The 207,252-nt window shown below is 46.5% G+C and overlaps 3 protein-coding genes and 2 long non-coding RNA genes across 6 annotated transcripts; 4 read left to right on the forward strand and 1 right to left on the reverse strand.

The window, feature by feature from the left end:
• Positions 1-224: 224 nt before the first annotated feature.
• LOC143828414 (maestro heat-like repeat family member 5) lies at positions 225-30,615 on the forward strand. The gene is made up of 21 exons (XM_077318838.1): positions 225-271; positions 1,667-2,073; positions 2,304-2,395; positions 4,007-4,156; positions 5,659-5,772; positions 6,233-6,312; positions 7,461-7,596; positions 9,440-9,535; positions 10,602-10,706; positions 11,203-11,338; positions 13,536-13,654; positions 15,081-15,230; positions 16,023-16,177; positions 16,523-16,670; positions 17,706-17,884; positions 18,522-18,881; positions 19,317-19,431; positions 21,066-21,209; positions 23,012-23,188; positions 23,479-23,574; positions 27,867-30,615. The coding sequence occupies exons 2-20, from the start codon at positions 1,668-1,670 to the stop codon at positions 23,557-23,559; spliced, it is 2,943 nt and encodes a 980-aa protein (XP_077174953.1). The 5' UTR covers positions 225-271; position 1,667; the 3' UTR covers positions 23,560-23,574; positions 27,867-30,615.
• A 13,676-nt stretch (positions 30,616-44,291) lies between these two features.
• Positions 44,292-125,883, forward strand: LOC143829132 (aldehyde oxidase 3-like). The gene is made up of 35 exons (XM_077319522.1): positions 44,292-44,424; positions 47,663-47,720; positions 50,176-50,272; positions 50,500-50,608; positions 51,380-51,506; positions 52,771-52,832; positions 55,601-55,708; positions 57,092-57,172; positions 62,105-62,249; positions 63,263-63,355; positions 65,739-65,890; positions 66,095-66,188; positions 69,268-69,377; positions 71,351-71,535; positions 74,370-74,532; positions 79,284-79,376; positions 80,765-80,934; positions 82,065-82,179; positions 83,362-83,481; positions 84,583-84,679; positions 86,114-86,238; positions 88,070-88,203; positions 88,946-89,033; positions 91,782-91,868; positions 93,866-94,057; positions 97,525-97,752; positions 99,811-99,906; positions 106,395-106,523; positions 107,848-107,922; positions 110,345-110,397; positions 111,262-111,376; positions 111,788-111,853; positions 113,972-114,160; positions 120,510-120,677; positions 122,432-125,883. Exons 1-35 carry the CDS (start codon positions 44,371-44,373, stop codon positions 122,483-122,485), a joined length of 4,032 nt encoding a protein of 1,343 aa, XP_077175637.1. The 5' UTR covers positions 44,292-44,370; the 3' UTR covers positions 122,486-125,883.
• LOC143829133 (uncharacterized) lies at positions 63,138-72,378 on the reverse strand. The gene is made up of 3 exons (XR_013228007.1): positions 72,190-72,378; positions 67,571-67,710; positions 63,138-63,368 (listed from the first exon to the last, which is right to left on the reverse strand). It is a non-coding gene; the product is annotated as an uncharacterized LOC143829133 (long non-coding RNA).
• A 2,803-nt stretch (positions 125,884-128,686) lies between the features above and the next one.
• On the forward strand, positions 128,687-189,483 carry LOC143828621 (aldehyde oxidase 3-like). The gene is made up of 35 exons (XM_077318909.1): positions 128,687-128,740; positions 133,001-133,058; positions 134,636-134,732; positions 137,079-137,187; positions 137,705-137,831; positions 138,534-138,595; positions 140,167-140,274; positions 141,452-141,532; positions 142,763-142,907; positions 143,939-144,031; positions 145,001-145,152; positions 146,451-146,544; positions 147,555-147,664; positions 149,205-149,389; positions 150,060-150,222; positions 153,023-153,115; positions 153,776-153,945; positions 154,992-155,106; positions 157,434-157,553; positions 157,890-157,986; positions 158,475-158,599; positions 159,294-159,427; positions 161,596-161,683; positions 165,751-165,837; positions 167,982-168,173; positions 174,920-175,147; positions 175,251-175,346; positions 175,598-175,726; positions 178,066-178,140; positions 180,550-180,602; positions 184,027-184,141; positions 185,222-185,287; positions 186,839-187,027; positions 188,506-188,673; positions 189,430-189,483. Exons 1-35 carry the CDS (start codon positions 128,687-128,689, stop codon positions 189,481-189,483), a joined length of 4,032 nt encoding a protein of 1,343 aa, XP_077175024.1.
• Positions 189,484-193,818: 4,335 nt separating this feature from the next.
• LOC143828622 (uncharacterized) lies at positions 193,819-201,454 on the forward strand. 2 transcript variants are annotated; one of them, XR_013227769.1, is made up of 4 exons: positions 193,819-193,984; positions 195,438-195,646; positions 197,844-197,955; positions 201,140-201,454. It is a non-coding gene; the product is annotated as an uncharacterized LOC143828622 (long non-coding RNA). The 2 variants fall into 2 exon arrangements; XR_013227770.1 differs by lacking the exon at positions 195,438-195,646.
• The last annotated feature ends 5,798 nt before the right edge of the window (positions 201,455-207,252 follow it).

The following is a 207,252-nucleotide window of genomic DNA, read 5'->3' on the forward strand; positions in this document are numbered from 1 at the left end:
GGGATCCTCCCGTTCAGTTTCAGTTCTCTGTAGGATCAGGAGGGGTCCCAATAAAGAGCTGAAGGGAACTCTCAGGGCCTGGTCTTTGAACCCACAGATTTCACAGCGGGGCTTGCAAGGGGGGAGGGGGAGGTGCCCCTGAGCCACAGCCCCTCCCCTCCCTCCTGACATCACCTCCACCTGATGATGCCACAAATAATGGTGTGATCTCATGAGTTTTCCCACAGCCCGTGGCAAGGGGAGGGCATTAGCTTTCGAGCTGAAATAAAAGGTGAGTGTTTTAACTCAGTAGTCCCCAAACTTTTTATCCTCGGGGACCGGTCAATGCTTGACAATTTTACTGAGGCCCGGGGAGGGGGTAGTCTTTTGCCACTTACAGGAAGGACTGATGAAAACACAGCCTGTGCTCCCAGGCCCTTTCCCTTCCCCCCAGATCCACAGAGTCTTTCTTAATAGGTTCCATGCTCTGCTGGGCAGTATTACTTGTTCCTCCATGGATAAGAAGGAAGGGGTAATGATCAGTGGGCTTGAGGAGCCTGTCCAGCCGTTCCGTCCCATCCTTAAAGCTTGCACCAGGGAGGCAGCAGGCCTCTCGAGACAACAAGTCAGGTCTACAGACTTCGGCCTCTACACCTCTTGGCAAGGAATCTTTATTTCCTGTTCTGCAGATTTCTTTCTCCTGTTCCTGGTTGATTTGATCTTACATTCCTTTAGGTCCAGCATAAAAATCTGAAGGGCAATATTCTTCTTCTTGGTGTTCTTGTTAAGAGCCAGCTTGGTGGTGTGGTTCAAAGCCGTGGCTTCTAATCTGGAGAGCCAGGCGTGACTCCCTGCTCCTCTGCATGCAGCTAGCTGGATGAGCTAGTCACAGTCCTGATTAGTCAGTTCTCACAAAGCACTTCTCTCAGAGCTCTCTCAGCATCACCTCACCCACAGGGGAAGAGAAGGCAACTATGAGCTGCTTTGAGACTCCATTGGGGAGAGAAACGTGGGGAATAAAAAGCAACTCTTCTTCTCCTTCTATTATTATTATTATTATTATTATTATTATTATTATTATTATTATTATTATTATTATTATTTTAAATCCACAGACAATTATTCTCGCCCCTTCTGTAGAATTTCCACATTAAGGACAAGAATCCCTGTCCCCTGCCCCCTCCCCCACCCCCACCCCCTCTCTTTACCTGCTGGCGTGTCGTATTGGGCTGGCCCCACCCCCGCCAGTCTCCTGAGGCTTCCCCCACTCTCCACAGGGTGGGAGCAGCCTCAGAGGACTGGCAGCGGCAGCCACGATCCCAGAGCAATGAGTGCACCTCAGTGTTCAGGCGCCACTGCCGCGGTCCTTCTACTGCCGAGGTCCCCGGGGGCAGGACTATGGACGTCATGTCCCTAGACTTCCCTTTCCATTAGATGTTCCACATCGCTCATAATAATCCCTTTTATGTGCTGCCCCTTCCTACAGCTCAGGGGAACTCACAGTATGCCAGGCATAAACTGATGTAAGATTGAATCAGCCTCTAGGGGGAGCAAACATGCCGAACGGAGGCAAAATCCTAAAGCAGCAGGCCAATCAAGAGAGGGAAACGAGGATGGAGTAAACTCCCGTGTCTCCTTGACTGTGTTTGGTTAGTTTGGAAAAAGTCCCTAAATGTCTCCATTGCAGGATGAGTTCCGTGTCTAGAAAGGACAAACTGCTCAAAAGGAGGAGCCTTGAGAACGATGCAAACACCTCGGGTGAGAAAACCGACCATCGGCAAGGCCGAAGCCTCCCTCACCAAGCCAGATCTCAAGAGCCAGCTGGCCGGAGGAATGCCGAGCACCTCCCGCCTCTGACCAAGCCGGCAGCGTCCTCCGAGGACCAGAAGCCGACACCGACGCCTCCTCTCATGCTGCCCCTCCTGCCGCAGCGCCGACTGCCCAAAACCACCGCTGGGACAAGCCAGGCAGATACGACCAAGGAGGCCACCCCATGGCCAAAGCTGCCTGTGACGGCCGTCAGGAACAGCACCACCGCCACCGCAGGGAGCAGGAGAGCCTCGCAAGCTCTGGGGATCTCTGCAGCGCTGCCAGGTACCGGCCGGGCCCAGGAGTCGCCAGCTGGTCTGGGGTGGTCTCAGGGCAGTGGCGTGCTTGGGCAGAGGCTGCCGAGAGCCAGCGTGGGGGTGCGGTCAAGGGCAGCGGCCTGTCATCTGGAGAAGCGGGTTTGATCCCCCGCTCCCCCTCCTCCTCCACAGGCAGCCAGCTGGGTGACCTCGGGCTAGTCGCCTCAAAGCGCTCTCTCGGCCTCCCTTCCCTCACAGGCCCCCTGAGAGAAATCCTGATGGTGCTCAGAGACGATGGGAATCAGATGCAAGCCAGGAGGTCTCTTACTCTGGAGAAGAAGACATTGGAGGTACAGTTGCAGAACCATTTCTTTCTCCGTTGATTTGTCTCGCTTGCCGGAGCTGACCCCCCACCGCTCGGCCTCCCTAAGTGCTGCCAAGTTCGAGCCTTAGGCATTACAGCCCCCAAATAGAGAACTGTGACACACGTCCAGCCAGAGCGAAGAGAAACGGGGAAAGGGAAGAGCGGCAAAGAAAAAGGTTCAGCGGGGAAGAGGGATCATGCGGCTGGCTGGAGTGGGGGAGCCAGCTTGGTGGAGCGCGTAAGACCAGCGGCTTCTAATCGGGTGAGCTGGGACTGAGCTGAGTGACCTGGGACTAGTTGCAGCTCTGATAGTGCTGTTCTCACCGATCAGTCTCTCCCAGAGCTCTCTCAGCCCCACCTCCCTCACAGGGGGCCTGTTTTGGGGAGAAGAGGGGAAAGAGATTGGAAGCTGCTCTGACACTCCTTTGCGGAGAGAAAAGCAGCATAGAAGGACCAACTCTTCTTCTTCATGGAGGGAAGAGCCCCAAAAAACAAAAGCCTTTCCCCAGCTGAATCTATTCTGAATTCAGCTGGAGCCCCAAAAGAACCCTAGGCTGAAGATATTTCTCAGTGGGCAGCATTGTATCAAAAAATATGGTCCCCGTCTCCTGTTTTTCTACATCTTTAAGCTTAATATGTGGATAAAAGAGTTGGTTCTTCTATGCCGCTTTTCTCTACCCGAAGGAGTCTCAAAGCGGCTTCCAGTCGCCTTCCCTTTCCTCTCCCCACAACAGACACCCTGTGAGGGAGGGGAGGCTGAGAGAGCCCTGAGATTCCTTAAGAAGAAGAAGAAGAGTTGGTTCTTCTATGCCGCTTTTCTCTACTCGAAGGATTCTCAAAGCGGCTAACAGTCGCCTTCCCTTTCCACTCCCCACAACAGACACCCTGTGAGGGAGGGGAGGCTGAGAGAGCCCTGAGATTACTTAAGAAGAAGAAGAAGAGTTGGTTCTTCTATGCCGCTTTTCTCTACCCGAAGGAGGCTCAAAGCGGCTTACAGTCACCTTCCCTTTCCTCTCCCCACAACAGACACCCTGTGAGGGAGGGGAGGCTGAGAGAGCCCTGAGATTACTTAAGAAGAAGAAGAAGAGTTGGTTCTTCTATGCCGCTTTTCTCTACCCGAAGGAGGCTCAAAGCGGCTTCCAGTCGCCTTCCCTTTCCTCTCCCCACAAGAGACACCCTGTGAGGGACATGAGGCTAAAAGAGCCCAAAGGAACACGAAGTCCACTGAGCCAATTAGTTGTGTCTCAACAGGGTCACCTGGCTAGGTCCGTCTGCTCAGATCTCAACAGCTAAGCCGGGCTGGCCTTGGTGAGTCCTTGGGTGGGCGACCTCCACGGACATTCAGGGCCGCTAGACATAGGCCAGCAATGGTCAGCCACCTCTCTCCCCCTCTTGCCTTGGCAGACCCTGGCCCTGGGTTGGCTGTGCTTTCCACCAGGCAGAAATCTGGCTCTTTTAAGGCCTTTCCTTGACATTTTCATCTTCTTGCCTTTCTCCTGAACACTCTCAGGAGCTGAGGGTGTCCAGAGGCTGATTCGAACTGTGCTGTGCTCGATATACGGCTGAATGGTTTCCCTTTCTTCCCCTTCACCTCCAGGATCTGCAGGGCCGTGTTCCCTTTCAGGATTGCATCGCATGGATCGAGTCCTACGGGCATGCGGCCGCTGGGGCCAATACAGAAGACCTGCTCCTGCTGATCGAGTTCCTCATCTCGGAGCTGCTTAGACAGTTCCGTGCGGGCTACAAGGTACTGGGAAACATCCGGAGAGCCCAGCTGGATCTGGCCAGGGGTCCCTCTATTCCAGAATCTTGTCATACCCAGAGGGCAGCCGGTTCTTCTGGAGGGCCAACCACAAGGCAGAGAGGCCAAGACCTTCCCCTCTTGTGACCTCCTCACTCTGTGCTCCAGAGATTGACTGCTTCTGACTGTGGAGGTTCCCCCAGTCACCAGGGTTACTGGCCACTGATATACTTCTCCTTCCCGAATCTCTTGAATCCCCTGGAGAAAATGGCTGCTTCAAAAGGCAGATTCAGTGACATTCTGGCCCCTCCCCTGCAACACCTGCCCTCCCCAGACTCCGCCCCCCAAATCTCCAGGAATTTCTCAACCTGGAGCTGGCAACCCTACCTTAACCCTTTCACATCATGCTGCGTTGCTAAGAATTCGGGTGCAAAAATAATGGGCCTTGTGGGTATATTATTTCCCCAAACACACACGCAAAGGTGGCCCCATAATTGTTTCTGACTCCATGGGAAAAAGAAACTGTGGAATGATATACCTGGAAGGGGGCCTAAAGACCACCCAGTCCACCCCCCTGCAGTATGCAGGATGACCTACAGGATCCCCGAGCGATAATCCGGTAATCTGCTTCCGTTTCCCTCCCAGGAGGGAGAGCCCACACGTCTGGAGAAGCGAATTCCCCATGAGCAGCCTGCGTTGCTCAGAAGCTCCTCCCAACATCCGGCTGATATTCCCGCCTCCATCCTAGGGAAGCTCCGCCCACATTGCCATGACGTCCCTCCATCCCTTCCGAGGTGACCCGGAAGAGTCCTGCAGCGATGGCAGGGCAACGCTCTGGTCTTTGGGCAAAGACTGTGTGGTCCATTTGACTTCTACCCTAAAGCTTTCGTCCGAAAGCCAGAGTGTCACCTCACCACCACTGACCTCATGGCGTCACTTCCGGGTCACAACGGGATGAGGTCTCTTTGGGTAGTGACATAGATGCACTGCTGCAATATTGACCGGACCCCAGTCTTTTCTGGGTAAGGTCCCCCTCCTAGTCAGATCATTGGTGTTGGCCAGTGGGGCCTGGTGGCGAGGGACCCCCCTTCCACTGGAGGGTCTGGCCATTCTAGCTGAGATTGGTCTCCGTATAAACTCTGGGTCGTTCCCCTGGTGAAGACTTTCCTGGTGGTCCTGGAAGGTTTTCCCAAATTGCTGGGGGTTCATTTTGTATATCTATTTTTTCAGTTGTTAAACTTTTATCAGGTGATACGACCAGAAATGGTCATGCCAACCCCCCCCCCACAAAAAAAATAAATAAATTTGGGAGTTTCTTGAAGCCTAAAGAATGTTTCAGGGGTTTCTCAATTGTAAAAAAGAGGGGAACGTCCCAGCCAGCTCCTGGGATTGCCTGCGTGAAGGACGCTGGGATTCCCGTCTCCCTCCAGCTGGGCGCCTCCCCCCAGCACCCACTCCTGGAAGGTGGTCTAACCTCTCTGCACCCTGCTTCTTTCTCCTCCGTCCAGAATCAACCACTTAAAACAGCATTCCTAAAATCTATCCACCTGATCAGCAGAGCCCTCCAGGGGAGCCGGAGGCAAGATTGCCCCCACAAATCTGAATTGCTCCAATGCATAATAGTAAGTCAAAGTGGAGGGGGAAAGCAGGGAGGGGGCTTCTGGGGGAGCGAGTCTCAAGCTTGGGACGTGCTTGGGGTGCGGCCTTGGGGTCCCGAGGCTGCCAGTGGAGGCTCCTGGGACCTCCGTTCCACTGGCCCGGACCCTCACAGACTTCTCTGCATCGTAGCGACTCAAGTGGAGTCCCCTGTGGAGTCCCCAAGTGGAGTCCCCTGCGGAAAGGGGCGGCCGTCGTCTGGCCAGGGCTGCCACCTCTGTGTGGAGAAATGGGAATGGGGCCTGCGGAGGGCAGGATCTGGGGAGTGGAGGGACTGGAGCGGAATCCCAGGCTTTGTCTGGCATCCTCTGAGGGAACCTTTCCAGAATTGTAGTCCATGGACATCTGGAGAGCCACAGTTGGGCCACCCCTGCCTAAAAGCATCACTTGGAAGTGACCCTCTGTCTGTGTGTTTTTCCACTGCAGGAAATGATCGAAGAAGAGCCCCAGGAGTCAGTGTGCTTCCCGATCCTCCACCTTGCTCTGACCACCATTGGCTCCCTTACGTATGTACCCAAGGTTTCCTCCTCCTTAGCTCTCCTGGCCAGGCTCCTGGTGCCTTGCAGCCGGAGAAATGCCAGGCATCCATTGTGAAGAGAAGGGGGGAGGAACAACCCAAAGGAGACTAAGGAAAGGATGTAGTTTGAGGGCAGAAGAGCTTCAAGCCAGACACTTCCTGTGATGGCAGCCCTTGTCCACCCAAGTGAGAAGTATCAGGTGCCCTCCGAGGCTGGCGGGCAGAAGCAAGACCCAAACCATGACCATTTCTGCATAGAGGGGGACAATTCGTGCCACCTCCTGCTTGTAAAAGTGCGATTGTAAACCGCACACTTGACCGCTTGCTGATGGGAGACCCCTCCCGCATTATTCTGCCATCTCATCATGGCTTTTCCCTTCCCGACAAGGTGGCGGAGAAGCCGGAAGTGTGTCCAACCTGCAGGTTTCTTCCTGCTCCTCAGGTTGTCAATCATTGTAAGCCACCAATCCCCTCTCAGTGGTGGTTTTGGGGATTCAAACATTCCCTTCTTCTTCTTCTTCTTCTTCAGAGTAGTTGCAAACAGTAGTTGCCTCTATGGCTGCCTCACATCAGCAGATCCTTCATGGATGCTCCTTGCTTGCTTCTGCAAAGCACGCTGACCTTCTCTTCCTCAAAAAGGAGGAAGTGGGTGGGGTAGCTCAGATTAAACAGAGCACATGGCTCAGAATTCCCTGCAACCTCACAGTGTTCATTAGATGTCACTAGTGAGCTGCTTACACTGCTGAACAACATCCCCACAGGGCTGACTTCCCCAAATTACTTGCTGATTGCCATTCCAACACAGTTCTCTTAGGGCTGTTTCCGCAGAGCAGTCCTGTCAGAGGACTCTCAGCCTCACCAACCTCCCAGGGTGTCTGTTGTGGGAGAGGAAGGGAACGGTCCCACTTCGGGACTCCTTGGGGTCGTGGATATTTAAAATCATCTCTACTTCTTCTTCTTCTTCTCTTTAACTGGGACCCCTCAGACTTGGCATCTGCTCTGCTGTTTGAGAATAAAACATTCAGAGCTGATCCTGTTGAATCGACTGTAGGGGGAAGGTGTGTGCATCCTTGGCGGGGTGGTGGGGTCCTAATGTTTCTCCACCCCCACCTCCACCACTGTCTGTTTTATTTGCAGTCTCCTGAAGCCTGTGCTGGACTGTGAGGTCAGATCCAACTTGGTGAGCAAGACCATCAAGAAGGTGTATTCTTTACCAGCTCTCAAAATGACCAAGCTGAAAGCAGGCAGCTCTACGTACCCAACGCAAACTCAGGTGCCTCCCCCTCCCTGTCCAGGGGTCAAAACTGAAAAACATGGTCTCTTGGCCAGGAACTAAGTTCAGATTCAGAGACAGGGCAGGTGGGATGGGACTCATCTCCTTGCAATTGGACACAAGGGATCGCCTGACCCATGCCTGTGGTTTCAGAGCACGCCCCCCCAGCGTGGTTTTTCCCCCTGGGAATTTGGTAGGTTGTGCAGACTTCTTAAAAAGTCGCTTCAGCAGCAACCTCCCCCTCAGCCCAAGATGCTGGTTGGCTTCTTCTTAGAGATGCCTAACCTCATTCCCTGCCTTTTTGTGCCTGGCTCCGCCCCCTGAGGCAGCCATGCTGTGGCTGAGCCCATACTCTTGGGTAAGGATTCCAGAGGGGCCCACGGGCTTAGGAAGGGCGAGGAGCCCTGCTTGATAGGGGGGCGCGTCGGCCTGCAGTCGAACATCTGGATCTGAGACTTGGTTGCTGGCAAAACGGCCTCAGGATTGCAGAAGAGAGAGTCACAGTCAAGTCTAGCGTTGCCAATTGATGGATTGGGAATTTTGTATAGGTTTGGAGGTAGAGCCTGGAGCGGGGGGGAGGGGGGGTGAGGTTTTGGAAGGGGATCCCCAGGACTTTCCCCCTCTGGAGTTGGCAACCATCAGCAGAGGGTCGCCACATTATCCTGGATTTTGTCCCTCAACTTTCTCCTGTCCTGCTGCATCTTCTTTCTACTCTTTTAGCTGCTGACTCGTCAAAACATGAGCAGAGCCCTCCTGGATCAGGCCAGTGGCCCATCCAGTCCAGCATCCTGGCTCACACAGCGGCCCACCAGCTCCTCCGGAGGGAGGGCCAGCGGCAAGGACCAGTCCTGCGCCTGAGTTTGCCTCCTGGCCCTGGAATTCAGAGGATTAGTGCCCCTGAATGGGGAGGATCCCTTTAGTCACAATAGCTCGCAGCCATTGACAGACTTCTCCTCCATGAATTGATCTCCTCCCCTTTGAAAGCTGCTTGTTCTTTTGGACATCATTGTTCCCCTCCTCGAATTTCACACCTCCCCCAAGCAAACATCCCAGCTGCTGTTTCTCGGTTCTCCCACCCTCTCCCTGCAATGGCTGGCCCCAAGGGGGACTGTTTTTGCAGCCTGGGGCCAATGGCCATTTGGCAGGAACTCATTCCCAGCCCGGTGGGACTGGTGGGAAAGGGCTCAGTCGAAGCTGCCAATCTGTCCCTGCACCCTTCTTCCCAATGCCAAGAACTCTCCCCTGACCAGGCCCCGAGGATCGGGGCCCCAGGGGGTGGCAAAGTGGACCCATCCCCTGCCCTCTCTCTGGAAAGAGGAACAGGGTCTTTCTCTCTGGTTTCTCAACGGTGTCTACGTAGCCATCTTCTTGGACCCCACACATTGTTGCCTGGTTATTCTCCTTTTATTGTCCCCTCCCCTCTCCTTTTCTCTCTCCCTTTAGGGCTAGCAGAGAGTATGCCAGCCTCCAGGTGGGGCCTGGGGATCCCCCAGAATTGCAGCTCATCTCCAGACGGCAGAGATCAGTGCCCCTGGAGGAAAGGGCGGCTTTGGAGGGGGAACTGGGTGGCCTTGGGCCCCACTGAGGTCCCTGTTCTCCCCACACTCCTCTTTCTGCAATGCCACCCGTTTGCTTTTTATAAACGCAGCCTCAGGAATGGCGGCCCTTTGGCACGTGAGAGCTGTGTCCCGGAGGCTCACCCTTGGGCCTGTCCTGCTTGCAAACGCGTCTGGATATTCCACTGGAATAGAAGCCCTGCTTTCAGCAGCCCTGGCCACGTCTGGCAGACTGATCTTCTCCGTGCCTTGGCTCATGCTAACGGCGTTGTCTTCTCTCCCTTTAGGACTTCTACGAGCAGACGATGAGCGCGTGCAATTCAGTGCTCACCAGCCTCCTGTCCGAGGTGCCCAACATGGATGGACTTCAAGAAATATTGATAGTGAGGGAACTAGTAACTCCTCTAAGGCCTAATAAAAGCATAGTATCATAGAGTGGGAAGGGGCCACCCAGGCCATATAGTCCAAGCCCCTGCTTAATCCAGGATCGAACCATAGAGTGGGAAGGGGCCGGACAAGCGTCTAGTCCAGCCCCCTGCTCAATGCAGGCCCAGCTTGAAGCATCTATTCCATGGCATAGAGCAGGCATGCATGGCCTTTAGGGAGCTGCTTAGGTGGCCGACTTGGGATTTCCCCGGGCAGAGCCCAAGGAGAGGAGCATCCATCAAGGCCACCGCCCAAAGTGGCTGTTTTCTTGGGGTGAGCTGTTCTCTGCTCCCTGGAGGTCAGGAGAGAAGCTCTAGATCAGCCGTTCTCTACTTTCTAACCCTGGACAAAGCCCTGAAACATCCTTGGGGCTTCGACCAACCCCAGGAGGGGTGCGATCGTGCAGAATACGGTTGGGAAGCAGAGCTGTGGACACGCCCACTCGGGGGCCCACCCCTCCCCGCCCCCTCCGGGCCCATCAATGGCCGTTTTGGGAGGGGGGAGCAGACTGGCATGACCCTCTGCGGTCATATCACTGGAGGAAATGTGTGTACAAGACCCATCCCCTCCCACCCCTGCAGAAAACCCTTCCAGGGCTGTTCCAGGAAACCCGGGCTGAGGAAGCCTTCTCTAGGGGGGAGGGCGCTCAGGGTCCCCCGCAGCAAGGCCTGCCCACAGCGAGGAACAAGCCAGCTCTCCAGTGGGGAGAGGACCAGCCCATCGAGAAAGGAAGGCCACTCCATGTGAGGGGAGAGCTGGGCAGGGCGGGGACCTCCGAGGGGTACGATGCCGTGGAGCCCACGCCAAACACCCGTTGTTTTTGCCAGGGGAATTCATCTCTGCTCTCTGGCGAGGAGCCATCCTTCCCCTTTAGACCCCCCGAATTCTCTCTGTGCGTCTTCAGGGTGCCACTGGGCTCAAACCTTGTCCTTTCCCAACGGGCCATTCTGGGAGTGGTCCTGGAACGGACACTTTGCTGGTTCTGGTTTTGCTCTCTGTCTCCAGTGTGCTCTTTCTTCACAGCACACCAACGGCTGGATGGAATCGGAGATGCCCCACGAGCGGGAAAGAGCCGTGAGGAGCACCAGCCATGTGCTGAAGTTTGCCGCCGAACACCTCGATTTTGACGTGAGCATCCTTGGGAGCGGAAGAGCCCGTCCCAAGGGGCACATCCCGTGACCGAAATGCCGGGCATCTTGTTGGATCCCCCGAAGCAGCTCCAGCAGGGCTCTCCTGATGTTCTTGTGGAGGCCACAGCCTCTGGGCTCTGTTGCGGGCCTGCCCCAGGAACTGGCGGCCCCGCGTGAGACAGGAGGCTGGACTAGAGGGACCCCCCCTGGTTGTGCGAGACCTCTGAACAAACAAGCAGCGTCTCATGGAACCTCCTGACCTGACAGCAACGCTGTTGAGTGTTTCAGGGGCTGCTGCAGCAGTGATGCCTCCCAGTGCAAATGCAGCCCGTCAGCTGCAGGGGAAGAAGTGGGGGTCCAGGGTGTTTCCCCTTCGAGGGGGAAGTGGGGGGGGCGAGTCTTCTCTCTGGGCCAGTGAGGCAGCCTGGGGCCCTGCAGAAGGAAAGCACGGCAGGCTTCCTGGGGGCCCCTTCCCACCTCCCTCTCCCTTTCAGGTCTCGCAGGAATTTTCCTTGCTTGGCCAGCTGGTGGCGGTGTTGGGCATGCGGACCATGGACAGCGTGAAGGAGATCGGCCTGCAGGCGGCCCAAGCGATGTACCACCTCCACCACCTGACCATGAGCCAAATGGGTGAGGGGCATGCTGGGAAATCTGAAAACCACCAGCTCAAAGCTCATCTTTATTTATTTGTTTACTGTTGAAATGCTGATGCCGTCCTCTCCTGGCAGACTCGGGGGCGGGGGGGATCGCAGCACTATTAAAATCCCATGAAGTCCTAAGGGGCCAGATGAAATGTAGTTTGAATTAACGTTTCCAGCAGCAGACAACTCATGGGCAACAAAACTACCCGACTCTTTTCTGTCTCCTGGTGAGACAAAACTGGCCTCATCCTGGCCAACAGATGCTTGTGGATTTTGTCCCTTATAGCAGGATCGGGCTGCACCCCCCCCAACAGAACCCTCCCTATGTGTGATGAAGCCCCCTCCCAATTCAGATATATACATATATGGCCTTTCAAGGCTTTTAATATATATTAAAAGATCTCCTTTTCCCAATTCCTCAGGGCAGCTAAGGAATTGTAATTGTAAAATCATTGCAGCGTAGTATCATAGAGTTTGATCAGCCCCAAGCATCCGGGATAAGGATCTGCCAGTCACTGCTTGAAGACAACCAGGGAGGGGGAGCTCCCCACCTCCTTAGGCAGCCCATCCCACTGCTGAACTAGACTCCTAGAATCCTAGAGTGGGAAGGGGCCATGCAGGCCATCTAGTCCCACCCCGCACTCAATGCAAGGCTGCCAGTGAGGGGAGCTCCCCACCTCCTTAGGCAGCCCATCCCACTGCTGAACTAGACTCCTAGAATCCTTGAGTGGGGAGGGGCCATGCAGGCCACCTAATCCCACCCCTTGCTCAGTGCAGGATCAGCCTTAAGCATCCAGGAGAAGGATCTGTCCAGCTGCTGCTTGAAGACTGCCAGTGAGGGGGAGCTCCCACCTCCTCAGGCAGCCCATCCCACTGCTGAAGTACTCAGACTGTACAGAAAGATTCCCTGATCTGTAGCCTGTACCTTTCTACCCATAGTTTAAATCTATGACTGTTGGTCCTATCCTCTGCCATCAACTGTTCCCTGCCCTCCTCCAAATGACAACCTTTGAGATACTTTAAGCGAGCCGTCCTGTCCCCTCTCCACCTCCTCTTCCCCAGACCTTTCCTCACTTGGCTTGGCCATCTCCTCTTCACCATCTCCATTTTGTCCATGTCCTTTCTGGAGTGGGGCCTCCAGAACTGGACATGGGATTCCAGGAGCAGTCTAAGCAATGTGGGATGTACGGTGGGACTCGGACATCTTGTGATTTTGATGGGATACCTCTTTTCATACAGCCCAAGGCTGCCTTTGCCTCCTTTACCGCCGCATCACCCTGTCTGCTCGCCTTTAGCTTCCCGTCCCCAAGTGCCCCAAGATCTCATTCACACACCCTGCTTCCCTGAAGTGTCTCTCCCACCCAGAGTGCTTGGCTCCCTTTTTGGGACCCAAAGGGAGAACTCTGCACTCCTCCGTTCTCCCTGGCCCTCTTTCCAGCGTGTTCCGATCTCACTGAATTCCATCTCTGCCTTCGGGGGTGTTCTTCACAACTGAAACCCAACCAAGTAAAGTCCCAAATCCCCAAATCCCTGCTATTTATATCCCATTAGCCCCCTCCCCGAGGAAATAAATTGGCCTTTCAGGGCTTCTTTTCTAAGGTAGCTGGATTCTTCGAAAGGGCATTGAAAGCGCATCATCTAGCGTAGTGGTCCCCAACCTGTGGTCCTTCGCCTAATTGCAGGTGGCCCCGGGGGACGCCTTCTCCCCGCCCCCGCCCTTCCCCCCCGGCCCTTTACAACACACTTCGGGTGTCCTTGTCTCCCATCACTCCCAGATGGGACTATCTCATTGCAGAGAAACAAGCTCAGGGTAACCATTGATTTGTCATTGTCATGAGTTAAGATTTCCATGAAAAGAAAATGTTCCTTATGTTCATTGTTGTGGCGTGTCTGTATCTTATTTTGAAGGGATGTTTAAACATTACCATAGCGATCAGAGAGCGTTAGGGCAGTGGTTGAGAGTAGAGGAGTAAACTACCCCCCCCCCACCGGGCCTCAGTAAAAGGCGTTGAGTGGTCCCCGGTGAGTGGTCCCCGGCGTTGAGTGGTCCCCGGTGATAAAAAGGTTGGGGACCACTGATCTAGCGTGTGCAGATGGGGCCCAGGCGGGCTGCCTGAAGTGGGGAACAGCCGGCGGATGGGGAAGAAACTAACGCTGACTTTTCCCTCCCGAAACATTCTGATTAGTTAAGGAGATGGACAAGAGACCCAAGAACAAGAAGGGGAATATTGTGAAATGGGAGCGAGAAGACCTTTTCATTTCCGGCCCTTCCGTCTTTCATAACGACGCCTCTAAAGTGGCCCAGGTACTTCCCGAGACCGCCGAAGGTCAGAGTCCTCTGTCCTCTCGGGCGAACCCTTGGTTTGATGACTGTGGGGTGGTAGGAGGGTCTTTTTAGCCACCTTGGGCTTTAATGTGGCTGGGCTTTTATGGGGTGTGATCATGTCATCCGCCTTGAGTCCCAGGAGGAAGGCAGACTATACATTTAATAATACTAACAGAATCATCCTAAAAATAATCTCCCTCCCAGGCCTTTTCTTCTCCCGCCATCTTTCCAGTTGACTCCCATGGGTGTCCCCCTAAAACCACACTCCAGAAGGCCACGTGGCAGGTTTCCCTTTGGGTTTGGAAACTTCCTGGGCTGCGTTTTTAGCAGGACACCCATGGGAAGCCATTCACACTGAGCATGTCTGGGAAAAGTCCATCTCTGGAAGAGAGTGCTAGAGGAACTTCCCCCAGACATGCGCAGTTTGAATGTCCAGGTGAATTCTTTGAAGGTGCAGTTTGTGTAGCCAGCTTTTGGCCCTCCACAGGATTTCCAGAGCCCAAAATTCACAGGTAGTTTCCCCGCCTCTGCTTCGCCACCCTGGAATTCTTCTTTGTGGCCTCCCATCCACGTGTTAGCCAAAGCGGACCCTCTTGAGTTTCCGAGGTCTCATGAGACCAGGCTAGCCGCGGCCGGGAATAACAAAAGAGAAGCCCTGGTTGGATCAGGCCAGGGGACGAGTCAGTCCAACACTCGGGGTCTCACAGGGGCCAGAGCCCAGGGGCCTTCGGGTGGTCCACCAGCAGGGCCAGAACTCCTGCCTACTATTACTATAGGAATTTTGGAGGTCATTCATTCCTAGGGACCTCCATGCTACAGCCCTGAAAAACCTTCAGATTTGGCTGTTCCGATCATTCCAGGAGCGTTGCCATGTTGTTCTGCTGTAGAAGAGGTCGATTCAAGTCCAGTAGTACCTTAGGAATGAACCAGATTTTCTGGGTCTATGGCGTGGCCAAACTGTGGCTCTCCAGATGTCCATGGACTGAAATTCCCTCGCAGGGGTTCATGGGGGTTGTAGTCCATGGACATCTGGAGAGCCAGTTTGGCCTTCCCTGGAGACTTCAAGAGTCACAGCTTATTGGATATGTGAGAGAGAGCCAGTTACTGGACTGGAATCTCAGATTCAGATCACATATTGAAGCTGCTATACTGGAGAGGCAACTATGTGAATCTGCCCCCCCCCTTTATCTGTGGGTGGCTCCTGCAAAAGGCCAGTGGGCCTCTGACAAAATCCTCCCTTGTCCAGGACGGCTGGACAAAAGTTGGTTCCCCCTCAGGGGGCTGCAGGGCTCCTGCTTGGTCTCGTTGCTCTTGCAGTTTTCCTTCCCGCTCGGTGTCGCCATGAACAGCCGGGGTGAGCAGCAGGTCCAAGGAAAACCCTCTTTCTGCTTTCTCTCTGTGTCAGGCTTTCGGGGAGCACCTCAGCCCCGGTCAGCTCACAGAACTAGTTCTCAAAACCACCAGCAACCTGGTTCACGGAGACAGACTCGTCTCTCAGGCTGCATCAGTGCTGCTGAGATCCTTCCTGGAAGAGTGCGGGACGGATGTGGAAGATGTGAGGAACAAGAGGAAATTGGGGGGGGGGGGGAGCTTGTCTGGTAGTTGTGGACATGGGGGCAGAAAGGGGGGGTCTTGCCTCCTTCCCATATCAGCCTGGGAAGCTGCCCTGTGCTGAATGTGGAGTCCCTATGAATAAGAAAGGAGAGTTATCGAGGAGGAGGAGGAGGAAGAGTTGGTTCTTATATGCCGCTTTTCTCTACACAAAGGGGTCTCAAAGCGGCTTCCACTCGCCTTCCCTTTCCTCTCCCCACAACAGACTCCCTGTGAGGGAGGCGAGGCTGAGAGAGCCCCGATATTACTGCTCCGTTAGAACCGCTGTATCAGTAAAGAAGAGCTGGATTTCTGAAACCCGCTTTTCACTACTCAAAGAAGTCCGAAAGTGGCTTACAAATACCTTTTCCTCCCTCTCCCCACCCCAGAGGTAGGTGGGGCTGAGAGAGCTCTAGGGGAAACTGCTGTGCGAGAACAGCCCCAAAAGAACTGGGACTAGCCCAAGGTCCCCCAGAGAGCTGCATGTGGAGGCGTGGATTCTAATAGGCTCCTCCAGATTGCAGTCCGCCACTCTCAGCCACGCTGGCTCTCTCAGGGAGCACAGTCCACAAATGCCTACCCATAAATAGGAGAATAGATGTCCTTGAAGGGGCCGCTAGGTGTTTGCAGGTTCCAGACGGTCTCTCTGGCCCCAAGGAATGGATCTTCCGACTCTAACTGAAAACTGGCTGGTGGGAAGGCAGGGGCGAGAGGGCAGGCAGGTTGTTGCCTTCATGCTCCCCTTTCCGTCCTGCAGCTGCCCTTGACTGTCAGGGAGATTTACAGCCGCCTCCCCATCATCCGGGATGCCTTCGCCAAGCAGGAGGCCAAGAGGGCCATCTGCTCCCTGGCGTGCAGGCGTGTCGGTGGAGTGGTGGACTGCCTGCTGGAAGTCTCCGTGGGCTGTGATGGGTAGGTGGGGCAGCTGTTGAGGGTGGGTTGTGGGGAGGTTTGGGTGATGTTTGGGGAGAAACACAGCAGAGCAGGGCTCCCCAATGCGGTGCCCACGCCCTGATCTTTGGCCTGACACCTGCCAAGTGCTTTCGGGAAGCGGGTGGGGCTAGAGGGGACTTCCCTGAGGGGCCGTGGGAGGTCCAGTCGGCTTGGCAGGGTGGGTGGGTAGATGGGGCTTTGGCGGCAGCTGCCCCCCTGACCCAGAGATCTCACCATGGGACGGAAGGCCTGCAGTTGGGGCCGCCAGTGGGAGTGTGAGCCAAAGCCTGAGTTTCCTTTCTTGCTCTGTTTTTAAAACTGCAGCAATGCCAAGGAGGTGTGGAAAGCCCTGGTTTCCGATCCCTATTCCAACACCAGGCTCCTGAGGCCGCTGCTGAAACGTCTGCAGGGCGAAGACCCCCGCTCGGAACACTCTGGGAGGCGCCACAGCAAGTCCCTCCTGCCTCTGGCGGTACAAAACCCCACCAGGACTGCTCTGGGTCCCTTCGGGTCGCCAGCTCCGGGTTGGGAAGAGCCTGGCCATCCAGGGCCGGGGAGGCTGGGCAGGAAATGTTTTGGAGGTGGGAGGAGGGATCTCAGAGGGGGGACATAATTCCCACACCACAGGAAAAGCTGTGTCTGAAACAGGACAGTTTGAGAAGCCGTAAGCCCACTTGCTTGCCGTCTTTTTCTTCATTGCCTTTTCCTTGCGGTGACACGCAAAACGGTCGTTTCTACCAGGCCGCTTCCATCAGCTGAGCAGAAAAGCGCTTTCCAGTATTTTACGAGTAACAGGGGGCTTATAAGTCATGATTCTAGTGTAAAAATGCATTCATCATACCATCTCCCTCGTGCTCCTTCAGACTGACACGGCTACGCACTTGAATGAATATGAATCCATAAGTATTAAAGAGTACATTTCGTTTTGTACAAGACATTTTGACACTTACTGTTATCTGTAAGTCAATGAACTCTTAAAGATTCTCAAAATTCTAAGAGGACGTTGTTCTCTTAACTGGAAAAAAGAGGCAAGCATCCATCCAGAAAAATAATTGATGCTGCAAAATCGATAAAGGCTTCCCAAGTGAAGGTGACATCAGCAGCCAAGGAGAATTGTTACCCGTAAGCCTTTGTTCCTGGAAATTGTAAAAAGAAATTTGCTTCGACCATAGCTGCTGAAAGCTTTTTGGCAGAAACCATTGTTTTGGGTGTCGCTACAGCCAAAACCAAATTCAGAAAAAGAGAGCAAGTTTGTTGATTGCATCTAAAATTGTCCTGTTTTAGACGCAGGTTTTCCCCTCCTGAGTCTTCTGCCTTGTAGTTGTGGTGGAGGGATGGTGCCTAATGCCAGACCTGCAGAGTAGCCCTTGTCTCCTGGGGAACTGGTCTCTGTGGTCTGGAACTCAGCCCCTGGTCTCTGCGCATGGTCCGCAGGAGGGGCTGCCTGGCAGGTTCTCTGGTTCTTGGTGGCCTCTATTGAAGCCATCCCTCCTTCTCTTCCCCCCAGGCCACCAATGCCTTGCGCTGGATCCTGACCCTGCCCAACGCGGCTGAAGTTGTCCAGGAAAAATTCCCACACCTGCTGATAGCGCTGGTGACTCAAATCAGTTACTCCCTGGGATCGAGCAGGAAAGGATCCAGGAGGTCCAATTATTCTGAGGCCTCAGAACCATCCGGAGTAGTGAGGTAAGAAGCCAAGATCGGAGATGGGCCCGATTCTGCTCTCCCATGAGACAGGGACGGATCTCACCTGTCCTTCAGCTACAAGCTACTCGCTTCCCCCCACAATGGCAGCTTACGTCTTTTCCCCTCCTCCATTTTATCCTCACAACAACCCTATGAGGTAGGCTAGGTGGAGAGCATGCAATGGGCCTATGGATATCCACTGAGGTTTCACAACATGGGATTCAGACTTTGTCCTCCTGGATCCTGTCTGCGCCGGAGGAGTGAAGTAGCACGTGTAGATTAGGAATGTCCTGGTCTTTTCCAAACACTCTGCCCGTGTCCTCATTGGCTCCTGCTCCTTTGAGCACACTTGCTCCCAATTGCTTTGGGAAGAAAACTATTAGTCAGTTAGGCTGTTAGGACCATCTCTCTCCTCTCTTCTTCACAAAGCTGCTTCTCTTCTCAATAAGCTATTTATTCTTCCAGCAGCCAGGGCATCTATAAACTCTGCCAACAGAAAGGATGACCACAAAAGGTCTGCAGAGGAAGGCAATGGCCACCCACCTCTGCCTTCCATTGGTCTTGGAAGCCCCTTCCGGGGGTCCCCATCAGTCACTTGCCCTTGGAGGGCTCTGAGGTGTGCCTGTGCCCTCCACAGTGGCCATACCCCTGATTTGGCCAGGCCAGGCCAGGCTAGCAGCAAAACCCAAGCAATAGACATGCAAAGTGTGGCTCTCCAGATGGCCATAGACAAAATGGCCAGATGGACTTGGACTACAGTTCCCATGAGCGCCTGCCAGCAGGGGCCACCCCTGTCCTTAGAGGCGGTCCGGCTGGGCAAAACGGCTTCTGGGGACACCTTCTCCTTTGCTCCGTTCAGCTCTGGCGTCCAGGCCCTGAAGAACCTCATCGCATGCATGGGCTTCTGCAGGGTGTACAACATACTGACGCTACAAGGCACCTGGGACAAACTGCAGCAGCCGGGTACTATCTTCGAAGGGGTTTTTGAGCTCGTCAGGTAAGAAGAGGCAGGCCAAGAGGGACGGGCCGGCCGGCCAGAAGGAGCCAGCTGCCTCACTAGAGAGCCTTTGGCGGTGGAGCAGAGAATCGGCGGGACTGGGGGCAGGGGGGACCTGAGTGGAGGAGAGGGCGAGGGAGTCCTCCCTCCCAGGCAGCCCTTTTCTCTAGGGGGACAGATCTCCGTCCCCTGGAGAGGAGCTGTGGAACGGGGGAGCCCCAGCTCCTACCTGGGGTCTGGCATCCCCGTTGTCCATTAGATGCTGCTTCCTAAAAGACAGCACTTTCGTTGGGGCTCCCTCTGCAGCCTCCTGAGACAGATTGGGGGATGCCGCATGCGCTGCAGCCGCCACAGGGGTAGCAGGGCCCAGCCGTTCCTGACTTTGAACCTTCGGAGTCGCTGACCCTTTGGGGATTTCGTGTTTTCCCCACACAGGGAGCTGTTTAAATTCAACAAAGCGCACATGGTGATGACCTTCAAACTGGCCAACGCATATTTGTACCATCACGAGCTGAAGGAGAGGACAGTCGGAATGGCTTTTTTCACCGAGGTGAGCCCTGGATGACCGTGACACATGCAGACACTTGTGCTGGGTCAATCCGTGGATCGTGGCCTACTGGACTCTTGACCTCCTTGAACCCGTTCCCAGCCAGCCAGGACCACAAGGAGCTCTCCCTGGGGGCACCAAGACTCTGTCCCATTCCCGGCTCTCTTGCTGCTTCTCCTCCGGGGTGTGTGGCGTAGCCAGCAGACCTGGGGGCTGTCTGGCAACCAGGCCAGGGGCGTGGGCAGGTGGTTGGCCCTTTCCTGGCTCTGCATCCTGACCCCTCGTGTTCCTGGGAGGAACTGCCCCCCCACCCCTTGGAGGCCTCCCCTCCAGAGACTGGCCAGGGCATTGGCTTGTCTCCGGAGATCGGATGGGATCGGGCTTGCTGGAGCTCCCTTCCCGGCGGTGGGGAGGGTGAGGGTTGTCGGGAGGATTGCCCAGAGATCCCTGGAGACCTTGGGGCAGAGGCTGGGGGGTGCTGCTGGGGGGAGAGTGTCCGGCCACCCCGCCGACCTTCCAGAGCGGCCCATTTCACCAGGGGAATGGGTCTCTGTGGCCTGGAGGGAAAGCAGGAGATCTCCCGCTCCCCCCCCCCCAGGAGGTGGAGGACTTCGGGGGTCGCTGAGGTCATTCCAAGGTCTGGGGCAAGGACCACGACGGTTTCCACGTGAGGAGGCCGACCTTGTCTGAGCCTCCCCTTGGATTTCCTTGGGAGGCTGAGAGTCGACTCTCGCCTCTCCGCATCTGGGATGTTCTCCCCTCCTTTCCCAGGCTGGAATTCAAGAGTCCCACGGAGGCAGCCTCCCATCATGCTTTGCTCCCTTCCCCTTTCCCCCAAAATGTGTTTTCTCCAACATGGAACAAAAACCAAAGGGGAGGGGGACCCGGAAGTGGAACCTTAAAAACCCAACGGGTGACAGTTAGGACCTTCAAGGGTTGAAGGACTGTATAGATGTCAAAATGATATTGCTTTCATATTACTTTTATTGTGCACAATTTTTTTACAAAGCCAAGGAACTAAAAACATCGATGCAGCGCAAAGGCTCTTGCAAAACAGTGTGCTGTGCATTCTATGAACCCCTGGAACGACCAAGACGCTCTAGGGGCCGATGTGCTCGAAGGGCTGGAGTGCCTCGGACGGGGGGGGGGGGGGGGCCTGGAAAGACCCCTCCTCTCCAGGCAGCAGAGTTCTGTCCCCCCAGCTTTGATGGGCAGACTCCATGGCCTTGTCCCCCAAACCACCCCCCATCCCCAGCCGTTTCCTCCCCCGTGGCAGGCAGCTGGAAGCCCTGGGGGCTGTTTCCTGGGCCTTCTCTCCCCTCGCCATTGTCGTCCCCCAAGCACTGCAGACACACAGTGCAACATCTGTCGTGAGCTTTCTAAGTGACCTCGCAATCCCGTGCATTTGACCATTGGGAGGATTGTTTTAATGAGCCGTGCTTTCCTGTTGTGACCTGTGGTCAAGTGCCCCGAGCCAGTATCGTGGAGGGGCCGTGATCTCAGTCCAAGGAGCCCACGTAATCCATAGAGAGTCCACCTCCTAGAGGGGAACGGATCTTCCTCTGTGGCCTGGGCATCAGGAGGTGGGGGTGGTGGTCCTGTTTGGCCTTGCTCAGGACGGGGGTCTTGTGCCTCAGCTCCTGTTCCACAGAGACATCGGACTGAAGTTTGTGAAGCAGGACATCCTGGACGTCCTCAGAGAATGGATGGACCAACCGTGTCCACAAATGCAGCTGTTCGGTATCCGAGGCCTGGGACACCTGCTGCGACACAACCTGGAAGTAAGCGGATACCCGCGGGGAGCGGTCCCATAGGATGGCCAGCTCTGGATCGAGAAGAGCCTGGAGCTCTGGGGGGGTGGAGCCTGGGGAGGAACAGATTTGGGAAAGGACTTCCTTGGGAAAGACTCCTTTGCGCAGAGAGAGAGAGAGAGATGGAAAGGGGGGGATTTGCTGCCAGAGGACGTTGGGATGGCCAAGGAACAGGCAGCTTGAAAAGGGGATTAGACCGATGAACGGAGGACAAGTCTCTCACTGGCTACTAGCCATGGGGACTGAGGGGAACCTCCACATCCAGAGACAGTCCACCTCTGAATCCCAGAGCCAGGAGGCAACCTTAGAGGAAGGCCTCAGGCTCTACTCCCTGTTGCTGGTCATCCTGAAGAACTGGTTGGCCCCTGTGTGAGACCGGATGGTGTGATAGAAGATAGAGACAGAGTTCAACGAGATCTGAACACAAAGGGGAAATGGGCAAATGAGAACAAGATGCAATTTAATAAAGATAAGTGTAAAGTTCTGCATCTGGGTCAGAAAAATGCAAAGCATGCCTGCTGGATGGGGGATACGCTTCTAAGTAACACTGTGTGTGAACGAGACCTTGGAGTACTTGTGGATTGTAAACTAAACATGAGCAGGCAGTGTGATGCAGCGGTAAAAAAGGCAAATGCCATTTTGGGCTGTATCAACAGGGGCATCACATCAAAATCACTAGATGTCATAGTCCCATTGTATACGGCACTGGTCAGAACACACCTTGAGTACTGTGTGCAGTTCTGGAGGCCTCACTTCAAGAAGGACGTAGATAAAATTGAAAGGGTACAGAGGAGAGCGACGAGGATGATCTGGGGCCAAGGGACCAAGCCCTATGAAGATAGGTTGAGGGACTTGGGAATGTTCAGCCTGGAGAAAAGGAGGTTGAGAGGGGACATGATAGCCCTCTTAAAGTATTTGAAAGGTTGTCACTTGGAGGAGGGCAGGATGCTGTTTCTGCTGGCTGCAGAGGAGAGGACACACAGTAATGGGTTTAAACTTCAAGTACAACGATATAGGCTAGGTGTCAGGAAAAAAGTTTTCACAGTCAGAGTAGTTCAGCAGTGGAATAGGCTGCCTAAGGAGGTGGTGAGCTCCCCCTCACTGGCAGTCTTCAAGCAAAGGCTGGATACACACTTTTCTTGGGTGCTTTAGGATGCTTAGGACTGATCCTGCGTTGAGCAGGGGGTTGGACTAGATGGCCTGTATGGCCCCCTCCAACTCTTCTATGATTCTATGATTCTATGATAGATGATCCAGCAGGGCTCTTCCGATGCTCTCAGGAAGGCCTCGCCCTCTCTGCCCTGTTCTTGGCCCTCCAGGGGGACTGTGTGAGGCAGGATGCTGGGCTAGATGGGCCACTGGACTGACCCAGCAGCGCCCTTCTTAGGTTTTTAGGAAGGCCTCGGGCCCTATGCCTTGTGGTTGGCTGTCCAAGCTCTTCCCTAACAAAGTGCCCTCCCCAAAGCTCCGGGAATTTCCCAGCCTGGGACTGGACAACCTTGCCTGGGAGGAAGGAAGAATTCCCGCCAGCTGATTGAAAGGAGGTCTCTCTGAGCTCACCATCAGCTGCATCCCTCCCTTGGTCACGCGCGCTCTCTTTGGACCGCGAGGGGGAACATTCTGTGAGGAGAGAAAAGTCAGAGGCAGAATGAGTCCTGCTCTCGGTTGGCGGCACAGGCCATGTGCCTGCGCAGGGAGCCCGGAAGAAAGGTCTGAGCGTGTCTCACCCTCGGTGTGGCCACCTGGTCTCATCCCTCATTTCCTCCCTTCAGGACGAGTCTCTGGAGGCCCTCCTGACTCCTCTCACGACTAGCGCTGTCAGCATGGACAAAAGGATAGTGAAGGAGACGATCAAAACCCTGCAGTCGGTGTTCGATAGAATCGAAATGAAAAAATACACCTCCCTTTGCGTCCAACTGATCCAAACAATGCTCCAGTATTTCCATGATGTAAGGCAGCAAGCAGGCAAGACCGTACCGTTGCCACCTCCGTACCGTTGTCCTATTGTATAAAAACCAACTCTTCTTGTTCTTCGCTCTTTCCTTCGGCCCCAAATTCATCTCCAGAGATTGTCAGAAGCCTGATGCGCTGAACTGAGGGGTCCCAAGAAGGAAGGGTGCATTTGCTCCAAAGCATTAGATGGCCACTTGATTGATTTAGCCACCACCTCCCCCCCCCCCACCTCCCATCAAGGCCCCCGGAATTTGGGATTGACTGACTGGGTTCCCATTCGTTTTAGGAGGATGACGAATTGAGAAGAATCTCCAAGGAGCTCGTTGAGACTTTAATGAATGGGGTGGCCGTGTCAGATGGCAACTGACACTCCGTCAAGGAGGTAATCTTCCGTAGCCAGGTGCCCCTGCTGATCCAGCTAGCAGATCCTGTCACCAGAGACGTGAGCAGGGGGACAGAAAGCCATTTTGGGACGGTCTGTGTGTTACGCAAATTGCTGAACACGTGTCCTAAAACACGTATCTTTGAGCTTGTGGGGAATATTAGCTCAAATGCTGCGAGAGGGGGGTAACTTAGCGTTATCGGATCGTTACCTATGTCTACGAGGGCTTATTACGCCTGTGGGAACTCAAGGCAAACACAGATTTAAAGGTAAAATATTAATATAAGCTTTTATTGAAAGGAAAATAACAAAAGTACACACAAATAGCTAACACACATACAAGCAGACATATAGAGAAGGGGGAGGAAGAGTGGAAGGCTTGATAGTTACCTGTCCGAGGAGTGGTGGGTCAGAGGAAGGAGCACGAACCAGCGTGGGAGGTCCCGGGTTGGAAGACACTCAGAGTGGCTGTGTGAAGCCACAGTTTTTATAGGATTTTGGGAAGGGGGCTATGTTACAAGGCTCAGGTAAGCATGTGCTGGAAGTTTCCAGGGTCCCCAGAGATTAGGACAATACCTGGCCAAGTGGGGGGGTGATGGCCGTAAATGGATTTGGATAAAGGTATTAATGGCTCTGAGGAAGAGAGCCATCAGGTCTAGCTGGCAGGATGTGGGGAGGAGATTTCCCCTGGCAGAGGGGCCAAGTGTGAAAAATGTTGCAAGACAAAGGATTTTCCTATGAGCCCTTAGGCAAACAGGAGGAAGCCAGTCCACTCGCTTAGAAATACAATGGGGAGGGGGGGTAAGCTGATGCAAGCTTGAGTCCAGAGGCACCTCTGGGTCAGGCAAAGGCTGTCATTCCAAACTTAAGGCAGAGATGGAGTCTGGCCTGGCTTGGCCGACCCTAGCAGTGTTGTCTTGGCTTTAGCTTAAGCCTAGACTAGTGTGTGGTGCCATTGGTTATAGAAGACAGTGTGCCTGTCAATGAGGCAGGGGGCCCTGCCACACTTAACATGTGTGCTTGGTCTGTTTCGCCTGGAGAGAAGACGATTACCAACTTCTAGTAACAGAATCAATGGGATGAAATGAATTCAAAAGCCTGTTCCACTGAGGAACCGCTCTCACTGTCAGAAACTTCTTCCGGATGTTTGGACGGAATTTCTTTTGAATTTATTTCATCCCATTGGTTCTGGTCTGCAACCCTGGATTTCCTCAGAGGTCTCCCATCCATGGACTAACCGGGGTTGACCCTCTTTAGCTTCCGGTGCTGGACAGAACTTGACTGGTTCCCCCTCCCCCGGTGAGCTAGGAGACCAGTGAGCCATTCTTCCATAGCAGGGCTGTAAAAGTATGTTGGCTTGCCCCCACCACCACGCCTTGTAGTCGGGGACCGCCTCCGAGGGTGGGAGAGAGCCGGCGGCCCGGCCACAGCAGCTACATGTAAACGCACATGCGCAGTTGCCGCGCATGTGCGTTTTCACCACTAGGTGGCGCTAACGCGCATGCGCAGAACAGCCACACGTGTGCATTTTCGGCAGCAGGGGCGCAAACACGCACGCGCGGCAGCTCCGCGCGTGCGCGTTTGCGTCGCTGCCGTGCCAGCGGCCGCGCCTGCCTCTTCCCCCCCTTTCGCTGCAGGGGGAGGGGAAGGCAGGCGCGGCCGCTGGCGGCCCGGTACCATGGCCTTAACGGCCCGGTACCGGGCCACGGACCGGGGGTCAGAGACCTCTGCCGTAAATATCATGAGTTCCTCTGAGACAGTTGTGGCTTCCCAAAAGAAGCAGCTTAGGTGGGAGGAACAACCCAAAGGAGACTAAGGAAAGGATGTAGTTTGAGGGCAGAAGAGCTTCAGGTAGGGTCCCCAGGTGCCCACTTCAAGCCAGACACTTCCTGTGATGGCAGCCCTTGTCCACCCAAGTGAGAAGTATCAGGTGCCCTCCAAGGCTGGCGGGCAGAAGCAAGACCCAAACCATGACCATTTCTGCATAGAGGTGGACAATTCATGCCACCTCCTGCTTGTAAAAGTGCGATTGTAAACTGCACACTTGACCGCTTGCTGATGGGAGACCCCTCCCGCATTATTCTGCCATCTCATCATGGCTTTTCCCTTCCCAACAAGGTGGCGGAGAAGTCGGAAGTGTGTCCAACCTGCAGGTTTCTTCCTGCTCCTCAGGTTGTCAATCATTGTAAGCCACCAATCCCCTCTCAGTGGTGGTTTTGGGGATTCAAACATTCCCTTCTTCTTCTTCTTCTTCTTCTTCTTCTTCTTCTTCTTCTTCTTCTTCTTAAGAGTAGTTGCAAACAGTAATTGCCTCTATGGGTGACTCACATCAGCAGATCCTTCATGGATGCTCCTTGCTTGCTTCTGCAAAGCACGCTGACCTTCTCTTCCTCAAAAAGGAGGAAGTGGGTGGGGTAGCTCAGATTAAACAGAGCACATGGCTCAGAATTCCCTGCAATCTCACAGTGATCATTAGGTGTCACTAGTGAGCTGCTTACACTGCTGAACAACAGCCCCACAGGGCTGACTTCACCAAATTGCTTGCTGATTGCCATTCCAACACAGTTCTCTTAGGGCTGTTTCCGCAGAGCAGTCCTGTCAGAGGTGTCTGTTGTGGGAGAGGAAGGGCACGGTCCCACTTCGGGACTCCTTGGGGTCGTGGATATTTAAAATATAGATATAAATTAAAAGATCTCCTTTTCCCAATTCCTCAGGGCAGCTAAGGAATTGTAATTGTAAAATTATTGCAGCGTAGTATCATAGAGTTGGATCAGCCCCAAGCATCTGGGATAAGGATCTGTCCAGTCACTGCTTGAAGACAACCAGGGACGGGGAGCTCCCCACCTCCTTAGGCAGCCCCTTCCACTACTGAACTAGACTCCTAGAATCCTAGAGTGGGAAGGGGCCATGCAGGCCACCTAATCCCACCCCGCACTCAATGCAAGGCTGCCAGTGAGGGGAGCTCCCCACCTCCTTAGGCAGCCCATCCCACTGCTGAACTAGACTCCTAGAATCCTAGAGGGGGAAGGGGCCATGCAGGCCACCTAATCCCACCCCCTGCTCAGTGCAGGATCAGCCTTAAGCATCCAGGAGAAGGATCTGTCCAGCCGCTGCTTGATGACGGCCAATGAGGGGGAGCTCCCACCTCCTCATGCAGCCCATCCCACTGCTGAAGTACTCAGACTGTAAAGAAAGATTCCCTGATCTGTAGCTGTACCTTTCTACCCATAGTTTAAATCTATGACTGTGGGTCCTATCCTCTGCCATCAACTGTTCCCTGCCCTCCTCCAAATGACAACCTTTGAGATACTTTAAGCGAGCCGTCCTGTCCCCTCTCCACCTCCTCTTCCCCAGACCTTTCCTCACTTGGCTTGGCCATCTCCTCTTCACCGTCTCCATTTTGTCCACGTCCTTTCTGGAGTGGGGCCTCCAGAACTGGACATGGGATTCCAGGAGCAGTCTAATCAATGTGGGATGTACGGTGGGACTCGGACATCTTGCGATTTTGATGGGATGCCTCTTTTCATACAGCCCAAGGCTGCCTTTGCCTCCTTTACCGCCGCATCACCCTGTCTGCTTGCCTTTAGCTTCCCGTCCCCAAGTGCCCCAAGATCTCATTCACACACCCTGCTTCCCTGAAGTGTCTTTCCAGCATGTTCCGATCTCACTGAATTCCATCTCTGCCTTCGGGGGTGTTCTTCACAACTGAAACCCAACCAAGTAAAGTCCCAAATCCCTAAATACCTGCTATTTATATCCCATTAGCCCCCTCCCCGAGGAAATAAATTGGCCTTTCAGGGCTTCCTAAACTTTTCTAAGGTAGGGTCTCCCCCCCCTCCTCAGGGCACCCACAGTGTGGAAACGGCAAGATATAATGCAAAAGCGGCAGTAGGGACCAGTGGCCCATTCTGCACACACTGGATAATGCACTTTCAATGCGCTTTTGCAGCTGGATTCTTTGAAAGGGCATTGAAAGCGCATCATCTAGCGTAGTGATCCCCAACCCGTGGGCTGCGGACCACACGTGGTCCTTCGACTAATTGGAGGTGGGCCCTGAAGGATACCTTCTCCCCCCCCCCCCGGCCCTTTACTTCATCCCCCCCCCAGGCCCTTTACATTACAACACACTTCGGGTGTCATTGTCTCCCATCACTCCCAGATGGGACTATCTCGTTGCAGAGAAGCAAGCTCAGGGTAACCATTGATTTGACATTGTCATGAGTTAAAATTTCCATGAAAAGAAAATGTTCCTTATGTTCATTGTTGTGGCATGTCTGTATCTTATTTTGAAGGGATGTTTAAACAGTACCAGGGCAGGGCATCCCTAGCCTAGCCACAACGGAGCCACGCTATAGCCTGCCCGCAGGCGAAGACAGCCGTCCACCAGAAGGAGCCGCCGAGGAGACGCCGCCGGCACCGCACACACCACCAAGCCGCCTGGGAGCCGCCGCCCGACCCGCCGAGGAGCCGCCGCCGCCGCACACACCGCCAAGCAGCCCGGGAGCCGCCGCCCGACCCGCCGAGGAGCCGCCGCCGCACACACCGCCAAGCCGCCCGGGAGCCGCCGCCCGACCCGCCTAAGAGCCGCTGCCGCCGCACACACCGCCAAGCCGCCTGGGAGCCACCGCCCGACCCGTCTAGGAGCCGCCGCCGCCGCACACACCGCCAAGCCGCCTGGGAGCCGCTGCCCGACCCGCCAAGGAGCCGCCGCCGCCGCACACACCGCCAAGCCGCCTGGGAGCCGCCGCCCGACCCGCCGAGGAGCCGCAAACTCAACAAATGCATACCAATAAATAGGAAGATAAATGTCCTTGAAGGTGCCGCTAGGTTTTTGCGGGTTCCAGACGGTCTCTCTTACCCCAAGCAATGGATCTTCCGACTATAACTAAAACCTGGCTGGTGGGAATGCAGGGGTGAGAGGGCAGGCAGGTTGCCTTCATGCTCCCCTTTCCATCCTGCAGCTGCCCTTGACTTTCCAGGAGATTTACAGCCGCCTCCCCATCATCCGGGATGCCTTCGCCAAGCAGGAGGCCAAGAGGGCCATCTGCTCCCTGGCGTGTAGGCGTGTCGGCGGAGTGGTGGACTGCCTTCTGGAAGTCCCCGTGGGCTGTGACGGGTAGACGGGGCAGCTGTTTAGTGTGGGTTGTGGGGTCGGGAGATTCCAGGAGGTTTGGGTGATGTTTGGGGAGAAACACAGGCAGGACACTCTCCCCCCAGCAGCACCCCCCAGCCTCTGCCCCCCCCTGGTCTCCAGGGATCTCTGGGGAATCCTCCCGACAACCCTCACCCTCCCCACCGCCGGGAAGGGAGCTCCAGCAAGCCCGATCCCATCCGATCTCCGGAGACAAGCCAATGCCCTGGCCAGTCTCTGGAGGGGAGGCCTCCAAGGGGTTGGGGGACAGTTCCTCCCAGGAACACGAGGGGTCAGGATGCAGAGCCAGGAAAGGGCCAACCACCTGCCCACGCCCCTGGCCTGGCTGCCAGACAGCCCCCAGGTCTGCTGGCTACGCCACACACCCCGGATGAGAAACAGCAAGAGAGCCGGGAATGGGACAGAGTCTTGGTGCCCCCAGGGAGATCTCCTTGTGGTCCTGCCTGGCTGGGAACGGGTTCAAGGATGTCTAGAGTCCAGTAGGCCACGATCCACGGATTGACCCAGCACAAGTGTCTGCATGTGTCACGGTCATCCAGGGCTCACCTCGGTGAAAAAAGCCATTCCAACTGTCCTCTCCTTCAGTTCGTGATGGTGCAAATACGCGTTGGCCAGTTTGAATGTCATCACCATGTGCACTTCATTGAATTTGAACAGCACCCTGTGTGAGGAAAACACGAAATCCCCAAAGGGTCAGCGACTCCGAAGGTTCAAAGTCAGGAACGACTGGGCCCTGCTACCCCTGTGGCGGCTGCAACGCATGCGGCCCGGTCATTCTGGCCACAGCAGCTGCATGTAAACGCACACGCGCAGTTGCCGTGCATGTGCGTTTTCGCCACTAGGTGGCGCTAACGCGCACGTGCAGAACAGCTGCACGTGTGCGTTTTCGCCAGCAGGTGGCGCAAACACGCACATGCGGCGCAAACATGGCCGCGCCTGCCTCTTCCCCCCCTCTCGCTGCGGGGGGAGGGGAAGGCAGGTGCGGCCGCTCGCGGCCCGTTACCATGGCCTTAACGGCCCAGTACCGGACCGCAGACCGGGGGTTGGTGACCTCTGCCGTAAATATCATGAGTTCCTCTGAGACAGTTGTGGCTTCCCAAAAGAAGCAGCTTAGGGTTTTTTTTACCCCAATTTCTCTACTCGAAGTAGTCTGAAAGAAGCTGACAACTGCTTTCCCTTCCTCTCCCGACAACCAGCAACTCAGGAAGCAGGTGGGGCTGGGAGAGCTCTGGCAGAACTGTACCTGGCCCAAGGTCACCCAGCTGGCTGTATGTGGAGAAGGAGTGGGGAATCAAAGTGGGAGAATTCACCATTCTCAACCACCCCACCACACTAGCTCTCCTTGTGAGGTCAGTGGGGCTGGGAGAGTTCCAGGAGTCACCCAACAGGCTGCATCTGGAGGAGCGGGGAATCAAACTCAGCTCTCCAAATTAGAGGCCTCCATACGTAACCACTACAAACACCCTGGCTCTCCAAGGTTTGGCCCCTGTTTCTTTTGGGTTTCACTTGGGCCCATTATGCACGGCCGCCGAAACGGCGAGTTCGGGTCACATGGTAAACGCGGAGGGGGAAGACACGAAGCAAACCGGTTATGCACGGGACGGGGCGCGGCGGCGGCAAAACCCGGAGCGGTGGGTGTCAAGGCGTCGATGCGGAGCCAAGGGGAAGCGAGGAATCCGGGGGCTGCTGGCTTCTCTGGGGACGTGCGGGGCGGTCCTGGTGCCCCTCGCGAGAGTCTGGCCCGGACGCCACGGGGCGTGGTAGGAAGGGGCGGTAACAGGGCTGGTCACTTGTGACCATGCTGCGCACCTGGGGAGAGCGGCGTGACGGGGCTCGCTGGCAGTGTCGGGCAGGGGAGCTATTTCTGCTCCACTGCCTCTCCATGGGCCACGCACGCCGCTTGATGACCAGCCAGCTGGTCAATTGCTTTGACGTCTTCCGGGGGGCGTCAGAGTCTCTCGAAGTGGCCGGGTACTCCCGGACGCCCCGGCAATGCCGGGAAAAGTTTCCCCGGCTCCGGGAGACTTTTTTCGCTGCCCTCCGTGCCATCCAGGCGGACACCCCGGGGCCGCCTCCACCGCACGGGGATCTCCTGGATCTAATGTGGGCGGAGGCAGGCGCGCCCACAGGGATGCTGCATCGGCAGGAGGGTGTGTGTGGCGGCATACAGCAGCTGCGCGATCCCGAGCCACTGGCCTGGGCGTGCGGCGGCGCCTTGCCGTCATGGCCCTCGAGGGAACCCAGCTCCAGCCATCGCTCTCACAGACATCCTGTCTTCCCCCCTTGCAGGGGATGCCTCGACGCACAGCGCGGATGCCGGGCCGTCGTCTTCAGCGCCCACGTGAGCTGCCGCCGCAGATGCTGCCTCCGCAAGGCTGGACTTTGGGGGGGATTTGTTTGACCCATGTTTCCCCTTCCCCTTCGTTTACTCCCCGTTCGCCTCTCCCCTTCTTTCCTGGCCCGGTTCCTCTGCCCCATAGGTTTCCCCTTTCTATTGACTTTGTTATAAAGTTTTTGCATTTCCTTAGAGACCTCTCCTCCGTTCTCGTTTGTGGTTGGGGGGGGTGTTTGGGAATGGGTGGGAGGTGGGTGGCCGGCCTCTCTGCCATCCTTAGCCGCGGCGATCCCCTCGCCCCCCTCCACTGTGAGCTGGTTGCAGCTGACTCTGTGCGTTATCGGTGATTTTAGTCGCCGCAATTCTACCCCGAATATGCGCTAAAACCCCCGTGCATAATGGGTCATCCAGAGCCCCCACCATAGGCTGGTCTAGAGCTGCAAATGCCAGACTCTCACGTACACACAGGTGGAAGGTCTGTGGTCCTTCCGTAGCGCCTCTTCCGTCTCCCAGGTTGAAACACGCCTGAAAGAAAGAGGCATCCACAGATACGGGGTGAGGGTGGCTTCTGCCCAAGGAAACAAGGGAGCTCCTTCACCTTCCTGTCGTCCTGTTTGCTCTTTCAGCTATGGAAAAACAAGAACAAGACACCGGAAATCCTTGCACAGACTGTCCAGTGTTTAAGGAGCAAACTCGCTCTGCAGCGAGAGGCGGCTGCAAAATTCATCGGTCATCAGGGGCCAGAACCTGGGCTCTGGGTTGTGCGCTTGTCCTGGGTCCCGAAGTGAAAAGCCAGAGAAAATGAGACGAGGATTTGAACCTGGGTCACGCTGGAGTCAGGCTCAAGAAGAAAAAGCAACTGAACTAGCAAGGGTGTGGGGAGACTGAAGGTCAATAACTGAGCGGAGGGTCCGAGGTCCGATCCCTGGCATCTCCAGGGGTTGGTTTTCTGAAGGACCAGGCGGTGGGTGACGTGAAAGACCTTGCAGGAGAGCTGCTGTCAGTCACAGGTGACTGGTTTGATGGGTGACTCGGTGTAAGGGAGGGTCCCCAACCTCTTTGAGCCTGCAGGCAGCTTTAGAACTCTGGGGCAGTAAGTAAGTAAGTAAATTAATTAATTAATATTTATATCTATAGCCCCGCCCTTCCTGGAAGTTCAGCCTGGAGAAAAGGAGGTTGAGAAGGGACATGATAGCCCTCTTTAAGTATTTGAAAGGTTGTCACTTGGAGGAGGGCACGATGCTGTTCTCGTTGGCTGCAGAGGGAAGGACGTGAAGTAAAATGCGGCTGGAGACTCACCGGAAGCTGCCATTGACGCGGCGGCGTGGTGGGAGGGAAGGAGGACGCTCCCAGGAGCATTGGGGCAGCGTGCGCGGCTCAGGGAGCCGTGTCATGTGGGAGGCACGGGCCTTAAAAGGCGCCACGTGCTCGGAGCCTGGCCTTTTCCCCCCCGGCAGCAGAGCAAGCAACAAGCTCGCTCCTGCTGCTGAGCACCGAGGGAGGCCGAGCGCGGGCCGGGAGCCTCGAGGGCGGCAAGTGGTCCCGAAAAGGGGCCGAGGCCACGCCCAGGATCTCGGGAGGGAGGGAGGGGGGAAAGGCATGGGCCCCAAAGGGGGGGGGAGCGGAGGCCGGAGATGAGCAGTGCCTCCCCTTCGGGAGAAGAGCTGCGCAGGAGGGGCGGCCTCAGGGCTAGTGCCCTGCGGGCCAGGGCCGTGTAGGCCGCAGCCGTACCTGGGGGCCGGGCTGGGGATGCAAGGGGTCCGCGGAGTGCGGAAGCCGGCCAGGGGCATGAGGCCTCAGGAGAGCCACGACGGGGGCGGCAGCGGGCAAGGACAGGCACGCAGCCTGAGGGAGGAGGTGCCAGGACCGCCCGTCATGGGGGCCAGTCCATTTCCCGAGGGGTGCGAAGGCAAGGGCCCCACGGTTCCCGCGGGCCCCAAACTCGATCCAGGACCAAGGCCAGTGGACCCCCACGGCGCAGGGGGGGTGGGGAGGGGGCCTCCATGGTGGCACGGTCCAGGAGCAGGCCCCAGCAGCAAGAGGCACCTGAGTCACGGGAGCGAGGAGCCTCTCCCCGGGGAAGGGCCCAGCAGGAGTCGCCGGATCGTGTGGGGGTGGATAGCCTATTGCAAGGCCTTGATGCCCCCAGGGGGGAGCAGGCCACCTTCTGGCAGGGCTATGCGAGAGCCATGTCTCGAATCTCGGGCTCTCACAGAGCAAAGAGTTCGCCCAGCAGCCTTAGCAGGTCGGCGGAGGAGACTGGGGGGGGCAGTTGGGGGTTAAGCAGTTCACCTGTGCCTGCTAGCAGATCCAGGGAGAGGTGCAGCAGGCGAAGGACAAAGGACAGCCATAGGAGACAGTGCAGGAGGCGTTGCACTCACTCCTCTGGGGAGTCCTCTTCTGGGGAGGACAGTGGGGATGCTAACAGTGATGGCAAGTATTGGTTAACGGGGGCCTTTATATCCGGGCTGCCAGCCTGGCTCCACAGCAGGCGGGCAGAGGCAAAGAGATTGTTGGAGTCCGGGGGGGGGGGTGACCGGCTCCCTCTTGGAACCTCCTGGGAAATACCGGGACACCGATGCGCCTCCGGGCATTCATTTGCCACAAAAACTGAGGGACAAGGCTCTAGATGGCTTTTTTCTTTCGTAAAGACAGGAAAAGGCGGGGACACAGGCAAGAAAAGGGACAGGAAGCGGGACGATGCCCCAAGATGCGAGAAAACTTTTGGGAACTGGCTAACGGGGTTTGCTGAATATATGGCACTTATAGCGGCAGCCTATCCGGAGAGGGGCTGGCATTTGGCCCGCTACCTCTGTCATGCCTTGGAAGCCCGTGAGTTCGGGGGGGAGGAAGCTGCCCTGGACTATGATAAAGAGTTTAGGGAGCTAGCTTCATAGAATCCAGATGCCCGCTGGGATCTTAAGCATCACGATTCTTGGATCGTGAAGGTTGGTCCCAGCATCTGGCAGAGGAAGGAGAGAGATAGACGGGCTGCCCTGCAGAAAAGAGGATTTCCCCTGGCCTGTTTGGGATTACAACAGGAAGGAATGTAAGCGCCAGCAGTGCAAATACGCCCACATCTGTGAGGTGTGTGGGGGCGCACACACAGGGCAGTCATGCATGAAAGGGGGTAGTGCCCTGCAGCCCTTTCGAGGGGCCCGATCCTCCTTGCGGAAGGATGGGGGATCGGGTTCAGGAGGGCCTTCAGCCACCGGCAAATCCGCCTGAGACACCATCAGCTGAGCTGCTGTGCCTCGTCCCGACCCCCTGTACGGGTCAGTGCTCTGGAGCGCATGCTAGCCACTTATCCCCATCGGCGGGCGGCAGCATACCTGCTGGAAGGGTTTTCCACGGGTTTTAGCATCCCATACACGGGAGGAAGGGTGGCAACGGACTGTGAAAACTTGAAGTCTGCCCGGGAAATGCCTGAGGTGGTGAGGAGCAAACTGGAGACGGAAATGGGGGCAGGCAGGATAGCGGGCCCTTAGAGTTCACCCCCCATGCCGAACCTGAGGATTTCGCTGTTGGGTGTGGTCCCAAAACGGGCAGAGGGACAATACAGGTTGATCCACCACCTGTCCTACCCAAGGGGGTCCTCTGTGAACGACCACATAGCTCCGGAGTTGTGTTCGGTGAGGTACGCCTCATTCGACCATGCGGTGGCCATTGTGCGCTCATGTGGGCCGGGAGCACTGATGGCGAAGTACAATGCTCAGTCAGCATTTCGCCTGCTGCCAGTGAACCCACGGGATTCTTGTTTGCTAGGATTTAAATTCCAGGGGAGCTGGTACGTCGATAAAGCGATGCCAATGGGGTGCTCCATTGCTTGCACTGTATTTGAAGCGTTCAGCACATCCTTGGAATGGGCCACTAAAGAAAAAGGGGGTTTCCATGCCGCGACCCATTAGCTAGATGATTTTCTTTTTGCGGGGAGTGTCAGGACCGGCTGCAGGTCTTCCAGGAAGTTGCCCACGAACTAGGGGTCCCATTGGCACCAGAAAAAAACAGAGGGCCCGGCTACGTCATTGTCCTTTCTGGGGATCCAATTGGATTCTGTGGCGGGCACGTCGCGGCTGCCGGATGATAAGCTGAGCGCACTCAGGGGCCTCTTGGAGGACATGCTGGGCAGGACTAAGAGCACTTTAAGGGAGGTGCAGGCTCTGTTGGGCCATCTCAACTTCGCCTGCAGGGTAGTGGCTCCGAGCCGGGCCTTTTGTGCTCGGCTAGCTAGGTCCACGGCCAGAATGCGGGGCCCCGGACACCATATCAGGGTAACACGGGCCATAAAGGAGGATCTTAGGGTGTGGCAGGTCTTCCTGCGACAGTACAACGGGCTTTCTATATTGCAGTCCCCATTGGCACTTGGCAAAGCACTCCAGGTGCATTCGGATGCGGCTGGCAGCCTGGGCTTTGGGGTGTTTTTTGACAACCGATGGTGTGCTGAAAAGTGGCCAGAGCATTGGGGCCCAGAAGTGAGGCGGGACCTCACCTTTCTGGAGTTATTTCCAATAGTGGTAGCAGTGGCATTGTGGAAAGGTCTTTTTTCCAACAGAAAGGTCCAATTTTGGTGCGACAACCAGGCGGTCGTGGCAGTGGTCAACAGGCAGTGCTCAACCTCTGCTAGAGTTATGGGGCTGGTTCGCCGCCGAGTCCTTGATTGCCTAGTGCATGACATTTCGTTTAAGGCTAAGCATGTGGCTGGGGTGCAGGATGAGCTGGCGGATGCCCTCTCCCGATTGCAGAAAGGAAAATCTTTCCAGCTGGCGCCGGAGGCCAGCCGTTACCCGGACGTGTTTCCCAAAGAGCTGTGTAAGCACTGGCTTACTTTGGGGCACTGCGCTCCAGTGAGTTCCTGGTGCCGACCAGGGCTCCCTCCTCGATGGCTTCCCCAGGGAGGGAAGACATGGCAGTGGGGAGGTGGGGTGCCCAGATTTGCATACGACGGTCAGAGACCGACCAGAGGGGTCGAGGGGCATGATTGTGGGGACCTAGGCGGGCAGGCACCGGGCTGTGCTCCGTGGCCTGCCTGGAGGCCTCCTTGGCGAGACGGCCTCCCGTGCCGGGATATTGGTTTAGCCACGCAGATGGGTCCTGCTTCTCGCGTTTCCAGTTGGTGGCCATCTTGCAAGCTAGCCGAGGAGGGTTCGGCAGGACCCGGGGTGGTATGGAATGCATTCCTTTCGCATTGGGGCAGCCACCCAGGCCTACACAGAGGGGGCATCCCCTGAGCAGGTCATGGGGCTAGGGAGATGGAAGTCCCGGGCATATCGTGGGTATGTGAGGCCGGGCACAGCAAAACATTACCCTGTGGCTTGTTTCAGGGAGCTGCCCAGCTACACGCCGAGTGCTGGTTCTGGGACACAGCTTCGTCCACTGGGCACACGCTTATGCAGCCAGTTCTGGTTGGGGCTCCAACCTGGGCCTGGGAGAGGATATTTCTGTCCAGTGGTCTGGACACAGAGGCATGCGCTGGTCGGCCCTCCTGGGAACGTTTGCTGCTGCAGCTGCCAAGTCAGGACCTCCAGACGCGCTGGTGATACACCTTGGGGGTCATGACCTACCTGCCGAAAGCCGAGTTCACTTGAAGCGGAGAGTGCCGAGTGATCTGGAGGCGTTGCGGCAGAAATGGCCTACGACAGTTCTGGTATGGTCCCAGATGGTGGAGCGGTGAGCCTGGCGCAGAGCAAGGAACGTGGACAGTGTGAAGTAAAATGCGGCTGGAGACTCACCGGAAGCCGCCATTGAGGCATCACCGAAAGCGCGCACTCCTGAGGCATCACCAGCATCCCCTCTATGGGTCAGAAACCCCACAGCAAGGAGCCCCGGAGATCCATGGGGATTCTGGTCGGGGTCTTCAGGCCGCTGTGGGGTGTGTGGGTTTAGATAGGCCAGAAAGGCCAGGGTCAGGCTCCCTCTCCCCTTGCTGGCCAACACAATGTTGGGAAATTTGTTTTGGTTAATAAAAGCTGTGGCCTGTTTTTGCCAATGATATGGTGTGTGTGTCTCCTTCCTGAACAAAATGCCCGCCTGCAAGTCAATGGGTTTAAACTACAAGTACAACGATATAGGCTAGATATCAAGAATTTTTTTCTTCACACTCATAGTTCAGCAGAGGAATAGGCTGCCTCCCCCTCACTGCCAGTCTTCAAGCAAAGGTTGGATACACACTTTTCTTAGATGCTTTAGGCATCTAAGCACTTTAAAAAAAATTTAATTGGAATTTGTATTGGCTTTTCTTAACTGCAAGCCATTTTAGGAGACTTTCATTCTAAGTGTAAAAAATAAACTGCTTTCTCAATACTGAATTGCTTACCCATTTTTTCCATACCTTGACTTTTCAAAAAACTAATTTTATTTTCCAAAGGCTCCGTGAGTTTCATCCAACTTCATGTTGCCTAATATAACCAAGAGCCAGTTTGCTGCTCTGTGCTGAAACCTTGTTCAACAAAGTTATGTTCTATCCCCTTATCTATTTAATCAATTTATACATACATGATATAGTTAAAGCAATTTATATCCTAAATAATTGAGAACTGCAAATTTGAATTTATCCTGATGACACAGCATTATTATCCCATTCAGCAATAGGCCTGAAATGTATGTTGATGAGTTGTGGTTATTATTGTATGACTGAGGCCTAACAATAAATGTTGATAAATCAAAAGTTGTAGTCTTCACAAGAGGTTGTATTCTGAAGGGAAAAGACTGGAAATTGGCAAATGCCAGTATTGAAGAAGTAACAGCCTTCAGATATTTGGGTACGTTATATACCCAACATTTATCTTGGATAAATCAATTCCAATCCATTTTGAATAAAATAAACCCATACCTAAATGCTCTGACATGATTTTTTCCATAGAGTCATAGAGTTGGAAGGGACCTCCTGGGTCATCTGGTCCAACCCCCTGCACTATGCAGGACACTCACAGCCCTATCGCTCATCCACTGTAACCTGCCACCTCCTTGGTGGAAGGAGGAAAATATTATCCCACACCCACACAAACTTTCTGGGTAAAATAAATCAAACATTACTTTATGGAGCAGGTGTGTGGACAGAAGGCATCTCAGAGAGCATTGATTCATTTCTTTGAAGATTTTTGAGGGAAATAACTAGATTATAATTAAAATGAGAATCTGAGATAGCCATCCACCAAAAATTCGCAATTCCCTCATTGGAATCAGCAGCTTGGCTAGATGCCTTTAGAATTAAGATTCTCTTTAACAACAGATCTAAACTCCCACTCAGATTAAAAGATGATCCATTTCAAAGTACATGGAGAATGTTGGTCAACCAGAGACTAAACCAGCTTGGTTTTTCTTCAATGAACAACAAACGAAAGCAATTCAGGAGATCAACAAAGAACTATTGATATTGGATTTTAAAAGTACAGTCCAAGAAGCAAGACAGAATTGACTTATAAATGTAAATCAAGGCCCAACTTTTTAATTACAGGATGTGGATCCATATACTAGCAGGTCTTGGCAACTTACAATTTGAAATTAATAAACTTATGATTCCCCCATGTGATAACTGACAATGGCTTAAGGCTTAAAACCAAAAAGCATTATAAATTCCCCCCCATCCCCCTGGAACCTTCTATTGCTCCGAGGGAGGGGGGGCTTACTGCCCATTTTTGTAGATTCAAATGAGTAGCCATGTTGGTCTGAAGTAGCACAATAAAATCAGAGTCCAGTAGCACCTTTAAGACCAACAAAGATTTAATCAAGGTGTGAGCTTTCGAGTGCAAGCTGACAAAGGGTGCTTGCACTCGAAAGCTCACGCCTTGAATAAATCTTTGTTGGTCTTAAAGGTGCCACTGGACTCTGATTTTATTGTGCCCATTTTGGAAACTCCTAGAATGCATTGTTTGATGATGTCACTTCCAGCTCACGTTGGAAAGTGACATACTCATGTTGCTGCAATGTCAGCTGAGCTTCCCTCCTGCTCGCGTTGAGTCCTGCCCCCCCCATTGCTTTAGGATACTTAGGGCTGATCCTGCGTAGAGCAGGGGTTGGACTAGATGGCCTGTATGGCCTCTTCCAACTCTATGATTCTATGATTCTATGATTCTAGCCCTAACCCTAACCGTAACCCTTATCCCCATTCTATGTAACAATATTACAGCAATTGGCCATTGTTATGTAGAACAGTGGTCCCCAACCTGCGGGCCACGGCCCGGTGCCGGGCCGCGAAGGCCATGGCGCCGGGCCGCGGCTCCCTCTCCCCGCCCCCCTCTCCCCGCCCCCCCCTGCAGTAAAAAACTTCCCAGGCCGCAAGCTTGCGGCCCGGAAAGCTTCTTACTGCGGGAGGGCGGGGAGAGGGAATCAGAGCCGGGCCGCGCATTTGCGCAGGTGCGGCCCGTGCGGGCACGGCTCGATGCGGGGCGCGGCCCGTGCGGGCGCGGCCCGATGCGCGGGCGTGGTCCGCGTGGGCACGGCCCACGGGCGCAGCCCACTATGTGGGCCCTGCCGGTCCCCAGCCTCCGAAAGGTTGGGGATCACTGATGTAGAGCAACAAGTGGGGAGCTAAAAAGAGGGGCCAATAAGCAACCTTGTCTAGCCCCCTTATTTTGGGGTATTTCAATCAAAAGTTAGTTTTACATCCATAAAAGCTGCAAAGAAATTTCCCCATTTTATATAGTGTATCCCAGGAGTTCTATAATTTTCTTCTCCTACTGTCCAGGCCAGGCTCAGTCAAAGAAACTTTTCCAGAATATCCCAGGAGGTTATTCCTGAAGTCTTTCTAGCACCTAATTCCTCCTGATCTCGTCCTCTGGATGCAGGGCTTGAACATCTCTCTGCCTTTTGCCAGACCTCCTGGCATTTCTAAAAGGATGGCTAAGGTGAAGTTGGAAAGCTATCAGATTTACTGCCTCTCCCCCACCCCGCTCCTGCCTGTTCTCTGCCCCAAAAGAAAAACATTTAAAAACTTATGTTCAGCATTTCCCCCAGCACATTTCTTCACACATGGTTTTAGAAAATAACAGGAGGAATTTGAACTGTAATAAAATACCCTTGGGATTACTTCAGAATACAGGATGGATAACATGATTGGATTGGAAGGACTTTCTTGTTCTAGCCTGCCTCATTCACACAATGAAAGGAGGTTAGTTATTTTTTGTGCTTATATAGGATTACTGCCACCTAGCTGTTCCTGTTCCTGCATATCTCAAAACAACCCAAGGACATTCAGTAGACAAAATGCACATATAGTTGAATGTCTACCATCATGTAGATACACGGTCTGGGCCCAGTGTACCTGAGAGACCGTCTCTCCGCCTATACCCCCAAAAGAGCATTACACTCCGCCACCGCCAACCGGCTGATGATCCCTGGCCCCAAACAAGCACACCGGTTCTCAATGACTTCCTGCTCCTTTGAGCACCCTCTCTGCTTGCATCTTGAATGAACTGAAGAATGAACAGAGCAGAATAGTTAGACTCTTTTCTCACCTCTATCTTTACAAAATTTACTTCTATATAAAACTATTCTCAAAGTCAAAGTCAAAGCACCTTTATTGGCATAACCATAACAAAAGCATTTATGTTAAAAAAATAAGGTATTTCAATTCCCCATTAGTTTGAAGAAAATCCTATGGAGGAATTTTGCAATAGCTTCAGTTACTTGAGAGTTTTGATCCACTAAGAGAAAGTGCACTATTGTTGAGGGATCGTGTATCTTATTCTCCCTCATGAGAGGATTTATGGAACATTCTCTAAGATGGTTGTGCTGCTCACAAAAGAGATGAACGTGTTCCACCGACTTGGGTTTCTTCAACGAGCACATACGGAATCTGTTGGCTTACAGAATTTTAATGTAGCGACCTTTGGTCACTGCCATTGATAGGTGGTTTAGTCTCGCAAGCATAAAAAAATCGTTTCAAGGAGGACGATTTTAAAGATGTAAAATACTCCGGGATCCTCCTTGACAGGGGATAGATTTTTTAAAAAGATAGGAGAGCATGTTCTGCGTGCTCCAGCAGCAGTGTTCTGATAACCAATATCCAAGATTCGTTTCCTGATATTATAAGCTTGTTTCTCTTCAAGGTTTTCCAAAAGCACAAGGCCTATAAACTTTAGTTTGTTGTTTATCTTCATGAACCAGAACGATAGAAAATTATCAGATGACATAAGGTAGACTAGGCTCCCTGCTTGGCCTCTAAAGTTCAGGCAAAGTCAGTATTTAAAGTTGCGAAGCCAGGCTAGAGAAGCCAGTTGGATGATGCTGATCTCCAAGTATATTGTATAGGCAGAGATGCATTTGGGAAGACCCAATAGTTGGTGAAGAAAGGAAAATTGCAGCTCTCTACCCCCATAGTGAGGTCTAGGTCTGTACACCATATTGGTAGGCCATATAAAAGTTTCAGAATTAGCATGGTTTTTAATTTTAATTTTAAATTTTAATAGCAGCTGGAAGGTTTTGATCTTTCTTGGAAAAGTAGAACCTGACTATTGCATTTGTCTTGATATTTGTGCAGATTGACATTTGCTTCCAATGTAGGGACCATTGAAAATGGACTCCTAAGTATTTAAAGTGGTGCACTTGCTCGATGTAATGTTTGTTTATTTTCCACTTGGTGGATTTGGAAAATACGACTATTTTAGATTTGGTGAAGTTAATCTTGATTGTTTTTGATCACAATAGCTTGAGAAAATTTGAAGAAGAACTTTTAGGCCAACCTGAGTACAGGAAAGGAGGACCGCATCATCCACATACAAAAGGAGGGGGACTGGAGAGCTTCCCAGCCTTGGAGCATGGCAGTGGATTCCCGTAAAGTTTTCAGCCAGATCAGATACATATAGGTTGAATAGATGTGGGGCTAAAATGCAGCCCTGTTTAATGCCTTTGTTGGCAGATGTTCTGTCAGAAAGCTTCCTATCCCTGTCACCGCGGATTCAGCAGAAATGTAAATGAGATGTAAAAGGCAGATTCCCATATCTAATATTTTTTTCCATAATTGAGTTCTTGGGATGGAATCAAAAGCAGTTTGAAGGTTGAGAATGGTGGCGTAGAGCTCGCCCTTTTTGGTTCAAGTGTATTTTGCTGCAAGGGGGTAGAGAGTTAGGGCATAATCAAGAGTGGACTTCCTCATTATAAAACCGATCTGTTTTGGCCCCACTTTAGTAGCTGACCACTCCACTAATCTGAATCTGCGATAGCTGGCATAGATTTTTCCAGGATTAGAGAGGAGGTTAATCGGTCTGTAGTTGGCTAAGCGGTTTGGGTCGCCTCTTTTGAAAATCGGTTTGACAACCGCTTCTCTCCAGGAGGCAGGGATGGTTCCACTGGAATTTATTTTGATGAAGAGAGAAGCAAAGAGAGGCGCCCAGTAGTTGGCAAATATTTGGAAGATTTCTGGTGGGAGACCATGAGGGCCAGGCGCCATGCCACATTTAAGTAGCCTGGTGCTCCACTTTCTCACATATTTAAACTCTGCCAACACCACTGACAATATTCTCATTTGAACATATTTTACTGGGTGTTGTGAAGGAACCAGAGAACCATTGGCATCACTCTTGACTTCTGGGATGAAGTGTGGGATAGAAATGTCATAGGAGAATGTGCGGAGATCAACTGGTCTGTTTGCAAGCCAAATTTCCTACTTCAAATTCTGGAAAGCCTTTGTAGGCTTACCAAACATATGGATGTTATGTGATCACCAGATTTGCAGGTTTAGGTAGATGTTCAATAAAAGGTTCCGTTCTACTTCAATAGCAACAAACATACCTGGGTGTCTTATTTCATAAGCTAGCTTCATGAAAGACATACTAAATTTCAATGGTTATTCTTTCTTTTATTTGCAACTGCCTACAAGTTATTTAACATGTAATTGGAAACTAGAGGTGTCAGGTCCTGCTGGCCAGCAGAGGGGGTGGGGGGGATAGGGTTGCCAGATCCAGGTTGGGAAATTCCTGGAGATTTGGGAATGGAGCCTGGAGAGGAGAGGGACCTCAGTGGGGTACAATGCCAGGGAGACCACCCTCCAAAGCATCCCTTTTCTCCAGGGGAACTGATATTTGTAGTCTGGAGATATAATTCTGGAGAATCCCAAGGTCCCATCTGGAAGCTGGCTTCTCTACTAAAAACAAGGGTTGCAGAGCTAACAGTGCCAGTGCAGGATTTAATAGATGACAGAGGAAGAGGTTTTTGTATCTTGCTTTTCACTGCCTAAAGGAGTCTCAAAGTGCCTTACAATCACCTTCCCTTCCTCTCCTCATAACAGAGACTCTGTGAGATAGATGAGGCTGAGACCGTTTCTGCACTGGGAACTTTGCTGCTCTGACTCTGTGTGAGAGCACAAATCTGGGGCAGATGAGGTACACTGGGCCAAATACTCCCCTGGGTGGGAGGTGTGGCAACCTGCCCTGGCTCAAACTCCAGCATGCAGCCTGGTGTGAAGCATCCAGTGTGGAAATGGTCTTGAGAGAGCTTTGACAGGACTGCTCGGTCAGAACAGCACTATCAGGGCTGTGACAAGCCCAAGGTCACCCAGCTGGCTGCATGTGGAAGAGCACCAAATCAAACCTGATTCTCCAAATTAGAGGCCACTGCTCTTAACCACTATACCAAGCTGGATCCCCAAAAGAAATTTATTTTTATTAGATTTATATGACCACTCCTCCCAACATGCTGGCTTGGAGAGGTTTATATCAGATTATTAATAATTGCATAGTTCCATAAGTTTCATAAATAACCTTTAAATAACCAATACACTCATCAATCATAACCCCAGCTGGGGTCAGCCACCATTTGCTTGAGGCATTTGCTTGAACAACAACATCCACTGGTCCCCCCCCCTCTTCAGGGCGTATAGAAATGACAAAGATACCAGTAGCACCATCATTTTTGAGCCTGTAAAAGTAGATCTTTGCCCCCCCAAAGGTCAGATTATGAGACGGAAGAACCAGAAGGCTGGCCAGGGACTGGGCAGGAAATACGAACGTTTGGGAGGAGGGTTGGAAAAATGACCAGCCATGGGAGGCTTGGGTGACAGGAGAGGGGACTGTGAATTTGCCATATGAATGTTAAGTGTTGAATATCTTGGAGGTAGGACTTTCAGCACCATCGGTACGGGCTTAAGCTCTTCCAGATCAGTTCCACATGTTTTAAGTGGAAATACTGCACCGATTTAGTGGCAGTTTTTTTTTGCTGATTGCATCCTGGCTCCTCCCTCCAGGTCTCATTTTTATCTTCATTCTGGAAATCACAAGAACGACTCTGGCGCTGGAAGCAACTGGTGAAAGCAACTGCCTTGCTGGTGCTTGACATCAGCTTTGGCCGCTTTCGTGCAGGGGGGCTGCTAGGCAGAATGGCTGGCTCCCCACAATCAGATGAGCTCATATTTTTTGTGAATGGAAAGAAGGTAAAGGATGTATTTATTTATTGGTATGCTACCATTTTAAAAAGTGGAAGGATCATGAGGACGACAAGTGATATATTTGTGGGGATCATCTCTTATTTATTTATTTTATTTACTAGATTAAAAGCCCATTTTATACTGTAATAAAATGGGCGTTAGATGGCTCCCCCGCCCCCGCCGACAGTGAAAGGCTTCAGCATGGGCGGGGATGGCGTGGAGCGGCTGTGAGAGGCAGGCCGCGGCATGGATGGGGCTGGAGAAGAATTTTGGTCCCCCCATCCCAACTCCGGTAGGCTTCTGCGGGGCTGGGGTTGAGGCTGGGTCTTACCTTGCGGCTCCTGAGGGCGCGCTGGCAGCGGGGACGGCGTAGTTCGGGTGTCTTGGCGAGTGGGCGTGGTCGGCAGGCAGCCATGTTGCGCGGCGTGGCGGCAGGCGGCCATGTTGTACGGCGCGGGTCATATTTATAACTCCTCCCCAACAGCCGTAACCCTTTTATTTAATCAGCTCCGCAGGCGCGGTTTAAAGATTATATTTATATACCGCCCTCCCTGGAAGCTTTTAAAAGGGACCTTCCAAATTGATTAAATCTGAATGAATTTCCAGTAGCCACTGGATGTTTTCGCATGTCATTTTCCACTAGAAAGTTTTGTAACCATAAGTGGGAAGAGGAAGTGGAGGAGTTGTCCAGTCTGTAAGGGCATGGGGTTGTCATGTGTGTTGTGTGGGAGGTTGTGGTGGCATGGTGGCAAATGAGGCCATGGGTGTGGAGATATGGGTGTCAAGAACCTGTGGTGTGGAATGTTCGTTGATTGTGGGAGAGGACTGAACTTTGGGAATTGTGGCATAGTGGTTACAGATGAGCTTTCCAGAGCCATGTCCTCAGATATGTGAAGGGAAAATCAGACTGGAGACTCTTCTTAGGGGAAGATTACATGACAACCAATTCCCCCCAGTTCTGCGTCATTTCCCTTCTTGTGTGAATTAGGCCACATTCACCGAAATGCCCCTCTGCCCTAATACACATAGGGTAGTCACAGTACACAGGTGTCCACCCTGTTCCTTCTGTCTCCCATATTTGCACTGTTGGTAAAATGTTATATGCCCACATGCTTCTTTCATGGTTGCTCCTTAGAAGAACGGATTTTCGTACCCTATTGCTTACTACCCAAAGGAGTCTCAAAGCGGTTTACAAACACCTTTTACATTTGTCTCTCCACAATAGTCAACCTGTGAGGTATGTAGGGTTGTGAGAGATCTGAGAGAACTGGGAATGGGCTTCAGTGACGCAGCAGGCCTCAGGTGTCTCAAAGCATTTTCCAATCGTCTTCCCCTTCTCTCCCCATAGCAGACTCCCCATGAGGGAGGTGGGGTAGCAAGTCTCACAGGGAAGCTGGCAAGAGGAAGACTGTCTGTGCACAGCAGTCTTGACCTTAGTAAGGTTTTTAATACTGTTTTTTTATTTGCCATGCCAAGGTTATTTGCCAGTTACTATTTCAGTTACGATGTGTCTCCAGACATTTACTTGTTCTCTATTTAGTTTCAGGCTGTAAATATTTATTTAGATCTTCCTGCACTTTCCAGACTCACATGACTGATGCTGGTCTGCCTGTCTGCGCCCCAGAATACAAATAGTTGCTGATAAGAGCTGGCCATAACCCATAGGCCAGGAGGGACACTCCTGCACCACTCCCTCCCAACTGCAGGCAAAAATGGCTCATTTGAAGGCTGGACTCTGAGGCATTGTACGATTTTGAAGTCCCACCTCCAAACCTCCAGGAATATTTCCAACCCAGGGGTAGCCAACCTACAGGTGTGGCCTGGAGAGCTCCTGGAATTACAGCTCACCAGCAGAGTATAAAGATCAGCTCCCCAGGCAGAAAGGGCTACTTTGGACAGGGTTGTGGTAGAGGAGAAACATTTAAGGCTTCCCACACAGGTTGTTGTTGAATTGAAAGACTTGAGGCCTAGTGCACAGGGTTGTTGTGCAGATGAAACAGGAGACAAAAGAGCCAGCTTCCTCTGCAGAATAACGCTGTGCAGTGGCCTCAAATCTGCAGAGAGTTGCAAAGATGAAAGACACATGGCTTGGCTGTGTCTAACCCCAGGCCAGAGCAGTATTTTAAGTGAGAAGGGGCTTTTCTGTGGCCTCCCTGTCAGGCAACTGTTTGGCAGAAGGGGAAAGTCCTCCCCCCTCAAAAGGAAGGCCCTCAGTCTCCCTTGCATTGCTCTTGGAAAGGCCTCCTCCCCTCAGTCAGGGCCTGTCAGAGGCTCCTTTGCAGGGGGGGAGGGGGAGCACTCTGCAGCCTCCTGCCAGCTCTGTCAGGGTTCTGAGGCAATTCACAGTTGGACATGGCAGTTAGGGCAGCCTTGGGGCGAAAAGGGCTGGCGCAGCCTCTGTTCTCATCCCCCTTGGCAGCCCTACTGAGCTCCTCTCCCTTTGGTGGTCAGGAGCAGACTGGCAGCCAGACTGGGCTGGGTGAATGGAATTTTGGTCTGTCCTGGTGAGGGGCCAATAGGAAGGCACTTTGCGCGCCTCCCCATTGGCTGCTTGGCCCTGTAAAAAGATCATAGTCTGACGAAGGGTGCTTGCACTCGAAAGCTCACGCCTTGAATAAACCTTTGTTGGTCTTAAAGGTGCTACTGAGCTCTCATTTTATAGTAGTTCATTTGGCTTCAGTGGGATCCTGCTCCTTGCTGCCATGGTTAAGAGTGACAGTCCTGCCCCTCCACATGCAGCCAGCTGGGTGACCTTGGGCTAGTCACAGTCCTGTTACAAGCTGTTCTTGCAGAGCAGTTTCTCCCAGTCTCACCTACCTGCGGGGAGAGGAAGAGAAGGCAATTTTAAGCTGCTTTGAGACTCCTTCGGGCAATGAAAAGCCGGGCATAACACCCGACTCTTCTTCTTTCAAAGCAAGCGGCTATCATAGTGTTTCAACAGGATTGTATTTTCTTCGTACGTCTTCCTCCTACATACTGCTCTTCTGACAATGAGCGGCTTATAGCTATTGCCAGCCAAGTTCACTTCTGTTTATCCTTCTCTATTAACAGATTACTTATGTCTATACTTCCTGATTTGGGATGGTTCTCCTTTGTCTGTATGACTTGATTGAGAAAGGAACATGGGAGCCGAAGCAAAAGCAATGGGAGCATTGTGGTATTAACCCATCCCTTATCCAAAGCACAGGTAATACTCTCTGGCAAGATGTATTATGATTCACTTCTTCTTTTATTTCTATTGCAGGTTATTGAAAGGTGTGCTGACCCTGGAGAACTGCTGCTTAATTACCTGAGAAAGAGGCGTATCCTTTGATCCTTTCTTTAAAACATTGCATAAGCATCCTAGTATTGATGGAAGAAGCAAAGGAAACCCAGTAGCTCAAATCTTTCTGAAAGCAGGGTAGGAGAATAGCCAGGAAAAGGCTAATTCCTTGGCAGCGATCTTTGCCAGGCCCACCAGCACAGCTTAGGAAGTCTCTCTTTATAAGACTTTTATTAAATTCTGCTTAGCTAAGGTCATACGGGGAAACTGTATTCTGCAATATGATTGGCTAATGCTGAACAAAAATCATACATAAAAAGAGCAGCTGTGTCTTTTTGGAATTTTGTGTGTTATTGTATGGTTGGAAGGATATCCAGGGGCATGAATCAAAAGTGTGGGTTGAAAAATTATACCCTCCAACTATTAAACACTTTAAACACATCTACTGTGTTTCCCTGAAAATAAGACAGGGTTTTATATTAATTTTAGGTTTAAAAAATGCACTAGGGCTTCTTTTTGGGTAGGTCTTATATTTATTGACATCCCCCCCAAATGTTACATTTATTCCAGCCCCGCCCCCCCGGAACCCCATTAAATCGTACCTTAAGTGCAGGACACAGCTTCTGACAAGCTGGGGAATTCTGGGATTGTAGGCAGGGCTGACAGAGGCTGAGTGAGCAGGGCTCTGAAGTGTGTATCGCTGCCGGCAGGGAGGTGAGCAGCACAGTGGCACAGCGTACACGTGCGCTGCAGATTTGAGGGCCATTCCGCACCGGGATCCATGTTGCAAATTGGTTGCGGAACGAAAAATCGCCATTTTAAATAGTGGAATTCATCGTTATGCATACCTGCCTTTGTAGTGGAATCCAGTTGCGTTTCTATCGTTTCCCACAGGTTTCCGGTCTTGGCAAAAATCGCTAGCCAGGAAGCGATATTGCCGAGCTGTGTCCCGCCCCTGGCCGTCAAGAAGCCAATGGGCGGCCGTTATCATGTTCCCAAACAGCCCCTTTCCCTTTAAGGAAGGTTTAAAAAAAAACCCACACGTTGCAACGAATCTGCGTTGATTCGTTGCAACGGAGAGACCCATCCAGCTAGCAGGTGGTGTTTGAGCTACCGTTTCATCGTTGCTACGCTCCCCCCGAGTGGAAAAAAAAATACTCCCCCTCAGGGGGCCGATTTTCGGCCAAAAATAGTGGAAAATAAAGGGAAAATAAACCAGAAACGGGCCTCTGTATTGCTGGTGCTTGGTGACTTTAAACAGAGGGACTGCAGCCGGGGAAGCCTCGCTGGGTAAACGAAGGCTTGCTGGTGCGTTGATCTCCGCTCGCTCAGAGAAAAAAAAATGGTGATCGCTTCGCCGGAAGATCAGAAGAGAGAGCCAGGGGAGGGACTTTGCAGAAACCGCAACAATGGTAACGCACAGAACTTTTCCACTAGTGTTGCAGATTGGTTGCAGGAGTGTAGCGCTTTCCAGAGGGTGAATCCACTTTTTGGGATTTCCCTGAAAGCGCTACAATGAAGCGCTTTTTGCGGATCGGTTTCAGGAGTGTTGCAGATTGTCAACGACGTTGTGCATAATGGCAAAACTGTAGCGATTTCAATTTGTAACCATTGTGCTATTTTGGACGAGTGCGAAATGGCCCTCAATGTTGGCTGGCCCGGCGCCCTGTATGACCACGAACACCCCTACAAGAACACCCCTAAGGCCGGCCCTGGCTCTAAGGACCAATTAGAGGTAGGTCTTATTTTCAGGGAAGGGCTTATACTAGTGGTGCATGAATAAGTACCGCTAGGTCTTACTTTCGGAATAAGTGGTGATTGCAGCCTAATCCCTTGTATGGAAGACATCTGGGTGAACCTGGGCTATCCACACTCTTAGCCTGAGCTACTTCATGGCTTTGTTTACAAATAAAATGAGGAAGGGAGAAGCATGAAAGTCCTTGGAGGAAGAGTGTGATAAATTGTCCTTATTGATAGATGCAAAAATGTTGATAACTGTTGGCATAAATTCTGAGTTTCTTGGTTAATGTTGCATATTTTCTACTTGACCGTATTGAGTTGCAATTCTAGGAATGTCTTTCTGGCAGTGAACTCCAGTGAATCGACCTGATCTAACCTGAAAGATGGCTCTTGTAGTTGCTTAGCATTTGGCATTTCTTTACATTGACCTGGTGGCCTGGAAGAAGACTGGGTTGAGGAACAGGGACGTGGGAGGCATGTGATGTTTGGTGACATCACCAATGCCACTACCTCACTTCCAGATATAACCTGGAAATGACAAGACATTGCTCTAGGAATTACTGGAGAGCAGATTTATGCAATGCTTTGTTATGCTTAGCAACAAGCTTGGTAAAGCGCTTTCTTTTGATTTACTTCCCATTTGTCTTTCCTTTGATACATGAAAGCAGGAATATAAATAATGTTCTGACCCAAAAAAAGCCCAAATGATGTCACAGGTTGCCTTTGTTTTCCTTAACTGCATTGTGCATAATCAGTCCATCTCACAGGAACCAAATATGGCTGTGGAACTGGAGGGTGTGGAGCCTGCACTGTCATGGTCTCCACGTACAACCCAGACTCCAAGAAGATACGGTATCCTTTAAAGAAGGGAAAGAAGGATATTGGGTAGCTCTACAGAGATTGTATTGGTTTTCACTGTAACAGGGGATACCTTTACCTTTACCTTGTAGCTGATATTCCATATATCCACTTGGACTAGATTTATTCTCAGAGCAACCAAACACTTTAAGATGGCACAAGTATATATTACAAACTAGGAATGAACACAGATATTGGGATGTCTCCTTAACATCCCAAAGTCATTTCCCAGCCAACTCTTGTCTGCTTCCATTGTGTTCATTGTATGGTGCTGCAGTAACCACCGTGGAAGGAGTGGGAAACACGAAAACCAAACTTCATCCCATTCAGGTGAGAGCTAAAGGTCAGGGAATCAACACTTATTCTATGGTGCTACTTCAGTCCCTGCCCCGGTCTACAAATCTAGCTGGTGAAGTTCTATATTTTATCGTATTTCTTTCTTTTACATCCCTCTTTTCTTCCATTAGAGCCTCTTGTGGTGCAGAGTGGTAAGGCAGCAGAAATGTTGTCTGAAAGCTCTGCCCATGAGGCTGGGAGTTCAATCCCAGCAGCCGGTTCAAGGTTGACTCAGCCTTCCATCCTTCCGAGGTCGGTAAAATGAGTACCCAGCTTGCTGGGGGGTAAACAGTAATGACTGGGGAAGGCACTGGCAAACCACCCCATATTGAGTCTGCCATGAAAACGCTGGAGGGCGTTACCCCAAGGGTCAGACATGACTCGGTGCTTGCACAGGGGGTACCTTTACCTTTACTTTTACCTTTCTTCCATTGATCACAAGACTGTGTGTGGGGTTCCCAGATAGTGAACATTCAATCCTACACTGACCAGCAAGGTGGCCATAACGTGTGCCTTCAGACCACAAAATTGATGGATATAGCAGCTTTTCATCCTTGGTTCTTCCATTGTTATTAAAGGCAGAATAGAAGGGTCAGGAAAGGAAAGGTGACAAAAAAGATTGCGCTGCAAGCAACATTGGTTGAGGTGGTACCATGAGGAAGATGCCGATACGCTTCTAGGACTGAGATTACTTCCAGAAGATAATCCTTCTGTGTGAACCATCCATGTAAATATGTTCATGAACAGAGCTTGTTTCCCTTTCAGAAAATGCTTGCTAAGTGTCATGGCTCCCAGTGTGGCTTCTGCACCCCTGGAATGGTGATGTCGATGTATTCTCTGCTAAGGAATCACCCGGAACCCACCATGGAGCAGATAGTGGCCGCGCTGGATGGTAGGCTTTCTTTTTCCAAAAAAGATTTGGGGAAAGCATCTGGCAAATGGAGAAAGAAATAAAAGAAATGGCTGGGTTTTTCTGAGTCTTGGTGAACAATTATCTAGTTCAGATTAATCTCCTCAAATTCATTTTCTGGTCCTGTTTTCCTACTCTATTCAGTTCTGATGGCACCTCTTAAGAACATAAAAACATATAAGAAGCCATGTTGGATCAGGCCAATAGCCCATCCAGCCCAACACACAGTGGCCAACCCCCCCCCCCAACATGAGGGGCAAGAGGGGGAGGATGTCTGGAGTTCTGGCCCCACTGGTGTAAGTCAATATGTTTATTTAATACAGCACTGTGGCCAGATGAGATATTTGGCAATATGCGATGTACAATAGAGAAATATAAACATTTTCTAAAAACAGAGTAAAGAAAGCAAAAGATTATTAAAATTTAAAAAGAAAGGTTAGAAATTTAAAATTTAATAACAAAATCCCTCTATTTAGCAACCTGTAGAACAATGAGGGTCGTTCCACTCCATATGAGGAAGGCCCCACTGGTGGACTTCCTGATGGCACCTGGGTTTTGGCCACTGTGTGACACAGAGTGTTGGACTGGACGGGCCATTGGCCTCATCCAACATGGCTTCTCACGTGTTCTTATGACTTACCTCCCCTACCTCCATTGTCATTTACTAAAGGTATCCTGACAAGTTGCCTTGTTGGGATTCATACTTACATAGCTACCAGGAAAACATGGTGCTCTATAACAGGGGTAGTCAACCTGTGGTCCTCCAGATGTTCATGGACTACAATTCCCATGAGCCCCTGCCAGCAAATGCTGGCAGGGGCTCATCGGAATTGTAGTCCATGGACATCTGGAGGACCACAGGTTGACTACCCCTGCTCTATAAGGGTTTGGATATGTTGCATTTCTTTGCAAATGGAGCTGTGAACATTCACAAGACCCACAAGAATAAGGCATCATTTCTGATATACTTGGACCAAGTATAATAATATACTTGGACCATTTGGAGGATGGGGCTTCCTTCCTGCTAAAATATCAGAAGCCCATCTGGAAATGAATCCAGCCCAAAGCTCTCTGAGCCTCAGGGGAGGGCAGTCTATAAATGTAAAATAAATAAAATAAAAATATATATTTAAGATCGTACGAAGACTGAACAGTCCAGAGGCGAAGGCTGCACGTGGATGGTTTGTGAAGTCATAACTTAAATATTGATCTCCTTGTTCTTCCTTTGTCTGTTCCTTTCTTCAAGGTAATTTATGCCGTTGCACTGGGTACAGACCCATCATTGACAGCTTCAGTGTTTTTTCTCCGGTAAGAGGGGGGACACTCTCTACTAAATAAGTTCTTTGAAACAATCAATTGTGTCGTCCTTTAATGGGGAATATGATGGTCAGATGACATTTGCAACAGTGCTCATGACCCCAAGGGTAGAGCTACTTTGAGAGGAATATATTGTGGTGGAAAGTGCCATCAAGTCATAGCTGACCTATAGTGACCCTGTGGAGTTTTTAAGGCAAGAGAGGTTCAGGGGTAGGTTTCTATGGCCTGCCTCCACAATCCACCCCGGGCAGTCCTTGGAGGTCTCCCATTCAAATACTTGCCAGGGCAAACTCTTCTTAGCTTCAGAGATCTGATGAGATTACACTAGCCTGGCCTATCCAGATCATCATATATACGACATCGGGAGAAAATAGCAAGGCTGTGTGTGTTGTGTACCACAAAAGGCTAAACTCTAGCACAATTCTGTACCACAGAATTCTGTGCCACAAAAGGCTAAAGGAGCCTTTCTCAGGCTTCGAGAAACCCCCAAAGTAGTACAATGGCGCAGAATATGGTTGGGAAGCACAACTATGTACATGCCCTTCCTAAGGCCCATCATTGGCCATTTTGGGATGGAGAGGGTGGGTCGACATGACCATATATGGTCATATTACCCAATAAATGTTTAACACACACACACGCAAACACATATATTAACTCCCACCCTTTCAGGAAACTCTTCCAGGGCTGTCAAGAAACCCCAGGGTTTCATGAAACTCTGCATGAGAAAACCTGGATTAAAGTCTGCTAAACTCTACTGTGCTCATCTTGAACTCGGTGGGCTTTGTGAATTCATCCGGGCTCACAGACACATCAGCACTTTCCGCTGTACGCTGAATACTTCCATGATTGACATGTCATCTTTTTAAACAGGTTTGACTAAAAGGACACTTTTTGCAGCCCCCAGGAGTACCAAGGCCCTGCCGATCTAGAAACAGGAGAGCACTAAAAGTGCAGTCACTGTAATATTTTACAACCAATTTTGAGTTCATTGGCACTTTTAAGACCAACAAAGTTATAAGCTTTTGTGTGCATAGCACATTTCATCACATAATGAAATGGAAATTACCAGACCACACATATAAGGAGAATGTCACTCATTGATTAGTACATAGCCTAATGAAGATGTTTGCCAGATACAGAGGTCTTACAGGAATAATAAACTAAGACAGGCTTTCTCAACAGGGCTTCTCACTCTCACTGAGATATGCCAAGGGACATACACAAATATGACCCAAAAGATCAGGCTTTCTCAACCCGGGTTTCATGACACCCTGGGGTTTTTTAATGGCCCTGGAAGGGTTTCCTGAATAGATGAATTATTTTTTATATATTTTTTAAATTTGTTAAACATTTATTACATGATATGAACATATATAGTTATATTGGCACTCCCCTCCCTCCTAAAATGATGGGCTTAGAGGGGGTGGGAAGGGGAGGGGCCCCGGGTGGGCATGTATGTAGCTGTGCTTCCCAACCATATTCTGCAGGATCACACCACTTCTGGGATTTCTCAAAGGCTGAAGAATGTTTCAGGGTTTTTTTCACCAGTAAAAAAGTTGATAAAGACGGAACTAAGGTTATAAGGCCATATTTTGTTTGGGTCCAACTCTGGGAGAAAGGAACATTGCAAGGGAATAAAATAAAATAAATTACGTTGGGGTCATTTGAAGACTAGGCATGAAGAACCACATGGGGTTATTGCTTTAGGATGCTTTGGGCTGATCCTGCGTTGAGCAGGGGGTTGGACTAGATGGCCTGTATGGCCCCTTCCAACTCTATGATTCTATGATTCTATGGTTCCCAGCCTCCTGGCTTGGAGTTCTCCCAGAGTTATTGCTGTCCTCCAGGGAAGGAGGATCAGTTTCCCTGCAGAAAATGGCTGCTTTGAAGGGCAGATCATAGTTTCTAGGTGAAAACCCTCACCAAACCCACCTTCCACAGGCACGACACACACATCTCCAGGCCAGAATTGGCAACCCTCTATGAGGAGGAATATTTATTTTAGTAAGGAGGCAGGGGCCAATAGAAGTCATCGTTTTTGTCCGCAATCTCACATACAGAGAGATCTAGGCCAAACGTAGCTTGGTACACAGCCACTGGCTCTGGAAATAAGGAAATTAAATACTTACATTGGTACATTGTAGGGGCAGGTAGCATGCTAGAATACGTGAAGTGAATAGAAGGAAAAGACTTTTAGGAGGCTAGTGGGCTTCTTGCACAGAGCTGTTTCACTGCCTTTAGGAAACCACAAAACTAAATATGTAGTTGAGAAAATGAAATGGGCCAGCCAAAGCAAGGCTGGAACTTCCTTCCCTCTGGGCAGGAAAAAGTGAGTGAAGGAAACAGAACACTGAGCAAGTAGGATTCGATTGTGAAAGCAGAATATTCCAGAAGCCTTATTTCATCTGAAGCCAAAGTCTGTTGACCCTAACTAAAAACAAAAACCCTTCTTTAGGGAATGGGTATAGAATGGACGTGGAATCCTGGCCAGAGCATGTCAGTTATTTCTTGAAGGACGCATCCTTATTCTGTCTCAGGCCTTAGTGAAATCTGAATGAAGGACCACCAGGGGATATATGGAAAGAAAAAATCAGCACAGTGATTTTTGTTATAAAGAATTGTGTGTGTGTGTGTGTGTGTGTGTGTACATGCATTTATGAGAGCGCGAGATAAAGGATCAGCCAAACATGTTCTTTAAATTATATTTCTTGTCAGCTATAACCATCATAATCTTTTTTTAAAAATGCTTTTCTCAGGAGTGCTGTCCCCTAGCAGGGAGTGGAAAGTGTTGCTTAGATCAAGATGGTGAAAAGGGGGAAGAAAGAGAAGAAGATTTAGCTACAGAGCCTAAAAGAGGAGATCGGGTAAGCTGATTTCCACATTTTTCATAAAGCTGCTGTAAACCCCAGTGAGTTTCAATGCGAATGTTCAGTTCTGGGCAGGGTATGGGATCCGGAGCTGCATCACCATCTTGTTTGGACTAAAGTGATCAAAATGGTTACCCGAAGAGTCAGTCTCTTAATTAGTTGGGGGAATTAGCCTAAGGAGTCAGAGTGAGAAAGGGTAACTTTAGCCTGCTTCATTATTTAGGGGAGATTTCCCCCTTAAGAATTCTTGAAATAAACCAGGTAGATGTTCAACCAGAAAGATTTTTATTTTAAAAAGAGAAAGAATAAAACAAAACACACACCTAAGAGCTTGCTAAGAGGACACACAGGGAGAAGGAAGAGAGATTTCAGAAATAGCAATAATTACCATTCTTGGAGAGGTCTGTGGAAGCAGCAAAATGATCAGTGTTTCATGAAGAGCTCAGCAATGTAGGAGTATATGCGGAGAATCCAAGACACAAATACACCGCTGGGAAGCAAAATGCCATCATATATACAGCAAGAACTGCTCTCTGGCAGGTATAGTGTGTTTGCCAGAAAAACAAAAATTGAATGGGCTCTCTGGAGGTGGATGAAAAGAGGTGGACTATAGGTGTGAATGGGGCTTTATGACTACCGGACAGGAAAAACTACTATATTTGATTAATAGAATTGTGTTGCTTAATTAAGGCAAAATGGGTGCAAGAAAGTGAGGCTGGGTGAGGATGGATGTTGATGAGATTAGTTCAAGGTGAGTCAGTAGGTTCTTGGTCAACCCATTATCCTAAATTATTAATTTCTCCAGGACATGGAGGGGGTCATTAGCTAGCCAGCCACTCTTAATTACACTTCTAAACTACATGTCCAATATTGTTTCTAACTGGCATCCATTTCATTTACTTACTTACTTACAGGACATTATTTACTTACTTACTTACAGGACTTACAGCCCTCCCCGAAGGCTCAGGGTAGTTCACATAAAAAAGGAACAGTACAGATAAGGTTGATTTACAATAATAAAGTGACAACACAAGCAACATGGAACAGTAGAGAAATATGGAAAACATTAAATTAATTAATACTGATAGCCCAGTGGATTGGATGGAATTATGGTGGGTGCCATAGGAGGGAGGCTCAGGGGGAGGGCCCGTGGGAAGCATTGGTTCAGGTCGACCTCAACCAAATGCCTGGTGAAGGAGCTCCCTTTTGCAGGCCCTGCACAATTGTTCAAGTTCCATCAAGGCCCTGATCTCCTTCTTTCCGTAAAGAAAGCTGTGGCCCTGGTTGAGGTCAAGCGAGCTTTTGTGTCATTTGAGGCCTGGCAGTGTCTCCATTTATGATTTTTCAGGTGATGTTGGGCTTTTCTTTCTTTTCCATAAGATGTGTTTGGGTCTCTGCCAGCCAGAAAAATTCCAAGCTCAGGATCCAACCCAGGACTATATATTTCCACCTGAACTTATGGTAAGACATAATCTTTTCACTTGTGCTTGCTGGGAATAATAGACATATGGGTTTGGAAAGAAAAAAAAACAAAAGCATGTTGCAGTCTGTCACTTACTATGCTGAGGAGTTTTTAGAAGTTTTTAAAATTGTATATAATTACAAAAATTGAATCCGAAAAATGAGGGGGGAGTTATATTCCTTAATAACCATTACAAGGAAATTGCGCAACCTATTTAAAATCAAGCTGAGCTTAACTATGTGATTCTGATTACTGAGCAACCCACAGACAATATTTTATAACGGTGGGATACATAGACATAAAATCTATATACCCCCAAAAGAGCCCTACGCTCCACCACCTCCAACTGGCTGCGGATCCCTGGCCCCAGAGAAGCACGTCGGTCCTCAACAAGGGCCAGAGCCTTCTCGGTCCTGGCCCCAACCTGGTGGAACGAGCTCCCTGAGGAGATCAGAGCCCTGCCCGAACTTCCACAGTTCCGCAGGGCCTGCAAGAGGGAGCTCTTCCACCAGGCGTTCGCTGGAGGCTGACGGACTTAGAACAGTTGCTGAACCCCCCAGACTAAAAGAACCAACCCATGAAAGAACCAACCCCCGATGTTACTGTTAATTGTTATTTATAACATGGTTTATGTTACATACTGTTTATGAAAGTTGATGTTACATATTGTTGGCACTATACATCGTTCCATGTAATTTGTATTATATAATGTTCAGTGTAAACCGCCCAGAGCTGCAAAGAAATGGGCGGTATAAAAATATAAATAAATATGTTTCAGCTTTCACAGATTCCTCTACTTTTAGCATATTCCATCCAGTAACTAATAAAATCCTCCATTATATTGGGGTATGTGTGTGTATATATATATAATATACCTTTCTTTAATTGTCCATCTGTGATTATACTTTACTGACACATCCTTAACCATACTTCTATGGGTTGTTGTGTCGATTGTGTCCAGTCATCTTGCTGCGACAACCACATTTCTCAATAGATGCCCATGTTCTTTTTCAGTCTCCCCCACCCCACCCCAATCTGTCCAAATAGCATCAGCAGTGGACTGCATACAGCTTCTCGCCATCTTACTTACTATCTTATAGAGCAGGGATTCCCAACCAGGGGTCCATAGACCATAGAGATTTCTCCAAATTGTTTCACAGTTGGGCAGCTCTACCATATATGTATGGTGGATACTTTCCCTTATTAAAAATGCTGACTTTGGTCATTGCAGGTCCTTTCTGAAGTGCAGCGCCATCTACAGAGAAATTTCAGAACATTTTTCTTATGCTGACATTAACTGCATGGCATAGATTTGTTCCCCAGCTTTGATTTGTGGTTTCTTTTGAATAATCTAATAGGCATTTCACTCAAGAGACAGCTTCTTTGGACTCTCTCCATTAATATTGCATATAATTTAGCCTACAAGACTTTTGATGTCATAGAGCAGTGGTCCCCAACCCCCGGGCTGCAGCCCGGTGCCGGGCCGCGAAGGCCTTGGCACCGGGCCGTAGCTCCCTTTTCCCGCCCCCCCTGCAGCGAGAAGCTCGCCAGGTTGCAAGCAAATCGGCCGCCGAAGTGGCCGATTAGCTTGCGGCCCGGCAAGCTTCTTGCTTTGGGAGGGGTGGGGGGGAGAGAAGCTTCTTGAAGTATTTGTGTTTCTTGATCCACCCAACTCAGCGGTATCACCTGATGGTTTCTGTATAGAGTATTTCTATCAGCCTTGCTGTCAGGGCCAAAAATGTCTCTTGGTTGATTCTTGCGTGCAGTCGCCTTTGATTAGGCTCTGTATACTTTATCAATCCGAATCTCTTCCCCCTCTATGTAGTGTTCAGGGCTTTTTGTGATTTCCTTCCTTAGATCTGTTTTCCCAAGTTCTTCTGGGACTTGATTTTTAAATTCAATTGATTTTTAAATTTAAGCTATGTACAAATCACTTTATCATGGATGATCCAGGTTAGACCGATCTCATCAGATCTTGGAAACTAAGTGGGGACCCCAACCACATCAGAGCCACTGTAATTCCAGGGGATCCCCAGGTACCCACCTGGAAGCTGGCATCCCTAGCCAAGAGCTACTACTTCTGGATCCAGTGCAAGGATTGTGCACAGCCTACACAATTATTTCTTACTTCCCAGATTTCCCTATGCCCTATCAGCCATTTCTCACCCAGGTAAAGCATATTTTCAGTTCCTGTTAGGATTGCCAACCTCCTGATGGTGCCTGGAGATCTCCCAAAGTTACAAGTGATCTCCAAATCACACAGATAATTTCTCCGGAAGAGCATTGTTGCTTTGTATGGTGGGGTTCATGACAGCTGGGATGAATGCTTCCTAGTTTTGCTCAGGCATTATTGCCCACACTCAGACTACTTATTTAACAAGCATGTTATTTTATGAATGATACCATGGAGATTGTAAACATATGACTTCCGAGGGCATGGCAGGGAGACACGGCCAGCTGGCATCACTTCCAGGATTATTGAAAGCTTGAAGAATATTTCAGAGATTGCATCATGATCAAAAGGTTGAAAAACTCCTTGGGTAATGTCGCTGTGTTGGGTTGGTTGATGTGTTATGTATTAGGATGGTTTTTATGTATTATGTATTAGGGTTTTTTATCGGGGTTTTTAATAAGCTGTTACCTGCCACGAGCCTTAGGGGGGTGGCAGGCTATAAATCTAAATCTAAATAATAATAATAATAATAATAATAATAATAATAATAATAACAACTAGGGGCAAAGCCCGTTGTTTCCAAGAATACAACGGGCGCTAGAGCTTGGCAGTGGGAAGAGGAAGGGGAGGAGTTGTCCAGTCTGTAAGGGCATGGGGTTGAATGTGTGTGCTGTGTGGGAGGTTGTGGTGGCAGGGTGGCAAATGAGGCCATGGGTGTGGAGATATGGGTGTCAAGAACCTGTGGTGTGGAATGTTCGTTGAGTGTGGGAGAAGACTGACCTTTGGGAATTGTGGCATAGTGGATACAGATGAGCTTTGCAGAGCCAGGTCCTCAGATATGTGAAGGGAAAATCAGACTGGAGACTCTTCTTAGGGGAAGATTACATGGCAACCAATTCCCCCCAGTTCTGCGTCATTTCCCTTCTTGTGTGAATTAGGCCACATTCACCGAAATGCCCCTCTGCCCTAATACACATAGGGTAGTCACAGTACACAGGTGTCCACCCTGTTCCTTCTGTCTCCCATATTTTCACAGTTGGTAAAATGTTAGGTGCCCCCATGCTTCTTTCATGGTTGTTCCTTAGAAGAACGGATTTTTGTACCCTATTGCTTACTACCCAAAGGAGTCTCAAAGCGGTTTACAAACATCTTTTCCATTTGTCTCTTCACAATAGTCAACCTGTGAGGTATGTAGGGTTGTGAGAGATCTGAGAGAACTGGGAATGGGCTACAGTGACGCAGCAGGCCTCAGGTGTCTCAAAGCATTTTCCAATCGTCTTCCCCTTCTCTCCCCATAGCAGACTCCACATGAGGGAGGTGGGGTAGCAAGTCTCACAGGGAAGCTGGCAACCCTAAGAGGAAGACTGTCTGTGCACAGCAGTCTTGACCTTAGTAAGGTTTTTAATACTGTTTTTTTATTTGTCAGGCCAAGGTTATTTGCCAGTTACTATTTCAGTTACGATGTGTCTCCAGACATTTACTTGTTCTCTATTTAGTTTCAGGCTGTAAATATTTATTTAGATCTTCCTGCACTTTCCAGACTCACAGGACTGATGCTGGTCTGCCTGTCTGCGCCCCAGAATACAAATAGTTGCTGATAAGAGCTGGCCATAATCCATAGGCCAGGAGGGACACTCCTGCACCACTCCCTCCCAACTGCAGGCAAAAATAGCTCATTTGAAGGCTGGACTCTGAGGCATTGTACGATTTTGAAGTCCCACCTCCAAACCTCCAGGAATATTTCCAACCCAGGAGTAGCAAAACCTCCAGGTGTGGCCTGGAGAGCTCCTGGAATTACAGCTCACCTGCAGAGTATAAAGATCAGCTCCCCAGGCAGAAAGGGCTACTTTGGACAGGGTTGTGGTAGAGAAGAAACATTTAAGGCCTCCCACACAGGTTGTTGAATTGAAAGACTTGAGGCCTACTGCACAGGGTTGTTGTGCAGATGAAACAGGAGACAAAAGAGCCAGCTTCCTCTGCAGAATAATGCTGTGCAGTGGCCTCAAATCTGCAGAGAGTTGCAAAGAAGAAAGACACATGGCTTGGCTGTGTCTAACCCCCGGCCAGAGCAGTATTTTAAGTAAGGGGCTTTTCAGTGGCCTCCCTGTCAGGCAACTGTTTGGCAGAAGGGGAAAGTCCTCCCCCCTCAAAAGGAAGGCCCTCAGGCTCCCTTGCATTGCTCTTGGAAAGGCCTCCTTCCCTCAGTCAGGGCCTGTCAGAGGCTCCTTCGCAGCAGGCCTGAAGGGGGGGGAGGGGGAGCACTCTGCAGCCTCCTGCCAGCTCTGTCAGGGTTTTGAGGCCATTTGCAGTTGGACATGGCAGTTAGGGCAGCCTTGGGGCGAAAAGGGCTGGCGCAGCCTCTGTTCTCATCCCCCTTGGCAGCCCTACTGAGCTCCTCTCCCTTTGGTGGTCAGGAGCAGACTGGCAGCCAGACTGGGCTGGGTGAATGGAATTTTGGTCTGTCCTGGTGAGGGGCCAATAGGAAGGCACTTTGCGCGCCTCCCCATTGGCTGCTTGGCCCTGGATGGACACTCAGAGGGCCCAATCTGAGTTTTTATCCTGGACAGGGCCCGCCCTAACTCCTCCCCAGGTGTCCTTACTCTTTTATTTAATAGGACCCTGTCCTATTTAAAGATAATAAATGCCTAGTGTCATTTTCTTTTCTGTCCCGAATCTATTGTTACCAAAGAGGGCTTGTCTTTGCTTTTAGATCAACATTATTCCCAGGGTAACATTTCCCATTTGTTTTCCCTCACAGAGAATGGGTGAACTGAAAAAAGAACAAACTCTGGTTTTCAACGGGAAAAAGACTACCTGGATTTCTCCCACAGCCCTACAAGAACTTCTGGGCCTGAAAGCCAAGTACCCAAATGCCCCTCTTGTTGTAGGAAACACGAGTATAGGTGCACAAAGAGTGAAATCCTCTTTTTATGGGTCAGCAAAGATTGTTCATGGCATGATGGGTGCAATACATGATTAGAATTCCAGTTCAGCCCAAGGATGGCTCATCTGGATTAACTGAATTAATTCATGAAGTTGCCTTCTGTGGAATCACAGCAGATGTCCTAGAAGGGCAATTATCCTGGTTAAGCGAAATGCCTTTATGTCAATGGTTACTGAGAACTGCTATTCAGGCATTTCTTATTCAGTGAGGTGTGGAGATAGTCAAATCTAGATCTTGGAAATATTTTGCTGTTCTGTTGTTTTGGGGAGGACTTGAGAAAGAAATCTGACAAATTTTATCTTCCTTTCCAGTTTAATTCAGATATTTTAATTAGATATGGATAACAGGATCTTGGTACTAGGTGCAAAATTTTTGTCAATGGTAATTAGAGGTAAAGGGGACAATAGAAGAAGAGTTTGTTTTATACCCCATTTCTTACTACCTGAAGGAGTCTCAAAGGGGCTTACAGTCGCCTTCCCTTCCTCTCCCTACAATATAGGTGAGCTAGGTGGGGTTGAGAGATCTCTGACAGGACTGTTCCATGAGAATAGCTCTATCAGAGCTGTGATTAGCCCAAGGTCACACAGCTGGCTGTCACTTCCTGTTCATGATGACACTTCCTGTTTTGAAGTGACTTCTAGATGTTGATTGATACTTATATCTCCTACCATTCCCTCCCACCACTTCCCCTGAGTGAGGGTGAGGGACAAGAAGCATTGTCAGAAGGTTCCCCACCAGAACTGGGTGAATTGCAACCCTACTTTCACCCTCAGAATCTCAGCTGAAGCCACACCCCCACCCTCCCATCACCTTTTTTCCAGCTGTTGAGACAACCCCTGAGCCGGCTTGCTGAGATGGTGGTATAGAAATTAAATAAATAAATAAAACCCACATTTGAAGACACTATTCTGCTACCATTTTGTTTAATACCACTCTAATTTTTCTAACATCTGGATATAAAATTCCCTTTAGGACTCGATATGAAAATGCTGGGTATTTGTCACCCAGTTGTTCTTTATCCTGCTAGAATTCCAGATCTTCATCTTGTCTCCTTGGCAGACAACGGTAGGTCTCCAATCTAGATGAGAAGACATGGGAAAATATCAGCTGTCCGTGTTTCAGTTTTTCAGTTGACAAATAAATTTACTTAAGAACAAATTAAAATAATACCGAAATCCATTTTTAGATGTGAGTCAGATTGGTAGATGTGTGTCTGTAGAGCATGATTTTCTCATCTGTGTTTCTTCTGTAACTTAAATATGCATTACTTGTAACATAGGTTGACATTTCATGCCTAGAATCAAAGAATCGTGGCAGAGTCCATGCAGGCCATCTAGTCCAATCTCCCGCTCAATGCAGGATCAGCCTAAGTATCCAGGATAAGTCCAAGGGACCAAGCCCTATGAAGATAGGTTGAGGGACTTGGGAATGTTCAGCCTGGAGAAAAGGAGGTTGAGAGGGGACATGATAGCCCTCTTTAAGTATTTGAAAGGTTGTCACTTGGAGGAGGGCAGGATGCTGTTTCCGTTGGCTGCAGAGGAGAGGACACGCAGTAATGGGTTTAAACTACAAGTACAACAATATAGGCTAGATATCAGGAAAACATTTTTCACAGTCAGAGTAGTTCAGCAGTGGAATAGGCTGCCTAAGGAGGTGGTGAGCTCCCCCTCACTGGCAGTCTTCAAGCAAAGGCTGGATACACACTTTTCTTGGATGCTTTAGGATGCTTAGGGCTGATCCTGTGTTGAGCAGGGGGTTGGACTAGATGGCCTGTATGGCCCCTTCCAACTCTATGATTCTATGATTCTATGATCTGTCCAGCCACTGTTTGAAGACTGCCAGTGAGTGGGCACTCCCCACCTCCTTAAGCAGTCAATTCCATTGCTGAACTACTCTAAATGTGAGCATTCTTTTCCTGATATCTAACCAATATCATTCCCCACATAATGTAAAGCTATTACTGTGGGTCTCCTCTGATGCCAACAGGAACCTTTCAAATACTTAGACAGCAATCGCGTCCCCTCTCAACCTCCTTTTTTCCAGGCTGAACATTCCCAGGTCCTCTCTAATACAAATTCTAACACCAGTGGTTAGTAATGTTAGAATTGTGCTATGTAACTTTGTTCCAATTAATACAAAATTTAGCAGCCTGTCAACAGTGGGCCGTATGGATGATATTAAACTTACTTTGCAATTCATGCATTAGTTTCTGGCAGCAGGGCAGCATGCCCTGCCACTTCCTGTGTACTGACGGGAGAATATTTTCCCTGCTGGACACGGTCCATCCCAGCTTTCCATGTGTGCTCTTGAAGTTAGGGCAGAAAGGTGTGGTGAGGTGTGGAGAGGCAGGGTTTTATTCACTTCACGAAGGTGAGATAGCGTCATAAATGCTCTGTTTGTTTCTGCAGCACTGCAAAGTACAGTGGAACTGAACAGGGCATTTTGTGTCCCTACTGGGACACCATAGGCAGGAGAGGAGCTGGGTCTTCTCTGTATGCATGGGCCTGGACCAGCATGGTCGCTAATGGTGCCTGCGTTACAGAAGGGAATATTGTTCCTTTAATGTGGGGCATCGGAGGCCCTAAATTGGGCCAGGAGGGGGCTGGGCTGATGGCAGGAATGTGCATCAGCCGGAATTTGCCCTGCTGCCATGCGAGTGCCGTCCCATCTTATCCCTCCCGTGCATAATCAGATTAGGTTTCTGACTTCAGTTCAAGTGCTGGAGTATATCTTTAACTGCTTTGACACTCTAGGGCTAGCATAACAGAAGGACCCCCTCTCCTGCTATGAGCCTGTACAGCAGCTTCGCTCAACCCAACAGTGCCTTTTGGTTCTACTGACCTCCCACAAGGATTCATTCCACTGTTGCCTGTTCACAGGCTTTTAAAATAGTAACTTGAATTCTACGGAAGAGCCTTCTAGAAGGGATCAGATGGGTCAATCTCTCACTTTGAATTTCAGAGTGTTTGAAAGACAGAGTACTTCCAAAGAGTCTTATGGAGTAACCATAAGCTGGTCTATGTACTCTCTTTCTCCTCTCTCTCTGATGAGGCTTGTTCCTAGGAAAGTGTTTTTAGGATTGCACTGTTTAATGTACAAGATAATTGTCTTGTTAAAGGTAAAGATAAAGGTATCCCCTGTGCAAGCACCAGGTCATGTCTGACCCTTGGGGTGACGCCCTCTAGCGTTTTCATGGCAGACTCAATACGGGGTGGTTTGCCAGTGCCTTCCCCAGTCATTACTGTTTACCCCCCAGCAAGCTGGGTACTCATTTTACCGACCTCGGAAGGATGGAAGGCTGAGTCAACCCTGAGCCGGCTGCTGGGATCGAACTCCCAACCTCATGGGCAGACAGCTTCAGACAGCTTATTAATGTTTTTGATAAAATATGCATGGTTTATGACTTACACTAAAAATGTAATGCCTGCTGAAAATTATGTGGTTCCAGGGATAGTGATCGGTGCGGCAACCCCCTTGGCCCAGCTCAGGGACATCCTGTTAAACATGGTCCCAGAACTCCCAGCAGAGAAGACGAAGATTTACCATACTCTGTTGAAGCAGCTGAGAAATCTTGCGGGAGAACAGATCAGAAATTTGGCTGTAGGTCTTCCTGTTACCTTGTTTGAAGTACAGATTACATCATGTTCCTTGGCCTTGCTTTCTAGATAGCAGGTGTGAGAAGGTGGGCTTTGAATGTTGGTCTTGAAACTTAGAGATGCTTTCATCTGACTAAGCTGTTCTCTGGGTACTGTGAGAGTGACAACCAATTTTACTAATGATAGTAAGCATGTCCTTGTTTGTCAGTCCTTAGGAGGGCACATTGTAAGTAGAGGGTCGACCTGGGATTTGAACCCTGTCCTAGCTGCTGGGAAAGCCATCCTCAATCTGGCATCAACAGGTAAAGGACTTACAGTTTGTTAGGAATAATAAAACTTGGTTTAGTGGGCGATTATCTATACATCCATAAGTGTTACCTGTGGCCATCAGGGTGGATCAGCACATCAGGACCATAAGGGACTATAGGAATAATATTATGAAAAACTTCACGAAAAAATAGTCAAGAATTGTGTCTGATGTTCTACCTCAAAATAGCACCAGACAGGGAGAGGAGACAACAAAGTCATACAGAACTGATGTTCTTTCTATCTTTGTGATGCTACATTGTGTAAAGTCTATGGTGAATTACACTGCTTAAACGGAACAACAGAAAGGATAATCAGCAGGCATGGGCAATTTGGTTTGGATAAGCTAAAAAATACCCAAATTAAAGCAAATTCAGGTACTTTTCACACCTATCTAATCCATACAGCTAAGATCCCCAGCACCATTTTTGGAGAGGGGCAGTTTAGAAATCATTAAAAAAAAATGAATCAATCAATCAATGAATTAATCAGTGGTGGCCCAATTGCAGTTTGGTGATTTGGCCATTTAAATGCATCCCTCCCACTTCCTCAGGCATTGCCTCTGAAAGCGGGGGAGGGAGAGTGCTTGCCAAAAATCTGATAATGACAAGCATGGTGCTCCCTTTGAATCCCTCCCCAAGATTTGCAAAGACAATCGGAAGTCATTTAAAGAGCGCCCTGTATAACAGCTGATAGTGACAGGTGCAGCAGTTTTTCATGCCTTCCAAGGCTGGCTGAAAAGTCTTTGGACGGCATTTAAAGAGCACTGGGTCTGGCAGTATCAGTTGTTACGTGGGGCAGGGGTCCGCAAAGGCCATCATACCGGGCCGCCAGCAGCCACGCCTGCCTCCCCCCAGTGAGAGGGGGGGAAAGAGGCCGGCGCGGCAGCTACGCAAACGCGCATGCGCGTTTGCGCCCCCTGGTGGTCAAACCACGCATGCACGGCAACTCTGTGCATGCATGTTAGCGCCACCTGGTGGCCAAAACGCGCATGCGCAGCAATTGGGCATGCACGTTTATGAGCAACTGCGGCAGCCGGGCCACTGGCTCTCCCCCACCCCCGGAGGCGGTCCCCGACCAGAAGAAGGTTGGGGACCACTGACGTGGGGTACTCTTTAAATGCCTCCCTATTCCTTTGCAGGCAGCAAAGACATAGGGAGGTATTCTTAAAGAGCGCTGAGCTAAACAGCTGTATTATGGGTGCTGTCTCCCCCACCCCGCTTCTCAGGCAACAAGAGAGACTCTCTGCTGCCTGGGGAGGGGATCATGTACAACAACAATAAAAACTTGTGGCAATTTTGCACAACGGACAATTTCGCTAAGTCTGAGCACTATAGAAAAGCGCTGGAAGCAAATGTGGCAGATGTCGGTAACTCACACAGCCGGTTCAATCGAAAAAAGGCTCTCCCACTAACGCTGCTCTCGTAACGCACAACAGTCGTAGCGGTCTCGCTCTCGTAACGGTCTCGCCGAAATCGAAACAAAGGAGGCGATATTTTTCCGCGCTTCCTCCTTCCCCTGGCCGTCAATCAAAGAGAGCAACCAATTTACTTGTGTTAGTGTTTCCCTTTAAAAACTGTTTTTTAAAAACATGAAAACACCAGTAGCGATGCATATTCGTTCATTCGATGTACCAGAAAGACCTTTTTCACTGGCTTAGGAGCTGGCATTTATTCGTTTACATGCTCTGAAAGTAAACCCCCCCCCCCCAGTGCTATTTCTGGCTGAAATTACGGACAGTGTCGAAGGGGGTCTGTATTGTGCTCGGAACTTTACGGACAATTGCTTGTGGAGGGATTTCAGTCAAAGCAGCATCGCTTATTCGTTGCTTTGGCCGGTTTAAGGGGAAAAAATGGCAATCACGACGCCGGATGCTCAGGTGCGAGAGATTAGGGAGGGACATGTTTGCTACTGCTGTATTGAGAACGCACATGTCTTTTTCGGATGTGTTGCAGGTTGTTCTCAAGACTCTAGCGGTTTTTTAAGGGGGAATCCACTTTTGTGGATTCCCTGAAAAATCGCTACAATGAAGCGATTTTTGCAGGAGTATTGCAGATTGTGTACGTCGTGAATAACGAAGAATTAATAGCGTTACACAATGGTAACACTTCAGCAACATTAACACTGTGCGGAATGGACCTTGACGTTTCTGGATTTGGCTGAATCCAAAAAAGGGAAGGGTGCTTTGCGTCCTTTGGATTTGGAGCAAATTATTTTGGGCTGAATCTGAAATGGTCTGGATATTTTTTTAATCAGTAAGACAAAATTCTGTAATATTGATTGAAACTTCCATTCTTAAAAAGCATGCCAAATTGAATGTACAAAGCTTGGAGCACATTACTTTAACCCCAGAAAGAAATTGAGGTTATGTACATTGCTATTCCATGCCGAGCATCAAAGAATTGAGGCTTTTGAACTCTGGTGCTGGAGAAGACTCTTGCGAGTCCCTTGGACTGCAAGGCGAACAAACTGGTCAGTCCTAGAGGAGATCAGCCCTGCCTGCTCCTTAGAAGGCCAGATCCTGAAGATGAAATTCAAATACTTTGGCCACCTCATGAGAAGGAAGGACTCCCTGGAGAAGAGCCTAATGCTGGGAGCGATTGAGGGCAAAAGAAGAAGGGGACAGCAGAGATTGAGGTGGCTGGATGGAGTCACTGAAGCAGTCGGTGCAAACTTAAATGGACTCCGGGGAATGGTAGAGGACAGGAAGGCCTGGAGGATCATTGTTCATGGGGTTGCGATGGGTCGGACACGACTTCGCACCTAACAACAACAACAATCCTATGCAGAGTTATATGTTTTAAATCCATGAATTTCAACCAACCATTCTAGATTAGCAGTCTTGAAAGATTACACCCTTCTAGCAATGCATTCCTAACCATTGATCTTTCTGTGTTAGGTTTGTTAGGTTTGCATCCCTAGAGAGCTATAGTTCTGCAAGTTTACTGACCTCAGCAGTTGATTTGGCCCACTGATGATCTCAGATATTTTGTGTGTAATACCTTTTTTGAATAGCACTGGGGGGCTGTGTAAGCAAAGAGTACATTATGTAAAGGCTTCACTTTTCTCCAACAGACGGAATACGACAGATTCCTCTGAATGGTGAATTCCTCGCACGAGTGCCAGAGGCAGACCTTTCACCAAAAGAGATCATAGTCTCAGTTCTGATTCCATTCTCAGAAGAAGTGAGTGTTTTGGAAGTTTTAGCCTGGGCTTTAATTAAAGCTGTTTGGTACTGTTCATCCTATGAACTGAGCATTCTTGCCTGACAGAACAATCCTGAGGTAGGGGGTGGTGAATGACAACAAGGAACTGGCTGAACCCAATGCTAGCTAGGGTTGCCAGGTCTACTGGTTTGGGTAGGGGTCCCCACTTTCTGGAGGCACCTCACTCCCCCGAATGCCCACCCAACTCACCCGAACCCAGAACCATGGTGAGACACGCTGATTGCACCTGGAAGTGACATCAGCATGCCAGGTATGTCGGGTTTTGAAGGAAGTTCTACCATAGAGTTCTGCCCAAAAGCCAGAGCATACCCCCCCCCAACATTTCCAGTATGCTGACATCACTTCCAGGTGATGTCAGCACATCATGGCACTCCTCCCCACTCTCAGAATGCTCCCCCCATCCCCCCCCCACTGGTAGCATCAAAGAACCTGGAAACCCTAATACCAACGTAAGTTGGAGATATACCAGTATGTGCCAATATAAGCGGGACGGCATGTGTGTAGAGTAGCACCACACAATCATGCTGGTGCCAGTTGACTGAGGGCTGAGCATCATGATCCCCTGCAGTGGTATAAATGTGGGTGTGCCAAAGGGGCAAGATGGCAGTCAATCAAAATTTTCAGCTGGGGAACACCAGCAGGGGCAAAGATGCACTGTCAAAAATTGAGCCAGTGAAGACTTCCTAGTAGAGACTTCTGGTGACATGTGACTTCTTGGATTGTGGCAGGAAGGTGTGGCCTGCTGACATAACTTCTGGAGGTTCTCTTGGTATTTTGGGGGGGTGGAGTTTCTGGGGGCAGGACCTGGGAAGGGGTTATCATGCCTTAGAGTACACTTCCCAAAGCAGCCAATTTCTCCGAGGGAGCTGATCTCTGTATCCTGAAGATCAGTTGTAATTCTCCAGCCTCCGCTTGTAGACTGGCAACCCCATCAATATCAGGGTCCACTGAAGTTTCCCACTCTTGTACCCCCTTCTACTAGGCTCTTTGGGACTGAGAACTCCTCGTTGAAGTTCAGGTTGCTGCTTAAGTTTGGGATCATTTAACGCAGTGGTCCCCAACCTTTTTTCGGCTGGGGACCGGCAGGGCAATGGCCACGCCCACGCAGCGCGCATGCGTGGCCGTGCCCGCGCATGCGCGGACACAGCCCTGATTCCCTCTCCCCCCCCTTCCAAGCTTGCGGCCTGGGAAGTTTTTTACTGAGGGGGGGCGGGGAGAGGGAACCGCGGCCCGGCACCGGGCCGCAGACCGCAGGTTGGGGACCACTGATTTAACGGCCCTTTGATGAAAAGAAACTTGAACAGAAAATAAATTCCTACATGGAAAACCTTTCTATGCAGGAAATAATTAACAAGTCTATTGTAGCGTTTCTCACCTTTTTTACTGTTGAGAACCCCCTGAAACATTTTTTCAGCCTTTGAGAAACCCCAGAAGTGGTACAATTGTACAGAATATGGTTAGGAATTAGAGCTGTGTACATGCCTACCTGGGGCTCCTCCCCTTCCCAGCCCCAAGTCCATCACTGGCCATTTTGGGAGGGAGGGGCACATCAATATAACTATATATGGTCATGTCATGTGATAATATTTAACATTTTTCAAAAATATATAATAATTAATTAATTCAGGAAACCCTTCCAGGGCTGTTAAGAAATTTCACAAAACTCTGGTTGAGAGAGCCTGATCTATTGGGTCACATACCTATATTTTTTTCCCTATGTGTGAAAAGAAGTAGTTATCAGTGAGAGGACAATGGCTGTGTATGTCATTTAACTGATTTTTTAATGTGAGCTACATATAATCTGCCTACACAGAAGGGACTCCAAGTTTAGACTTTCCTCATCTGTGAAATGGTCTTCATAAAGCTATTTGAATGAAAGCAAGGATCAGTTATAGAGGGGTAAATGACCAGATTATTCCTTGTCTCGGCAGGATGAATTTGTTTCCGCATTCCGACAGGCTGACCGGAGGAAGAATGCAATGTCAATCACCAATTCTGCAATGCAAGTCCGGTTCCAGCCGGGCACGGATGTCATTGAGGACTTGACTATTTTATATGGGGGCATTGACTGTACCACAGTGAGTGCCCCAAACACCTCTCGGAAGCTACGAGGAAGGTATGACTGTCCTCTGAGAATCTTCTCCGAATGGCCATTCTTACTCAGGCTCACCATAGCACTGATAAAGCTGTTCTGACCGAGCAGTGATATCAGGGCTCTCTCAGCCTCACCCACCCCACAGGGTGTCTGTTGTGGGGAGAGGAAAGGGAAGGCGACTGTAAGCCGCTTTGAGACTCCTTCAGGTAGAGAAAAGCGGCATATAAGAACCAACTCTTCTTCTTCTACTACTAATAGGGAAAATGGTTAATTCTAAAATGTGAATTTCCCTATTTATAGTTTGTGGAAGGTAGCCATATTGATCTGCAGTTGAAGAGCTAGATTCAAGTCTAGCAGCATCTTAGAGATCAACAAGATTTGGGGGTTATAAATTTCTGAGGTCAAAGATGCTACTGGACTTGAAACTACCCCTCCATATTTCCAGAACAAAGTTTGAATCCAGTGGCACCTTTAAGACCAATTGTGCTGCCCTAGCCAGGCACACGCAGGGTTAGTCCAGAGGAATGCACGCTTGCCGAGTCTCCCAAGTTCAAAGTGCATACCAGCGAGTCGTCAAAAGTCCAGTCCAGGTCTTATCTGAAGCCTTGACAGCCAACATTCAAAGGAGAACCAAAGGGGGAGTCATCATTCAGGAATAAATCAAGTCCACAATACCTATTCATAGTCGTGGTATCCAGGGTCGTCAAGCTGGGAATCAGTCAGGCAGAGCTTCGCTGAGGCGTAGGTAAACTGGATCCGGGTCAAGGTAACAGGCAGGCTTGTGCAAAAGTTGCATTCACGCTGAGAAGCACTTTTGCTGTGCTTAAATGCAAGCTGAGCTAACAGGCTAAGTGGTTGCACCTGGTACTCAGTCTTCGTCTGTTAAATCAGCCCCACCTGGGCCCCATCTAGCTTCCTCCCTTGCTCTAAGCTGAGCACTTTGATGGAGTGCTGTCAACGCTGCTCGTCTGCATTCCCTCCTGCGCTCTGGAGATGAGCCTGGACTGCGAAGGGGTATTGCTGCAGGCTGAGGTGCTGCTGGCGCAGAGAGCATGATGACGGCCTGGCTGGGACCTGGTTGTGTGTCCCTATCAGGGCTTGCCTCTTTAACCAGCATCCTGCTGCTTTGCTCCAGCTCCTCATCTTCCTTCTCCGAGGGATCTGGGAGAACAGGCTCTGGCATTGGTGCAGAGGCACCCTCTGGTGACGGGACCATTTCACCAACAAAGCTTTCATGTGCAGGCACCCAGAATTAGACTTCGTTGGTCTTAAAACTGCTACTGGACTCCAACTTTGTTCTGTTGCTTCAGACCAACATGGCTGTCCACTTGAAGGTATCTCCAAATTTCTGGAGAAGAAAGCTTATATATTTTGAATAAAACTTCATTGGTCTTAAAAGTGGCCACTGGAGTCAACTTTTCTTCCATATTTCTCATGCGTCTCTCCGATGTCAATGTTTCTCATCCTCTGTTTACTTCCCAGTTCCTGTCATCTTTTTTATTATTATTATTATTGTTATTGTTATTGTTGTTGTTGTTGTTGTTGTTGTTATTGTTATTTATTTATTTAGACTTTTAGCCTGCCACTCCCTATAAAGGCTCGTGGTGGGCTACAACAGTAAGAACCCCAATAAAAACCTCAATAAAACAATATATACTTAGAACATAACCCAAGTATCTGATGGCGGACTAAAGTGCCAATTCACCCACTCTCTGCCGAAGGGAAGGGGTGGTAACCAACAACCCGCCACAGATTGACCCAGGGGTCATCTTTCAGCAATTGATGACAGAGAGAAAAGACCACATCATTTTTGGTTAATAAAACCAATGTTCTCTATTGTGTCCTTTGAGCCTTAGACTAAGCCAGGCCTACTCAATCAGGGTTTAGTGAGACGCTGGGGTTTCGCAACAGCCCTGGAAGGGTTTCACCAGTTGGGTGGGAATTAATTAATATATATGTGTATATATACAATTCATTTATGTATTTAAGCATTTAACATTTATTGTGTAATATATGACCATATATGGTCATGTTGACCTGTTTTCCCCCTCCCAAAATGGCCAATGATGGATCTGGAGGGGCTAGGAAGTAGGGTTGGGCGCTTCAGCACCTGAAGCAGCCAGTCACTCCCAACGCAGCCAGTGCTGCGCCACAGGGGGGAGGCGCAGGCGTTAGTGCGCCAGTGGGCGTACACACACAGGTGCGGAGCTCCATGGCTACTTGTGTGCGCCCGCAAGCGCTCTGATGCCCACACCCCTCCCCTCCTGCCCCCGAGGGGCATTGTTGGCTGCGTTGGGAGCGACCGGCTGCTTTGGGCGCTGAAGCACCCAACCCTAATAGGAAGGGGAGGGGCCCCGGACATGCAAAAACTTGCTGGTTGAGACTCATCACATGTGGTGATGACTGGAGTCCAGAGTGGTAAGTACTTTCATTTTAACTCAGCTGCAGTGGTGGAGGCGACAGAGTGGCATAGGCCAGCCCCAACCCTCTTTCTGCAGGCTCCCTTTGGTAAAGAAGTGAAAACTAGTAGCCAGCCCAGAGTGTGGGTATGGTTCTATTCACAAATCACCTGAAAATATTTCTGTGCTGTCACTTCCTGTGCTGTGAGTATGGCCTGGGGATGTCACATCTGGTGGGAGTGTCTGGGTGATGTCACTTCTGGTGACTTCTGAGGGCAGGGCAGGAAGGTGTGGCCTGATGACATCACTTCTGGGTTTTTTTCAAAGCCTGAAGAATGTTTCAGGGGTTTCTCAATAGTAAAAAGGTTGAGAAAGTCTGGTCTATGCATTAAGGCTTTATCTAGACCTACAGATTAGTAAACAAGTAGATGTGTTTACTCATTATGTCTCCTCCAGAAACTGGAATGAGCAGATGTTGGATGACGCTTGCAGTCTCATTCTTGAAGAAATTCAGCTCTCTCCTTCGGCCCTAGGTGGGAACGTGGAATACAGACGAACTCTGCTTGTCAGCTTCTTTTTCAGATTCTATCTGGAAGTGCTGCAAGGTTTAAAGTACATGGTAAGTAGGAATCATATCTGTAGATTCAGGTGGGTAGCCATGTTGATCTGAAGTACCAGAACAAAATGTGAGTCCAAAGGCACCTTTAAGAACCACAAAGTCTTATTCAAGGTGTGAGCTTTCCTTTCTTTTTTTGAGAATTTATTCGTTTTATAAGATAAAATAAAAACAAAAAGACATGAAGATAGAGTACAGTTATATTGACCTCCATTGGTTATAGTTAGCCCTAATTCAACTAATACATTTGTTAACTACCTATGTTTATAGTCTATGTAATAATGCCATAGTTCTTCAAATTCTTCTTTTAGTGTGCTGTTCACTAAGCTGGTTAGCTTTGCCATTTTAGATAATTCTCCCAGTTTATCCAGCCATTACATTACTTGGGGTGAATCCTTTTTCCCCCCTGTTCTTAGTTATAATTATTCTTGCTGCTGTAGTTGCATGGAAAAAAAGTCTTCACCCATCTGAGGAATATTAACTGGCATTACACTTAATAGCGTGTAGTCAGGATACATCGAAAATTTAATATTAAACGACTTTTCTAAAGTAGTATGAATTTTTATCCCAAACTTCATAATTATTTTACATCAGGGGTAGTCAACCTGTGGTCCTCCAGATGTTCATGGACTATAATTCCCATGAGCCCCTGCCAGCAAATGCTGGAGGACCACAGGTTGACTACCCCTGTTTTATATGACTACCACATGTGATAAAAAGGTCCAACCTTATCCTTACATTTCCAACATTTATTATGACATTCTTTAGACATTTTGCTAATTAATTTGGGTGTGACATACCATCTATAATACAATTTGTACCAATTTTCTCTTAATAACTGAGATTTCATATGTTTTACCGTTTTGCCCCACAATAATTCCCACTCATCCAATGGAATGTTTCATTTAAAATTCTGCATCCATTTGATCATACAATTTTTACCTGTTCATCTGCAGTTTCATATTTTAACAACTGCTTATGAATTTGCCCTTGTAAATGAGGTTTAGCATGAAATATAATATTTTCACACTCGGTTAGGGCAGGAACACTGTCCATTTGCTCTTTAAATTCCGCCTTAAAGCTAGTTGTGCTCTGAAGGTATTCAAGTCATCGAATGTCTATCCCCTCTTTGTTGAGTGACTCATATGTTTTTAACTTTCCCATTGCCATCAGCAGATCTTTATATTTTAAAGAGCCTGTTATTTTCTGTTGTGCTTTGTCATAACGGGCCTCAACTGGAAATTTCAACAAAAATGAATTTCCGATTGTTCTTTGTTTATATTTATTCCAGACTAGTCAGAAAGCCCGCTGCATGGGTGAATGCAGCGGGCGCTGGGGGGGGGGGGACGGAGATGGTAGGCGGGGAGAGCTGGTCCGGTAGGATGAGATGGGCCTCCCATTGACAGGCTCACCTGTAGTCTGGAAGGTGGGTGGGGCGGAGGTCAAGAGTGGGTTTGTGGGTTTGCGCCTCCCCCCTGTGGCTCAGCGCTGGCTGCGTTGGGAGCAACCGGCTACTCCAGGCGCTGAAGCACCCAACCCTACTTCCTATCCCCTCCAGATCCATCATTGGCCATTTTGGGAGGGGGAAAACAGGTCAACATGACCATATATGGTCATATATTACACGTTAATGGTGACGTCGGTGTGAGGGACTGGCGGGGAGGCAGGGCAGCATGGCAAGGGCATGGTGGCATTTTGAGTGTCCCTCGTTGGCCTGGGAGCTGGGTGGGTGGCCATGGCAGTGCCACCGCCGAGCCGTATGCAGCACTTGGCCATCCCTGGTGCAGCTGGCACAGCAGCACGGCCTCCTGTGAGCAGCCTGGTGCGTGAGGAGCTTGTCGGTGACAGGACAGTATCCTCAGTGGCAGCATTGGTGCCACCTCCTCCCTCTCGCCACCCCCAGCACCTGGCACTGCCAGCTGGAGGGAGGGGGGCTGGATTGAGGGGCCAGGTGGATTTGAGTCCAGACAGTCTCTGGGGGTGCTTCACGGGTGGCTTCTGGAGGCGGGCACTCCAGGGGCCGGCCTAATCTGGTCTGGATTGGCCCATGTGGGCAGAAACGCAGCTTGGACATCCCAGACAGCACTCCGCCCACAGGGACTTTTCATAAATACTAATCGGAAAAATGGTTAGGATGTTTATTAAAATAAGGGCCCAAGGATTTAGGCCCATTTTTTCTTGACCTTTTGTGCGGGCCATAAAAGATTATGTAAATCAACTTCTAACCCACACTTCTCAAATAATAGGCTTCTTGAAGTTGGCTTAGTGATGTGTTAGCCCTGATAACATAGTCGAATGTAAGTAAAGTTTTAAATTTGAAAAAAATAGAAAGTGTAATTGTTGGCATTGCAGTGTCCTGGGCATTGGGAGACCATGAAGATCTGAGTCTAAACTGCCTCAGGTGATTGGTATTTCTGGACTCTGATGTCCCCAGGGATTATTTACTAAGACAACACAAATAAAGTTTACCCCCCTTATAAACAATTGTTCATAGTGTCTTTCTGATAATAACTATTGGTGGTAACTGAAAGTGAACTGATAAGACTGCTTAGAAAACACCTTTGTTGTTGTTATGTGCGAAGTCGTGTCCGACCCATCGCGACCCCATGGACAATGATCCTCCAGGCCTTCCTGTCCTCTACCATTCCCCGGAGTCCATTTAAGTTTGCACCTACTGCTTCAGTGACTCCATCCATCCACCTCATTCTCTGTCGTCCCCTTCTTCTTTTGCCCTCGATCGCTCCCAGCATTAGGCTCTTCTCCAGGGAGTCCTTCCTTCTCATGAGGTGGCCAAAATATTTGAGTTTCATCTTCAGGATCTGGCCTTCTAAAGAGCAGTCAGGGCTGATCTCCTCTAGGACTGACCGGTTTGTTCGCCTTGCAGTCCAAGGGACTCGCAAGAGTCTTCTCCAGCACCAGAGTTCAAAAGCCTCAATTCTTTGACGCTCGGCCTTCCTTATGGTCCAACTTTCACAGCCATACATTGCAACTGGGAAGACCATAGCCTTGACTAAACGCACTTTTGTTGGCAGGGTGATGTCTCTGCTTTTTAGGATGCTCTCTAGATTTGCCATAGCTTTCCTCCCCAGGAGCAAGCGTCTTATAATTTCTTTGCTGCAGTCCCCATCTGCAGTGATCTTGGAGCCCAGGAAAATAAAATCTGTCACTATCTCCATTTCTTCCCCTTCTATTTGCCAGGAATTGAGAGGGCCGGATGCCATGATCTTTGTTTTCTTGATGTTGAGTTTCAAGCCAACTTTTGCACTCTCCTCCTTCACCCGCATCAACAGGCTCTTTAGTTCCTCTTCACTTTCTGCCATTAGAGTGGTATCATCTGCATATCTGAGGTTGTTGATATTTCTCCCTGCAATCTTGATCCCAATTTGTGACTCCTCTAATCCTGCATTTCTCATGATGTGCTCTGCATACAAGTTAAATAGGCAAGGCGACAGTATACAGCCTTGCCGAACTCCTTTCTCAATTTTGAACCAGTCAGTGATTCCATGTTCAGTTCTCACTGTTGCTTCTTGACCTGCATATAAATTTCTCAAGAGACAAATAAGATGCTCTGGTATTCCCATCTCTTTAAGAACTTGCCACAATTTGTTGTGCTCCACACAATCAAAGGCTTTAGCATAGTCAATGAAGCAGAAGTAGACGTTCTTCTGGTACTCCCTAGCTTTCTCCATGATCCAGCGTATGTTGGCAATTTGATCTCTAGTTCCTCTGCCTCTTCGAAATCCTGCCTGTACTTCTGGAAGTTCTCGGTCCACATATTGCTGGAGCCTAGCTTGTAGGATTTTGAGCATAACTTTGCTAGCATGAGAAATTAGTGCAATGGTGCGGTAGTTTGAACATTCTTTGGCATTGCCCTTCTTTGGGATTGGAATGTAAACTGACCTTTTCCAATCCTGTGGCCATTGTTGAGTTTTCCAAATTTGCTGGCATATTGAGTGTAGCACTTTTACTGCATCGTCCTTCAAGATTTTGAATAGTTCAACTGGAATGCTGTCACCACCACTAGCTTTATTGTTGCTCAGACTTCCTAAGGCCCATTTGACTTCACATTCCAGGATGTCTGGCTCCAGGTCAGTAACTACCCCATTGTGGTCATCAGGGATGTTAAGCTCGCTCTTGTATAGTTCTTCTGTATAATTTTGCCACCTTTGTTTAATCTCTTCTGCTTCTGTGAGGTCCCTACCATTTTGGTCCCTTATCATACCCATCTTTGCATGAAACGTTCTCTTAATATCTCCAATTTTCTTGAAAAGATCTCTGGTCCTCCCGATTCTATTGTTTTCTTCTATTTGTTTGCACTGTTCATTTAAGAAGGCATTCTTATCTCTTCTAGCTTTTCTCTGGAATTCTGCATTCAATTGGGTGTATCTTTCTCTTTCTCCCTTGCCTTTCACTTCCCTTCTCTCCTTAGCTATTTGTAAAGCTTCCTCAGACAGCCATTTTGATTTCTTGCATTTCTTTTTCTTTGGGATGGTTTTAGTCGCTACCTCTTGTACAATGTTGCGAACCTCAGTCCATAGTTCTTCAGGCACTCTGTCTATCAGATCTAATTCCTTAAATCTATTTGTCACCTCCACTGTGTATTCGTCGGGGATATGATTTAGTTCATACCTGAGTGGCCTAGTGCTTTTCCCTACTTTCTTCAATTTAAGCCTAAACACCTTATTTCCCCTAAAAGCCAGCTTTGAAAATATTATCAATATACATTGTCTTCTGAATCTTATCCTTTTTTACAGCATCCATCCAAGTACCCTGGCTTGTCAAAGGAAAACTTGAGTGCCTTGGATGAGTTCCATGACCATCCTCCACGAGGTGTGCAAGAATATCAGGTCAGTGAACTTGTTCTCATAGCGATTTATGTTGTAAGTTGAAGTAAAGCCCGTTGTAGCTGATACAACAGGTGCTAGCATGGGTTGAGTTGGAGAAATAGCAAAGAGAGAGATTTGGAAAGAAAGAGAGTGACTAAGAAATAGAGAGAAAGAGGATAGAGAGAGAGAAGAAAAGAGAAAGGAAAAAGTGAGTGAGAACAAGAAGTATAGGTAGAAGAGAGAGAGAGAAATAGAAAAAAGAACAGAGATACAAACAGAGAAAGAGAGGGAGAAAAAGACAGAGATATAGAAGGAGAGATGCAGAAAGAGGTAGAAAAGAAAGAGAGAGTAGAGAGAGAGAAAGTGGGGTAGGGCTGGTGGGGAGTCTCCCAGGCTGGCCAGGGCTTTTCGTGCCCGGTGAGCTTAGGAGAGGTGGCGGCAGACAGCCTTCCCAGGTGCTCTTCCCGGCCCATGGGGGAGTGGAGCCAGCCCTCCCCCTGCAGTCCCTGGTGGGACAGGGGGCTTTCTGGCCCCGCCAGGCCTCCCCTCCTGCACTCACCAGCTCTCCAGCGGGCTGTCAACGCAGTGGACAGGAGCACAATGGCAGCCAATTCACCAGAGCGCTTCTGGCCAGGGTTGTGGGGGTGGGCAGTAGTGGGGCCAGGTCAATGAGGAAGCGCACAGTGAACATGCTCCGCCCAGGAGGGCTTAGCCCTTTTATATATATGGTTACAGATAAGTAATATCTGGTGTACAAAGAAGAAGAGAAGAAGAACCTGCAGAGCCCAGCAAGAAGTCAGCTAGATAGGATAATGAGGTTAGGACCTTCTCTCCTGTTAAGTGTCATTCCTTCCCTGTCTCCAGATTGCTATAGTCCTGTGAAAGCTGTTCTGACAGGGCTCGGTCATCCCCACCTACCTCCCAAAGTATCTGTGGTGGGGAGAGGAAGGAAAGGTGATTGTAAGCCACTTTGAGACACTTTCTGGTAGAGAAAAATGGCGTATAAGAAACAACTCTTCTTCTTCCAATAATTATAATAGTGTTCCTTAAGTTCTGGACCCAATAGTCAACCAGTAGTATCTGAAATTCAGCCTCCTCTTGAGTCCAATGTAGTAGATATCTCCAAAGAACACTACCTGGCATGACCTTATTTATTCATTTATTATTGCCTGATCCCATCAGATCTCAGAAGCTTAGCAGGGCCAACCATGGCTAGTTTTTGGATGGGAAACTTCCAAGCATTTGCGTGGTAATTACTCAAAGGCACACTAGGATTCACAGCACAGAGGCAGGTAATGGCAGACCACCTCCAAGCATCCCTTACCTGGCTGCCAGACAATCCTCGGTTCTCCTGGCTATACTACCCATGCCATACCATAAGTAAATAATTAATAAATCCTCACTGACAGGATGTCGACCCTCAGCAGCCTCCTCAAGACCCCGTGGGGCGGCCCATCATGCACGAGTCTGGGATTAAGCATGCCACTGGCGAGGCCGTCTTCTGCGATGACATTGGTCCAATTGATGGACAGCTCCACATGGCGGTGGTGACCAGCACAAGAGCCCATGCGAAGATTCTGTAAGTGGCAACATTAAGGGTGTCTGTGAGGAAACTGTGGCCAAATGGAAACACAGGTCAGGTGCTATCTACATTTGTTTGATTCAAGAATGGGCTAGATTACAGAGGTAGTCAACCTGTGGTCCTCCAGATGTCCATGGACTACAATTCCCATGAGCCCCTGCCAGTGTTTGGAATTGTAGTCCATAGACATCTGGAGGACCACAGGTTGACTACCCCTAGGCTAGAACATGGAGTGGGTAATGGCAAGTATAGAGCAGGTATAAAGACAATACACATTTTTTTACGTACAAACACAAGGGGAGGGGGATTTGACTGCATATGGACCATGCAGCTAAGCCCCTCAAGGCTTCCATGATCAAATCATGCTTACCTTATGCCTCCCTGTTCATCATTCAGGGGACATCTAGAGCTTTTCTCTTCTTTCAAATATTTGGTCAAATAATCCAGGATTTTAAAACTTAGATACTTTCCACCCCATTGGTTCTGGCCCCACACTGCTTTGGTTTATCTCCTGATTTTTCTGTGTATCTTTGTGCCTTTAGTCTTTGCTTTGGTTTCTGGACCACACCAATTTTTTTCCCTGTTCTTTTGAAACGAATTTTAATCTCAGTTTTTTTTAATGGAAGTCCTTTTCCTCAGACATAACATTTCTGCCAGTTTTCTTTGCCCTGCCCACTACTACATACCTCTAGCCCACTTTTCAATGACTGGACTGTCATCATCGTAAAGCTGCTGCCTCTCCTACCCTCCACTTTGAAGATGAGTGGTTTCGTTTTCGATTTTTTTAAGTCAGTAAAATACTGATTTATAAAAATAGCATAGTAATGACAGGTTTAGTATTGTAGCATCATCATCATCATCATCATCATCATCATCATTATTATTATTATTATTATTATTATTCAGGAAATTCAGGAGCGGAAGGTGTAGAAAAGCCTAAATTTGCTTCAGGCATGAGTGGTTTCTCTGTTCAGTTATGCATATGACATATAAGAAAAGTATATATTCATTTTAGCTCTTGAATGCTTTTGTTTGAATTATAAACAGCCTCCTGCATTCATGGGTTTAGTGCATTGTCTCTCCTGTGGACTGGGACATAGGACTTCATACTGCTTTCCTGTTTCCAGATCCATCGATATATCAGAAGCCTTAGAAGCACCAGGGGTGGTCACTGTGGTGTCAGCAGCTGATATTCCGGGGGAAAATGGCAATGAGCATGAGAAAGTGTTTGCTGAAGATGAGGTACTTCTTGGTGTTGACCACCTTCTACATATACTTTCCCAACCACCAAAGTTTCCAGTTTACAGATATCCTGCTTACATGAATACTCTTGAAAACATGAACACATTAAGATGCATGATCTGCTGCCAGAGGGGAAGGGGGAGCTCACCACCTCCTTAGATAGATGATTCCACTATCAAATTGACTGCAATCCCCCCCCAATATCAAATTAATAAATATTTGATTTCTTACCCACCGCCCCCAGAAATGCTGGCTCATGACGGGTTACAGTGATAAAACCCCCAAAATCAGCAATAAAAGTATAAAAACAATCCCCACCTTAAAAACCCCAATGGTAAATGCAAACCTCATCCTCTCCCCTCCCCTCCACCCCTCGTGTCTCAGGGGGATTAAAGGGGGATGACCTGCTGTCCTGGCTAAGTTGAGGAAGGCCCCCTGATCTTAATGACCTCAGCCTCAACCAAATGCTTGGTGGAAGAGCTCCATCTTGCAGATCCAGCAGAACTGCGAAAGCTCTTTCAGTGCCCTTAGCCCTTCCAGGAGCTCATCCCACCAGGACAGGGCCAGAACCAAAATGGCCAGGCATACTTCCCATGGGCCTGGGGCCATCAACAGATTAGCACCCACACAGCACAAGGCCCTGTGGGGTGCATAAGAAGATAGGTGGTCCTTCACGTGGGGCCCAGACTGTGTGGGGCCCAGACCATGGATGGCCTTGAAGGTTAATACCAGAACTTTGAACTTGATTCGGTATGCAGCTGGGAACCAGTTCAGCTGCCTCAGCACTGACTGGATATGGGCCCCCAAGGTGTTCCAGTGAGGCCCCTAGCAGCTGCATTCTGCACTAGCTGCAATTTCCGGGTCAGGGACAAGGGCAGGCCCATATACTGTGAGTTACAGAAGTCAGTCCTGGAGGTCACCGTGTAGTTTAAACCCATTACTGCAAGTCCTATCCTCTGCTGTCAACAGGAATTGCTCTCTGCCCTGCTCCAAGTGACCTTTCAAGTACTTAAAGAGGTCTTTCAGAGAAGCAAGGGACTTCAGGGTTGGGCACAACACTGTTTGGAAAATTGCCTTCTTAGACTGAACAAAGTTTTTTGGAGAAGATTAAAAAGTGTACTGTCACTGTAATAGTGTTAAATCTGTTTACCTTACTGTCTGTTGCTTGGTTATGTCATGCAGGTAATATACATTGGTCACATTATCTGTGGAGTGGTTGCAGAGACCTATGAGCTTGCCAAGGAGGCCACCAAAAAAGTGAAGATAGAGTACCAAGATCTAGAACTGAATCTGACAATTGAGGTAAAAATCACTGTTGTTTTATGGAATAGCATGATATTTTGCTTGTCCTGGCTTAACTGTTGGAACTTCCATCCAGTAGGGAGAGTTGTAGGACAACACCTCCAGGCATTAGCTGGTTGTCATAATCATTATGACTAGTCATAGAACTGAGGAAGGAGAGAGAGAACTGTAGTCTCAAATGTTCTTTATCTGAGGCACAATTAAAGCAAGGGTATACAGTGATCATGGTCTTCTGGTTGACCACCGAGCACTAGTTAATTAATAGGACTCTTATGAAGAACGCTGGGCTAAGTCAGCCTTGGTCTCTGATTTGATCAAGTATGTCCAAAAGTGGTCACTTAACGCAGGGGTAGTCAACCTGTGGTCCTCCAGATGTTCATGGACTACAATTCCCACGAGCCCCTGCCAGTGTTTGCTGGCAGGGGCTCATGGGAATTGTAGTCCATAAACATCTGGAGGACCACAGGTTGACTACCCCTGACTTAACGTGATGGTATTTACTTTGTGCCATATTTGTAGTTAAACCATCAACCTGAAGAGCCAGACTTCCTTCTCTTCCTGACATGATACCTCCAATTCAGGAAAGCTTGTAGCTTACCTGTTCCTTCAGTGGCAGATGTTTCAGGGTAGGACCCAACTGCCAACCACTAGCCCCATTGAACCATACTTATTCTTCTGAACCATGGGGCAAGAGCCATCTTCTCCATCTTTGAAAAATGTTAAGCAGAGGCTGGATAGCCATCTGATGGAGAGCCTGATTCTGTGAAGGTTCAAGGGGGTGGCAGGTTACAGTGGATGAGCGATTGGGATGTGGGTGTCCTGCATAGTGCGAGGGATTGGACTAGATGACCCTGGAGGTCCCTTCCAAATCTGTTATTCTATGATTCTGGGAAGAGAAGGCCATTGTAAGCTACTTCGAGACTCCATGTAGTGAAAAGCATGGTATAAAAACCAACTCTTCTTAGAGTAAGTTAAACGCAGTGCAGTTTTACTAGGAAAAAAGTCCACGTGTCTTGAAGAGCCACAAAATGGGGAGAGCAATGTGGTCATGCTTTTGATTATCTTCTGGGATGGAATGTCATATTTTTGCCATTCTCTCAGGATGCCATTCAGCATAATTCATATTTCTCAGAAGAAAAGAAAATTGAACAAGGAAATGTTGAAGACGCCTTTCAGACAGTTGACAGAATTATTGAAGGTAAAGCTCTGGGTGGGCCCCTAGTTGTGTTACTGATCTTCTAAGAGGGCAAGTCAATTCATATGAGTTATTTACTGCACATGAGCTTTTCTCTGGAAGATCAGTTGGCTTGCTGGTTATCATTGGATAACAACTCACGTTACCCAAAAACAATGCTTATGTGAACTCAACCTTGGTTGGTCTGTTCCAGAACCTTCTGGCTGTAGGTTTTCATTTTTTTTTAAATAATCAAAGTATTCTTTGCAAGTTTCCTCCCTCAGTCCCCCTATAAGAGCCAGTTTGGTGTAGTGGTTAGGACTTCTAATCTGGCATGCCGGGTTCGATTCTTCACTCCCCCACATGCAGCCAGCTGGGTGACCTTGGGCTCGCCACAGCACTGATAAAACTGTTCTGACCGAGCAATGATATCAGGACTCTCTCAGCCTCACCCGCCTCACAGGGTGTCTGTTGTGGGGAGAGGAAAGGGAAGAAGATTGTAAGCTGCTTTGAGACTCCTTTGGGTAGAGAAAAGCGGCACATAAGAATCCACTCTTCTTCTTCTTCTTCTTCTTCTTCTTCTTCTTCTTCTTCTTCTTCTTCTTCTTCTTCTTCTTCTTCTTCTATAAGGACTTCAGAAGAGCCCTGCTGAATCAGACCAATAGTCTCCCACAGTGGCCAATCAGCTCCTCTAGCAGGCCAATAAGAAGGCATATGGGTCAAGGCCTTCCTAAGAACATAAATAGAACCCTGCTATATGAGACCAAATATTTCTCTAGTCCAGCATCCTGACTCATGCAAGTGCCAACCAGTTTCTCTGGAGAGCCAACAACAGGGCACAGGGGCTGTGGCCTTCCTAAGAACATAAGAAGAACCCTGCTGCATCAGACCAATTCTAGTCCAGCCTCCTGTCTCACGCAGGGGCCATTGTGACCCCTCAGTCACAATGGCCAGTAGCCATAGATAGACTTCTAGAGCAGCAGCATTTTACTGGGAGATTGAGATGTTCTCCTATTGGCTCCTAATACTGCCATTTTTCAGATTCGTGACCAGTCATTCTTGGGGGGGGGACAACAATTGAACTCTTTGGTTGTGTAAAGAGCAAAGGGGAATGGTGGGCAGATAATGTCATATCAGGGGCAAGCAAGGTAATCCCGAGATCATATGGTAAAAAGTACCATCAAATTGCAGCCAATATGGTTTTCAAGGGAAGAGTTTTCAAGGCAAGAGAAGGTCAGAGGTGCCTCCAAGATCTGATGAGTGGAGCTAGCCTGGGTCATCCAGGTCACAGCCAGATGGTACATCCGAGATTAGGGTTCTATAGTAGCATTGCCCAAGTGTATATTAAGACAATGTATTCAGTTACAAATTGTATAAAAATCAACTTGGATAGGGAAATTACTTGGGGAAATGGTCAAAATGAACTTCAAGTGCTTCCCCTTCATTTGACCTTCACAGGTGAAAATCACATTGGAGGGCAAAAGCATTTTTACTTGGAAACCAACTCTACCGTTGTGATTCCAAGGAAAGAGGACAATGAAATGGATATCTACGTCTCAACCCAGGATGCTTCAAGTGTACAGGTTGCTCAAGGCTTTGATTCCCAACATCACTCTTTCAACAGTTATAATTGGATAGCTATGGCCCACCTACCCCACCAGCATAAAGAAAGTGTGTAATGAATCCCACCGACATGTAGAATTCATAGAATCATAGAGTTGGAAGGGGCCATACAGGCCATCTAGTCCAACCCCCTGCTCAACGCAGGATCAGCCCTAAGCATCCTAAAGCATCCAAGAAAAGTGTGTATCCAACCTTTGCTTGAAGACTGCCAGTGAGGGGGAGTTCACCACCTCCTTAGGCAGTCTATTCCACTGCTGAATTACTCTCACTGTGAAAATTTTTTTCCTGATATCTAGCCTATATCGTTGTACTTGAAGTTTAAACCCATTACTGCGCGTCCTCTCCTCTGCAGCCAATGGGAACAGCCTCCTGCCCTCCTCCAAGTGACAACCTTTCAAATACTTAAAGAGGGCTATCATGTCCCCTCTCAACCTCCTTTTGAGAGCCCACACAGCTGTATCCAATGAAAGAGAAGGACACAAACCATCAAAGTACTGTCAGGAACTATTGTTTTGCTGTCAGTTATCTTAAGATGTGACAAGTGGTCCGTCATTTCCAACAAAATAAAAAGCCCACCCATTCAAGTATATTGAGAGAACTGTTACAGGAGCCTTGTAATAAGCCCCGCCCCCCAATGTTAAGAGAGTTCATGGTGTGTTAACTCGTACTGATATTGTTTCTAGTTATTATTTCTCCCCAGTATTGTTTCTCCTTTAAACCCCAGAAAATATGCTTGACTATGAGCAACAGTAGGACACCGTGGGCTCTAATGTCTTTATATTTGTTTATATATAAACAATGCCCTAATAGACCTGCACGGTTGGTTATTATTATTATTATTATTATTAGATTAGATTAGATTTATTACCCGCCACTCCCAGGCAAGCTTGCTCGTGGCAGGTTACAGATTAAAACCCCACAATAAAACCCCACAAAACACAATAATCTTAACATTGTCATCTCTTCCCAGTGGTGAAAATACACAATGATCCTAAACCCACCCACTCCTTCCCTCCCACTCTTCATACCTCTGACCCATGCCTTGAGGGGAGATGTAATAAGGGTAGCCTGATGTTCCAGCTGTTCAGAGGAGCACCCACTGATATAAACTGCTCCAGCCTCAACCAAAAGCCTGGTAGAAGAGCTCCATCTTGCAGGCCCTGGGGAACCCAGAGAGCTCCGACAGGGCCCTCAGCTCATCTGGGAGCTCATTCCACCAGGTGGGGGCCAGGACCAAAAAGGCCCTGACCCTGGTCGAGGCCAGGCATACTTCCAGGGCACCCAGGATCCTCAACAGATTCAAACCCATAGAACATAATGTCCTGTGGGGGGCATAAAGAGATAAGTGGGCCCGCAGGTAGGCAGGACCCAGGCCACGTATAGCCTTAAAGGTCAAGACCAATACCTTGAACTTGATTTGGAAACTAACTGGCCATCTTTTCAGCCATCTTTGCTGTGCAGTTTTGATCTCCCTATTTTGTGCAAAATAAGCTTTTCGCTTCCCTTCATATAGATGTTTCTTGCCTAACTTCCTTTGGATTATTGGAACTTTTGCTATTTGGGGTTTGGTGCATTTGCATGAAAATTTGAGGACTAACAGGATGGAGTAAGGCAGGGGTAGTCAAACTGCGGCCCTCCAGATGTCCATGGACTACAATTCCCAGGAGCCCCTGCCAGCATTCGCTGGCAGGGGCTCCTGGGAATTGTAGTCCATGGACATCTGGAGGGCCGCAGTTTGACTACCCCTGGAGTAAGTCTGCATATCATATCCTGCCTTTTCTTCTCTTACAGCAATTAGTGGCTACAACGTTGGGTGTCCGGTCCAGCAGGATCAGGTGCCACACAACACGAGTGGGTGGAGCTTTTGGAGGGAAAACTTCCAAACCTCCGTTTTTTGCAGGTGCGGCAGCGGTGGCAGCACAGAAGTAAGAACTCTTGTCCATGTTCTTAAAAATCATCTGACACCTTCTTCCAACTTCTGGATTTAGGGAGTGAGGAACCACAGGGTTGTTTATATCTTCTCACATACACATCTCTCCATTGCCCCTCCTGTCTCTAATTTTGACCGTATGTGTGTCTCAAGATCCCCCATGGCCATAATAATTAAATGCGTGAGAGCTTGGTGTGAGAGCCAGCTTGGTGTAGTGCTTAGGAGTGCGGACTTCTAATCTGGCGAGCCGGGTTCGATTCTGCGCTTCCCCACATGCAACCAGCTGGGTGATCTTGGGCTCAACACAGCAATGAGAAAGCGGTTCAGACCGAGCAGTGATATCAGGGCTCTCTCAGCCTCACCCACCTCACAGGGTGTCTTTTGTGGGGAGAGGAAAGGGAAGGCGATTGGAAGCCACTTTGAGACTCCTTTGGGTAGAGAAAAGCAGCATATAATAACCAACTCTTCTTTTTCTATCTCACAGGGTGTCTGTTGTGGGGAGAGGAAAGAAAAGGTGATTGTAAGCCGCTTTGAGACTCCTTCAGGTAGAGAAAAGTGGCTTATAAGAACCAATTCTTCTTCTTTTCTTCTTCTTTCCTGTATTTTAACTTTACAAGAGGAGTTTTTTGTACATTGTAATTTTGGAGTAGAGTATGCGATTAGTACTGGATCTTTATCCTGCTAGCATTGTATCTTAAAGTTACCACGAGGCCATTTCTGTTTTGTTTCTTTTTCAGAACCGGCTGTCCAGTCCGCTTTACCCTGGAACGAGATACTGACATGATCGTATTTGGGGGTCGGCACCCTTTCGTGGGGAAGTATAAAGTAAGCAGAATGGCTTCTGATGTGTTCAGTTTGGTTCACTCATACAAGATGTAATTTTCACATCCTTGACATTTTATTTATTTTATTTATATATCGAATTTATAACCCACCCCTGTTGGCCCGGCCCAGCCATCTTTTTCTCACTATGCTTTCTCCCCAGAATGACTTGGCCCTAGAATCAAGTGGGTAGCCATGTAGATCTGAAGCATTAGAGCAAAAGATTGGGTCCAGTGATGCCTTTAAGACCAACAAAGCTTGTTCAGGGTGCAAGCTTTCCTGTGCATGCCCTTCCTGTGCATGCCCACTTATTTAGACCAAGTGAAATGGGAATTAACAGTTCATACCTATAGGTGCCACGTTACCAACCCATAAGTATGGGCTGTTAGTTCCCATTTCATTTTGTTTGAAGAGGTGTGCCTGCACACGAAAGAAGAAGAAGGAGAAGGAGAAGGAGAAGGAAGGAGAAGGAGAAGGAAGGAGAAGGAGAAGGAGAAGGAGAAGGAGAAGGAGAAGGAGAAGGAGAAGGAGAAGGAGAAGGAGAAGGAGAAGGAAGGAGAAGGAGAAGGAGAAGGAGAAAGAGAAGGAAGGAGAAGGAGAAGGAAGGAGAAGGAGAAGGAGGAGGAGGAGGAGGAGGAGGAGGAGGAGGAGGAGAAGGAGAAGGAGAAGAAGAGTTGGTTCTTATATGCTGCTTTTCCCTACCCGAAGGAGGCTCAAAGCGGCTTACAGTCGCCTTCCCATTCCTCTCCCCACAACAGACACCCTGTGAGGTGGGTGAGGCTGAGGGAGCCCTGATATCGCTGCTCGGTCAGAACAGCTTTATCAGTGCCATGGCGAGCCCTAGGTCACCCAGCTGGATGCATGTGGGGGAGTGCAGAATCGAACCCAGCATGCCAGATTAGAAGTCCACACTCCTAACCCCTACACCAAACTGGCACCAAAGCTGACACCATGAATAAAACTCCATTGAAAAAAGTGCCACGGGACTGAAATTCCGCCTTATAAGTAATTACATGCTGTATAAGCCTGTCGGCAACGAAAAGAAGAATATTATGTAGGCTGTGCTGAACAGAAGGAACGGTAGAATTAGAAACTAAGCATTTGGCCTGATTCTGTACCCTGTTACTAGCAACACTTCTCCAGGATACTTTAAACTACAAGTACAACGATATAGGCTAGATATCAGGAAAAACATTTTCACAGTCAGAGTAGTTCAGCAGTGGAATAAGCTGCCTAAGGAGGCGGTGAGCTCCCCCTCACTGGCAGTCTTCAAGCAGAGGTTGGATACACACTTTTCTTGGATGTTTTAGGATGCTTAGGGCTGATCCTGCGTAGAGCAGGGGGTTGGACTAGATGGCCTGTGTGGCCCCTTCCAACTCTATGATTCTTTGATTATAGGATTTTGTGGAAGCTTCTCGGAGCCTGATTACCTGAGTTCTCTTTGAATGGAGATGCCAGGGACTAGTACATCTCTCAATAAAGCACAGGGCAAAAGTGTGTCTCTCGTTTGGGTAATATATAGGGTTGCCAGCTCTGGGCTGGGAAATTCCTTGAGATTTGTAGTGGATCCTGGGGAAGGCAGGATTTGAGGAGTGGAAGGACCTCCATGAGCCATCATGCCACAGCAGTCTTCCCAAGCAGCCCTTTTCTTCAGTGGAAGTGGTCTCTGAAGTCCGGAGATCAGGTGTTGTTTCAGATCTCTAAGCCCCACCTGGAAGATGGCAGCTCTGGATATATTAGAATTATATGGTGCCCATCAGTTGTCCATTAATTGATATAATTTCATTCAATATATTATAAAATATAGAAAAGACCACTAAAAATATTGTCCCATCCTATATTACCAAACAATTCTCAACTGGTACGCTTGTCAAAACCTTTGGTTTTCTTTCTTTTTATTCCTTTTCAGACTTGGGTTTTGTTTTGCAGGTGAAGCAATATAGATCGGGATTGGGTGGGATACTAACTACTGTACTGATACTATATGCCCAAATAACTCTATGGCACAATGTATTTTCTTAAAACACAGCTCTGTTCTCTTTTCAATTTATAAAACCGGTAATAGAATTAATTACACGGAAGTTTAAAATGTAGCAAAGCCTCTTCTTTAAAGCATTGTAAACCTTGGAATCTCTTTTTGCTGCCTGTAGGGAAAAAATCCCACAAATTTCACAGAACACTTTTCTTCATGCTCATTTCCCCACTTTTGTAATCCCGTTGCTTTTTTGGGGGGCGGGAGGAGTTACCAGCTCTCCCCTTTAGTGGTCAGTTCAATATTACATTGCTTTATGTTCAAATTAAAAATCTGCCGTTTAAATTTGTAGGGATATATGCTAGAGTAGACATCAAGTGTTGTAATATTGAGTTGACCACTGGTGGGAACATGCGGAGCATCAAGCAAATGGAAGAAGAAGAATTGGTTCTTATATGATGCTTTTCTCTACCCGAAGGAGTCTCAAGTGGCGTACAGTCGCCTTTCCTTTCCTCTCCCCACAACAGACACCCTGTGAGGTGGGTGAGGCTGAGAGAGCCCTGATATTGCTGCCAGATTAGAAGTCCACACTCCTAACCACTACACCAAGCTGACTCTCACACCAAGCTCTCACACATTTACTTATTATGGCCATGGGGGATCTTGCAGGAAGACACAAACAAGGGAAATGAGAATGAGGGAAAACCCAGAGTGATGAGTTACACATTTGAGCCTACTAAAATATTTTATTTCTCACTTCTCTAACACTTTGCTTTTAGGTGGGATTTATGAATGATGGTAGAATCAGAGCTGTTGACCTTATGTACTATGTAAATGGAGGCTGTACGTTGGATGTTTCTGATATGGTAAGTTACGGTACTCATAATTCAGGAACACATTCACAATTAGAAAATTGAGATGAAATTGTTTGGTTCTGCCTCGCTGGATTCTTTCTGCGGCCCTTCAGGCCAAGTGTCATAAAACTATAAATCCTTCCCTGGTTCCTAGCCTCCTCTGCAGTCCACTGTAGTTCCCAGTGGGGTCCTGTTATCTATCTGATTCCAACAACCTTGTTGGGCTAGCAGAGACGAAACAGAATTGTAACTGTTTGGATCAAAGCGGAGCCATCTGGCTCGGCTGGGAAACTTTGCACCTCTTGGTATCTCTTCCTCTCCTGCCTAAACCTTAACCCCCCTCCCTTATAGGGCCACCTCTATAAGAATCCCCTAATGTTTACTGTGCCTTTGTATCTTCCAAGACCTATGCTCAATGGGTCTTGCCGTGCATCTGTTCTTCGTACTGTCTGTTTAATAAAGCTACTTTTGGATTTTCACCTACCTGGAAATCCTGGATGTTCCTTTATCACGGACTTTACTACCAGGGCTTGGCCTGATCCCTGACACTGCTTAGACTGGGCGGTGGAATTTTTTGGACTTTGCTTGTTGGAGTAGAAACACCCTTGTGGGACATGTAGAAACACCCTTTCTGGACATGTTGACCAAGTCTCATTCTGCTGTCTAGTCTAAGAAGTATACAAATTTGAGAACTTTTAGTTTAGTGGAATCTATATAGATTCCTTTAACTGGAAGGCTCTTGATTGGAGCTCCTTAATGCTTATGTTTGGAAAGAGGTCAAAGGTAGAGAAAGCACTTAGAGCTCATTCTTGTGATTCAGTCCTTACTATGGCGCATTAAGGAATGTTGAGAAACAATATGGTATGATGGTTAGAGTACTGGTCTAGGATCTGGGGCACCAGGTTTGAATCCCCAATCTACCATGGAAGAACTGGGTGGCCTTGGGCCAGTCATCTCAGCCTAACCCATCTCAGAGCCAAACTCAACATACATCCAGAGATTCCCCATCACAATTTGGGTCTTGTCTTCCCCCCCAATCTGTTTTTCCATGACTAAACAGCACTGGGGGGGGGGGGTTTGCTGCTCCACATACCAGGAATGCTCCATGTGGAGCTGCAGGAGGAGGGAAAACTCTCCCGGTGCAATTTCCAAGTGAGAAAATGGTGGTGGGGAAGGCAGGAGCCCTTCTTTCCTCCATAGTGGGGTTCCAAGCCCAAGCAGGCCATCCTTGATATTTTCACAGCCTTGGATCCATGGAACCTGGAACCAATTCTTTTTAAAAACCTGCAAGTCTCCTTTGCCCTTCACAGGACAGTTGTAAGTATAAAATGAATGAGGGGAGAAAGATGTTACAAGCCATTTTGTGCTTTCAATATCTATCTGAATAAATAGATACTTTGGTATTGCTATCTTCATAGTACACCCGAGACTGCAAGAGAAACAGCTTGCCTGTTGCAACCTAAGGATACCTGGGTTTTCTCAAGACACTTAAGCTTTGTTTTATGGGGTAGCCTAGAGCAGCGGTTCTCAACTTTCCTAATGCCACAACCCTTTAATACAGTTCCTCATGTTGCAGTGACCCCAAACCATAAAATTATGCAGGTGTTCTTTCGTGGAAATGAAAGCAAAACTGACCAATGGCATGGAGATCCATTGTTCATGATTGTATATAAATTGTTTTTTTTTCCTGGGGTTTTTCAGTTCAGCTCTGCCTCTTGTTCCACCTTGCCGATCTGACAGACGAACGCTCTATCGTGATCTACTCCGCAAGGCTGTTGTGTGGATGGTACCCCCCGGCCAAGCTGCTTGCCCTGCCATGACCCCTGTGAAAGGGTCGTTTGACCCCCAAAGGGGTCCCGACCCCCAGGTTGAGAACCACTGGCCTAGAGAAACTGTTCAGGCAGACTAGATAAATTTCAAGTCATCACACCTTTTAAAACTCTTCTTTGCAGTTTCCCTAAGACACAGAATTCATGCTTATATCTTTGTTCTCTATCCCCGGGCACTAGCTGATAGCCTATGTGGTGCTGAAAAGTTTTAATGCTTATGACATCCCCAACTTCCGATGTCGCGGACGTGCCTGCAAGACCAACCTGCCATCGAATACGGCATTTCGGGGATTCGGTTTCCCGCAGTCAGCCCTTTCTGCGGAGATGTGGGTTTCTGCGGTGGCGGATGAGCTTGGCTTGCCACATGAGAAGGTAAACAAGGGAATGATAAGTATAGGGAAGGACTCCTGTGTAAATGGGGGCGACACCATGGGTGCTTTCAAGCATGGTAAATGATACAGTTTTCAATCCAGTTTGCAAGCGGATCTTGTCATTTTCAATGTGTTTTTGGGGCTGGATTTTCCTGTGCGGAAAAGGAGTGCATCGAAAGAAGCGGAGTTGTTTTCTGTTGCCCCAAAGGGGCAACCAGAAGCAATGGGTTGAATTAATTCAAAAGAACTTTTGGCTAAACGAAAGAAGTTCCTGACAGAGCGGTTCCTTAGTGGAACAGGCTTCCTCGGGGTGTGGGTGTCTGTCTCCTTCTTTGGAAGTTTTTAAGCAGAGGCTAGAGAGTCATCTGGCAGAAATGCTGATCCCGTGAACTTGGGCAGATTGTGAGTGGGTGGGCAGAAGAGATTGTGCTGGTGCTTGGCTCTTGTGGCCCTTCCTTGCAGGCCCAGGGAAATGCTGATTGCTACTTTGGGATCAGAAGGCAAATTTCTACCAGGCCAGACTGGCCAGGGATTATGGGGTGTTGTTTTTTGGGGGGGCATCATCTGGGCATAGAATTGGGGTCATTGTGGGTGGCTGGGTAGTTGTGAATTTCCTGCATTCTGCAGGGGGTTGGACTAGATGACCCTGGAAGTCACTTCCAACTCTATGATTCTGTGTGTGGAATGAGCCATAGTAAAATCCAGTTGCCACATGGATTGAAAGCGCATTATTTAGTATGTGTGTGAAAGAGCCCTATATGTTTAGCAGATGCTTCTTCTCAGTCCCACGAATACAGAGGTGAATTGTAGAAGAGACTAAGAGGCAAAAGCTATGCTCGCCAAAGCAAGGAAATATTGGATAATGATTCATAATGAGACGCAAAAGAAATTGAAACTTACATTTGTATTAGATTCAAATGTATGTTATGAAATACGGTACAAAATAATATTAGACTGTATAGCAAACTTGTTAAGAATACGGTAATAACTGCAAAGTTTATATATACATCAACATGGAAAAAAGAAACTCACCAGAAAGTATATATATAAAAGCACCCTATATGCTTAGCAGATGCTTCTTCTCAGGCCCACAAATACAGAGGTGAGTTGCAGGGGAGAATAAGAGGCAAAACCTATGCCCACCAATTTCTGCATGCAGATTAGATGCCTCCCTGACCCGGAGAAAATTTCTCCTGTTAGGCTTCTTTGCAATTTCAGAACCCAACTGAAGTAAGAACGGCCTGGGAGGGATAGCTTTTGCTGGCATGAATCATGAACAGGGGATGTTCAGACTTCTTCTTCCTCACACCAGCTTTGTTTGGGAAATGTCCTATCTCTGTTTCCATATTAATAGAGGAAATAGGTATTGGGTTAAATGGAAAATAGCAACAACAACGTTTGCCTTGGAAGCACAGAAGCTTTACACAGTACCCCAATCAATCACACTTGTTGCAGATGAAAAAATTAAATCGCCCAAAATCAAAATGGAAATCGCCTTCAATGCAGATGGCACTGATTGAATCAACCTGAGATTGGAATAATAGCTCCATGCAGCTTCAACCCTGGTTAAGGGGAAAATAGTGCTCAAACAAATTACATAGATGATCTGACCCCAATGATAAGAAAAGAAAGAAATTTTACTGACAAAAATAGAAACGCATCTTACATGATATATTCAGGAAGGTACATTTAATTTATTGTGAACAAATTTCAAAGAGGTTAACCTTTTCCTCCCAGATTTTCTTCCATGCAGAGTTAATGGCCAATCAATTTTGAGTTCAATGACACCTTTAAGACCAATAAAGGTTTATTCAAGTTGTAAACTTAAATGGACTTTGAGAAATGGTAGAGGACAGGAAGGCCTGGAGGTTCATTGTCCATGGGGTAGCGATGGGTCGGACATGACTTTTCACCTAGCAACAACAAAGCTTTCATATGCACAGCACACTTCATCAGACATCATTATAAAGTTAGTGTGATCTTTCTACTAGATTCTCTGAATTGGCAGCTCTAACTTTTAAAACAAGCAACTGGCCACTTTTGTTGTGGAGATACAAGAGGAAAGGCATAGCTTTTTCAAGCTTTTTCAACCTTTTGAATGTGGAGGAAGCCCTGAAATAGGACCCCCAGAAGTGGCCCTTCGGAGAAGTGGGTACGGAATAAGATGCAGGAACCAGCCAATCAATCAGTTGATCATTTACTCCTTCCATTGTGAAGAAAGAGACTAGGGCTGTAGAACAATAGGGGCAGTGAGCCCCAGTGACATCCAGTGATGTCAGCAGGCATGCAAACATCTGGGGAAAGCCGCAGGACTCCTGCCTCATGTAACTCCAGGGTTTTCTGGAACCCTGGTGGGTAATCTCTGATCTAGAGACTTAAATGGATGCTGGGATTTCAAACAAACTAAAAAGTGGGTCATAACATTGTAACACTTTGTATGTCAATTCCCAATATAATAAAGATTCCAATTAAAGACCTCCCGTGGCAACAGTAAGGGTGCTAACAGGGATGGGGTCTGGAGAAGTGCTCACCTTCCCATTCACGAGGCACAAGGATATACTCTGTCTGTAACCTTTCCTTAAATGATTGGACCATATCAGGCTTGGGAAAGACTTAAGCAAAGCAGGGCTGAATCTGCATGGAGTTTTTATTCCAATCCCAGGTCAATTCAATCCCTGCCATCTACATTAAATGTGATTTCCATTTTGATTTGGGACAATTTAAATTTTCCCTCTGCAACAAGCATGATTGATCCGGAGTGACCCTATCTTTCCCTTGCGATATCCTGGAGTGGCTATAACCCTTGATATTTGAAAAATCGGCATGAGTAAAGGAGCAGTTCTCTGCTTGTCTCAAACTAACTTGCTGCCTCCAATGCTGTAGAAAAGCCCTGATTAGCCAGGGTGTCAGTTTAAGGGCTTCCTCGTTCCCAGGTTGCAAGGCTTCCCCTTAAAGGGGAAGCCCTAACTTCTCTCAGCAGAGATTTTTCTCTTGGATTTATTCCCCCTCCTCTGCTGTCTCCAATCCTCTCCCCCACCCCTTCAAGAAAAGAAAGAGGCTCTTGCTGTGCTTGGCTCATCCCTTTCTGAGCTTCCCTAATCACATGCAGAATGCTTTCTGTTTCAATGGGGAGGGGGGATAAAGGAAGAGTTCAAATCGATCTGAGTTCAGCAGGATCCACAATGGAATAAACAAAGTAAGTGCAGAATCAATCCAGAAGAAGCACAGAAGCAGAACATACCGAGGCCCATGTTATGTTGATGTTCTCCAGATCCTGCTGCTCTGTGGAGCGCAAAGAAGAACAAACCTCTGTGCAGAAGCAGTCTTAAACTTTCTTTTATGAAGGCAGAAAAATTGATGCCATCAGGAAACTGGGACAAGGTAACATGAGTAAATGTTTTCCAACATCAGTAAATGTTCAGAAGTACTTGGCACAAATGACGATCTCTTGCTTGTCTCCTTGTGAAGGTCCGGGAGATGAACCTGTTCAAAACAGCGGGTTTCACTCCCTTCAAACAAGAGGTTGATCCCAGGAATTTGAATGTGTGTTGGAAAGAATGCTTGGAGAGATCTGATTACTACAACCAGAGGAAAACCATAGAGGAATTTAACAAGCAGAACTACTGGAAGAAGAAAGGGATTGCCATCATTCCCATGTTGTTTTCAGTTGGATTCAATGCCACGTATTGCCACCAGGTAAGCCAGGATTTCTAAACCAGTTAATTAATTTTTAATATAATATATTTTTAAAATTTGTTAAACATTTATTGATTATTCTGTATCACCCCTCCCAGCTGACTTGGAAATATTTATCAGATGATATGACTATATAGGGTCGTCAACCCATCCACCCCCTCCCAAAATGGCCAATGATGGGTGTCATCAGAAGTTTTCATGTCTGGATTTAGAATCGGGAGGGGGGAGGGGTTTGGAAATATAGGGGTACTTGTGTAGCCATGCTTCAGTCTTAGCGAGAAACTGGAGATGTTCTGTTTCGCTTGTTCCTGAATAAAGAGATTTACTTCAACAAAGTCTTCTTATTGGGAATATTGACTGGAACCTCATAGAAGGTCCATTTGGCTTGGCTTGAAGCAGATCAGTTTCCAAAGAAAAACTCTCTAAACTCTTGCATCCTCTCCTGTCAGATAAAGGGCCAAGGGACTGTTTGATGCTGAGGGTGCCGGTAGCAGATGGTGCTGGCCACCTGGTTCTATGGCCTTGAAAGGTTTCACCTGCAGGTTGGAATTCACACCTGGAGTTCACATGACAATCAAGGCTTTCCTTTCTTGTAGAGAGTCAGATAGGAGCCAACCCACCTGATGAGGGATGAGATGAGGTAAAATGATGCTGAGGAGGTAGGGCATCCAGGCCTTCGGTTGAGGCCAGAACAAGCTAATAATATACAAGCTAATATACACGGGCCTTCCACTGTTCAGGCTAGCCCCTCCAACAAATTAGAATTAGAATCTGAAAACTTACATACTGTCCATAAAGTGGACTTGGTGGAGGGTCAAGCAACCAATAAGCGGAAACAATGGAGCACCACAGGGTTTTAATATTGTTTTAAATGTTTTAACTGTGATTTAATAATGATGTACATGTCCTGAACCTGCTTGGGGGGATATACAAGACCAATGAATGAATGAATGAATGAATGAATGAATGAATCAATGAACCAATGAATCAATGAATCAATGAATGAGGTATATTAATTCTGTACTGGAAATTGACTTCAGATTCAACAAAGCAGCTTCCTGGATTTTTATATTATTATTATTGTTGTTGTTGTTGTTGTTGTTACGATATATTTCCCGCCACTCCCCGCAGGCTCATGGCGGGTTACAGTGTCAGATAAAAAACCAGAAATCCCATTAAAACCCCTGACATAAAACCATGAAATATCAATATCCAAAAACTATACAACAAGATACGGTGGAAACATTGTCCCATCCCTAGTAAAACCCCATCAATATCTCAGGGGGGGAGGGGGAGGGGGGCGCAGATGAACTAACAAACCACCACTCCTATAGGGGGGCCATGATCTTCCTTGCTGCCCAGCCTCAACTATAGACCTGGCGGAAGAGCTCTGTTTTGCAGGTCCTGCGGAACATTGAAAGCTCCCCTCAGCTCCTCCAGGAGCTCATTCCACCAGGTCGGGACCAGGACCAAAAAGGCCTTGGCCCTGGTCAAGTCTAGACATGCTTCCCTGGGGCCTTTATTGTGCTTTCTTCAATAAATGCACGTCCTTATTCCACCAAGTGTTTTTTTTTTAGGAAAATAACAAGGTCATGACAGCAGGGAGGATTGGCTTTTGGCTTCCCTCCCACCCCGCTTTCACCAGTGGAAATGGCCATGGAGGCTTTGTGTGCCCCTTTCTCTGGTCCACCTAGTGGATAGCACCAATGTACTCTAATGCTACCAGTACTTAATAAGACCCCACGGACAGCAATTGACTCCAGTATTTCAAGCGGTTCTTTCTTGGCCCTACTACCTAAAGTCTTTTTTAATTAGCTCAGGACCTTGCATCTATAAAACATGGACTTTACCACTACTTCCTTTCCCTGCTGCCAATCTAGCAGTTGTTTTGTCCTTTTTGAATGAGGTTTAGTTTTTCTCCTGTTAAGATTTTGTACGTCAAATTGTTAAGCACTAGCCTAATGTTAGCAGTGTTGCTTTGAACCTCCGGGGAGGGCGGTATATAAGTATGATAAATAAATAAATAAATTCTGATGAAAGAAATCCTTTTCTCCTCAGGCTTCAGCTCTGGTGAATGTCTATTTAGATGGGTCAGTGCTGGTGTTTTGTGGTGGAGTTGAAATAGGACAAGGACTTTACACCAAGATGTTACAGGTAGGACCAACTCCCATATATGCTAAAGATATGGAACAAAAGCTGCCCAGTTCAGTTTTGGGCACATTTTGTGATTGGCTCTTGGTCCTTCTTACACAAGTCCCAACGTTCTGTATTTTTTGTGGGGCATGAGAAGTCCCTTAACACATTTGTTCCTCTGTATGCTGAATGTTATGTCCATTTTGAAACTGTTCTGTAACTGTAAGAGCCAGCTTCGTTGTAGGGGTTAGGAGTGCGGACTTCTGATCTGGCGAGCCAGGTTTGATTCCACGCTCCCCCACATGCAACCACCTGGGTGACCTTGGGCTCTCCACAGCACTGAGAAAGTTGTTCTGACCGAGCAGTGATATCAGGGCTCTCTCAGCCTCACCTCCCTCACAGGGTGTCTGTTGTGGGGAGGGGAAAGGGAATGCGAATGTAAGCCATTTTGAGACTCCTTCAGATAGAAAAAAGCGGCATATAAGAACAAACTCTTCTTCTTCTTCTTCTTCTTCTTCTTCTTCTTCTTCTTCTTCTTCTTCTTCTTCTTCTTCTTCTTCTTCTTCTTCTTCTTCTCCTTCTCCTTCTTCTTCTTCCAATAGCAAATCAGCATAAAACCTTGGCACATACAATACTAAGATGAGCACACATTTTAAAGGTGTCATCATAATCCTGTCTTGTTTAAGGACTTCGCCATCTGCTTTACCCATGCTGCGAGCCCTCATACAACATTTTGCAACGTTGTGTATTATTTCTGAAGAGAGATCAGAGAGAAACAGGGAGTTCCTTCTTGGGGAGTTTATTAACACGGGTGTGATATATTGCGAGTGAATGTCATTATAGCAGGAGGAGTGCAATAGGACCTATTCTAGAGTCTCCACATTTCCCATTTGGCAGGGACGCACCCATTGCAAATGAGGATCCCTGAGGTATCTGCCTTCCAGAAAGGCTGAGGGCGGGTCATTAAAGTGTGCTTTTGTATTTTGGTATTTAGGTGGTGTTAAAAAGTAAATGTGTTACTCCTTTCATCAGTGGAGCCCTACCACCTGAGGGCTGCATCTTACCCTAAGGAAATCACTTTCATGTAACATGCAGACAAGAACATGGGATCTTTTTTATCAATTATAGATTTTTCAAGCTCAGCCCATCGTCTGTGTCTGGGAACATATCAAAGGCAGCTTGAAAATCAACAAAGCAACATGTAGCGCCCCTTGTGCCCAAAGACTGACTGATGTATCTTGACTATCTCTTCCTATCTTGCTAATCTGCTTTATGCCAATAAAAGTAATGTGTGTGTGTATGTAGTTTCTTTTGTATTTGCAACGCAGGGGCATTGAACTAATTTTGCTCAGGCTATGTTGCTGAATTTGAGCAGTTTCACTGTTTTTTTGTGGGCGTTCTGAATCAAATCAGGGATTTGATTTGAATTTCCAGGGTGCCAGTACAATGAGATCTTTTGGATAGGAATCCTGTCCATCCATGGACTGCAAGAAAAAACAGAATCAATCTGTTCTTTTTAATTAAACCCAACAGTTCTCTTGAGACCATGAAAACTCTCCTACTTTGTTCACATAATGCCTGCAATTGATAGACTAGGAAAAAAAATGATTACGCTTGGTAAGATTGAGTGAATTAGAAAAAGAGGTAGACAAAGAACAAGATGGATGGATACAATCAAAGACATTGACCATACAATTGATGTGATAAGACCAGATCAAGATCCATTGTGTTGCCCTGGGGGGTATTTATGTCCAACTTGTCTCCTCCATGGAACATTGAGCTAGGTTTGGCTGGGGGATTTCTTCTGGAGTGTTGGTAATTGTGCCGGGCCTTTCAGGATCTAGCTGTTGCACTGAGATTTTTTGATTGAATTTGATGCAGTTATCAGGATCTGCAGCTCTGAAGGCTTGGCCTGAGCTGATGTTGAATATAGAAACATCTTGAACTTAAGACAGGTTATTTTCATCATTTGCTAGAGAGAATATCTATATTGCTAGAGAGAAAATATCTATTTCTCCCCTGGAGGAATTGGTCCAAAGAGCCAGCCATGGACCATGAGTTTTCCAGTGAACTCTTTAGGTCAGGGGCAGTCAACCTGTGGTCCTCCAGATGTCCATGGACTACAATTCCCATGAGCCTCTGCCAGCAAATGCTGGCAGGGGCTCATGGGAATTGTAGTTCATGGACATCTGGAGGACCACAGGTTGACTACCCCTGCTTTAGGTCATTTAAGGTGGGGTCCTTATTTATTCATTCCCCAGTCAGCAAGCGTCTTGACAGGTTAGAGAATTGTGGATCCATAACTGGGTTATTCGGTATTCTAGCAGCTGTTTGCAGCTTAGATGTGGCTCTGCCAGGACCATAAGATAAGGACAGTAGCTTATTGATGGGCCTCTACGAAGTTGCAGCCTCAAGTTCAGAGGAGACAGATACTCTGCCTCTTTTAGCAGTAATTAATGAGTAAATATGGTCATCGGCAAAACCTCTATGAAGATTTGAATTGTGGTGAGAAATCTTCACATATTAAGTAACACTGTTGGAATGGGGCAGCTGAAAGTCATGAGAATTTGCAGTCCATTTGGTGATTTTTTTTTGTAGATACATAACTCCAGAAAAGAGATCTGTTCAGAATCAGCAGAAAATGATTTTTTATAGAATGATGTAAAGAATTGATCTATTTGAAAAATCCAGAAAGCAGTATCAAAAATAAAAAAACTATCAATGAAATGTTCAAAAAAAGAAATATAATTTTTAAAGGAAAGAAAATGATATCTCTTTTCAAAATGATCCGTGAATTATTTAGCAACACTTGGGGCAATGCAACTGCCATTGAGACCTGAGAAATCTTCACGTAGTGCTGATGTTTGGCTCATTCATCTTTGGAGATGAACAGAGGGCACAAACACCATTTTGGATTTGTTGGATATAATTTTGGAGCATAATTATTTTTGGTTTGAACACCAACCCTAGGTGCAGATTTCTGGGATCTCTATGGGCCGTGCCATTGCCCCAAGTGTTGCTATATTGTTTTGGGAAACCATCAGCCCTTTTGAGAGGGTATCCCTTTTCTTTGTTTGGCTCATTAATATTATTATTACTACTACTATTGATAACAATAATCTTAATAAAATCAATAAATAAAATCAATATTTTATTTATTTATAAACCATAAAATCAATATTTTATTTATAAACCATCACATCCCTATAGCCGTGATTTACAACTTTTTAAAACCTTATAATAAAATGACAAATCCTGCGGGGATTAATTCATCTCTGGGGTGGGGGTGGATCGGAGGGATTTATATCAGTGGATGTTTTCAATGGTTGTTACCAGTGGGGAGGCCAGCATTTAATGGTACTATTGTCTGGCCCCTGCCATAGGCCTGCTGGACAAGCTCAGTGGAATTGCTTGAGATGTCTCTCTGGAATTGCTTGAGATCTCAGAGGGCCCTGATCTCTTCAGGTAGAGTATTCTCTCAGGCCAGGGCCAAAAAAGGCCCTGGCCCTTGTCAGTTTTATCACTCTGGAGCCAGGGTCTCTAAGGAAATCTAAACTGCCTGATCTTAAAGCTCTTTAGGGAGGAGGCAGTTTTGAAGATTGGGCTTCTGGATCCAAATCTAAAGCCTTGGGGTGGCAAAGCCAGAAAAGTCACTTACTGAATTTCCCTATGAAATCAGATCATCAATTTGCACCTGTTTAGCTGACTTTCTGGAGCAATTTGTGAGCCTGGGCTTGTTTTTGTGCTTTTTCTTTCCCGATTGAAGTATTTGCCAACAGCTGCAGGTAGTTTCTTCCTTGGGCTTCCAACTAACTGGAGAGAAACTATGAGCGGAATTGTCCTAAGGATTCAAACTGAGTGGTCCTGAGTTAATTAAGGTATATGAAAAACACATGCTGGTCTTTTATTTTTAAAATAGTTTTTATTGAAAATTATTGTGGAAAAAAGGATGAAAACGTCAATGCTAAGAGGAAAAGTAAAATGCGGATATATAAACAAGAGATTTCAATTTTCTCTATGATAAATACAAGTAAAATTACAAACTTATCACTTACTTTAGAATTAAAAGCTCCCTTTTTTCTTGCTCATTAATTCTTTCTTTTTCTTAACCATTAAAACTGCAAATCGTCAGTTCATTTTTTCCCCCTTTTCATGCAAAAAATCTATAAGGGCGTTCTAGTAAGTAATAAATATAGATATTGTCTTTAATCAAATAAGTAATTTTGCAAGTTCCCTAATCTTCACCAATCTTCATCAAACTTTCCCATTTTTGTAGCATGTAATAGTCTTGCTGACAATGGGAAGAACACAGTGATCTTAATAGGCAGAGACCATAATAAAAGTAGAGATAAAAGCACCTAAAAATGGAACTGAGTTTTCAAGCATCCTACAGAGTGGACCTCCACTCTCTTCTCTGTTGTAACTCTAATACAAGTAATATAAATAATGGCCCATCCAGTACAACACTGTGTCATACAGTAGCCAAAACCCAGGTGCCATCAGGAGGTCCACCAGTGGGCCCAGAAAAACAAATCATTTTTCCTTAGAAGAAGAAGAAGAGTTGGTTCTTATAGTAAAGTCTTTATTATCACGGTACTAGACCAGTAGTCAAATTACAAGGTTCTTATATGCCGCTTTTCCCTACCCGAAGGAGGCTCAAAGCGGCTTACAGTCGCCTTCCCGTTCCTCTCCCCACAACAGACACCCTGTGAGGTGGGTGAGGCTGAGAGAGCCCTGATATCGCTGCCCGGTCAGAACAGCTTGATCAGTGCTGTGGCGAGCCCAAGGTCACCCAGCTGGCTGCATGTGGGGGAGTGCAGAATCGAACCCGGCATGCCAGATTAGAAGTCCGTACTCCTAACCACTACACCAAAACTGGCTTTGCATTATGTGGTAAGTCATGCTAGTATTTGTTGTATCCTACTTCTCCTGTATCACCTTGGTGTGAACAGGTATAGTTTGTATTTTATTTATTTGCTCTGGTGTAAATCTGTAATAAATTTACTACTACTACTACTACTACTACTACTACTACTACTACTACAGTGGGCCCAGAACTCCAGAAGCCCTCCCACTCTTGCCCCCCAAGTAACAAGAATCCAGAGTAGACTGTGTTCCATCTATAAAGGTAGAGGTAACGGTATCCCCTGTGCAAGCACCGAGTCATGTCTGACCCTTGGGGTGACACCCTCCAGTGTTTTCATGGCAGACTCAATACGGGGTGGTTTGCCAGTGCCTTTCCCAGTCATTACCGTTTACCCCCCAGCAAGCTAGGTACTCATACCCCATAGCTAATAGCCACTGATGGAGCTCTGTTCTTAAGAACATAAGAAACCCCATGTTGGATCAGAAAGTGGATGGAGCCAGATGGAGCCTTTATACAATAGAGTTTCTGGCTAGTGATTTGATCAGCAATGAAGCTATGTTGGATCAGGCCAATGGTCTATTCAGTCGAACACCCAGCTACCATCAGGAGGTCCACCAGGATGGCCAGAACTCCAGAAGACCTCCCAAGCACCAAGAATGCAGTTCATCACTGTTCCAGACAGAATGTTACATCTGGATATACCTGAGTCATCCCTCTCCCTCAAATTAGCCATTTTGACTCAGCATGGGTGTATCTGATGGGAAAATATCCTGGAATTATGATATTAATGAATTGTTTGAGGTTTGAGAATATTTCGGGGAGCAGGGTGGTTGGAGGGATAGCACCCTAGTTTTTATAAACAGGAAGTCTGACTATCAGCTGATAGGCTGATTATAAATGTATAAATTGATGATAGTGGTGGTGGTGGTGCACCAGTTGAACTTTCTAGAGCAACTTCAAGGGTAGTTCTGCATAGAATGAGATACAGTAACACAGGCTAGAAGTGACCAGTGCATGGATCACAGTGGCTAGGTCAGATGACGACAGGTAAAGTGCTGCCAATTGTCATGCCTGGCGGAGGTGGTAGGATGCCTGACACATGATATTGGCGACCTGGGCCTCCATGGACAAAGAGGCATCCATGACTACCCTCCAGATTCCTGACAGACACTGAAGCTGTTAATTGGACCCTGTCAAGAGTCGGGAGCAGCACTGTCTCACCTGGTGCATACTAATCTATCTGTATCCCAAATAAGTCCTTCCCCTCCCCAAGCACCACTCCTCTCAGACTCCACCCCCCACCCCAAATCTCCAGGTATTTCCCAACCCAGAGCTGGCAATCCTAGCTGATAGGGGGGCTCCTAAGTTTTAAAATGGGGTTTGTGGGATGAACACAAAAGCACTTCAAAATTGTCCATTTTAATTGCAGATCAGTGTTTTTCCTTTCTTTTTTAAGGGCATGTTTTTCTGGAGGCAGAACTCAAAAGCTGCTGGAAAAGATTTCCTAAACCAAAACTCCCTCCCCTAAAATTTGGGCGCAACAAAAAGCACACACTGCAGAACAACCTGAAATGAAATCAAACTGGTAATTTTTGAGGTGCGCATCCTTAATAATGATATCTTTTCTTTCCTCAACAAAAAGGTTGCTAGCCATGAATTAAAGATACCCTCGTCATACATACATCTTTCCGAAAGAAGTACTGTTCCAATACCCAACGCGCTTCTCACAGCAGGATCGATCGGTACAGAAGTCAACGCTAAAGCTGTACAGGTTAGAATGTTCCCCTTTGCTTGTTATTATGTATGAACATTGGCATTTTTACAGTACGATAAAGTCAACTCATCTTGCATACTACCCAAACAGGTAAATGTTAGGTTTTCTGTACAAGGTTTTTGCTCTAGCTCTAGGCTTCTTAATTTTACTGGGTTTTGCCCTCCCTTAAAGAAGAATAAGATTTGGTTCTAATATGCCGCTTTTCTCTACCCGAAGGGGTCTCAAAACAGCTTACAATCACCTTTCCCTTTCCTCTCCCCACAACAGACACCCTGTGAGGTGGGTGAACCTGAGAGAGCCTTGATATTACTGAAGAAGAAGAAGAGTTGGTTCTTATATGCCGCTTTTCTCTACAGGAAGGAGTCTCAAAGCGGCTTATATTCACCTTCCCTTTCCTCTCCCCACAACTGACACCCTGTGAGGGAGGTGAGGCTGAGAGAGCCCTGATATTACTGCTTGGTCAGAACAGCTTTATCATTGCTGTGATGAGCCCAAGCTGGCTGCATGTGGGGGAGCACAGAATCAAACCCAGCTTGCCAGATTAGAAATCCTAGCAACTACACATAGTATGGCTTGTCAGTCTTTGCCTTCATTTTTTCCCTCATGCCTTAGTCCTATTTTTTTCAGACCCCTGTTTAAAGAAAGATGGTCATCCCAGAATCAGTCAACCTGCCAGTTTAAACACCAGTGTTTGGTCATGTCATATACTGAAAGCAATAGCCTGTTTCCTGTTGTGCCATCCAAGTGTTAAAAAACAACATGGGGAGAGTTCCTTATCATTTTTATTTTATTACAAATGGAGCAGATGATACAGATTAGTTCCCTTGGATAAAATGTCCACTTTGGAATGTGAACTCTATGGCATTATACCCCATTGAAATCCCTCCCCTCTCCAAACCCTGCCCTTCTATGGCTCCACCCCAAACTCTCCAGGTATTTCCCAACCTGGAGTTGGCAGCCCTATGAAGACAGCTGACATGCAAAAGTGGACTGAAATGGAGCCAGGCAGACTCCTCTTGGGAGGATATTCCACATTTGACACTGCCAAGAAGAAGCCCACCCATTTGCTACATTGAATCTCAGAGAATTGCCATAAATGACTTGTAAAGTGTCTTTTGCATCTATCACCTCTGAGCAAGGGAAACTTTAATGGTTGAATTGTTGACAGCCACACAGTCATTAAAGGCACAGGAGCCCCGCGAGGGAAAAGGGATAATGCATTTGATATTTGCAAATGCTATCAGGGGAACGTTAGGAGATGCAAACTTGGTCTTGTTGTAATGAACGAGTCCTGGGTATCCTTTGCCACTTGCTCCAACAGAATGCGTGCCAAATTCTCCGGGAACGTCTTAAACCAGTCATAAAGAAGAATCCACAAGGCAAATGGGAAGACTGGGTAAGTGCTATTGTATTCTTATAACGAAATCACTATCCTAATTAGATCATACATTCGTGTAGACACTCAAGCTCCTGTCCCAGTTCCTACTTCCGTAGACTGATTCCCAGAATTATCATGGAAGGCAAAGTTCTAAGCCCATCAGACAAAAGTACCACCTCTCTGTAGTGTAGTTCCACCCATGCTGCTATTCTCTTCTGATAGAAGGATTTAGGAAATTTTGAGGCCATGTCAAAAGTGGAAATCCGGGGCACGGTGGGGAGTAATTACCTTCTTGTTCCTGAACTTATTTCATGGCTTTATCAACATGCAATGCACCAGCAGTAGCTTAGTCAGCATGCACAATTGTACTGTCCCATTTATTTATGGAATGTAATGAACATGCTGCTGTACAAGGAACAATAATGAATTTGCCCAATGCTAGAGAGGAAGACTTGCAGACTACTGCACCGTATTCTATTTTAGTGCATTTTTCCCATCTGAGAGGTAGAAAAAACAAATTCAGGTGGGCAGCTGTGTTGGTTTGAAGCAGCAGACCAAAGTTGGAGTACTGCGGCCCCTTTAAGACCAACTAAGTTTTATTCTGGATATAATCTTTCATGTGCAGGCACACTTCTTATACTCAGGATAAAGGTTTGTTGGTTTTAGAGGCACCAACTCCATAAAAAAGTAAGCATTGGAAATAGGAAATCCGTATTTTGAAGTAAGCAAGTGAAAGCATTTCAGTTCAGTTTATTATAGCTGTCTAGCCAGTTTGAAAAGGAATACAATGCAATTAGTTCACCACACTATAATTAAGATTGCAGATAGTTTCAAGAAATTAAAATCCAATAACCACTTGTAAACAGAGGGAAAAAATGATAGCCCTAAAAAAAACTAGACATAGGACAAAACCTTTAAACAGATAAAGAAAAACAAATTGCTTTTAAAAAAACTGCAAAAATGTGAACCATCTGATTGGAGAATAATATTGAATTAAAATCAATACATTAATAGAATATAGTTAAATATGTTTTAAATCGTTTAAGATTTGCAAATGAAAGCACATTTTTTTGCAGGATCCAGCATATTTAAATATAGAGTACAATATGAAAAGATTGGACTTTTTGTTAATGTATTATCTTCATACAGAAGATAGAATATTAATTGTGGACAAATTCTGTGGTGGAAAGTGACACCGAGTCACAGCTGATCTATGACACCATGAGGCTTTTAAGGCAAGAAACGTTCAAAGTGCTTTCCTATTGCCTGCCTCTGCATAGTGACTCTGGATTTCCTTGGAGGTTTCCCATCCAAGAACTAACCAGGGCTGACCCTGCTTAGCTTCTGAGCTCTGGAAACAAAGAATGACACAATGGCTAACTATTCTTCTATGCATGCTGGTATGTCAAAGCTCAGAAGCTAGTAGTGAGATAAAATGCAAGCTGGTCCACAAAGTAAGGAAACGAAGAATGACCCATTTAATGGTGTGAAATCAAATCTTTTAAATAAACCAAATGCCAATTTCTTAATCCAATTTCTTTCCATTACGTTCATTCAAGAAAAAAATGGGTCAAGCCAAAACGGGGTCCAGATATTGAACTCCTGCTTTCAGGACCACCACCTTTCCTCAGTGGCTTGCCCCTAGGTACATATAAATATAAAAGCTTTAATCCACTATACCAAGAAATCAAGAAATAACCAACTATCAATAATACCAGTTCAAGATCCACCTCTTGTTCTGCTCTTCCAGCTCTCACAAACAATATTCTTCCCTCGTTTTATTCAAACATCCAAACTTGGATAAAACGAGGAAAGAATATTGTTTGTGAGACCTGGAAGAGCAGAACAAGAGATGGGACTTGAACTTCTATTGTGGATAGTTGATTTATCTTTTGATTTATTGATATAGTAGATTAAGTTATTCGTATATATTTGTGCATAAGGACAAGCCACTGAGGAAAATGGTGGTCTTGAAAAGGGGAGTTCAATTTCCGGATCTCGTTTTGGCTTGATCCATTTTTGGAATGAACATAGTGGAAAGAAATTGGATTAAGGAATTGGCATTTGGTTTATTAAAAAGCCTTAATTTTCATGCCGTTGAGTCGGTCATTCTTTGTTTCCTGACTTTGTGGATCACCTTGCCTTCAGTCTCACTACTAGCTTCTGAGCTCTGACATGCCAGCCTCCATAGCAGAAGAAGAATAAGTTCCAGCATAGACATCCCCTAAGACTTCATATATTTCTTAAGGAGCATGAAAAGTCTGCCCCCAGTTGTGTAGTTCTTCACCTCAACCTTGGAGAGTAACAAAAAATAAAAAAAATTCCCTCATGTTTTGGAGAGGAGGGAAGTTCAATTTTCTTGCTCCCCATTGTCTGTTTGTGTACATGTTTGTTTGTGCCTCTCGACCAGAAATGGCCCTTAATGGTCTCTCTCTTGCAGATTAAGAAAGCTTTTGAGGAAAGCATCTGCCTCTCAGCCACTGGCTTCTTCAAGTAAGGAATTCCTTATTATGTCCAAAATGGCTGCCTTTGTGAATCTCAGGTGGTGTTCAGATTGTGGATTGGGTGCTTCCACACACACTAAATAACCCATTTTCAGCCCACTTTTGATGTAATTTCAACTGGATTTTACTGTGTGGAATGACAAAATCCACTTGCAAACAGTCCCTGAAGTGTATTGAAGCTGTATTGTTTAGCATGTGTGAAAATGCAGATGACACATTGGAAATTCCATGGCAGAAGCTCCCAGGATTCATTTTCTCTCAGAATCAGGCTCATGGACCCAGTTCAAACAGGGACCACAAGGGGTGGTCCATGATACCATATTGATACCTGACAATACCAAATGTCCAAGGCAAGAACACGTGTGGGGCTCAAACCAGGTGGATCAGATGTTTTAGAGGATGTATTGGATTGCACAGCAGAGATACCAAGGCTTAGAATTTTAGGATTTAGTGAAAGTCCATAGTCAAAGTTAAAGAGGTGGAGAGTATAAATCCACAAGGGAAGTTCAATAGTGGATGTTGTGGTTCATTCCATGTTCATCAAGCATCAAGAGCACCAGGTCCCTGGTTCAGAAGCAGATCAGATGTGACTTCAGTGACTGTCAGGGAACAGCTGAACCTTTACATGGAGAATGACAACAAATGATCATGACCAAAGGGGAATCCAGGACACAATTTATCTCTTTCCCATTTCCAAGTTATGCTGGAGCAGCAGAGAACATACCCATAATCTGGAATTTTCACATGATTTTAAAGTCCACGTGGTGTTTTTGTGTATGTGTGTGTGTGTGTGTGTGTGTGAAAGTGAACTCGTAGTATTTAAACAGCTTGATTTCTTTCTTTCTCCTGTCAGAGGATACTTTGCTGATATGGACTGGGAGACAGGAGAAGGCCATGCTTTACCGTACTTTGTTTTTGGTGCTGCTTGCTCTGAAGTTGAGATTGACTGCCTGACGGGGGATCATAAGGTGTGCTTTATTGGTATTAACAATTCCAGGTGGGGAAATCCCTAGAGATTTGGGCATGAGCCTTGGGGAGGGCAGAGTTTGGGGCAGCAAGGGAGCTCACAGGGGATGTGATGCTTAGAGTGATTTAGTGCCCCCCCTAGTCCAGACATGTGGAGTCAGTCATTATCAGCCATGTTAAACATGGTAGACCAGGGGTAGTCAAACTGCGGCTCTCCAGATGTCCATGGAATTGTAGTCCATGGACATCTGGAGGGCTGCAGTTTGACTACCCCTGTACCTTTGAGTTTCCAACAAGAGATCAGAATCTGTGATGACGTTATGGGTATAGTTCATGTGGGTTTGGATGATAGTTGTCTTCAAATTTCTCCAAACAGTTCATTAAAAAGATTGTTCTTCTTACTTGTTTGACAGAATCTCCGAACAGACATTGTCATGGATGCTTGTTACAGCATCAATCCAGGAATTGATATAGGACAGGTTTGTACAAGGCCTTTCCCCACATTGTACTGAAGGCAATATAATATTATATCATGGACTGATCTTTATTTGTTCATTTTAATACTAGCAAGAAAGCCCATTGCAACCAGGAATACAATGGGCGCTAGGACCCAGGGGACACCGGCAGGTGCAGATCACTCTCCCTCTCTCTCTCTCTCTCTATTTCTTTCTCCCTCTTTGTCCCAGCAGGAGCCATAGGAGGTAATCAGGGCTGTTTGTAGCAGGGAATGAAGGCTCCTTTGGGTGGCTCTCTCTCTCTCTCTCTCTTCCACTTAAACAGCTCCTTAATAGCTCAGCAAAGAAACTATATGCACTTAGTCTTTCATTTTTATTTAAACCCTTTCGTTTAATTTCATTTATTGCCTTTGTCTGTCTGCCTTCCACTGAATGTAAGATACCAAATACAGTGAATGATCAAAAATACTAAAATTAACTGTAAATACACATATATGGAAAACAATTTAGACCAGTTTTTTTTTTTTAAACCATATAAATTGGAAGGAACGTGAGTGAAGGGATGCCAAATGAAACAGAAATGTCTTCCTCCACAGGAAGGAAGCACTGGTTGAGGGCGACAGTCAAAACTCCCTGGTGAGGGGATGTCCTAATTTTGGTGCCGCACCAAAGAAAGCTCTTTCTTTGGTTGCCAGCCATGTACCCTCAGATGGCAGGAGCATCCAAAACTGGACCTCCAAAGTAGATTGTGGTGTTCAAGTGCACATGAGAGCTGGCAGTTTTCACAGTATGCTTCGAATATAAATACCAGTACCTTGAATTGGGCCTGGAAGCAAATTGGGAGCCAATGCACATGGGAAAAGGCTGGAGTGACATGGACTCTACCACTCAGTCCGGTCAGCATTCTTTGCTGCTGTGTTCTGTACCTATTGCAGCTTCCATGTCCTTTAGATGTTTCCAGGACATAGGACAAAATGGCAAGATCCCAGCAGGGAGCTTTCTGAAAGAGGCACAATTCAGGCCTTGCTAATTAATGCATGTATTCCTGTAATGGTCTGCTTGCATATACTTGGAATGGAAGGCTAGGCTTTCTTTTCTGTATGCAGCTGTTTGTCCTTTCAAACAACAATGGATAGGTGTGTGCTCCAGTGTACAACTATAGAGATTTTTTTTAAGCTAGCCAAAAATGTAAATGCATTTGTGCAGAGAAAGGCAGGCCTGGCTGGTATGTACCACTTTTACAGTGAAGACGGACTGGGTCAATAAAGAAATCCAGTCTTCAAAGCATCAAAGGGTCGGATACAGAGAGAAACTAATTTCCGGAGTATGAGGCTGTAATGCCTCCTGTATTATGCTGGGTCAAAGGAAGAACTTCTTGATAGAGGGTTGCCATTAGGGGTATGAATGTGGCTAAATCTTAGACAAAAAGATTTTTTTTAAACCCACTTTATTGATATTTTCCAGCTATTTTTTTCAGCTGGATGTAGATTGAGGTACTTTTTTGGCTATCCAAAATGGCCAATCCTCCCCAAATCCCCCAAAATATTCAGGATTCTTTGGGGCTGCCATATAGAGAAAGTTAAAGGTTGTTTAAAGTTGCAGTCTCTTTAAACACCTTCCTAGTGAACTCACCGCTTGGGGAAGATGTTTAAAGAGACTGAAGTCTCTTTAATCACCTCCCCCATATTGAAGACAATGGAGGATAGGGGCACCTGGATATACTCTGTTGCATTAAACCCTGCTGATGTCCTTCCAAAACTTTGCCATCCCCAGGTTCCACCGCTCTAATCCCCTGGAATGTCCTAATCCAGAGATACAGAAGTCCCAAAATCACAACTGATCTCCAGGAAACAGAGGATAGTTTCCCAGAGCTACAATGAAATGGGCGGTATAGAAATACAAACAAACAAACAAACAAATAAACATACTCCCAAATTCTCCAGAACTTCTAAATCTGGAGCTGGCAAGCCCAACCATTACTGTATGTTCCCCATAGCGGAAGACTATATTACCTTTATAGTTAGCTATAGAGACAGGTTTAGCACATTGCGATGGGAACAAATTTTGAACCAAAAGACACATTCTCTTACAACTGTAACATTTCAAATAAACAAACAGAAATCACTTCTTTTATTCCTTCAGATCGAAGGTGGCTTTATGCAGGGACTTGGACTTTATACTCAAGAAGAAATCAAATTCTCTCCAGAAGGACAGCAGTACACCCTGGGTCCAGACACGTATAAAATCCCTGCAGTTTGCGACGTCCCTGAACAATTTAGAATCTACCTGCTGCCAAACACAAGAAACCCAGCTGCAATCTACTCTTCCAAGGTAAACAAATGAGAAATGCCAATTACATATTAATCAAAGAAAAGTCCATGTTGTTGTGTTACGCTTACACTGAAGCTACCGAAGGCACAATTGCAGCATTCATTTGACTTCTAATTAATCCTACAAATTAAGGAACTCTGCTGAAATCAGTACTATTAAATAAAGTTTTTAACTATTCCTTGTTTCAAGAGAAAAGGAGGACGTAAAGGCTGATTTAGGAATTGCCATAAATGATAGTGTAGAGCAGGGGTAGTCAACCTGCGGTCCTCCAGATGTCCATGGACTACAATTCCCATGAGCCCCTGCCAGTGTTTGCTGGCAGGGGCTCATGGGAATTGTAGTCCATGGACATCTGGAGGACCACAGGTTGACTACTCCTGGCTACATCGTAGAGGAGAGACAGAGATAGGAACTGACTAGATGACGGAAAGAGGGAGAGACTGATTCTGTGGCTTCCAAGAAGCAGAAAATTGCCCCTAAGAGTAGCAATCTGCAGACAGACAAAGAGAGACACTCAACAGGAGAGAAGGTCCTGACCTCACCATCCTATCTAATAGTCTTCTTATTGCCCTGCAGGGTCTTCTTCTCCTATTTGTTCACCAGACATTGTCTATTCCAACAGTTTCAGTGAGAATAGGCACCACAATATGATCCAGGACCAATGAAAGAGATGGTCCTTTATACTGCCCAAGCCCCTCAGGAAATGCAGTCTGAAACTCAGTAGTAACATTATTAAAGGGTGAATTGTTAACTTGACGGATGGCAATCTTTGTGATCCCCAGAGGCTCAAACTAAACTCAGCCCAAGGAGACTGGTACGGTGACCATAAACAACCAATGGCTATAACGCTCCAACTAAATGTATGATACTGCTTCACAGATCCCTTGTACCTTCACCTTATTTCCCTGATAATCAATTAACTGGATATGGAAAGAAACAATCTTATGATGAAAAATCTTGCGATGACTCTCTGATGAAATAATAGAGAACCCTGACCTAAAGCCCATTTCCATAACACATGGAGCACCCTGGATAGTGACAGTTGCTGTAAAAAAAATTGTACACATGGTCGAAAATGATTAACAGTATGCTCTGCTCCATCATATGACACTTGTACAGAGTGTGTAGTAGAATTATTCTGGGCTTCCTTTCTGCTGCTTTCCTGGAAATGGCTTGCTTTACTTTAGCCCTTCTGCCAGTCCCATTGAATTTCTCACAAACAGACTCTTTGGTGCAAAAGAAATCTCTTTATTAAGGAAATACATGAATGGACACAAGGAGTTTCCTTGCTGAAACTCAATTACTATTAAGTTTGCAAATCTAATTGCAGCGCTTTTTGATAGCGCTCAGATTTAGCTACATTGGTGGTTGTGAGGAATGACCCTTAGAGTGCAGGGGCTGCTTTGGACCTGCATTCGAATAGGTTGAAACACTTTCTGTTAGACTCTGGTTCTGCTTATAAAAAGCATTGCACTCAGATTCAGATTCAGAGACCTTGATTGGCATAAGACTTGATATACATAAAACAAAATTTAAAACAGAAACAAATTCCTGGCATAGACATATGGACAACAGTAATATGCACAACAGTAATAAGGCCTTATGTTGTACAGCCGATCTGCAGCAGAGATAGATTGGTTCTCGAGATAACTGACAGAATTTTTGCAAGGTCCACTATCTGAGAAGGTTCCTTTACCCTCAACAACATTTTCACTAGATGTTTCTCATCGATGCGCAGTTGAATAATAAGTGGCTAAGGGAATCTGGTACATTGCACCCGTGCAGACAGCTTCTCTCATTTTGAGGGATTTGAAGGAAGTGGCCTCTTGATAGGTTTGAAGGGAAGATATTTAGGTGCACAAGGAGAAAGGCCCTTTTTAGGGAATCATCATCTAACACTGATGATATGGGGGCATTGATTTGTAAGACCAGGGGATGTCCCAGTGGCCTGGTGAACAGATCCTGTGAGTTGATGTGCCTATTATCTGAATATCCTGGTCTTCTGGGCTATCTCAGAAGGCTGTGGTGAAAAACGTTCTCCCAAAACAGTCAAAATATCCCCATAAGACGCAGTAGACAGCTTGCCTTTTTGCTAGAAGAACCTAGGCTAAATTGAAGGCAGCTGCTCCACAGACACGAAGCACCACAGCGTGTTTCTCTTTTGGCTCTGTGATGCCCTTAGCTGCTAAACAAAACTATAGTCTAGCTGCATAATTTCCCCACCTGCTGAGACATGCCGGATTAAATTCTTCCGTGAAACTTTGGGTTGCCAAGCTCCTGGCATTGCCAACTGTCCTAAAGGTGTTCTCAAAATAGTTTACAGTCTCAGCAAGAACTTCAGCCCAAAATTGTATTCTCATTTTAAGAGGCAGCTTGGTGCAGGGGTAGTCAAACTGCGGCCCTCCAGATGTCCATGGACTACAATTCCCATGAGCCCCTGCCAGCAAATGCACCCGTGCAAATGCTGGCAGGGGCTCATGGGAATTGTAGTCCATGGACATCTGGAGGGCCACAGTCTGACTACCCCTGGTGGTTAAGCATGGCAGCTTCTGATTATCATCATAATTATAATTGTCATCATCATCATTATTACTATTATTATTATTTAATATATAGCCCACCACTCCCAGGCAAGCTGGCTCATGGCGGGTAACACCATCATAAAACCCCACAATAAAAATCTCAATAAAACAGAACACAGATTATCCACCCCGGTGGTGAAAAAAAGAACTAACCCCCACCGACCCCTGTTCAACGGACTTCCATCATCTCGTGCCTCGGGGGAATAGATAATAAGGGAGTAGGCTGTTGTTCTTACCACTTCGGAAGGGGCCCCAGAGAGCCAAGTTTGATTCCCCACTCCTCCACATGCAGCCAGCTGGGTGACCTTGGGCCAGTCATAGTCCTGTTGGAGCTGTTCTGTCAGAACTCTCTCAGCCCCACCTACCTCACAGGTTGTTTCTCGTGAGGAGAGGAAAGGAAACTTCTCTTCTCCAGGCTGAACATTCCTAAGTCCTTTAGTTACCTTAAGGATGTCCTCCATGAGGTTCTGGAAAATACCAAGAACCACACATTGAAAAATTAGGATTGAGGAGGTACCAGTTTATTTAAAAGGAACAAATAAAAACGGGTAGAGGAGTGGCAGTATATTTAAGGATGTGTATACTTGTGAGGAAGTACAAGTATATGAGCATGGAAGTTCAGCTGAGAGTCTTTGGATAAAAATAAAAGAAGTAGGAAATAATAGTGGGCCAGATGAATTAGATATGAGGGTACTAAAAGAACTTGCAGATGCAATTTCTGAACCTCTGTCCATTATTTTTCACAATTTTTGGAGGTGAAGTGCCAGAAGATTTGAGGCAGGCAAATGTTGTCCCCATCTTCAAGAAGGAGGAAAAGGAGGACCTGAGTAACTACTGATCTGTCAGCTTGACATCTATAGCTGGCAAAAGTTTAGAACAAATCATCAAACAGTCAGTCCTTGAGCAGCTAGAGCAGATGGCTGTGATTACTAAGAGTCAGTATGGCTTTCTCAAGAAAAAGTCATGTCAGACTAACCTTAACTGTTTTTCTGAGAAAGTTACTACCTTGCTAGAGCAGAGATATGCTGTGGATATAGTTTATCTGGATTTCAGTAAAACTTTTGATAAGGTTCCACATGATATTCTTGTAGACTAGTAAAGTGTGATAAAAGGTAAAGGTAAAGGTATCCCCTGTGCAAGCACCGAGTCATGTCTGACCCTTGGGGTGACGCCCTCTAGCGTTTTCATGGCAGACTCAATACAGGGTGGTTTGCCAGTGCCTTTCCCAGTCATGACCGTTTACCCCCCAGCAAGCTGGGTACTCATTTTACCGACCTCGGAAGGATGGAAGGCTGAGTCGACCTTGAGCCGGCTGCTGGGATCAAACTCCCAACCTCATGGGCAAAGCTTTCAGGCAGCTGCCTTACCACTCTGCGCCACAAGAGGCTCTTAAAGTGAATCAAAAGTGTGATAGGGGGTGCTTATTAAATTTACAGATGTTACTAAATTTGGAGGGGTAGCAAACACACTAGAAGACAGAATCAGGATATAGGATGATCTTGACAGGCTAGAAAACTAGGCTAAAATGAATTTCAATGTAAAGTTCTGTATTTAGATAGAAAAAATCAAATGCATCATTATAGGATGGGGAGACCTGTCTTGGCAATAGTATGACCATACACTCAACATGAGTGAGCAGTGTGACTCAGTGGTTAAAAAGGCAAATGGGATTTTGAGCTGTATCAAAAGAAGTATAGTGTCCAGATCACACAAGGAGATTGTACCACTTTACTCTGCTCTAATTAGACATCATTTAGAGTATTGTGCAGTTTTGGGCACCACAATTGCAGAAGGATATAGACAAACTGGAGTGAGATGACAGAGAGGTGATATGATAGCCATCTTCAAATATTTGAAGGACTGTCATATAGAGGATGGAGCAGAGTTGTTTCTGTTGCCCCAGGGGGTTGGACCAGAACCAGTGGGTTGAAATTAATTCAAAAGAATTTCCAGGTAAACATCTGGAACAAGTTCCTGACAGAGTGGTTCCTCAGGGGAACAGGCTTCCTTTGGAGGTGGTGGGTTCTTCTTCTTTGGGAGTTTTTAAGCAGAGGCTGGATAGCCATCTGGCAGAAATGCTGATTCTGTGAACTTAAGCAGATGGTAAGTGGGTGGGCAGAAGGGATTGTGCCTGAGCTTAGCTCTTGTGGCCCTTCCTTGCATGCCCAAGGAAATGCTGATAGCCACTTTGGGGTCAGAAGGCAGACGGGCCAGGGATTCTGTTTTTTCTTGGGGGAGGGCATCATCTGGACATGTAATTGGAGTCACTGTGGATGGGCCAGTAGGTGCAAATTTCCTGCATTCCATGGGGGATTGGACTAGATGACCCTGGAGATCCCTTCCAACTCTATGATTCTAGACTCATACGTTCAGTGGACTGTGATTCTATGATTCTAGACTCAAGCTGACTCATGGCAGGTAACATCATCATAAAAACCCACAATAAAAACCTCAATAAAACTGAAGACAAATTATCCACCCTGGTGGTGAAAAAAGAACACCCCCCCCCAGTTGAACAGACTTCCATCACCTCGTGCCTTGGGGAAATAGATAATAAGGGAATAATAAGGATAAAAAGGCTGTTGTTCTTACCACTTCAAGAGGGGCCCCAGAGAGCCAAGTTTGATTCCCCATTCCTCTGGGTGACCTTGGCCAGTCACAGTCCTGTTAGAGCTGTTCTGTCAGAACTCTCTCAACCCCACCTCTCTCACAGGTTGTTGTGAGGAGAGGAAAATTAGGACTGAAGGGTACGATTTATTTAAAAGGGACAAATAAGTTTTTTTCCTCTAGACCAGACTGGCCAGAGATTTTGTTTTCTTTTGAGGGGGAAGCATCACCTGGACATGGTTACTGTGGGTGGGCAGGTAGTTGTGAATTTCCTGCATTCTGAAGGGGGTTGGACTAGATGACCCTGGAGATCCCTTCCAACTCTATGATTCTAACTGAAGTTACGTTACTTTAAAAGCCTCACAATGAGTCATGATGTTTTGTGCATCAACTGTGCTTTTATTAACTTCGGGGAGTGAAAAGCAGGGTATAAAAACCAGCTCTTCTTCCACATGAGGGGGAAAAACTTTCCGTATCCCTCAAGCCATCTCATCCTTGCTGCCAGTGTTCTGTTCTCTGAAAGGAAGCCGCCAAGGAGATAAAATGACACCTTTATTAAATTCCAAAAGTAAGCACATTCTTCAAACAGCTGCAGCTGCTGGCAAGATAAAAGCTGAAATTGAGATCCAGGTTTAAAATAGAATCAGCCTAATTAAAAGGGCAGAGCGCCAACATCCTCTCGTCTGGCAAACCAAAGAGGTCAATTCACCACAGAAGGATTCCAGAGGACAGGGCTAGAAATTGGTGGAGAAGCCTAATTAAGAGAGCAACTGTGAGAGGCAATTCTACAGAATGCTGGTGTAGCCGAAAGTTAAGAAAAAACTGAGTAGGGTGGCGATGCTTCTCCCACTCAGGGCTTGTACAGTGACATCTCTGGAACAACTCCTTGACAAAGAGTGGCCAGAATTGTCTGTGTTTGGTAGGGCAGGTTGGCTGGCTCTGAACAGCTGCATGATGTTCCATATTTAGCTGCCACCAACAAAATCTAACGAATGAATGAATGAATGAATGAATGAATGAAGGAAGGAAGGAAGGAAGGAAGGAAGGAAGGAAGGAAGGAAGGAAGGAAGGAAGGAAGGAAGGAAGGAAGGAAATTGGCTTTTATTTCTATTCCAACTTCCTAAGCAATGTGTATGACTGCTTTTTGGTTTCACTTGCAGGGTATGGGAGAAGCTGGGCTGTTCTTGGGGTCATCTGTGTTTTTCGCTATCAAGGATGCAGTGGCTGCTGCCCGGAAGGAAAGAGGAATGAATGACATTTTTACACTGGACAGTCCACTGAACGTAGCAAGTATCCGCATGGCTTGTACCGATCATTTCACAGAGATGGTAAGGGCTTTCTGAATACCCCTTGCCCGGTCCTTTCCATACTGAGCCTGCAGACCATAGCCCAGGCTTTCCCTGGGGTTTCTTGACAGCCCTGCAAGGGTTTCCTGAATGGGTGGGTTAAATAATTTTTTATAAATTTGTTAAACATTTATTGGGTGATATGACCATATATGGTCATGTCAACCCATATCCCCCTACCCAAATGGCCAATGATGGGCTTTGTCATAGAGGAATAAGGCACAGACAGAAAAAGGCTTTGAGAAACCCCAGAATTGTTGAGATTGGGCAGACCATGGCTGGGAAGCATAGCTGTGTACATGCCCAACCGGGGCCCCTCCCCTTTCCTCCCCCTCCAGGCCCATCAGAACTGACAGAAATAAAGCAGTTCCACAGGGCCTGCAAAAGGGAGCTCCTCCACCAAGCATTTGGTTGAGGTCGACCTATCCATCGCTTCCAATTGGCCCCCAAGCCCTCCCCTCTTACAGTGACTGTTAACAAATCTACCCAACCCCTGGATCTCAGTACGAGTTGAGCAAAGGCTCTTGCAGTTTCACCTTCCTTTAATGTTATTATGTTAATGTTATTGTTGTTGTTACCACCTTACTGTTACCAGAATGTTGTTACCTGTACTATTTTGTCGTTTCATGTGAACCACCCTGAGCCTTCAGGGAGGGTGGTTGTCAGGGTCCGGGGTTTCTTGTTCCTTCTCCACCACGATGTCGGGAGCTGAAGACCAGGCCAGGAAAGATAGTTCTCAGGATAGGCAGCGTCTCAGAACGGAGTCCTGTTGAATTACTCGCATTCACGACTCCCGGGTTCAGAATAGTTTCCTCACTATGCTGAACCCCGCATCCTCACAGACGCCGACTGCCCCATTTAAATATCCTTCCTCTCCTCGTCCCCACCTCCCGAGCCCTCAAGAACCTCCCACCAGTTCTTCCGGGCACGCCTGTTCTGCATTATCTGTTCTGCCCTCACTTTGAGCCAGGCGCAACCAGTCTGTCGGTGTTCCTCGTTTCCTTTCTTTTCACTTTCCTCCTTCGTCTCTCCCGCGTATGGCTCTGTGGCCGCTGCTCCCTGTTCCTGAGAGACTGCTACTCTGCCTGTGGTGAGAGGGTCTTTGTCTGCAAGTCGGGCCATTCCTGACAGTGGTATATAAATACAATAAATTAATTAAATACCGTATTTGCCGGCGTATAAGACGACTGGGCGTATAAGACGACCCCCCAACATTTCCACTCAAAATATAGAGTTTGTTACATTACATTACAGTACTATGGGCCACTATGGGCAGCTATGTCTATCCCAACTGAAGTGCACCCGGCATATAGGACGACCCCACCACTTAGAGGCATGTTTTTCAGGGGGGGGAAAGTAGTGTTATATGCCAGCAAATACTGTAAATAAATAAATAAATCATTGGCTATTGGGGGGGTGGGGTGGGATCGACATGACCATAGATGGTCATATCACAGGAACATGTTTAATTATCTCCCAGCCATTTAGGAAATCCAGGGCCATCAAGAAACTAGGGCTCTATGAAAGTTTACCCCATTGAGACCCCAGTCCTTTCCCTAGTCTCTCCCCCCCCCCCCCCCCAATCTTCAGGAGTTTCACAAACTGGATTTAGAATGCCAACTCCTCATCCCCAGCTGGTGGCCAGGGGAAATCTGTCTCTGACTTGCAAGGAACTGGAAATGCAGCCCATGTATTCATACTTTAAACATCTCTCTCTCTCACTTTTTATTCTTTAGATTCCCAAGGATGAACGTGGGACCTATAAACCATGGGCTATTGACAGAAACTAAAATATTCTGTTTCCCTTTCATAATGTTGTGATTGTCTTCGTAAATTCCTCATTTTAGGAGTCCAAGCCTAATCCCAGGAACAGCCACATCTATTCCCTTGCCAAAAATTGTTCACTTGAGGACTACTGGATTGATTTAAACAAGATGGTTTAGAATCTGAAATATAACTGGAATTACTTGGGACTTTAATGGTTGGATGCCTGTGAAAACTGGACAACAGGTTACAAAAATATAAAGATTTATTGTGCGCAACTTTAAAAAACCCTTTAAGGTAAAAACACTGCTGCCTTCAGCTTTTCTGAGCCTTATTGACTTTGGTCTCTGGGAAAATGAGGGGCCATTCCGCACTCGTCCAAAACACACAATGGTTACAAATTGAAATCGCTATAGTTTTGCCATTATGCACAACGTCGTTGACAATCTGCAACACTCCTGAAACCGATCTGCAAAAAGCGCTTCGTTGTAGCGCTTTCAGGGAAATCCCAAAAAGTGGATTCACCCTCCGGAAAGCGCTACATTCTTGCAACCAATCAGCAACACTAGTGAAAAAGTTCTGTGCATTACCATTGTTGCGGTTTCTGCAAAGTCCCACCCCCTAGCTCTCTCCTCTGATCTTCCGGCGAAGCGATCGCCATTTATTTTCTCCGAGCGAGTGGAGATCAACGCACCGGCGAGCCTTCATTTACCCAGCGAGGCTTCCCTGGCTGCAGAGCTGTTTTAAGTCACCAAGCACGAAACACACAGCCCTGTTTGCTAGTTTATTTTCCCTTTATTTTTACTGTATTTTCAGCCGAAAATTGCGCCCGTGCCGGGGAGGGGGTATTTTTTTTTCACTCGGGGGGAGCGTGGCAACGATGAAACGGCAGCTCAAACACCACCTGCTACCTAGATGGGTCTCTCCGTTGCAACGAATCAACGCAGATTCGTTGCAACATGTATTTTTTTTTAACTTGCTTAAAGGGAAAGGGGCTTTTTGGGATCATGATAACGGCCGCCCATTGGCTGCTTGACGGCCAGGGGTGGGACGAGCTCGGCAATATCGCTTCCTGACTAGCGATTTTTGCCGAGACCGGAAACCTGTGGGAAACGATTGAAACACAACTGGATTCCACTACAAAGCCAGGTATGCATAACGACGAATTCCACTATTTAAAATGGCGTTTTTTTCCACTATTTAAAATGGCGCCGCGGGCGGTTTAAAGATGGAGAGCCAGTTTGGTGTAGTGGCTAGGAGTGCGGACTACTAATCTGGCAAGCCGGGTTCGATTCTGCACACCCCCACATGTGACCAGCTGGGTGGCCTTGGGTTCGCCACGGCACTGATGAAACTGTTCTGACCGAGCAGTGATATCAGGGCTCTCTCAGCCTCACCCACCTCACAGGGTGTCTGTTGTGAGGAGAGGAAAGAAGGTGAATGTAAGCCGCTTTGAGATTCCTTCAGGTAGAGAAAAGCGGCATATAAGAACCAACTCTTCTTCTTCTAAACCCATTTCCATGGTGACTGTTACAACCCATCCCTGGACAAAATGGCGGAAAAAGAATTATGTCAGCCACTTTGAGTCAGCATGCAAAAGAATTCAATAAATACACAAAATCCCACAATTCAATTTGAAGAACTGCAACTGTCTGTCCAATGGGATGAATTTAATTCAAAAGAAATTCCATCTAAACATTTGGAAGAAATTCCTGACAGAGCGGTTTCTTAGTGGAACAGGCTTTCTCGGGAGGTGGTGGGTTCTCCATCTTTGGAAATTTTTAAACAGAGGCTGGATAGCCATCTGATGGAGAGGCTGATTCTGTGAGGGCTTAAGGGGGTGGCAGGTTACACTGGATGAGCGATAGGGATGTGAGTGTCCTGCATAGTGCAGAGGGTTCGACTAGATGATCCATGAGGTACCTTCCAACTCTATGATTCTATGATCCCAGATCTTACCTATTAACTGTTGAGTGTCTTCAAGATCTGGTATGATGGAAGAAGGATCACAGGTTCTCCATCTCCACTTTCTCCAGCCTGTGCCTGATATCATAAACCTCTATTGTGTTGGATAGTTAATGGATTTGGATACTCCATGCAATCGTTGTAGTGGTTTTTGATCCTCCGTCATGCTTTGGGGGTAGTTCAGGCAATGGGCATGGTTAGCGCAGCAAAATGAAGAATCTACAGTGTCTGTCTACATTGTGCACTGCTGCATTGGAGGACTCATATCTGTGACATATTTCACAAATAAAGACTAAATAGGTCACAGGTTTTTTTTGCACTCGTCTTCATCTGCTTTGCATCAGCTTGTCAGATTTACAGAAACAATAACGCAGAGTGTTTGCAAACTCACCAAAATCTGCCCCTGCAGAGATACTGTGTCTCACCTGCCACTGTTCATCTCAATGTTTACTGAGGATAATAAACCGGGGCCCATTCCGCACACATAGGATAATGCCCTTTCAATGTGGTTTGGCAGCTGGATTTTCCTGTGCAGAACAGGAAAAGTGCATTATCTATTGTGTGCAGATTAGGCCCTGGGCTATGTTGACAAATGTCTTATCTCTGTTTCATATTCCCCACCTTGCAGTAGGAAAATGACTGTGGATTATACTGCAGGATCGGTATGAAGCACTCTCAACATTCATCTGACATTCTTGGGAATGTTCAGCCTGGAGAGAGGGAGATGGAGAGGGGACATGATTGCTCTCTTTTAGTATCTGAAAAGTTGTTACTTGGAGGAAAGCAGAGAGCAGTTACTGTTGGCAGCAGAGAATAGGACCTACAGTAGTGGGTTTAAACTATGTGTATAACTGTACTGGCTAGATATCAAGAAAAGATTTTTCACTGTCAGAGTAGTTCAGTGGTGGAATTGGATGTCTAAGGTGGTGGTGAGTAAGGAGGTGGGTCCAGTTCTATGGGCATGAAAAGAGGGTGCTCTCATCTGACCTCCATTGTAATTCTCTGGTCTTTTCCTTTTTCCCCACCATAAGAAACAATGGAGGTTGGGTGGAATTAGACTCCCTGGACCAGCTTTTTAAAAACATGGCCACCTGTCGCCTGCCACCTGCTACTGCTGCTGCTGTCACCCACTGCCACCAAACTGGCGACCCTGAGGAAGGCTCCAGGTGACCCCACTTGGGGTCAGGACCCCAAGGTTGAGAGTCAAAGGCTGATCCTGCACTGAGCAGGAGGTTGGACTAGATGGTCTGTATGACCCCTTCCAATTCTATGATTCTATTATTCTATACCATTCCACAAAAGGGGAGAATATTTCTCAGCCTCCTATCCCACCCGTCTGCTGTAATAATACCAAGCAGTTTACTTGTCCCCTTCTAAATTCTAAATTCTTTTCAATAGCTTTATGCACCCTGTTGCTCAACTGGTGCAGAGGTTTGGGCTGGGTTGCCACCAATATGCGGATGACACTCAGCTCTTCCGCCTGATGGATGGTCACCCTGACTCTCCCCCAGAAACATTAGCTGGCTGCCTGGAAACAGTGATGAGATGGCTCGAGCAGAGTCATCTGAAGCTCAACCCTTCGAAGACGGAGGTCCTGTGGCTGGGTAGGAAGGGCCCAAGCAAGGAAGCGTGCTTACGCACCCTAGATAGAGTGCAGCTATCAGTGGCCCACTCTACCAGGAACCTGGGCGTGATTCTTGATGCCTCCCTCTCAATAGAGGCTCAGGTCGCAACGGTAGCACGGCTGGCATTCTACCACCTTCGCCAAGCCAAACTCCTAGCGCCCTACTTGGCTCCGGAACACCTAGCCACAGTGATCTATGCAACAGTCACCTCTAGGCTAGACTTCTGCAACTCACCCTAAGCAGGTCTGCCCTTGACTTTGATCCAGAAACTGCAACTAGTCCAGAACACAGCAGCCAGGGTCCTCACAGCAATACCTCAGAGGTCCCACATTCAGCCCATCCTCCAGCAGCTGTGCTGGCTTCCGGTTGATTTCCGGATCAGACTTATTGTTCTGGTTATCACCTTCAAGGCCATACACAGTCTGGGCCCAGTGTACCTGAGGGATTGCCTCTCTGCTTACACCCCCCAAAGAGCCTTACGCTCTAGCAATCCCAATGTCCTGGTGATCCCTGGCCCCAGGGAAGCTCGCTTGGCCTCAACCAGGGCCAGCGCTTTCTCCATCCTGGCCCCCACCTGGTGGAACGAGCTCCCAGAGGAGATCAGGGCCCTAACGGAACTTGAGCAGTTCCGCAGGGCATGCAAAAGGGAGCTCCTCCACCAGGCATTTGTTTGAGGTCAACCTGTACCAACACTTCCCAAGGGCCTTCCTCCTGAACTCCCTCCTACAGCACCCACTGCAGTTCTGCCCAACCCACTGGGCTATCAGAATGAGTTACTTCAATGTTTAATTTTTCTATGGTTCCATGTTGGTCATTTCATTCATCATTGTTAATCCAAGTTATCTGTACTGTTTCTGTTCTGTTTCATGTGAACCGCCCTGAGCCTTCGGGGAGGGCAGTATACAAATATAATAAATAAACTAAATAAAATAAATAAAGAGGCAGCACTTGCAGGCCAATTTTTGTTTAAAAGGAAAAGTGCACATTATTCATATAAAGGTAAAGGTAAAGGTATCCCCTGTGCAAGCACCGAGTCATGTCTGACCCTTGGGGTGACGCCCTCCAGCGTTTTCATGGCAGACTCAATATTGGGTGGTTTGCCAGTGCCTTCCCCAGTCATTACCGTTTACCCCCCAGCAAGCTGGGGACTCATTTTACCGACCTCGGAAGGATGGAAGGCTGAGTCAACCTTGAGCCGGCTGATGGGATCGAACTCCCAGCCTCATGGAAAGAGCTTTCAGACTGCATGTCTGCTGCCTTACCACTCTGCGCCACAAGAGGCTCTTTTATTATTCATATACAAGGTGGGAAATTTCTGAACTACTTTCCTCCCCCTTCTGCTGGCGGAGGAAGGGTTTAAATTTAAAAATAATTTTATGTGCTACAGTCATGTTGGTCATTATAGACAGCATCTCTAGCAGGAACAAAATAAACAAACATTGCACCATCCTGAGCAAACAGCAGGAAGCAGAGTTGCCAGAATGAGAAACTCTTGGAGATTTGGAGGTGCAGTCTGGAAAGGACAGGAAACTCCTGTGGGGTACAGTACCTTAGAGCTCTCCAAAGGGCCTGTTTTCTCCAGGGGAACTGATCTATATAGTCTGGAGATTAATTAGAATTCCAGGAGATTCCCAGGTCCACCTGGAGGCTGACATCCCTAGTCAAGGAAGAGAAAGATTTTTAAAAGCATTAAAATATGCAAGAGCATTACAGTGGTGACTTCTCTTATTTTCAGTCACTTTCATAATAATTTCTAGCATAAATTTTAAAAACAAAAATCCAGCAGCCCATTAAAGATTAGCAAGAACTACAATGGCTGGTCTGGGAGAAAGACCACACGAGAGAGCTGCTGGAAAGATGTGGGTGTTTTTGTTATTTTGTCTCTCCTAAACTGTTACTAAACTCTTGGGGAACATTACTGAGGTTGCTTTGAGTATGAGCGTTTAGCCTGTTGGAGAGTGGTGGATTTGTCTGGGTTCATTTGGGTCTTGTGTCTGGTCTTTTGTCTGGTCTGTCACTCATTGAGCAAGGTTTATTTGCCTGGGACTGATTGCAGACCCCATTCCCCACTGTTGCTTCTGGGCTGTGGGGACTATGGACCACTGAACGGTAAGGCTCCTCCTAGGCAGATAAACAAGCCTTACAGGGGTAGTCAATCTGCGGCCCTCCAGATGTCCATGGACTACAATTCCCAGGAGCCCCTGCCAGCATTCGCTGGCAAGGGACTCCTGGGAATTGTAGTCCATGGACATCTGGAGGGCTGCAGTTTGACTACCCCTTAGCACAAGCCAAAGGATGAAAGTCAAAGGACAAACCAAAGGATGAGAACCAAAGGACTTTTGGTCTGTGGGCTTTCATTTAAAATTTATTTTTAATGCATCTCAGATATAGGAACATTAGTCACTTCCAACTAAGAATTCCCTCCAAGCCAAGTTTTTCTTTTTTCCCCATACCGTTGAAGTAAAATTGATGTCATTACGTAGAGGTGTCCTGGCTCATTCCACCTAGGCTCCTCCCCTCTGTTTTCATTTTTCATCATAGTTCTTTAAGAACAATAATTAAATTGTGCTGGGAACAGACTTTGACTTGCTTGAGAGCTTTTTGGACAGCTTTCCAGTGGGCTTTTTTTGTAACAGAATGGCTGGTTCCCGACCTTCAGATGAGTTCATCTTTTTTGTGAACGGCAGAAAGGTAAGGATTAACTGATTTTATCTTGTGGTTTGCTGTTTTCCCTTTTTTAGTGTGGAAGAATCGCTGCAAACTTTTTGTGAGGTCAACTAGTGATGCAGGGATAAGGGCTTAACTCTTAAGGCGGATATTTCAAACCAATTCCACGTGAACACATCTTCTGTAGCATTGGACACATTTGCGTGTCCTTTTTCACCAGCTGAGATTGCCGTGCAATTGAGCTGTTGTTATTCACAGGCAAATAAAGCCTGTGTTGTTATATATCTTGGCAAAAAAACCAAAAACCACTTCCTCACATGTTTGAACACCCAGGTCTCATAAAAAATGGATAAGAATAGAGTATCTAGTAATGTTAGACTGATTTTTTAAAACTCTGTTAGTTTTAAATACAGTTTATCTGATGTGCTAATCGATAAACATAAGACTCCATCAAAAATAATGTAGGAGTTTGCTATAAACTAAGGAGGGAATCCCCTAGATTTGCAGCTCATCTCCTGACTACAGAGATAAGCTTTCCTGGAGAAACTAGATGCTCTGAAAGATGGAATCGATCAGATTATAGCCCACCGAGGTCCCTGTCCTCCCCAGGCTCCATCCTCAAATCTCCAGGAGTTTTCCATCCTGGTGCTAGCCACCTACCCCTTGAACCCCTGACGGTGGCCACAGGGGAACTGGCAGCTCTATGGCTCAATGCCTTCAACTGGCAAATGATCAAGAGGGGAGAAAAAGTAATTAAATCCCAAACTCCTTTTTAAAAGGCAGGACACATGGGGGGGGGGCATCATCTTGGCCAGACAAGTGTGGGACAGGGCACAGTGGTAGGCAAGAAGTTGTGAATTTCTTACATTCTGGAGGGGGCTGGATTAGGTGACCCTGGAGGCACCTTCCAACTCTATGATTATATATGAAATCCAGATCTGACATGGCCGCTCAAGTATTTTTATCCTTTCACCCCTCTCTGGTGAAATAAAGGAATTTTCGGTTGTGAATGCTTAGACCAGAAGGAGGGGGAGTATGCACTGATTTTCCAGATTTGTGACTTTCCTGCATTCTGCAGGGGGTTGGACTGGAGGTACCTGGAGGTACCTTTCAACTCTATGATCCTATATGAAATCCAGAACTGACATGGCTGCTCATTTCTTTTCCCTTTTCCCCTCTCTTCTGGAATAAACAAATATTTGGTTGCGAAGGCTTAGACCAGAAGGGGGGAAAGTACGCACTCATTTTTTCAAATTTGATCTTCCTGAATGGGAACTTAGTTGAAAATGGCTATGTGAATCTGTTGTATTTTGGTTTGGGTCAGGGAATCTTTACACCGCTCCACGGGAGCAGTATAAATAAAATGCTAAGGGCTGTGGGGGAGGGCTTGGTCCGCAATTGGGAGAGCCAACGATTGGCCCCTGGGCCCTGGACTTACAAGCGAAGGGCCCAATCTGCTGGCGTGAAGCGCCAGCCAATTGGGCCCTCTGCTTGTCAGCCCGCCTCCCGACCCGCCCACCCCCAAGCCTGGCCTGCCTGGCCGCTGACAAGGCAGGTAGGTGCCCCCCGACCTACCATGCCATGCGGCCCATGGAGGATGGGGGTGGGTGGGGGGCTCAACCCGCCTACTGGACCCTTCGCCTTTGTCCCCCCAACCTCCTTTCCCCCTGGCCTGCACCTTCCAAGGCCCCCTCCCCAAACACAATCGCCGCCGCTTTCCTGCGCGATCTCCCAAGCCCCCCTATCCCCAAACGCCACCGCTTTCTCACCCAGTCACCCACCCTTCTCAACCCCACTCTTACCCACCCATCGCTACTTACCCCTCCCCCAGTGGGCCCTGCCCCCCTCCCTTCCACCCCTGCCCCGTCCACTTACATGGCACCTACCTGTCTGCTTTCCTGCCTGTCTTCCTCCCAGCATTCACTTCCTTCCTTCCTTCCTTCCTTCCTTCCTTCCTTCCTTCCTTCCTTCCTCTCTCTCTCCTATCTGCCTCTTTCTCTCCCTCTTCCCTGCTCATGCAGGTGTTCAGAGCCAGCCAACCTGCCCTACCAAACACAGACAATTCTGGCCACTCTTTGTCTAGGAGGTGTTCCATCCGTCCATCCACCCACCCCACTAGCGCCCGCTGTATTTTGCCTACAGCGGGCTTATTATCTAGTCTAGTATAATATAAAAAAAAACATTTGTAAGCCTTGTCAGCCTTTCCTCTGCCAATTGCTGGCACGATGAGTCATCATTTTATACAAACAGTAAAAGCCATTAATAACAAACCTGTGTGCTAAGGGCTATATTTCGGAAGAATTTCATTCAGCAAAAAATAGTGGAATAGAATGACCCCTTTTTCTTTTACTGTTTATTTTGAGACAGTTGTCAGTAATGTTGTGTTCACCACAATTTTATCTGTCTGGATTCAACAGACAATTCAACCAATTCAAACATCCTGGTATCTGAAGAAGTGTGCATTTACATGAAAGTTTATACCTTGAATAAAATTTGGTTGATCTTAAAGGTGCCACTGGACTCAAACTTTAATGTACAAACAGTAATTAGTAACTGGAAATAAGAGTTTAATTAGGTTCCTGACTACAGTCAAAAATAAACATAGATTATCGTTACGCAGAGCAAGGCTGCTTCTTAGCTGCTGGACGCTGAGTGATCTTTTGGTCTTTCCCAGAGTCATCTTTTGGTTTTATTCCAGAGTGAGTCATCTGTGGGAAATTCTTTTTTGCCCTCCCACATCTACCTTGTGCAAGCAGAATAGCCCTGGGGAAGAAGCTGGGTAACTGAGTTTATTTTTGTTTTAATTTACTGTAAAAAGCACTGATGGGGCAAAATTGAAAACCCTCCAAGAAGACTTGCCAGTGTTATTTTAATGAAAATTTGGATCTGCACAGTGGTACATGATTGGACACTTAACTTACAGCACTAACCAAACGCACCTGTGCAGTTTCCTTACTTGTACTTGTTTTCTGTTCTGTGACACTTTTGGTGACATTTAGAACTCTTCATAGAATGGAAGAAAATGGTCATACCTGGGAATTTAAAAGCACTGATGTGGAGAAGGATCATTAAAGCACACATAATTACAAATTTTATGCAACTGTTGCTTTACATTGCACTGCACCCCCCCCCATACATGTATTACACATTTTCTGTTCAGTTACTCATTGGGTTTTTTTTAAGTCCTGCACAGCTATTGTACAGCAGCAATTGCTACTCCATTTATTTTCTTAATAAAATAAAATAAAATAAAATAAAAGCAGCCTATTGGGTCAAACTTTATACAGTTCTCGTCACCATACTTCAAGAAAGATAGTATAGCATTGAAAACGGTGAAGAATAGAACAACTAAAATGATTGAGGGGATGGAACCCCTTCCCAATGAAGAAAGGTTAAAGAGGTTAGCACTCTTCAGCTTGGAGCAGCCTTTCTCAACGGAACCCCCTGAAACATTGAGAAACCCCCAAGTGGTGTGATCATGCAGAAAATGGTCAGGAAGCAGAGCTGGGTAAACCTGTGTTAGCCTTGACCCGGAAACTACAGCTGGTCCAAAATGCAGCGGCCAGGATCCTCACAGCGACACTGTGGAGATCCCACATTCGGCTCATACTACATCAATTGCAATGGTTGCCCGTTGAATTCCGGATCAGGTTAAAGATTCTGGCAGTTACCTTCAAGGCCATACACGGTCAGGGCCCAGTGTACCTGAGGGACCGCCTCCCTGCCTATGCCGCCAAAAGAGCTTTACACTCCGCCGCCACCAACCGGCTACTGGTCCGTGGCCCAAAAGAAGTTTGCCTGGCCTCAACCAGGGCCAGAGCATTCTCTGTCCCGGCCCCCACATGGTGGAACGAGCTCCCAGAGGAGATCAGGGCCCTGACGGAACTAAAACAGTCCCGCAGGGCCTGCAAAAGGGAGCTCTTCCACCAGGCATTTGGCTGAGGCCAGGCCAACCAACCAACATCTGCAGGGCCTCTGCCCCCCCTCCCCCAAAAAACCACTAAGACTCCTGGACCTGTTCGAGTTACCACTGTTTATGTCATGATATACTGTTACGTTATACTGTCACCGGTTTATCAATTAATAATATTAATGTTATTATATGTATGGTTTCATGTATAGTTTCAGTTATATGTAAGTCGCTCTGAGCCTTTGGGGAGGGCGGTATAGAAATCTGAATAAATAAATAAAATGAGCTGAAGAAAACTAGCATGTGATAGTTATTTGCCTTTCCCGTATAGTATGGTGTATTATGATTATCTATTGCTTTCATTTCTAACACAGGTAATTGAAAGATGTGCTGATCCTGAGGAACTATTGGTAAATTACCTGAGAAAGAACCGTATCCTTTGATATTTTTTCCCCTTTTGCATTGCATAAAAATCCATAATCGAAACAACAAAGTGAAATGTTTCGCTTTTAATTCATATAAAGGAAGTTCACTTCAACAGGGCCAATTTCAAAATTCATATGACTGGCCGACCACTGAGACCCAAGCCCAAAAGTGGACTCCTGGCTGGCCAGAGATACTTGTTCCAGTTGAACCCACTAAGAATGAGACATATCCCAAATAGGGATATGTCAACCTGGGAACTCAGCAGAGATGTGTTTCTGTAGAGTCTACCTTCTGAAATCATTCATTGATTCATTCATTCATTCATTTATTCATTCATTCATTCGATTTCTTACCTGCCACTCTCGGGAAACGTCTCATGGCAGGTTACGAAAAAGTAAAACCTCACTTCCATTAAAATGTTAAAAACACTAAACAACCTACGCTGGCAGTGAGAAATAAACCCCTTCCATATGTACCCTCCCTCTCCCTCAACCCCCTGCTCCTCAATGTCTCAGGACATAGGTACACAAGGGTGCCGACTATGTCCAATACAGATAGATCTTAAATCTGTTGATCTTGTATACAGTTCTTATATGTGGAGGGGCCCCTCGATCTTCTATGCCCCAGCCTCAACCAAAGAGTCTTTTGAACAGACCTCCCCAAACCTGAGAGCCAAAGGCCACATATATATATAATATAATTTAAAGAAGGACAACCACTGAGGAAAACAAAATTGAAAATGGTTTAATCTAGAGGCCGTTCTGGTTGTGCTTATACACATAAATATATAAGAAGAGATAAGAAACGTTTATTTGTATTTATTGTGGAATTGTTTAATATAGCCCGGGATAGGTTCTGTTTTCTGTTTCAACCAAAGACCTGGCAGAAGAGTTCCATCTTGCAGGCCCTGCAGAACCACGAAAGCTCTTGTAGAGCCATTAGATCTTCTGGGAGCTCATTCTACCATCAAAAAGGCCCTGGCTCTGGTTGAGACCAGGGCCTATTCTGCACACAATAGATAATGCACTTTCAATGCACTTTAGAAGTAGTGTTTCCTGTTCCGCACAGGAAAATCCAGCTGCCAAAGTACATGCAAAGTGCATTATCCTATGTATGCGGAATGGGCCTAGGCAAACTTCCCTGTGTGCCAGGAATCATCAACATATTAGTACCTGCAGAGGGCAAAGTCCTGTGGGGGGCATAAGGTAATAGGCAGTCCCGCAGGAATGTGGGTCCCAGTCCTCAAAGGTTAGCACCAAAACCTTGACTTTGATCTGGGCCACAACTGGCAACCAATGCAGCTTCCACACCACCAGCTGGATATGGGTTTCCCAAGGTGTTCCTATGAGGACCCTAGCTGTTGCATTCTGCATCAAGTACAATTTCTGGATCAAGGACAAAGAAAGGCTCCTATAGAGCCTTCCAGGGGAACTGATCACAGTTGGCTGGAGATCAGTTATAATTCCAGGAGAACTTCAAGCCCTACCTGGAGGATAGCAGCCCTACCAGAGGCCCCTATGCAGGTATCTTTGTGGTGCTCTTCTATTTCCTTTGTTTTCCTTAACGGTGTCATGCTTAATCAGTTCGCCTCACAGGAACCAAGTATGGCTGTGGAATCGGAGGCTGTGGAGCCTGCACTGTCATGGTCTCCACGTACAACCCAGACTCTAAGAAGATACGGTATCCTTTTAAACATGGGAAATAAAAATGCTGGGATTGTGTTGGTTTTGACTATTTTAATTGACATGGCTCATCTGCAAAGAATCCTGGGAACTGCACTTCTTCTGCAAGCTGAGAATAGGAATGGGAACAAATTGCATTTTTGCAGTTCAGTTTGTGGTTAGACCATGAACCAAACGATGAACCCATATGAACCAGTAGGTTGGTTTGTGAACTAACCCGATTCATATTGATTTGTCAGCCATTTAAAGTTTAAAATTATTTCTGCTCCCCACAGCTATTTGTGGGGAGCAGAAAGCAGGGTTTAAACGGCTGCAAGCCATTTAAATATCTTTATTTGTTTGTTTGTTTTTTTGTTTAGATTTTTATACCGCCATTCCCTACGGTTCATGCCGGTTGACATAAAATATCTTGGAACATTTACATAGAACACTATCAAAATCAATATAACAGTATAACAATAACAACAAAAAACCAACTAGAACAACTAGAACAGCACTTAAACAGTAGCTTTGACACTCCTTCAGCAGGTTCGATCTCTCAGTCTGGGGCGGGGGGGGGAGGGGAACCTGTAGATGTTATAGGTCAGTCGGCCCCACCAAATGCCTGGTGGAAGAGCTCCTTTCTGCAGGCCCTGTGGAATTGTGGAAGTTCCGGCAAGGCCCTGATCTCTTTGAGGAGCTCATTCTACCGAGTGAGAGCCAGGACTGAAAAGGCCCTGGCCCTTGTTGAGGTCCAACATGCCTTTTTAGGCCCATGGATCCGTAGCCAGTTGGAGGTGGCGGAGCGTAGAGTTTTTCTGGGGGTATCGGCAGGGAGGCGGTCTCTCAGATGCACTGGGCCCAGACCGCATATGGCCTTAAAGGTGATTAAACTTTAAGCTTAATCTGGAATTGAACTGGGAGCTGGGAGCCAACATCTGAGTGGCAAAAAGCCATGAGGAGCAGAAAGCAGGGGTAAACTGCTCCTTTTTATTCTTCACTAACCACCATGAACTAAATCAAAATTCATGGAAGTCCATGGTGGTACTGAAGCTTGTGAACATGAACCACAAACCAGCCAAGATTCATGATGAGCTTTAGTTCATCTGACCATTCATGTCCACCCATAGCTGAGAATTCACAGAAGGGCAAGAAAAGGTTTGCACCAAAATTGGAGGCTGTTGTCTTGTCTTTTGATTTGCTTTGACCTGCACAGCAGCACTGACCCCTTTATGGATGAGGGGAACATGAGATGAGGAGGGGCCAGAGTCCGAGGGTAAAATGGAGTTAGAAGTGTTACTGGCAGTGAAGAAGTTAAGGGATCTTTGTGAGGGCCAGGTTTTGCTGCGATGACCATAAGTGTTTGACTCAGACTCAATTTAAGTCCAGTAGCATCTTAAGGATCAGCAAGAATTTGGGAATATGAGCTTTCAAGAGTCAGTTTTCCCTTCATTAGATACTTCCTTGGAGTTGATTTTTATACCCTGCTTTTCACTCACCAAAGGAGTCTCAGAGCAGCTGGCAATCCCCTTCCTTTCTTCTTCTCACAAGAGACACCATGTGAGACAAGTCAGGCTCAGAGAATTCTGAGAGAACTGTGACAGACCCAAAGTCACCCAGCTGGCTGCACGTGGAGGAGGAGTGGGGAATCAAACCCGGTTCTCCAGATTAGAGTCTGCCGCTCTTTACCATTATACCACACTGGTTCTCCAAAAGCCCATACCCCAAAGTCCATACCCCAAAATTCTTGCTCCTGAACTCAAATTTGGCTGTTCTATTGCAGTCCAATGTTACAAACTCTGAAATTCTCTAAGTTATTACCTCAAGCAAAAAAATCAATTTTGCTTCCCAACCCACAACCTTGGCATTTTGATATAAGCAGGGGTAGTAGGTAGAGACTGGTTTCCAGGCAACATGGAAAAAATGAGTGCTTTGAAAGATGGACTCTACGGCATTATGCCCAACTGAAGTCCTTCCCCTCCCCAAACCTGCCATCCTCAGGCATTTCCCAACCCAGAGCTGGCAGCCCTAAGGGACAGGGCATGGCACTCTTTCCTTAGACTTTCCCCTTGATCCCAGTCCCCTTTCCTGGATCCACATGGGATGGAGGAAGTGTTATGACTGGGAAAGTCATGAGTACCTTCTTACAGCGCTTCACTGTTGTCACATGCTTCTGGGGGAACAACAACTGCATTTTGTCCTGGGGTTTTTCCAGCAGAACCTGGAGGGTTTTTTTGTATTCTGATGCTGTAGGGCTTGCCCTGTACTAGGCTGCTAGTGAGATCATCCAAACAGCTGTACTGAGCATGACAAAAAGGAATCAACAACCCAGTTAAGTATCATCCTCATCCTTAACGTCCCAAAGACATTTCCCAGCCAACTCTTGTCTGCTTCCATTGTGTTCGTTGTACGGTGCTGCAGTAACCACCGTGGAAGGAGTGGGGAACACGAAAACCAAACTTCATCCCATTCAGGTGAGAGCTAAAGGGAACCAATGCTTGTTCTGAAGTGACATCTGGTATCTAGCCAGAATGGCCTTGTCCCTGCTGCATAAATCTAGCTGGTGAAGTTTTATACCGTATTATATTTATTTCAATTACATCTCACCTTTCTTCTCAAGAGTGTGCATGTGGGCTCCCCAGATACCAAGCCTCCCATTCTGCACTTCCCGGCAAGGTGGCTATGGTTTTAGTCTGGATCCATCCAGATCTGGCTCTTCTCTATTTCAGCTAGGTGACTATGGCATGTGCCTTCAGACCATTCCCTGGAATGTTCATAAGGATGGAGATAAAATGATGGGAACAGGACCAGGAAAGAAAAGGTGGACACAAGGAACATGCTGCAAATTGGGCTGACATAGCGGGGGGCACAGGGACACAATAGGGAGGACTGAGCATGTCGTGGGGCTTGAACTTGCTTCTGGAAGATAACTCTTCTGTCTGGATGACCAGTCTGAAGACGATTTTTGAGCAGAGCTGATTTCTCTTCCAGAAAAGGTTGGCAAAATGCCATGGCTCCCAGTGCGGCTTCTGCACCCCCGGAATGGTGATGTCGATGTATTCTCTGCTAAGGAATCACCCGGAACCCACCATGGAGCAGATAATGGCTGCGCTGGATGGTAGGCCAGGTTTCTCCAAAAAGGCTTTTGGAAAAATGGTTGGCAAAGGAGCAAAATATTAAAAGATCATGTTACTTACATATCTCCATGGGGTTGTTGGAGGATGTGAAAACAACAGGGGAAGAGGCTACAATGGCTTCTCTGTCTATCGGCTGGATTGACCATTAAGTCTATTATGAAGAGTCCCACTTGGCTGATGACCAAGAGGTTGCCCCCTGCTGGAGTCACCCAACCCCCAGGAGCCTCCTTGCCAGCCAAGGCCATCCTAGTCCAAAGAGAGGGGTTCTCCATGGCAAGGGACATGCCTACCTGGCCCACACTTGTCTGGCACATCTTTTGAGGGGCAGGGCTGGGGCCGACTGGGGCAGGGACAATGCAGGCTAAGAGTATGACTTGTTTCCCGGCCACCTTCTCAGTTCTTCCCTGCCCTGTGTTCTGGGGTTGCAAACAGAAAGGAGCTGGTGTGCGTACTGGATTCACAAAATTTCAGTTGTGCATGTGATACAAATCCCTCAAATTCCTAAACAAATGTGAAGACTTTGTAATATGTAGATTGACCTTGAGGAGCAAATTTGGGTGATGAATTCAAATTTCAGAAATGTCCACAGATTGAACAGTCCAGAGATGAAGTCTGGCTCAGATGACTTATGTACCTTTAATATTTGTTTCTTTCCTTTTTCTCCACCTGATCCTTTCTTCCAGGCAATTTATGCCGTTGCACTGGGTACAGGCCTATAATTGACAGCTTCAGCGCTTTCTCTCCGGTAAGAGGGGGGGGACCCCTAATTGATCAGTTCATTGATACTGTCAAAAGTGGCCTTAAGTGGGAAATTCAGTAAGAGGATGACATTTGTAGAAGCGGTTATGACCCCAAGATTATGTGTTCACTAGAATTTAAGCCCACTGTAGCCAAAATACAGCGGGTCCTAGTGGGCAGTGGGTGGGTGCAGGACGCTTGGGCACCCCCTTGGCCCGGCCCCCCAAGGCCTGCGCTGAAGCCTGCCCAGGCGCCCCCCTTCCCCGCCGAGTCCCTGTCTTCAGCACGGGGCTCAGAGCAGGCCCGCCAAATCTGCAGGTCGCCCCCTCCCCCCCAAGTCCTGGAAGACTCATCTTTAACCTTTCTGTTGACCCTGGCTGTTTCCAACCTTAAATGTGTTATTATATTGTTAATAATTTGTACTGCATTGCTAATTGTTTATAGCTGTGAGCTATAAAACAATAAATCTGTCCTCCAAGAAGAGTTACAATTAGACTGTCCCTGGAACAAATCCAAATACAAGCATACTAGGCTGAAATATACATGAACCTGATACATTCTTAGAGAGTGGCACAAGTCATTGCTCTGACTGCCACCATCTTGCCGAAAATCAATCAATCTATCTATCTATCTATCTATCTATCTATCTATCTATCTATCTATCTATCTATCTATCTATCTATCTATCTATCTATCTATCTATCTATCTATCTATCTATCTATCTATCTATCTATCTATCTATCTATCTATCTATCTAAATGTATATAATGCCACTCTGGGAGGAACCGTCTTGTACTGGTTTACAATAAAGCAGTAAACCAAGCTAAAGGCCTTAGTGGGATTTGAGTGAAGAGGTGCCAGGTCTTACGGCAAGGACAGAAAATAAGCACATTGACAGTTATAAAATGGGATATTATTGCCTGAATTTCTTTACTCAGGATAAGGTGTTGGACAATTCAAGAAACCATCCATTCTTTCAGAATTATACTAATCTTTCCTTGTTATATAATCTGAATTTGTTTCATTTTGCAATAAATTAAATTGTGTATATTTTAAATAGAGAAAAACTTGTACAAGAATTCATAATTAGCAAGAGAGAATATCCAAACATGCACTTTAGCAGTCCTCAGCAAAGTTATACCCTTCTAAATCCACTGAAGGACTTTCTATACTCTCATTTTCCTCCCTTGTAAGTTTCTGTGTGTGTGTGTGTGTGTGTGTGTGTGTGTGTGTGTGTGTATCCCACATGTATTTTGCGCCCTCTTGGGGTAAATTTGATATGGGATTGGTTTATGTCCAGCCTAAAAACCAGGCAGTTTAAATCTGCAGGGAGAGATGCTGAACACAAACCTGTGTGATATTGAATTGACCACTAGAGGGAGCAAAACCGGTGTGGAACAGATCCCCTCCCCCTGAAAGAAACAGGAACTTATAGGTAAGGAAAATGAGAATGTGGAAAAGCCTGAAGTCAGTTGTTTAAAATAGTGTATCTTTATTTAGGACTGCACTGTAAATCACACCATACATTCCTTGCAATTTGTAACTATCATATTATGTTTTTTTAATGTTTTCCTCAGAAGGGCTGTCCCTTAGCAGGGAGTGGAAAGTGTTGCTTGGATCAAGAAGGTGAGAAGGAGGAAGAAAGAGAAGAAGATTTGGCTCCAGAGCCTAAAAGAGGAGATCAGGTAAGCTGTGGCCTCCTGATTTCCATATTTTTTCATCCGTAATCTTCTGTGGGGGATGTGGAATGGTGCAGTATAGGCCGATCTCATCAGATCTTGGAAGCTAAACAGAGTCAGTACGTGGATGGGAAACCACCAAGGAAGACTCTGCAGAGGAAGGTCGTGACAAACCACCACTACTTAATCGCTTGCCTTGAAAGTCCTTGCTGGGGTTGCCATACGTTTTCGAAGACAGGGCAGAACATAAATCCCCAAATAAATAAATAAGTCAGCTGGGGTTTGATGGCACATTACTCGCATACTTTTCTGTGAGTGCTGCTGAGTTTTTGAATGGATCTGAAGCTGTACTTCACCTACAGATCCTTTTCTCTTGGATTTGATAATCTTCTATGCCTGCAAAGGCCCTTTTCTCAGCTTCAGAAGCACTAGTTGGGGACAACAGCCTTTTTAGCTAGTAATTAATATATTTCTTTTGATACAAATTTTATTTGCTGTAGTTTGACCCTTGAGATGTTCTCAGTATATTTTGGGTTGAGTTTGTTTCCCACGTCTCCTTTGTTTGAGCTCTAACCTGTCATGAGTATGGATCCAGCCACTGTACTGTAACAATTGAGCAGAGCCAGTTTGCAAAATTTTCTAATAAGGCATGTTGTGACAGAGAGAGTATTTTTAGGCTTCGTAAGCTTGTTAATTGCTTGAGGAATTGTGGAAATGATTGGTTTAATTAAATTGTGTGTTTTATTTTGAAGACGCTATGCAAAATAGATTCCCCACACCCTAGTAGAAACTTGCCCAAATATTCATTTCTGCTCATTTTAATCTTGGCTGATTTTAATCTTGGCTGAAAAACCTTTGAATAGGCAAGTTTTGGTTACCATTTTTAAAAAAAATGTAGGATGGGTGATATGGTTTTAAGATATGAGCAAGAAAACGTTATCCAATATATTCAGGCTGGTTTTAAGATACAAGCAAGAAAACGGGATCCAATATATTTAGTAGTTGGTTGGACATATTGCATTCAAGTAATAAAACATAACTTACATTATCTGCACAATGTGATTCCCATTGACCTTTCTTCCCACTGAGACAAAAGGATGAGTCGGGTGATGTACGGCAAGAGATATTCATCTTTCCCATTGACCATGTATGCTAATTCTAGACTTTAATTTTTTCTCATTAGATGTGTTCAGGTCTCTGCCAACCAGAAGACTTCAAGCCCAGGGACCCAACCCAGGATTATATATTTCCACCTGAACTCATGGTAGGAAATGATCCTTTTATCTGGGCTTGTCAGGAATGATTCTTAAGAGGTATATAGAATTTCAGTCCAGATTTGGCCGTCTTAGATGGCGAGGCAGAATGGGCCTGTTCCAGCCTGCAGGCTTCCCACACCAAGGTGCTCCCAACACCTGGAGAGGCTTCTATTTCACGCTACCACCACATTACCTTTGTACAGAATTGCCTGCTAAGAGCCCAGCTTCCCTGCCAAGTTCTGAGGTCTTGCCTTTGTCCTTCCTACTACCCAGTGCCTGGTCACCATGATGACAGTTTACTTTCTCGTGCAACCCTGGAGTAATAGCCACCTACCAACTCACTGCCTCCTACATAGTGCTCTTAAGACAGCATATCTGAGACAGTAGGGGTCTATGTGGTACAGAGAACCATCACCAGCATCTAAAGTTCAAAAGTATTTATTAGAAAAAAAATGTTCACAGGCATATTTTTAGCAGAGCACAAGATTGAACAAGGATCCAAAAGAAATGAGTAAAAAAAAAACAGTTCCTCTATCCCACTCTCTATACATGCCCTATCTGATTTTAAATTTAGGACAGGCTCCTTAACCTAGAAAGTTGCAGATTTCTACTGAGTTGCCATTCTCTTGAAGCTTACTTCAGTTGTCCATGCGAGCTCAGGATCCATGGCTGCTGTCTCCAGTCCTCGTTTATGAATTCTGTCTGTTCGGATGGACTCAGCACCAAAGAAATCACCTTGCTGCCAGAAGGTTTTATCATATCTGTTTCTCCATTTGTTGACCAGCTCAGGCTGGCTCAGGGGAGTGTTTCTTGTATTTACTACCTCTAAATCTTTGTTACTTGCTTGAAGAAGGGGAGAGTGTGACCCACCCATTAGCTCTCCTGCTAGATCTATTAGCATTTGTATGAAAGGAAAGAAATCTCTCCCATCCTGCCTGTTCTCTGCCCAGAGAGGAAAAAACTTTAAAAAAATCAGAGTGCAGGTATTGCTCATTTCTAACCTCCAAAGGAAAAAAAAATCATTTCTTCACAGAATTAAACTTTCTCTGCTAGATCATGATAAGAACAAAGATAACAGTAAAGATTTTGTCCATGTGGATCATGAAAAAATATGGATTGGTTTAAAAGATGCCATGGTATCTGATTGTTTTGATGTGTAATCTGAGCAAGAGACTACTTGTTAAACAGAATGGTTTTCAGTTGGGAAAAGTGTCAGACAAGGATGTGTTTCCTTACAGAGGATAGCTGAACAGATCAAACGAAGAACTCTGGTTTTCAATGGAGAAAGGACAACATGGATTTCTCCTGTCACCCTCCGGGAACTTCTGGACCTGAAAGCCAAGTTTCCAAAGGCCCCTCTTGTTGTAGGGAACACAAATATAGGTAGGTGACCAGTGATGTCTCAGCAGAGAGCCTGCACAACTTGATGGATTCCTTTTTATAAAGTTGTCTCATACGGCTCCCATTCACCAAATTTTCCTCAGAGGGAGAAAGATTTCCTTCAACACAGGAAGCCTTTCTTCTTTCGAAAAAGGAAGGGCGTTTTCACACATGCTGAATAATGCACTTTCAATCCACTTCAGGGACTGTTTGAAAGTGAATTTTGCAATTTCACACAGTGAAATCCTGTTGCAAAATGCAATTGCTGCCCTAACAGAGGGGGGATGAACAGGAAATGCAGACTTCCACCACCACTCAAGCCCATCTTCTCTGGAGGTCACGTAGGTGGTGGTGGTGGGGATGTGCCGTTCTCTTCTGGGGCTCAGGCAGCCACCTCAATGGCCACATGTGCACCCCTCCATCTTGCATGTGCACCCCTCCTGCAACTGGCTCTGCAGAAGTTGTTCTCTTGTCCCCTCTTGGGCTTGGACAGCCTGTTCAATGGGGCCACATGTGGTTTGGTGAAGGGGGCAAACACTCATCCACATTGCCCAGGGTGAAGGCCACACCTTGCTTGGCTCTTGGGTGGCCCTGAAGGTAGGGCCGCTGGCAGAGATTCTGACAGCCCTTCCTGGACTTTTGTCCAGGGCCTCATAATCTCTAAAACTCCCCACTCATTGTGTGTACAAAAGAAAATCCTTATTACTACTAAACAAAGACATCAAGGAGAAATGCTATCCCATTCTTCTCCCTGTGATACCAATTTTTAACCTACAGAGCATTCAGAATTTGATTCTCCATCTGCAATTTGAGGGATTAAGTAGATGGAGAAACAGATATCAGATGTCATTAATTGACAGGTTTACAGATGGTCAAAATATACCCAGTACTGCTAAGAGTTCGGGAAACCTTTAGTACTGTTCTAGAACATGTGACCAAGACCTGATCCATCCACCAGGCATTCGACTGAGGTTCTGCCACCATTTTGTTCAATACCATTCTTATCTTTTAATAATCCAATTTCATCTCTTTAGGAATTGATGTGAAAAAACTGGGTGTTTGGTACCCAGTCATCCTTCATCCTGCTAGGGTTCCAGAGCTGCATGTCGTCCACCGAGTACAAAATGGTAAGTCTCAAATATATGTAAGAAGCCACTGGGGCAAATATATGGGATCTGGATTTTCGGCTGACCAGTAAGTGTTACTGAAGAACTAATTAAAAAGATACTTTAATGTATTTCCACCCGATATGTATGAAAGAACAAGAAATATTTAGGCGCTCCAGTACTGCCAATGCAGTTCTGATTAGTGATTATTATGTCAAATTGAAGTTAATGGAACAATAATTATGAGATTACACATATATTGTTTTCATAATTTATATACTAACTAGGGGTCAAGCCCATTGGATTCAAGAATACAACAGATGCTAGATTGGGGTGGATGGGATGGAAGAACTCAGTAGATGGCCTCTCCCTCCCACCAGGACCTGGAAAGGCTGCAGGCTGGGGGTACCCAGGCAGGGAAGTCACTGGCAGGAGCAGCTCTCATGCAGCAGGGACCTGCAGCCTCTGAGCCTTGGAGGGAAGTGGCAGGAGGAAGGGGTGGTCAGGGGTGGGGGACGGAGAGTGATTGGCTGGCCGCTGGACAGACAGGCAGGCTGGTTGGCAGAGGAGGCACTCAGGGGCGGGACATCCAACCTAAGTGGGTGTTAAGCACTGAGTGGCACTTAAGCCATGAGACCAGCTCCTCCTCCAAGCCCTTACCAGAAATATATTATGTGGAACAAATAGTCAAAGCAGCCAAATCTTGGGATACTTAAAAACAGTGACTGGAGCTGTGAATGGGCAAGACATATCTTTCTACAAAACTGAAGTGTTCCAGGCTTGCAGAAAAATGTGAAATCTAAAAACAACAACATTGGACAATTTTAAAAAATTGAAAATGATAAAAATGAGTGTCTGTAGCTTTAAGGAACCCATTGCCTCAGTGGCTGTTGCTAGGCAACCACAATATTCCAAAGCTGGATTTTTGTGAGTAAAAAGGCAGCAGGGCTCTTTCCGGACTTATTTTTTGCGTTCGTTATTTCATTCCAGGGATTGTGATTGGTGCTGCAACCCATTTGGCCCAGTTGAGGGATATCCTGTTAAATATTATCCCAGAACTTCCTGCAGAGAAGACAAAGATTTACTGCACTCTGTTAAAGCAGCTGAGAACACTGGCGGGAGAACAGATCAGGAATCTGGCTGTAGGTCTTCCAGAATACTCCTGTTCACAAAATATATGTTACCTCATGTCCCTTTCTGCCAAGACAGCATTGATGAGAAGTGGACAGCCTTTTGGAGAAGGTCTGTTTTGAATGTAGTCAATAATTTGAGATACCCCTTCATCTAACCAGGGCCAATTGTCTCTGAGGATCCCACTCTGATTGTCCCTACCATGGTCTGATTTGTTTTCCCTCATCTCCTTCAACATATACAGGAGAGGCGACTCTCACATATAATAATAATAATAATAATAATAATAATAATAATAATAATAATAATAATAATAATAATAATAATAATAATAATAATAATAACAACAACTACAATTCCCATGAGGCCCTGCCACCAGCATGTGCCAGAATTGTGGTCAGGTGACATTGCAGCAAAATAGAGGCAGTTGCAAATACATAATCGGTGCTGAAAAAACTACACGGTATCAGAGGACATGCATAAATGGGAATGTTTTTTAAATGTTTTTTAAAAGGACTATTGAAAAGGGCTGGCAAACTGAGTGCGGAGAAAACTGGTACATGCATAATAGCCCCTTGATCCACAAACATGGCAAGCCAGCTAAATCAAGAAGTCCTATCAAAGTTGGTTGGGCCCAGATTAAACTGTCCAGAGTAGTTTGGAACATTCTTGCCTCCTCCCTCTCACTGTTGTGTACTCCATGAAATGTTACTCCTGGGGTGATAGGAGACTATCATCAGTGAAACCTGAAGCAGAAAGGGGTAATCAGTGCAAACCACCAGTTTAGTGTGAATCTAACCTAGCAGTTGGGAAGAGCATAAGAGAAGCCATGCTGGATCAGGCTGATAGTCCACCCAGTCCAACACTCTGTGTCACATAGTTGCCAAAACGCAAGTTCCAGCAGGAGATCTACCAGTGGGTCCAGAACTCCCAAAACCCTCCTACTATGGCCCCCAAGCACCAAGAATAAAGAACATCACTGGCCCAGACATAGCAATCCACCCATATCTTGTGGCTAATAGCTGCTGGTGGGCCTCTGCTCCTAAGAACATAGGAGAAGTCATGTTGGATCAGGTCAAAAGAAGTGAGCCATGACTCCTGGACTCTGGTACTTTCCTACTGAAGAAGTGAGCAAGGACTCACGAAAGCGCCTCCCCTGCCACAAGTGTTGTTAGTCTTTCAGGTGCTCTGTTCTACTTCTGCTATCCATCTTGATCTAATAGCAAAAGTGTGATTGTTTCCCATAGTGCAGGGGGTTGGACTAGATGACCCATGAGGTCCCTTCCAACTCTATGATTCTATGATTCAGTCCATAGGAGGTCACATTGTAAGCAGAGGGTCACCTTGGGATCTGAACCCCGTTCTGGCAGCTGGGAAAGCAATCCTCAATCTGGCGTCAACAGGTAAAAGACCTTACAGTCTGTTAATAAACGTTGATTTCGGCACAAAAGAGTGTGCAGAATCTATATAACTAATAGTCATGGGTGGGTCTCAAATGTGGATTAACACAACAAGACTATCCACAGGTGCCGTGAGGATTTTTTAGTGCTAGGGAAAAACCCAGGTTTTCAGAAAAGCATGAAAACTCCCACCCAAAAAATTGAAGGCTACCCCCCCCCCAAAAAAAAATAGGAACAATGTCTGTGTAAGGAATGGTTTTATCCTGGAATCCTCACCATACCGTGATTCAGGTGGATCACCTGGCTGGAGCGAGTGAGACCCCATGCCTGGACGGGGGGAGGCTGCATCAGTCTAAGGGTGTACAGGTGTTATCTCATTGAATAGCATGTCCAGAGGAGGGCTACAAAGATGGTGAGGGGTTTGGAGGCCAAGTTGTATGAGGAAAGTTTGGTCTGTTTATCCTGGAGAGAAGACGACTAAGAGGTGGTATGATAACCATCTTCAAATACTTCTGAGGCTATAATATAGAAGATGGGACAAAGTTGTTTTCTGTTGCCCCAGAGGGTCAGACCAGAACCAATGGGTTAAAATTAATTCAAAACAATTTCCGGGTAAACCTCCAGAAGTTCTTGACAGTTAGAGCGGTTCCTCAGTGGAACAGGCTTCCTCAAGAGGTGGTGGGTTCTCCTTCTTTGGAAGTTTTTAAGCAGAGGGTAGATAATCATCTGGAAGAAATGCTGATTTTATGAACGTAGACAGATGGTGAGTGGGTGGGCAGGTAGTTGTGAGTTCCTGCACTGTGCAAGGGGGTTGGACTAAATGACCCTGGAGAGCCCTTCCAACTCTATGATTCTATGGATGATTCCATTTCTGGATACACTGCAATACGATCTTTGAAAAGCTCATCCTGCTGCAGGCGTACGATCTGATATCTTTTAAAATTTTCATGGGCTGTGTAAACTGCATGTCTGCAAAGAGGACGGTCTGTAAGGGCTACACTTTTCTCTGGCAGGTGGGAGGAGACAGATTCACCTGAACGGCGAATTCCTTGCACGGGTGCCAGAGGCAGACCTTTTGCCCTCGGAGGTCATCGTCTCCATTTTTATACCGTTTTCAAAGAAAGTGAGTGTTCCATTTTGGTACCTTTTGTCTTGCAAGAATTCCTGGATCAAACTTCCAATAAAAAATCAGTTTCTGCAGAGATTAAATATCAGCATGTCAGAGAATGCAGCATTTGCCCATCTAAGGCAGCCTTTCTCAACTTTTTTAACATTGAGAAATACCTGAAATATTCCTCAGGTTTCGAGAAACCCCAGAAGTGGCACAATGATACAGAAGGTGGTTGGGTAGGATAACTGTGTATAGTTTGGTGTAGTGGTTAGGAGTGTGGAGTTCTAATCTGGCATGCCAGGTTCGATTCTGCACTCCCGAACATGCAGCCAGCTGGGTGACCTTGGGCACTGATTAATCTGTTCTGACCGAGCAGTGATACCAGTGCTCTCTCAGCCTCACCCACTTTACAGGGTGTCTGTTGACCTCTTCTTAGGGGTGCCACCTTCCAACTGAGTCACTAAACCCACACCAAACCATGAGCTTGCACCCATTGTATTACAGAATGTAACGGGCTTTACTACTAGTATATATGTTGTTGTCGTTATTAGTTGCGAAGTCATGTCTGATCCATCGCAATCCCATGGACAATGATCCTCCAGGCCTTCCTGTCCTCTACCATTCCTTGGAGTCCATTTAAGCTCGCACTGACTGCTTCAGTGGCTCCATCCAGCCACCTCATTCTCTGTCGTCCCCTTCTTCTTTTGCCCTCAATCGCTCCCAGCATTAGGCTCTTCTCCAGGGAGTCCTTCCTTCTCATGAGGTGGCCAAAGTATTTGAGTTTCATTTTCAGGACTTCTAAGGAGCAGTCAGGGCTGATCTCCTCTAGGAGTGACCGGTTTGTTCGCCTTGCAGTCCAAGGGACTCGCAAGAGTCTTCTCCAGCACCAGAGTTCAAAAGCCTCAATTCTTTGAGGCTTGGCCTTCCTTATGGACCAACTTTCACAGCCACATATTGCAACTGGGAAGACCATAGCCTTGACTAAATGCACTTTTGTTGGCAGGGTGATGTCTCTGCTTTTTAGGATGCTGTCTAGATTTGCCATAGCTTTCCTCCCCAGGAGCAAGCGTCTTTTAATTTCTTTGCTACAGTCCCCATCTGCAGTGATCTTGGAGCCCAGGAAAATAAAATCTGTCACTACCAGATTTCTTCCCCATCTATGTGCCAGGAATTGAGAGGGCCGGATGCCATGATCTTTGTTTTCTTGATGTTGAGTTTCATGCTTAAGTGTGTGTGTGTATTAAATAATACGCAAATCTCATATAGATGACATGTCTCTTGAAGCACATGAGAATATTTCCTGTGTGTGCACAGACAGAGAAGTAAGTAGTATATTTCCAATGAGAGTACACCAGGTGCAAAACACTATGCAAAACCTTTGCTTATGCTTATCATCAAATGTAATAATCTTCATTTGTTGCAGTACTTTTCACCTTGGCAGCACCTTCTAGGTAAGCATTTCCTCATATGCAAAATGGCCCTTAGGCTATTTGAATGAAAGCAAGGGTCAACTGTAGAGGGTAAATGACCAGATTATTCCTTGTCTCGGCAGGATGAATTTGTTTCCGCATTCCGACAGGCTGACCGGAGGAAGAATGCGATGTCAATCACCAATTCTGCAATGCAAGTCCGGTTCCAGCCGGGCACAGATGTCATTGAGGACTTGACTATTTTATATGGGGGCATTGACTGTACCACAGTGAGTGCCCCAAACACCTCTCGGAAGCTACGAGGAAGGTACAAGCACCCTCTGCGAATCCTGTCCGAATGGCCCTTTTTACTAAAGAGAGCCAGTTTGGTGTAGTGGTTAGGAGTGCGGACTTCTAATCTGGCAAGCCGGGTTTGAATCTGCGCTCCCCCACATGCAGCCAGCTGGGTGACCTTGGGCTAGCCACGGCACTGATAAAACTGCTCTTACCGAGCAGGAATCTCAGGGCTCTTTCAGCCTCACCTACCTCAGAGGGTGTCTGTTGTGGGGAGAGGAATGGGAAGGAGATTGTAAGCTGCTTTGTGACTCCTTCGGGTAGAGAAAAGCGACATATAAGAACCAATTCTTCTTCTTCTTCTAATAGGAAAGCTGAGTAATCCTAGCTGTTTGCAAAATAGAACGAGGAGATGGATTTTCCATATTTTTAGTTTGTCTTCAGGCAGTAACAAGAGATTCTTATTCCTTTTGTTATGAGTAGGCAAATTACTCCTTTCACAATCTTGTTCAAGATATATCTTCACCAAAGTACGATGAGACAAGGGAAACCCCGCCTGCCATTCTGACCCTGCAACTGCATGAAACAAAGAATCAAAATGCTGGGAGATCCAGTGTGGCGTTTGGCCTTTAGTTTCTGCATTAGAGTTTTGCCTAGCTCTGCTAGTAAATAAGTATGCTTTTTTCTTATCCTTTCTCTCCCAGAAAGTGGAATGAGCAGATGCTGGATGAAGCCTGCCGGCTAATTCTCAAGGAGATTCAACTCTCACCTTCAGCATTAGGCGGAAAAGTAGAATACAGACGAACTCTGCTCATCAGCTTCTTTTACAGATTCTATTTGGAAGTGCTGCAAGATTTAAAGCACATGGTGTGTCTGTGTACTTGTATGTCTGTGTGCTTGCATGTCTACTAGGCTGGGGCATGAACCTAAAAAATCTGGTTTGGCTCAGGGTGGCCTCAAACAGAGCCCAAAATGCCCTGAACTGGATCCCTCTTACTCCTGACTATAGCATGCTACAGATGGGCGGAAATGAGGGAATATCTTGGGAAGGGTTAACTGGCTGGGAGTCATTTTTAGCCCTTCTGTTTTGCTTCCTCCCCCTTGAACCAGGGGAGAACAAAACTGATGAACAGCTGCTGAGTGAACCCACCTGGCCGGCAACCATTTCAACCTAATAGTGGGGTGGGTGTACCTGTTAGGCTAATATGGCCAGCAGCCATTTCATCAGTCCATTTTTGTCTCCTCTCATTTGAAATCAAGGAGAAGCCAAACCCATCAGTGAAATGGCTGTCAGCCATTTAAACCTAACAGGTCAGCTGCGGACTCATGTTGCTCCGCTGTTAGGTTTAAATGGCCCAAATAGCTGAACCAAACAGAACAAAAGTCTGGTAAATGTTCGGGACTTACCTCAAGCATTGGTTCAGGAGATCCAACCTAGGCCAAGCCCATGCCATATTTTGGCTCTTGGTTTGTGTCCATCCCTAATATCTACTTGTATATTTTACAGATCTCACAGAGTATCCACTGAGTCCCTTCAAGCCACTATCAAGCGTTGCAAGAACTCACAACAAGCTTCTTTAATAAAGAAAGCGTTTAGTGAGAAGTTACTTCATACACCTAAGCTAAGAAAGTCAAATCTGCCTGAGCCCAGATTTGCCTCCCCTTTTCATTAGTGTTCTCCCGCCCAAAACTTGAAAGTTCCCAGGGAAGGGGGAGAGGAGGCACCAGGTGCCATAAACCATAGTGTTACTTCTCGCACGTCCTTGGTCATCTCCGGACAAGATAAGATGTTATGGTTACAGAAGGCAGACCTAGCCGGCAGGTTCAAAAGACAAATAATTCACAGCTCCCCGAGATAGCAGGAAGCAACAAAACAGTTTCGATTTCAGGCATGCAAGCATAATATATGGGCCTTGGGTTACAGAGCGGCCCCAGGGAAAGAAAGGCAAAAGGCAAAGCAAACAAACATGGAGATGCCCATGTCAACTTATGACAGGAACAGGCACTGATCCTGACAGCCACATGCCATGATAAACTTTCTGTGGGCAAGCCCTATCCTAACAATTTGTGCCACCTCATGGGCTTGCAGTAAATATCCAGGAAGTCACTTGGAGGAAATTTTGTTCTTATAAAGTTTTCTTTCCAAATGTATGGCGTGTTGAACTAGATACCTCTACAAAATAATGTTTTACTTTTGTTTTGCTTTCATTTTTCCTGAGATTTTCCCCTCCATTTGTGAAGTGTTTGTTGAAAAAAGAATTGATACCCAATGGGAATATAAAATGAATATTATTTTTGTTTTTGCCTCTAACAATTTTTTTTTTTTTTGCTATTTCTTATATTCCTTAATAAGAGCAGGAGGGGTAGATGTTCAGGTTGCATCGGCCCATCACCCTAGCTGAGCAATGGGGAACACCCACACACACACACAGGGGACACACAAGATATTTCTTTTTACATATGACCGGTCCTAGCTTTTCCAGGGAACTAGGGTAAAAAAAATTTCACTTTCATTATTGGCTTGGTCTGCATATCTAAGTGAGAGATGCTCACTTTTTGGACTTCTGCTATAATTAAAGGCACAAGAGCAAGCCAGCGTTGCTTTTTTCTGATCAGGCAGTATATCTCCTGTAGAGCGGTGGTCCCTAACCACCGGGCTGCGGCCTGGTGCCGGGCCACGAAGGCCCCAGCACCGGGCCGCAGCTCCCTCTCCCCGCCCCCCCGCAGTAAGAAACTTCCCAGGCCGCAAGCAAATTGGCCGCAAAACTGGCCGATTAGGTTGCGGCCCGGAAAGCTTCATTTTGTGGGAGGGGGGGAGAGGGAAGCAGGTCCGCGCATGCGCATTTGCGCCATGTGCAGCCGCAAACACGCATGCACAGCAGTTTCGTGCATGTGCGGCAGTTTCATGCATGCAGGCATGCGTGTGTGCGTGCATGTGCGGCAGTGCTGCACATGCACGTTTGCGGCTCCACATGGCACAGATGCGCAGCCGCACCATCACCCACCCCAACACTGCTGGTCCGCAGCCTTGGAAAGGTCGCGGACCACTGCTGTAGAGGACACATCTGCATAGCACAAGGACTCCACAGGAGGAGAAGAGTGACCTCCCTACTAAAACACTCATGGGCCTTCCTTTTCTAGGCCTGTTACAGAAATCATGCACTTTTGTACCCACTTGTTCTGTCGAGTGGTTTCTATATCCATGTGGGAGAACTGTCCTATATTACTTCCAGCGCAAAGAAGTCACCGTGGGTTTTAGGGGATATGAAGTTTCAAGAGTCAAAGCTCCCTTCCTCAGAATTTGTCTGACCAAGGGAGCTTTGACTCTCAACATCTCATGCCCCAGAAATCTTGTGGGTCTTTAAGACGCTCCTGGACTCAAATCTAACGGTTCTACTGCAGACCAGCACAGCTACCCACCTGATACATCAAATCTAGTAACTTATACTGGCCTTTGTACAACTTTGTACTAGTGAGGGCACAGAACTATTCAACTGCATAAACAAAAACTTCTTGGAGACATGAATACTTTATGGCTTTCTGACTGGGGCGCCGGACTTGAGAAGGAAGTCGATTGCTTTTGAAAGAGCATTTTTTTCTGGAAAAATCAGCAGCCAAAATATTGGACATATATTAAATGATTTCAAAATTGTCTTCCTTCCTGCAGTACCCATCCAAGTATCCTGACCTGCCCAAGGAAACCTTGAGTGCCTTGGGCGAGTTCCGAGATCATCCCCCACAGGGCGTGCAGGAATATCAGGTCAGTGGTTAACCAGGCAGTTCATCCCCAGAAAAAACTGAGGCTCCCATTCATCATCAACGACATTGTTAATTCTAGCATTTTCATTGGCCCCTCTTGGCTAGACATGTGACCTGTGACCCCCAACCATAAAATTATGCAAGTGTTCTTTCACAAAAATTAAACCAAAACTAACAAATGGCGTGAAGATCCATTGTTTATGATTGTATATAAATTGATTTTTTCTGTGGTTTCTCAGTTCAGTTCTGCCTCTTATCCTATCATGCTGATCTCACTCTTTTCTGCTGCTCCAGACAGACAAACGCTCTATCTTGATCTACCCCACGAGGCGCCCCCCCCCGGCCAAGCTCCTTGCCCTGCTGCAACCCCTGTGAAAGGGTCGTTCAACCCACAAAGGGGTCCTGACCCCCAGTTGAGAACCACTGGTTTAAACGGTTCTGAGCTTTTTGCGGGGAGCAGAAAGCAGGGGTTTAAACTTGAGATGGCTTATGAACCGGCATATCAGTTTGTGGTTGGGTTCATGGTTCAGTCACAAACTGAACAGCAAAAATGCAGTTCGTGCCCATCCCTAAATTTCTTTGCAGCCAAGTGTATTCAGAAGACCCTGCTACATAATGATGTATGAACTATCTATATAGCAAGTGACTTCTTCTGTGGCAGGATGTCGACCCACAGCAGCCTCCTCGGGACCCCGTGGGTCGTCCCATCATGCATGAGTCTGGGATTAAGCATGCCACTGGCGAGGCTGTCTACACGGATGATATTGCTCCAATAGACGGCCAGCTCTACATGGCAGTGGTAAAAAGCACACGAGCCCATGCGAAGATTATGTAAGTGATGCTGTTAAGAGCTTGAATGAGAAAACTGTGACCAAATGGAACCAGGGGTCATGTTCTATCTGTATTTGTTTGCTTCGGGGTGTGTAGCGGGGACTAGAATAACAACTGAATGGTTGCAAATATAAAGCAGGTTTAAAAAGGGAGTGAGTTCTCAGATTTTTTACGTTATAGACACAGTGCAATGCAGGTTGTTTGCAATGCCTTTTCGGGCACCAGCCAAATACTTTTAGGAAATAGGTGGGGCCAGGAAGGCCTTTTGCCCAGTTATCTGATTGACTTCTGGAGATATGATTGACTATGTAGATTTTAAAAAATGCTTCCTTAATTGCTGCTGACACCTCAACACAAGGATCTACATTGTATTGCTGATGTTAAGCTGTGGCAATCATTGTGGGGCTGGCTTCACCTCCTGTGGCGGCCATTTTGTTGCTGTACCCACCGTGCTGTGTCAGAATTCCCAATGCGCCGTATGTGTTGGCGATGTCATGACACTGGTGGGTCTTTTTCCCATACGTGGTGCTCTTGTAAGTTTATGCAAAACCTTTTGGCTAAAAGTACGTGATAAATTGCAGACCATCTTTAATGTTAAGACCCGATTGCTGAAACAAGCTAGAGAATTTTTCTTCCTTGCTGCCACTGTAGCAAGACTTCGAACTGCATCAGGGTGGAAACAACCAAAACTGCCTAATATGGACTCGTGGATTAGGAAAATTGGAGAACTTGCAATTAACCAATCTGATTAGTTGAAGATCACCAGAAGAATTCCAAGACTGCTGGGACTGTTCTATGAGCTTTTTGTAATCTTTGTAACTTTTTGCTGTAATTCTTTCCTTATCAGACAAAAATAAAATCTATATCTATATATATTTTAAAAATGAGTTCCAAATGCACCCACAGTCTCAAATAGGTTGGGGACCTCTGCCATATATTATTTAGGAAGTATATGTTTATTGTGCCTTGATTGTTTCTGTTTGAATCATATACCTTTAGTGGTTCCCTGTTGTTACGTGAATTAGAACCTTTATCCTCCTTTCCAGATCCATTGATACCTCTGAGGCTTTAGAAGCTCCCGGGGTGGTTACCGTGGTCACAGCTGCTGATATTCCAGGGGAAAATGGGGATGAAGATGAGAAAGTGTTTGCTGCAGAGGAGGTAGTTCTTCATTGATGGTTTTCTTTCTAAATATATTTGTTGTTGTCTGCTACAGGTACTAATATTGAGATACTCTGCTAATGTGGACACAGGCTAACAGAATATAGTTGCTTTGGAGCAACAAAAGGGAAAATAACCACTAATTATATTTCTGTCCCTCATTGTTGTATTGGTGAGAAAACAGCAGCAAACTGATGATCTGGAGTTGGACCTCTACTGGTTGAGTCTTCTAGAAGCCTAGGCCATGAGTGGTCCCCTCCCTGCCTTTCTCACTCCATACAGAAGAAATCATACAGATCAGTCATATGGATCAGTCGTGTTCTGCCCATATAACACAGAAATGCAATCTGTAAAACTTTGTATGGATTTGAGGAACCATGTCTAAAATTACATAACAGGCAAGAAGGGTAACAACCTTCCCCATCACCGAAACCCAGATGGGTTCTTGAAGCTTCCAAGGACTTTTGGAATTTAAAAACAAATCATCCTATAATGGCATTTCTTGTGATTATCTTAAAAAACTGGGTTCAATCAGGGAACTTCCCCACATTACTATGAGAGGCAGCTTGGTGTTGTGGTTAAGAGTGGTAGCTTCTAATGTGGTGATCCAAGGTTCATTCCCCACTTTTCCACATGCAGCATCCTGTGTGACCTTGGGCTGGTTACAGTCCTATTAGAGCTGTTCTCGCAGAGCAAATTACTACTAAGACCCCCAAGGGCATCATGATTACCTTGCAGAAATAACATACAGACTAGAATACACATAATATTTGTCAACACACAGTCAAATTCTGAATAAGCAGACTCTTTGGGTGAAGAATTCTTTTTATTAAGGAATATAATGAAACAGATCTATAAGATTCTTTGCTGAAACTAAAGTTTATAAAAAGCTCACACCAGTATGACCACCCTAAAATCCACCTCCGCCATACTTCCTTTAGCATGCAAAAACCAGGTGCAAAATTACATGTTCCCACATTAAGAGGCTCCCCAGGACATACCAAAACTGTGGTCTCAGGTGTCCAAGGTCAGGGAGATAACTAGAAGGCCCAGAGCGGAAATCTACTGCACATTCTCCCTGGGTTAAGAAAACACTCATCAGGCATCAGAAAGAAAGGCCCAAACTTAAGTCAGGCAAAGGCATAACACATGTCAAGCAAACAGAACCAATACATAGGGATCAAAACATATCGAGTGATTAATACATCATAAAACAATAAAAGATTGGTATATCATGACAAATGTTAGTGAGTCACAATACAGACAACATGGCAAGAACATGTGGACTAGAGCAGTGGTCCCCAACCCCCGGGCATGGGACCGGTACTGGTCCATAGATCAGTCGGTACTGGGCCGCAGCTCCTCCTTGTCCTCCTCCCTGGCTGCTGCCACGGAGGCTGTCCTGCCACTCTGCCACCGGCTCACCTTTGGTGCTCTCCAGTGGTCGCCATGGCTGGAGCTCCCCCTTGGCGTGGCGGCTGCTGCTGGCAGCACCCCCCCAGCGGGCAGCGGGAAGTCAGGGGCGCTGGCAGGAAAGCAAGTGGAGCAGGGGCTCAGGTGGCGGCGACGTCCCTCAGCAAAAAAACTACCCCCCCGGGTCTCAGTAAAATTATCAACTGTAGACCGGTGATAAAAAGGTTGGGGTCCATTGGACTAGAGAACAGGATCTTGACAATATTGTTCCACAGCAGTTAGGATTTCCAGGCTCTCCATGACCCCTGGCATGGGATAGGATGTAGAGTTACCAGACCCAAGGAGGAAAACCCCTAGTGATTTGAGGATGGAGTCTTGGGATCACAGGGACCTCAGTGGAGGATAGTGAAATAGATTCCACCCTTCAAGGTAGTCATTTTCTCCAGGGGAATTGATCTCTGTCATCTGAAGATGAGCTGTAAGTCCTGGGAATCCACAGGTTTCACTTGGAGGTTCTAGTAGCAGTACTTTGCAGGGGATAAACAGTTGCATTATTATTATTTATTACATTTCTATACCGTCCTCCCAACGAACCGACTCAGGGTGGTAAACATAATGACACTAATTGAAAACATACAATTAAATGATTTAAGCTAAACTTAAATTGTGCAACAATGTCAGCACTGACCAGATAGATATTATATTGCTCAACTCTCTTAGAACTAGACTGTAGTCCGTAGGTAACTTTGATGGAGGGGGGCAGTAGATGTTAGACAAATTGCCTACGAGGGAAGCAAAGGACCTCAAAATTGCTCAGAACAAAGTTTGTCAGAGCAGCTTAAAAAGAGCACAGTTGCTGCCACTTGAATTAAAGCTGTTCACCTTACTTTCTGTTGCTTTGTTATGCCATGCAGGTAACATACATTGGTCACGTTATCTGTGGTGTGGTTGCAGAGACCTATGAGCTTGCAAAGGAAGCCACCCGAAAAGTAAAGATAGAATATGAAGATCTGGAATCGATTCTGACAATTCAGGTAAAAGCCACCATTGAGTCCAATAAAGAAAATGGTGCCATAAGATTCTTTATTAGAATCACAATGGTGATTAAAAAATCTGCACAGTGGGGCCATGTGCAGGGAGCATTTTTCTACAAGCTTCTTGAAGAAAAGAAATCCACTGGGATCTCCTGAGACTACGTTATGACACATCTTGGTGGCCCATCAAATGCTGCTTCTGGGGATGGGAGACCAATCCTGCCAATCCTGGAAGGATTCAGTGGTCTCCCACAGGAAGGAGAAATGGGCGAAAATTGCCTTCCTTGTTCCTGTAGAAATACTTGCTGAGATCCAAGCTTATGTTTTCACCCTCAGGATGCCATACGACATAATTCATATTTCGACAAAGAAAAGAAAATAGAACAAGGCAATGTTGAGAAAGCATTTCACACCGTTGACCAAATAATTGTAGGTAAGTAGTTGTATGCTGTCTTAGTAATCTTGCAGTGCTCCTAATACAAGGCAAATCTGTTCACATGGCAGTCCCATGGTACGTTTGCTTGTGTGAGCTTTCCTTTCACATATCAATAAGCTTGCTTGCTGCTATCTGAAAGTAGCTCACCTTATTCAGAAAACAAACTTGTGTGAATGTAACCTTAATTAGTCGGTGAGGGCTGACATGTCCCTCCTGGCCACCAGCAGGAGATGGGGAGTAGGGCTGCCAGACCTGGGTTGAGAACCTGGCTGAGAGAGCTCTGACAGGATTGCTCAGTCGGAACAGCATTTTCAGGGCTGTGATGAGCCCAGGGTCACTCAGCTGGCTGCATGTGGAAAAACAAGGAATCAAACCTGGCTTGCCAGATTAGAAGCTGCCCTTCTTATCCACTATGCTATGCTGGCTCTTGGGGGAATGGTTGAGATGAGCTACAGGTTTTTCCATCTTTCATTTGATTTTCACAGGTGAAAACCATATTGGAGGACAAAGCCATTTTTACATGGAAACAAACCGTAGTGTCGTCATTCCAAGAAAAGAGGATAATGAAATGGATATATATGTCTCCACCCAGGATGCTTCACACGTTCAGGTAGCTTAAAGTCAAATTCTTAGAGGGCCTTTTTGGGTCTGGACGGAGCGCTGGATGGAACTCCTACCCCTTCCGGGCAGCCCTTCCAGGCAGCGCCCCATCCTGCCCCAAAAAGGCCTGCCGGGGGTGCTCCAAGCCTCGGTGGGCATTTTTGGGGCAGGGAAAGGACAGAGTTCCCTCCAGCACTCCACCCATCCCTGAAAGTGACCGCCAAGGCTTGGAGCAGCCGCAACAGGCCTTTTCAGGGCCAGGCGGAGTGCTGAAGAGAACTTAGGCGGGAATCAGGCATTCACTCAGGGAAGTAGGATCACAGTGTCCTTTGATACGGTGTTAAAGCAATTTCCCCATCTGTTGTTTTGGGCTTCAGAGAAGGCAGCCTTGAGGAAAGGAGGTAGCGAGGTGCTGTGGAAACCAGGGGGAGCCTTTGAAATGCAAGCTGAGATCAAGGGGAGGGGTGGCACTCCGAGCCTCATGGGGGAGGCCAGAATTGGCCGGGAGTCCCGGGAAGAATGCGAGGGCAGGAGCCAGGGGTTTATGACACTTATTTGTGATGGGAGGGCTCCTCTTGGTGGTCCTACAATCCCACACTTGCTCCTTGGGCATGTGGAAGAAATAAACGTGCAGTCAATATGTCGGGAAAGGACAGGCCTGTTTTATAGCCTGCTTTCTCTTTCTCTCTCTTTTTTTTGTACAGAAAATAGTTTCTGCAGCATTGGGTACCCAGTACAATAGGATCAGATGCCACACAAAACGAGTAGGCGGAGCTTTTGGAGGGAAACTTATAAGACCTTCCTTTTTGGCTGCCGCTGCTGCAGTAGCAGCACACAAGTAAGAGCTCCTATTGACTAGCAAGTGGCGATAGCTCAAACAAGGCACGCCTCCATTTCTTGGCATTATAATTGGCCGCAGCCTTTATTGCCACCCTCAATGGAGGGTTGGCCCCACAAAATACCTGGGCAAGGAAGCCTGAACCCCAAGCCATCTGGCTGCTTCAGTGTAACAGGCCATGATGCTCAGGGTTCCTGCCTCGCTCCCAACCAGGAGGACAGGTCGCGCTGCATCACGGCGTAAATCACATGGAAGGCGACTTAGTGGGGTCCAACGGGCATCTGCCTCCATTGGGATCCCCAGCCACATGGCAACAGGCCCCTGGCTCCCCAGCCAGGTAGGCTGGACCCTTTGTGTGGCCGGTCTCTTTAGGGAAGACCCCATCGCTCAGGGATGCCCGCCAACAGGATCCTTACCTGAGTTAACCCACCACCAAACAGGGCCCAACCAACCCCATTCCCGACAACCCTCCAAGAGGGCCCAGCAAACAAGGACGTAAGCTTAAATAACAATGCAAACAACTCAAAGGACAAACAGGTGACCCTGCCAGAGCGGGCAGTGGACTGTTTGCTCTTTGTCCTGCTGGTCACATTTCGAACTGCGAATGTGGCAGAATACCCCAGAATCAGATGTCGTGACATCTGAAATTCCCAGTCGTTTTGACGCTGTAGTGGAGCAGGTAGGTGCCACCAACTCGCTGACCCGGAACGCCCCATGAAAAGCGATGCAGAAGGTCGCTTTAAACAAAGCCGCCTCAAATCTCAGCCCAATAAGGCTAATGTAATGGGCTGCCTGGGGTCAGATTTTCGAGGGGTCAGCCGCCCCCAACCTTTTACTGCCCACTGCACTAAAAATGAAGTGCCTGGATCCCAAGCCCCTAAGGCTTTACTGCAAAAAGACAACCCCAATAAAGTAACCCTCAGTGACTTGTGGGACAATCCCAAACCCTGCAAGTGTGCCAGGTAATGTAAAATTAATTCCTCGTCCATTGGCCAAGCGGAAAGCAATCCAGCCCGCTTGGCAAAGCCCAGAAAGCCGATGGCCACCCCTTCATAAGCTCGCCGAGTAGACTCCGTTAGAGACTATATAACCCCGTTGATGATCATTCGATGCCAAGGTGCCACAGCTAGTTGGGGCACCTCTCCGCTTCAGGATTTGCCAATGGGGCGAGATGATGAAACCTCTCCACCTGAAATCAAGAGAGGGTGTCAGCTATCTCATTGTATACACCTGCTACATGTTGGGAAGATAAGGTTATATTGTGTGACAAGCATGCAGGCACTAAACATCGAACCAGACACATGACCCTAGGAGACCGAGAGGTCTGCCGATTCAAAATCCGTACTACAGCTTGGTTGTCACACCAAAATAATACCCTCTTGTTGGAAAATTCGGTATGCCATAAAAGTACCACGTCCAGAATGGGAAAGAACTACAAAAAGGTCAAGTCCCGCTGGACAGATGCAGACCAATTGTCTGGCCACCTCTCGGTGCACCACCTATTGTAAAACACACCGAACCCACTGCTACCGGCAGCATGGGAGTGGACCTGGAGTGAATTCCGAAGCTGGTGCGGAGTCTGCCAAATGGCCACACCATTAAAGTTATACAAAAACTGTTCCCACACCCTGAGATCTGCCTTTATGGCCTGTGTCAACCGAACATGGTGAAATGGTTTTGTCACTCCCCTGGTCGCTTGCATTGTTTTGTCCTTTCTGATGTGTAGCCTCTAACCCTCAGGGCCCTCTGCCCTCAGGAGCAACATTTTGTGGGCTGCAGTGGGAAGGGGGAAGGGGGCAAATTCTGTTCCACCTGGAGCCAGTGTAGTGTAGCTCTAAAGCTATGGGAGAGCCAGGTTTGAATCCCTATTCTGCCATGGAATTTTACTGGGCAGCCATGGACCAGTCACTGTCATCTTAATTTAAAATGGAGGTGAGGAGAGCAATGTAAGATGATTTGAGTCCTAATTGGGGAGAAAGGTGGGGGTGAAAATGAGGTATATAAATAAAAATCCAATCTAATATTATAATAATTGATACTTAGATGTATCTAGGTACTTTGTCATTTCGTTCTAGGTTATGTAGTCTTTAACATTTGTCCTCCCCGCAACTTACTCTAAAGTCAGCAGGGGTCCCTGTCTGTTTGACGGTCTGTCTGTCTGTTTGTAGATCTGGCTGCCCGGTTCGGTTTACTTTGGAACGAGATGAAGACATGGTCATAGCTGGAGGGCGACATCCTTTCTTTGGGAAATATAAAGTAAGTAATACTGCTTTTGACATGTTCTGCTGTTCAGCTAATACAAAAGATATCATTTCCATATCCTTGACATTTTAGTTTTTTGCCTGAGAGCCAATATAGTGGAGTGATTAAGAGTGCCATATACTAGGGAGCTTTGGGAGAGGAAAAGGGAAGTGAGTTGGCTAGAGCAAGTGTGGAGGAAGATCTGAGCTGTGAGGCTTTAGCAAGCTTTTTCATGGATAAAGCTTTGTCGCTCTGCTGTGACCTACATGCCACACTTGATACAGAAAGGGGACTGGAAACCCTTTGGCTGTCCTGGGGGATGATTGATGGCTTCAGATGGCTCTCTTTAACCAAAGTGGACAAGTTGTTGGGATTAGTGAAGGTCACTTGCCCTCTTGATCCCTGCCTGTCTTGGCTGCTCAAATGGAGTGACCAGTGTATAGGAGGCACAATCTCTCCCTGTCATCCAGGGAGTTCTCAGGAGTGCTGAACAGGGCAGCGGGATCTGGCTAAGTACCAGTAAGGTGGGTGAGAAGACTGCCGGGGGGGCCAGCTCCTGCCATTCTTGGAGGAAGCTTCAGCACTCGACCCATACCAGTCTGGCTCCCATCCTGGCCATTGGGTGGAGGCAGTGCTGGTCGCCCTGACAGATGATCTCCGGCGCCAGCTGTATAAGAGCGGGTCGGCTATCCTCATGATGCTAGATCTGTTGGTTGTGTTTGATGTGATCGACCATGAGCTATTAGTTTACCGCCTTGCTGGAGCTGGGATACATGGGATAGTCCTTCAATGGCTGATCTTGTTTCTTTCGAACCGGACACAGAGGGTCGCAGTGGGGGAAGAGCTATCACACCCATGTGGAGTTTCACAGGGGTCGATTCTCTCCCCCACGCTCTTCAATATCTATATGTGCCCTCTGGTCCAGCAGGTCCAGAGCTACAGGCTGGCTGTCACCAATATGTGGATGACACCCAGCTCTGTCTCCTGATGAACAGCCACCTGGACTCCCCACCAGGTACATTCACCAGATATTTGGAAGCTGTACCTGGAGGGCTTGAGCACAGTCACCTGAAACTCAACCCCTCCAAGATGGAGGTCCTGCGGCTGGGTAGGAAGGGGGCAGATTAGGAAGTGTGCTTGCCCAGCTAGGCAGGGGTGCAGCTTAACATCTTGCCCTCTGCCAGGAATCTAAATGTGTTCCTTGACGCCTCCCTGTCAGTGGAGGCACAGATTATTAGAGTAACCTGCGAGGTGTTTTTCCATCATGCCAGGTTGGGCTGCTAGCACCCTATCTCTCTTCAGAGCACATAGCCACAATGATATGTGCAATGGTCACCTACAGGATTGATTTCTCTAACTCGCTCTATGAAGAACTACCCTTTTCCTTGACCTGGACATTGCAGTTGATACAGAATACAGCTGCTAAGGTCCTCACAGGAACACTGATTGCCAGTTGCAGCCTGGATCAAGTTCAAGGTTCTGATATTGACCTTCATGGTCCGGGCTTCACAAACTCGAGGGACTGCCTATCTCCTTATGTCCCCTGCAGGACTTTTCTCTTTGTGGGTGTAAATCTGTTGATGGTCCCCTGCCCACAGGAGGTATGCCTGGCCTTGACCAGAGCCAGGGCCTTTTTGGTCCCGGTCCTGACCTGCTGGAATGAGTTCCCGGAAGAACTGAGGGCCCTGAGGGATCTTTCACAGTTCTGCAGGGCCTGGAAAACGGAGCTCTTCTACCAAGTATTTGGTTAAGGCCAGAGCAAGTGAGATTGGGGGAGCCTCTTCAAAATGGTCGGAACAACAGGCCATCCCATTAACATCAATAGCCTTATGACACTAGGTCTGTTGAGATCTATTGAGTGGGGGATGGGGGGACTAGTAGTTTTTGCTGCCTGGGAAATGTTTTTATTATTGTAATTTATACTGTTTTATGCGGGGTTTTATTACTATCTAGTAACCTGTCACAAGCCAGCTTGTCTAGGAGCAGTGGGTAACAAATCCTATAAATAAATAAACACATGCATGCAGCTGGGTGACCTTGCACCAACCATGGTTCTCTTGGAGCTGTTCTCACAGAGCAGTTCTTCAAGAGTTCTCTCAGCCCCCCAACTACCTCACAGGGGGAAAATCTCCAGGAATTACAACTGATTTCCCGACTACAGAGATCAGTTCCCCTGAAGAAGATGGCTGCTTTGGGAGGTAGACTCCATGATCCTGTACCATGCTGAGGTCCTGTCCTGTCCCATCCCAAGCCCCACTTTCCCCAGGCTCTATCCCCAAATTTCCAATTTCTCAACTGGAATTGGCAACCCTACGTACCACAGTTACTCAAATGGAAGACAGCTACGATTGCAATCCCTTTAAAATGTTATACACAAAAAATTATTAGTTGTAACTGTATGTATATGCAAGACGATTTATGGGATTCCTGGGTGGGAGGGGGAACTAGTCTTGTATTTGGGTCGATATTGTGTGTACTGCCTAGTCTCATTAGATCTCAGAAACTAAGCAGAGACCATTTCTGCATTAGGAGGCATACCTTTTTCTAGCCTCACTCTGGATTACCTTTGGATACTGCAAGTTGACTCTAGTATTTCCACATCTGGGCTTCCCGCCCCTTACTTTCTGGGCTGAAATTCATGGCATGCTTTCCGCATTGAGTCAGACAGAGGCAGCCTCCCATCATGCTTTGCTCTCTTCCCCTTTTCCAAAAATGTGAGGGGTTTTGCAAAATGGTGCCTGCTTGCACCTTTGTTTTCATTGTGTCCCTTTATCTCACCCTCCTTCACCCTTCATCCCCTCTCCCTTCCCCCCAAAGTGTCCTGAATGTAATTTTTAAATTAAAAAACCTGAGTTATAATGTTATAACATTATAACACTGCTGTACAAGACTGCTTTTAAAAATAGAAACAGCGTTGTAATGCAATCCCGCCCCCTCCTTTTTTAAGAAGGCAGATTTTTCAGAACTGAGGGAGGGGGAAGATGGGTGGAGAAAGGGAAGACAGTAAGAAGGAAATGGGCATGCCCAAACAAGTTAGAATTGCAAGCATTTCCACATTGGACAACTCTGAATTAGACCCCATTAGACCCCTCTGGAAAAGTTGAAATCCAGTTTTGGGGGGGGATTCCTTTGCTGTAGGGAAAGTGGGGGGCAATTTGGAGCAGTCCCTGAGAAAGTAAATTTTAGTGCGAAAATGGTCCAAAAAAGTCGACCCTCTAAAAATGCAAAATTGAATGATATCGCTAGTGCGGAATCAGTCCTGATTAATATTTGCATGAGACACCACCAAAGAAGTTCGAGGTTGCTGTGCAGACTCAGGCAATGGCAACCCATCTCTTAATGTCTCTTTTGAAAACTCTACGTGGAAGCAGCTGTGGCTAACGAGCAGAGCACCTGCTTGGCATGCAGAAGGTCCCAGGTTCAATCCCCAGCATCTCCAGTTAAAAGGATCGGGTAGGAGGTAATGTGAAAAATCTCAATCTGAGTTCTGTAGACAATACTGAATCATGTGTTCATGACTCATTTCCAACTTGATGGCCAAAAAAAGGAGTTAGCTGGGGAAACACACTTTCCTAATCTTGTAGGCCTTGTGAGATACTGGTGCTACATGCCCAAAGAATGGTACGGCATAGGGTTATGCACTTCAGCTGCCAAAGCGGCCATTCCAGCCCGTTCCAGTCGGCACTCACATGCCAGCACAGAGCTCTGTGCTTGTGTGCGGGCACCAGGCTGCATGTCACTGCCCCCCCCCCCACACACTCATGTTGCAGCACTGGCTGCTTCAGGCTGGAATGGCTCCTTTGGCAGCCAAAGCACACAACCGTACAGCATGACATTTTTGTATTAAAACGTAGATCTATTTTCTTTTCAGTTTATAAACCTGTAATAAAATCATTGTGTGAAAATGTAAAATGCAGTAAAACCTTATTTTTTTTAAAAAAAACATAGTAAATCATAGTTCCTCTGTTTGTGCTGCCTACAGGAAGAATTCCCAGTTCCCCACTCAATACATCAAAGGTCCATGGTAAATTTCAGAAAATGAACAGCGTTTAATGCCTCTCACTGTGACTTTTTGTTTCTAGGTGGGATTCATGAATGATGGAAAAATCAAAGCTGTTGACCTTGAGTACTATGTAAATGGTGGGTGCACGAAAGACTTTAGTGTATTGGTAAGTTTCTCACAAAGCAGTATCACATTCACAACTAGGAAAGTGGGACAAAATGTGTTTGGCTCTGCCTTGTGAGGGAGGAAAGATTTCTTGGTTGTTACTCGTTGGAGTAGGGACATGCCTTCAATTCTTTTGGTGTAGAATGACTCCTAGCTCTGGTCTAAATGACAAATTTACCACTGTTCAGGTTGCAGATTTGATGTTTATAATGAGTACTTGCCATGTAAGTTATATTAATATGAATTGTGTGGCTTACAGGTTTCTTGGATGCTTTAGGATGCTAGGGCTAATCCTGCATTGAGCAGGGGGTTGGACTAGAGGGCCTGTATGGCCCCTTCCAACTCTATGATTCTATGAATCTATGATTCTATGGCACAATGCCTCCCATGCAGTAACAGGCAAGGTTATAGCTTAACTCCCAGGACAGGATGTTTTCCTGGCATGTTAATCAAGATATCCCTGCATTCCTGTATCATAAGAATAGTTTCAGTCAGAATAGGGTTTCTCTGTCCTCTTGAAGCTTAAGGCATTGCTGTCTTTCCAAAAGAAAGTGTAGAAGCCAGTACATTGAAGGAAAATTATAGGTGCACAGATAGCTAAATTGTCTCAATTCCTTCAGACAGTTTGGAATCAGAACTCTGGCTAGAAGATGTTGTCCTGGGCCCCTGAGACATCCGCCTGGCCTTGAACAGGGCCAGGGCCTTTTCAGTCCTGACCCCAACCCAGTGGAATGAGCTCCCGGAAGAGCTGAGGGCCCTGCCGGAGTTACCAGCTTTCCGCAGGCACTGCAAGATGGAGCTCTTCCACCAGGCATATGGTTGAGGCCAGGGTGGGTTTCGGTATTACCATCAGAGGATCCCTCAGATAGGCTAGATCTGGTTTCCTGGTCCCGTCGGAAGAGAACTTGGCCCTCGGGCTGAATCAGGGGATAGGGGGTGGAGTGTTTAGAATATTTTAGGGTAGTGATTGCCGTCTGTTTGTTTCCTGATATGGGCTGTTTTTATGGGGGTTTTATGAAATTTATTGTTTTATACTAGTAAACCGCCACGAGGCTTTCCGAGAGCAGCAGTATAATAATTGAAAAATAAATAAAATAAATAAACACATAACATAGATGTTTAAAATGCCACAAGAGGAAAAACTCCTGTGAAGTCATTAGAGTTCTTGAGGTCATTCCTGAGGTGGCAAACTTACAACTCAACATACCAAATGCCCATGATAAATCTTACAAAAGAAAAAAAATATGCCATGTGAATATAGAAATACCACTGAGATGTCTATAACTTTTAGACGAGGCCTTAAATAGATCCTTTTAAAGCACGCTGGATAATTCTCAGTCTTCTGTCAAATCTAAACAGTTATAAACCTGAGGTTTTAATTAGATATAATTAGATATAACATATTGTTCTAGCTCCTTTAGCTTGAAGTCTCTTGATGGGAGCTACTTAATAGCTACATTTATAGAGAATTTTTGTGTACAGAAATACCCGTTATCTTGATTTGATCCATGACACAATTCTGTCAAGTATGGTGCTGTTATTGTCTTCATATTGCTGAGGGAGACCTAGAGTAGCAAGGGAGTGATTAATAAGTTCAAAAAATAATTAATTTACAAACCTGTGAGCCCTGTCTTAGCGGCGTAGCTGATTTATGGCAATCCCATTCAAGGCAAGGGGAATTTAGAGGTGGTTTGCCATTGCCTGCCTCTGAATAACCCTACCTTCTAGGTGGTCCCTCACCAAATATTTACCAAGGCCTACCCTTCTTAGTTTCCAAGATCTCACAAGACTGGGCTAGCCCTCCACAATACAAGAAGCTAAAAATTTGAACCATTTCATACTACCAGTTTTTAAGGCTTGTTTTAAGCTTCCTTTGTAGCCATCTACAAAACTTTAGTAGATTCCTTTAGACACTGGAGGGAGATCGTTCCTCAGTGGTAGAACATCTCCTTTGTATGCAGAAAATCTCTGATTCAATCCCTGACGAGTCCTTTAAAGAGAGATGGCCAAGACCTGTGCCTGGAAGGCTTCTGACAGTCAGTTGAAAATACAGAGTAAAAAATAGACCAATGTTATGACAGTATTCAGCCTTGTGTGTTCACAGAGTTCAGGACTGCAAAAATAATATCTGTTCCCTTGCACTAGGTCATAGAATGGGCACTGCTTAGCAGTTCTAACGCTTACGACATCCCCAATTTCCGTTGTCGTGGACGTGCCTGCAAGACTAATCTGCCATCGAATACGGCATTTCGAGGATTCGGTTTTTCACAAACAGCTCTTTCTGTAGAAATGTGGGTTTCCGCTGTGGCAGATAAACTTGGGTTGCCTCATGATAAGGTAAATAATATGTCACGTGGGGGGGGGGAGTTCTTGTGTGATTCAGGATGTGATTCAGAGTGTGAGAGGGTGCTTCCAGAGGCGAATCAGTGAGAGAGGCTGTACTCACCAATTTCCCCCCAAAAGTTGGCCATTTCTGAAAACATGATTTCCCAGCCAGCCTTCCCTGTAGTTTTGAGGCCTGACTGGAGAATTTAGGTGACTAGGGTGTAGTCTGCACAGGGCTTTTTACCCAGTCCCAGTTCAAATGAATCCCTCCTGTCTACACTGAATTTGGTTTCTATTTTGATTTTTGGTGCTTTAAATTTTCTCTCTGCAACATGCATGATTGATCCAGAGTGACTCTACCTTTCCCCCACAATATCCAGAAGTAGATATAACCCTTGATATTTGAAAACCCTGCACCAGGAAGTGTGCAGATTTTTGCTTTTTTCGAATTTACTCTTTTCTCTGTGCCACATAGTAAAGTAGTCTTCTCTGATTGGCCAGGGAGTCAGTTCAAAGACTTCCTGGTTCCCAGTTTTCTTAAAGTGACTGCAATCCAGAAGCCCACATTTCTCTCAGCAGAGATTTGCCTCTTGGATTTATTCCCCCCTCCTCTACTGTCTCCTATCCTTCCCTCCCCCTCATTTAAGAAAAGAAAGAGGCTCTTGCTGCGCTTGGCTCCCCTCCCCATTCTGAGCTTCCCCAATCAAGTGCAGAACACTTTCTGTTTCAATTTCTGAGACTTCCTGGTTCTCAGTTGCAAGGCTTGTCTTAAAGTGACTGCGCTCCAGAAGCCCACACTTCTCTCAGCAGAGATTTGCCTCTTGTTATTTCCCTCTCCTCTGCTGTCTCCAATCCTCTCCCCCAACCTCGTTCAAGAAAAGAAAGAGACTCCTTGCTGCGCTTGGCACCCCTCCCCATTCTGAGCTTTCCCAATCAAGTGCAGAACACTTTCTGTTTCAATTGGGAAGGGGGGGAATAGAGGAAGACCCGAGTTCAAATCGATCTGAATTCAGCAAGATCCACAATGGAAAAAACAAAGTAAATGCAAAATCAGCCTAGGTCCCTACCATACTGAGAATAGAAGCAGATCAAAACTCTCTTCCTTATATCCCTTTCCAGCTGGAAATACCCTGTCTCCAATTCTGACCTTAGTACTTGAAAGGAAACATAAGACTGAGAACTCCAAATTCCCCTCATAAAATATCACTTTGCTGTTAGCATATTGCCTCAAGCAGTCACTGCCTCAAGTTCATGACAAATACTGACCAAGTCATAAAATCAGTGTCAGGATATCTCCCGAATGGTCCAGGAATAAACCCTTACACAGCTTTTGTTCCTCATTTGTGGATATCTTTCTAAAAGATAATTAAATAAGTAAAGCAAAACCTTTTAAAGTAAGATGTATCACAGAAAAACAAATGTAATTTCCTTTATTGGAAAATAGTTCAATGGCCCCCTCAGACAGTAAACCAAAGAGGTTTATCTATTGCCACAGCCACTAAAACAGCCCTTTTTTACAACTAATAAACCATTGCCCTTCTTTTTGGTCCAATCCAAAGAAAGTCGATTTTAAATGTAATAGAAGCTCCCTCCCACCTTTGGAGGATGGACTGTATGATAGTATAACCCCAATAAGGTCTCTCCCCAAATCTCCAGGCTCCACCCCCAAATCCCTAAGACTTTCCAAACCCAGATTTGGCAACCATATCAATTACAACCTTATCCCATCCCCCCCCCCCCCAAAAAAAAACCCTGGTCATATAAACACCTTTTTCAAGTTAGAGGATTGCAACATATATTTCACTTCTTGTAGAATCATAGAATCAGAGAGTTGGAAGAGACCTCCAGGGTCATCTTGTACAACCCCCCGAAGAATGCAGGAAATTCACAACTACCTGCCTACCACATTGACCCCAATTCCAGGCTCAGATGATGCCCTTCCCCCCAAAAAAACAAGTCCCAGAATCCCTTGCCAGTTTGGCCTGAAGGAAATTCATCTCCCAACCCCAAAGTAGTGATCGGCATTTCTGTGGGGATTTAAGGAAGGGCCACAAGAGCAAAGCACTGACATAATCACTTCTGCCTACCCACTAAATTCACAGAATCAGCATTTCTGTGAGGTGGTTATCTAGCCTCTCCTTAAAAACATCCAAGAAAGGAGAACCCACCACCTCCCGAGGAAGCCGTTTCTACTGAGAAACCATTCTGTCAAGAACTTCTGGGTAGATTCTGCATTTACTTTGTTTTTTCCGGTGTGAATTCTGCTGAATTCAGATCAATTTGAACTCGGATCTTCCTCTATTCCCCCCCTTCCCAATTGAAACAGAAAGCGTTCTGCACTCGATTGGGAAATAACAAGAGGCAAATCTCTGCTGAGAGAAGTGTGGGCTTCTGGAGCGCAGTCACTTTAAGACAAGCCTTGCAACTGAGAACCAGGAAGTCTTTGAACTGACACCCTGGCCAATGTGGGAAGACTGCTTTGCTACAATATTTTACCGTGGAATATTTAGTTACACATGCTTACCTAAGTCAGTGTGGGTTTTGTGGCTGTTTTCTGTTAGCCAAAGCATTGATGTCCAAGTCAAGGTTTGTGATAAACACTCTTAAAATGTCATGTAAATGTTCATCTGTAAGTCTTAACCTACACTTCGATTTCACAGTTTTCATCTTGGAAAAGGTTTGTTCCCAGATGTGTGTGGTGCCAAAGACTGTGAACATGCCTGCAGCAAATTTCTTTAGGTTGATAAATATATCAGGTAGACCAGAATAGAAATCTAACAGACTATTTTCTTTGTAAATGTTTGTGAGATGATCACTGATTTGCACATCAATTAGTTCCATCTGAAAAAAAGTTGCATGCGTCTTCTGATGCTATTTCAAATGGATTCTGAAACATTCTTATTTCCTTTCCAGCATATGGCAATCAGTGAATCTGTTCTTAAATTCCACCTCCAATAGGTTCAGTGCTTTGATGTTTCTTTCGACATTGAATTGTAAATTCCCATCCGTCTCAAATCTTAGTCCATTGCAGCATGAGAAGTTTGAAAAGTTACCTTCACTAACTGGCTTCACAAAAACGTTTAGTTTTGCTTTAAAGGGTTTCAATCAGTGTACACAAGCTTTCTTTTCCCTGCGACCTTAGATTTAATGTGTTCAGATGCCCTGTGATATCCATTAAGAAAGCCAAATCAAAAATCCATTCATGGTCAGAAAGCGCTTCTTGATCTTTCTCCTGAAGAAAGTCGTCAATTTCATGATGAAGACTGAAAAAACGTTTGAGGACTTTGCCTCTGCTAAGCCACCTGACTTTTGCATGGTACAATACACCCCCGTATTCTGCATCTATCTCTGGGGGGAAATTTTGAAACTTATGATGAGCAAGACCCTGATGCCTGATGTAATTAATGTTGGAGACAATATTCATCATGCTTTCCTATTGAAGAATCTTACTACACAAGGCTTGCTCATGGATGATGCAGTGGAGAGCCAGTTTGGTGTAGTGGTTAGGAGTGTGGACTTCTAATCTGGCATGCCAGGTTCGATTCTGTGCTCCCCCACATGCAACCAGCTGGGTGACCTTGGGCTCGCCACAGCACTGATAAAGCTGTTCTGACTGAGCGGTGATATCAAGGCTTTCTCAGCCTCACCCACCTCACAGGGTGTCTGTTGTGGGGAGAGGAATGGGAAGGCGACTGTAAGCCGCTTTGAGCCTCCTTCAGGTAGGGAAAAGTGGCATATAAGAACCAACTCTTCTTCTTCTTCTTCTTCTGAAATTGCATAGGAAGTGTACCATTTAATTTCAATAACTCTTCATTGATTTTTGAAACTACACCAGTTTTACTTCCCATAATATTTCTTGCACCATCAGTTGTGATGCTTTTCAATTCATCCCAACTTAGACCAAGATTTTCTCCTGATTTACAAACCTCCAAAAATATGTTTTCTGAAGTTATGGTCCCTTTCAAACTCTGCAGTGCACACAACTCTTCTGTAATTCTGAAGTTGGAATCTAGTCCCCAATAAAGATTAGTAGTTGAGTAGTGTCTATAATGTCATTGCTCTCATCTAATGCCAAAGAAAAAAAATCAAAACTTTTTGCCTTGACAACCAGTGACACGCAGCTCTTCTCCTAGTTCTTCAACATGTCTAGTGATTGTAGATGCAGATAAACTGAGACAACTAACACAAGATATCTTCTCAGGGCATATTTCCTCCATTACTTTAACCATGCACTTTTTAACAAATTCACCATTAGAGAATGGTCAACCACTCTCAGCAGTACATTTAGCAACATGATAGCTGGCCCTCACAGTAGATAGGTCCTCTTCAACGTGCTTTCTAAAGCTATTTTGCTGCAAAAACTGACTTTTTAAAGAGCGTTTATCTTGTCCACTTCCACCTGTTCTTGTTATATTGAGTAGCTCTTGTGACAGGATTCAAAGTGTCTTTTAATATCATACTCCTTTATTACTGAGACAGTTTTAAGACATATATAGTAAACTGCTTTGTCCTTGTTTAAAACAAACAAACAAAAAATGCCCAGTAGTCCATTTGTCATTAAAGACACGGTGTTCATCTGCAATTTTTCGTTTCTTTGAAACAGAACTTCCTTTTGCAGACATTTTACAGGGTTTTTAGCAGAGCAGCAGTTGCAGAGTTTCAATGTTAACCTTGAATGAATACAAATATGAGTAGTATAATTTTAGGGGCCTAACTCTTCGCTTTCCCATTAAATCCACTCCACACTGCTATTAGCTGGGGATTTTCAATTTGACCATAGCAAAGAAGAGAAGTAAAATGGCAGCCAGAGGGAGGAGAACTTGGCTGGAGGAAGATGTGAGAATGGGAATGCCATAAGCTTCCCTGCACCCCCCCCCCCCAATTCCACTGCAGTTCTCAGAAGCACTGGGCTATATACATGGGCTAGAAACATTTAAAAAAATGGATTGAGAATCTGGCCTACCAGATGGTAGAGTTGCAATCCTAAGTACATTGAATACAACAAGATTTATTTCTTAATAAACACAGTCCTTTGAGGTTTAAATATTCACCTGCTAATACATTTTAATTTTAATATGTTAGAAATTAGGGGCCCTCCAAATAAGGCCAAGTAGACAGAAAGAGTGAACGAGGGCAGCCTTCCACCTGGAACAGGTTATGCCATTAAATTGGCTTCAGATAGGAACTTAACTGGAGGAAGATGTGAGAATGGGAATGCCATAAGCTTCCCTGCTAAGAGAGTACTCAGGGGGCCACTCACCTGCTTCTGCAATCACAGATGGAGGATAAGAAGAAGAGGGGGCTGACAGAAGGAACCATGGAGACTAAAATAAGCAATGCTGCTATTGTCTTTTTTGCAAGAAAGGGATAGGATAAACAGCAGTAGATGGTGCCTCTTGAGGCAGGAAGAACAGTATGGATCTGAGGGAAAATGCCCTGAGGATGATAGCAGCAGACAAGCAGGTTGGAGGCCCACACAGAAAGCGGTTGAGGGCCTCATGCAGCCTGCGGGCCACGGGTTAGGGACCCCTGCTGTAGGCCTATCCTTCATTGAGTAGGGGATTGGACTAGATGACTAAGATAGCTCCTACAAACTCTGTGGGGCTTTACGCACCGGGATCTTTGTTGCAAATTGGTCACTGAATGAAAAATCGCCATTTAAAATAGTGGAATTCGTTGTTATGCATACCTGCCTTTGTAGTGGAATCCAGTTGCGTTTTGTAGCGTTTCCCACAGCTTCCGGTCTCAGGCAGAAATCGCTAGAAAGGAAGTGCTATTGCCGAGCTCGTCCCGCCCCTGGCCGTCAAGCAGCCAATGGGCAGCCGTTAGCATGCTCCCAAACAGCCCCTTTCCCTTTAAGAAAGGTTTTTTTTTAAAAAAAAACAGACCCATTGTAACGAATCTGTGTAGATTCGTTGCAACGGAGAGACCCATCCAGCTGCCTAATGTGAGCTGTCGTTTGATCGTATGATCGTTGCCACGCTGCCTCGAGTGAAAAAAAAAATCCCCCCCCCCTCACGGGCCCGATTTTCGGCTGAATGAATGTGTAAAAAAATAAAGGGAAAATACTTCAGCAAACGGGCTTTTCTGTGGTTTGTGCTTAGTGACTAAAGGTGAAGGACTGAAGCCAGGGAAGCCTCTAAACAGAAAGAGGCTCGCTGGTGCGTTTATCCCCGCTCGCTCGGAGAAAAAAAAATGGCGATCGCTTCGCCGGAAGTTTGGAGGACAGGCTCAGGAGGAGGGACTTTGAAGAAACCGCAACAATGTTAACGCACAGGTCTTTTTCGCTAGTGTTGCAGATTGGTTGCAAGAGTGTAGCGCTTTCCGGAGGGTGAATCCACTTTTTGGGATTCCCCTGAAAGCGCTACAAGGAAGCGCTTTTTGCAGATTGGTTTCAGGTGTGTGGCAGATTGTCTACGACGTCGTGCGTTATGGCAAATCAATAGCGTTTCCAATTGGCAACCATTGTGCGATTTTGAAGGCGTGCAAAAAGCCCCTGTGATTCAATGATACCTGAATATGATTGGAGGGACCCACAATATGGCAACCTTACTAAAGCTAAGGAGCGCTGAGTCTGATCATTTCCTGAGTAGTAGACCCTTTGGCTATCTCATACACCTGAGCTCCATGATGCCCCAAAGGTGGGATTAAATAAATAAGCTGGGGTAAGGGAAGGTAACTAACGGGGTAAACGTTTTTAAAGATAGTTTACAAGAACATGACACAAATGACAATCTCTTGCTTGTCTCCTTGTGAAGGTCCGGGAGATGAACATGTTCAAAACAGTGGGTCTCACTCATTTCAAACAAGAGATTGATCCCAGGAATTTGGTTGTGTGCTGGGAAGAATGCCTGGAAAGGTCTGATTATTACAACCGAAGGAAAGCCATAGAAGAATTTAACAAGCTAAACTACTGGAAGAAAAAAGGGATTGCCATCATTCCCATGATATTTGCAGTTGGAGACTACATCAGGTATCACCAACAGGTAATACTCTAAAGCTGTGGTCTCAACATTGCACATCAAATAAGCACCAGTGTGGTGTTAGTAGGATGATTACTAATGAAAGACGTCTATCGTTCCTCCCTAGGCTCAAGCTCTGGTGAACATCTATGTAGATGGGTCAGTGTTGGTGTTATGTGGTGGAAGTGAGCTGGGACAAGGGATGTACACCAAGGTGTTACAGGTAGGATGAACATCCATCTGCCATATACATTGCAAAAGAGAGCTACGGAGTGAAAGCTGTTTGGGGAATGTGTTCTAGTCAGGTTTTATGTCAAAGTAACTAGGTAACTTCCAGGGTATTTTTGTACGTGTGTGTATGAGAGGGAGAGACCACAACTTTTCTAATAAGTTTGTTCCTTTATTTGCTTGACTTGCAAACGTTACGTGATTGCTAACAGAAGTGGTGCTATCTTTTGTTTTCAAAACAAAAAGGTCGCCAGCCATGAATTGATGATACCCATGTCTTACATACATGTTTATGAAAGAAGTACTGTTCCAATACCCAACGCCACTGTCACAGCAGGAGCCATTAGCTCGGAGACCAACTGTAAAGCTGTCCAGGTTAGTATCCTTATTATGGGTGGTTATCGGTTCTTGTAAACCTCCAGATGGGACCTCTCGCTATTATGACTGATCTCCAGACAACAGGGATCAGTTCCCCTGGAGATAAAATGGCTGCTTTGGAGGGTGGACTCTGTGGCATTGTAACCTGCTGAGGATCCTCCCCAAACCCCACCCTCCTTGGCCTCCATCTTCAAGATCTCCAGGTATTTCTTATCCCAGAGCCTTTGTGTCATCTGGTGTGCAGTAGAATTAGGGTATTTCTAGTGCATTTTTTTCCAGCATTTGCAGATCCCTGTCTCAAACAGGTCTTTGTTAAATCCTGTTAATTTCAATGGAACTTAGTCCCATAGTAAATCCCATAGAGGATATTTATTTATTTATTTATTTATTTATTTATTGAATTTATATACCGCCGTTCCCGTATTTATTTATTACTTGAATTTATATACTGCCGTTCCCATATTTATTTATTTATTTATTACTTGAATTTATATACCGCCATTCCCATTTGGGCTCATGGCAGTTTACACAATAAAAGAATAAAAATACAATAAACCTCCTAAAATACCCCGATTACATTGTTAAAATTATTAAACTAAAAGATGGCGGCACTAATAAATCAATTCATCCCCTCGACCAGCCAGGCCACAGTCTTGCCATCCTACTGGCGAGAGTAGGAACCGATGGACACAATGGAGATGGGGGGGATCCCAGATTGAATGGCGGGAAGCCGCCCTGGCCTCAACCATATGCCTGGCAGAAGAGCTCCGTCTTACAGGCCCTGCGGAAACAACTCTGCCAGGGCCCTAAGCTCTTCCGGGAGCTTATTCCACTGGGTTGGGGCCAGGACCGAAAATTCCCTGGCCCAGATCGAGGCCAGGCAAGCTTCCCGAGGGCCCGGAACCACCAGTAAGTTCATAGCCACAGAGTGAAGAGCCCTGCGGGGGGCATAAGCAACCAGGCGGTCCCATAGGTAAGCAGGACCCAGACCGCATATAGCCTTAAAGGTTAAACCCAAAACCTTGAACTTGATCCGGAAACAGACTGATAACCAGTGCAGATGTCGAAGCACCGGCTGGATATGGGCCCAGTGAGCGCCCTAGCAGCCGCATTTTGTACCAGCTGTAACTTCCAGGTCAAAGACAAGGGCAGTCCTGCGTAGAGCGAGTTACAGTAGTCTAGTCTGGAAGTGACCATTGCATGGATCACTGAGAGGAAATGTGCATGTTATATGTCCCACTAGTTTCTATGGGCTTAAATATTATTATCTTGCTCTAGATTGCAACATCTACCTCTAGCCACTGAAAAGTGAGATTAAAAAATGATTGTTTCAGTATATTTGCTCCCTTTTAAAAACACATTTCTCTCTCTCTCTCTCTCTCTCTCTCTCTCTCTCTCTCTCTCTCTCTCTTAGCAACCAGGATGGGTGGGCCACATGCATCAGGGTTAGTCTACTATTTAAAAAGACCAAGGGATTTTTTGTAAGATTTAAATTGGAATGAATATTGAGAAGTGGCCATTGTCACATGAAGGATGCCACAGGTATTAGCCAATAGGTGTCTATAACACTTCTCTGGCAACTGCAGTCTTAAATTTCACTGCTCAAAGCATGTGAGGGGTGTCATTTTTTTTTCTTATGAACTCAGCTTGACTATTTCAAACTGTGCCCTACTTATTTAGGAGTCAGTCTGATCTAAACCAATGGAAATGAATCCTGGGTAGTTAGACTGTAGGCTTCCAACTGCATGGTCCACAATAGTTCTGTTTGAGCTCCCATTGAAAAGTAAGAACTTATTCTGGAATAGAGTGTTTTCTGGTTTTCCATAATGGTAGAAAACAGCCTATGCCGTTGATACCTATACGTCATTGGCTTAATCTTGCCTTTTGTAACTTCCCTCACAGTTTTTTAGACTTTTATTACAGAACCAATTGTATATTGTTTTATATTGTGAATGCCATTAAAGGTTTTGCATTGTATTATTGTACCTATGCCAATAGCAGAAATTCAACAGATAAAATGCAGCCCCCATCTGTGCATCATAGGCAATGGCTAAAATATCTCTCTGGGCTTCTCATGGTTTTTTTCATATTTTACTTCTCTGTTGTGTATTTCAGCAAAAAAACAGCTCATGGTCCTAGCTGAGCCAGACGAAAGGATTCATTCAGCGGCCTCAGCTGTTTGTTTCCTCATTAAAAAAAAATAAGCAACTCACCTTGCTTTTTGTCTTAACACATGTTTCTTTTGCAAAGTTATTCAGATAGTGTTAGGAAACGAAAACCACATCTTATTCTTGTGATATATTGATCCTGCCTTTCCATGCCACTCTTTCCACCAGAAAGCTTGCCAAATTCTCCGGAAGCGCTTGGAGCCTGTCATTAAAGAAAATCCAGAAGGAAAATGGGAAGACTGGGTAAGCACCTGGAGAAATGGCAACTTTGGAGGGTGGGGGGTCTATGGTCTTATACCCTGCTAAGTGCTCCCCCTTCCCTAACCACACCCTCCCATCCCACAGATCTCCAGTATTTCCCAGCTGGTACCCCTACAGCCAAAGCATGTCCGTAGGCCACATGACTGGGAGGTTCCATGATTTGCATTCTTAAAATGGAACCATTCTCTTGTTTGGTCACATGTTCATGTAGACCAGGGGTAGTCAACCTGTGGTCCTTCAGATGTTCATGGACTACAATTCCCATGCGCCCCTGCCAGCACTTCCTGGCAGGGGCTCATGGGAATTGTAGTCCATGAACGCCTGGAGGACTACCCCTGATGTAGACAATCACATCCGCATTCTAATCCCTGGATGTCTCAACAGATGATCAGAATCAACCTGGCAGGTAGAGCTCTAACCCACCACAACAGGAAGTACTTCCTGCTCTGTGAGCTACTTTCTACTGTGCTGTATGTTTGGGTGCTACCAACATTGATTGGAGCATCCACCTCACCCCTGCAAAACACTTGACCACATTGGGATATTGGGTTACTATAGCAAAGGTTGTCTAGTCATAGGAGCACGATACTGAGTACAATAGATGAATCTCCCAAGAAATATATTGCAAAAAAAGGTAAGCTTATGTTAATTCAATAATTCAAGTAGATCCAGTGTACTTTCAGGGTGCTGTCAAAACAAGAGAAAGAAGACGAGTCTAAAGTATGCTTCCCCAATCATTAATGGTCAGCTTGTCCAGAATCATATACATGGAAGTATGTGTATATTGTATCTACAGGAGAGATCTACAGAGACATGTGACAACATGGAATGCCATGAGAAGGGAGAGGACAAATGGACAAAAGGAAAGGAGGGAATAGAGGGAAAGTGTGTAGCTTTGACAGGAGCAGTCTCATGTCATCAAAATTGATCATGATTATATTTAAGCTCTGTCAAGTTGCAGCTGCCTCAAGATGACCCCTGAACCATGGGGTTTTCAAGGCAAGAGAGAAGCAGTTTGCCATTGCCTTCCTCTGGACAGCAATCCTGGGACTTCCCTGGTGGTCTCTCGCCCAAGCGTTCAGGGCCTCTTCTGTATGATGGATCTGATGAAAACTCACTAAATACACCATTGTTTTCCTGATCTCTGCACAAAAGAGTTAATTTACTCCGCAAAATTGATTTTGTTCTGCGTGGTGAACTGCCTCTTCGGTGCCTTAAGCGTCTTTTAAGCATTGTTTCTGAAAGATGCTTTTCACCCATTCATTTCTCTCCTGCCTGCTGAGACACTCTATTAGCCATGCAGAGAAGGTCTTTAGTTATGCAGATTAGTGACTGCATTCGAGAACAAAGCAGAGTTGGCAAAACTACAGGGGGCAGGGCTATGAATTATTTCATGCACAGAGCATTGCAATGTAGTTTTTCAACAGATTATATTCAATGCAGAACAACGATTGTAATATAATAAAGTGGTCTAAACTGGTTGTTTTTTAAATTGTTTTATTTGGCTCCATGCAGAATACCTCCAGGAAGGATGCCTTTTCTAGGCTTCCAAGCTCTGAAAAGTTCAGGCAAGTCTGGGTTATTCAGGCTAATTAACAGAAACTACCAGCCAGTTAAACTTTATGGTACTGAAAACATTGAGCCCCAGTAGTGTATTGTCATCCAACAAATAAGAGTTGTGCTTGCTTGTGAAATATCTGTTGTTTTGAAATGTGCCTTTCTTTTAAAAACAAAGCTGTATGCAAAATGTGTAGTATGGGGATTCTCATGTAAAATAACCTATGACATTAGATAGTGAAAGTCCCTATATGAAGATCAATACGGTGTACTAAGTATTTGAAGGGTATGTATATTTACCTGTGATTAACTGCATCTGCAAAAGCCCACTACACCCAATTAGTCAATCCCTCAAGCACATGGCTTGCTTGCTGCTTATTTATGATTCGTCTTCTGCACAGGCTTGGCATTCACTTAATTCTGAGTTGCACTAAGCTAGAAGAACTAGGAGCTCAACAAAGATCTGCCATAAAATTTGCCAAGGAGGTTCTTCATGGTGCATATTTCCTCGCTTCCTGCTTTAATGCTAATAACAAAAAAATGGTGCCTGTTTTGTGATGAGGAATGAAGTTCTATTTAAATGCTCCCTAGTTGTTGTTGGGATGTGCAAAGGACCAGTATAACACGATCACCTCAGATCTTGGAAGCTAAGCGGGGTCTGTAGTTGGATGGGGGACCCTCAAGTAAGGCTTTGTGGAGGAAGGTAATGGCAAACCACCTCTGCTCAATCCCTTGCCTTGAAATCCCTTTTGAGGTCACCCTAAGTGGTCACTTTCCACACACTCAACTTTAGTTTGCGTATTTGTATGTCACTGAATGGTGTGTCTCTTGCAGACTAAAAAAGCTTTTGAGGAAAGCATCTGCCTCTCGGCTACTGGCTACTTCAAGTAAGGAATGCTTTATCCCTTTCTAAATTGCTGCCTTGGGGGATCCTGGGTGCTGTTTGTTCAGACTGTGTGGCCTATGGCTCAAACAGATGGGACTGTGAAAATTCCATGGAAGGAGCCCCCACCCAAACTGTTCCTTTAGAAATCAGGCATATGAGGACCCAATTTCTGCAGGGCCTGTAAATTGGAGCTCTTCCACCAGGCCTATGGTTGAGGCCGGGGTAGCGAGGAAGAAGAAGAAGAAGAAGAAGAAGAAGAGTTGGTTCTTTTTATATATATATATATTTATTTATTTTCATAAAGATAGAAATATAGAAATAAGACAGATAGTATAAGTTGTTAATACAAAGAACAATAAAATATAGTCTTCATTTGTTACACTTAAACCCCCTCCGTTAAATGTCCCCTTTTAGTTAAGCTTTGGGTTCAGGCTGGGAGGCACTGCGGAGATATACTTAAGAAGAAGAAGAAGAAGAAGAGTTGGTTCTTAATAACATAGATAAACTTAATAACATAGTTTCAGCTTACATAGGAAATCTAAGACCCCACATTAACTACACAATGGTATGAACTTTTGCCCGAAATCTATAAACTTTTTCACATTTCCACCACATTTGAAAAAGAAACCTACTTTATTACCACATTTCCAACATTTGTTAACATAGTTTTTAGCAATTTTAGCAATCACCTAAAAACATTTTATACTTAACACAGTCGAAGAGCCTTCCTGACAGATATTCAACACCATATTTTCAGGTTTGAATTAAATACTTAACATTGAACATTTCTTGTAAAACAATATTAACTTTGGCCCTATAACCATACACTAATAAAGAAAAAAGAAAGGGGGAAAAACCCACTTTATCATGACATTTCCAGCATTTACAATTATATTGCCTTAAAATTGTACATAAAAAGAATAAAGAAAAGATTTCAAACATCTTGTTCCCCCTTCCTTTTGCTTCTCCTTTCCCTTCCCCAATCTTCTTAAGGGGGTCTCATATCGAGGCTTACTGCACCTTGTTGTTCCTATAGACTTATATTCTGTCCAGTTAGACTTTGGTGTAGAAAGTGCATTTGTTCCCACAGAATATTCAGCGATGAATCTTAAGGCAGTTGCACCTCCTGGACTCCGATCCAAAATGTATTAGTACGATTTTTTTCCTGAGAAGCTCCTTTAAATTGCTTACTTTCAAAACAGATCCATATATCTTTTGGTTGATTCTTGTGTATTGTTGCTTTGAAATAGATGTATGCCTTTTTAAAAAGGGTGTCCTTATCTGGGAAGTCATGTTTTCTGCGAGGCTCCAACATCCCCTTTTCCATCTCCAAAATTTCAGATTTCTCTTCTGCTGATGATTTCCAACATTGTTTAGTGCTGTCATCAACCACTGTTATTGATCCATCAATCCTGTTAAAAACTTCTTCCTTGCCATCTTGGATCTCCTTGAAAATATTCTTAAGCAAACCTTCTGTAAATGCTTTCAAATCTTGGGTTTGTTTCTCTATTAGATGGGCCATTCTTTTTAACATAGACATGTTTTAGGCTTATAAGTCAGCAGTCAAGCTCAGACAATATTGCAAATAGCCAGGAGAGGTCCTATACAGTCCTAGGCAAAAGCGAAAGTCTGTTTAGTCCTCCGACGTTCTTCAGTGTAGAATGAAGAAGAAAAAACAAACAAACAGGAGACCAAAAAACAGCATGGAGATTAAAAACAGGGCAGTTCAGAACTAAAGCATTTTCAGCAAGTTAAATTTAGTATAGCCAAAGAAGGTGTCCTTTAAGAGCTGGTTGCATATCAGAATTTCCTGGCACTAGTAAATGACGTTTTGAAGTCAATGAAGCCAGTAGGCTCGTCCTGGAGCAGAGTTCTCACGAGATCTTCCCAATCATAGCTCTTATCTCCGGAAACCAAAACAACTGCTGTAAAAGCTATTGCTAGTTAATCTAAGTCCTCTTCTTCTATTTAAGAAAATTAGCCTGCCCCAAATCAAGGTGGCTACTCAGGCAGAGAGAGGGGGAGGGAAAGAGAGAGGCGAAAAGCAGCCCGGATGGAGAGCCCAGCTCAGATTACTTGCTGTTGTTTACAGAAGCGTTGATTAATGGCTTTCATTGAGGCTGCCAGATGCTGTCCTCCACCCAGTCCACCGCATTCACTTGCAGTAAATAAATCGTAGAAGAGGGTTGAAGCAGTTTCTTTTAAGAAAGAAGGAAAGAAAAATAGTCCAAGAAAGAATATGGCAGTCATCCTCTTGTCCTGAAATGCTGACAGCCTGTAATCCGGGGAGATAAACTGCCTTAAGGATTGGAGATGGCCCCAAGAGTTCACTAGGACTTCCTGGGTAGAAAAAATGAGGTGGGGTTTGCGTACCCCTCCTCTTTTCTGCCAGTTGCTTCCACAATTGACCCCTGTCAGGCTCCAGTGATTGCACTGAAATCCCCTCAGGACGACATCTTTAGCCACACCCCCAAGAGTTGGTTCTTATATGCCACTTTTCTCTACCTGAACAAGTCTCAAAGCAGCTTACAGTCACCTTCCCTTTCCTCTCCCCACCATGGACACCCTGTGAGGTGGGTGAGGCTGAGGGAGCCCTGATATCACTGCTCGGTCAGAACAATTTTATAAATGTCGTGGCGAGCCCAAGGCCACCCTGTTGGGGAGTGCAGAATTGAACCTGGCATGCCAGATTAGAAGTCCACACATCTAACCACTATGCCAAACCGGTGCCCCCCCTCATGTTAGGCAGCAGTTAGTCTCTGTCCCACAGACTCTGTTTTATGACCTGTATTATGTTTTATGGCCTTGAGAACCCGCTACTTCAGAGTTGGACAACTTTAGGCACCAGGGCAGCGTGACATCTTGAGAATCCCTTTTGGAGACTGGAGTCTCAATGCCACCTCCCTGGCAAGTCACTGTGTTAGACCAGGACAGCCTTGTCATCCCTTCAGGATTAGCCTGAGATGTTGCAACCAGCCGGGACAGATATAAGGGTGATGCTTGTATGGACTTGCACAGCAAGGACACTAAGCCTTAGACCTTGGGATGAACAGATGCTTTACAAGCAGTTACCGCAACAAAAAACCTGGCAGAAGGGCTCCATTTTGCAGGCCCTGCAGAATTGAGAAGATTCCGACAGGACCCACAGCTCTCCTGGGTGCTCATACCACCAGGTTGAGGCCAGGTGAACCTCCCTTGGCCTGGGTACCTCCAACAGATTCATACCCACAGAGCCCTGTGGGGGACATAAGGAGATAGAAGACCATGGATGGCCTTGAAGGTTGATACCAAAACCAAAAGCTGGGAACAGCGGTATATAAGTGCAATAATAAATAATAAAAAAACATGTTGTCTAGCAGAGTAATTTTTTAATATTGGAAATGAACTTGTAGCATCTAAAGCATTTTGTTTGTTTCTGCCATCAGAGGATATCCCACCAATATGGACTGGGAGACAGGAGAAGGCCATGCTTTCCCATACTTTGTTTTTGCTGCTTCTTGCTCTGAAGTTGAGATTGACTGCCTCACAGGGGATCATAAGGTAAACAGCTACCATTTTCTAGCATTGGCAAACCATGTTGGTCAAGAGCCAGCTTGGCGTAGTGGTTAGGAGCATTGACTTCTAGTCTGGCGAGCCAGATTTGATTCCCCACTCCCCCACATGCAGCCAGATGGGTGACCTTGAGCTTGCCACTGCACTGATAAAGCTGTTCTGACTGAGCGGGAATATCAGGGCTCTCTCAGCCTCACCCACCTGACAGGGTGTCTGTTGTGGTGAGAGGAAAGGGAAGGCCATTGTAAGCCACTTTGAAACTCCTTCTGGTGGAGAAAAGCAGCATATAAGAACCAACTCTTCTAAGATGCTATTGGACTCAAAGCTGTTTTGCTTATCACAGTTTATCTGGGCTATTCGTGTCATCATAGCTTTGATTCTGAGCTTGATAGACCACAGGTTGTCCTTTGGCAGCACTCTAGTACCTGTCGTTGGGGCTTGCTTGAGGAAAGGAATAATGCAGTTCTGGCCCCAGACCCTGGAGCTTCCAAATGCCAATAAGATAAAATAGAGATCAGAATCTAAAATAATACAATGTGTATGATTCTTATGGGTTTGAATCACAGAATAATAGAGTTGGAAGGAACATCATGGGTCACCTAGTCCAACCCCCTGCACTATGCAGGACACTCACATCCCTATCGCTCATCCACTGTAACCTGCCACCCCCTTGAACCTTCACAGAATCAGCCTCTCTGTTAGATGGCTATCCAGCGTCTGTTAAAAAATTTCCAGAGATAAGAACCCACCACCTCCCGAGGAAGCCTGTTCCACTGAGAAACCACTCTAGCTGTCAGGAATTTCTTCTGGATGTTTAGATGGAATTTCTTTTGAATTAATTCCATCCCATTGGTTCTGGTCCATCCCTCTGGGGCAAGAGAGAACAACTCAGCTCCATCCTCCATATGGCAACCTTCTAAATACTTGAAGATGGTTATCAAATCCCCTGTCAGTCGTCTCCTCTCCAGGCTAAACAGACCAAGCTCCCCCAACCTTTCTTCAACATCTGGTTTGGATGATGGGTATCTTACTTTAGTTTTCAGCATGTTCATCTTGTTTGTCTAACAGAATCTCCAAACAGATATCGTGATGGATGCCAGTTACACCATCAATCCGGGAATCGAAATAGGACAGGTAGGCATCAGGAGCTTTAATGTTGTACTGCAGGCAGATGTTCATGGGCTGATCCTTTATTGGTTTAAATATTTCAGCCCACTTTTCTCTGACACTGGAGACTCAAAGCATCCTTGTCCCAGGAGAATCAAGAATGGCCTCCCTAAAAGGTTTTTGGATCTTAGAGAGATAACAAGTCACAATGAACTCATGGTGACCCCTTGAGCTTCTACCTTCTGAGGCTTCAAGACAGGAGATGAGCAGAGGTGGTCTACCATGGCCTTCCTCTACATCTCAAGCACAGTATTTCTTTGTGGTCTCCCATCCAGGTACCAATCCTGCTTAGCTGTTGAGCTTTGATGAGATCAGACTAGGCTGGTCTATTAGAACTACAAATTGTAGTCATTTTATTATTATTCTATACATGAACAAGAGTCTCTTGTAGCACAAGGTGGTAAGGCAGCCAAAAAGCTGTCTGAAGCTCTGACCATGATGCTGGGAGTTCGATCCCAGCAGCTGGCTCAAGGTTGACTCAGCCTTCCATCCTTCCGAGGTCGGTAAAATGAGTACCCAGCTTGCTGGGGGGGTAAAATGGTAATGACTGGGGAAGGGAATGGCAAACCACCCTGTATTGAGTCTGACAAGAAAACACTAGAGAGCGTCACCCCAAGGGACAGACATGATTCAGTGCTTCCACAGGGGATACCTTTATACATGAACAAGGTAAAGTCACATGCATAGATAATTTTTTTTATAAATTTTAATTTAATTTTCTTGGCTATATATACACACACAAAACAAATCCCAACAACAAAACAGAACCAAACCTCAAGATAACGTCATATCCAATGTTGTAACATAACATCCAACCAGAAAAAAATACAGGGGGGAAAAGAAGTGTAAAAAACAGTAAGCGACAACAAATGAATAGATAAAAAAGAAGGAAAAAGGGCAGAGGATGGGCTTCCATCCAAAGGGGCTGAGACTTATAGAATCATAGAATCATAGAGTTGGAAGGACCCACACAGGCCATCTAGTCCAACCCCCTGCTCAACGCAGGATCAGCCCTAAGCATCCTAAAGCAGACATATTTATCAACTTAACTTAACATATTTATCTACTCCATTTCTGGCAGCCAGTGGCAGAGCCGTGGCACTGGCCGCCTCCATACTGCCTCCAGATCTTTGAATACCTGTCCGTGCACCTGTGAGCGTGTGCACATTGCCGCTGCCGCAGTTGGGATTGAGGCATTACGGTGGTTGAGAACTGCTGGATTAGAAGCTGCTGCTCTTAGCCACTACAGCAAGCTAGTTCTCTACCTCTAACATTGTCATCTCTGGGTTGAGAGATTCATGTATTTTTGGGGGCGGAGCAAAGGGAGGAGGGGTTTGGAGAAGGAAGGGACCTCAGCCGAGTATAATGCCATAGAGTCCACCTACCAGAACAGCCATTTCCTCCAGGGAAACAGCTCTCTATAGTCTGAAGATCAATTGTAATTTCCATGTTCTACAGGTGGCATCCTGAATGTTTCATATATCTATCCTGAAATGATGTATGTTTATACTCCCTCAGATTGAAGGTGGCTTTATGCAGGGACTTGGACTCTATACTCAAGAAGAAATAAAATTCTCCCCAGAAGGAGAGCAGTATACGCGGGGTCCAGACACCTATAAAATCCCTGCTGTTTGTGACGTCCCAGAATTGTTTAGAGTCTACTTGCTACCAAACACAGAAAACCCAGTTGCGATCTACTCCTCCAAGGTAAATTTATTAGACATGCCAATAATCTAGTAATTAAGGAGAGTTCTATGTTGTTCTGCTGCTGTTTAATCTGCAAAAGAAATTTCCTGCATTGAAAGATAAACTATCCCCCATCTCCAGTGGGTAAAAGACTTTCCAGTTTCCTTTAATGTTGTCATACTTCAGTAACATCTAAAGTTACTCCTAAATGTAGGCTGTAACTTACCTTTGGACCCAACTATAAGCCACATTAAAGATATCATCTAAGCCCCCCATCTGAACTTTCCACATGCCATATATAGTGTGATACTTCCCCTCCCCCGAAGATGCTATGTTTCGGGTGCTCTGCATGACGTCACCAACCTTCCATGTCCGGCCAGCTAAATCTGCCATTTTAGAGAGCAAGTCGGTGAATCCCCAAAAGTGGATTCACCAACTTAAAAAGCACTTTGCCCCAGTGAACGACCAGTAGACTACACACCAAAGAAATGTATCATAGAATCATAGAATACTAGTGTTGGAAGGGACCTCCTGGGTCATCTAGTCCAACCCCCTGCACTATGCAGGACACTCACAACCCTATCGCTCATCCACTGTAACCTGCCACCCCCTTGAACCTTCACAGAATTAGCCTCTCCGTCAGATGGCTATCCAGCCTCTATTTAAAAATGTCCAAAGATAAGGAACCCAACATTTCCTGAGGAAATGCTGTTCCACTGAGAAACTGCTCTAACTTTCAGGAACTTCTTCCAGATGTTTAGACGGAATCTCTTTTGGATTAATTTCATCCCATTGGTTCTGGACCGTCCCTCTGAGGCAAGAGAGAACAACTTTGCTCCATCCTCTATGTGGCAGCCTTTTAAATACTTGGAGATGGTTATTAAATTCCCTCTCAGTCGTCTCCTTTCCAGGCTAAATAGACCAAGCTCCCCCAACCTTTCTTCATACATCTTGGTTTCCAAACCCCTCACCATCCTGCCCTCATACCCACTTTCATCTCCCTTCTCCCGGGGATGGGAATTTTTAAAGCAAATTTCCTGGAGCAATGAATAGGCGTACAAGCATGCAGACAAAGTGAAAAATAATTTTTTCCAACGTTGTCACATAAAGCATGCCTCTCTAAAGTTCCCTCCCTCCCTCAAAATCAGGAGGGAGATTAATTTTTTAAACATTCAAGACTCATGATTCCATAACAGGTGGCGTTATAAAAAGCACTATGCATCTATGATTAGATGCATAGGCATTTAAACAAAGAACTATTAATTTTTAAAAATTGGCAGGCATTGCGGGACTTTTAAAAAAAAGGAGAAAGAGGATTGGCTGTCTGGATTGATTGACAGGCGGAAGAGAGTCACGTATAAACCACATTGCTCTCTTCCGCCAATTCCAGCAGCACTTGGAGAGGGTAAGAAGAACAAGGAAAAGGTCACTGTGTACCAACCACCAGTGTTTTTTTCCTAATTCAATTTCCCAAAAACACTGTTTTTTTCTTCTTACAGAGTATGGGAGAAGCTGGTGTATTTCTAGGATCTTCTGTGTTCTTTGCAATCAAGGATGCCATAGCTTCTGCCCGGAAGGAAAGAGGCCTGAATGGCGTTTTTCCACTGAAGAGCCCATTGAATGGAGAAAGGATTCGCATGGCCTGTGGCGATTATTTTACAGAAATGGTAACCACTTTCTCAATATCCTTTGCCTAGTGGGTATCAGACGTGGGACCTGAACGTTTTGCAGGAATATAATATATTCCTTTATGTGCTACAAGACACAAGTTTAAATCTAGTCCAACCAACAAAACCATTTCCACCCTGGGATTTTATACCCATCTATTATTATGAGGACATTTTTAATTGAGGAGCAAGACATAGTCAAGAAAAGGGCAGGAATGGATGTGGACATGCCCAGAATCACACATAGAAGACATGCTGGATAGAAGGCAGGAAGTGGGATTTGTTTAGAAGACCTAAAGGAAAACTGAATTCCTTCCCACATTCTCATTTTCCTGTTTTGTGAGTTCCTGTTGCTTCATCCCCCCCTTTCCCCATATCACACAAGTTTTCCTCCATCTAATGGTTCATTCAATATTCTATCAGTTTCTGTCCGGCATTAAAAACCTTCAGTTTAAATCCGCAGATAGGCCAGACATAATGTGATGTAATATTGCATCAGCCACTAGAGGGAGTAAAACACACGTGGAACAGAGAATGCCCCCTGAAGCAACAGGAACTCACAAGCAAGGAAAACCAGAATGCAGAAAACCCTAGATGAGAGCGGGGAGGGGGGAAAGCTGAGATTTGGACTCTGGAAGGATTTTAAGTTTAAAAGCAATGTGCCAGGAAGGATGGAAAGATGGGACTTGATTTTGAATTTATATCATAACATTCACACTTTTAAAAATGTTGTTCTTTTCTCTTTTTTTGTTTTAGATTCCAAAGGATGAACCTGGAACCTTTAAACCATGGGCTATTGATACAAATTGAAATATTCAGGTCCCCCCCCCCTCCAGAACATTGTGACTGCCTTAGTAAATTGTTGACCTGTGATTCCAAGTCTAATCACAGAAACTATATCATTCTTTCAGAAAAGAAATATTTTAGGTTCCAAAGGGATAGGAAATTCTAAAAATCATTAAACAATGTGGGAAAACTGCACCCTGAGCTTTTTAAGCTGAAAACATTACTAAAGGCTTTGTACAATTTCTGCCAAAGATGACAGATTTCACCAAAGAGCAAGTTTTTCTGGGCATGAGCGAGCCCTGAAACATATGGGAGATGATTCCATGCTGTTTTTTTTAAGTCTCTTTCAAACCACCTGAGATTTACATTTCATAACATAAGACTCCAAATCTAAGAACATTTGCTCAAGCCAGTCACCTCGTTAAGATCTTTGTTTGATGATTTACAGTTATCTAAATTTAATAGCCATACATAAATAGCAGGCATTTATATACAGCACATAACAATTTATTGTTCTTTGAGTCTTATATTTACTCAAAAGATTATCAATAATATGCTTCCTCTGGACATAATGAAAGAACATGTAAGGTGTCCCTTCAGTGGGTGTAGTGGTTAAAGTGTCTCACTAGGATCTGGGAAACCCAAGTTCAAATCCCCACTCTGCCATGGAACCTTCTGGGGGGACATTGGGGTCAATTGCACACTCTTGCCCTAGCCTTCCTCACAGGGTTCTTGTGAAGATAAAACAGAGAATGATGTACGTTTCATTGGTTCCCCACTGGAGGAAAAAGCGGGATATAAATAAAATAAATAAATAATACCCAGAAGACTACCTCATGTTCGGACTATTAAGTGGAGCCCTTCTACTTGAGGCACTTTCTGCTTTATTTTCATTGTGGCCTGACCTCAAAATAAACTTCAGAAACTTACTTTGGCTTTGGGTTTAGATGTTTGTGAGGATTCTGTCAATTCCCAAATGATATAATGGTATCCGACTGTGGAAGTTTCAGCCAATACTCCAATAGATCCTGAGACAACTATTTTAGAGATGTGAATCCTGTCACATGGGAAAATGAGATTGCATGGAGTGTAAACTATAATTATGCGCCCTCTCATGATATGTAACTATAATGTGTAATGTATAGAAATGTATTAAGTATTGGTGGGGTCAATAGTAATTATTTTAGATTTTTGGTTTTATGCCTTTAAGTTCTGTTGTGCGCCATTATGAATGGCGGCTATGCTTCCTTCCATTGTGCCAAGGATCAGCTCCAGCTAAGTTTGCCAACTCTGGAGCCTATGGAGGACAGGGTTTGGGGGATAAGGGACGGAGACCTTAGCAGTGAATAGCAGTACGAAGTACACCCTCCATGGCAGCCATTTTCTCCAGGGGAAGTGATTTCTGCAGGTTGGTGATCAGTTGTAATTCTAGGACATTTGCAGGCCCCACCTGGAGGTTGAGAAATTTAGCGCCAACTAAGTCCCTCCCCTCATTTTGGCAGCCATCACTGAAGTCATCCTGGGACTTCTACTTGCAAAAGAGCTTCCTGAAAACTTCACTGACAAGCCTTTGCTTATTAAATTGTAACTGAAATATGCATTGTTTTTTTAATTGGTACAAGACATGTTGGGGGATACTTTGCATTGTCAATCTGAAAATAAAGAGAACTTTTCCAATAATTAATCCCTTTGTCCGTGTCCTGGCTGGACTAAAACGTGCTTATTTTCAGAATTTTCATTTAACGTAACAGTATATATTCATGGATTCCCTGGCATCTTAATGAGTGGTAGAACGTGGGAGAAGGCAGAAACCACCAGATGTCAGTCTAGCTGTCATATTCCCTCCTGCTGGAGCCTGGAGACTTGAGTTATAAGCTTGTAGTTTCACACACACCCTTCCGGATATGGCTCCAGGCATTCCCCTGCATTCCTCTGAAGTTTCTCTCGTCCCCCTCGGCCAGATTTACTGCTCCAAGAGGCCTCTCCCTTCCCCACTGTGCAGCCGGTGTGAGAACTCATTCACTTATCCTCCCGAGTCCTTGGGTTGTTTAGGGGAGGCTGGAAATTTATTGCCGAAACAACAGTAAGGGCAGACCAGATGTCTCCAGCTCTTCGAGCCTTTTTAGATCAATGGTCTTTCCTATGACCCATTATGCACGGGGGTTTTAGCACACATTCGGGGTGGAATGGCGGCAACTAAAATCACCAATAACGCACGGTGCCGGCCGCAACTGGCTGCAAATTCAATGCTCGCCGCCGAAAAAGCCGCATTAGTGGAACGCGGAAGAAACCGCAGCTTCCGGGTGACCGGGGTGTAACCAGAAGCGGCGCCGGGATCGGCGCGTGCATAATCGGTTAATCTGAGTTTTGCCGCCGTTGCATCCCGTCCCGTGCATAACCGGTTTGCTTCGCTTCTTCCTCCTCCACATTTTCCATGTGACCCGAAATCGCCGTTTTGCCGGCCGTGCATAATGGACCTATGCGAAACCTTCATGCCTGAATCGCCCCTTATAAAAACCCCTACAGGGGCCATACCTTTTTTTATCAACGCTCCCCTGCATCTACTATGCTGTCTTTCGCATCATCTTATGGAACCCTTCAATAAAGACTAGCTTCTTAGAACCACATGTGTCCGGAGCAGTGCTATTCGAGAGGGTCGGTTCTGATCGAGTGGGGTCAGCCACAGTTCGTGACAATAGCAAGCTAAATGGAAATGTCCAGCTATCCTGCCACTTCAGAAGGCTACCTGCTTCAGCGCATCTATTTAAAAGCCTTACTGGGAACACTCTTCAGAAGACTAATTTTTGAATTTATTGTAGAAGCCATGAAAATCATGCAAACAAACAAAGTGTTAAAACAGTAAAATTATATATATATATATATATATATATATATATATATATATATATATATATATATATATATATATATATATATATATATATATATATATATATATATATATATATATATATATACACACACACACACAAATATATGTCACAGTATCAACATGTGATCACAATATGAAAATTGCAAGAAAATTGCAATTGCAGAATAAAATAAATGAAGTGGAATAAAATTATTATACCTAAAATAAGGGTTCCTCAGCCATACTTGAAATTAACCTTTTTCTAATAATAATTGATAAGGAACTGAAATTAGCTACCATTAAACTGACAGGAGGGGAAATGTCTACCAAAAGAAATGTTATTGATGTGGAACATGTACTGGCACACTCCCTGAAACGGAAATGTAGACAGATGTGACGTCCATCATCCCGCCTTAGAGAGCATGCCACAAGATGGACCCAGCAGTAGTGGTTAATGAATGCAACACCTTCCTCATATCCCTAGCGCAGGGGTCCCCAACCTGAGACCCGTGGGCCACATGTGGCCCTCGACCTCTTTCTGTGCAACCCTCCAACCTGCTTGTCTGCTGCTATCATCCTCAGGGCATTTTCCCTGCTGTTTATCCTGTCCCTTTCTTGCAAAAAAAAAAAAAAAAAAAAGACAATAGCAATATTGTTTGTTTTGGTCTCCATGGTTCCTTCTGTCAATCCACTCTTGTTCTTATCCTCCACAATAGCATTTTGGCCATTCTAGGTGCTTTGCTAGTCAGCAAAGCTCAGGCACCCATACCACTCTGCTTTTTAACTCTCCCTCTCCATGAATTACTATGCTGAAGCCATGCATGTATATAAGAAGAAGAGTTGGTTCTTATATGCTGCTTTTCTCTACCCCTGAGAAGGAATCTCAAAGCGGCTTACATTTGCTTTCCCCTTCCTCTCCCCACAACAGACACCCTGTGAGGGAGGTGAGGCTGAGAGAGCCATGATATCACTGCTCGGTCAGAACAGCTTCATCAACGCTATGGCGAGCCCAAAGTCACCCAGCTGGCTGCATGTGGGGAAATGCAGAATCAAACTGGCTTGCCAGATCAGAAGTCCACACTCTTACCCCCTACACCAAACTGGCTCTCCTACACCAAACTGGAAGGTAAAGTCACCGTGTGAATGGGTTGAACTTCAGGAGATGTCAGGTCTCCTTTTGGGGGAAAAAAGGCGGGAAAAGAATAGTCAAATGCCTGGTATTTTTGCAAAAAAAAAAAAAAGGGCCATTCTAGGTGCCACCCATCCCACTCAGCTTTTTAACTCCCCCTCTCCATGAATTATCATGTTGAAGCTACGTATATATATATATAAGGAAGGTAAAATCGCTGTGTGAATGGGCTCAGGATATGTCAGGTCTGCTTTTGCAAAGAAAGGCGGGAAAAGGACAGTAAAAGGCCTGGTATTTTTACAAAAAAGGATACAAGCTGTTTTGCTTACTAAACATTTCTAGAGGCTCCACCCATCAAAGCAAATTGCTTCCAAAGCTACTGGTGAGGTTTCTGCTGCAAGCAAAAGCATTCTTCCTCACACAAGCGCTGGTTGCTCTGACTTCCGGCCTTGCTTCCTTCTGCCTCTCCTCCCTTCCTCACTCCAGCTAGGAGCCTTCTTATACATCTGGGATTGAAGGAGCCGGTGAGTGGCCCCTTGAGTACTCTCTTAGCAGGGAAGCTAATGGCATTCCCCTTCTTCCTCCAGCCCAGTTCCTCTCCCTCTGGCTGCCATTTTGCTTCTCATGACTGAAGCTTGGCTGGCAAGCAGCGTTGTGTATGTGCACCTGCATATAATTCGAAGCCAATTTAGTGGCATATCCTCTGTTCCAGGTGGAAAGTTGCCCTTGTTCACTCTTTGTTTCCTTGCCCTTTTTTGGAGGCCCCCCAATTTTTAACATATTATAATTAAAAAGTATTAACAGATGTATATTTAAACTTCAAGGGACTGTGCTTATTAAGAAATAAATCTCATAATATTCAATGTATTTAAGATTGCAACTCTACCATCTGGATGGAGAGAGAGAGAGAGAGAGAGAGAGAGAGAGAGAGAGAGAGAGAGATTAACAGAATAAGATTGAAAGAGAAACAAAAAAGAAAAGGGAAAGAGAAAAACAAGAGAAAGGTTACTTATTATTATTGTTATTGCTATGATTACATTTCTTACCCACCACTCTCAGCATGCCGGCTCATGGTGGGTTACAACATAAAATTTCCACAACACTAAAATCCCATTGACCCATTATGCACAGGGCTGGAAATCCGGGATGGCGGCAACAGGGCAGCCTCGATTATGCACCCTGCTGCCGCCATTCCAGCCCTTGCCCGGTGCAGCCCCCCCCCCCCCGAAGACCTGCAACAAGGGAACTCACAAATAAATTTGCAGAAAAAAATTTGCGGCAAATCACACAGAATAAACACAATATAAAAATTTAGAATTCACACAGAATAATCACAATATAAAAATTTACAAAAAAAGAGACTTTCCACTGCTTTCGTAGCATACTGAAATGAGGTATCTTGTTTTCAAAAAAAAGAAAAAAAGCATCAAAGTGAGCATCAAACTTTACAATACTATTTCAGCAATCTAATCATCTACAAAAAATGTACATTCAACACTCCCTTTTATTTTGTGAAACCAGCCATTAATTCTGGCATCTTTTATTGCCTATTTATATATTTTGTCCAAGAGTTCCAATCTAAACAGAGAGACTCCTCATCCTTCTTCTCTTTACTGCCAGGTCCATAACTTTGCAGTGCCATTCAGCTATCAAAAATATAAAACAACCTAACAACACAAGGCATAGAAACTGCTCATGGCAAGAACGGGTTGTGCGATCCGACTGCTGAAGTGGCCGTTCCCGCCCGAAGCAGCCACCGCTGTGCCATGGGGGGGAGGGGAGGCACAGGTGCCGGCACACTGGGCAATGCAAACATGCAGGCGCGGCACTGGCTGCTACGGGAACGGTCGGTTCTGTAGCCGAATCGCACAACCCTACATTGACACCTACACACTTGCTCAGTGTGTCTGAAATGTTTGCAGACATGACACCGTCAATCTCTAAATTGGCAAAACTGTTTTTCATGATGTCCTCCAGCGCTGTTGTGCCTCACAGATGGTACTGGAATGGACCTCTGATTGGAGGGCAGTTGCTCTGCCCCTTATGAATATCCACCCCCTGCAGATCAGGATTTCTGATCAAATGGATCTGAGAGGAAGACGGTGGACCTCCTGGCCAGCTTCACTTCCCTTGGGCTTACTGCTGTGGCATCAAAGGCCAACATTTCCTCTTGTGCATTTTGAAAGGTAAGCTCCTTTCTTTGCAAACAAACACCTTTGAAAGTCTTCATCATGTAGGCCAAACGATCACACAATATCTCTAGATTTGAAAAATTGCAGTACTATGCCCGCTGTCTCAATTCAGCAACAATAGGTTGAAACAAATTTAGAGTCCAGGGGCTGCTTCGGACCTGCACTGCTTCCCACTCGAATAGGTCGAAACGCTTTCTGTTGGTCTCTTATAAAAATCATTGCACTGGGTTATCTCAGAAGGCTGTGGTGAAAAACATTCTCCCCATTCAAAATGTCCCCCTAAGAAGTAGTCTTCTTTGGGGTTGTTCCTGGCACCAAAAAAGCACGCCTGGCCTCAACCAGGGCCAGGGCCTTTTCAGTTCTAGCCCTCACCTGGTGGAATGAGCTCCCGGGTGAGCTTCAGGCCCTGCGGAATCTTCCAGCATTCCGCAGGGCCTGCAAAACGGGGCTCTTTCACCAGGTCTACGGTTGAAGCTGTGGCAGTGGGGGAAGATCAATGCCCCCCCTTGATGTCAAGCTCCAACTTTGAGTATTTTGTCTCTCCTTCCTCCTAGAGGTAGGGGTAGGGGTTGGAGGTTTTCCACCATGTTGTGGACTGCTGGTTTTATTATATTGGCATTTTTCTGTCCATTTTAATGGGGGTTTAATGGGGGGGTTTAACTGGACGTTCTGTAACCCGCCACGAGCCTGCTTGGGAGTGGCAGGTAATAAATTAAGTAGTAGTAGTAGTAGTAGTAGTAGTAGTAGTAGTAGTAGTAGTAGTAGTATAAATTAAATAGCAGCAGCAGCAGCAACAGCAGAAGAAGAAGAAGAAGAAGAAGAAGAAGAAGAAGAAGAAGAAGAAGAAGAAGAAGAAGAAGAAAACTTGGCTGTTGCTAGAAGAACATAGGCTAAATTGAAGGCATCTGCTCCACAAACACGAAGCACCATAGCGTGTTTCTCTTCTGGCTCTGTGATGCTAAACAAAACTATAGTCTCGCTGCATAATTTCCCCACCTGCTGGGACATGCCGGATGAAATTCTTCCGTGAAACTTTGGGTTGCCAAGCCCCTGGCATTGCCAACTGTCCTAAAGGTGTTCTCAAAACAGTTTACAGTCTCAGCAAGAACTTCAGCCCAAATTTGTATTCTCATTTTAAGAGGCAGCTTGGTGTAGTGATTAAGCATGGCGGCTTCTGATTATTATCATCATCATTATAATTATCATTATTATTATTACTATTATTGTTAATTATTGTTAATTATTATTTAATGTACAGCCCACCACTCCCAGGCGAGCTGACTCATGGCAGGTAACATCATCATAAAAACCCACAATAAAAACCTCAATAAAACTGAAGACAAATTATCCTGGTGGCGAAAAAAGAACATCCCCCCCCCCCCAGTTGAACAGACTTCCATCACCTCATGCCTTGGGGGAATAGATAATAAGGAAGTAGGCTGTTATTCTTACCACTTCAGGAGGGGCCCCAAGAGCCAAGTTTGATTCCCCATTCCTCTGGGTGACCTTGGCCAGTCAAGTCAAGTCAGATTTTATTGCATGCAGCCATAGGCCATTACAATACAAAAGGAAAAACCTTGGCCAGTCACAGTCCTGTTAGAGCTGTTCTGTCAGAACTCTCTGAACCCCACCTCTCTCACAGGTTGTCTGTTGTGAGGAGAGGAAAATTAGGATTGAGGGGTACAATTTATTTAAAAGGGACAAATAAGTTTTTTCCCTCTAGACCAGACTGGCCAGGGATTTTGTTTTCTTTTGAGGGGGAAGCATAACCTGGACATGGTTACTGTAGGTGGGCAGGTAGTTGTGAATTTCCTGCATTCTGAAGGGGGTTGGACTAGATGACCCTGGAGATCCCTTCCATTTCTATGATTTTTTGAAACCCCAAATTGAAATTACCTTACTTTAAAAGCCTCACAATGACCGTGTACGCACTGGAGGTTTCCTGCTGGGCTGCAGGCTGGAGTTTTAGTTCTGGCAGGTTGCCCCACCTCTTCCTGCACCCACATGGGGAAGCATTTGGCCTGGTGCACCTCATCTGCCCCCGATTTGTGCTCCTGCATGGGAACTAGGGCAGTAAAGTTCCCAGTGCGTAAACGGTCAATAAGTCATGATGGTCTGGGCATCAACTGTGCTTTTATTAACTTCGGGGAGTGAAAAGCAGGGTATAAAAACCAGCTCTTCTTCCACACAGGGGGAAAAAACTTTCCGCATCCCTCAAGCCATCTCATCCTTGCTGCCAGTGTTCCGTTCTCTGAAAGGAAACCACCAAGGAGATAAAACGACACCTTTATTAAATTCCAAAAGTAAGCACATCCTTCAAACAGCTGCAGCTGCTGGCAAGATAAAAGCCGAAATTGAGATCCAGGTTTGGAATATAGTCAGCCTAATTAAAAGGGCGGAGCGCCAACCTCCTCTTGGAAAACAAAGGAGGTCAATTCACCACAGAAGGATTCCAGAGGACAGTGGAGAAGCCTAATTAAGAGAGCAACTGTGAGAGGCAATTCTACAGAATGCTGGTGTAGCCGAAAGTGAAGAAAAAGCTGAGTAGGGTGGCGATGCTTCTCCCACTCAGGGCTTGTACAGTGACATCTCTGGAACAACTCCTTGACAAAGAGTGGCCAGAATTGTCTGAATGGAGGAATGAATGAATGAATGAAATTTGCTTTTATTTCTATTCCTACTTCCTAAGCAATGAGTATGACTGCTTTTTGGTTTCACTTGCAGGGTATGGGAGAAGCTGGGCTGTTCTTGGGGTCATCTGTGTTTTTTGCTATCAAGGATGCAGTGGCTGCAGCCCGGAAGGAAAGAGGAATGAATGAAATTTTTACACTGGACAGTCCACTGAACGTAGCAAGTATCCGCATGGCTTGTACCGATCATTTCACAGAGATAGTAAGGGCTTTCTGAAAACCCCTTGCCCGGTCCTTTCCATACTGAGCCTGCAGACCATAGCCCAGGCTTTCCCTGGGTTTCTTGACAGCCCTGCAAGGGTTTCCTGAATGGGTGGGTTAAATAATTTTTTATAAATTTGTTAAACATTTATTGGGTGATATGACTATATATAGTCATGTCAACCCATATCCCCCTCCCCAAATGGCCAATGATGGGCTTTGTCACAGAGGAATAAGGCACAGACAGCAAAAGGCTTTGAGAAACCCCAGAAGTGGTGAGACTGGGCAGACTATGGCTGGGAAGCATAGCTGTGTACATGCCCAACCGGGCCCCTCCCCTTTCCTCCCTCTCCAGGCCCATCATTGGCCATTGGGGGGTGGGGGTGGGGTCGACATGACCATAGATGGTCATATCACAGGAACATGTTTATTTATCTCCCACCCATTTAGGAAACCCAGGGCCATCAAGAAACTAGGGTTTCGTGCGGCAGCGGCCAAATCAGCCACTACGGGCTGCCCCAGCCAGCGCCTCAATACAGGGGCGACCAATTCGGATGCCGCCGCGTACAACCCTACAAGAAAGCTCAGGGTTTCACAAACCCTGATTGAAAAGGCCTGCTCTACATCTTCTCCAAAGGAGAAAATGGATGCTTTGGAGTATGGACTCTATGACATTGTACCCCATTGAGGCCCCAGTCCTTTCCAGGGTCTCGCGTCCCCCCCCCCAAATTTTCAGGAGTTTCACAAACTGGATTTAGAAAGCCAACTCCCCATCCCCAGCTGGTAGCCAGGGGAAATGTGTCTCTGACTAGCAAGGAACTGGAAATGCAGCTTCTTGGCCTTATACAGACATGCTCGGTAGAAGGCCAAAAGTGTGACTGTGGCTTGTTCATTTCTCTTAAACTAGATGGGACCACGGGACCTTTGTGGTTAGCTGTCTTGTGTATTTATTTCTTGATTTAATTCCCACCACTCTTGGCATTCAGCTTGTGGTGGGTTACAAAAAATGATCCCCAATTACAATACCCCCCCCCCCATCCCATACAACATACAACAATATATAAATCCTGGTGGTAAAAAATCAATCCTTACCCCACCACGGCTGGCTGCCAGCCAGGTGTCAAGGGGGACAGCATCCGCTGGTCACCCATATGGTGGTAGATCTTCCAGGGGGACATCTGATCTTCTGACTGCACTGACCTCAACCATATACCTGGCGGAAACACTCTGTCTTACAGGCCCTGTGGAATGTCACATGCTCCCACAGGGCCCGTAGCTCTTCCAGGAGCTTATTCCACCAGGTGGGGGCCAGGACTGAAAAGGCTCTGGCCCTGGTCGAGGCCAGGCAAGTATCCCTGGGGCCGGGAATCTTGTGTATTTTTAGGGCCTTTTTGCACGGGGATCTTTGTTGCAAATTGGTCACTGAATGAAAAATCGCCATTTAAAATAGTGGAATTCGTCGTTATGCATACCTGCCTTTGTAGTGGAATCAGTTGCGTTTTTTAGCGTTTCCCACAGGCTTCCGGTCTCGGCAGAAATCGCTAGAAAGGAAGCGCTATTGCCAAGCTCGTCCCGCCCCTGGCCGTCAAGCAGCCAATGGGCAGCCGTTAGCATGCTCCCAAACAGCCCCTTTCCCTTTAAGGAAGGTTTTTTTAAAACAAAAAAACAGACCCATTGTAACGAATCTGGGTAGATTCGTTGCAACGGAGAGACCCATCCAGCTGCCTGGGGTGTTTGAGCTGTCGTTTGATCGGTTGATCGTTAACACGCTGCCTCAGAGTGAAAAAAAAATCCCCCCCCCTCTCACGGGCCCGATTTTCGGCTGAATGGAATGTGTGAAATGTGTGTGTGAAATGTGTGTGTGAAATGTGTGTGCTTAGTGACTGAAGGGGAGGGACTGAAGCCGGGAAGCCTCTGTTTGAGCTGTCATTTGATCGTGGCCACGCTGCCTCCGAGTGGGAAAAAAAAATCCCCCCTCCCCCCCCTCACGGGCGCAATTTTCAGCCGAAACAGTGTGAAAAATAAAGGGAAAATACATCAGCAAACGGGCTTCTGCGGGCTTCTTGTGGTTAGTGACTGTAAACAGCTCTGAGGAGGGACTGCAGCCTGGGAAGCCTCACTGGCTAAACGGAGGCTCGCCGGTGCGTTGATCTCCACTCGCTCGGGGAAAAAAAATGGCGATCGCTTCGCCGGAAGTTTGGAGGACAGGCTTAGGAGGAGGGACTTTGAAGAAACCGCAACAATGGGAACGCACAGGTCTTTTTCGCTACTGTTGCAGATTGGTTGCAGGAGTATATCGCTTTCTGGAGGGTGAATCCACTTTTTGGATTTCCCCTAAAAGCGCTACAACGAAGCGCTTTTTGCTGATTGGTTTCAGGAGTGTTGCAGATTGTCTACTACGTCGTGCGTTAAGGCAAATTAGTAGCATTTTCAATTAGCAACCATTGTGCTATTTTGAAGCCGTGCAAAAAGCCCCTTAATTTTCAAAGTAGCACACAGTAGGAAGGGGAGCATTGGATTTTGACTTTTCAACATTAAATAACATGTATTCATACTTTAAAATCTCTCTCTCTCTTTCTCTATTTTTTTTCTTTAGATTCCTAAGGATGAACGTGGGACCTATAAACCATGGGCTATTGACAGAAACTAAAATATTCTGTTTCCCTTTCAATAATGCTGTGATTGTCTTCGTAAGTTCCACATGTTAAGAATCCAAGCCTAGTCCCAGAAAGAACCACATCTATTCCCTTGCCAAAAATTGTTCACTTGAGGACTACTGGGTTGATTTTGATAAGATTGTTTAGAATCTGAAATATAACTGGAATTACTTGGGACCTGAAAGGTTGGATACCTGTGCAAATCAGACACCAGATTACAAAAAATATATGAAGATTTATTGTGTGCAATTTAGAAAAAACATTTAAGGTAAAAACACTGCTGCCTTCAGCTTTTCTGAGCCTTATTGACTTTGGGCTGGGGGGAAATGAGGAGGTGACAAAATTTATTTTATAGCAATTTTTTTCCGGCCTTCCATCTTTTCAGCTATTTGATATTGATTACACAGATGAATACTGTTGGGGCTATGGTATCATTGATACCATTTCAGAGCTGTTACTTAACAAATCTTTGCTAATATTTTGTGCAAAATAAAGTGAGGTAGGCCCTGCTGGATCAGATTAGTAATCCCTTTAGTCTAGCATTCTTCTTCCCCCAGACAAACTGGTTATGCTGGCAGGCCCCCCCCCCCCAAAAAAACAGGCACCAGTAATGGGTTTAAACTATGTGTAGAACAGTACTGGCTGTCAGGAATCGAGCTGAGCCCAGCTAGCAGAGTCCGTGATAAAGACACATCTGAGATCCAACAGGTAATTGAAAATTCAAGGAAGAACTTTATTGAACAGAGTCTACATACAGCTAAAGCAAGCCAAGATCTCCTAAACAAAGATCTTGACAGTAACAAGAAACAATAGGCACTTCAGAACAGATTTAGGGTTCTCTCGATAAGGGAGGGGTACAAAGGCATTTAGGCGGGAGAGCAAAGGGTACCAGAGGTGCCTAGGTTCACAGGATGTCAGATGGCCAGAGTCTAAACTCTATTGCTATATTTCTGTTGAGACTATACTGTCTATACAAGGTCGTGGGAAGTGAGCGATAAAGCGAAAGGAGGAAGATATCCTGCTGGGAAAGTGAGGGAGTCTTGGAACCTGAGGACAGATTTACTGATTTACAACCCATGGCCTTGCCCAATCGTAGGAAACGAAACTAAACAGGCATGAATCAGGGTTCATGACACTGGCTAGATATCAAGAAAAGATTTGTCAGAGTAGTTCATTGGTGGAATTGGCTGCCTAAGTGAGTAAGGAGGTGGGTCCAGTTCTATGGGCATGCAAAGAGAGTGCCCCCAATCTGACCTCCATCGTAATTCCCTGGTCTTGTCTTTTTTTTCCACCATAAGAAACAATTGTCATGCCCCTGCTGCCACCTCCCGTCTCCCAGAGAGTTGTCACAGCAACCAGGGCCTGTAACCGAGCCAGCTCTGGCAGAAGAGAGAGGGGTCTCTGAATGTGCAGCAGGGAAAAGCAGCAAAAGTCAGCCAGGCTCTTCCCAAGTGGCATCTTTGGTGCAGCCACAGATGCAGAACAATCAAGGCGGCGTGGAGGTGGCCAGTGCCATGGGTCCACTGCTGCCAGCCGCCGCCATCCCCCACCAACCCCGCCTGCCACCGCCCGCCACCACTGCTGCTGCTGCCTGCCACCTGCTGCTGCTGTCACCACCGCCACCAATCTGGCGCCCCCACAGAAGGTGCCAGGTGACCCCACTTGGGGTCGGGACCCCAAGGTTGAGAGCCAAAGGCTGATCTTGCACTGAGCAGGAGGTTGGACTAGATGGCCTGTGTGGCCTCTTCAATTCTATGATTCTATGATTCTATGCCATTCCACAAAAGGAGAGAATACTTTTCAGCCTCCTATCCTACCCGTCTGCTGTAATAATACCAAGCAGTTTATTTGTCCCCTTCCAAAGAGGCAGCACTTGCAAGCCATTTCTTGTTTAAAAGGGAAAGTGCACATTATTCATATACAAGGTGGGAAATTTCTGAACTACTTTCCTCCTGCTTCTGCTGGTGGAGGTGGGGTGCCAAATCTCCTGACATTTAGCCAAAGTATTGATTCCCAAGGACCAACCTATTGAGAAGCTCTTCTGCTCAATCCCCTTTGAAATGAAGCAGGATGTCCAGCTCGGCAGATCTCCTGACTTCCAGCACAGCTCCCTTGCTTCTTGCCATTTCTCATCATGACCTAGGGATGCCTGCCCCCAGGTGCAAGGTGGGGATCCTTGGGAATTACAAATCATCTCGAGACTACGAGATCAGTCCCACTGTAGAAAATGGGAGGGAAGACCCTATGGTCCTGTCCTCCCCAGGCTCTACCCAACCCCCCAAATCTCCAAGAGTTTCCCAATCTGGATTGGGCAACCTTCCCCCACCGGTTGTAGGGCAGTTGTAATACTGGAAGACCTCCAGGTACCAGCAGGAGGTTGGCAGCCCTACTCTTGGCTCCAGCTGTCCTCAGCTTGGCTAGCCATGGTGGGGTGGAGTTGGTCCTGGGCATCTTCATCATGTCCCAGGTGGACATGTACAACTCCTGGCTCTTGACAGAGTCCAGCTAACAACTTGGACAACTGTCAAGAGCCTGGATGGGATATTGGCTGCCTCATTTTCTATGGAGGCCCAGATCACAAATGCTGCCCACCAGGTATTTATCATCACCCTACCTGTTGGCTCCTGATCTAGCCACTGTGATCCTTACAATGGTCTCCTCCAGGATTGATTATTGTACCTCATTCTATGCAGGGCTAAACTTGAAGCTGATCTGAAAAATTCAACTGGTCCAGAATGTAGCTGCACGGGTCCTTATCAGGACCCAGTGGAGAACCCACGGGCAACCTGTGTTCTCCCAGCTGCACTGGCTCCAGATTGAACACTGAAATCAGATTCAAGGTTTTGGTTCTCACCTGCAAAGTCTGAAACTGTTTGGGACTTCTGTATCTTCAGGATCACCTCATCTGCTATGTCTCCCAAAGGGTGTTAAGGTCTGGCAACTAGAACCTATTTAGGATCCCCTGGCCCCAAGGAAATCAAACTGGCCTCAAGCAGGGCCAGGGGCTTTTCCGCCCTCTCCCCAGCCTGGTGGAATTATCTACCAAACAACATCAGAGCCCTGCAGGACCTCAGACAGTTCCACAAGGCTTGCAAAATAGAGTTGTTCCACCAGGCCTGTGGTTGAGGCCTGACAATCTGATATATAAACCTGTTGACCTCTGTCTGCACCCACCAAACTATGCCCCCCAGCGAGGGGTATGCTATTATGTCCCCCCCCACAAAAAAAACCCCATATGATAGAAAAATCTCTATGAGCAATAGAAGTTGTTTAATTTTGTGATGTTTTAAATTTTAACTTTAAGCCAGTGTTCCCCAACCTCTGGGCCACGAACCAGTACCGGTCTCTGGAGCCCTCAGTACCGCGCTGCAGCGGGGGGGAGGGAGGTGCAGGTGCGCCTCCCTCCCCCTCCCCCCACGACATGGCTCTCACTGCACCGGGAGCGATCAGCTGCTTTGGCAGCCAATCACTCCCGGCGCAGCAAGTGCTGCATTGCAGGGGGGGAGGCGGGGGCTCTGGTGTGCCAGTGGGCACAAACTTGCAGGCATGGCAGCTCCGCGCCTGTGCATTTGCACCCTCTGGCATGCCGGCACCTGCACCTCCCTCCCCGCCCCGGTCTGCAGGCCTCCTTCCCCCTCCCCGGGGTCCAGGGCCCAAAAAAGGTTGCTTTAAGCTCATTCGAATTTTTATTTTTGTTTCCTAGAATTTTACGACGTGATTTTATTTTTGCCGTGATCTGCCCTGAGTCTACTGAGATAGGGCAGAATAAAAGCTCCATTATTATATACGTAAATAAATGGGGTCTGACCTAAAGTGTAATAAACACTTGCTTTGACTTGAGCTTTTGTGAGCATTCCAACACTCCCCATGCTATTCCACTGTGTGTGACAATGGAAGATTCAGCCAATGTCCTCAGAATATGAGGCCAAGGTATGTTAGAATTGCTGACTGATAAAAACTGCAGGGTACATGGAAATAAGAAAAAATGTTAAGGCACCACAGCTGTCTCTGATACACATTGTCTTCAGAAGCCCCTGGGGGCAAGGTGTTAAGGCTCATTGTCTTTTCAGAACGTCAAGAAGCAAACTGGAAAAACCAAGGACGTGCTTTGACTTGAGCTTTTGTGAGCATTCTAACACGCCCCATGCTATTCCACTGTGTGTGACAATGGAAGATTCAGCCAATGTCCTCAGAATATGAGGCCAAGGTATGTTAGAATTGCTGACTGATAAAAACTGCAGGGTACATGGAAATAAGAAAAAATGTTAAGGCACCACAGCTGTCTCTGATACACATTGTCTTCAGAAGCCCCTGGGGGCAAGGTGTTAAGGCTCATTGTCTTTTCAGAACGTCAAGAAGCAAACTGGAAAAACCAAGGACGTGCTTTGACTTGAGCTTTTGTGAGCATTCTAACACGCCCCATGCTATTCCACTGTCTGTGACAATGGAAGATTCAGCCAATGTCCTCAGAATATGAGACCAAGGTATATTAGAATTGCTGACTGATAAAAACTATAGGATGCATGCAAATAAGAAAAATGTACCTGACACACATTGTCTTCAGAAGCCCCTGGGGGCAAGGTGTTTAGACTCATTATCTTAGCAGAACGTCCAGAAGCAAACTGGAAAAACCAAGAACGTGGAAAGAGTTGTAGATAACTGCCATGTAGTCCTCTCTTTGATTTAATTAATTGAATTTGTAGAGCCCGTCCCTCTTGGCATAGCCATCTGGGATGGTGGACAATAAACTACACTACAAATCTTTTCTTGTGAGGTAAAAAAAATCAGATAGTGGTGCCCAAATGAGGTTGATTGCCTCATGGGCCAGTGCCCAATGAAGGACACAACAGCTAGATTCCGAAAGCAGACAGAACTTTATTCAGAATACAGGGAACTCCAAGCAAACCCAAGAAGTCTATTTGATTGATGTAAGCATTAGCTTTTGACACCTTTCAAAGAATCATTTGAGATGCATGCATCACACCGACATCACATTGGACATTCACAGGTGCCCCCTATGATACAATTTCCATGTAAAAAAGATTTTTACCAAGCAGATTTGGCAAACATGACTCTTGTGGCCCAGCCTCTGTTTCCCAGTCTTGCAAAAGAGACTTTCTGATTCCCCTTTTCTTAACTGTCTTTGCTCTTTTAACGGTTTCACCTGTACCACATCCTCTTTTCACATAATTTTGGCATGCCTGTTACTGAAAATAGCTTGTTTCACTGCACACAGTATAAAACAATATACAGACAAAAGTTTTGAGCATTTGAGATCAAGAATATGGGGTTAGACTAGGTAGTTTAAGTTATCGTGAAACGGCAAGGACCTTAGCGTTGCTAGAATATGGCATTAGCATCAACAGCTTGTCCTTCAATGACCTCAGTGAGGTTAATGTGGTGGAGTAGAGTTCTGGGCTCATTCCGCATGTGTAGGATGGACTTTCAGTGTACTTTTGCAACTGGATGTTCCTGTGCAGAACAGGAAAATCTACTTCTAAACTGCATTGAAAGTGCATTAACTAATGTGTGCGGAATGGGTCCTGGCTATATTGCTTTGTCATAGTACACTAAATTGGGTGAGTGTTGGTCTGTATAAAGTGTAGGTGCGACAGTCGTAATCCCAACAAGTAATTTTAAATACAAATAAATGAAATTAGATTTAAAAATAATGTTATGTGCTACAGTCATGTTGTTGGTCATTAGAGACGGCATATATAGCAGGAACAAAATAAACAAACATTGCACCATCCTGAGCAAACAGCAAGAAGCAGAGTTGCCAGATCCAGGATGAGAAACTCTTGGGGATTTGGGGGTGAATTCTGGAAAGGACAGGAAACTCCTGTGGGGGACAGTACCATAGAGCTCTCCAAAGGGCCTGTTTTCTCCAGGGGAACTGATTTATGTAGTCTGGTGATGAACTAGAATTCCAGGAGATTCCCAGGTCCACCTGGAGGCTGGTATCCCTAGTCAAGGAAGAGAAAGATTTTTAAACGAATTAAAATATGCAAGAGCTTTACAGCGGTGGCTTCTTTCATTTTCAGTCACTTTC

Source organism: Paroedura picta, chromosome 2 (genome assembly GCF_049243985.1).
Source record: "Paroedura picta isolate Pp20150507F chromosome 2, Ppicta_v3.0, whole genome shotgun sequence".
Lineage (NCBI taxonomy): Eukaryota > Metazoa > Chordata > Lepidosauria > Squamata > Gekkonidae > Paroedura > Paroedura picta.

Excerpts from the sequence above, each read along its gene's own strand:
- LOC143828414 (XM_077318838.1), top strand. The coding sequence starts at position 1,668 with ATGAGTTCCGTGTCTAGAAAGGACAAACTGCTCAAAAGGAGGAGCCTT. Across the intron at positions 4,157-5,658 it reads AGTTCCGTGCGGGCTACAAG|AATCAACCACTTAAAACAGC; the intron begins GTACTGGGAAAC and ends TCCTCCGTCCAG. Across the intron at positions 6,313-7,460 it reads ACCACCATTGGCTCCCTTAC|TCTCCTGAAGCCTGTGCTGG; the intron begins GTATGTACCCAA and ends TTTTATTTGCAG.
- LOC143829132 (XM_077319522.1), top strand. The coding sequence starts at position 44,371 with ATGGCTGGCTCCCCACAATCAGATGAGCTCATATTTTTTGTGAATGGA. Across the intron at positions 63,356-65,738 it reads TGTCTCCTTGGCAGACAACG|GGATAGTGATCGGTGCGGCA; the intron begins GTAGGTCTCCAA and ends ATGTGGTTCCAG. Across the intron at positions 86,239-88,069 it reads AGGATGCTTCAAGTGTACAG|CAATTAGTGGCTACAACGTT; the intron begins GTTGCTCAAGGC and ends CTTCTCTTACAG.
- LOC143828621 (XM_077318909.1), top strand. The coding sequence starts at position 128,687 with ATGGCTGGTTCCCGACCTTCAGATGAGTTCATCTTTTTTGTGAACGGC. Across the intron at positions 140,275-141,451 it reads AGCCTAAAAGAGGAGATCAG|ATGTGTTCAGGTCTCTGCCA; the intron begins GTAAGCTGTGGC and ends TTTTCTCATTAG. Across the intron at positions 158,600-159,293 it reads AGGATGCTTCACACGTTCAG|AAAATAGTTTCTGCAGCATT; the intron begins GTAGCTTAAAGT and ends TTTTTTGTACAG.